This window comes from Mchenga conophoros, linkage group LG23 (genome assembly GCF_057382185.1).
Source record: "Mchenga conophoros isolate Kocher_MC1m ecotype Shallow Benthic linkage group LG23, M_conophoros_male_GT1.1, whole genome shotgun sequence".
NCBI classification, from domain to species: Eukaryota; Metazoa; Chordata; class Actinopteri; order Cichliformes; family Cichlidae; genus Mchenga; species Mchenga conophoros.
The window spans coordinates 12,278,543-12,566,900 of NC_140547.1; the positions used below are offsets into that span (position 1 = coordinate 12,278,543).

General features: G+C 41.6%; 5 protein-coding genes across 18 annotated transcripts in view; 1 reads left to right on the plus strand and 4 right to left on the minus strand.

Moving 5' to 3' along the window:
- Nucleotides 1-11,796: 11,796 nt before the first annotated feature.
- On the minus strand, nt 11,797-13,731 carry rxfp3.2b (relaxin family peptide receptor 3.2b). The gene has a single exon (XM_085264537.1). The coding sequence runs from the start codon at nt 13,548-13,550 to the stop codon at nt 12,348-12,350; it is 1,203 nt and encodes a 400-aa protein (XP_085120663.1). The 5' UTR covers nt 13,551-13,731; the 3' UTR covers nt 11,797-12,347.
- Nucleotides 13,732-29,213: 15,482 nt separating this feature from the next.
- On the minus strand, nt 29,214-35,004 carry creb3l3a (cAMP responsive element binding protein 3-like 3a). 2 transcript variants are annotated; one of them, XM_085265680.1, is made up of 10 exons: nt 34,731-35,004; nt 34,330-34,434; nt 33,973-34,219; nt 33,193-33,323; nt 32,204-32,314; nt 32,000-32,106; nt 31,446-31,514; nt 31,154-31,238; nt 30,713-30,806; nt 29,214-30,077 (listed from the first exon to the last, which is right to left on the minus strand). In XM_085265680.1, the coding sequence occupies exons 1-10, from the start codon at nt 34,749-34,751 to the stop codon at nt 29,761-29,763; spliced, it is 1,287 nt and encodes a 428-aa protein (XP_085121806.1). In that variant the 5' UTR covers nt 34,752-35,004; the 3' UTR covers nt 29,214-29,760. The 2 variants fall into 2 exon arrangements, with proteins under 2 accessions (XP_085121806.1, XP_085121807.1); XM_085265681.1 differs by having other exon boundaries at nt 29,215-30,077; nt 33,973-34,216; nt 34,731-34,999.
- A 20,108-nt stretch (nt 35,005-55,112) lies between these two features.
- Nucleotides 55,113-240,906, plus strand: celf5a (cugbp, Elav-like family member 5a). 13 transcript variants are annotated; one of them, XM_085266047.1, is made up of 12 exons: nt 55,113-55,509; nt 75,793-75,875; nt 162,832-162,883; nt 208,548-208,676; nt 210,876-210,955; nt 218,898-219,044; nt 226,156-226,321; nt 235,468-235,683; nt 235,979-236,071; nt 236,872-237,015; nt 239,799-239,962; nt 240,423-240,906. In XM_085266047.1, the coding sequence occupies exons 1-11, from the start codon at nt 55,152-55,154 to the stop codon at nt 239,924-239,926; spliced, it is 1,596 nt and encodes a 531-aa protein (XP_085122173.1). In that variant the 5' UTR covers nt 55,113-55,151; the 3' UTR covers nt 239,927-239,962; nt 240,423-240,906. The 13 variants fall into 13 exon arrangements, with proteins under 13 accessions (XP_085122173.1, XP_085122165.1, XP_085122162.1 ...); XM_085266039.1 differs by having other exon boundaries at nt 55,115-55,509; nt 235,979-236,065; XM_085266036.1 differs by having other exon boundaries at nt 55,115-55,509; nt 235,471-235,683.
- An 8,428-nt stretch (nt 240,907-249,334) lies between these two features.
- Nucleotides 249,335-261,206, minus strand: rgmd (RGM domain family, member D). The gene is made up of 5 exons (XM_085265124.1): nt 260,895-261,206; nt 257,551-257,591; nt 255,714-255,862; nt 252,605-253,116; nt 249,335-250,849 (listed from the first exon to the last, which is right to left on the minus strand). The coding sequence occupies exons 2-5, from the start codon at nt 257,586-257,588 to the stop codon at nt 250,157-250,159; spliced, it is 1,392 nt and encodes a 463-aa protein (XP_085121250.1). The 5' UTR covers nt 257,589-257,591; nt 260,895-261,206; the 3' UTR covers nt 249,335-250,156.
- Nucleotides 261,207-288,037: 26,831 nt separating this feature from the next.
- LOC146546807 (hydroxysteroid 11-beta-dehydrogenase 1-like protein) overlaps nt 288,038-288,358 on the minus strand; it is a 5,439-nt gene continuing 5,118 nt past the window's right edge. The window contains exon 6 of the mRNA XM_085264215.1: nt 288,038-288,358. This exon is cut by the window's right edge and continues 423 nt beyond it. The gene's annotated coding sequence lies outside the window, so the exon portion shown is untranslated.

The following is a 288,358-nucleotide window of genomic DNA, read 5'->3' on the forward strand; positions in this document are numbered from 1 at the left end:
TACTGTCTCAGTCACTGCCTGTTTCTGAGCATTTTTAATTTATTGAACATTAAAATTCACAAATCCCAGTACAAAATATGTCAACATGACTGAAACATAATGACGGCAAACAGGAAGGACTGAAAATAACCTTCACATTTTTAGTGTTTCATCCTTTGCTAACCATGTTGTAAAGGCAAACCTAAAGCACTGTGCGATAGCCTTAAGCCATCGCTCGTTGCTTTATGTTTTGGTGGGAAAGTGGAAAATAAGTCAGGAGACTTGGACACTTCCACCAGGTTTGGTGTGAACACCTTTACCTTCAGCACAGTCTGAACTCTGAGCAGCTCTCTGTCATCTCTGTGAGGATCTACAGGAATAGTTCTCCGGGCTTCAAAGGAACTTCAAAACTCTTCTTTGGGTGTTTCTGCCATTTGTCCTGTTCTCTGTCAGGATGATCCCACACTGCTTCAGTAATGTTGAGGTCCGAGCTCTGAGGAGGCCGATCCATGACTGTATTTTCTTTGCAAAGGACAGTGTGTTTGGGATCATTGCCATGCAGAAAAATGAAACAGTTACCAGTCAGATGCTTTTGTCTAGATTATTGCATAGAGGGCAGTGCTTTTATGTGCTCATAATTTCATCAGTTTTGATAAGATCCCCAAGTGCACTGGCTGTTATGCATCCCCAAACCATGACAGAGCCTTTACCTTGTGTGACAGATGGCTGTAGACAATTACTGCTGTACCTCTCTCCCGACCTCTTCTGTGCATATTCATGACAATTTGAACAAAAATGTTCACATTTGGATTCATCACTGCATCAGGTTTGTTGTCACTGATTTTCAGTCCACTTCTTACATAATTTGCTATACCTCAGGCTTTTTGCATCATTAACCTTCCTTAAAAATAATTTCCTTCCAGACACTCCTGCAGTGAAACCACTTGTGATAAGGCTTTGGTGAATAATAGATGGAAGTTCATGCATCTCTAAGGTCCTGTGTCAGGTCTTTGCTGGATTTTCTTTTTCCTGTTTCACGAGATGACTTTGAGATGCTGTTCATCATTAATTTTTCCTCCACTTGTCCTGTTTCCTCAAAAGACACACTGTGGCCATGCAGAGATAAGCCAACATGTGCTTATAGACCTTTAGAAGTCATCTTGTTGGTGTATAAATACAACATATGCCTGTCAAACTGTGTTATGTTTGACATTTTCATAGATCCAACAGAAAAAATGGGGACAAATTGTGTTTTCGTGACAGGCTGCTGAGATGCAATTTAAAATTGGTTCTTGTTGTCTGTAGACACAACACAGGTTCATCTCCTGAGTTAGTCGCAGTTTTTATGCTTGAATGAGGTCAATGTTAAGTGGTTCAACAAACAGTTAAACAAAAACCCAGATGTCAGATGCACATGCTAGTTTAGCTCACTGGCGAGTGAGTGAGATGACTATGTCTACCACACACTGCAAGGCTCAAAAGCAGCAACCTGGGTTTGAGTCTGACCCAAGGACCTTTGTTGCATGTCTCTCCTGTCAACTACACTCAACAAAAATATAAACGCAACACCTTTGTTACTGCTCCCATTCCCCATGGGATGGACGTAGAGACCTAAAATTCATTCCAGATACACAATATAACCATCCCTCCCAAACAGTGGTCACAAATCAGTCCAAATGTGTGGTAGTGGGCCCATCTGCTATATTGAGATAATCCATCCCACCTCACAGGTGTGCCACATCAGGATGCTGATCTGACATCATGAGTAGTGCACAGGTGTACCTCAGACTGCCCACAACAAAAGGCCACCCTGGAATGTGCAGTTTTTTGCGCTATTGGGGGTCTGGGGACCCAGAACCGGTCAGCATCTGGTGTGACCACCATTTGCCTCGTGCAGTGCAACACATCGTCGCATGGAGTCTATCAGATTGTCAATTGTGGCCTGTGGAATGTTGGTCCACTCCACTTCAATGGCTGTGCGAGGTTGTTGGATATTCGTGGGAACTGGTACACGCTGTCGTATACGCCGGTCAAGCACATCCCGAACATGCTCAATGGGTGACATGTCCGGTGAGTATGCTGGCCATGCAAGAACTGGGACATTCTCAGCTGCCATCTGCCCTGAACAATGTGAACCATGATTCATCCGTGAAGCGCACACCTCTCCAACGTGCCAGACGCCATCGAATGTGAGCATTTGCCCACACAAGTCTGTTACGGCGACGAGCTGGAGTCAGGTCAAGACCCCGATGAGGACGACGGGCATGCAGTTGAGCGTCCCTGAGACGGTTTCTGACAGTTTGTGCAGAAATTGTTTGGTTGTGCAAACCAATTGTTCCAGCAGCTGTCTGGGTGGCTGGTCTCAGACGATCTTGGAGGTGAACCTGCTGGATGTGGAGGTCCTGGGCTGGTGTGGTTACACGAGGTCTGCGGTTGTGAGGCCGGTTGGATGTGCTGCCATATTCTCTGAAACGCCTGTGGAGACGGGTTATGGTTGAGAAATGAACATTCAATGCACGGGCGACAGATCTGGTTGACATTCCTGCTGTCAGCATGCCAGTTGCACGCTCCCTCATTGCTTGTGGCATCTGTGGCATTTTGCTGTGAGACAAAACTGCACATTCCAGGGTGGCCTTTTGTTGTGGGCAGTCTGAGGTACACCTGTGCACTACTCATGATGTCAGATCAGCATCCTGATGTGGCACACCTGTGAGGTGGGATGGATTATCTCAATATAGCAGATGTGCCCACTACCACACATTTGGACTGATTTGTGACCACTGTTTGGGAGGGATGGTTATATTGTGTATCTGGAATGAATTTTAGGTCTCTACGTCCATCCCATGGGGAATGGGAGCAGTAACAAAGGTGTTGCGTTTATATTTTTGTTGAGTGTATCTAATGAAGGGAACAGGCCCAAAAAGAATGATATCAACAAAGAAAATGTCAGGTACACAGGCTGGACTGAAAATGAGTGAAAAGCAGTCAGTGTCTAAAGAAATATGTTAAATCTCTCCAGCCCGGAAGAACTATTGCTGAAGTCTGGCTCCTTGTAAACAAAATATGAATAAATGGAGGTTTCCTGATTGTGTTTGTGTCTGTACTTGCCACAGGTTCTTGTTGAGACTTGCTTTATGTGTATCTGTTGGTAGATTTGCTCTGCAGTGGATCTGTCATTCATTGACATGCACATGCATATTTCCAAGGCAAACACATGCAACAAACTACAGATAAACATAATACAGCATAGTCAAGCAGCGTTTAGTACATGTAACAGTTTCACTCAGTTAGTTTTTGTTCTTTACAGAGAAGCATCCAAACCGTGATATTAAGGAAAAGGATGAAAAAGACGCAATAAAAACATAATATAATAAAATTCTTACAACTTTGTTAGCGTGGAAGTCAAGTTTCCTCAACCAGGACAGATGCTGGTGTCCCTTTGCACAGCTTCACACTTCACTTCAAAGTTCAGTTTTAAATCAGTAATTGTTTCAAGATATAGAAAACTGAACACATTCCACCATCGGACCCTTAATGGATGTGATGTCTAGTATGTTTTCAAAAATTTGATTGTATGTTTTGACTTAGACAAGTTTAACTGCCTCCTGACACCATTTAACAAAATCCTCCAGCACTGGACCTGGTCTCACTCTCTGGGAGCTGGGAGCCACACAGGTCCGTGTATAAATGTTCCACAAAAAGACCCTTTGCAAATGTCAGCATGCTGACTCTTTAAACAAAGGTGGTAGTCATGGTAAAGTTTACATCTGTCAAACAGCAGCCCTGTTCATAAGTACCGCTACACACGGCCATTTGCATTGCTGTAGATTCTCACGGTTCTAATATTTACTCTGTTTTCCCTGAAATTACTCTCCAGTTGAACTTAAGACTTCCCGGTGAACATAACCCCCAAATTACCTTGGGAATTTTCTGATCTATTTTTGGGATGTTCCCTGAACAACAACACAACTCAGCCTCCATCCTTAATCTGCAGGGATTTCAGGTTCAACGAGGAGCTGCTGACACTGACTTGTTTCCCCTGGGGGGCAACAAAAGAAATCGGGATTCTTGAATCTTGTTCTCCACGGTCTCTGCAGTATATGGTATCATGAAGGATGCAAAGCTGACAAGACAGTTGACTGACTTAAACAAACAGAGAGTGAGACAAGTTAAGAGAGAGGAGAAAGTTTTACTAAGATTAAAGCATATGTGTATATATCATTAGATCTATGTGGAATTTGATGTTCGCACTCTGATAGACACACGTAGCAATGCGTGCATTCTTTAGAGGGATAGACTGTGGCCTAGCAATTCCACAACGTTTCAAAGGAATCTATCCAATGTGAAAATGGAGTCTAATAGTTAGAGAGGTAGGGGCATGGTTTTGGTTTTGTTCAGTGATGGACTTTTAGTTGATATGAGTCACTGCTGTAACAATTCAGTGTCCGTGAGTCACCCACTCACCCACTGACCACTTCGCCCCAGTGCAAAATCATCAAAGCAGGTGCAGCCCATTTACGGAGCATCATAATGTTCTGCTTTCTGTTCAGTCTGCCACCTGCCTTTGGTGTCTCACTCCTCGCTAGAGCATGTAGCCACTCTTATTATTACACAAGCTCATTTAACTGTAAATTAGCCATCATCTTCTCTCCTTGCCAGCATCTCACCTAATCCCACAGTTGAAGAAAAAAAAACGAAAAATCAAAATCACTATGCATTTTGTTAATAGGCAGATGAAGGAAATAAAAGCAGGGGACTTTAGAACAACCTGAAAATTAAAATGCACTGAGGAGGAGATACTGGTTTCAGCTGCTTCTCAGGCTTCTTTCACATTTGACCTTCATCCTGTCTTCTGTTTTCTTCTAAGATCATATTGCACGAGCACCATAAACCTGCATTAACGCAGGCACATTTTAAAATTTTGAGTTGTCTGTTAATCCCTATTCAAAAGTGCAGTGTAGAGGAGCTTGTTAATAAAACTGTCATTGGTTTAGTAACTGAATGACATCACATACTTAAGATAAGATAAGATAAGATAGAACTTTATTAATCCCTCGGGTGGGTTCCTCTGGGAAATTCGATTTCCAAAAAAAGCACAGCAACGACCGAAGTTACAGTTACAGAATTGTTATATATATATAAATATATATATATATATATACACACACACACACACACACACATATAAATACAGAAACAAATATAAATAAAATATACAAAGGGGATAAATAGAATAAATAGGAATAAAAAATAAAAATACAAGTGAATTGCACATTTCAAGTATTGAGTCTATTGCACTGTTGACTATTTACAAAAGGTATTGCACAAGGTATTGTACAGTGAGGTGAAGAGGCACTACAGCTTAGTTGTTCCCCCCTCCTTTGTCCTCCTGTTTCCCCTCCCTCTCCCCTCCAGAGAGGAGTTAAACAGTCTGATGGCGTGTGGGACAAAGGAGTTTTTAAGTCTGTTAGTTCTTGTCTTGGGGAGAAGCAACCTGTCACTGAACAGACTCTTCTGGTTGTTTATGGCCGTGTGCAGAGGATGCCTGGCATTGTCCATAATGTCCATCAGTTTCTTTAATGTCCTTTTCTCTGCCACTGTCACCAGAGTGTCCAGCTTCATGCCGACCACAGAGCTAGCCCTCCTGATCAGTTTCTCCAGCCTGGATGAGTCCTTCTTTGCTGTGCTGCTCCCCCAGCACACCACAGCATAGAAAAGTACTCCAGCAACCACCGACTGGTAAAACATCCTCAGGAGCTTCCTGCAGATGTTAAAAGACCTCAGCCTCCTGAGGAAGTACAGTCGGCTTTGGGCTTTTTTATACAGGTGCTCTGTGTTGCATGACCAGTCCAGTTTATTGTCCACCCACAGCCCGAGGTACTTGTACTTGTTGACCACCTCCACCTCCTCCCCCTCTATCTGAACCGGCAGTGGACCTTCTCTGGACCTCCCGAAGTCCACAACCAGTTCCTTAGTCTTTGAGGTGTTGAGTTGCAGGTGGTTTGTGTGACTCCATGCGACAAAGTTCCTCACCAGACTTGACACCGTGTATCTGATGACTGGGATTACATGGTACTATGACTAATTGCTAGGTTGTAGTTTTGTTGTGGACTTAGTTCTCGAGATAACAGAGATCTGTTGATATGATAATCGTATGATAAATGAATCTCAAAAAGATAAGCCTTCTTGTGTGTGACCTAATGTAGCTTTATGTCTATCACTGGTGAAAGAGGGAAAAATGACAAGTAATTAAATTATAGTCCAAGCAGTAGGACACACACACACACACACACACACACACACACACACACACACACACACACACACACACACACACACACACACACATATGCAAAATGCTTGCACAAAGTATAATTTGTTGCTTTGAATGATAATAAATTATAGCCTGGCAGGTTTGTGAGAGTAAATTGAATATTATTTTTGTTAAGCGAATTTATGAGTACCCTTTCAGATAAATGGAAAATAATTTTTAATGAATAGATAAAGGATGCTGAATATGGGGCTGCTAGGCTGGAGAAAAAGCAAGAAGACCACAGAGGAGGATTATGGAGGCAGTGAAGAAGTGCTGAAGTTATAGAGGAAGATGCTAGGGACAGTATGAGATGGAAACAGATGCTCGGCTGTGACGACCGGGAGCAGCCAGAAGAAGATAAGCAGAGTGCATGACAATAGAAGACAAAGAGGCACAGAGAAAAAGGAAATGACAAAAGAAATTAGTGCCAGTACACACAGTGACTGCGATAAAGACCTGGCGTGTGTGTTTGGGGGGATTTTCACCAGGAATCTTCTTATGCTCCATTCTCTTACACTGATCAAATTAGGAACTAACATTTCCTGCATATATGATAACCCCAGCACATTTCATGATCAGCTCAGTTTATTGCCCGGCATGCACAGATAGGGTGCATGGGATCTCTTTCAACACTATGCGGGATAAACACCACTCCTAAAATATCCCATCCACAGCTGAAAAAGTCAATGCTGTGTTTGATGAGTCTGCTAATGAGGGAAAATTAAATATTCTAGCGATACAAGCATTGTCAGGCTATCATTAAGCATCAGAGAAAGGTCAGCACCAAGGGTGTTGTGCAACCTTCAACTATCACATTATGTCCCAGGGAGAATTTAGATGAGTATTGATCAAATGGCCTTTCATTAATGGCAGTTAAGTGCATTTTGTTAAGTCTATTAGCTTACTGTTAAAACGCAATAACCTCCTGGTTGTGCAGTGCCCTTCCACGTGTTAGAGGTCATAAGAGAGAGAGAAAGATGGAAAGGTGGACAAAAGATGCTTTGGGACTTTGGGTGAGTCTTTTATCTATGTTAAGAGCTCAGATAATCGCATTCTTGGAAACTGAAGAACAAAAAAGAAAAAAGCACACACACACACACACACACACACACACACACACACACACACACACACACCCCGTCGGATCTTTTGCAATCAATGCATAATGAAGTATAAGGATAAAAGCAGCAGAACTAAGAGCTGAGAGTGTTTCAGATGCCTTAGCTTTTCTGCTAATGAACCTGTCCTTCATGTCCTGAGTCTCTTCATTTTCATTTCCTAAAAATGAGAAGTTACTTCTTACTTTGCACTGACTGGCTTTGCAATATATCAATATATTCATAATCTAAATCTGTCCTCTCAGGTCAGTGTGAGTACAAGAAAACAATTATTAGAATACAATGTGTTAAATTTGCTTAGATAAAAGGGTCCAGCAGTAGATGAGAGGAATAGGGAAGGATTTGTCTGTGTTTCCGTTTGGCTTAGCTGTAGGCTTGAGAGTGTGTGTAATTGTGTAGAGGGAAATGTCACGGCGGGGTGCGCCGATGTGTGTGGAAACAGGACCCAAAAGCAGATGACGACGAGGGGTAGTAAGGTTTTAACAGAAAGGTGAGGCTTTATTAGAAGACGGCAGAAGTAAACCAGGAAACCAAAGTAAACTGACAAGACACTAAGAAACAAAATACTAAAACGGTACTGAGACCAAAACCTAAACTATGACTGTGGTGGAAAATAACAAGCAAAGACCATGACTAAGACTAATAATACATAACAGACGAAAACCGAAACTAAGACTGAGGTCAAATAAACAGAACCAGGCTAGAACTAGGGCAGAATAAACAGACGACCCGACAATGGCATGAAGAAAACAAAAGGCTTAAATACAGACATGAGGTGATCAGGGGAAGTGGAAACATACGGGGAAACAGCTGACAGCCATAAACCTAATGACAGGACCAGGAGAGAAAAGCTAAATACAATTAACAGAGAACACATGACATTGTCAGAATAAAACAGGAAATACTAAAACTAAACATGACAACACAACTTAACAGACCTAATACGTGATGAATAAATACCAAACCCCAAAACATAGAAAACCCAGGAACAATAACCAATAACTGCCTAAACTAAAGGCAAAATAGGAAATAACACAAAAATAACATATCAAAAAATACAAAGAAAACTCAGAGTGCTGGGTCGGAGACCCAGCCTGTGACAGGAAAGGAATTTATGTACACTGGGGGTCTGCCTGTCATAAAAGGAGACAGGAAGCTACAGTTGGGGATTGCTGATGCTTGTACCTTTAATAAAAACTCATAATTGTTATAACTTAGAAGCAGGTTTGCAGGAGACTCTCCACATGCTTATCTGTCAATGTAAGACAACAAGGGGCCAATGGCCCAGTGGATGCAGAGTGGGGGTCTCAGTGTTTGTAATATGTTAATAATAATAATAATAATAATAATAATAATAATAATAATAATAATAATAATAATAATAATAATAATAATAATAATGGATTGGATTTCTATAGCGCTTTTCAAGGCACCCAAAGCGCTTTACAATTCCATTATTCATTCACTCTCACATTCACACACTGGTGGAGGCAAGCTACAGTTGTAGCCACAGTTGCCCTGGGGTAGACTGACAGAAGCGAGGCTGCCATACCGCACCATCAGCCCCTGTGGCCAACACCAGTAGGCAGTAGGGTAAAGTGTCTTGCCCAAGGACACAACAACCAGGACAGAGAGCCCCGGCGCCGTCTCTGGATGCCTCAAGGAATAAAAAAGAACCGGAGTGAATGTCATGAACCGAAGTTCCGAGCGCAGGCAGGACCCAGTAGCAGAACACACACACTAGGGTAGGAGCGAATAAAGAAAGTAATTTTTATTGCAACTAAAGGCGTCCCGTGAGGGTAGCCAGAAAAACAACGTATGAAACCAGAAGAAACCGAGGGACCGCACAGGGAACGCCGAGAGCGGGGCTGTGAGAGGCTGTAAAACAAAAAGAGAGACAGATTACTGGGGTGCGGAAAAAAGGCAGCATACGAGGGAAAGTGGAGTGTGCGTCTCACGGTGATAGCCGGGCCGAGTGAACCAGAGGGGGGTGGAGCTCCAAAAGGGGTCGAGACGGCGAAGCTGAATGTGAACCAAATCTCAGGCGGACAGGTGGACAGGTGGACAGGCAGGTGGCTCGAAAACAAAAACACGCCGAGTTGTGATCGCTGAGAGGCGACTACGGACTGGCGTGGAGCAGCAGGTAGGGCAGGATTAAATAGTCCACCTGGTGATCGCCTGGGATGGGATGCAGGTGTGGGGTTAGCAGCCACGCTCGTGGGCGTGGACATCCCAGCAGCACCCCGGACGCCGGGCCGCGGACCATGACAGTGAAACTGATTTCGTAACATCAGCCTGTCCATATTCAGTGCATGCTGGCATGTTTTTCAAGGGAATTATATATCAAGGGAATCTTTATTCTGTTGCCAAATGGAGCTGCTGAGGGCAGTGGGCTGTGTGATCATTATTATAGTATATAGTATTATTATTTATGTGGATATGGGTACCCATGGATAGATAGATAGATAGATAGATAGATAGATAGATAGATAGATAGATAGGTAGATCTACATGGAACTTGTTTATCAGCACCATCATAGTTTTAACTTCACGTGAAACAAGTCATTTTTTTCTGAACCGAGTCTAACTCTGAACCTTTCTATGGATAGCCCAGCAGGCCTTACTCACATCCTGATGGTACAAATCTGTATCATGCAGGCTTTCTATGATGAATCCAAGGTGTGAGAGCCATAGAGATTTTGAAATGCGCTCATGCTAAGTGAGCTATCACGCTTTCCTAATACAGTTATGTCTTTGCACAATCAAGATGTAACAATGTTGCATACAAAGCTCTGTGAAAAGTTAGTTTATCTGGTGCGTTGGTTCTTCTCTGCTATATAAATAAAGGCCCATGATATGCAGTTAATCTGCTTTAGGGTATTCTGAAGGCAAAATTGGCCCAGAGATCTTTCCTCAGTGAATTTATAACCAGGCAAGATTACAAAAGTCACTGATTCTGTTATTTGCTGCAGATTCTGCTCCCAGCTTGTTCAGGCTGACCCACTGAAGGGTCTATAGAAACTATAATGCAATGCAGCAAACTCTGGTTGTCTGGGGCCATTGTTTACCTAAAGCTTTTGTTTGGCATTTTTCATATACTTCTATCTAAGAATGACACTAAGCATCAGCTTAGGTCCACAAAGCAATTTGAAAAGACATTTCAAACCACACAAGTGTTTTATTTAGTATTTATGTTTAGACTACAGCTTTGCTACACTTCATTTCACACAAAAGTTGCGCTGAAGAGCGAGAATCCCATTCTCAACAGAAGAGATGAAGAAAATCTGCCCCCTCTATCTGACATGCAGTCTAGTTAGCAACACCTTTGTTCATTATTTGTGCAGCGCAGTGCTGCTGTTGTTAGTGATTGAAGGAGAGCTGCACAAGCACAGAATGAGAAAGTTAAAGCTCATCAATAAAAGAACAGAGAAGGGAGTCTCTGTTGTCTGATGCCCTCTTGCCGGTGTGGGATTGTTTACATAACATTAGCACCACTTTATTTTGCACGCTCTCAGCACCTCTGACTATTTTCCTTTTTTATCTCTCCTCTTACGGGCTCTGAATTCTAATGTGATCTGGCCCAATTATTCAAAATAGTTCAAGCTGAGTTTTTTATTTAGTCTTTATTTTATTTACAGGATTATCAGTCATTATGATTTAAATGAAAAAACATCAAATTAGCAGCTGTCTTGTATGAAAGCTGATGCTATGACCACAGAAGCTCCAGTCAACATTATGTATCTGTTCAATTTACCAGAGATAAAAAGGCTGTTTGTGGCACTGGTGGTCTGTCCAACCATGAGATGCCTTTTTTTTAAATGAAAAAATGCTTTGGTTTAAAGTAAATGTCTGACATATAATGCAGATGTTTAGAGGAAATTCGACATACTTCATCATAATTTTCAGACTGACACATATAAAGTAAGAAAAAGAACGCATCTGAGTATATTTGCATGGCTGTCTAAGGTCAGCGAGAGTGAGACAGAGAGAAATAATGATCGTAAATTTTTCATCTTGTGTGCATACAACACAGTATACGTGCTCAGTTCAAATATGAATCATATACTATTTGCTGCACAGGGGTATAAAATCTTAAATGGATCACTTCAAGTCCTAATCCTCAAAGCTTTCCACAAGGGAGACGTTTACTAACTATGCACTCATTACGCTGAAGTCTTTGATGCCATGCTGCCTTACCCCGAAAAGCTCAGGAAATTGATTTTAGCTCTTGTACATTTTATTTGCCTTTTATTTTTTCACAAGAGATGAGTCATTTCTCCAGGACAATGCAACAAGCACTACTATTTTACTCCATACATCTACAAAAATAAAATGTACAAATTCTACCCCCCCCCCCCCCCCCCCCCCCCCTGCTCATTTCTTTCGTTTTTCCACAGATACAACAACAGGCGATTAAATTGCTCTTTTCTTTTATGATATTTTAAATAAAGCAAACACTTGTAAGCATCACTGTCCTGTTTTTTTTAAATTAATTATTTTGATTCCATTTGTTCCATTGATTATACTGACGAAAGAATTACACACTTGTACCAGTAAACAAACACAAACACAGTAATTTACCAGTATGCATTAAAAAAAAATTACGCCTGAGTGCTGCAACTATTTGAATCTCACTTCGGATTAACAGCTATACATGTCCATGACACGAGAGCAGTATTGCTCGACAGAAGCGGGGAGACTGAAACAGTGAACAACTGTAACAACAGAAATATGTGATGCAGAGAAAATCTTGAGAAACACAGTAGAAGTGAGGCACATCCTACCGTGCAGTACATTATAATTCTGCATTTTTTTTGTTTGTTTTTTTAAAGAAATGCGATTTTCAGCATCGACAGAGTAGGTGAGACATATGCCCTCTTGGTAAACAGATCAATAGTACCGCAGGTGGAATGTTTCGAGTTCCCCAGTCATCCCAGTCAGACATCCATTTGGACCAGCACCAAAACAGGTGGTGCCTCAGCCACTTTGGCCTTGCGACGCAGCAGATGAGTCAGGCTCCTGAAAGATGGCGTGGCGTGCAGGAGAAGTTCCTTGAGGCCTGCCCGAAACTCCCGGCGGATCAGGCAGTAGAGCACAGGGTTGAGGCAGCTGTTGGTGTGCGCCAAGCAAACAGTCAGAGGGAAAGCATAGGCCTGTGCATTGTAGAAAGCTTTGCTGAAGGGCACAAGGTCAAACTTTATGAGCACACCCCACAGTGTCAGTGCCTGATTAGGAAGCCAGCAGAGAAAGAAGGAGAGAACTACGATGACAATGGATTTAGTCACTTTGGAATGACGCTTTTGCCGGCTTTGGTTTGCCTCTGGGCCCGCTGCACCTGCAATGCGCCGGCTTAGGATGAAGCGAAGCAGCAGCAGATAGCAGACGGTGATTATAACTAGAGGAATAAGGAAACCTACTAGGACCTTTTGAAGCTGATATAGACCCAGAAGGAGCTGTGGATCCCAACTGCCAGAGTCTGGGAAGCGCACCAGGCAAAGCTCCTCATCAGATACTTGGGCACTGGTGGAGTAGATGGCATGAGGCAAAGTGGCCAGCAAAGAAACAGCCCAGATGCACAGGCTGGTCCACCTGGCTCTGGCAGCTGCTGTCCGTCGGCTGTGTATCTTCAGTGCGGAGGAGATGGAGTAATAACGTGCCACGCTCATAGCTGTGAGGAAGAATACACTGGCATACATGTTCATGGTGGTGACAGAGCTGATGAGTTTGCACATCACACGACCAAACGGCCAGCGGAAGTCCAGGGCTGTGTCCACTGCCCAGAAAGGCAAGGTCAAAACAAACTGTAGATCTGTGATAGCCAGCCCCATCACAAAGCAGTTGATGGACGACTGCTTCTGCCTGTAACGGGAGTGCAACAGATACAGAGCCAGTGAATTCCCCACCAGCCCCAGAGCGCAGACGATAGAGTAGACACACGCTATCATCACACGTACCACTACACTGGAGCTGTCTCCTTGAATTTCCATGATAGATTCCTTGGTGAGGAGCTGCAGCCAGCAGTGCAGTGACATGTTAGTGGTGGAACCTTCGCTGCAGTTCCCATTGTAGTCGTCCTGTAGTATTTGTTGCTGACATGGCTCGGGTGCCACCGTTTGAACCCCAGACTCATTCAGCTGCATGGTTGGCCTCTCCTTCTCACATATCACCTCGTAGGGCAAAGTTGAAGAGCTGCCGTGTCTTCAGAACACAGAGAAAAAAGTTTGTGCAGATGGCATTTGCAGCATTTCTGTTGCATGTGTCATCAGATTATCTCCCATGGCGCTGTAGATGCCATCCTCTGCCGCCGTTATTCTCTCCTCATTTCTCCACACACTACTCACAGCTCTCCGCGCGCCACGTCCGTTTATAGGTTTCGCGTGAACGCGCAAAGCTCTGCCCCGCCGTTGACGCTCTTCACCTCACCAAGAGGATGATAGGACCAGAGCGAATCCGCGCTCTTACAGCCGCAGCCACATCAAAGTCTCCCAGAATGTCCGTCAGCGCTGAGTCTTAATGTATTTTGACAGGACAGTGGCACATCCATAATCTTGTTTGTACAGTGTCACCTGTGAACAGGAGCTTTTGGAGACGTGGAGACAGTGTACGCATAAAATATGCACAGAGCGGACTGACTGTACACGGCGCTGTGTTTGACGTGATCGTTCGGGACGTTTGTTGAGGAGCTGAAGGACAAGGATCAAGGACACAGCATCATTTTTATGTTTCTGATTAGCATCAAAGGCGAATTTAAAGGCGGTGAAACCACGTGTACCCGTGTAACGTTTATTATTATGCCAGCAGCTAAGAAATATTAGCCAGAAACAATACTACCTAGAAGTTCCGAAGTCGTATAAGCGCGTTAATCACAGACTTACGATTCCACTTTGTTAGGGACACTTCGTCACCTCCTCTTCGAAGCGGATATCTAATCAGCCAATCACACAGTAGCATCTCACCTGTCGTTTAGACATATACAGTTCTGTGCAAAAGTCTCAAACCACCCTTCAATTCTTTATATTTTGCTTCCCATAAAGTAATTTCAAAAAGTCGTCTTGAGCAACCCCCCCCCCCCCCGAAAAAGCAAACAACAACAACAACAAAAAAAAAAAAAGATTTTCTTTCAACACTGACTGTTTCATTTATTTGTAGAGCTGACCATTTGAGAGGATTTTTAATATTTGTTTGTTATGAAACTTGACACTGACTTATGAATCACTAACGCATAGAAAATGCACCGCGGGGCGATGAAGGGAGGAACAGTTCTCCTTGAAAACAAAAATAATTAAATAAAAAGGTCTAAACTACACAGGTTAAGTGGCAGACCTCAAATGAAGAACAAAACAGATAAACAGTATCTGATTGGCCAGTCCTCCACAAACAAGAAAAAATCCAATCCTGACACACGATTTGAGAGTACTGGTTTCATTGAGAGTTGAATTCAGATGTGAACTTTTTGCTTCAAATTGTCATTGAAATTTACAATGGAGGTCAAAAGAGGTACAACGGTGAGTGTTTACAGCCATCCGTACATCAGTGCCAGTTTTTAAGTCCTGATTAAAAACTTATTTTTACTCCCTGGCTTTTAACTCTGTGGGTAACTGACATTTTTATTGCTATGTCTGGTTTTTGTTATTTTATTCCTATATTTACATTTGTATTGTACAGCACTTTGGTGTACCAGGTGTGTTTTTAAAGTGCTATATAAATAAACGATGATGATCCGTAAAACATGGAGGCTCTGCCATGGTTTCGGACTGCAGTTTACCCAGTGGTTTTGGGGATCTTATCAAAACTGATGGAATTATGATATCAGAAAAGTACCATCAGATTTTGATCCACCATACAATGTCACTTGGAAACATGTGATTGGTAGACACTTTATGTCTTTATGGTCCCAAACACACAGCTTATGTAGAATAATATACATGGACAGAAAAACATGCAACACTGCTGTTCATAGATTAAACCAGTGTGGAATCACAAGAATAGAAGAAAAAGCAGCCAACATACAAACAATGGTCAAGATGGCCGGCTATAGTTCAAACCGAGCACCAGAAGAGGGAAGAAAGATGATGTAAGTGACTCTGAACATGACATGGTTGCTGGTAGTTTGAGTTTCTCAGAAACTGCTGATCCACATTGATCTTCCCACATAACCATCTCTAAGGTTTCCCCCTCAAAAAAAAAAAGAATATTCAGTGAGCAGCAGTTGTCTGGGTGAAAATGCCTTATTGATTGCCACAGGCAAGACTCTACATTTGTCACTCTTATCACAATCAAGGTAAGCAGAAGAGCATGTCTAAATGCACAGTATATTAAACCTTGGGGCTCATGGGGTATAGCAGCAGGGAACCATACCAGGTACCAGTCCTGTCAGCTAGGAACAGGAAACTAGGGCTACAGGAAACTTGCATGGTGTCCAGTCAGTGTAAAACAACCTCGAGCATAGAAGTAGTTTAATTTGCATGATATTGTGAGGGTTCTGAATCTGTGGTTTTGTGTCACATTATTAACTCCAATAATACGCTGCAGAGCTACTTTGATCAAATGTAACTTTTTTTCTTTTCTCATTAACTGAGGGGACTCTAACACAAACTATATTACCAGTGTTTTACTCAGTTTCCTTGAGTTTTTGAGGAGCATTTCCTGTGTCTGGAAGTAATCCCTCCCTGTAACTTTCTGAAGAAATTAAAAAGACAAGACAAGATGAAAAAAATAATAATAATCTGCACACTTTTAATCCGTTGGAACTCACTTCTTGTCATCTTAACAATCCTTAAACCTCCAAATGCGTAGGCGCTGACAGTGTGACTGGTTTAATGTTTAAAGCATTTAAATCTGTGATGAAGAACACTGGGCTTCTCAGTGAGCCACAGATATTTCACAGGTTGCACACCAAAACACTTTTCTTGCAACCTGTTCTTGCTTTTGTCACATACTGATCTGTGGTCAGGACTCCTGCACTGGGTACGCTTTTAGTGTCATGCGTGTCAGGATGCAGCGTAGTCTAATATTCTCATAGATACAACTGCCTCAACATCTTCAACAGACCATGAGACAGAAGTACGTGTGCTCTGCTACTGCTATAGTCAGGAAAGGGCAGAGACATTTCTGTAGAGAACCTTGGTTTAACATCATGAAAGGAGACTGAAACGCCCGTGTTCTTGATAAAAGGGATTTCATGCTCAACACTCCACCTGCACAGATATTTTGGGTGTTGACCATGTTTCACAGTGTGCCATGTTATGACTGATGGTGTGTTGTTTCATCATATTGCTGCGAAACACCTTTCATTACGGCTGTAATAGAAACGCGGAAAGGCCAAGAATAATTATATGGTGTTAAAGCAAAGAAAACTGCTTTGGATATCAGAGAATAAATTAAGTCTCTAATTTATGCTTCTTGCCATAAAACCTAAATGTCCAAAGGGCGAGAAGCGACCCAACATCTGCATCCAGAAAAGCAGTTTACAGTGACATACAGATACATGTGTGAAAGTTTAGTTACCCACTGAAACGGACAAGCTTTGTTTGAGTAGACATGGTTCACGTAGACACTGTCGTGATAAATGAAAAGAGATCTAAAGACGTGACGGAAACCTAAGGTAATCCTAGCTGATATGCCTTCCCTTTATTCACTGAAAAGAAGTGACATGATGCTGGAGTTTGACTATATATATATATATATATATATATATATATATATATATATATATATATATATATATATATATATATATGTATGTATGTATATATATACCCTAGCTTGATGGCTGATGGAGTTGTTCTGATTGTTCATGCAAATCTGAACTTGCATTAAGCGAGCGAACATAAAAACGCTGTGGCTGAATGACAACATTTTTCATTTTGCTGTTGCTGTGACCTCTGTTTAATTCACCTATGAGAATACCTTTGACTGTTCATTCATCCTGCAGATCATTAAAAAAGACAGAATGATTACATGGATCTGTTTTTGAACTGACTGCACCTTGAGTTCTGATTGCCTCCTTGAATTAATTAACAGTTGTGTTGCCTCTGCAGGACAGGCTGTTACTTACTGAATACTGATGGCGTTAAAATCCCACGTTAGAGCATATGGCTACCAGTTAACAGAGCTGGCCCCAGGCTAAATGTCCGGATCACCTTGAGAATGATTGCCATTCCAGGGCTGGAAAACCAACAATTTCAGATTGTCATCTGTTAGGCTAATATTTGGTGTAGGCTGTACTCTGGAGATTCAATTCCGCTGTCAAACATTTGCCTAGAACACTTTAACACCATTGGTCCCAAATTCTGCTAAACTTTCTCTCAGAAGCTCTAAGGGTAAGTTCATCATAATCGTCTCTTTAAAATCACAAAAAATGTAACCAGACCTGAGCATTGAGTGTTTTAGTAGATATTGCATGCATTTGTAAGGACGACACCAGTCTATACCTGTGTGACATTTTCTTAGCTTTAGTGTCGAGTTGAGCTTCCAATTCTGGTGGCGCTCAGTGCTTCATTGGTTTGCTCTGCTTTTTGGATGTAGGTCTGTGTTGATCCATGTTCACCACCACCCTCCACACTCATCCAAAAGCACTCTGCTGAATTATAGCCCTGTTCTCTTTTTAATCTGTCCACTAAAACGTCATTTATACCAATATTGTTTCTTACTCTTACTGAATTCAGAGCAAGGGCAGAAAATATTGCTAGAGATTTAAGTGCCGCCGAAATAGAGAGTGTTCAAAAAAGCTCCTGACCCAGTTTTAGTTTGAAAACTCCAGGACTGCAGTTTGTTCTGCGCAGGCAGAAATCGAGACTTTTAGAAGGGATTACACAGACACTAATGTTTGCTTCCAGACTGATTTTTGTTGTAATCCGTACTCCTTGTTTTGCTGAGTGTTTCTTTTCTCATTTCCCGTCCTCTGTCTACCTCTCTGTTGTGTGGTGTGAGTTTATTGTTGCTACCTCCCCTAGTTTATTTCTTAGAAGCTTAGATCCATGTGGCTTTCAGTGTTTTTACCTCCCTGCTTTGTTCTCTTTTTCAACCTTGTCAATGTCTGAGTTCACCTGAGGCCTGTAGTGAAGCAGGATTTGGGTCAGAGTAACAACAGTTTTAACCCTTGGTTTTCAGTTTTCTTTCTGGGATACATCATAAAATCATCTTTGCGGCCTGCTTTTGGAATTTCCTGTTGCACTGTGTGCTTAGTTAAGCTTAAAAATATCTTAGATTTCCTTCTTTTGCCACATCAGCCTCCAGTTAGTTGTCAGTAAAGGAATTACTATGAATTGCTACATCTCACAGCTCTAAATAGTTCATCGATAGTAGTCAGTACACATTTTATTTAGTCATACAAATCCTGTAAAACAAATTATTCTTAAAAATCAAAAACCTAAAATGAATGATAAATGTCAGAAAGACTTCATATATTCAGGGGACTTTAATGCTCACATGCACGACTGGAGTGAGACTTTCATGCAGGAATATTTTCCAGCTTTTCACCAACGATTCAAATTAATTGGTACTCTTCTGAGCAGAGAAGACGCTATTAATATTGTTTATGATAGATAACCTCTTTAAGTCAAAGAGCACTCCAGTTATTCACTATGTCTAAATTGCCAAGCATCTTAATAAGGTGGTTGGATCCAAAGCTGATTTCAAATGCTTCCTACTCACAGTGAGATGTCTGCCCCACTAACAGTTCACGGCATGCACTCTGCCTGCAGTTCTGACATACTGATCACAAGCAAGAGTCACTGCACTACACTCTGTGTCTGAGCCTTCACTTTTTAACTATCTTTCTTCATCTAGCCCAATATGAGCATTGTTGTCCATTGTTTTGTTTTTTGTGTGTCTTAAATCCCCACAATTCATGCTTTGGTACACATGTAGACTGAAACAAAAGTCAGCCATGCCAACTGCTTGTGGAGAAATATTTCTTTAATATCAGTGGTGGCTGTTGTGATTCCTTTTTATCTTTGAATTGTGTCCATGCTGAAAGTTAAATTGTCAGGCTGTCAAAATGAAATTGAAAGCCTGTCCAGTCAAAGCCAGCTGTTCACATAGTTTGAAAAATTGCATCACTGTTATTTGCCAAGTGCAACAAAATGGAAAGAACTGCATGGACTGTTTGTCTGCAGTATCTGCCACACACTGTGAAATATACATGAATAATTAAGATGGATACAGATACTGTACGACTAATCTGCAGGGATTTTACATGCAAACACAGCAGCAATCAGGTATCTATAAACTGGATTCTCAGGATTTTGGACAGTACACTCAACAATTAATATAATTTAATGCACTGTAAATACTTTATGTCTCTGTTAGTTGATCTGCCTTTCAACTAATTATGTTACATTTGAGTGCATCATTCAGTCCATTTTACCATATTAACATGAAAATAATATGCACACTTACCTTCATTCATTCACTTAATTCTTTTGCAAAACTCCACCAATATCTAAGGTTTGCATAGTGGATTAAAAAGTCACTCATATTAGAGAAAATGCTCCTACTGTGGACATTATATAATAGGTCAAATAGCATTTATTTAGGATTTACACTGATAATTTCCTCTGTTAATGTGTGCTTTGGGTCAAGAGTCTGTTTGCACACAGATGATATTTGAACAGAGTATAGCGTCCAGTAAAGATGGAAATAACTGACTTTAGCAGTGTGAAGAAGGATGGGTAGCAAGTATAGCACGAGTAAAGGTAGTATAAAATTAATCCAGTTAATTAAAAAAAGTGAGTACTGCTGAAAGCAAGGATTAGATAAATGTTAAAGCAGCATGTCATCCTGCCATTATAATGATATTTCACACATTACATATATTGTTTGATTGTTTGGAACTTCAAAGGTACAGCATGTCTCAAAAGACACACACACACACACACACACACACACACACACACGCACACACACAGAAGACGAAAGAGCTAATCTGTGAAGTCTCAAGTTTGAGAATATGTTGAGTTTAGTTTTATTTCCTTCTTCTCTCTCTGGAAAAACAATTGTGTTAATCAGAAAGATTGGAAGTACTCCCCCCTGGATGATCTGGATCAACATCTCACACTGAAAGAAAAAAAAGTCAAATTGTACATCCATTAATTTGATTAAAAAAATAACAATGAGGGGTCTAGACACTCTGTCGTTCCCAGATTCCCTCATGGCCACACACTCCTGCACTCAGTGGGAGCAGATGTATAAGGGCCCTCCCGGGTCCATAGGGATCTGATTTATTAAAGTGATGAGGTGCTGATTAGAGACACTGGTGGTCAAGAGACTTTCAGTATGATTAAAAACGAAGCTACGCAGAGTCAAATAAAAGAGCGAAGGGTCAGGTGAACATCAGCGATGGTGAGACATTGTGTCAGCCAGCTCACCAGTTTGCTTATATGCATGTAAAATGTGGTTATCTCGACTCATCTCAGTGCTTTGAATTAAAGCATTGTTTACGTCAAACACACATTCAACCCTTCTGCAAACAAGTTGATACTAACTGCGCACAACAAACATTTTGTACAAGCCCAAAATCCTGAAAGGTGACAATCAGTGTTTTCCAAGCTTGGATCCATGAGTCACACAGATTAATTATTAATCACAAGTAATTCCTAAGCCATAAAAAGTAATACGAGGAAACCATTTCCAGTGGAGTGGAACAGGAAATGAACAGTTGGATGTGATTCTATCTTTCTAATATTTCAGTATTAAATCTATCAGCAAACATGATGGTAATCAATGCGAAACACTGGCTCTAGAGTCACTGGAGGCTAGTTCTGTTGTTATTAAGGAAGCTGACAAAGGCTGTCTAAAATGTATTCAGGATAAGGATTATTCTGTGTGGGGAAACTCAAACACAAGAACAAGTGTTACATTCCCCTGCATTGCTCCCTCCAGCCAGTAACTCAGCTCACGGTAAGAGCCAAAGTAGCACAGTTATATAACAACAAAATCTTTCAGTTAAAAAGGAAACACATTATAGGGTTATGACTTCCTTCTTGTGTTACTTTATTTCAACTGTACGATTCATAAATCTCCTGAATCGTGACAGGTTACTGTTAGAGGTCCCAGTCTTTTATATTTGGCAGCTGTGGGTGCAAGTCTGATCAAATCACAGAACGTATTTATTCCATTTTAAAATCCTATTTCACATAAACATGAACCAAAAGTTTTCGACATTGACTGCTGACACACTGTGTCTTTGTGCCCAGAGTATTTGGATGACATTTTTGACCTTTGGATGCATTCACTGGCTGCATGTAAAATTCTGAGCACTGAATAATTGCTATCCAAAGACACGACAAAAATCTGTTTTTTCACTCTGTTGTGTAGAGGCATGCCTTATTAACCAAGTTAGCACACTTGACATACCTTTTAGGTTAAGTCCCATCTTATCAGTTTCCATGGAAAAGGCACTTTAAGTGACTAAATAGTAACCACTTGACCTTTTTGTTGTCTGAAATCCAGGGACTGTGCAGCTTTGAAAAGCTTAAAGAGATAAAATGGGAAATGTAGCTGGTGTTCAGCCTTTGACAAAGACAGATAGTGGCAGATGGAAGAGAATATCTGTAGTTCCATTAATGGGAACATTTTCCCAATAACTCTTCCAAAACAAACTTTTAGGAGACTCATATAGATCTAAAATAATTTACTTTATTTATCATAGATGGATAGAATTTTATTTCAAACATGTAAATCTAACTGAAAAAAAAAAAAAACCAACAGAAAAGAAAAACTTAAAAACATCAAGTTTTCATGAATATCTCTTTGTCTACACAATGTTTATGCTCGAAAAAGAAGTAGGATGAAGTTTACACTTTTGCATCATCATCATCTAAGAAAGGAATAAAAATCCGGAAGACACTGTATGATCTCATAAAAAGTTGGTGCCTATCTGGCAATAATATTGCATACTGTGCTGTTCAGTTGTTAAGAACATATTGTGGATGGTCACATTTCTAAGTAACTAAAGGGTAGCATGACGTGTCATAGGACTGAGGATAATAAAGAGTCAGGCTGTGTTTGCTGCTCTTTTAAAAGGTCAGAAATTTAGGCTTTACACTTATATGTACATATGTGCACATGCCACTGGATTCTTTGAATAACTTGCTGTTTTTTGGAACTCACTACTATAGTGCTGAAACCCAAGTTCTCATATCAGAGTGGGAGGAACATGCAGGAGATTTCAAGGTTATAGGACTTTAATTATTAATAATTTCCTGTCAAGTCGAACTGTGGGTTATTTGTGGAAATATGTAAATATGTTTCATTTGATATGCTAATATTATTACCCTGGCTCTCGAGCAAAGGGACCCAGTTCAGCTTTAAAATTAAAGTGGTGTGATTAGCTTGCTTGGCTACTCGACCGTGAAAGATCCTAATCAGCCGAGAAAGAGTGAGGCAAAGGTGATGAATCCCACAGCTAAATGTCCTCGACTCAGAACCTTCCCTGCTTCCTTTTCATAAGCATGTATAACATTCTGGCCAGCCCCAAGGACTCCCATGAAACCACGATGGTTAACAAACAAATAAACAAACAATATATATATGTGTGTATATATATATATATATATATATATATATATATATATATATATATATATATATATATATATATATATATATATATGTATATATATATATATATATATATATATATATGTATATATATGTATATACTAGGGGTGCAACGGTACACAAAATTCACGGTTCGGTTCGGTTCGATACTTTGGTGTCACGGTTCGATATTTTTTCGATACAAAAAAATGTTCATGCATTTTTAATTTGTCATTTATTAAAATTATAAATATATATTTTAACTCAAAAGTACAGTTTTTAAATTTAACCCTAACCCTTGTGCGTGTTTTTTATTTTGACAGCGAATGCGCACCTGCGGACCACTTATGTGCAGCCCTGGTTATTTAGCTCGTCATATTGCAGCCACAGAAATTCTTTTGTCCATGAAACCATAAAGCTGCACTTTCTTTTTGCCTTATAGTCTGATTTGTCATAACTTCTCCGTTTTGTGGTAAGCTTTTCTTTGGCTGTCACTTCTTCACCCTGACCTGTCTTATTTGGCTCAGCAGAACTGAAATGCTTTTACACACGCACTCACATAAGCTCAGCGATTCTCTGCGCGATCAACCTCTCACATGTTTAAGCTGCGGGAGATTTCACTTGTCACGTTTGCATAGTAAGCTAACGATTAATAAGACGATGTCAGAGGAATTGGTGCAAAAATTATCATCACTCACAGATCAGTGCTGTCGCTCTCTATACACAGTTAGCACGATTGCAAAGTGAAAGCAAAAAAACAAGCGCAAATTCAAACGTGACTTCAATATGTCACATATTGACAGTGGCTCACCGATGCCAATGACATAATTACCCAGCTACATTTCTGAAAGAATGCAAAAGCATTGACATATATTTTTCCTACAATAGCCCGACGGGCAGGGAAGAGATAGATTTTGGTAGCCCGACTGAAAAAATCGCTAGCTCCGGGACGTCGGGCTAGCGATATTGCAAGCCCTGTATCTGATTGAGGAATCACTCATCTTTGGAAAAGAGAGTTTATTACAGAGAAATGGCTCTTTCCAAAATAAAAGCTATACTAGCCGCTTCTTCTGGGCTATATTCTCAGCAGCATAAGGAGAATCATGTGCTAACAGCTGTCTAAATGACTCGGCTAAAGTTAGTAGCATGCTTGCTTTTTTTTGTCTGCTTCCACTTGTCTTTGCACTAGGATGATGTCGGCGTAAATGTGCAGTCATATTCGTTGTGTTCCCACTAGTGCTTTCAGGTTAATCTCGTTGAAATGACCTTAACGCCACAACACGGCAAATCTCCGTTAACGAGCTACCGCTGATCGCTCCGTGCATGGGGCTAGACGGCCAACACGTTAACGAGCTAACTGCGCTAACACACTAGTTCACACCAATGTAATTGAGCATTGCATGGCACATCCAACATACTGTTTTACTTTAGTGCATGACTCGCTTACCTTCAGGGTCATACGTCACATGAAAACCAAAATAATTCCAAACGCCAGATCTGAATGAGGTTCAATTTGCCTGTTGCAAGGCGAGCTTAACTTCTGTCTCGCTAGCTTGCCCTGCGCTCTTCCTTCTGACTATGCTGTCTGTGTTGAGCGCTCAGTGGATCTGCGCTGGACAGTGCAGCCTAGGCGGAGTAGTCGAACACAGATTCACTGAGCACTCAACACAGACAGCATCGTCAGAAGGAAAGTTGATAAAATAAATTACAAATGTTGTATTGTTCGATACATATGCGTACCGAACCGAAAGCACTGTATCGAACGGTTCAATATCGATACGAATATCGTTGCACCCCTAATATATACATATATATTCTTCGATACCCAACATTCACAATGACGGCGAAACAACTAGTAGCTCAGTGTTCAAACATTCGAAAGAAGGGACTGCTCTCACAGCTAGAGATTGACGAGGTACAACACAAATGCTACGGCAAGGAGGAGTCAGGACGCCAGGTCAGGGGGGAGATATCATCACCCCCACCCGAGATTGGGTACATAGCCCCAAGTGCGATAGGAGAAGGATCGTTGAGTGCGAGAGGAACTGACCTGAAAAATAGGATCATGGCCAAGCTTGAAACCTGGATCCCCCGTAGCCGGTTACCAAGATTACGTGAAGTACCCTCAGAAGGTCTGCTAGATGATGTTAATGCAGCACTACGGACAATACCTACAACCACGATTACCGACACTAACAAGCTGATCTACAATACGGCAGCAGTGATCAGTGAGATGCTTGGCTACAAGTTGAACAGCCACAAGGGGCAGTACCCTCCATGGAGAAGGAGGCTAGAGGGCAAGATCAAAGTAGCACGGAGGGAGGTTAGCCAACTAACGGAGTTGCAGAAAGGTGCGACAAAGAAGGTGCATAAGAAATAAAGCAAGCTGTCCATACCTGAGGCCTTGGAAACTGCCAAGCAAAGACTCACAGCCTTGGCCAGCCGCTTGAGGAGGTACACCAGAGAGATAGAAGGCAGGAGAATAAACCAGCTGTTCTCCACAGAACCAGCAAAGGTGTACTCTCAGTGGCAAGGGAACAATAAGAGAACAGCACCACCAAGGATGGAGACGGAGCAATACTGGAAGAGCATATGGGAGAAGGACGCAACCAATAACGGCAATGCTCAGTGGCTAGTGGATCTGAGGGCAGACCACAGTGACCTCCCTGAACAGGGTCCAGTAACCATCACAGTGGCAGATATCTAAGAAAGGGTCTCCAGTATGAAGAGTTGGACAGCACCAGGGCCCGACATGGTTCACGCCTACTGGCTAAAGAAGCTGACTGCACTCCACGAGCGTCTGGCAGCACAAATGAACCAGCTGCTAGTTAACGAGAGACACCCAGAATGGCTAACCGAAGGTCGGACGGTCCTGATCCCCAAGGACCCCAAGAAGGGACCGGTCCCCTCCAACTACCGACCAATAACCTGCCTCAGTACTACATGGAAGCTCCTGTCAGGCATCATATCGGCTAAGATGAACAGGCACATGGGTCAATACATGAGTGGGACACAGAAAGGAATTGGCAAGAATACCAGAGGCGCAAAACACCAGCTACTGGTAGACAGAACAGTCAGCCGAGACTGCAAGACCAGACTGACCAACCTGTGCACTGCCTGGATTGATTACAAGAAGGCCTATGACTCAATACCCCACAGCTGGATACTGGAATGCCTAGAATTGTACAAGATCAATGGGACCCTAAGAGCCTTCATCAGGAACTCAATGGAGATGTGGCGTACAATACTAGAGGCCAACTCCAAGCCCATAGCACAAGTCACCATCAAGTGCGGGATCTACCAAGGAGATGCTCTGTCCCCACTGCTGTTCTGCATAGGCCTGAACCCCCTCAGTGAGATCATTAACAAGACTGGCTACGGATACCGACTACGGAATGGAGCAGTTGTCAGCCACCTCCTGTACATGGATGACATTAAGCTGTATGCCAAGAGTGAACGAGACATCGATTCACTGATCCACACTACCAGGCTATACAGCAATGACATTGGAATGTCGTTCGGACTGGAGAAGTGTAGTCGGATGGTAACAAAGAGAGGGAAGGTAGTCAGAACTGAGGGGATTGAACTACCAGAAGGCAACATTGCAGACATAGAGGACAGTTACAAGTACCTGGGGATCCCGCAGGCGAATGGGAACCATGAAGAGGCCGCTAAAAAAGCTGCAACCACCAAGTACCTGCAGAGGGTCAGGCAAGTCCTGAGGAGTCAGCTGAATGGTAAGAACAAGATCCGGGCCATCAACACGTACGCCCTGCCCGTGATCAGGTACCCTGCTGGGGTAATAGGCTGGCCAAAGGAGGAGATAGAAGCCACTGACATAAAGACAAGAAAGCTCCTTACCATGCATGGAGGGTTTCACCCCAAGTCCAGCACCCTGAAGCTGTATGCTAAGCGGAAGGAATAGGGCCGGGGACTGGTGAGTGTCAGCACCACAGTCCAGGATGAGACAACGAACATCCAAGAATACATTGGGAAGATGGCCCCAACTGACCGAGTGCTCAGTGAATACCTCAGGCAGCAGAAACCCAAGAAAGAGGAGGGAGACGAGGAACCATCATGGAAGGACAGGCCCCTGCACGGTATGTACCACCGGCAGATAGAGGAGGTGGCTGATATCCAGAAATCCTACCAGTGGCTGGACAAAGCCGGACTGAAAGACAGCACAGAGGCACTAATCATGGCAGCACAAGAACAAGCTCTGAGTACAAGATCCATAGAGGCTGGGGTCTATCACACCAGGCAAGACCCCAGGTGCAGGCTGTGTAAAGATGCCCCAGAGACAATCCAGCACATAACAGCAGGGTGCAAGATGCTAGCAGGCAAGGCATACATGGAACGCCATAACCAAGTGGCCGGCATAGTGTACAGGAACATCTGTGCTGAGTATAACCTGGAAGTCCCGAGGTCAAAATGGGAGATGCCCCCAAGGGTGGTGGAGAATGACCGAGCTAAGATCCTGTGGGACTTCCAGATACAGACGGACAAAATGGTGGTGGCTAACCAACCGGACATAGTGGTGGTAGACAAACAGAAGAAGACGGCCGTAGTGATCGATGTAGCGGTTCCGAATGACAGCAATATCAGGAAGAAGGAACACGAGAAGCTGGAGAAATACCAAGGGCTCAGAAAAGAGCTCAAGAGGATGTGGAGGGTGAAGGTAACGGTGGTCCCTGTGGTAATCGGAGCACTAGGTGCGGTGACTCCCAAGCTAGGCGAGTGGCTCCAGCAGATCCCGGGAATAACATCGGAGATCTCTGTCCAGAAGAGCGCAGTCCTGGGAACAGCTAAGATACTGCGCAGGACCCTCAAGCTCCCAGGCCTCTGGTAGAGGACCCGAGCTTGAAGGATAAAACCGCCCGCAGGGGCGTGCTGGGTGATAAAAAAAAAACAAAAAACAAAAAAACAAATATATATATATATATATATATATATATATATATATATATATATATATATATATATTTATTTATTTATTTTTTATCACCCAGCACGATAGATAGATAGATAGATAGATAGATAGATAGATAGATAGATAGATAGATAGATAGATAGATAGATAGATAGATAGATAGATAGATGGATAGATAGATGGGTATAACCACACCCACAAATTCATAAGAATTATGAGAAATTATGAGAAAAATAATGAGAAAACTATGAGAATTATGAGAAAACAATACACATCACAATCAAATGTTGGTGGAGAGTTGGATCAGGAGTCTGTTCTCTGATTTATTGCTGCCTGTAAAAATGAAAAGCAGTAAGTGGCTGAAAGCTAGCATATACAAGGAGCACAGCTAGGCCAGATACTGTGCCATCTGACCATGTTTGAAGGCAAAGTGTTTATTGCTGCTCTGAAAAGCCACACTTAAAGTCAGGCTGAAAAAGACAGCTGCCATAGCAACAGGAAAGGTCCTATAATCATTCAAATATGTGATTAAAAGTGTGCAATTTCACACAATCTTTGGTAAAAAAAACAAAACAAAAAAACATTCAGGTTGTCACAACCAGTTGACAAATTTTAGTTTAAGCTTAGTTTAGAATGGATTTCAAAACCGTTTTGATGGATTGCCACAAAGTTGCCATTCCCCTCATGCTGAATCCAGTCTGCAGACACGCACACAGAAAGCTATGCCTTCATCTTTCATGTAATATGTTCAGTGTCAGGTGAACAAGCTGGAGTAATTCCAGATAGTTGTCAGCTGACTGAAGATTTAGTCAGGTGATGACATTCTCTCAAGAGCTTCAAGTAATCTCATGAATGTTGTAAATTAATCTCAAAAGAGGGATTTCTGTTATCAAATGTCCGTGTGTGTGTGTGTGTGTATTAATGGAAATCACATTTTTTTCTTTTACGAATCCATTCAGATGGTAACCAGAGTGTTGGATGGAGAGGATCATTTAATCCCAGAATTCAATCTCCGGCCGCTCCTTCAAATAAAGTCTAGCCGACCTCAGAAAATGTCATCTTGAACAGGTCAGACCTAAATGCTAGGTGAAATGGCAGCAAGCTTAAGAACACCTTTCAATTTTTGTTAGGTTGACAATGACAAAACAGAAGGTGGGCGAGTGCCACAGACACCAACTGGAACCTGGCTTCAACAAGTAAATAAGTCAACATGTCAAGTCTGACTAATGAGATAACAGGTCATCTGCCTCACCTTTGTCCCAGTTTTCCGTCTCCCTCTGTGTGAACCATGTCACTACTGACATCCACCCCACAGCGCTCTTTTTTCAACCAGAAGTGTCAACAGAGATGTTGTACCACATGTTTTCACTTTTTAATAATTAAAGCTTGGAAATACAGAAAAATGAGTACACAGTATATTCAAACCACTGATTTTGTTGTGTTATTTTAATACTTTTCTTTACTTTACGATGTTTAATCCGTGAATAAATCCAAACTACTGCAATCAACTCTTCGGAGAAAACATGCTTTGAAAATCCTTTAACATTTCAAAAATCGTTCATTATGATCAAAACTATACACGCAATCACGGCTCTATTCACCACATTTTTTGACATTCTCAAACAGCAATTTACACTGGCATTTCATCAAAGTCAAGGCATACACAGAAAAAGAAATTTCAGTAGGGATTCAAATCCAAACACTGATATAAAACAGTATCACAAGTAGAAAAAAAAAGCATACAGGCTACATAAGTATTAAAGACAAAATGGGAATGATTAAAACCCAATTTCCATTTGTGTAAACAACAGCCCCTGATAATCCCCTGCTCTACCATTAGGAGTAGGATAATTTGAAAATTTTGCTTCCCTTCTTTCTTACATACCATCAGCGTGTGGCTGTAACCTGGCAGAGCGATGGGGATTCAAGGTCACCGTAGCGATGTGACCAGTAATTGGATCTACATGGAAATGACCAATTTTGTCTTCCTGGCTGTTGTTGAGAGACATGGACTCCAAAGTGGATTGTTCTTGGTCTACTGCCATCTTCTCCATCAGTGCGGTCAAATCTTCCAATCCCGGGTCTTCTGGGTAATGCCGGTGAAGAGGCTCTGATTCATCCTCGCTGAAGATTGGGGATTCAGTGACATGGAGTACACGGGAAGCCTGAAGGTTCTGCAGGGACCGTGACTGGACTGTAGGAGAATAAGACGTAGAGTAAAACAAGTATTATAGTCAGGTCTTATTGTGTTGTTCTAGACATGCACTGAGGCAGGCAAGTGTACATTTTCACATCTGCGTGCTCTCATAAGTTTGTGGCGATTCAAAATTCAAACCTAAACACGTTAAAGACTCCTGTAACAGAGCCCCGAGCAGTCGGGGAAGGCACAAGATGATTGCTTTTTTTCAGTTCTGTCAAACCACTCAGGTTAAGAAATTATACCTCACTGCTTTGCAAACACTAATCTCGTCTCCTATTAAACTGAAAGAAATACATCATAGTCGGTATCAGCAAACACATTCAACATTAAACTGACATTCAATACTAAACTAATAATTAATGGTAAGCAATCAGATCAAGCGCCGCTTCACAGAGCAGAGCTTAATAACTGCAGTGACAATAAATGGCCTTGGTCCTCTCTGCCTTCCGACTAACTTTAAGTAGATGGCAAATCCTCAGAACAGTAGAGGCGACTGTGGAGCTCAGCAAGTGAGAACCGTTCCAGCAGCGTGTGAGAATGTAGTTCTAGCAAACTCCGCTGTGACATATAGCTGCTGGATTAGTTGGCAGGCAGCCACACAAAGCTGTTTGGTGCTGAAGGTTACTCACTTCTGACTGGAGTGAAGTCTCCTTGGCTGACTTTGGAGTCAGATAAGGGCTTGAGGCTTGGGAACAGTATTAGGGAGAAGGACAGCACGAGCACCTGAGAATATGATAAAAAAAGGAGTGTTAGATAAAGTACGAGGGGGGTTGCTACATCTTTTTTTTTGAAGGCATTTAGTTATATTTATAGATTAAAAGTTACACTTTAAAAGTGCCTCTAGTGTTGAGCTTTATTCCAGTGTCGTGATTAGATGCAGTAGCTTCTCTTTAAGCCACTGTATCTCTCCCTTGCTGTATTACCCAGTGTGCACCAGTCTAAATTGGCTTTTCTTAATGGCTCATCCAGCAGCAGTAATTTTTGGTGTTTGGGCATTAGGAAACTGAATTCTTTCATGAAGAGCCACGTGTGTCAGTGACAATTTATCTTATCACAGAGGATGTCTGTACCAGTACACATGTCCCAGTCTGGGCTGGCTTATTAGTTGTATTCATGACCAGGGCCTGCAGCCTGCGCAGCTGTTCCATTAGTGACCTGTAGGGAGGAATGGGGAAAAGAAAATACAAAGAGAAGACGTGATAAGAGGATTAAAAAAGGTTTGAGGGGAACAGGAAAGCAGGGAAAAATGCCAAAGGTAGTTATTTTGCTAAGATGAAATGTCATAACAAAAATGAACCTGAGATCACAGAATGATTACCGTAATTAAAAACAGAGATCGATTTTTTGTCTCCGATCACTCACATGTTACATTTCTCCAGCTGGGACACTTTTCTCTGTAGCTCTTGGTTGTGTGTACTGCAAGCAACCATCCTAAAGGGGGATACACGAGGGGAAGAAAGGAGAAAAAAAAAACAAGTTGAAAGAATATAATTTTTTCTCTCTTTTAGGTTTTCATCTCCAGTGAAAGCTTGCTATCAAAAATCGGTTTAAGGCTCCGTCTGTTATTCATGAATTGATCTGAAGGAGTACGGGGAATGTTGAATGCTCCGATTTACAAATTGGCTCTATAATGCGTTACTCCAAAATATTTTGCAGTGCACACTCTTAAACGGTTTTCTGCTCAGAAGCTGACATTAAAAACCCAAAAGTGTGGATTTTTTTCCATTAAGTTTCTTTCTCTGAAATACATTAACCTGTAACAAGAGTACAGGGCTGCCCGGAGGGTACAATGGCAAAATAATCAAAACTTATTTATGCTTTGAAAAATGATTATCAGTTTCTAAGACTGTTATTATCGGTAAGAATTGCAGTTAAAATGCTAAAACATTCCAACCCACTCTAAATTTGAATATTACCTGCTTTCCAGCCCATCGATGTACTCCTTTTTCTTCTTTCTGCTCTCCTGGGCCGACTGCTTGTTGCGAATTTTTCGGCGTATTTTCTTCAGAATCCTTTCTTCATACTGACAAAGGAAGGAACATTACTGTTTTGAGCCTCTGTATGATAAATTCTAGGTGCTGGAAACTGTTCTCATTGTTTGGGTATTGATAGCCGTTTACCTTTGTGAGAGGTAGCTGGGTGGGCAGAGTGACTCCCTCCTTTGCTAAAAGCTTCTTCTCATCTTCATTGAGAACCAGCTCTTGAATGGACTTTTGGGATGGCTGTGGGGTCTGGTGGGAAAATACAAATTCTAATTTTTAAAACACCACCACTAATAAATTTTCTCTCTGGCCACCTCTTTCACTGTGCGCTCAATGAACCTCACAGGAAACAGTTAAATTGGTGCAGACTATCAAGGCAACTTCATCAGTCTCATTTCATGGCTTCTGAAAAGTAATTATGGTGTGAAAACCCAAGTTGCATTCTGCTACTCTCTCCTTCATCTTACTAAACTAGGCTGAGAAGATTGATCAATACCTGGAGTGAACTGAAATCCACTTAAGTTTCAGAAGCTCTAACGTATTATTCTGGTCATGGTGATCTTTATTTGATAATCTAATTTCTTTTTGTGTGAGTGTGTGAAATGAGAATATCTGATATGTTGACCTAATAAACTTTCTCTTCACAAAATGCTATTTAGTAATGCCACATAATATAAAATTCTTCACACATTAAGAAGGTATTTTATCTCCAAAATTTTGTATGAATGAATGAAAGTTATGGGAAGGTTTGAAAAAATCATCTTCGGTAGAATACTAATAAAAATCTTTTGTGTCTTCCTTCTCTCCGGCTCAGAAAACAACCATCAGTTGCTGCACATTCAGCAAAGCGTCCCACAAACAAGAGTAAAAATAGAAATTTCATTTGCAATTCCAAAGGCCTTACCCCTTGCTGAATTCATGAGATCAGGGACTGTAGTAATCCACTTGTTTGTTTTCTTTTTTTTTTTTTTTACCAAAGTACACATGCACACTCACACACAAAAGGTAAACAACAGGTCTCTTAAGTCAAGAAAGCAATGAAAGATCCACAAACATGCATTAGACACGCTCTCCCCCAACCCTCAACCATCCCCTCCTTCTCTATCAGGGAGCAACAGGATACTTACTGGCTCAGACGTGCCCGACAATAGAAGATCTTTGACAGTTAGGGGGAAGCTAGAGGAAAGCTGTGATGTATCCACATCAGAAGGATGTGTAATCCTCGCCTTGCCCATTGGAAAGCCAAGCTTCCAGCCACCTGCACACACAGGAGCAACGATAGTGCACATGCAAATAAAGACCAAGGAGACGTGCTCGTCTCGCTGGATTCTGACCAGCAATTCTGGAGCCCGATTGTGTAAATACTGATAACTCTGCAAGGCGCTGAGCATGTTGACTTTCTTTTGTCTGCATCGATAATGTCTGTGTCTTAGCATTTGACTGTTTCTGTATACAGTCACAAATAATCCATGATATCCTACTCTATTCTTTAAACTGGGATTCATATTCAGGAACAAAAACTTTCAAACACTGAGTGCCATTATCATTCCTTTCCCAGAAGGGCTGGATTTAGTATAATGTCATTAGAATGAAATGCTAATATTATCAGAGCTTGATTATCTAAAAATGTGCAAAATGTAGATAACCGATGGCAATTTTTCAAGCAAATGAGAATATTTTCTCCTTTCATCTCTGCTATAATAAAGCTAATTGCTTAGTATTAGGGATATCATAAGAATTTGTCATTTGAAGATATAACTTGGGACTTAATTTCCACAGTTTGATTAAACACACCAGAGAACATAATGTTTCGTTTAATCAATAATCATGAAAAGATATTAGGAATTAGAACCCAATGTAATGTGTCCCAATGTGAATGTTTTACTTTTTGGATATGTGCGACTTACTGAAGTCAGCGGGGACATTGGCTTCCAGGGCCGCCTTGGTTAGTGGTCTTGTACCAAAGAAATGGGAGTCCCCGGGTGGGCTTTCAGGGCGCTGAGGACTGTCCATCTGGTCTGATGGAGGGTCCTCACTGATTCCACTGTCACTGGGAGATGGTGACCAGAGCGGAGAGGCTGACACAGAATCACCGCCACGCAGGAGCGCATTGAGAAAGTCATCGTTTGGCTGTTCGGGTGGCTGCAACATCTGCTGGGTGAAAACATCAAGTTGAACGATTATTCTCTATGTGTGAGGTAACAACATACAGAGAACACCGACAAGGAAGTGGGAGAAAGAAGTCATATAACAGTCTCACACACATTTGGGTCCTGGATTGGCCAAGTGTGTTGTTCTGGTTCTTCGTGACGGAGAATACCATTATTTTGATCAAATAGCCAGTCAAGCAGCTCAAGGCCATCACAACCCTGAAGAGAGGTCATGCGTTAAATAGCAACATATAAGAGAAAACAACACAGCAGTAAAGATTTCAGATACTATGAACATCTGTTTCACTGCCAACAATTCACCAACCCACACAAGTCAGTGTGATTTTTTTTAAAACATTAACATTTTTAAATCGTTGGTTTAAGAATATACACTAAATACAGGTTTTCAGTTTTCTCTCAAGCGTGAACTTTGCTCTCCAGCTCTTGAAGGCTTCCTCTGCAGCTTTGTCTTAAATCTGTAAACTATGATATAATGGAAATACTAAAATGTTTACCTGATCCGGGTAATGCTCCATAATTTTCCTGCTTGAGTGGCACACCAAAGAAGCTGTCAAAACAACTGCAACCCAAACAAAATATCTATTTTACTCTGAGGTCTCCGTTTCTGAAGAGTCTGCTCTTAATCTCTCAGCTCTTCTGGGGTCCAAAGTGTAAACTCCAACTCAACACACCCAGCTGACTAGATTGCTTTGTCCTTACTGGCTCTTAGAGCATATATTAGTAATCTTATTGGTAGTTAAGAGTACACAGCTACCTAGATAGAAGACCGGGACAGAAGAAATGAAGTCACCAGTTAGATGTGAACATCAGAAAGGGCAAAGTCTCCTGTTTTCTTTTCTCTTATTTTTTTTGATAGTTTGTTGACATAGGGATAGTTGTGACCTTTAGCACATATTCAAAACACAATGATCAAACAAAAGCTCGATTCTTTGTCAAATTCAGCCAAAAACTCTGGTTTTGAGGAACTTTATGTTAATTTATCTGATCATTTCACAGATGTGCATCCTACAGTTGTGTCTCAAATCATGTGATTAATCAAGAAAAGTTACAGTTTTATTGACTGACAGAATAAAAAAAAACATGTTCTTTGTATTTGTGGTTTAAGGCATTTCTGGGAAAATTTAATTTGAAAGTTGAACAAAACATTTATATACTTTAAATCAGTAGCACTTTCTATTACAACTCGGTAAAAAAGGGGTAATAGTAGGGTGACAAGGTTAATAATGTGGTAATCTCTACGTTATTACTATGCAATTACCAAAGTAATAACTATGTAATATATAAGTAATATCACAGTAGCAACAGTGGTTAAAGTTGAGTAATATTACCCTGAAATTTATATACTAGGATAATAAAAGCCTAAAAACTTTGTTTAACAATGTGGAAATACAACTCGGTAATAAAGTGGTAATAGTTCAATTTGTTTCAATTCAATTTTATTTATATAGTGCCAATAACAGTTGTCTCAAGGCACTTTATATTGTACAATAGATCCTACAATAATAGATACAGAAAAAAACCCAGCAATCATATGACCCCTTATGAGCAAGCACTTTGGCGACAGTTTTAAGCCTAATCTTAAAAGCAGAGATATTGTCTGTCTCCTGAATCCAAACGGGAAGCTGAAAACTGAATGCTCTCCCTCCCATTCTACTAGGAACAACAAGTAAGCCTGCAGTTAGAGAGCAAAGTGCTCTAATAGGGTGATATGGTACTACAAGGTCATTAAGATAAGATGGGGCCTGATTATTTAAGACCTGAGGAGCAGGATTTTGAATTCAATTCTGGATTTAACAGGGAAGAAACAAGGTTATTAATATGCTATTAAATAGAAACAGACAGTTTTGCATTTTGCAGCTCTGTTTCGAGCTTATGACACAGAAACTACCACAGTTACTGAAATTACCACATTATTACCCCATTATTTCCCCCTTGTTATCCAACTATTAGCTATTTATTACCAAGCTGTAATAGAAAGTTCTACCTTTAAATCTTCTAAATAAAATTTTCTGTGGCCACAGATGTGTCCCAGCACACACACTCCTTGTTCTGAGTTATGTATTTCTTTTATTACTTCACACTGTACAATGTAATGTTTCGGGCGTTGCCCGGTGTAGCTTTAGCAGCATCGCCTGCTGTTCACGATACTGCTCCTCTTTGGTCACAGCACCGTACTGCATAAATAAGAGAGACAGAATTACAAAATATGCACCAGCTGTGCCATCTGGACGTTCCTAGCACTGCCACCTGAACTCTTCACTCTTCACATCCTTCTGCAGCTGAGCTACAGCCACACCCCATACAGTTTCTGTAAAATTATTTCTGTACACCTCTGCACATACAGCACTCTATGTTTTTTATGTACTGGCATCTACCAAACCAGAATTAGTCGGTGCAGCTATCAATGTTCAAAGTCACAAGGTTGTACTTTGACACAGAGCTTGCACTTGAAGTTGCATTTGTTTGCAGGTAATAGATGTCGCATTTTTAGTGGATTTTCATATAGTTGGATACGGTTAGACTTTCAGGTTTGGAATTGATAGCATCCTCTCCTTTTTTCCCCACTAATTACCACAATAGCTGAATGACTGGTACACTTGTTAGAGCTGAGCGCTTGCAGACATTTCCCTCTGATATGTCTGACTGTGGCTCCGAAGGTTGTTTGATCTCTGGCTGCTCAAGTATGAGTCACTTGCCCGACACTAAATCCTGAGTTTCTCCCAATGCATCCATCAGAGTGTGAATGTGTGCTTGAATGTTATATATGTTATATATATTTGTATATAAAAGTGTTTGTATGAATGTGTGAATGAGATATGTTGTATAAAGTGCTTTGAGTGCTCAAATTGAGTAGAGAAGAGTTATCTAAGAACCAGCCCATTTAACATCCAATATGCGTCTTGGGTTCTCAAACAAACAATAGAGTCCCAAGTATTTTAAGCCCCCAGTGGGGCTATCCTGTCGAAGGACAACCTCCAACAGGCCAATCTCAGTAGTCTTCGTAAACTGAGAAGTTCAATTGTCTTTTTTCTTTACCCATGCATTCACAACGACCATGACCTGCATGATTAAGAACATAAATAAGCATACTTTAGATTGTTTCGCTTACCAGTTTCAAATTTGGAAGATTTCTACCATTCAGAGTTTACTTTTCAATTCAGTTTTATTTATACAGTTTATACCATTATTTATACAGTGCCAAATCACAAAAACAGTCTCCTCAAGGTGCTTTATATTGTAAGGTAGACCCTACAATAATACATACAGAGAAAAACCCAACAATCATATGACCCCCTATGAGAAAGCATTTTGGCGACAGTTGGTAGGAAAAACTCCCTTTTAACAGGAAGAAACCTCTGGCAGAACCAGGCTCAGAGAGGGGCGGCCATCTGCCGTGACCGGCTGGGGTGAGAGAAGGAAGACAGGATAGAAATCATGCAGTGGAAGAGAGACAGAGATTAAAGACGTGTCATGTCATGTGTACTTGTGTTCTTTTTTTAATTAGACTCATAAATAAAAAACCAATTCCTTCAGTAGTCTTATTTTAATTTTTAAAGGTATTATTCCATAAAAGCTTCCAGTCTTAAAGCAAAGTTTTGGCATAATTTTTTTCTGCCTTTATTCATTACAGCATTGAAGTAGCTTGCATACAGCATCCCAGGAAACAAAAGTTCCACTGCAAGACACTTTAGAAGAGAAATAAACAACAGGGTTTTAAAAAACAAAGAAAGTGCTCTAAGCTAGAACATAAATTTGACTGGTTAATGAAATTAAATTACTAGACAGGGTGGAAAGGATGTTTAAACCATGATTGCATTTGAAAATTGTGAATGAAAATGTAATTGCGGGGAAACCGTTTGCACTGTGGCTTTATTTTCTGCCTGATGTGTTTAAGGCTGTAATTTAGTTTTCACCAAAAAACCAGACCAAAATTTTTTTATAAAATCTGAATTTTACAGTTAGAACGAGGCCACGATACATTTTCAAAACTGGCAGAATAAGAAAAATACAAAACTGGTTAGTTCTGTGTTTTCCAACATATTTTAAAGAAAAAGTACAAGTACAAAAAAAGACACTGACTGAAAATTATTGTGCTGTTATTCTTGGATACAGTAGGTGACTTTAGGGGGTACAGCTGTCATGTTAAATGGACTGATATTGATAAGAGTTTGATATGGACTTAGATACTGTTTTTTTCTTCTACCAGCACAACAAAGCTCTTTATACAATATGCCTCATTCACCCACACTCACACTTTTTTATACATCAAAGTGCTTTATATTAAAACATCCACACATATTCTGATCAATGCACTGGAGAGCGTCTTAGTGTTCAGTATCTTGCCCAGGGATACTCTGGCATGTAGACTGGAGCAGCTGGGGATCGAACTATCAACCTTCCAATTATCATACTTTATAACCTTCCAATAACTCCATGGCTGCTCTGCCTGTGCAACCACTCTTATTATGTATGAGTTCTGGACCTTTAGGTGCTAAACTCAGCCCAGAAAGTAAGAAAGTTTATTTGGCTGATTATTTCTCTGTTGTAGCAATGCTTCTTGGAAATCTTAAACCACTGGGAAGCTTGTGAGTTCCCAAGAAATGACACCACATTTGTAAGGAAAATGCATTTGTGGGCTGAGTGCACAGTTGAGGATGCGGGTTGTGCCCGTTGACCTGGGCCTATCCCAAAAAGCATGCTCAACAAACTCTGAAATTAAAAATAAACTCTGAGTTGATTAACTCTGAAATCCACAACTCTGAGGCTTCACAGTTGCAAACAGCTGGTCAGAGTTCAATCAACTCTGAGCATGTTCACCCTGAAGTACGTGCATGAGTATAGAGACCAAGGCTCCATTAGTGGAGCTCCAGCAGCATGTGTAACCATAGCAGTGTGTAAATAAAGAGCAGACTCTCCATTTAAATCCAGTGGACCCAGGAACATGAACATGTGTCAGTGTGGAGCATGATGTTCATCTTAAAAATGTGAGGACAGAAAAGAGTCCTTTGAATCAGATTGGGCCACTCTCTCATATCATTTGCCCAGCTTCAATATTCATCAGTCAAAGCTGGGACCGTCATTTTACATTTGATTTCTAAATGTAATTATTTCGCTCTAACCTGACAAATGTAGGAAATAGAAAGTGGAGATACAAATTCCGGAGAAACAGATCAGACATTTTACTGACAGACCTGTGGCAGTAGTTACTATTACAACAGACAGCAGGCAGATCCTGTCAAGTTAGTTTTTATCAAATAAATACTTTCTTCCCAAAAGCCTTAACCACCCTGTGATGTGAATGAGACACGACAGGTCCAAGGATCATAGTTTTGAGCCATTTTATTGACTTGCATCACATCACAACACACCAACTCCTGAATCCCCGTGTTTTTATCTCGGCGGGAGTGATTAAGGATGCTGTGCAGGTGCATCCTCCCTGCGCTGCAGACCACGCTCCACCACACACCCTGAACTCACACATGCACTGACAACACAGTTTCACCCCCCAATCCAAGGACCTCCCTCAACAGATATTTGTATATTTTATATTTTTTGAATTGAGACTATTCATGTGTATATATTGCTGCAGAACTGTGCATCCCCACTCCCCTCCCCTCCCGTTTTCTTTTCCCACATGTCTGCACTGAGTAGGAGATGCTCTGACAGTAAAAGTAGATCTATTCTATTCTATTCTATTCTATTCTATTCTATTCTATAGTTTATAACTATTTTCAGCTATTTAAATTTTCGTTTCCAGTAATTATTCAGTAAGAATATTGATGTGCTGATTGGATTCAACAACCTCACGTTTTTAGAAAGACTTCATTATTCTGAAGTTACTGGATAAAAATGATTCCTGAGATTTACAGAAAAACTCCCCAATTTAATCATTTATAATCTGATCTAATGTCTACCAGCACTAACGGATGATGTCACTCTTAAAACCATAGCAGAAATGTTTTACTGAGTTACTGTCATGTAACTGTTACTAACATCTAACTGGGAATTCAGTGCTTATAAAAATATAAATTTCTGCAAATGAATCCGCTCTGTTATGAGATTTCCCAGCTACTTTATGAATGAACTGTGGTGTAACACTGCTGGTTCTGGTGCAGCAGGAGGGGAGGACTCATATACAGAGCCATTACCAATACCAATTTCACCTTAGAAAGGCAACTTTCAAGCGACAATCCATGTGTCAAGATTTATGAAAATTTGTAACACATTTGAAAAGATCACTAAATCACTGTGATTTTTACTTTCCAAAATAATAATGAATTTGTAAATGGGTAAATCATAATCCACAATAAAACACGCTTTTCAGCTTTTCGTGTAATCTGAAACTGTTTTTGTTATTTATAGGAGAACTTGAATGTAAATGTACCTGACATTTTTCATAGTGCATGTTTGAGGTATTTACTTTTATTTCCAAAATACAATATCATTAAAATATATTTAACACATTTAAGTAGCCTACATGCTGAACTTTGAGGATATAAACAAAATATTGATCCTATCACTCTGTTCCTCGCCACAGTCTTAGTAATCTAGCTCATGTTCTTTATTACTCATGAACGTTTCTGGATTTTAGTTTGTGGACATTTTGAATATTAGCTCCTTACCTTTGAGGGTTTTTAAAAATATATATTTCATTGTCTTTGAGTCCTACTTTTAAATCCTTTTCTCCTGCAAATATTGACAACTGCTAAGCAGACTTTGTTAAATTCTCAAGCTAGTTTCTACCCATTTACAATCATTGTGCTAAACGAATGTTAGCTACATTCCACAAACATGAAAATCAAACTATCAAACTATTTGATATATTTCACCAAACTCTCACTGTCATGTTTTCTCTAAAACACCACTATGCAAAAGTTCAAATGAAGTCAATCCCAGTAATTATCATTTTATCAGTTACTGATGTCAGCTATTGCATTTACAGATGGCAATAAAGTTGTTTGCTTCTGATATGTTGTTGGGAACAAAAGCTTTCAGCAGTAGGAAACATAAGAGCTGGCACATGAGAACATAAAGGGAGCATGCCAAATAACTAAAGAAGCAACTAATAATTAGAAAAACAAAGCAACCACAGACATCAGAGCCTGAGTAGGTAGAAGAACAGGCTTTTATGAAGCTATAGCAACAGTGCACAAGCCTTTAAAACACAGCCAAGTCAGTGTGCTGCCTTTGATGAGTAAGATAAACTAGCTGTCTGACACAGCACAAAGTCAGAGACTTTCAGGGAGCAGTCTATTGGGATTTCATAAAAGACATATTACATAATCATCATTGCTTTGTTATCTGAATAAGGATGGTTCCAAAGGGCAAAAACACTAATTAACCTACAAGTTGATACAGAAAAAAATCCAACGCAGAATAAGTAGTGTACAGTAGAAAACAATTAAAGTAGGGCCTCCCTGCGTCTGCAGTTTCATATCGGCATCAGCATCCTCAGAGAGTAACAGATGAATCAAATCCTCTGACTAAACCTTCATGTATGTCTTTCATTCCTGCTGTCTGAAATAACCCAAGCAAGCATTTGAGTATCGTTTTCAGTTTAACTGTAGTTACCCAGTCTGTGTCATCAGAGGGCTTTTGGTCGGCCCCAAAGCTCGATTTTCAGCCAGCAGATTAGAGTACGAGTTTCCTGCAGTTTACTTTTGTTTTCACTTATGCTTGTAATGTGTTAGGAAAAGATCATGATTTGACAACGTAAACCCTGTGCCTAACCTTGCATGATGAATGAACTGCCAAATACTTATGAGTTTATGACATTTCACAGAGCACTGTTAATTCCCCATTTGAATTCTCCACTCTTCTTTTGTTTCCCATTCCAGGAAATCTGAAAAAAAAGGGGGTCAGGAGACAACATATTCCTAATTGAGAGCCACAGGGAAAAATATGGTAATGAGTCTGTGAATAACACAGTTACTGAGATATATAGACCAAGAAGACCAAATGCCAATCATTACTGTAAATGCCAGGCTGACAGGAACTGTCACACTGACCTCCCAAGTGAGAAGCATAATTAGAGATAAACATCCAGGAAAAAAATTTTCAGTTTCCCTGAAAAAAAATCACATACTGGAAGAATATGCATGATTGAGCTGTTATACAGTACCCTGGCTCGCAGATGTGAAATGTGAGGCAGGAGCTGTTTGATTCATTCCCTGATTCCTCATGTCTGGAATTCAAAGCATCCTTTGGCAAAATTCCTTACCCCAGAATGACTCTGATGCACCAACCTACCTATGTGTATGACCAATGGTAGATGAGGTTCTGTTTAAATGTGTGTTAACAGATGTATTCGGCACTTTGAATGTCAGAAACTGAAACTAGAGTACTTCTAAGAAGTTGAGCTACAGCAAATCTTCTGCAGCAGAGCTTCTCCAGCAAGAAGTCGTTAAGGTACAGAAAACTACATAGAAAACAAATTCAATTCATTTTTAACCTGCTGCTTAACATTTCTTAAAAAACAATATTTGATATGAATGTGATTACCATACTATGGCATATTTAAGTTTAATTTCAGGTGGTGGTTAGCAGTGTCACCTGACAGTAAGAAGGTCCTGGGTTTGAATGTTTGCATGTTCTTCCCATGTCTCTTTCAGTTCTCTCCGGGTACACCTCCCACAGTCCAAAGACATCCAGTTAGTGGGATTAGAATAATTGCTCATTCTAAATTGACCACGGGTGTGAATGTGAACATGAACAGTTGCCCTATCACAGCTGGAATAGGTTCCACCTCCCCCACTCCCCGGCCCTGAATTGGATGAGCAGAAGCTCCATCACCTCCGAGTGTGGCCCTCGTGCCCAAAACCGAGTGGTGCACAATGAACTTAAATTTACATGTTGAGCTGAAAGACAAATGTCTGTACTCATTCTGCACACCTCACCCACCTGTGTGATATCGTGGATACACATCCAGAGTCATGTAATAACTCAAAATCCCACACATTCCCACACTGAATATTTCTGACATAAAATGTGGAATTACTGAATGACCTTGCTTTGTCACTCATAAGCCTCCTCATACAGGCTCAAAATGAAGGAGTTATATTCATAGTAAATGGAAAAACCTCTGTAAACAGCAGTACTTTCCACATAATTCTTTTCCATGTGTGCATGAGTGACTGCGATTTCCAGTTTGGAGAATTTTATGCATTTTCTTACTGGCATTGGGTTGTGTTGGTAAAACCATCAAATGAAGAGGAAGCAAGAGTAAAAATCACTAAAAAAGTATAGAAAAAAATAAGCCATTTAAACATTAAAAGAGATATTTTTCATCATTTTCAAGCATTGAGGAGGAATTCATTCAAGCTGATAAAAGAAACAGCTGAACTTGGTGACAGGGAGCTCCTACAGCTGTATGGCTTTCCAGATAACAGCCAGGTAAACATGTTTTGGCTGGGGTATTATTTTTCAGTATTCTTTGGATCGACACAAACACGCTGTCAAATAAAAATCTGTTATTTCTGGTAGACGTGTGCCAGTGTTGTTGTTGGTGCTTTTAATTTGCCCCTGCAGGGTCTGTCTCATGTTTTTATTGACTGTGAAGCACTATGGTCAACACTGTTGTTTGAATATGTGCTATATAAATAAATTTTGATTTGATTTGATTTGAAATGTGTCTCTGTTAATATACCTCAGTCATATATCAGCAAAGTTAGAAAAAGTTTACTTAAGCACAGAGAGCTCCAGCACAACACCAGATAAAAACAGATCATTGCTAAATGCTACCTCACTGTAGCTGTTTTACAAAGCGTGCTTTGACTTTTGTTAAATTTCCTTTCATGTCAGTGCTGCTCTGAAAACACTCACATCATAGGAGGATTTGTCTGGATTGCAATATTCTTTCACTATAAAGAAGACATTTTTATAAAGAGAAAAATTGTTAATGATGGTTAACTTTCAACACAGCAGCAGCACTTTAGAGCATGTTCCAACTTGTCTGCATTTTTTCTGGCTGCTCCCATTTCCTCCTACAAGCTTAAGAGATGCAGGTCTGAAATGTAAAACACAAAATTACTCATGGGTATGAAAAATGGGAGTAAATGGAATTGCCTGTGAGGACAGTTTGTCCCAATGCCTGCTAATATACACTCAGATAAGCTCCATGACCCTGAGCTGGATAAATCTGAATAAAAGATGGCTGGACAGAAAAAACTCTTTGATGTTCCTATAATATTCCTAAAGACCTTAAACATCAAGATTAACTAAACCGGAGGATATTTTTGTATAAAAACACAAAAGTGGTCAACAGTCCAACAGCGGTCAACCACAATTTTAATCTTTATAGTCATATTTACTCACTGCAAATCAGTGCAGCTCAACCTGTTCCGATTGAGATTTTTTGAAAATAAAAATGTAGGAAATGTGTTTAAGACTCAGTTATTTGGAGTTAAGTTTAGGAGCCAAACAACCTGAGCTTCCCAGAAATGTTATATTTTTTATTATTATTATTTTTTTACCTTATGTGGTTCAGTGGTCTGTGTGGCTGATTTATTTATGCTCAGGCAGTCTGATCAGACTTGTGAATTGGGAAGAGACTGGAAACATGGTCAGCGGGTCCAGCAGAGAGGTCTGAGTGCGGGTCACCATCAGGGGGCCCCACAGTGGTTCAGCAAAAATAAGGTCTTGATGTTAAGAGTTATTGCATTTCTTTTGTCCTTCTTGATCTCATTTGCACTTAAAAGAAATTAATGTTTTTCCCTATTTCTTAAGTGCTGCATAACATTCTTAAGAGTTGCCAGCCATCATGAGAAATCTATATTTTCCTCTGTTCCCAGTATTTTTTTCCCCTATTACAATATGAAAAGCCTTCACGGGGTTAAAGGAACCACACCCACTCACAGTGACACAACAACACCCTCCACGTCACTTATTTCCCTTCATTGGGGAAGTTCTTGATAAGTGTTCCTCATATTTTGCCTTCTCAATGTGAAAAACAGTTTACTTAATGGAAAAAACACTGGAAACATATTTTAATGTTGTATAGCTTAATACAAGATGATCCATCAACGTTCTAAAGATAAAAAGACTTCTCAAATACACAACATATCATGTGTCTGCAGCAATAAAGTCCATATTTCTGTTTGGTGATGATGTGTATTGCTTTCTTGGTAAATGAGGAAATCACAAGCTCAATAAAACACAGTGTATCCTGAAATAATTAACTTGCAGTAAAAGTAGCTTCATCTTGTGTCATAGCAAACAACGGACGCGTGTGCGTGAGCAGAGAGGGCTGCCGAACAAAGAGAAAATAAGAGACAATGCTCCGATGCGATCCTTTTCAGCTCTTGTTGTTTTCTCCCTGTTAGTACGGTCAAAGGCACTCGACACGTCTAACACAAAATCTACCCCACTGTTCACCACAGAGTGAGGTCACACAGGCTGAACACTTCAGCTGCTAAATTTCCAGGGACTCTGTCTGTAAATGCAGATTCATTTTAACATTTTGATAATCTTCTGCTTCCATTATCAATAACAACAATGCTGTTCTTTATTGGCATCAATGTATATTTCAGCCAAGTTGTGTTAACATCTTTTTAATTAAAGGTAGCGTTAAACACCTGACCTTATGTTCACTAAACTAAATCTATATCTTTGTACAAATGAATACACTTTTCCCATTTTACTATTTTTCAAGATATATTACTAGTTGTTTTATTAAACTAATGAAACACATAATGCAGCTTTATTAAGTAATTCAAAGTATCACATATTTATACTTGAAGAGGACTTCAGTATCATTCCTCCAAAGCTCTGGAAATTTCTGTTTTCCAACTCAAAGCAGAGCTGCTTTAATTCTACTTTAATTATGTGTCAATCATCAAGGAATATAGTGTCGAGCATTGTTGAACAATGTGACTGAACAAAGACACTAAAAGCTGAAAAGCCATACAGTCAGTTAATGAGTTTTTGGGTCACTTTTTTTTAAAACCTGTCTCTCTGAAACCTAAACAGCTTTCAGTTGCTCTGAAGCAGCCTTTTATCAGTTTGGACAAACCTAACAGCACAAAAACAGCTGTAAAAGTTATAAAAATGAAACAACATTAACTTCTATTATCCGTCCACGTAGTAGCACATTTTTAGTAGTCCGAAGAAACCTTTGTAGTAGCTTAGTTCACTTTGAGAGTGTTGCAGAATCTTTTCAAACATGTCTTATTATTTTTAATGTTGTTAGCTAGGCCTACCAAGAAATTGAAACTGACTGACTCGAAGCCCTCAACATTGGTTCGGCAGTTACAGTATATTCCTCAAAATATGTTGCGTAGTAGGGGAGACCAGAGATAGTTGTAATGTGGGTCAGTTGTAACACAATTTCTCCAATCAGGGTCAAATGATGTGATTCATCCTGTACATGCCCAATTCAGTTCTTCTATCACATGTGAAAAATCAGCACATTTTGTCAAACACAGACAATTTAAGAAGAAAAAAAGTAATTTGTATGCTAAAAAGTAAGTTTTTTTTAAAAACTTTATTTCAATTTTTAATAGCATTTTCTGCTCTGCAGTTAAACTCATCAAACTTAAATTATGTTATTTGTATGTCTATGGGGATAAATTCTGTGTATGTCTTTAATGCTAATATTTTAGCCGTTGGCTGTAATCTTAGCTAGTTCATGGCTATAGGAGTCTGGGTCAGTTGTAACAGCAACAGTCTGGGTTAGGTGTAACAATAATGCAAATGTTACAACTTAGGGCTGTATGATATGACCAAAATCTCATATCCCGATATAAGAATTCTATCGTCCGATAACGATATAAATCACAAAAATGTAACATTTTCTGTAAATTCTGTGAATCTCGTGCAGCTCGTCTTGCGGGAAGTGTTTCCTGCTGCATGTCATGTAGCTGGAGTCGAGTGAAACTATACATTTTTAGACATAAGTTGTAACAGCCACCGTTTTCTTTGTGAGTGTTTATTACACGGTGTGCTGCGGGGAAAAGCCTGTTCTTACGGAGCCCAGCAGGGGACATGGGAGAAAAAAAAATTAAGACGGACTTTTGCGAGATCTCGCAAAACTATCTCGGGATCTCGCAAAACAAACACGGGATCTCGCAAAAGTTTTGCGAGATCTCGCAAAAGTTTTAGCCGCATTAGCTCGAAGCTAACGGGAGGTCAAGACCTACTACAGCCGGGAGGAACACTGCTTTCCTGGCACATCGTGCCTCGACCTCCCGGTCGGCTTCGAGCCGGCGTCCGAAGAATGCGGCTAAAAGTTTTGCGAGATCCCGAGTTTGTTTTGCGAGATCTCGCAAAAGTCTGTCTTAATTTTTTTTTTCTCCCATGTCCCCTGCGGGGCTCCGTACTAACGTTTGAGTCTAAGGTTAATTTTTTAGCACCTGGCAGCTCTTTTTTACTTCTCATCCGTAAATAATCTGCTCTTTCACGTGATTCAGTTTATTTTGAAAAGTCTAAACAGGATCTTGAGCTTTATTGTGAAAGGTTTATGTGGAACATAAACAAGCGGACATGCGATGGTGTGACCGTCATTGTTGCTAACCACAAGCATAAAAACAGGCGCTTGTCCGTCTGTAGTGTGGTTATATTAAATATAAGAGAAAGAGAGAACTTTAAGAAATTTATATAGCCACAGTGACCATCAAAACGATGAAAAAATATTGCCGTAAACTGTTTATTTTGCGACACCACGAAACAAACAGTAGCGTAAAATGAAACGATAGACGCTTTTATATCGTCATCCATATATATCGTTATATCGAACAGCCCTATTACAACTTACCGCACTATTACTTTAACTTATATTAAACAAGTTGGGGCAATGACATCAGAGAAAGGTTCACTGGTCTTAGTACATGTGGTTAATGCCATTGGCAACACAATTTCTCCACTGTTTGTGTTCCCACGCATACATAATACAGGCCACTTTGTCAGAGATGGACCAGTAGGAAGTGGAAATAAATCAGGATGGGTGCAAGAAACAGATTTCCTCATCTTTCTGAAGCACTTTGCAAACCACACCAAGGTAAGCCATGAAAAAAGTAATGGAATTGTGATGCTGGTGCACAACTACATTTTTTCAGCTTCATTGTTATGTTCAAAAGTTGGTGCAAGAGTTGTAGGTTACAATGCCCACTGAGCCAATGAGGCCAAAATCAAGGAAGACCAACCTAAATTAATGAAATATTCAGTTGCAGAAAATTCCATAATTTGTCTTTTTTGGGGGGTTGGAATATGGTTCAAAAGCTAGATTTCTGCATTCTGTCACACACACACACAGCTACATAAATGGCTCTAAGTGCATTCATGTGTTGAATAAAAAAGATTACATGTTAATGTTTTGTCAGTACCCTTATTTCATTGTGTTACATTTCATAGTGTGGGATATGTTACAACTAACCCAGACTATGGGGTTAATTGTAACATTTCACCATACCATGCAATGAGTAATTGCGCTGCAGAGAAAATAGCTGCACTATTTGATAGCAGAGACATGTAAATACTTTGCATTCCATTTTGAATCCACTACCTTAAAAGAGCTCCACTTTACAGACAGAAATGTCAAAAATGTTACAACTATCCCCGGTCTCCCCTACTGTTACCAAATAGAAGCTCCCTGACATAAAAGTTGTGCAAAAGCCTCCGCACGGACTGTGCCAAAGCAGAGAAGTAATCAGCTAACGAAGGACGCCAAAATTCTGATTTTTTGGCTTTCCTAACACAGCTTTAGGGGAAGTATCAATAATTTATCATAGGTTAGTCATTATTTAGACATGGGTGTCCTCAAATGACTGGGATCAGAGGGGAGCACGAAGTGGACCACGACTGCCACCTTGTGGTTATAATATGCAAGTATAAACTGGGACTAGAGTCGGTGATCATTTGTTACATGTCATTTTGTTTTGGTGGAAATTCCCTTGAAATAATGCCCTATAAATGAGTATAAAGAAAATTTGTCAACTTCTTTTAAATCACAATGACCAACTTTTATAAGGATTTATAAAATGTTGTTTATAGTGTCTGTAATTTCTACTGTTCTGGTACAGATTTGTATTTTCTTTTTTTAAAAAGGGTGTTTGGAAACACTTTCATACATAAACCTTGGTGCACCATTTTACCTGTTTCAATATTGCAATGATTTACTTGTAACATTGCAGGGATTTTCTCTTTCCAGGCAAATATACTTATCATATACACACACATAGGAAGGGCAGATCTGCTTGCAAAATGGGCAGTTCTGCATACAAATAAAATGGTCACCGCTGACCCGAGGTTGTGGAAAAGCAGCTTGAACACCATGTAATCTGCTGATCTAATGATGTTTTTCTAGCGATAATTGTATCAATACTAAAACAGCAGCAGTCCAGGCAATCTTGAAATTGAGGTAGCTGTTGAGGCTACTCAGATCACAGCAGTGACTCAGATTAGGAGACATGATTGCTCTGCAGGCTGACTATTTCTCTCCTCTGCAACAAAACTGCAGTCACAGTGGGTGACAGGATTCTCCGGGAAGCAATTTTGGGTGATAAAATTAATCTACAATATGTCAAAATTATTTTCAATGATTGTCCCTTCTCTTATCCGTCAACACATATAATGCACAGCAAGAGACTGGTGCAGGAGAAAACAGTCTGCTTCACTTCCTCCATGGACAAAGTACAAGCAGTTCCTCCAATTCAGCTGGAGGAAACCACAAACTGGATCTGTTTAGTGCCAAAATGAACTGCTACCAACCAACCAGAGTAAAAACACGGAAAGTAAGCAGGGACAATTAGAATGAAATATAAATAAAAACACCCCCTGGGTGCAGTTTAAATCTGAGGTCCCCTTAAAAATTATATTGCTCATTCTACAGAGAGTTAAGGGAGGTTGATGTAATTATTATTTAGACAGCTAGTTACTGTAAGCACGGCTCCAAGAGGCATCTCATTTCCTTCTTTTTCCTAATGATTACACTCCTGGCCTTTCTTAACTGGAAATGAAAAAAGGAAATTGGTGTGTACTCTTCGGCTGCTTTTTAAATTGGCTCTGTTGGATAATTATGTATGCTCACCGAGATTGTAGAATTCATGTGCAAGTCTTTACTATTTTGTCATTTCGGGTTGTGGAGTTTTATTAGAGCAAACAGATGTAGTGAAGTAGCACTTATCTCTACTTTAGATCTTAAAAAATATATCACTGTTTCAATTATTTACACATTTAAGCTTATTTTCCTGATCTCGTTTGACACACAGTCAGAACGGTGCCGCAGTAGTTAGGCCTGTCCCCTCGCAGTGAGGAAATACTTGCTGGCTTCGACCTTGTGGCTGGCTAAAGCCTTTTTGGTGGAAAGTTTACATGTTCTCCCTGTGGGTGCGTGGCTGTTCTCCAGTTCCCTCCTGACGTCCACTAACATGCATGTTAGGTTGCATTTCTAAATTTGTGTGGTATTTCTCTCTGTGTTAGTTGGATGTGAGAACTCCACCTTCGCCCAGTGTCTGCAAAAATATCCCAGTGTAAACCTGGTAAGATGAACAGTAAAGTAAGTGAATGGATGGCTATTTGACACAGATGACCCTTTTAATGATTGCAACAGAACCAAAACCACAAAAAAAAAAAAAAAAAATCTAAAATGTCCTTCTTTGTTGGAATAACTGGTTAATATCAAACAGCTCTAAGCTACTTTCATTCCAGGGATCTAAGGCTTGTAAAGAAAGGTGCATCACCCCAGCTCCGCAGTTCAACCAGCTCTTATCACATCTCATCAGCCTGTTAAGTCACTGGTCCATAAAACTGTCTCAAGTGTGATACACCATCATCACATCACACCCTAATTTTCTCGAAAAACATCTTACAGCTGAACAAGCGTGCTTTGCAATGCATAACCAGAATGCAACGATGAATTAGGCACCGGGGGACACATCTTACTCTTGCCGCTTACCCACAACTGCAATCACCAAGCCAGCCCGAGCAGAGAGGAGCTGTCTCTTGACAGCAAAGTGTTGCGCACTTTGTGATGTCAAGTTCCTAATTCGCTCACCAACATCAACTCATAACAAGACAGCATGCAGCGTTTTAAAGTGCGCTTTCACATGGACGGTGTTTGCTTATTATGCAAGCGAGTTAGTCAATCTGGAGAACAATGCTGAATTTGGATAATTGGGTGGCGTGTGTGTTTATGAGTGTAGGAGTATGTCTGTCTTGACTGTACGTCTACAAGAGCTCGCAGAATGCAAAATGACTCCCAGAGCTGCCTTTGTCTCCCTCGGGCCTCAAAGACTTCCCAAGCTGAACAGCTCAAGCTAGGCTGCCTCCCTCTCAAGATCCAGACTGGTTAACAAGCAGCAAAATAAAAGCCAGCAAGTTAAATTGTATGTAACTTTTTAGTTTGCACAAATAGTGTGACCTTTATTGATTTCTTGTCTCTGCCGTCAGCCTGGTAAAACGCTAATGGCATTGGTCAATAAAAAACCATGAAGTGGAAGTTCTCAATACCCCTCCCCCTGCGCTGACCATATCCCTAAAAATAGCCACTCAGCCTCCCTCAGAGGCCACTGAGCCCGAGCCATGACAGCTCACTACCCTTATTCAATATGAGCTGTATTGTGTCCCTGTTTGTTTCCCCACTGCAGATGTAAGTGGGCTGACACGCTGAGCCATATGCCAAACACATCTACTTCGATTCCTGTCCCTGCCAACTCCCATTCAGATGGCCAGAGAACCCTGCCTCTTTTAATCAATAAATTAATAACACTATGAGTGGAGCATAAAATAAGACTTTGACTGTGGTGCGCAAATTGAAAACAAACAGCAGCTTCAGCAACTCTAACTTACATGGTGTTCTGGGACCTACTGCTTCAAAGAGTAACATTAATTTTTCAAAATGCCTTGTGTCTATGTAGTCACCACCCGCCGTTTTATTGACTGGTATGTGTCAATGTGTACCCCTGCCAGCTTACGTCTTTCTCTCTATACTTGCGCTTATTGAACTTTGCAAAAATAAATTATACGAGCAGAATTCAATAAAGTTGAAATGACCTCCACTTCTCTCCCAGAGAAAACAGCCGTCTTCTCTTTGTAGCCCATGTTTTTTCTCCAAACTTCTCAACGCTGAACTTTGTTGACTAGTCTGTTTCTGCTGCACGTTAGGCCCTTCGGAAGTGAGACTCGCCTAGCTTTTCAGGTGCGCCGCGGAATTCAAAACAACAGGGGCTGCTGAAGGCGGTTCACTTACACAGTGATGCAGATATTCAGAAGTTAAAGTTCTGGGAGAGCACCCCTGTGGTGCCGTTCCTCCACGGTGAGAGAAGCAGCAGCAGCAACAGCCAGCAGTATCGATTCACCTCGCAGCCTTGAGCCTGCTGTCACAGACAGTATATCACTTCATTTAACCCACTGTTAAATAGGCTGTAATTAGAAATCTGTCCTGCAGATGTGTTTTATTTAAAGGATGGTTTGTGGCTAAGTTGCAAAACTACCTACTCTGTTTTGCATTAGTTTTGTTGCTGGCGTTCTTTTGTTCAGCGTTTCATTTTCACGAAGGATTTGAGTGCTATTGACAGAGTCTGCAAAGAGAAAGCAAATGATGCAAATAAATCCCCTCTTGGGGGATTAGTCTGCATGCTATTTGAAAAAAATATGGTAAGTCTCTTAATTGTAGTTAATGCTTGTTGGTCTCTCGACTCAATCTGATGACAATAAACTGTTTTTACAGCCAGCATTTTAACTTTGAAAAGCACAGGTGAAGTAAAATCCTTTAAGTTTCCATGTAAGCCGTGACAACAAGCCCGGCTGCACACAGATCACAGATTTTGTATCAACAGTTTTGTTGTATATGTGCAATGACAATAAAGAGCTATTCTATTCTATATCAACAAGCTGATATTATTGCTCTGTATGTTGATCCAACAAAAAGCTCTTTGCCTAGTTTCCTTGTGGTTACTATTCTTTCAAAGATTAATCATAAAATTCTGTCTTTTGGATGTTGTATTATGAATTCGTTGTGGTGAGGAAGAACAAGAAGTTCAATGCTCACTTATTTGTCTACAGTAGTTGATATTTTGTCATTTTATTTGCTGAAAATTGGCTATTGAAGAAGAGGGTCTGTATCTTTCCACGCTCTCTCTACAATACTCGCATGCTCATTAAAACTGTACATGCAACTTACAATGAAAGCATTGAAAGTGTTATTGATCCCTGCATTCATTCCTCCTCTCAGCACCGGCTGTAAAGTGATCTCTTTCAGAGCAAGTAAATGAAGGGGGGAAAAAATCCACAGTCTTTGCTCAGTGCAGAAATCCTTTTTCAGCTCAGACACCTAATATTAAGATTCGGGAACCCAAATTAGCCAAATGAAATGGCAATCTTCTAAAGGTACATTTTAATTAGAACAAAAGTTCTGCTGAGCTTTTCTGTGCTGTGATAACTTTGTAGGCACAGAAACAGAAAAATGGAATGTCTTACTAAAAAGCCAATCTTTGATTATTTGATTTAAGAACAACCTTTGGATACTGTTACAGTGCCATTAATTCAAATACATGGTAATGGCCTGCACCATAGCACTGTTTAACCTTCAGCTGTTTTAATTTAGAGAAAAAAGAAATAAATGTGTTCTTTACCCCTCCTGATGGTCCTTTAAAGACAAAACAGTGTTGTGGACACCAGAGGGTTCATTCATTGTTTACACACTGAGAGATTGACAGCTGGCTTCCACATTTAAAATTTTAAAATGGGTTCAAACTTTAAGAGAAGACATTTTATAAATTACAGCTAGAAATATGCGAGCGTAAATAGTTGGGCTATTCTGCTGCAGACTTGCATACTGGGGCGCTTAAACAGAACAGAGCTATCATTATTGTAATTGCTAACACCTGTGTTTTCCCCACTGTGAATGTCAGCTGTGGGAAATAATCTCTTGAGTAATTTTCTTTGTGCTGCTACTTTCACTAAAGTAAAGGTTTTGCCTTCAGTCTTGACAGTGATTGAAAACAAAACAAAAGCAAATCCATCTTTAATGTTTTCATTTTTTTTTTTTGCCAAAATGTCTTTCCTGAGTTGAGCTGAACCCAGCTACGTGGGGCCACAAGAGAGTAGGGAACATGTGGAAGAGAGCCTCGACAGGTGGAGGTATGCTCTGGAGAGAAAAGGAATTTAATTGAGTAGAAGCAAGACTGACTACACGTGTGGATATATGAGGGAGACTGGTGGAAAGGTGGATTATTGATAGTCAAGGTGGAGGAGTGTAAATACTTGGGGTCAGTCCACTGTCAGACAGACAGTGGACAAGAGAGGTGAAGAAGAGAGTGCAGGCAGGGCGAGATTTGTGACAGAAGCATAGCAGCAAAGAAAGGGAAGGTTTGCAAGATGATAGTGAGACCTGCTGTAATTTATGGAGGCAGAGCTAAAAATGTTAAGATTTTCAGTGGGAAGAACCAGAATGGACAAAATTAGAAATTAGTACATCAGAGGGACAGATCACGGTGAGCTGTTTGGAGACAAAGTGAGAAAGAAAAGGGTGAGACGGTTTGCACATGTGGAGAGGAAGGATTTTGGACAGTGGATGTTGAATATGGATCTTCCAGGCAGGAGGAAAAGATGGAAAATATGAAAACCTCAGAGAAGGTTCGTGGATGTAGTGAGGGAGGACATGCAGAGGGTTGATGTGACAGAGGAGAATGATGGGATAGGGAACATAGGCAGATGATCCGCTGTGGCGACCCCTAAAGGAAGCAGCCGAAAGAAGTCTTTTTTGAGTTCGAGTACATCATAAACACCACTGGGTGTCGCTCTATAGTGTCTCATATCGCTTCTGCGCGCTTATTTCACCAATATCAACCCCCTCTTCCTCGCTGTGTGTGCGTGTGTGTTGTGTGTCGGATAGAAAGTCAGCCTGGTTTCCAGCTGAGTGCTTGCTCTCTCACAGTGTGTGTGTGTGTTGTCATTATTATCCACTCTGCTCCCAGCTCAGAATGGCCAGATTCACTCAGACTGAAACAAGAAGGCAGCACCATCCACAGCAGCCCCAGCCCTCTCACTCCAGCCTGGTTTTCACCGGACCGGGGGCACCACCGACCCAACAACCACTACTACTTATCCCACATCAGCACCAGTACCCTCAGATCACATTTCCGAAACCCATGAACGGGTCAGAACCCATTTCAATTCATCCGGAGAGCGGCAACATGAAAGACCAAGATGCCATTAAACTGTTTATCGGGCAGATACCGCGGAACTTGGAAGAAAAAGACCTGAAACCCCTGTTTGAACAGTTTGGGAAAATCCACGAACTGACAGTTCTCAAGGACCGATACACCGGCATGCACAAAGGTAATGTGTCGCCCCTCGAATGGCTGAGAGGCCCATATGAAGCTTAATATCTGCTTATTAGTATCTGTACGTACTGAACTGATTTGTAGTGAAATGCGGATTTTTGTCACTTTTATTTTCATGTTTAATCGGGCTTAATCGCTCAGCTGTCAATCCCCCAAATAATCTGTATCGTTATGCTCATCACTGCTCATATTTCTGTATAACATTCATGAGGTTTGGCATTTTGCTCCAGTTGCTTTTTTTGTGCGTAAGGCAAGTTTTTAGCTTTTTAGTAATTATCAGATTGGTTTGACGCGCTTTTGTATTTCTATCTCTAAATTTCAGTATTTATTATGACCACAAAAAGAAAGATTTGCACATATTTTGAGTGTTTTGAACACGAGGAACAATTCTTCATTTTATTGCCTTTGAGTGTTTCCTTAACACGCTCCTAAGTGGGGCAGAGGCGCTCGGAAAGGATGCATTTTTCAACAGCCTCCTCTTGCCAGTCCCATCTTTTGCGGAGGGGCAGCATCATTTATTCATCCATATGCTTTCTTTAACATCTCCCCATGTGCAAATAGAGCGGGCTGGGTGCAAACGCGACACGGCGAAATCAGTTCAATTCTACAACGTCTCCAAAGGGCGCACGAACTGTCACAAGATGACGGACGTCGCCACGGAGAGTGGGCAGTGATGCTTCTGCTGAAATGGAAGCAGAGGGTGTAAATCCACTCAGGTCACTATACATACACTGACAACTTCCATCTTCCATAATGAAGTTGGCTAGCAAGAATATAGATCACTGCCTGGGTGGGAAAAGCATTTCACGATACAGCCCCCCCTCATACCCCGCACCCCCCATCCCCTAGATTCAAGCAGTGCAGACGTCATCATTGTCATCGTCATGACCCGTGAACCCTCACCCAACCTTTAATTTAGACCTGAAGTGCATAACCCCAGAGCTGCACTGGTTTAGCTGATCAGTGACATTCAGGCTTTGACTATAAGCACTGTGATCACTGTTAGTTTCATTGTAACGGTCAGGCCAGTGCACTGTCCACAAAGTTTGCAACATCTTATTCATATAACGACAAAAGGGCAATTGCATACTTAATGCATTTGGAGAACATTTATGGTGATTTCATTGCTGACACATAGAAGTCACAAACAAAAGCATGCAATGGCCTCGACTATCATTTAGTCAAATCCACAGTTATAAAAAACCCTTTTCTTTGTTTTTTTCCACACGTGGATTCTTCATTTCGCAGAGCAGATGCAGATGTGTGAAGGATGTAAGCACAGGAGATAAGCCTTTTATTACAGTGACATTTAGAAAAGACAAATGATAATGTATGACAGTAAACATTACAAACCCTGTCGTGTCATGCATCAAGTCACCATCGCAAGATATTAAATTTGTTTCTGCTACAAAGGTCGTCCCCATCTCCTTCAGAATAATTAATACAAGTCTTTGTGAGGGTTTCAAACCAGGATACAGTTACAGTATATAATAATAATAATAATGTTTGCCACATATTTTATGACGGTCGTAAAGTTGATGTTATTGTTGTGGAAGTCATTTCTTCAGTATTGCACTGATCTGGTTTGCTTTGGATGTGTGTGTTTTTGTGCTTGTGTTCATGCATATACTAAAATGTCATTTCACCCATGTTACAGTGATGGCAGTATTTTGGGTCCTGAATGATGTCACCTTACCGTGCTATCAGGGAAAAAACAATTTAGGCTTTCCACATAACATAAACAGCACATTTCCATTACGCATACAAAAACACTGATCTTTGGTAGACATGTATATAATTCAAGTGAAATATTTGACATTTGTCTAGGCCATAAATTTGATATGTCATAATTAGCAATTATTTTGTCAATTAATACAGTGATAAACTGCTTAACTACATTGTAATTCATTTGAAAATGTTTTTTGTTAGATTTCCTCGTAGCATTATATTATCATCAATGTATTACATCATTCTTGCCCTGGTGGTAAAGTAGAAGAAGTAGGAAAATGTGTAATTGAGATGTACTGCTTGCTTTCGGTGAGACTCTGTATGATCAACCTCCTCAGTTCTCTTGTCAGTTTGAAATGCAAAACTCAAAAGAGCCTTTCAACAAAGTGAAATCCCTTAAAAATATCCAGTGAACCTTTATATCTGTTCATTGTGCATTATAATTTTTTTTTTTTTTTTTTTTTTTGCATTTTACTAAACAAAAAATCTTGTTTAAATGTAGCTGGATAATCCTCTCCTTCTGATCTAGCAAAAATGCTAAAAATATGATTCCAAATGCAGTTCTCATGTCATTATTTACCCTGAATTTTAACGTACAAACCGCTAATTAATTTTAGATAAGCATAGTTCAGTCAAATTAAATGAGTTAGGATGTAATGAAGCCTTGTTGCACAATTAACAATACAAAATCAAACTCTAATGTGTCAGTGATCCTTGATGAGGTTATTTTATAGTTAATCACGTTATTAAGCAGAAAAAGGATTATGGGGTACGCATCCTGATGGAAACACTGGGCAAGCACCCTCAAAGTGGCACATTCACACTAACAAAGACATCGATGGACAGAGGAACACACGCACATACACACATGCGCACATGCTATTTTCATTATACTAAGTGTTGTGCATTCGTAGCCATTGTGCTTATTCTGTCATTTGGATTTTTTGGATTTTCATTTCATCCACATTGTGCTCTCTGTGTTTATTTCCTCTTTTCTTATGCAGCTGTTTTTTCCCCTTGGTAATCCGAGAGGGAAAACATGGAATTAGTTTGTAAAGCGTGATAATAATGCATGGCCATAATAACTTGACTCAAGAGGATTAGCAAATGTGCATTGTCTGAAGCAGCAGTCTCTTGGGTGATCAGCTGGTTGCCTCCCTAAACAGTGGCTGCCTCTGCCAATTAAAAATTCAGTCTAGCCTGCCTCTTCAAATGATTAATTCTGCCCACGCTGTCGATGGCCTGCCAATTATTGTCGCCCAATTGGTATTAATAAGTAGAGGATTTCCTGATGTTGAATTTATCACAGACTATGAAAACTTCTCCCTTTGGCTCTAATTACCTTTGACTAGCACATGCAGAACAAATACATACATGCATATATGCACTTGCATATATCCAGAACCAGTGTTCCTTTTATGCATTGTGCCTGTTATGTTGCTTGCTATATCAAATTCTTTAATTAAAAGTGCAGTTGGGTAGATTATATCATGTGAGTTTCCACAATGCACTCAGATCAGAGAGGAAATGTATAATTTAGCACAACAGGTAGACGCATAGACAAAAAAAAATCCCTAGGTTGCTCCATTCTGCCGAGTAAGGCTGCCTGGATATCAATACTAAGCTTGTGTTGAGTATTACTGTGTTAATGCATTTATAAATGGAGATATTGCCATAGACCCCAGCAAGCAGAAGCACATTAAATCACAGAATAATCTAATGAAATATTTATTCAAGTTTTTATTTTTTCCTTCGTCTGAAGCAGTCTGATGGATAGGGTTTCTCTGTAAGTTGTGCTCCTCAAAGAATAAAGAAGGAAGGAAGCACAGCTAGTTGGAACAAAGCATATTCATCAAACCAGAACTATACATTCCAGTTTTCCTTTATGAAGATGGAGCTTAAAGGCAACAGCACTGGTTAAACCAACCGTTGGTTTGTTAAAGCTGCTTTCTTCCTTTGATATTATGGAAGTACATGCACACATTTTCATATTACGTGTGCCTTATGGAAAGTGTCAAAGATCACGGCACTGCTGTAGGACAGCATCCCTCCTGGGGAAACAGATGGGAAAAATTCGCTTACATCCATAAACAGAGCTGTAGATACGACATGGACTGTACAGAAAGACCGAACTGTGTTAATATTACAGATTTAATAGACAGCTTTGGAACTTATTCCTTTTGACATTATTGCCTATTTACTAATGAAATGAACCAATATCATAAATGCCATGAAAGCTACACTCCGTTCCAGCTGTGCGTGTGACCTCTGAGTCACCTGAAAAACAATTCTCGGTCTCTGTGTAGTTTTGTGCAGTGATTCGATTGAACAAATCTAGAATAAAATCTCCTGTCAGAGTCTAGTGAGCGAAGGCCACCGAGCCAAGCTAATGCAGTAACAACACTCGCCTTGCAATCTTTAAACGTCTGTAAATATTGTAATAAGCAACAGGGCTTTCCTCATAAAAGATGCAGCAGCTCAACGGGTACTGACAGGCGCTATGGGCCTTGACTTCAGGATGAGGAGTGCTGCCTCCCTCTCTCTCCTGCTCTTTTCTGTTGGTTTCCCAAGCAGATTGGCAATCTTAGATGGCAACAAGGCTGCGCTCTGCTGGAGGTTTGTATCTGCTCACCAGGCTCACCTGACTTTTATTCCGTCTCCGATTCCCTCTCCTTTAATACCTGCCCAGGAGAGCCTTTCAGATGGATTGATTTCCTGCACCAATGCAACATTCATTATTGCTTGCAGTATATTATACTTTCAGTTTGTTGGAAGTGCTGTTACACCATGACCTTTGTGGAATGTGTTTGCTGTAAATGGGTGCCCAGAATGGGAACAGAGATGGGAAAATGAGCAGTGAGGTCTAACTCATTAATAAAACCTCTAATGTTTTTGCATTTCATTAACTCAAGTAAATAAAGCTCTTTGGTCCTTCATTCTACATTTTCTGGACAGTGTTTGTGTTTCAAGGGATGGTGGTGATGCCATGGTGTTTTAAAAAGTTATATTGGTAAGTTGACTGTTTTGATGACAACCTATAATAATAATCGATGCGAGATGGAAGGCGATTTTAATTTGCGCTACTGGCTTTTTCCAGAAATTTTAAATGGAAGATTTTTGAGTTGAATTATTTTTGGCTGTTTTGTGGACACATTTCTTTTCTAAAGGTAGAGTTGGCAGAAGCGCGCTGCCTTCCTGCTCAGGCTCAAAGGTCAGAGCTATTTTCTTAGGCTTCTATCTCCCTCTATTTAGACTATCTATTTTGAATGGGCAGCTTTGCAGAGTGCCATTGCCTACAGAGCAGAGTGTACTCTTATGAGGGGGGAGGGGGGTTATAAAGGCACAGAGGGCGGAAAAGGGAGAGCGCGAGGAGGAGGGGGTTGGTGGTTTCTGTTAGAATAGCATGAGCTCTTTAATGTTGTGTTTGAGCCTGGCTGGGCACAGATTCATTTTAGAAGGAAAATGAAATAACAAGGGAGAGGGGAGAGAGGAGATTTTAATGCAATGTTTTGTGATAATCCCTCTCCATTTTGGAATGGTTCAGGAGAACTCATGCGATAAAGCCTTGTACAAGCCTGGAAAATAATAAGTTATTTGTCTTGTCTTATAGTACCGTGCCCTTGGAGGGCTTGCTAGCCCCCGTGTTTTGGACAAAAAACAATCACAGATTAGTCAAGCTGTCACATTTCTCTGATTGCCAAATCGTCGAGTCCTTGATATTGGTGTGAATGAACAATGCATTTATGTCTTACACGAATCTGCCTGAGAGTGCACGTGAACACAAAGCTTTGTGGATACTGGACTTGGTACTCTCACCTAATCCCCCCCCCACTGTCATACAGCCCGGTGTGACAGAGAGCATTTGCACAGTTAGGATGGAACATGTATGAAGCGGGGCTCACGAGGCAAATGACAGACAGACACATGGCACAGAACAATGGATGTATGGACAGATGGATAAGTGTTTGTCAGAGATGCAGAAACAAATGGCAGCTTTTATCCCAAGGCGCTGGGAGAGCAGAGTGATGGTTCAGCTTGGGACATGGAGGATGCCTCTGACAGGCTGTTTGCCGTTTGGGCAACAGTGGATGGGATGGATTGAGGAGGAGCAGAGGCCAAGCTTGGCAGATAAAATAATCACCTGAAAGCTGCTGACATGAGAAAATCCCTCTAGTAACACTAGTAATATGTAATTCAATAATACCACTGCTACTTGTAATGTTAATTCTGTGGTGTCCAGAGGTGATTTCTTATTTTATGATTAGAATGCAAGCAGTAACAGCAAAACTGTTTATAATTAATGACAAAATATATTATGCGAAAAATGTTAGTATTTTGACAGCGTGAATAATATGGTAGTTTGCCACCCTAAGTGGGGATAAGCAGAACTATTAGCAGACCTTGTTTTCCACAGATATTAAGCAATCCTTGAAATTTAAGGAAGGCACATTTTAGATTGGAAAATGTCTAAGAATGCTCAAGTCCATGAGGGATGTGTGAAGATACATGCGGCTCAGCACGGTTATAAATAGATATTCTGTGGTATTTCCGAAAATAGGTTAAGCTGCCATCGCTGCACTGCTGGCATGGCATCACTGATTGCCTGCCAGCCTCCCCAAAAGACTGCTCCCGTACTGTGCTCAAAAGGAGGGAGAGACAGAGGGAGCATCTGTGGGCGACTGCAGGCCTCGTTTCCAGCGCCTTTCCATGCCTCCCCTCACACCCCGTCTCTTCCATCGCTCAGCCATCTCTCTCCACGCTCCTTCCATCCATCTTTCTCACTTAAGGAGTGATGCCGCAGCCAACAGTCTCTGTGCTCTATTGCCAGTGACATAAACTGGTCAGAGGCTTTGTACTAGAGATGTATCGCATCCATTTTTTGTGTGTGTTTGATACAAGCAAATTGCATGCCAGAATAGAAAGATGAGAGACAGAATTTGTGTTACTTTTCTGGTGATCAAATATTAATTTTGTAGAATAAGCAAAGTATATGGACTTTATATGAGTTCCATTATGGCATCTGATCTGTGGTACACTGTACAACGGTAGATCTGGCTTAATTAAAAAAGTCTATCTATCTATCTATCTATCTATCTATCTATCTATCTATCTATCTATCTATCTATCTATCTATCTATCTATCTATCTATCTATCTATCTATCTATCTATCTATCTATCTATCTATCTATCTATCTATCTATCTATCTATCTATCTATCTATCCATTTAATGTGGTTATCAGGAAATACAGTACATCGAGGCAATTAACACCCCGGTGTCTGCTTGTTAGTCACACCATTAGTGTTAATTAATTGTCTCCTCCAGCTGCAGTGGTGATATGAGATAAATAAATAAAAGTTAGGACAATGACACAAATTATATTGTTGGCAAGCAGGGTATAAGTGAAAATGAGCTTTTGAAAGATGGAAAATAAAAAAACAGTATTCATTACCAGCGTCTTTATAAAGGCTTGTGTATATACATCAGTCTCGAAGAGGAGGTCACTGATTGCATCGTGACTACCTCCGGCACCACTTGCTGGACATGCAACGGAGCACCTTCTCTAAGAGACTGATTCAGCTTCACTGCCACAAGGACAGATACAGTATTGGACACATTTTATACTTACTTCACATTAACAAATTAATTTTCCAATGTGGGATAAATCAAGTGTATCTCATTTCATTAGGTTGCCCATGTACAGCGGTATACTGATAGAGAATGAATGTGTGAATGATTTCACCAGGTAGTGTTTTTTGCTCTCCTTGCATGTCTGTCTTTCTCATCCCTCTTTCAAACAGTCCATCCAAGCAACCTCCGTGCCTTTGAAGCGATGTCTTTTAAGGTACCTTTCAATTTGTAAAATCAAAGTGACTGAGAACCTGATCTGTCTCTTAGTCCATAGTCAGTTTGCAGCTGCCAGTCATCTATGATTGTGGCTTTGCTATGATCAATTGAGCTGTCTCAGAGGTTTAAATGCCTTTTAGTTTTAGACAGAGGACATGCATTTTTAGTAATATTGCATCAAATATGCCATACATTAAAGGGAAACTTTAAATACAAACGGTGTGGGCCAAAATGAAAGGGATTTTATGGTTTCCTTTCTTGTAGTCCTGTTTTCCTCTTTCAAGAGGTTGTTAGAGTACATGAAGAGGATGCAGTTTTCTGACTTTGACTCGGGCAGAGGGAGGTGGGGTGGGGGCACACAGAGTTATTGATTTCTGTAAATCCCTTGGCCGGAGCAGACTTGGCTCAGGGAGGGAAGCAGGGATGACAGGCTGGAGAGACGGGACTTGGCAGGTAAACTCTTGTTGCCCTCCCAGAAGTAACACGGCAGGAGGCAGTAAGTGTGAACCTACACATTATTTACAGCTCTGTGAAACTCTATCCATTAACAGTGTCAATTAGCTTGCTCATCAGGGATGCAGGGCACTGGACTACTATTTATAGATTGGACCATGGCTTTAATAGCAAAAGAGGGATGATGTACTCAGAGAGTCAACAAAAGTCAAGACTTACTTTAAAGGCTATAGAACAGTGGAGGATGCCAAAGTGCTGTATCATAAGTGTTATCCAGCCAAATATCAGGGATTCTGGCCAATTCTGGGGACGGGCTGCTGGTTGCAATCTGCCATGTCACCAACAAAACCTGCATTTGCTGCCAACTTTATAAAGTGGTTGTTGGAAATTCCTTTTTAATGCTAATACGTGTATATGTCATAAGTATGTTTGCCAACATGCAGATCAAATATAACATGGACATCTACAATTGGCACAAGTTCACTTAATAGCAAATATAACAAGCTGATAATTGAAGGATTTATGAGGTTTCTCTTCCAAAGTCTCTGTGAGTTGAGACTTTCCCGCTGCTAGCAATCCCTGTGTTTATGCTTGCAACTGATTGTAGGAGTCTTTCCTTTGCTTTTATTAAATAGTTGGATAACATTAAGGAGACGGCTGAATATTTGCATCCACAAAGAAAAGTACATTTATCTAAATGTCACAACAATCTCCAGATAGGTTGTTCTGAGTTTGAGCTTTAACCTCTATTATATGTTCATAAAAATGTGATTCATTTTCTCAATTTAAAAATGTATTGGAATGCATGATAGTAAACATACAAAGGAGCCTTGCATAATCTTACTGCCAACCTTACAATTCTGCAACAAGAAGTCTAGTGACAATTAAAGTGTTTAATTGCAACACACATTGCATAATTAAATATATTATAACTGAGGCATTATTATAATAAGACTTATAATTAATGTGAACAACATTTTCAGATAGTTTGTGATTATAAACAAACAAATACAAGTTCGTGACAATGATTTGACATGTCAGTTTTAATTATTTATGGTTTATTAGGGAATGAACTATTGATGTGTTGTAGTACGTTGAACTTTTTAACTCTCAAAAACACTTTGTATGTCTGCTTTATTTAAGGCTATAGTTCACAATGATAGTTTTAACACATTTATACAGTTATTCTGTCATAGAAAGATAGTCAGTCATGACTTACCAGCTGGAATATATATGAAGTACCACTTAAGCAACACTTATTCTAGTAAGTGACTGTGAAGGTATCAGTATACAGTGCGTGCCTGCATTGCTGTGATGGTTTCTATTTCCCTGTATTGATCATGAAACATATACTGAGCATTTCGGAAAGAATTAAATGTAATTGTCACACTCATTAGGCAATATATCACATGTACACACAAATACATGAATGCATGCACACACACACACACACACACACACACACACACACACACACACACACACACACACACACACACACACACACACACACACACACGAAATCCTTTGGGAGGTTCTGCCTATGGATCTGTTTGACCGCTTCTTGGAGGCTATAGTGTAGTCTATGTGAGCAAGTAGCAACAAATCAATGGCTGAGGTTCTTCTACTCAGGGGTCAGAGAGGATACCACGAGGGTGCAGGGGCTATTTGTTGCCTTCATGATAGACACCGATGCTCCTCAGTGCTCTGCAGTGTTCATCCTCCCCCAGCTCATAGTGAAGGTGTGATGGGAGGGTTAGTGAAGGAGGAAATGGAAAAGGATTTTGGAGCTGGGTGCAGCAGAGATGAAGGGTTACAGTTATTAGTGGAGGAGTGATGGAAGAGTGCACGAGGATTCAGGGTTAGGAGATGTTTACTGTGCACAGTTTCTGGTGCTATAGAAGGTGAATGTCTGACATAATTAAGGTTTACAGGTTAAAGAAGGCTACTGCTTTTATTACAATATCATTATGAGGCTCATTATTAAGCTGGGGCAGCAAAAATGTTGTTGTCAGAACAATGACTGAGACTGTTTTGAAAGGTCCCTGCCATCGCTAGCTGTTTTTCTTTGCCCTCTTTCAGCCTTCGCCCTAAGTATTGACATGATTGTTGTGTGTAAACAGATCAAGAAGTGTGGTTGTGTTTTTTTCAAAGATAAGAAAATGATTAGATAAACTAAAAGATTCTATGAGACCAGACTGATTACCCCCCTCGTGGTCAATCTGTGCCATAGAGCCTCCCGCCTAACCGACTGGCGATGATTCGGGTCATAATCACGTTTCATCCACGCCGATGATGTGCGTTTCAGCTACCGACCCTTCTGAAAGGCTCTCAGTTCCCTTAGAGCCCTGCATGGCAGTAAATGAAGTAAGCAAGTAATCTAGCCACAGTGATAGCGTTTTCCAAAGAGTGCAAATGATGTGTGAGCGAGCAGACAAGGCTGGTGCCAGGATTGGCTCAGTTTCTGCTACCTTCACACTTTCTGGCCAAGGAAATGCCACAGTGAGAGCAAGTTCACACTTTTTCATTACACTGGGGCAGCTTGGCTCCTCTGGGGCAAGGAGATGGAGAAAAGAGGGTATGAAAGGTGGAGTTTAAAAGAGAGAGGTTGTGGTTTAAACCGGGCCTGTCTCCTCGGAATTGCATTCATATTTGACGATTCTGCAGTACGCATTTTATGCCCACTGCCTATGTAGAAGTAGGGTGCTCGTATTCAGCTTACCAGCAGCTACCAGAGTGGCAGTGCAAATTACTAAATGCTGAGATTGTGAAAATTACAAAAGACGGAAACAAACACTTTAAGTAAAAGTTCCAGACTCATAGAAACATTCAACAAAAATTCTAACAAATGATAAAAAAATAAAATAAAATAAGGGGATGTGACTTAAATTTGGGAGCTATTTTAGGTCAAACTTTAAAAAAAAGAACCCACAAAAATTAAACATAATCATAATAAAACAAAAGAGCCAAACATGAAAAAGCTGCATATATCCAGACAGAAATGTACCAAATTGAGAAACTTTTCATTTTGTATAGAAGAAGGAAGGCACAATGCAATAATACTCCAAGTATTATACTTCAACTTGCACTTAGACCAGTTACAATTCTGCACCAGGTTATTATAATTATGTTAGCTGAGGGAGTAAAACAAATAAAGCAAACTGTAAATTCAAATCATTTCAGTTTTATTTATACCGCGCCAAATCACAACGACAGTTTCCTCAAGGCGCTTTATATTGCAAGGTAAAGACCTACAATAACAAAGAGACATATTTCGAAATCATATTTACCAGGAAAAGTCTGTTTGCTGAGACTGAATTATTAATTCTAGATGACAAACTTGAATAAACTTGAATTTTCTCTAAAACAGTAAATTGAAAAAATATCCTCAAAGACTTTGTTTTGGGGGTTTGGTGGGGGAATTTTCTTGATACACAACTTTAATGCCACTACCAATAACAATAGCCAAAAATAAGTATTTTAAATGGCCAATGAAGTAACAGCAGTTTTCTTTTTTTTTTTTTTTTTTTTTTTTTTTTGGAAGTGTTTTCAAAGGAATCACTACTGGTCAGAGTATTTCTGGCTGACTAATTTAAAACAATATTTCTGAAAGAGTAAACAGATAGCTGGTCAAGGAACCAATCCAGCCATAGTATTCTCAGTAATATCTCAGTAATATTTTACTATCTTTTTAAAATTATTTTTCATTTAGGTGTGTGAATTTTTTTGAGTGTTTCTACATTTGAGCTACTTATTATTCTTTACACCATAAAGGAAACATATGTGTGCTTTTGCAGGACTTCAGGAATGTATTTCATTGCCAAATAGACCTAAAGAGCACTAAAGGATGGCACAGCAGGAGTGCCTCCTGTGTCTCACAGACCCCGTGGACATACACTCGTGATTTCTACGACTGAGCAGGAACGCACTTCTTACTTACTGTCTTCCGTTCTCCCTCTGCCTCACGCGCTCCCTCCCTCTCTCCCATGTAACACTCTTTAATTACATGCCAATTCAGTGCAGAGGAGATGGAGAGACTCGGCCTTATTTCCCAGTACACACGTACCCCACTTAAAAATATATCATTAAGAAATGGGAGACCAGACACGGGGAGCTGCTGATGGAGATGAGAAGCTGGGAAAGACGAGAGGAGAAGAGGAATCTCTTCTCTTTGCAGCTGAAATCAATGTTTTAGACAAAGCTGTTTTAGGTTTCTGTCAGATGATGCAGAGGATCATCTCCTCGCAGTGGGAAGGCTTCCCCCATTGCTGTGTCAGCAGGCTCTGATTACAGTGGCTTTTTGTTGTATTTCAAACAATTTCATCATGCTCCCCCCCACTCACACTTTTGCACTTGGTATGCAACGCAGCGCTGGCAATTTGTACGTGTTTGGATTCCAATTATGGAGTTGTTAAAGCTTTTTCGCCTGTGGCCTGCAAATTCTTATTAAGCCATACATTAAAGAGCACAGAATCACATTTAAATGGAGTTCATGTTTCTCTTTTGTTTGCCAGTGTTGTGGTTGCTATTAATTTATTCGCAATGCCCTATGCATTACACATTAACAAATAAATCGCGTTTGTGATTGTAATGCAAAATACTTGTTTCTTATTCAGAGATGGGGCAAGCGTTTGTCAAGTAAACCAACAACAAGCCCAGAGAGAGTGAAAAAGAGAGAAAAACAAGCACCAAAATGGAACCATTCCCTTCTGCTACCCTCGCCCATTTAAGAAACAAACAAACAAACAAAGCCAAAACAACAACGTGTAACAGTCTGGGTATTGCGTCAAGTTCAAGCTAATGAGCAATACGAATTAAATGGTAGTGTGAGTGACTGAGGGGTTTAATTGGGGGACGCAGTTTGACACGATTATTTTTGGGGTAACTGGGACAGGTAAGGCACCATTAACGCTGTCAGAGACTTGAAAGATCACAACCTGCATACACGTTGCTGCTGTTTGTCTTTCATGCGATCATTTAGGCTATAGTGGTTAAATATTGTAATGAGGGTCAGCGCATCCGCAGTCATGAAGGCACATATCCACGTTACAGACACTTTAGGCAGCGAGGCAAAAAGAGGTCCAAATCAATGAATAGATCAGTGACTTTTATGACATTTTACCCTTCAGTGGAGAAACCATTGTTGTACAAGGGTCAGTAAAACTGTAAATACCGTACATGTGCTGTTCGGCTGTATTTATGCTTGTAGAGGGGCACAAAGAGTGGTGCATGGATGGGTAAAAGTGATCCCATCTGAAACAAGAACAACAGATTGAAATATTGTCTCTATGAAAACTCTTAATATATCACCACCCACTGAATATATTTGGCTGTTGAAATGAGATCCAAAATGCAGCGGCTGCTAATAAACCATATTCAGAGTGGCAGAAATATGATGCATGCTAACCCATATGAACCTCATTAATAGAACACAAGCAAATCTATTTATTCAGATAGTCAGGGGGAAAATGATTGCCTCATTTTTCCATCTGGCTTCTCTCCTCTCCTCTCCTTCCTGCACTGCATGCTGGGAGTGTGAGTGAATGGGTGTGTGAAGGTGTTTGGTGAGTGCGTGGAGCGGCTGAGTGAGTTTGGGACGTTTGGACTGTTTTTTCCGGAAAACTTTGGGCTTTATGGGTGGTTAAAAGGTAAGGCAAGTTTATTTCATTGTGTTGTGTGAAGTGAAGAATTTTAGTTAATTGGCCAGTTTTACCTTGAGTCATGGCGTCCCTCCCCAGTGAGGGTTCGCCTCCCCTGTCTATTAGACATGGGGCCAGGGTGGTGGCATCCCAGCAGTACACCGTGGAGCAGGTTCTGCTAGCTGTTGGTGAACAGGTGGGCCTTAGCAAGAACAAAAACATTGATGTGTTCTTTTTGCAGGAAACACATAGCACTATAGATAATGAGACAGAATCGGGAACGAGTTGGAATGGGCAGGCTTTTTTAAGTTATGGTACTAACCTCAATGCGGGTGTAGCAATTTTATTTTCTAGGTACCTTCAACTGTCACATGTTTCTGTCTGTGAGATAGAGCAGGGAAGGGCACGGGTAGTAAAAGCAACCATTAAGGGAATATCTTTTGCTTTTATGAATGTATACGCCCATAACTCAGCTGCGGGTTGTGTGCGATTACTTCGTAAAATTAATGATGAGTTATCAAAATTAAATAGTGGTTCAATAATAGTGGTGGGAGGGGACTGGAATTGCACAACCCACCCTTCAGTTGACAGAAACACAGGAGGGCCTCACCCACCTTCGGGCTCACTTTTGTCTACAATCATTCTTCAGAATGATTTGACTGATGTGTGGAGAAAGCTCCATCCCACAACCAGACAGTATACATATGTAAAAGTTTCTGAGAGCAATGTGAAGGCAGCTCGGCTTGATAGATTATACAGGGAGTGCAGAATTATTAAGCAAATGAGTATTTTGTCCACATCATCCTCTTCATGCATGTTGTCTTACTCCAAGCTGTATAGGCTCGAAAGCCTACCACCAATTAAGCATATTAGGTGATGTGCATCTCTGTAATGAGAAGGGGTGTGGTCTAATGACATCAACACCCTATATCAGGTGTGCATAATTATTAGGCAACTTCCTTTCCTTTGGCAAAATGGGTCAAAAGAAGGACTTGACAGGCTCAGAAAAGTCAAAAATAGTGAGATATCTTGCAGAGGGATGCAGCAGTCTCAAAATTGCAAAGCTTCTGAAGCGTGGTCATCGAACAATCAAGCGTTTCATTCAAAATAGTCAACAGGGTTGCAAGAAGTGTGTGGAACAACCAAGGCGCAAAATAACTGCCCATGAACTGAGAAAAGTCAAGCGTGCAGCTGCCAAGATGCCACTTGCCACCAGTTTGGCCATATTTCAGAGCTGCAACATCACTGGAGTGCCCAAAAGCACAAGGTGTGCAATACTCAGAGACATGGCCAAGGTAAGAAAGGCTGAAAGACGACCACCACTGAACAAGACACACAAGCTGAAACGTCAAGACCGGGCCAAGAAATATCTCAAGACTGATTTTTCTAAGGTTTTATGGACTGATGAAATGAGAGTGAGTCTTGATGGGCCAGATGGATGGGCCCGTGGCTGGATTGGTAAAGGGCAGAGAGCTCCAGTCCGACTCAGACGCCAGCAAGGTGGAGGTGGAGTACTGGTTTGGGCTGGTATCATCAAAGATGAGCTTGTGGGGCCTTTTCGGGTTGAGGATGGAGTCAAGCTCAACTCCCAGTCCCACTGCCAGTTTCTGGAAGACACCTTCTTCAAGCAGTGGTACAGCAAGAAGTCTGCATCCTTCAAGAAAAACATGATTTTCATGCAGGACAATGCTCCATCACACGCGTCCAAGTACTCCACAGCGTGGCTGGCAAGAAAGGGTATAAAAGAAGAAAAACTAATGACATGGCCTCCTTGTTCACCTGATCTGAACCCCATTGAGAACCTGTGGTCCATCATCAAATGTGAGATTTACAAGGAGGGAAAACGGTACACCTCTCTGAACAGTGTCTGGGAGGCTGTGGTTGCTGCTGCACACAATGTTGATGGTGAACAGATCAAAACACTGACAGAATCCATGGATGGCAGGCTTTTGAGTGTCCTTGCAAAGAAAGGTGGCTATATTGGTCGCTGATTTGTTTTTGTTTTGTTTTTGAATGTCAGAAATGTATATTTGTGAATGTGGAGATGTTATATTGGTTTCACTGGTAAAAATAAATAATTGAAATGGGTATATATTTGTTTTTTGTTAAGTTGCCTAATAATTATGCACAGTAATAGTCACCTGCACACACAGATATCCCCCTAAAATAGCTAAAACTAAAAACAAACTAAAAACTACTTCCAAAAACATTCAGCTTTGATATTAATGAGTTTTTTGGGTTCATTGAGAACATGGTTGTTGTTCAATAATAAAATTATTCCTCAAAAATACAACTTGCCTAATAATTCTGCACTCCCTGTATATCAACCAGATGTATAATAGTAGACTAGTTAAAGCAGAGATTTCACCTGTTGGTTTTTCTGATTTCTGGTGCCACTGGAAACAAAGGAAAACGGACTTTTGCAATTTGGCTCAATAGTGGGAGGTGGGGAAAACACAGATTAAGCTTTTTTGTCACCAATACACATCACATGCAACGGCTACTGTTAAAGACTACTTTGAGGACTTAGAACGAGAGCTCAAGAGGCTAGAGACTGAGATTATAAGTGGGACAGATAATACAAATAATACCTGGGACAGCAGGAGGAAGGCTTTGAGCAAGTTTCTTCATGAAAGAGCAAAGGGTGCTCTTATTAGGACTCGGATTTCTACTATTAAAGAAATAGGTGCCCCAACAAGGTTCCTTTTTAAGCTGGAGAAAAGGGTTCGAGAGTCACACCAAATGTTGCACTTAAGGCTTCCAAATGGGAAGGTGATATCTGACTCAGTAGAAATGAGGAAGCTTGCCATTGACTTTTATGCCAGCCTCTTTAGTGCTGACACGTGTGACCCTGAATGTGTGACGAAGATGCTGGTGGGGCTGCCACGGCTGGATGAGGCTGAATCGGCTGTGCTGGAGTCTATTTCCTTTGAGGAGATGTCTTCAGCGGTTCAACAACTCAACGGTGGTCGGTCATCAGGAGTTGATGGTCTTCCTGTGGAATTTTACCAGGAATTCTGGTCGCTGCTAGGAGAGGACATTCATGAGGTTTTCACATACTGTATGACCACTGGGATCTTGCCAACAAGTTGCACAAGGGCAGTTTTGACTTCACTGCCAAAGAAAGGGGACCTGGGCTTGCTCAAAAATTGGAGGCCTGTCTCTTTGCTTTGTACGGACTACAAGATTCTTGCAAAATGTCTTTCTAACAGGTTGAAGACCTGTATTGACATGATTGTTGATGTGGATCAAGCATACTGTGTCCCTGAAAGAACTATTATGGACAACTTGTTTTCAATTCGAGACATTATTGATCTGGCCAAGCTCAAGGACTTGGATGTGGGGTTTTTATCTCTGGATCAAGAAAAAACTTTTGATAGAGTGGATCACCACTATTTGTTTAAAACTTTAGAAGCTTTTGGGTTTGGGAACATTTTCATTTCTTGGATCCAATTGTTGTATTCAAATGCTGCTGTCATGTTAAAGGTGGGGGGAGGGTTAAGTCGGCCTGCTCCAGCTCAGAGGGGCATCAGGCAGGGATGCCCTCTTTCTGGTATGTTGTATACGCTGGCCATTGAACCCCTTTTACACCATCTGTCAGGGGCAGAGTCGTGGATGAGAGAAGGAGGACCCAAACGCTGGACTCACAGGCAGGTAGGTGAAGGTGGATGTTTATTGCCGAAGGAGTGAGCAAACAGTACAGAGGGAGGAAATGGCTGGCTGACTGAACGAACAAAGGACTGACTGACTGACTGACTGACTGGACATACAGACGACGTTGACATCAGACATACATCATTAATGACCCGACATTGAATGGGTAGAACAGAGGGCTTAAATACACGGACTGGTGATAATGATGATAATGAGAGACCGGTGAGTACACAGCTGAACATAATGAACTAATGATAATGGGAAAAGGACTGAACATAATGCACACAGACCAAGGCTAACACAATAAAACAGGAAGTGGAACAGGCAGTAGATAAACAGTGAACATGAACTAAGAATACTGGGTCAAAGACCCAGAAACCCTGACACCATCTTAGATAGGGACTCTCAGGTTTTACCTTTGACGAAGCAGGAAGTCCAGTAAAATTGTCAGCTTATGCTGATGATGTTACGGTTTTTATAACCGGTCAAAGTGATATTGAAACACTCAGACAGACACTGGACTTATATGACCGAGCATCCTCCGCGAAGGTTAACTGGTCAAAGTGTGAAGGTTTCATTTTGGGAGGGTGGGTTGATAAAGAGGAGCCAGTGTTACCGGCAGAATTACAGTGGAACAGGGAGGGACTGGAGTGTTTGGGAGTGTTTTTGGGAACTGATGCTTTTCAGGGGAAGAACTGGGAGGGTGTTGTTGAACACATTGCTGCCCGGTTGTCTCGATGGACTTGGGTCCTGCCGGAGTTGTCTTACAGGGGAAGGACTTTGGTTGTTAACAACTTGGCCGCTTCTGTACTCTGGCACCATGCCGCTGTTGTTGAACTTCCAGCCTCTCTTATCAAGGGGATACAAAAAAGACTGGTTACTTTCTTTTGGGGAGGGTTCCACTGGATCAGGTCTGCTGTGCTGTCTCTCTCTGTGTCAGAGAGGGGGTCAGAGTTTGATTGACCTTTGCAGCCGTATCACAGCGTTCCGTCTTAAGACAGCACAGCGAGACTGTTCTCAATTTTTGGTGATGTTGGTGAGGAGCCTCTTTTTTACAATCCCTTGGTGCCAAGTAAGATGCTCAGCACTGCTAGTGTGCAGAGGTTCCTCATAAATGCTGGTCCTACCAAGCTGGTGGGCCTGAGGATGGCGGGGCAGTGGAAAACGGCTGCCAAGTTGGCTCAGGAGACTGGGATCCGGTCTCTGTGATTTCTGGAGAAGCTGGTGGAAGAAGCCATGGGTGGTCTTCCTGGACTCGTAAGAGCTGCGCTGGGGACTCGCTCTGCGGGTGGTCAACCAAATTCAGCTGACTTTCCTTCGCTGTCTCTTTGTGCCGCAGTGGGAGGATGAGGAGGGAGGCTCTCTTCTTTCCTTTCTAACACCTGTTCCTGGTGACCTGTCAAAGATCTCTAAGAAGGCTATATACGAGGTGGCTGTAAAGGTGCTGAACAGGGGATTGTTGGCTGGTGTTCTGGAGTTGAAGTGGTCAGGTGTGTTGGCTCCTGGGTCATCTCCAAGGGGCAGCTGGAGGTCCCTGTACAAAACTCCCATGGAGAAACGCAGTGCGGATCTCCAGTGGAGAATAGTGCATGGGGCCGTGGCTACGAACAGACACGTGGCACATATGGATCCACGAACAGGGAACCACTGTCCTTTCTGTCTGACTGAGGAAACACTGCAGCACATGTGGCTAGGTTGTTCCAGGCTAGCTGGCCTTTTTTTTATTGCTGCGGCAGTGGCTTGCTGGCCTTGGGAGTATTTTGGAGGAGGGTCTCTTTATCCTGGGTCCGAGGTACTCTGCAGTGCAGCGTAGGAAGGTTGGCTTGATTAATTTTTTAATAAGTCAGGCGAAGATGAGTATATGGCTCACAAGGAGGAACAAAATGAAGGGAACAGGATCTGTTAATTTAGGAATTATGTTTAAAGGGTTAGTAGGTGCACGTTTGAAAGTAGAGTTTGTTTATTACAAGATGGTGTCCAACATTGTAGAGTTTGTCCCTATTTGGGGCATTAATGGAGTTTTGTGTAATATCACTGATGATGATTTAGTTTTGAATTTTTGAAGAAAGCCGAATGGAGTGTCTTCTGGTTTTGTTTTTCTTTTTTTGTGTTTATTGTATTTGGGTGGGGTTGATTGTGGGAGGGGAGGGTTGTTCATATGTTGATTTGGCATTCATTTTCGGTTATGGTTGTGAGTTGAAGTATTGATTTAATAAAGGTGTGTTAAAGGTCAAAGGTCTCTTCTCTTCTCTTCTCATGTGCAGTTAATTCCACAGATGTGTGTATGCTTTGGTTCTAGATCAATGTCTCATAGTTGGGCATCAGCCCAAGAGTTTTAACGGCCTGTCCTGTCTTTTCTTTTCTTTTTTTTTGTCAGCATCTCTTTCCTTTAGCCATCCCTAAACTATTACATCCCTTCTTCTCTCCTTTTCCACCCCACTCAATACTCCCCTGCAGTCTTGTTTCTTTTGTCTCCGCTGCTGTCACAGCCTCTCAGGGTGAGGACACTGGCCAGGCTGCTAAGAGCTTTGAACAGGACATGGCACTAGTGTTGGGGAAGCTGGGCAGGCTTGGCTATTCATCCAAATAATGCTCTTTGCATCTCCTACTTTTTTTTTTTTTTGCTGTGGTTGGCTCTTCTTTCTCCCCTTGCCATCATCGAAAATTTTCTACATGTAGCCTTGTGTCTTGCATGGTTGCCTGTTTCTATTAACTTGCTCTGTTTAGTCTAAGAGATGTTTTCAATGGGTTTTCAGTAACTCAGGAGACCTTCAGCACAGATTTGGTTCTTTAATTGTGTTTAATTGCGTGCTTGGTAATTGTCCAATTCCTTCAGTTCATTCTCATTAATGTACCAGTTTCTTTAGCTGATATTTCTTGCAAATGGCTGTGTCATTTTGCATTGTGTGCATAATTTATGTGTAAGTGTTGTTCTGACTTTGATCTTTGTGTTGCAGGTTGTGCATTTCTCACCTACTGCGCCCGAGAGTCGGCCATAAAAGCCCAGAACGCCCTCCACGAACAGAAAACACTGCCAGGGGTAAGTGTCTGCCTCTCTCTCCACCGCTTTTCACCCTCTTTCTTTTCTCTCTATGGTGGTCAGCCATGCCACCTGCACCCGGCTGCACATCAGCCGGAATTCTCCTTGTACAGTGTCAGAGATGAAAAACACTTTAGAAAGCAATTCAATCAATAGCTCAGCCTTTTGAAGGCCCGGTTTAAACTTTTTCATGTGTCTGTTCTCAAGGGGATATTGCCAGCATTGATCAGACCCACTCTGCCTCATACTTTTGAAGTAATAGCATAGAATGACATAGAAATAGAAAGCTCTGCATTTCTGGAAAGTCAAAAAGACAACGTGAAACGGAGTGTAGGTTTTAGTTTCGTTTGTATTTGTTGAGGCAAACAAAAGTTTGCACACATTTTTATTTCGCAGGGATAACATTTTGATGTACATTTATATGCACGTATGCATTAGTGCAAAGCTTTTGTGTGAGTTTGTTCCTATGTTCCAACAGTGTAGGTGGATTGAGTGTCAACGCTGACATTATGTCATGTGTCCTGCCCTCTACATGCTCTGTCCAGGTAGCGCCCTCGCCACACTGGTCTAAACCAAATATTTCTAGTAGCCAGAATATGGCTGAGGCAGAATATCTTCTCTGTTGTGCTACATGTGGGCAACTTTGGACAGAAGCCCTGCCTGATTCTTCCAACAATGTCTGAAAGCCATATGAGAAAACAACCAGAGAGATGCTAATAATACGGGAGTGGGCAGAAGTGACTATCACAGAGGTAGTGCTGCTTCATGCGGTCAAGACTGCATCGGGACAGTTCACTAGCTGGGCCCGCGCCCTCAATTCAGGTTTGACAGCGTTTTGTCATAGATAAAGGCGAATGGCTTAAATATGAATTGAACTGCGGTTTGGGGAAGGCCTCAGAGGGGACTGGCGACGGCTCCCGGGCCTGGCAGATCCCCATGTACTAATGAGAAGTGAAGAAGTAAAAGAATTGAAAAGGGGCAGGGAGGGTGGGGCACAAAAACGAGAACGAACAGCTCAGAGCTGGGGGGTCATATATAGATGAGAACCGGAAGGGGCGTGTTTAGAGGCGTGGTTCCGCTTCTGAAATTTAGATAATTTATCTCCAATTTTTTTTTTGTTTTTTTTTTTAGCTCTGTTCAGTTATGTGTTACAAAAGGCAGATTTGAGTCTTGATTTCTTGATTTTCCACTAAGTTTTTCCTCCCACGGCTCGGAGCCATTAATAACTGGAGGGGCATCCATAAGGGCTGATGTGCTATTAGTATTAAATAGAGGATGTGGCTGAATGTATAAAGGAGAGATACAAGTCCTCATGCCCCTTTGTTCAAAGCGAAGAGAAGACCTCCAAATCACCTGGGCTCAGTCAGGTTTAACAGTCACCTTAATGGAGAGCTATAAACAGCCCCAGTTAATAGTAACAAAATAAAAAAATCTTATGATTGTACAGCTGTATTTATAAATTTAGCAAACTCAGACAAAGAGTCTGAAAGTTTGTCCTTTCATGTTTGCGCGCACACACACACACACACACACACACACACACACACACACACACACACACACACACACACACACACACATTCACTGGCTGCTGAAGTTGCCGTGTATCACATGTGAGAAATAAAACCCTTTTCTTGTACCTTTCATTCCTACTTTAGCCCTCCTGCTGATTTTCCCCTTTACCCCACCCAGTCCTATCCACCCCACATCCTTCTGTCTCCCCCGCTCCCACTGCTCCACTGCTGCTGCTCTCCCTGAGACAAAGCATGTCATAGAAATGTAACAGGCAGACGCTGATGGGTGTCAGGCTGAGGGTGCTTTACTCTTCCCTTCAACTTCACTCACACACACAAACACCACTGGTCCAAGGAAGCACAGGCAGTGCGTGCTGTATACTCTACTGGCCATAAGTAAAACAGTAGCTACAGGGACACTGGTGTGCACCAGTGTCCCTAATCATCCTGTATGCATGGTCAGGTTTAGGAAGAGTAACTTTCATTTACATTATAGAACATTGTGCACATCATAGGAAGAAAATCCATGCTGCAGTGTGTGTGTTTGACATGTGCCTGCCTCTCATAGCTTTTACCGTCCTCTCTTGAGCCTCGCTGCTCTTAAATCTTTTGCGATATGACCCCTGTTGCTTCGCTGCTTGATGGTAAGTAGATATGCCAGTTGTTTGTTTGCAAAATCCTGCTTGATATGCAGTTTGCCAGGGGCTATGGTATAATTAATGTAAACTAGGAATTCTCCCGAGATGGGTTATGAGGTATTAACGTCTGCGTTTTGTCATTATCCCCTGCATCGCTGCTCTCGAGCGTTTCAGTTTGACCAGTGTGGCTACCCATCCATATTTGCTGTTTTAAATGCCTGAATTGGAATTAATGCCAAACCACCAAAATCCTACTGGACTTTACTTTTTGCAAATGACTAGAACCGTGCATGGAAATTGTACAACCTAACTAGCTTTTCTACGCCTCGAGCAGGGCCGACAAACAAGCACCCCCACGTACACACATGACCGCAAAGACACGGACACCAGCATTCACATACTTGAATTTCATGAGATGGACTGTTTTGAATTTTGGGTAAGTGTATAATTCAAACTCTGTGTATGTTGTAATGTCCTTGAGCAAAGTGCTGAATCTCTGACCTCTACTTTGCTTTTCCTGCTGAGAGGGGGAACGCAAACTGACTTGAAACTTGTAACTTGTAGGAGATTTTTATTCCAGTTTGATTTTGAAACCACCCCTATTTACTGGTTCCTTATTCAAAGGTATAAGACTCTGCAAATTTAGCAAACCTGTGCGTACTTTGGCAAAAGCCAAGCAAATGTTGAATTCGTAATGGGCACTATTAATCTACTGTGTTCTCAGCCATATGTTTTTCTGGTGTTAGTAGTTGCTCAAGGTCAAAATTTCCTTCTAACAAAATCTAGATTTCTTTGTATCTCTGTGTAAATAGAGTTTCTATGCAGGAGAATTTTACTTTGTAAAACAATGAAAGACAGAAGAGTACAAAATCTTATTACAGTACTGACCATGACTAAAAAGCAGGTGGATAATAAAAGTATAAAAGTGTAAACCTGAATAAACCTTCAGGTTAATTCAGGTTTACACTTTTATTCCAGTGTTTACATTTTAGCTTTACAAAAAGCTATAATTATGGCTTATTCATATTTCATATCTAAACACTCGCTGAGTCACACACAAAAAACCCAGTGTTATTAGGAAGAAGTGCTAGTGTTCTTGGATGTTATTATCTGTGTCCCCCTGTTACACATTAGCTGCTGAAAGGAACAGTATGGCCTAATGGAAGTGTACTGGACTGGAATATAGATTCCTGCAGTGAAGTGTGATGGGAACCTCGGGGACACGAGTGCCTGACATAAGTTTGGCCACAGAATAGGAGAACCTCTGACAGTTTACCAGGTGTGTGCCGCTTGGCTCTATTAGTCGTGTGTGTTTGTGTACATGTGGTAAGCTGGCTTTGCACTGCTGCCAGTTCTGTGTATATACAGATAGCAATGTATAAAGGTGGGACGAAAAACATGCGCACATGGCGGTGTGCCCTGATTGCATACCCCCCAATGACAGCGAGTCTGGAATATATTTGTGTGCCGCTGATGGAGAGACATTTAATTTTCTAACATATACCAAACTAGTGAGCTTTTGAGTATGTGACTGTTCAAGCATGTCCTATCAGTATTTCTTTCCAAGCCAACTGAAATATAAATATCCCCTGATGGCCACTAAAATGTTTTCTGATGACTCTTTATGGCAGTTAATGCCCACTTCCTACCGCAAATGGTGAGTATACTTGTGAGTTTCACAGCTCCCTACACAAGTCTGCAGGAGATTTACTCCTCCCAGCTTAGCATCATGACAAAATCCCGCATCCCTCACACTATCCGCCCACCCATCCCCCTCCCTGTCTCCATCCTCCACCTCCCCCAACTCTCCTAAAACTCTCTGTCCTCTCACTGCAACTCCTCAAATCCAACAGATCCAAGAAATAATCTCAGTCGCAGACTAGCAAGTCTACCTACTGTTGCATAGAACAAATCACGCTGCCGTCCCTTTTTTTGGGCTAGCACCGTGTATAACGGTGATTGTCTTTGAGAGGCATTGGTGGAAATATGTTTGCTGCATGCATTCAGTCCTAGTATTAGTACAGCTCGACCTGGGGGGAGTGTAAGCGGCTGGCAGTGATTCAGGAGGCAGGTTTATGGAAATAGCAGCCACATTAAAAACCCAATGAGAGCAGGGGGAAGATTATGCTCCGGCACACACATGTAGCCTCCTGCAATGTCAACACTAGTAGATATCCTCCCTCTCGATTGCTTTCCTCTGTCTCCATTTCTGTCTCTTCTGCTCCCTCACTGTTGCGCTCTGCCCTCTGCTATATACATACCTGCACTGTTAGTCTTCTGTGTGAGTGCACACGGATGCAGTCTGTTTCTATATGTGTGTTTGTATGTGTAATTGTGTGTACATGCCGCTGCTCACCTGAACCATAACAGCATGAGAGAGGAGTGAGAAGCAAAGCGTGGTTATATTGTGGAGAATGGCTGAGCTGGTACTGGGGAAATGAGGCTGGCTCCACCATGCTGCAAATGGCCCATCTTTACTTCATTGGGTTTTATTCATACACGTATATGCACAGACACACACATAACATATTTACCTATGCTTACTAATGCATCCTATCCACCTGTTTATTGTCTACAGCCAAGGCTTGCTGTGTGCTGCCTGGCTGCTGCAAAGGCTGAATAATTCAATGCTACACTACGTAGTGTGTTCACATTGGTGACAAATTAAGAAAAAAAAACTTGAACCCTTGACCCTGTAGTTAGGGGATTTGGTAGCTGTGTTCTGCTGTCATGGTTCGGCTCCACATGGCCCCTCAGTGGAACAGCTTATTGAAAATCTAAAGAACATCACGTTGGCTTCATGCCTTTAGGTTATAATGAAACACGTCTGACCTGATGGAAATGCTCTCTTCAAGAATGGCATGTGCCTTTCACAATCAGCAGATCTGAATCCAAATGAACCCCTACAGGGGTTTTTGCATATAACACACTCCACTAGAGTTGCAGTGATTTGTAGAATTGTAAGATGCATTAATGCTGTTTCAGTGGCATGTGGGAGAGCTGCTTGTGAGAACACAAAGATGCATTCAGATCAGAACCGAGCTGGTCTTTGCCCTGCCTGCTCTGCAGTACAAAATGTGTGTGATGTCAGATTGTGCCACTATGTACAAAGCTAATATTCAGTTCTGCTAGTTTTTGGGAGTCACGTGTGCCTCCTGCACACTCTGTCCAGGTTCCTCCCTCGCCTAAACCACATCAAGTATTTCCAGAGGTGCAGAGATCTCTGAAATGGAGCGCTTCCTGCTTTCCTGCTGTGCATTACATGTGAGAAAGGATAAGTGTGGAAAATATCGTGACCTGAGTTCGCCCGTGAAAGAGTTTTTCCTTTAATATGTCACCCCTCCGTACATGAATGTAGTGTACTGGCTGGTTGTGTATGTGCTGTATGTGACTGTGCTGAGTGGGTGAGGGTGGGGGTGGATATAGAGCAGACTGGTCAGCATGAAGCCAATCGGTGCTGGCAGGATTGGAGACCTTGTAGTCAGGGAAAGGGGACTCGTTAGAATTTAGCCTTTGGGTAACTGCAATACGTGTTCATGTGTCTGGGTGTGTTCGTATGCATGTGTGTATATTTTCAGGAAAAAGATAACATTATTGTGTATGTTAGAAAGGGCATGAGGGTGGTCTTTAATTTTTTTCAGTTTTATGAACTGTACAGGATTTTGTGTTGCGAAGTTTATACTGAAATGAGAATAAGATATTATAGATATTAGTTTTTAAATCATGTTTGTGATCTCTTCTGTTCTGAACTTAATACCCAGGTCTGATGATGTGCTACGAACTGGAGATCATTTATCCAAATTTCAGGAGCCGGACCACATGTCGTACATTTCTCCTTCTGGTTCTTTGACTATGCTTGTCCCGTCTTCCATTCACTTATCAGAAGGTTTGTCAAATGTAACTGAGGGCGTGGTCCCTACTAATGCAAAATTTTTAACTTAGTGTTAGTGTGCATGTGTCAGCAAACACTTTTTATTTACCTATTATTGGTGGGACTGTGGTATATGGCACCTAACAATGTTCCCAAATCATATCAGCGTGTGACCGCAACAGAACAATAGTTTTTATGGATTGTGTGTGTGTGTGCAACTCTCCACGTGTCTGTGTGTATGTCTGTTGTAATGGTATATTCGTGTAATGTACGCAGCAAAGAGCTGTGGTGCTAAAGTGCTCCCAGAGGAACTGAATATCCTTAAACACGCACGCACACACACATGCACGCACACATACGCAAAGGGTAGCTGTGACAATGTTGCTTGCAATCCACCTTCTGCTTCTTCTCATTGTTGGTCCTCTGGTACCCATTTAACGTCCACACACACACACACACGCTCCCACACACCTCTCTTTTGTTCGTCTTGGTTTTCTGTGTGGTAGATTAGCTACATATTTAGAGAAGCCTTCTTTCTCTCAGGGGATTGGCCTCTGAGAGTATTTTGAAGAAGAAAAAAAAGTCTTGATCTGCTCTCTGCACCTGCCTTTGGAGAATAAAGAACACCAACTGAAACATTAAAATGTGTTTCATCATAGAAATTTCATGTCATTATATACAGCCAGTGCATATGAACTTCTAAAACTTGATGTTAGGTTTTGTATTGTTGATTGTCATTAGAAATATCTACTTATATATGCTTAGAGTTTTATAATTAGTTTTAGATTGGTAGAGGTTTGATCCTTAATTCCAGAGCACTCTGGGAGCATGGGAGAGGTCGTACCTTCTCTTATTGTTTTATGGTAGGATAAACATATCTATATCTGTTTTAGTCTAAGTGCCTTTTGTTTAGATGAACTGCTGGACTTCCAGACCAGCAGGTTTAGGGAAGTCTTTATGGGGTCACAGTCTGACACCCCCCCCCCCCCCCCCCCCACACACACACACACACACAGGCAAGGTACTCTTTGTGTGTATGTATACGTCGTGTGTTAATGAACCTATGCATATTCATGTAACCTCAATAAAAGAGCAGTGTTACAGTGTTACGGGGGAGCGGACGAGAGCAACTGGGGTCAAGCGAAGGAATGGCGTTTGTCCGGTTCTCTCCCGTGCATGAGAAACATGAAGAACTTTGCCTACTTTGTGTCTTGCTTGCTGTGTAATTATATTGTCTTCAACGTTCCAGCGAATAGGTTGTTGACATCACCTGTGACATTAGCAGGGATGACAGATTGGTGCTGTGGTCCCTCCCAGTGCTCACTGCTAACTACCCTACCCATTAAACCACTTCACTGTATAATGTGTGCTATTTTTTTCTGAGGTACAGGTTTGCAAAAAAGCTGAATTATTAATGTTTTTGATATTTTTAGCCTGTTTAACCTATTTTTTTAGTTATGGCTGGAGACTGCTTGCCCGCCTGTCTGTGAAATGCAATCATGTGACACAGCTATGATCTGGGTTATAGAGCTGGGTTTTGTGTCTAATGGGTGGGAGGGGCTTTTGTAGGTTTTGTTTTTCAGTTTGAAAACAACCGCTTGCACTTCTGTGCCCGTTTGATCCGTTTTTATGCCGTACAGTTGGGATGACCTAATGCCAATTTGGCACTGTGAAGCATCACCTACCAGTACCAGTGGAGCTGAACCAGATGAGTCTGGTTTTATTCCAGGCTTGCGGGCATGGCTGTGCAGAGCCTTGCAAGAGGCAAGGCCCAGATACCGAGTGACAATCCATCTGCGAGTCCCCGTAGAAGCTTGTACAGGTGTGATTCTGCCCGCAGACACAAAGAAAAAAAAAGTGCGAGGGCTATGCGCATGGATCATAAGCTGTAAACAATAAGGCCCTGAGTAGAGGGGTGTGTATGTCTCGCAGTGTGAGTGTGTGTCCTTGCATGCGTGTTGAAATAGATGGTAAAAATGATTAGCTCACAAAAAGTGGATATCCAAATAGACAAGATGACCGTTTTAGAGGCAAAAACATGTCTGAGAATATTTCACATTACTCAATAATGAAGGACAAACTTAAAACACACCAACTCGATGTGGCTAATCGGGGCTGACATCTCACTGGGTGGACCGTGTGCCTTTGGGAGAGAGGGGGGGTGAGGAGGAGTGTGTGAGAGATTAGAGGGGGATGAAGTGACAGAACAGTTGAAATATTGAGAAAAGAGGAGAGGAGGGAGAAGGAGCCACGGGGTCACGCTGACAGCTTTAAGTCATACCTCCAATCTTAGAACATCTATTCTCATGTATTTGGATGTCTGTGTGCGTGCTATCCGCATACACAGCGAAATGGTGCACTTGCACATGTTGGAACCAGAGAGAGCTCATTTGTAAGGCACATCTCGCCATGCTTTGGTGTAGTGTCCATAGAGAGAGGGTAAGGGGGCTGCGCAGCACGACAGCCAGCGTTTGTCAGCAAAAAAATCAGGACTAATGATATACAGTACACATGGCTGGAGGGCAAGTGTGACTGACAGGAGGTATGAGTAGAAAAAAAGCCAGTGGCAGCCCTCTATCATGGCTGTGAATGCATGAGCCGGACCGATTTGTTTTAAGCCCCAGCCCCCTTCTCGTCACAGATAAGGGTAGCAGCATGAGGCATAGGGTAGACGAGAGGAACGGCGTGCGAGTCCCCAGGGATAATGACATGGAATACAAGTGTACAGGGAGTGCTAGTGATGGTTCTGCTCATGTGGAAGTGGTTATTTGCATTGCAGAGGAAGGTTGTCAGTAGAGCTCGCTCAGGGAGCCAGTGTCAGGGTGATCGCTGCCGGTGAAGGCTTCTGTCGTCTGCCCCACAGAATACCCGGACACTGGATATAGCTGAGCTTGCAGAGGCGAGATCAAGCACGTAGGCATATTCTTTTTGCTGGGATTCTGACAGTTATTTTTTTGGGGGGGGTTTCATCAAACTTAGAGTTCACCTGACACTTATTTAAAGTAGTCATGTTTTGTCCATCATGGCAGTTGTATAGCCTTTCATATAGAAAAATAGCAATAAGCTGGATGGCTGCAGAATAGCTGGGAATATAAATTATATAGTTTTATGCCAACAGCTGTAGTCTGTGGCATCTAAACTATTTCAGTCCAAGCTGCAATAACAGGCAGCTTTTAATAATTCAGAGTAAAACAGTATACTCAATGTCTTCCAGGCAGCAAGCTCCCATTTAGGTGAAACACTAAATTCCCCTCAACATCCCACTTCCACCACAGCCCCCAAAACCATTGCAGGGCTGTATCATAAACCTGCGAAGGGCTCGTAGGGACACATTGGGTTGTGTTGTTGTTTACAGAGTTTGTCGGCACACTGAAGAGCTTTACATTTCTGTGCGTGTCTGCGTGTGAGACAAAGTGACTTGTGCTGTGCTGTGGATAGAGACCACTTGGTCTTTAACTCTTGTCAGGCCTTGGGGTTCCCTGCGCAGCTGTGGCACACATGCAAGAGGCAAGTTTTAGAGGATCCAATTTAGAGTCACGCAGCTCGGCAGGTTTAGCCAGTATGCATCCTTTAATGTGCTTTCTCCAAGTTCTCAGACAGGAGGCGGGTCTGTGAAGTGAGATTGGAGGCAAAAAAAGAGCGAGCAAATGGAAAAGGGGAGAAATGATGAAGATGTGTGGATGAGAGAGAGAAATAGAGGGAGAGCGAGAGGAGTAGGTAGGCATGGGTCAAAAAGAAGACTTGGAGACTGTGAAATGGAATGAGAAGTAGGAGGAAAGGTATTTGAATCACTGAGTTGTAAAGATTAAGAAATGAGATGGAGGGCGTGAGATAGAGGGGAAATGGAGAGTGGGAGGTTATTGATGGAGGGCCTCCTTGTCTGATCAGGACTCCAAGCTTTAACCTGTACTGTATCAGTCTGAAAAAAGCAGCATAGCCGTGGTTCTTCCTATTTTGAATCCTGTGGAGAAGTCCAAAGGCATCCCAGAGGCAGTCATTAGGTTTTCAGTGTGGTTTTCGCTGTCTGAATATGAGCTACGTCTCAGATTTTCATAAGGATCGGCTAAAGGAAAAAAATGATAAAAGCAGGGAGGAGAATCAAGTGAACAAAAGACTTAAGAGCCAAAGCAATCCCACAGCTTCAATCCCTGTATATTTGATGGATAATCCATGTGATGGTACGCTATATTAATATCTGATATCGATCATGCCATTAAACCTTTCACAACAATTCTCTCTGCAAAAGACTCACCCTAAGCACCATACTTTTACCTCTGTGCTGCCGTTGTGCACCGAATGTAATGCATTTGCTCACATTATTAGCAAAAGGACTAGTTATAGCAGCAGTTGTTGTAGATGTGGTTGTAGGTGAGAGAACATTAAGTGTGTTGAATCTAAACAAGAATGTCTTTTGAAATTGTTTCGGTGTTGCATGCATTTGCAGTGCTGTTGCCAAAATCATTACAGAAAAGTAGAGAAGTTAATACAGTATATTTGAAATGCGTTGGGAAGTTGAGGATATGAGTACTTCATTCTGTGATTTTGTTTGTTTTAATCAGCGAGTGCCAGGCTCACTCAAATTACTTACTGGGAAATAATAACCTCTCCAATTTGACTGTTTGATTGTGCACAGCTGTTACAGGTGATGAAGCTCAGTCTGGATGTGAATTGCAGAATTATACCTGTGGTAATCTTTCATTTTGAATTTTAGGGTTGAATTATTTTGAACTTTCCTTCTCGTTAATTAATTTCCACTTTGTTTTAGAAACGCTTGTGGCGGCGTATAATGCAGCCTGCGGAATCTGGTAGCACATTTCAGTAGTTATAGATTTTGATTTTGAGCGCTCATAATAAGCTCACTGATAAATGCGGCGATGATCTTGTAGCCGTTTGTGTGTTTCTATAAGGTAGGGTAAAGCTGTCGCTCATCATCATTGCACATCAGTAATGGGGGCTGAGGCAAATGATTACCATGGCAGCGTGGGCTGCGACGCATTTAAATTACGTACACACGCAAGCAAAATCCATTAGGCGATGGGGCAGAGGACACAAGGCGGCACATTTATTTACAGAATTTATTTTATCTGTTTTTTTTCTTGATTCATTATTTATGAATCTATCAGTCTGTACGACATCACCGCAGCATATAGATTTTGACTGGCTGCTTGTCCTGTCTGTTTCCTCTGCCAGCTTATGGGATCTCTCTGCCTATCTGCCCTTGTAAGGCTACTTCTTTGTCCATCAAAATATGTCTGCTGTCTCTTTTTCTCACTTCATTTCTCTTTTTTCTGCCTCTCCTCACTTTCCATCGTACATCTTTGTCAGTCTAGTTCCTTTTATTCTTTGATCATTTATTCTGTCTCTAAAACATTTTAAATTATGATGATGACTTGCAAATTTATCTCAGATTAATTTGATGGGTTCAGCTTGTCCCCACCTCACCGGTGTGCTTTTTACTGCAGTGTTATTAATATATTCTTGAAAGGCTACTCTCCTGTGCCCCCCCTTTCAAGATTGGGAAAGGGCAGAGCGTGTTGTCCAGCTCACTTCCTTGCCTGCTTTTCTATCTTGGAAGAGAGGACTACGTCTTTCAACCCACTATTACTAGTCTAGTATTCTAGTATTTGCTGGTTGACATGCTTTAAGAGTACTTTCTCGGGCTTATGACCACAAGTGGCACTGCAAAGCAAAGATTTCTGAAGCAGGCTGTAATGTCTTATTAGTTTGCCACTAAAAAGCGAGAAGGCAAGAACAATGGCTTTGCAAAAGTTTTGTGAAGTGGGAAATGCATTCGTGTCGTCGTTAGGTCTCAAAGACACACAGACTGCTTTGGTGAAAAATGCTGTATATAAACAAAACCACAAAAGTGAACATTTAAGGCTCTACAGGGAACTGTTAAGTAATTTTACAAAGGATGAATGGGAAGTCATCAGCGGAGCAATGAAAGTCTGTCATGTCCTCTGACACATCTAAAAGCACTTAGGCTGCGTCTGCTGAATGACTGGGATCTGATAATGCTGGATTTATTATTGTGTCCCTACATACTGAGAGCCCTGTGGGTATAGTCTGGCCATCTATAGTTACACTGCCTGAGTATATTTCAGTTTGTAGTGAAGACTGCAAAATAAAAACTGCCCTACCCGTCTCCCTCTCTCTGGCTTTTTCACCCTCTCTCACACCTCCTTCCTCTGGAAATACTGCTGTTCTTCTCAGCCCGGCAACCTTATTGGTCGAAAGCAGTCTGCTCTGGCGTTAGCTTACCGAAATGCATACAGTAATAAAGGCAGGGGAGAAGATGAGATGACAGGTTATCTATGGATCAACATGGAGCCCTGGCAAAAGCAAAGAAATGAAAAAAAAAAAATTGTATATCTCATAAACCGTTGGCCCTGCTCAGCCCAGCCCCCGTCTGTGAATCCAGGCTTATTTCTGCCGCAAACTAAAAAGCTATCGCCTCAGTGACACATTTCCCGGTGCAACGTGAATGGATCTATATGATGAAAGGGTACGTGCTTGATATCTGCATTTGCTGGTGAAACTGATATCTGCGTATGCCAGACGTTGCTCTATAGGCGCAGAGTGTGTTAGGATGAACAGTTTGGGCTGATTTAAAATTAGGGAATGAGATCAAAGTGTTTTGAAGTGAAGTGGCTACAGCAGAAGAGCTCCACAAGTAACATGTTTTTCACTTTTTCTTCATTTTTTTTATTTTTTGAGAGTGGCACCACACAGAGCTTGTAAGACAAATCCTTTCTAATAGGAAGCCTCTGGGGCCGCAGAGGAGCGTGGTCGATACAGAAACACACAGAGGGCTTTGAAGATGGCCAATCTCTCTGCCTCCAACCAAATGGAAAGGCAAGAGAGGGGCCCAAAGGGACAGAGCCAGGCTAAGTTTCTATTAAGACTATCTACATAACACCTAAGATGTCCCTGCGTTTGATGTGACAGCATCCAGATTAACTCACATTAGGGAGAACAACAAAGCCCTGTGTGCCACATGCTCTCTTATTGCCCGGAAGACAGGAAGCGACAGGATGTTTTCTGACTGACACAGAAACAAGGGCGTTCAAAAGCAACGATTTAAACATCTAAATAGGAGTACGTTTATAGTTTCCATGTATTACACATTATGTCATCAACATATAAAGTCTTGAATGTAGTTCTTTTCATTTTTTTAACGGTTACGTTTTCAATAGAACAAGATTATCCATTGTGGCTGCAGTCTTACTCACACAAACCCATAGTGGATGGCGTGCAAAATAGTCATGACCAAAGGCATAAACTGTTCCCAAGATTTAAAATGACACAAACATTTAAATATCCCCCCTCTGGTAATTTCAGATTGTGCATTTTTCCGCAGTTGGCAGATATTATTCACCAGCCCCCATTTCCAGCTATCACACTGTTGTAAAACAAATTATGTGCTACCTGTGTGTTTGACATTCTAAGTGTCAGTGTTTGGTTTGACTAATGGATTTCTTCTGACAGAGAAGTGGATGGGTTCTCTTAGTGTCACCATGTGAATTGCAAACACAATGAACAAAATGGATGTCCTCATGCTTTTTAAGTGACTGTTATTCTGTTGTTAGCATCCTCGGTGATGGATGGACCAAGGTTAATAGGAGGTTTTCATCTGTGAGCATGTTGTTGTGATGTCCTGGTCTGACATATTGGAGACAAAAATTATTCCGATGATCTTTGAAAATACGTCTAAAGACGAGCACGTAAAAAAACAAAATTGAATCGGTCTCATTTGTGGCCTTTGATGCAGCTTTATTATGGTTTTACACTGAACTTGGATTAAGTGCAGAGTGTTTTCTTCACAAGCGTGTCTTGTTATTGCAGATGTATATGTGCTAGCATTGGATGCAAGTGAATTTGTTATAGAACTTGTTCTGCATTTGTGGAGAGGCTTTAATATAATATGCAACACATAGCAGTGCTCAGGTACTTGCCTTAATAGTTAAGCCAAAATAATAGCAACATAAGACTTCAAAAATAAAGCGTGGGTCTTAAAAATATTAGAAAAAGAATGGTTTTAGTTTATCAGCTCACTTATGCAATAAACAAATAAGCCAAATCAAATGAATATTCAGCGAGCATTTAAAACTGCTTTTAAAACTGTACCGCTGTTTTGTACAATTGCACTTGGTTTTGGCCTAAAAACATCATATGCATCCAGTGAAGGGTTTTAAGATGCATACTGTTGTGGTTGTATGTAAAAGGCATTATAGAAAAGTAAGCAGACCCTTATGTTGCAACGTTGTGTGCGTATGTAACGTTGCAGCAGTGGCATAAATGTAAAGTCAGCATGGAGAGGAACATGTGCTCTTTGCCCTCGGGGATGCACTGGTCCTCTGGACCTCTGATTGAGAACCGCTTGCTGAATTATTGCTTAATCATTTAACATCACTGGTTCAAATGAAATGTCTTTGAGTAGATGATGGTAGTTTAACGCTGTAGTTGAGTAACTGTGGAATGTCGTCTTCTTCTTCTTCTTCTTCTTCTTCCCTTGAGCCAAAATGTGCTCTAATGCATTTCTTCTTCCCTTTGATGTTGGCTATAAATATGAATGGGCTGTGGGTATTATTGTATAGAAATCTTTTTTTGGACTTGTTTGTGAGTGTTTATGGAGAGGAGCACTGACAGCAGGGGAAAACAGCGCACCACGAGATTTAGGCACATCTTTGTACTCTACTTTAACAAAGATATTAGAACGTTAATGATATCATTCATGGCATCACGTTTCACATTGTTCCTCCCAAAATATTACGAGATAAATGTGTCCTGCTAAACTAGGCTATGTGTTGTGGGAATGTACTGTTCAGAGTAAGGGAAATGATGAGAGATAAGGCTGTCTTAATATTGCAGAGCTTTGTTGAAGTAAAGCATTGCATCTTGAGCTTTTCACCAGCCCACATGCTCCCACGTCAAGCCCATATATTTAGCAGGGGGAAAGATTTTTGTCTTCTCCGTGCGCTGTGGTGCGAGAGGTGCACGGGAGTTCTGAAATGTTTGTCTTTGTTCTCCTGGCAGAGTTTTCTGTGTGTGGGCGTTTACAGTTTCCAGGAGCACCTCGGGAATGGATTTCAACAGATGGAGGTTTTAACTGGAGTGTTAGCTTCCAAAATCAGGGCTATATGCTTTTGTAGTAAGCAAAAGCATATTTTAATTTGTTTGCTTGTTTGTTTGTTTGCTTATGTGTTGTTTTTCCAGCAGGATAATCACAGGGTATGCAGAGAAGCGGAGCTGCAATTATGTTGTCAGCTACAGGTTTTAAGTGCTAATCCGATATACGTGACATCTGACACAATATTTTAATTGTCAGTGCTGTTTTAATGTCACAACTGATCAGGGATGACATGTTTAGCAGCTTTTGGTACTGTACAATCAGCAAATCCTGCTGCACTCCAAGATTCACTTTTTTTGGCAGTGTGTGGTGCTGTCCATGGTGCTAAATGGCTAATAATTCAAGTCAATTCAATTTATATGGCACCAAATTACTAAAACAGTTTCCTCCAGCCGCTACTACTTTCTTCTACTACTATGTACAAGCTTATCTCTTAAATTTAAATTCTAAATATCCTTAATTCATCTGGTAATAAGAATTTGGATGCTGTTTTTTGTAACAGTATGGCTGCTTGCAGTAGTAGTACTGATGCTATCCTGTGTTGGCTGAAAATTGCACATTAAAGAAAATACTTTTTGCAAGGCAAAACAATTCCTACCACCCCGGGGCAAAACTGCAGTGTGTTATGACACCCATCTAGCAGACTGCTTTCCGTCTTTTGTCTAAAACACATTTCTTATTCGATTTGACAGCATCAGAAAAGTGTAATTGCTTTTCTGACCTGTAATTTTAGCTCAGCCTTTGTATAAACCAAAATGCGTACCTTTGATTTATGTCTTTTGTCATGCTGCCAAACTCCTTTGAATTACCTGAACCCACGTGGGCCCTGGTTGTAGCAGTATTTTTCAGCTCCCCCGAAACCCTCAGTGGAGTTAACACTTTTAGTACACGTGAGCTTTTTTTCTTTCATAGGCAAATGAATGTGTTTTATAATTGCGGATGCATCATATTGCCCTTCTCAGTGCTATAAATAACAATGGATTTGCTACTGTATGAGTCTGTCCTCATATTTAAGTTTTGGATGGAAATATTTTAAATGCTTATCTGAATGCACAATGCTGTCCTCAGTTTTCTGTCTTTGTGTTTTTCTTCCTTACTCTCTCTTACCTTTTTTATTTCCCACTCGCTGTGTGTCATTCTGTCTTTTCTACATTGTTCCATCTCTGTATCTCAAAGCCATGTTTCTCCTTACTCAGCCGTGGTGGCACTTCTCTCGGGACCATTGGTGCTAGAGTGCCGCAGGGTTCCCTGGAGCAAAAACGTAGCCTACAAATACTCTGTCCGAGACCAGAGAGGACTCCTTTATATTAGTCCTGCTTAAATAAAGTACAGTCACCCAATATTCAGTAGTAATAGGTGATTGACAATGTATCCATTGTCAAGGTAGACCAGTGTAGCAGTCTGCAGTTTATATCCTTTAACACCCCCCCCCCCCCTTCCCAAAAAAAAGAACCTTTGATTGTAAAATAAAATTCCCAAAATGACATGCCCTTCATGATGCAGTCTCTACTTTCATCTCGAGTTTTTGGCATGAAGTGTGTGCGGTATAAAATGCGGTGCCCAGACAGTTTAGAAGCAAACAAATAGGTCACTGTTATGGTAATGTGCTATAAATAGTTGTGTGTGTGTGGGTGGGGGGTGGGGGGGGCATGCATGCATCCTGGCTACTGTGTTGTAGTGTGTGTCAGGGATGTTTTGTCTAATTTTAGTCTCTCGGGAGAAGAGAGCAGCGAGGAGATCAGGAGAGTGAAGGACTGAGCCCCGGCTTCGCCAACTAATGGTTTAGTGTTTTTAATAACTTGCTTGGGAGGTATCTCCGGCTGTAATATATCTCTTCAGCAGCAAATAGCCCTTACATACATTACAACTGCGTGAGAGCATTATAAACATCTGAATACAGCATTGGCTTTCCAATAAACTGATTTTATTAAAATGTCCATGTCTAATAAATACAGTAAAAGGGGATTTAATCTACTGCACCCCCCTGTTTAAACCTTATTCCGAGTCAGAGTGATAGCACAGGTTCAGTGAGAATAAAGCAGATCCTGACCAAAATGAATAGAGACAGGGGGAGTAATTTATTAATGCACTTTTCCTAACCTATTCTCCATCAGACTGGCTTGCTCTTTCTGCATAATTTTTAAGAGAGGCTCATTAAAATCTAGATGTGCATAAACAGAGATGATAGAAAAAAACAGATAAAATGCATTCGCTGGATTTTGGATATGAAATAACTGTTTTGGTTTCCAATTAAGCTTACACTTTATAATTAGCCAGTAGGGTCCCACGCCTCAATATCAACTGAGCTTTTTCTTTTATTTGTCTTTTGAGCCTATTTTTTTCTCAAACCACTACATTGCATAGGAAATGAAATCAGTGTGCACCCAGTCATTCATGTGGAAAGCCCTGTTCCTGTACATTTTCTTTTATTGCAGTGACAGCTCTGTCCTTTACCCCCGAGTTCCTGACGAACTGACCCCGAGCCCTCCACAGTCAGGTGCTACAAGCACAAGCCTTGTGGTCACTGCCTTTAGTAAGATTCTTGTAATACTAATAAAGATGGCTTCTGAATAGCTCTGGATTCTGACTGAGCAGGGAATGCATAATGCTGACACTGGTGATATACTGTATGATGATTCAATGCACAGTAATACAAAATCTTAGGATTCAATTGATTTTATTACTTATCTTATTAATATTCTGCATTGTCAGCATCACACACCGCTTTGCTTGAGCCTTTTGATACTTGCTAAGCATCGCTCTAAGCTTTTATCATCTTATATAGTGTCAGTTCTCATTCGAGGCTCCATGCAGCAAGTCACAATTCAACGGCGGCTCCTGCTCGACTAGAGTAAAGCTGAGACTGTGAGCAAACTCACTCGCTGCGCTCTTGCAGCGGAAAGCCATCTCTCTCATGACCTAGCAGAGACAAACAGCACACATAATGGTCATTTTTTACTCTCCTTTGATATACCTGCTCAGTTGCCTTGAGAGAAAACAGCGGATTGTTTGTTTTGCTGAGGCCTCTTTCATTTGGCACAGGTGAAAGAGACTGTCTCGCAATTCATTTTATATACTGATAATGCAGGCATTGCTTGAAGATGAAAAGAAATAGTGCATTACTGTCACCTTGGCAGATGACACATCTCGCTGGGTGCTTGCTTTGAATAACCTTAATGGTAGGGGAAGCAGATGGAAAATACACACCAACAAATTGAGAAAGAAATGTGGAAAGAAACGTAGGTGATGTGGTGAGAGATGAAAAATTAGGTTTGATTAAATGGTAATTTTGGGAAGGAAAAGGAGAGTTGAGTAAATGCAAAAAAAGACACAATGTATGAGAAAGCAAAGAAATCCACAAAAGCCATTGCAGGAAAATCTCAATATTACTTGTATGATTCGACTTCCACAGAAAGCAAGTAAAAGAAGAATAGTGCTGATTTTTTTACTGCAGTCTTCACTTGGATTGGCTGATTGAAAGCAAGATAGGGTCACGTACAGAACATATGCACATGGTCTGTATGTCCTAGGAGACTCCAAATCGCTACGTTTCAGTAGGAGCAGTGTAAATAAATAAATAGGATTCAGGACGATAAAGGAAATTTGAATACTGACAAGAGAATGCCTTAGAGTCTTATAACTTTTATCCACATGTTGGATTACATGCATTCATAGGGCTGTGCGATATGACCAAAATCTCATATCCCGATATAAGAATTCTATCTTCCCGATAACGATATAAATCACAAAAATGTAACATTTTCTGTAAATTCTGTGAATCTCGGGCGGCTCGACTTGCGGGAAGTGTTTCCAGCTGCGCGTCATGTAGCTGGAGTCGAGTGTTTTAACCGATGCATGAAACGATACATTTTTAGACATAAGTTGTAACAGCCGCCGTTTTCTTTGTGAGTATTTATTACACGGCGTGCTGCGGGGAAAAGCCTGTTCTACCGTTTGAGCCTAAAGTTTATTTTTTAGCACCTGGAGGCTCTTTTTTACTTCTCATCCATAAATAATCTGCTCTTTCACGTGATTCAGTTTAAGTCTAAACAGGATCTTGAGCTTTATTGTGAAAGGTTTATGTGGAACATAAACAACCAGACACGCGATGGTGTTACCGTCATTGTTGCTAAACACATAAAAACAGGCGCTTGTCCGTCCGAAGTGTGGTTATATTAGATATAAGAGAAAGAGAGAAGTTTAAGAAACATAGCCACTACAGTGACCATCAAAACGATGAAAAAATATTGCCGTAAACAGTTTATTTTGCGACACCACGAAACAAGCGATAGCGTAAAATGAAACGATAGACGTTTTTATATCGTCATCCGGTATATATTGAACATCGGTTATATCGAACAGCCCTATGCATTCATATGTGTAACAGATGTCCAAAGAACATTTGAATTCTTCTAGTTCACATACACAATTCACAATTATTATTTAATATTGTAATGTTACACTGCAGCAGGTTAATTGGCAACATGCCATGGTTTTAGCCTGTTGTTTCCAAGAGTGTCTCCTCCCATCTTCCTGCATTCATACTTTACTATCCGTCCCACTGCAAATTTAATATCAGTTTTTAAACATTGAGAGAGCAACTAGAATGAAACGGAATCAAAATGCAGCTCCTTTTTCACGTGAACTTTTTAGTGCTTAAATATCCTCCAAAGAAACCCCAACTAAAATATGAACTTTATTATCAACCGAAGAGACTACAGAGTAATCTTTTTATTACGATTTTAATTGTTTTACTTGGCTCTTTCCAAAATAAAAGCTATACTATACGCTTCTTCTGGGCTATATTCTCAGCAGCATATTAAACATATCAGGTCCCCATAAGGAGACTCATGTGCTAACGGCTGTCTAAATGACTCGGGTAAAGTTTGTAGCATGCGTGCTTGTTGTTTTTGTCTGATTCCACTTGTCTTTGCACTAGGATGATGTCGGCGTAAATGTGCAGTCATATTCATTGTGTTCCCACTAGTGCTGTCAGCGTTAATCTCGTTAAAATGACATTAACTGCATAATGCGGCAAATCTCCATTAAGAAGTTACCGCGGATCGCCCCGTGCGTGGGGCTGGACGGCATCAACACGTTAACAAGCTAACTGCGCTAACGCACTAGTTCCCACAAATTGAGCATTGCGTGGCACATCCGACATACTGTTTTACTTTTGTCCATGACGTACTTACCATCAGGGTCATGCTTCACATGAAAACCAAGATAGTTCCAAAGGCCAGATCTGAATGAGGGTGGTGGAGGTTCAATTTTGGGTAGCGTTGAGGCAGTTGCCATGTTGCAACGAGCTTAGCTTCTGTCTTGCTAGCTTGCGCTCAGTGGATCTGCGCTCGACAGTGCAGCCTAGGCGGAGTAGTCGAACGCAGATCCACTGAGTGCTCAACACAGACAGCATCGTCAGAAGAAAAGTTGATAAAAGAAATAAAAAATGTTGTATTGTTCGATACATATGCATACGGAACTGAAAGCACTGTATTGAACGGTTCAATATCGATACGAGTATCGTTGCACCCCTTATATACCTGTGTGTGTGTGTGTGTGTGTGTGTGTGTGTGTGTGTGTGTGTGTATGTGTGTGTGTGTATGTGTGTGTGTGTGTGTATATGTGTGTGTGTGTATGTGTGTGTGTGTGTGTGTGTATGTATGTGTATGTATATATATGTATATGTGTATATATATATATATATATATATATATATATATATATATATATGTATGTATGTATGTATGTGTGTGTGTGTGTGTGTGTGTGTGTGTGTGTGTGTGTGTATGTGTGCTTGGTTTCTAAGGCCATTGTACATGTCTTAAGCATTTCACATCTCGAAACATTTTGTAAGTTCTCATCGTCCTCCATTTTCGTCGGGAGTTGCTGCTCTCTCACTCTCTGATTTTCACTCTCTAGCTGTCTCTCTCTCTGTGTCTCTCTGGGCATGTGACCTAGCAGTAGACTTGTGGGAACTGTAGTGATGCTGTCAAGCTGAAAGTCTCCCTGGAGCCTCAGAGGAAATAACAGAAGGAAACATTAGAACAACCCCCAATGTCGACAAAAACCTGTGTATTTGTCAGGCTGACCTGGATTTACTTAAAACAGCACTCAGTCTTACCACAGAAACTGTCACCACACAACATATTGCTTTTTGAGAGATAGAAAAGCAGATGGGTTTGACATTGTTTAGTGTAGCTCCCCTCTTCGGATGCAGCTGTGCCTGCTCACATGTCTGCTAGAAGACCCATGCCGAGACTAGACATTATTAAGAGCAAGAATAACTTGTGACAACAAACAAGATCTTCCTCTTTAAGTGAAATGGGATGTGCTGCATGAATGTAAAGAGGGAACAGAAGTCAGCGTGAATCATAGCGCACCAAAGTGCATCCCCACTCACGAAAATCACACTGACATGCATGCACAGTCTGGTGCACAAATCTGCTCCTATACACTCAATCAGCCTTACATTTCTGTTGGAAACTTACAGTAAGAGTATAAAACACAAAGACTGCAGCAGGGAGAATTTTCTCCATATGCCCCCTCCAGTTCTCTACCATTCCACTTTCTACCCTCGTTTCACACTGCATCCATAACACTCCCACCCCCGAACTCCTCTCCCACTTTTGCCTCAGTGGCAAACCAAGGTTTATTTCCCTGGTGGAAATATTGGACTGTCAGTCAGATCAATTGCCAGTGTCCAGGGCACTTCATGGTCCCTCTAATTATAATCCTGTGCAGCTGGCGCGGGCCCACGTAGCTGTGGGGCAGCCATTGTAATAGAGGCATCACTGGGCTATAGATGGATGGAGCGAAGCGTCGGCCAAAGCCTTGCAGTCATTGCTTGCGTTGGTGGAGAGGCTTTACTCCAGCAGTCAGAGCAGGGGCCAGGGTGTCTTATCTGGCTCCTCCATGCGGCTCGTTGTATGCTGGGGGAGAGCATTACCAATTCTCTACCCTTCTCTCTCTCTCTTCTTTCTCCCTGTGCTGTTCCTCACTTCTCACATCCTTATGAGAAGTCTAGGCATTTTGCCATGTTTGCGTGTAGAGACAGAGGTGCTGTCTTCTCAGCAATGCTACATTCTTGATGGCACCTAATTATGGCTTTGATTGTTTTGTAAAGTATTTGGAGTGCTTGTGGAAGTGAAACTTTGGATTTTAGGATGCAAACTAGTGCATCCTAAAATTAAATTTTAAGCAAGTGTGAATACTATGTAGAAATGGCACCATGCCGTCCTCCTCTCCTCACTGGAGTTGTGCGATCTCCACGTGCAGAGGGAGGTGTGAGAGAGGAGAGCATGTGAGCAACAAGGGGTGAAAACAGGAAAGAAAAGGGAAAAGGAGTGAGTGTGACAAGGAATAGAGTGAGAGTGGAGACGAACAAGAGAGAATGAAAATGAGTGCACACAGCAAATGGGTGGGGGTGGCGAGCGAGGAAGTTAAGAGATGTGGTGGAGGGAGAAGAGAAAGAGACAATTGTAATACAAAATGACACTAAAATGAGAAAGCCTGCAAAAGTGTGGCGTTCAAGTGCACAGAGGATGGGAGCAACCGAGACAGGGAGACACAAGACAAAGAACAACAAAGAACAGAAACGAGGGAAACCAGGAGAAAACCAGCATCTAAAATAAACAGGCTAACTGAGTTACATAAGCAGATGATGCTGCCGGGGGAACTGTGGGCATCTGCTTGAGACAAGGACAGCTTTCTGTCACCAGGAGAGGGGAAGGAGAATGAAGAAAGGGGCAATAAAAAGACGTGGACAAAAACTGACAAGGATATTGAGAAGCGCATAAAGACATGTCGAACAAAACATGAGAAGGACGGCGTCAAAGGCGGGAGGTGTTGTGGAGAGACAGGCTTGAGCTTCCTGTGTGGATGAGAAACTAGCCAAAGGTGGAGAGACTGTAGAGTGATGTGTGCAGCTACTCGGGGAAGAAAGTAAAGAAGCTATAAGATCACCAGAGTCCCTAAAAGCGAGTGGGTCGATGGGGGGATTACATGGCTTAGAAGGAAAACTGGGAATGTGCTTGTGCTGCATCTTGTAAGTGTACCCTTGTACGAAAGGATGTTCAGACCCACTCAAGACATGCTACACATGACTCCATTGTTTTATTAATAATTTACATGCCCTACGATACTCAAAAGCAGAAGCATCTGGAGTCCTTGATATGCATGCATGTATCCTGCTACGTGTGCATGTGTGCTTTTGAGTTCAGACATACATATTGCACTAGCGCTTGCAAAAGGAAGGAGGAAGGTATTTAAGCTGCATGGTCTGGCAAACCAAATAGACCATGAAAAGGAAAAATAACAAAATCTGACCCCCCCTCCCTCCCCACTCCTCAATTCCCAGCAGATCACAGACTGCAGATCTAGCCCACTCTTCACTCCATTCCTTTGTGTTTCAATCCACTGACTCCCTTTGCTTCCCTTTATCTTTTATTTTGTTTAAATTTATTTTTTATTTTTTGGGAGGGGGCGTTCTATCTTTGGTAATGTTTTCCTTCACTGCCTTTACTGTTACTCCCCCCCCTCCCTCCTTCTGTCTTCCCTCTCTCCTTCTCTGTCCTCGCAGCCCCTTCCATCTTGACTCTTGGTCTGTCAGAGGTGTGACAGGTGTGTCACGGCTCTCTCCATCACTCTCTCAACTTGTTGACCTTTGTCTTAGAAATGACTCGACTCACAGTTCCTCCTTGCCAGCTAGGATTGACAAGATTGCCTGGCAACAAAAGCTCCTGCTGATGCGCTGTGACCGTGCCACCCTGTCGGCTCCCAGTCAGCTGCCCCTATCTCGATCTGCCACCAAGTTGAGATTGGGCTGTGAGTGTGCATGTGTGTGGGCAAGTTCATATTTCTGTGTGGGAGTGTAACCTCTTAGACACTCTTTTAATTCTCAGTCGATGTGAGAGAAAGAGGCACGAAAATGGGCAAAAATTTAGAATCACAGGCATCATAAAATAAAGAAACTGTGACAGTAATGAATAGCAGAAAAAGTAGAGAAGAGAGAGTGAGAAAAGCAAGGAGACGAGAGTGGGGATGGGGGCTCGGTGGCTGAGGGTGTCAGTAAAGATGCCTATAGAATTCTCAACTATTGTTTCTCCCAGTGTGAGCAGTGTATAATCACTCAGCCTTACCACAGTAATGACACCATCTGGGCCCAGAGAAGACGGCAGCTTCTCTCCAGCTGAAAAATGGATAGCAAAGATCCAGGGCGATTAGAGCATCAGCTGTACGGGACCTACTTAGAATGAATTCTAGCAGCTAATAACTAGCTATTAGAGACAAGTCTGTACCCACAATCATGAAGGTGCCATGATTTTAGAGAATGTATATATTTTTATATATGCGGAAACTGTTTGTGTGCGTACGGTTTCATTTCTGTTGGTGTTTACGCGTGGTTTAGCTGTCAGGGTCTGAGGCGTGATTACTGCATACAGATATTTCCCTTTAAACCTGCAGCCTAGGCCTCTTTAGTCTGATTGGACATTGTTCACCCTAATCCATCCACCTTTTCATTTGCTAACAGCAATCTCACTTTAAGCCTAGACACATTGTTACAAGAAAATGGCTTCTAGTCCTACAATCAGACATGCTCAAATAAAGGTCTGTGATGTTACTTCAGGCTGCAAGAGTTGTGCGTTCATTGTATCTGTATTCGAGCGTCCATTTTCGTTTTGAAATGACACATCTTATTTATATTTTGTTTCTGTATTATGTTTTGTGAAGATGGTGCTAAAAAAGAGGAGAAAAAGAACATGACAATGATGGCTCTCGATGACCTGTTGCCATGGCAACACTTCTCTATTGATCTAGCCAGCCCTCATCTCCTTTTACATTCGCCTTCACTCTCACTTCGCTCTCACTTTTCCACCCTCTATCAGTCTCTCTTTAGTTACTCTCTCCATCTCTGGCCTCGCTTGCTTTCCATCTGTCTGTCGTGTTCTGTCTTGGAGATTGATGCCTTGTGGAGCTATGCTAACCTTCACCTGGTTCGAGAATACATTCTTCTCTTCTGTTCCAATCTGTCAGATTGAATCCACTGCTACCTGCCTCATCCATAAACACATTTATTCAGAATTTAAATCCTAACCCCGGGCGATGATTCAGTAAATACTTTGAAGTGCAACTGCATAACGTGATTGCATTATTAAATGTTCTCGTGCCCAAATATAGACAAACTGCAGGCTAGGAACAAAAATGTACTTCATGCTCATTTCATCTCATTTTAATTCATTCTGTAATCTTTGCTACATTTGCCCCCTGACACACTGTTGATAACATGCCATGCACATTTTTTCCCACCTTTTTATTTGTAGACCTGCTCTTGCATCAACTTGCGCACTTCACTTGGAAAGCTATAAAAGTTGTTCAGGGTGCACGGCTGCTGATTATAACATTGCATAGTCTTTCGATCCTTCTACCGTGCTATTAGTGCATACCACACGTCGAGGTAAAGTAAGAGTAGCTTTGCAAGTTACGATTTCATTTTGAGATTTTTTTCTGTTACATCGGCACGATGAAACCGTTTTTTCATGTTAGATTAATTTCAGAGTTAATAATCTGTTGCAGATAGAAATCCATTTCATTTGCAATGGAAGCATGTACACATGCAAACACCACCTTACTTGCAATCAACGAAGCCGATTGAAGTCGAAGATCACGATGATGGGATTCACCTGATATTTGTCAAATATTTTCTCTCTTATTACGGCACATCTAAGAGCACATGGTTTTTCTAAGGCCAGTGTAATTGTGTTTTTGTGTATTTCTTTTGCACAAATTAACCTTAAAATTCAAATCCATCTCTGTGCCCTGAGGGTTTCTCCTTACTTTCAGAGTTGATCTGTGTGTGCTTATTTAATTTTCCTGTTCAAAGGTTTTCTTTGTCCCATTCCTATTCAAATAAATAATTTTACCACAACAGGAAAAGAGCTTGCTTGGTCTGGTCTGTGTAGGAAGTCGAGAGGCACACATGTACCTGCTTGTCACAGACATGTACAGTCATGCAATAGATTCAGCATTTATACATTGCCACCCTATGCAGTTTCCTCATCCCTTTCTTTTGGATGGGACCGTGACTAATGCTATGGAAATGATAGGGAATATTTTGGAGCATGGAGCAGACATTTTTATGGTCCAAGAAGAATACATTTTAAAATATAAATTGCACGGGCCTCCTACACAATAGCACCCTTGTAACACATGTGTGTATGTGTGCGCACATGTGTTGTGTGGGTGCATGAGCACGTGCTGCTCCAGCCCTCTGGAGGTGGCTGACACATCAGATTATGACTGTTAAAAGACAGCAGGCATCATTGCAATTTACCTCAGTGGAATTTTTTTTAACCCACTGAAATACATATTATTATAATAAATGTTTATGTCTTCTGATATCATATGTCCTTGGTCCTAAAGGTACAAATAAAATTAGTATTAAAATATGTGTTTAGTGAAACGAACACACTGACAAGTGGGTTAGCCAAATGTATGTATGTATGAGAAAAAGAAGAAGAAGAAAATAGTGACCCAACCTTCACCAAAGTACTCCAACTTTACTTAGAGCAAACCAGCTGTAGTGTTTTTATCTTCCTCTCCATTGTCCAACTTCAGAGTCTTTCAGAATATGATAACGGGGACACCCAACTGATTCTTTGCATGTCTTTGTGTCCTGCACTCTAACACCACAAATTAGGCCAAGGTTTTTGGTGTTTTTTCTGAACTATTTTGCAGGTATACCAAAATTCGATAGCCATATTTGACTGAAGACCCAAACAAAGCCTCATGGAAGTTACCAGACATATCTTTGTTTTCAAAGTTGGCTAACAGGAAGTTAAATCTATCAAAACCGAATGTGCTACATGACCCTGGCACCCATTTTTGTGGAAACACATACAACAATTATGCAATTTGACCATTAGAGAATGCTGCAAGAAGCCAGAAATGTTTTTTTCCCTAATAAAGTTTTGTAAATTATAATGATTAATATGTCATAATTTCATATAAACCTAAGTAAATAACACTACTGTATTTTTTAATTTATAAAAATGGTTCTCTATTAGAAATTTGAATCCATTTCATTTAATTTATAAAAATGGTTCTCTATTAGAAATTTGAATCAGGATCTTTAGCAGTGATACCAATCCGGTTGTTCAGTCTGACGTCACTAGCCGTGTCTGGGTCTAAACTCCGCTGCAGGTCCATATATCAAACGATCACTATGGCATTACTGAGAGTTGAAAAACTGTCTAAAGTCTTTCATCTTTAATAAAATGATCAGCGATCTGCTCTACCAGGTGTAACAATTGAGTTTAACATTCAGGCATCCATGAAAACGGAATTTATGACATTTAACGGAGTTAGAAGTTAGCAGGGAGTTAGCTCGCTAGCTTCTATCTAAATACAATATAGCATGTCCTGACTGCGGGGTTTTGGAAACAAATTAAAACGTACAGCTCTGTTATCACTTCCAGCATAAATGAAGACAGAAAACTAAACAGCAGTGACGTTTGTAGGGTTACTGAAGTTGAGCTACCTGGTATATAATGATGTGCTACGTGACCGCTAGCGACACAGCTATGTTAGCATAATATAAACAAGCTAACTTTTTTTCCACTCGATAAAAGTTACCGTGAGTGTTCTCGGTGGTCAGGAACAAATGTAATCACATGGCAGGATGCTGTAAAAGGACCAAACTTCAGCCAGGAGAACAACTGAGATAATCCATCCACAATACGAGGTTAGTCATTCATATACTGCTGCATGGGCTGGGCTGTAGTTACATCCTAAGGTTTTAAAAACTGAGCTTAAATAAATGATTAGCGGTAATAAAAGCCGAGGGAGGTCAACAGTGATCACTGACTGTTTTAGGAGCTTTTTGAGATCAAATAGAAGAAAATACATAACATTAAACATGTTAACAACACAAAAGCCATATTAAACGCAGACTACTTTAGACCCGGAAGTAGGATTCGTCGCGTCATCACTGAACAACCGGATATTATCAGATGGATCAATTATTCAGCTTTACTCGCCTTATTAGGTTTACAACATTTACAGAACTCTCCAACTTCTCATCATTTTCCTCTTCTTTTTCTTTCTATTATGAAGCGCTTTTCCCAAACAAACACAAGACATGCACTCATAGGTGCAAAATTTCATTTTTCTATTACTGAAACAGTCCTGATATAATAGCCTGGAGCCTTAAAAAAGGAGAAGTTTGAAGACACAAGGCACAAAACAGGTGCTGCACAGGTGTTGTTAATAAGCCTGCAGCAGTGCAGTTTGTGTGTTGGAAGACTTAAGATCACCTCAAGTTAGGGTGCACGGGCCAGACTGGAATTGGGCTTTAGTTTTTGGACAAAGCATCACTCCTTGAGGTTTTTCAAAGTAATCAAAATAAAGTTGAGTTATTTGACCAGTCAAGTTGACATCACTGCCCTTAGAAACATTTGTGTGTCTTGGAGCGATGTTACCATGTTTTCAGACCTCAGCAATTATTTTCATTGTTATCACTGAGAACAGAAATGATTGCAAAAGGCACGAAAATAGGATTCGTAGTATAAAATTTCTTAAGGGCCATCTCATGTCAACCTCATCATTTGGTTTGTGACTCATTCCAAAGAAGCTCTTATTCCAAAACAATGGATGTGTTACATTGTAGGTCTCACATTTTTTCTTCTATCTGTCTCCATTTCTGTCTGCACTGAGTCTGCCTTTCCCTTCTCCTCCTCCTTTCTCACCTGCGTGACTCCCTACTAGTCTAACAGCCTGCCTGTTTCATTCTCCAATGCCTGCCTGCACTCCTGCCTTACACTGTGGCTGCCGTCACAGTATGACAGCCCACTAATGAAAGCAAGATAAGCATGCCAAGCAAACTGTTCATTTCAAATAACAAAAAAAAAAGATCCCCTCGCACATAAAAAATCCAAGTCCCTCCCACCCCCACCCATGCCCTCGCTATCATTGCTGTATTCCTCCCTTCTCTGCCTGTCCCTAGCTAGCTGGAGCAAATTTGATTGGGTCCAGATAGGGAGAGAATGGCAGCAGATAAGGAACTCGAAACTGTTGCCAAACGAGGCCTGATGCAGCAGAGGATAAGGGGCAAAACGCAATTATGCTGGCAGAATTCTTGTATTAAACCCAAACACCAGTATAACACTGCTGCCGCCACCGCTGCCATTCCTCCACCCCTCATCCCTCTATCCTTCCGTCCCTACCTTACTGTGAATGACGAGTGTCTAATCTCTGTGGGTACAGATCACTCTCTCAGGTCTTAACATGGCTGTAATCACACCCCTTACCCCCGTTTCTCCCCACCCTCTCTTAGTCAGATGGACTGTGGCTGATAACAGCAGCAGTGAAGAAACATTTTTTCCCCCCTCCGTGGAATAGGCCAGCACTCCTGTCAGCTTGGAGATAGTTACAGCTGTTTTCCTCTTTTTACCTTAATGCATTTCACACTTACTCTGAGCATCTTTGTGGCGGTAATGGGGGAATACATGTCACAGTTAACAGCCGCGCACATTATTTTGTGTCTTCCATTTCCTGGCCCACCAACATTATGTGTGTGGTGCCATATTCCATTTTTTCCCATTATATTTCTATTGCCTTACCTTCTGCCTTATTTATTAGAAAAGGCTCAAGGAATTCTATGGAAATACTCGACAGTTGCTCCCCTAGTCACTTAGTCATGACCCTTTCAGGAGGCAGTTACTGGGGCTGGAACATTTTCTGCTAATGACAGAGGGGCATTCCCCTTTCCCAAAGCTCTCTGTCAAGGAAAATGGAGTCTAATTATAATGGTGACTAGCTGTGACAGTCAATAGAAATGGCCTGCCATTATTCCAAACATGGCAGTATCAATATCAGAGGACAAATGTGTTTTATTTTGTTACGCTTGTGCAATGCCGGGCAGTTTTAAAGATTTTTGGAGCGTGCTAACACACACAAAGCAACGTAAAATCCCACTCCCAAATTTAGATTTAAAAGAAAATAACTATTCTTGTACTGAAATCGGACAAAGGTATTCAGATGAACCTGATGACATTATTATACAGGAAGAATATGTTTAGTAGCTGGCACGGCGTCAGTGTGAATAGGACTGATGATAGGGTGTGAAGAAGGGTGTATGGGATATTTGCAGGGAGCTGCAGTTTGGACGATGTGTGGGGTGGTAGTTGGGCAGGCGGACTGGCCATCACGCAGGATTCTTCGTTTTCCTGTTCTCCAGCTGCGAGGGCCACGGCTGCCACAGCACTATTAGGGGGTCCGGGTCACCGCCTGCGGAGTGCTCCATTGTCAGCTGCCTGCTTAACAGACAGAGAGGGGAGAGAGAGGTCCAACCTCTATTGTGGCACCGTTGCAAAACAGCAGCGGAGATGGAAAAAAAAAACATCTGATGACTGTATAATTACACAGTGAATACGGTCCCTCCCCCACCAGCATTTTTTTTTGTTGTTTTTCCTTTTCATTCCCTTTCTCCCCCCCTCCCCTTCTTTTTTTTCTGGTAGAGTGTCTGCTAATTAAGCACTTCCATTAGGCAGCCTGTAATTGGTTTGAAAAGTAATGACAAGCAAGTTTATTTACAAGGTAATTAGAATAAAGGCAGGCTTTGTTCAGATAATAATCATTTACAACTGCAGTAAGGACAGGAAAAAAAAATCCAAAATCACTATTATTTGACAGACAGGCACACTATATGTAGTTATCAGTGTTTTATCCTACTTGTAAACACCACTGCACTCTACACATGGGCAGACCTTTTTTCATCCCGCTGCTGTTTTGTTCTGTGTTCAAATACAAGCTTTTCTTTGATAAATGGATGAGATTGAGCTAAATCAAAGAAGACATGCTGGGCAGCTTTCTTCATCTCTTCCCTCCCTGCCATCATTATGCTAAATGTACAGAACTGGTCTGTCAGCTGAAAGCTGGGGACTCGGCTTAGTTGGTGTGCAGCCTTGAAAGGAAGAGTCAGACATTGTGTTATTCCAATAATGTACAATTTTCCTCTCACAGCAGATTGGTAGGTTGATGCAACAGAGATGGCAGGCTAAAAGAGGGCGGGCTGACAGCGAAAGAGTGAGAGTGCGAGAGGGAGGGGGGGTAATGCCCATACACTTGGACATCTCTGCCCTTCACTTTCCAGGCAACAGATGGAAACAGTGTATTAAGGCACCCAGGGGCAACCCTGGGCACCCTGGCATAGCTGAGGCATGGCCAGGTTCAGAGGGAGCAGGTGGGCATCTGTTCCATGCCCTTAATCGCTTGCCGCACCCGCCATCCCTGTGGTGAGCTTGGCTTTGTGTGCGTGTCTGTGTATGCTTGTTTGCGTGTGGATGTGTGGAAGGTTGTATTTATATCTGTGTACAGTATGTGTGTCTAGGTGTGTCACCCCTGTGCTGCCTTCAGTCAGGGGTAAGGGGGATTTACTCCCTTGTTGCAGCTTGGTTTCACATGCAGAAGATTAGGAATAGCAGTGCAGGAGGTTTATTCACCCTAATGCCACAAAATCAAAATCATCTTTAACTCCAACTCCAGGAAAATGTGAGACTGTGTCAAGCAGGAGCAACAGAATCTGGTGACCATAAAGACTCCTCAGAGTCAACTGGGAGTCATCACACAACATGGAAACAGAGACGTGGGTTACCATGTGTGGTCATTCTCATTAGGGTATGCAAGTTTTTTAAGATCTGCTGCTTCAACATCAGTAAACACATCAGTATTTCTAGTGGTGCTAGAATATTTGATCCAGGCCGTGGATTGAATTTAATTAAATGTAAAGCTCTTTGTTGGTACCGCAGATAGAACATGAAACTACGTGAGGATCAGAAAAATCCAATCAAAACAGCCTTGCATGTGTCTGTGGACTTAATATGGCCTTGTATCTTATTGCTTTTTTTTTCTGAGCTAAACGACTGCAGGCAGCTTCTCCTGTGTTGAAGAACCAGTGAAGTTTTTGTCTTTCCTGTTGTCGTCTCTGTTTCTATGCCTCGCTTTAAAATATTGAGTCAGCCTCTACAGTAAACATAAACAGCCTTCAGTAAATATGATTGGCAGCCATGTTTCAAAGCCAGGCTAATTCCATTAAGCTATTGATCTCTCTCCCTCAGCTTTGGCTCTGTACTAGCTATGAATACCTCTTTACTTTACCCTGGCCCTGGGCTCTAGCTCAGTTTCATGCTGCCCCGTCCGTCTGCCCAACTATTTGCCAATCTTGCAGAATAACTTTTCAAACGTCTCTCAATGCTCAGTGTTTAAACAAGAGAAGCAGCCTGCCCCCTGCGTAACAAAGACGAGGTGATGGTGGCTGGTTAATCCAAAAAAAGGCAGTTGCACTTCTGACATCATCCAATTCTTCTTCCTAATCACTTATCCGACCCCATGGTGGTGGTCATGGTGATGCCTATCCCAACTGAAATAGGGCAAAGGACAGAATATGCCTAAAGGACAGAATATGCCTAAAACACAGAAAGAAAACAGTGATTCACACTCTCATCGATACATAACTTAACATGCATCCAGAATAGCATTCAGAAAGGCCCCAGCTGACCAGTAGGCTCAAACCCAGAACCTTTATACTGTGAGGCAACAGCACTACACCGCTGTGGTACCAGCTCTGCATCGTCACTGTCTGGGTCTAAATGGTCATAATTCAAAGCATTTTGAATAAAGTATTCATACGTGTAGCCTTATTTTCACAATACCTTAAAGGATTTCATGTGTTCTTAAAAAAAAGTCTCTGTCTTTGGCTTTCTCTGTAGTTTGTGAGTCATTCTCTGCCATTCCTTTGTACTATATTCATCTTCTGCCTTTGGCTATATCTCAGTTCAAAATTATCTGTATGAGAAAGGTACATTACTGGCTCTCCGTGCCTGGGCAACAAACTTTATTGCTGTCAAACCAAGCTTGAGATTTGGTAGGAATTGGGAGTAAAAGGGATATGAGAGAGGGGGGAGACGGGGTGAGGGGGAGCGAGTGAGAAAGAGAGAGTTCGCTGTTGTTCCACTTGAGTTTAACTTTACAGAGCAAATCCCCCTCACTCTACCCCACCCACTTCTACACACACACATCCCATCCTCCCATCTTCTGTGCCCCTCTGCCATCTCTGGAGTGACGAGTAAGGTGCTTGTACAGCGGTGTGAGTAGCTGTTTCCCCCCATGTACTGCTGATCACGAGCGGGGTTATAAGCAACGATAACTCACCACAGCGCCCGGATCGCTGAGCTGTACGGGTGCAGATGGGGCTATTTTGTGGCCTCACTCGAGCAACATCATCGAATGAAGTGCGTCTGTAAATGTTGCTGTTTGTGTGTGGAAATTGTCCTACTTTATAGTCAATGAGGAGCTTATGAAATTTTAAAGTTAGTCCCAGTAAATTTTCCTTTGGTTCTTGTGCAAAGACCACACAAAAACACGAGCCCACACATGCACACAAAGACATATAAATGATGCATTATCAGTCTACAGTAGAGTTTATTGTCTATGCCCCTAGGTATGCTCTGTGAGCTACTTCACAGCACTGCCTGACATATTATGGACTGAGGAATGAAGTGCTACTTAGAAAAGCAAGACCACATCCTGATCTTGTTTCTCCTCTATACACATAAACGCACTTAACTACACACGCAGACAAAAGCCACATATACAAATACAGGAACGCACACGCACGCACGCAGTAGCCGAGCTCTGAGGAGTAACGAAGCAAACAATGAGTTTCCCCAGTGCATTGTGGCTCGGCTGCCCTGCTTTAAATGTGAGCCGAGTCATCAGCACTTAAACGCTTGATTGATGGCACAGAAGTGAGGATGATTGTGGGATATGCCAGCTCCAAATGACAAGCAATTACTCATTTTGTGTAATGAAAACCTTAACACCAATCATTGAAGCTTTACACCGTGCTAAAGCTTTATGTAATATTATATGTTCCCTTCATCCACCCCCACTCCCACCCCCGCTGCCATCCCTCGGGTGCCGCGGCAGACGTTTACTAAATAACATAATTTGTAATGGCTGAAGTGATGGCACAACAGGCCTCCTAAGTGAGTGAGCAGAAGCAAGTGTTTTATGGCTGAGAGTTTTTTTTATTATTATTATTTTTTATTAAAGCAGATCTATGGAGAAGTGCTGAGAATCCTGGCAGGTCTACTTACGCCAGTCGTGCAGACATCAGTGCCATTAGGTCTTCTGATTACCATTCTAAATATTTGTGCCTCCGTAGCCTAACGCCATCATCCATCCAGCTAGGAGTTGCCATGGAAACTCAGACTTAATTGTGATATTTGTACATGTGTATGCGTGTGTATGGGAGCGTGCGTGCGCACGTCGCCCTCAGCTTTAGTCATTATTATATCAGTTTGTGTGTGTTAGCGCGCACGTAAGCGGGCGTGTTCGTCAACAGCTCTGTGCTGTAAGATAGCGAAAGTGCTGTCCTCCTTTTTCTCCCTCTTCCCTCTGCTCTGCCAAAACTACAATTACCCCTGCACTCCTCTCCTCCACAAAATCACTGTAATTATCTGTGGCCTGCATGGGCACACTGGCTGGCAACAGGTGCCATGTGAATGCTAATCCCCTCCCCCTGGCCACATGCTATTCTTCTGCCTGGCCTCTGACAAACCAACTGTCACTGGCAGAAGGAAAGACACTCCAAAGCTGCACAGTCCTTCAGAGCTGCATGCATGTGGACAATAATCAGGCCGCCTGGAGATGTTAACTTGTGGGATGTCAAGAGTAGTTAAAATGTAAAGCCGCTGTCGAGTGCGTATAGGACATATGTGTGGATTATGTCACGGCAGCCTTTCCTACTTATGGTAGTACGTGTAACTGAGCCTAGTCTGCACACACAGACACATGCACAGGTTTGACATCAATCCATGGCATTAAATGAAGTGTGAAAAACAGGTCAGCGAGGACTTCCTGTCTTTATAAACAGCCTAAATGCTATCCAGATGCTCCATGCCTCCCCTGTCCCTACGAAATCTGCTCACGTCAGCGCTAAATGGCAAAATATAGCCTCTTTAAAGTGATATACACTAACAGAAGCAAGGACATCAGTACGTACTACCTCAGCTGCTGCACGGTGACTATGGTATGGAATAAAAATGTCAGCTCCTGTACCTGTATTTATAGTCCATTTCACCGCCTTTGCTTGAGTGCCATCCCAATGAAAATGAGCAATATCTCTTTATTTCTAGCTTTGCCTGGCCACTGGGGATCAACTTTTCAACACACTTCTTATAGACCTCACCTGAGGTACACAGGAGGGTACACGCTGGCCCACTCACTGTTATGTAAATACGGAAGAAGGTGAGCAAAAGATGAGAAGAAGACAGAGAGCACTGTGGAAAGCCTTCGGCAGCATCAGTACCGACGTTTTTTAGGAACGAACAGACTTCCTCCGCGGAGCCAGTATTTGTAGAACATGCACAAACAATAGTTGCATGCAGAGTCAGTGTGGTATAGGCGAGTTGGTGGATTCAGTGTCCCTTGTCTCCGTGTGGTTGAGTGTATCCTGGGTATTTGAGGCAGAGCTGTCTGGCTCCTCTCTCACCCCGTCTGCACATGAAATTGCTGCAAATGCACGGCAATGTCAGAACGAGGCATACTGAACATAAACCATTTTGCTGGCTTTTATTTTGAACACAGTACATTAAGAGGAACAACACAAGTGGTGGGGACAAACCGGATCAATAAATGAATAAATGATGATGGCTCTTTACTTTCGAGGAACCCCTGAATACTCACAAAGCGGTCCGGCGTGGCCGCATCTTCTTCGGTTGCTCGACCTTTCCGTCTCTGCAGAGAAGCAGAATTACTCGGGACGTCTGGTTGTCGTCTCTCTTTTCATCTCACCTCTTCTGTCCTGGTAACGAGCCCATTATTCCAGACACAATCCTTTTGACATGGGGGCCACGTTCAATGTTTAATGCTGTTTGTTTTATATTCCTCCCTCATTTCCTTATATAAAAATTTATGATGACATTCTCTACCTTCCATAAAATATTCATAAATGTCATTACTAATAACTTTCATAGATCATCGAAATTGATCCTTCTGTCTTCTTTCATCTTTGCTGCCCAGCATGGATCCATTAGTCTGAAGTGTGAGACATGCTACTCATGTATTTGGTTATGTATGGACATGAGAGAACAGATGTATTTGTGCTGTGTGTATTCATGTGTGGGTTCGGCATGAATGCTAGCAGATGTAATTATTAATCAGAGAGGGGCTTTTTTATTACTTTTTTTTTAACTAAACAAACAACTTCATGTATTTCAAGGTGGCTGAGGACAGTCTACTTGAGAAATTAAGGGCTGATGGGTAATGTCTATCCAAAAAAGACTGTTAGAGGTGTCATAGTTTTGATTTCAAGACAATGTGCAATATAAAGATATAAACTTCCACATCTTATTCTAGTTTGGTGTAAAAGTATTTCCAAAATTAAAGTTGTCCCAGCATCCTCCACATTAAATCCCCATCTCCTCGGTTTCACCTGTGACCTCCATGTCCCTTTAGATTAACTTAGAAAAGACACAGAAATCCAAAGATTTTCACCATCATTAGAGCTCATTCTGGGGAGGACGTGAGCGAGACTCATTGAAATGACAAGAATTTGTTGTATTGTTCTCCTTGACTGTTCCCCTGGATTTGCTGGATGTCTGTTTTAATGATAGGTCCGTGCCTCAGAGTGTCCTTCTGTCTGCCACCCTGACACAGAGATGAGAGATGAAATGGAGATTGTGACTGATGCAATTACGTTGGTGCTGATTGAAGGAGAGGCCAAATTATCACCGCCCTGATTGGGCTTTGTCTGGACTGAGAGCATGCCACGCTCTGATTAAAGTGCCGCAGAAATATGTGTGCCTCTGCGTCGACGTGTGCGTGTGTGTCTGTGTGTCTTGGGCAGTAGAAAGGCTTTGGAGGGTAAAGAAAGAAACAAAAATTGACCTTCCTCCCTCAGAATACCCGTTCAGAAAATCAGAATCAATGTAAAATCTACTGAATCTAGATTGTATGTGTTCCTGGATTGTGTTAAACTTCTCCCATGTGCTTTTTTTTTTTTTTTTACAATAATGTCCTTTTTTCAGTCTCATTTTTATTGCATATTAAATGCTGCAGCAACTAGTTTGGACCACTGGAGGCCTCCTCTCTGTTTTTCTTTCTCTGTCTAGTTCCTTGTCATGCCTTATAACCTCATGCTCGTTCCATACATTCCTCTCTCTGAGTTTATGCGTAATTTTTTCATGGATCCTTTTCTCTCTCCCCTCTACCCCTTCCCCTCTCCCTCTCTGTGGCCTCTCTCTCATCTCCTGCGCCACTCTTGCATCAGTCTTTTTCAAACAGCTTGTGTTCAGCTGAACCCCAACTTCAAACATACATTTTAAAAGAACCGAAACTATCTCATGTTTGAAAAAAAAAAAAAAAGAAGCCCCTGAGTCTTATTTGCCCAGCACTGCCACACTCCCTCCTTCCCTCCCTCTCTCGATCCAGCCCTCCATCCGGCCCTCCCCATCCAAAATGTTGTTTGTTTATCACCATTGGAGCATTCTTGCTCCAGGTTGTTGCATCAGCATTAGCAGGCTGACTAGCACCAACAAATATGTCTGCGTGCGCATGCGTGTGGAGCGGTGCTGTTGGTTCGTTTGTGATTTCACAGGGAATTCGTTCATCTCTGTAGCTGATCCCAGGAACCAGCTGATGGCTGTAGACAACGGCAGCCTTACAGCGAGGCAACATGGAGGAACACATAATATAAGTTACCTCAACATCTTTGTGCACAGGACTAACTTTAAAGGCTTTACTTCTCTCAGCAGGAGACTGATCCCTCCTTCTATCCATTCACCCGTCCCTCCATCTCTCCCTCCCTGTTTCTGCTCTCTCCCGTTGTAGACTGCAGTACAAGGCCTTTAAATAATTACACAGAAAAGTCTTCAAGAGCGGCTGAATGGGAAGCTAGGGCTCAGTGAAATTTAACCCTTTCACCACTCATTGGTTTATACCTTCTTAAAGGATACTCCCAGTAGGTTAAGCCTTCATCTCATGCGTGTCCCTTTATGTCTGTTTGGCTGGCTGTTTAAAACCAAGTCTGATGTAATCTGTGGGAAAAACAGCTTTCTAGTGACAGAGTATCTGCTTGAAGATCCCCAGGCTTTATCTGTAAAAGGAATCTGTCAGCTGAGAGCTCTCTAAGTGACAAAGTCTGAAAAAAGAGGATGATCCCTGCTGAAGAGTTTATAGAGATCAGAGGTTAGGTTTCTATGTGGCTGAGCATTGGCTGGAAAATTTCATAATTTCTCATTTTTCACTGTTTTTGGTGCAGATGAGTTCTCCCTGCATTCTTATACAGCATTTACTGAGGCGTTGAAAATGCTGACTATTACGCTGGATCCAAACATTGCAGCCAGAAGTATATTATGGGGTTAGTATATATAGTTTGAGGTGATGCAGATGGAGAAACACGAGTTTAAACTCTTTTTATATTGCAAACAAGCAGCAAGTACACAAGCCGACCAAGCCTTGTATTTTTCAGCTACAGTTCTGTGCGGAGGTATTTCAAAAAGTAGCATAAAAGTAACACTCGCCCACTAAACACTCCAAACTAAGATCATGTGGAAGAGCTATATATGGCAGAGGGTTACTGTAGCATCAATAGTCGAGCTGTACTTTGCACCATCTCACCTGCCAAGTGTAGGTTGCTTTGGAATTGGGTGCTGGGATTTGGCTTTGCCTTGGCTCTCACTGATGTATATACATACGAAGAAGGTTGGTGGATGGAGCCGAGCTCACAGCTTGATTCCTGTTAATGCAGATGGCTGCTTCGGCTGGCGTATGGGTAGGGTTTATGTGTAAAGCCAATGAATATTTATGTGTTTAAAGCACATTTGTGGTGGGAGGCTCCTGTGGATATGAGAACAAGAATTTCACTCAGAGCCTCAGCGAGTGTCAGGGGCCTGTAACGGGCATTGGAGTGTGGCTTAGGGGGATGAGGATTCCTATTCACCTGGCTTTATGGCTTAAAATGTCTTTGTCTTTATCGCTGAAACTTGAACGTGAACGTATGTTCTGGAAGTGTGAGTGGGAAGCCTTCCTTTATTGGAGAATTTTAATACTACGAAATTTGAGGTAGAAGAGAAAACAACATTACTATATTATGACTAATGTGAACATAATGTGCTTTATTATCACATAAATTGCCACCATAAATCCTTTTTTTAGCAAATAATTACATGGATGGTTAAAAAAAAGTGTCTTGGGTTTTAACTTGTGTTTGGGCTCTTGATTTACAAAAAGTCTTTCAAAAAGCTTTTATGATCTTAAAATAATGTTTTTTAGTTTGTAAAGCTCAAGGTGTTTTTAAATCCATGAAACTGATACTACCACATAGGAAATGTTGCAGCAATTTTCAGGGCGGATTCGTGCAGACTTTGACAGCAATAATGGGAGTGTGCTCGGCTCCCTTAGTACTTCTGTGTTGAGCATGTACTGTAGACAGTACAAGGCCATCACTAATCAAATTCTCTCTTTTTCTCTCCCCCATGCCATCGTCTCTGGTGCATCTCCAACATCAGGTAAGAAATTGTTTTATCATTCCACCAATCAATAGTAATATGGCCCATAGCTAGCTACTCACCGGCACTGTCTACACTCAAAGATTTAGATACGTGCAAATAGCAGCAGTGATATTTTACTTCAGACACCAACAATATTATCACAGCCCGGGTGGAGTAGCACAGTAAATCCACCTCTTGTTCTTTGTTTGGATCTTTTATCAAGACTGATACTTCCCGTGTAATGAAAGCTATTTGGCAAGAGCTGTCGCTGTGTGGCGTGCTGGGAGGGAGCTAAAGACGCTCTGGCTAATGGTGAAAACAGCTCAGCGACTGACTCGGGCTGCTTTAGTGCTGCTGCCGTTGTGTGGTGTGTCTCCACAGTCTCCAGCTCTCCTGTGACAGCCCCCACCCCGGTTTATGACAAATGGTGGGGCACTGAGCAGGCTAACAGGGAGGTAATGCCTGTTGGTTCATTAGTAGGCCAGGTCACTGTGGGCCCAGGACCAGGCGTTGGCTACTCCATGCTCCTTGTTCCGAGGCTGATGGACAGATATATGCACATATAAATGCATGCATACTTTCACCCATGGATGTAAAAATACCTCACTGACATTGCAGAGTGTATTTTTGCCATTTCTGCACCTAGAAAAAAAAATATCATTGTGCGACCTAAACCTTGACCTATGTCCCGTGACCTTGGCCCAAAGGACTGGGATGAAAAGCTTTTCTAGGGATTATCTTGCAATGGAGATGATTGCACTTTTAATTGCGCCACCTTTTGTCCAGTTTTTCTCTACTGACAGCTGTGAACAATAACACTTATTATAGCTTGCAAAAAGCAGGAGGAATCCACACATCCGTTCTGTCCTTCATTTGCTCAGTTGCAGCCCTCACTCCACACCCTTCCTTTTTTATTGTAGTCACTCACACACTCTCCATCGTAACTAAATGCTCTCTGAGGGCCAGAGCCCAAACTGCTGGCCCTGTCTGTCTATTAATAAATGGCATTAACCACCTGGCCCTTCAGGGACAATTCATTTTAAAGATGAACTACCTTAAAGTACAACACAATGCCGTCTCATTTTTACTGCTTCCTCATTACTGCTCAGGGCGGCTCAGGACTCATCACCGACCCTCCTTCTCTGTCCCCTTTACCCAGCACCCCACTATTTTTTCCATCCTATTTTAACCACTCCTTTCCCCCACTGTTCTTATGAGCAGAAAGCAAACAGAGCATTTTTACCTAAATCAATAGTAGTACAAGAAAAATGATTATGATCACAATGGCAAGAAAGTTGCCTTTTCTCTGGATGGATTTCTAATTTTGCTAAACTCCCATCGACTCAACGCTTTGGCCTTTGAATAGCCAGTCCCAATTCCCAGCTCTGTAAATGCGCTTAAAGCAATTGTGATGATAAATCTATGCACTCATGTCAAATGTTTTATACTTATATAATTACCATAATAATCAAGTTTATTGTAGAGTGGCATGCCATGCAGTACCATGGGCGTTTCATTCGTAGCAATTACTGTTATAAACGTGCTACAGTGACTGTGAATCTGCAATAAGCTGCCCGGGCCAATTTACTGTGATCCATGACAATGTGGTACACTGCTGGCCTGCTAAATCATTTACAGCATAATGTATAGAGCCTGTTCTTGGCTTTAATTGCTCTCACTCTAAATAAGCTCCAATATCATGCTTACAATTTTCACAGTTGACAGCTAATATCGGGATCAAAGAACTCACTACTGTGAAAAGGATGAAAAAAAGAAAAGAAAAGAAACAACATAAGCATTTGATTGGTCTCTCGTTCTCATTTACGGTACACTATTTTAAAGGGTTTTTCTCCTTATTACTTTTTTTTTTGTTTTTCCTTTGTTTTTGTAAAAGATGAATCAGAATGCTTGGAATCATTGCACACGTCTTCCCTTGTGTCTGAATGTCAAAATATTTGTTCCGGGTTTGTTTTAGAACCCTGGCAAACGGGTGAAGGGAAGGTTTGAAGTTGTAGAGGAACATCCTCATTACACTCACCAAGCTGCACAGTTATTCTGTATGAAGTGGAGATAAAAGCAAGAGAAAAGCTGAGAGCAAGAAGAAATAAAGAACATGGGAAAAAAAGAGATGAAGCTTGGAGGAAGAGAAGTGTGGAAAGAAAAGGAGGTTGGATCAAAAGGATAAGGGGGAGGAAGGAAGGAAAGCACCATGTGTTTCTAAAACAGAAGCAAAATACAAAGACAAAGAGATCAAATTATTGCAAGAGATAGTGACTCCACCGGTATGACTGGTTTATCAGCTGAGCGTAATGGTTTAAAGTCTCTGTCTCTCAGTCTGTCTCTCTGAAGTCCTAAAGACAATTTCAAATTACTCCGTGCTGATATGGCTAATGTTAATTAAAAGCTGAATGCTTTCGCCCTTATTGTGCGCTTGTGTTTGAAGCATCAGACCCATTTTCTTTATTCTTTTCCTTTTCATTTAATATGCCCCCAATATATGTGCACATAGATATGCTGAGTATATACAAATAGACACGTCAAGCAAGATGAGAGTATACTCATTTTCTCTTTGTTTTGTTTAGAGCTTATGTGTTGGTGAATGGATTTAATTGCAGGCAGCTTGTGGAGTGCAGTGTGTTCAATTCCAGCCATGGCAGCAGCGTCCACATCAGTTTGTGTGTCAGCATGAGTACACGACAATATGGCTTTGACTTTTTCCTTTTTTCTCAGAGAAAAAAGCTTCTATTAAAAACAGAAAAACCTAGAAGCAGCCTGGGATGTCTAACAGTCTAATAAAAGGATATTATTCCAGAGCATATGCTTTTCAAGTCTATGATATTTTAATCATAAAAGAAACTGAACGTATATATATCTTTGTTCTGCAAGCGGACTTCTTCAAAACACTGGAAAGACAATAAACAAACATGTAAATCCATTCTTAAGGGCTTTCTCTGCATATGAACGCTAATTCTCACATGTTTGTCTGTGTTCGTGTGCGCGTGTGTTTTCATGCCTCTGAGTTGTAGTCGTTGCATGGCGTTCAGTACAATGGACGCGTCAGCCTAGCATGTCTTTGAAGACCAGTTCAGAGGCAGCGGCATGCACATTCTTTAAGCTCACTAAAGTAAATTCCTCTCGTGCAAATTCGTGCAAATTCGTGCAAAGCGATCGAAAAGACCCTGAACTCCAATGCGCGAGGACAAGCAAGTTTGAGCGCGCGCGCGTACACACACACACACACACACACACACACACACACACCTGGAAACACACTTACATGCTTTCCCCTGGTAGGTGGGTTCAATCTAGACACAGTCCCGACATTCTTCAAAGACCAGGCTCCACCGGCTCGCTTTCATTCTTGTCTTGTCTCTCTGTTCAAGGAGACAGATGTAGTGTATAGTTTTGTTGAACTACTGAGTCGAAGAGAATCACTCTGTTTTTGTACTGAGATGCGTCAATCACAATCCCTCAATAAGCCATCTGGCATGTTCTTGGCTACGGCTACTGTTTATGGACAGCATAATTATATTCCGATTGCATGACTGATTGTTCGGCAAGTAAAAAAGCGTGTTGTTTTCTGAGACCATTCTAACCAGATTGAGTCAACTAGAAAAACCACGGTAGCGAACACAAAGCCACTAAGACTGCAGAAAAATTGCTTTTATAAGTTTTTTTTTTTTTGGCATTTTTTAAAATACATTGCCACGTGTCTGTTACCCACTAAAATCTGCATTTGAAGCTGCACATCACAGATGAGAAGGGATAATCTGACACGTGGAAAAAAGCTACCACTGCTACTATAGCTTCTATAGCTGTCTGTCTTGACATTCTATCATGTTTGTATCCTCCCACATTGAATATGCAATAAAATCGCTCCCCCAGCAGATGAAATGGCATCCAGTTGACTCTCATATCCTCCACATGCATGATGCGAAGATTCCTCACAGTGAGTGTGTATGTGTGATGAGCGCGTTGCATCAACCCCTGGGATCTGGTCTGTGATGAAACATTCAAGAGGAGTTGCTAGAGGAGTGTATTCAACACAAAGCTGTAAAATGAAGCTCTGGAAAAGCAATCTCCACTAACAGAAACCTTTTGCTTTCATTACCGCTGACGGTCTGTGCATCACAGGCTGTATTTGTTATGTTTTGATTCTTCGACAGTGGGAGGGTCTGAATGGTCATTTGCATACCTTATGCCGTGTGCGCAAAGTGCTTGATAAAAATATTACTGAATTCTTTTTATTCCATTCTAAACCCATCATACATTATAAGCTTGGCACTTGTACAGTTGCTCATCCCACACATATTAAATGAAGATAAATAGATTGCATTAATTGTACAGTATCGGTGCTAAATCCGCTGATTAATGCAACTGTTTGCTGATTCAGACCTTGCCATGATTTATGAGCAGTTTTACAGCTGATAATTTTCAGCACACACATTGTTCATTTTAAGTGTGTTTCCGAAAGCGAGCGAGAGAACATTCAGCATTTGTTTAGCTAATCAGGCAAATGAATGTCATAAAGCGAGCCAGAGGCAAAGTGCGGCTGGATGGGGTGTTGTGGGGGGCTGTAGCAGAGTACGGCGATAAAGAAAACCCACCGAGTAAAGAGTCTCATCTTTGGGGAATACGCAAGCCCACTCTGCCACCCATGTCCCATACAACATTTGAGCAATTAAAAATTGACTGATGACCTGACTGATCAAGGTTATTGGGCCAAGGTGAAGCCACATGAACAGTGTCACATTGCTTTCTAGTTCCAGTCACACAGGTCTACATCTGTGTGGAGTCTAAAGTGCACTAATGCACTCTCCACATTAAAAGTGTCAACATTACTTTGCCCACGCTTGTGTACTTCTGGTAATTGACGTTGTGTGGTCATGGAGCAAGTGTAGCTGTCATCTTTGCTGTTTTTAATACAAAACATATTTAAATTTCTTTTCTACAAGAAAGGTAACGCTGCTGTTCTGTTTCATGCTAGCCTTTTACCATTATAAATGTCTGTGTGTGAGACTGGGATGGATGGAAGGATACAGCACAATTGTGAAACCCTGTGCATTGTTTATATACGGGGTGGGCCATTTATATGGATACACCTTAATAACATGGGAATGGTTGGTGATATTAAAGTCCTGTTTGTGGCACATTAGTGTACGTGAGGGGGGCAGACTCCTCAAGATGGGTGGTGACCATGGTGGCCATTTAGAAGTCGGCCATCTTGGATACAACTTTTGTTTTTTCAATAGGAAGAGGGCCATGTGACACATCAAACTTACTGGTTAATGTCACAAGAAAAACAATGGTGTGCTTGGTTTCAATGTAACTTTATTCTTTCATGAGTTATTTACTAGTTTCTTTTTGTTCACAGCCATTGACATGTCGAAGAGGTTAACAAGTGAGGAGCGGATTGAAATTGTATTGATATCTGGTGAACGCAGTAACCGGGCCATTGCAGCAGATTTCGATGCAAGACACCCAACGAGACCACCCATCTCCCATGCTACAGTTAGCAAACTGCTTGCTAAGTTTCGTGAAACTGGTTCAGTGTTGGATTTGCCAAAATGTGGATGCAAGAAAACTGTCACTAATGAAGAAACATCAGTGGCTGTCCTAGCTTCATTCAGCAAGAGCTCACAGCGTAGCCCTCACCGCATGTCACTGGAGAGTGGCATTAGTCGAACATCCCTTCGGCGGATATTAGCTACTCACAAATGGCACCTTTTCAAACTCCAGCTACTGCAGGATCTCAACGAGGATGACCCAGATCGGCGCACAGAATTTGCAGAATGGGCAAAACAAAAATTGGAACAGGACCCTCAGTTCATGCAGAAGATTTTGTTCAGTGATGAGGCAAACTTTTATGTGAATGGTGAAGTTAACAAACAAAACCACTGCTATTGGTCTGACACTAACCCACATTGGATGGATCCTTCCAAGACTGTTGGAACAACAAAAGTGATGATTTGGTGTGGTATATGAGGTACAATGATAGTGGGTCCATTCTTCATCAATGGAAACCTCAAGGCCACTGGATATTTGAAATTGCTACATGATGATGTGTTTCCCTCTTTGTGCACTGAAGCTGGCACGTTCCCCGAGTTTATCCAGCAAGATGGTACACCACCACATTATGGGTGCCAGGTCCAAGCATTCCTAGATGAACAGTTTCCTGGAAAGTGGATTAGTCGTCGTGGGCCAGTTGAATGGCCCCCAAGGTCTCCCGATCTGACCCCCTTAGACTTTTATCTTTGGGGTCATCTGAAGGCAATTGTTTATGGTGTGAAGATGTGCAGCACCTGAAACTACAGATACTGGATGCCTGTGCTGGCATTTCTCCTGCCGTGTTGCTATCAGTGTGTGAAGAGCGGGAGAAGAGGGTTGCATTGACAATCCAACACAATGGGCAGCACATTGAACACATTTTATAAGTGGTCAGAAACTTGTAAATAACTCATGAAAGAATAAAGTTACATTGAAACCAAGGACACCATTGTTTTTCTTGTGACATTACCAATAAGTTTGATGTGTCACATGGCCCTCTTCCTATTGAAAAAACAAAAGTTGTATCCAAGATGGCGACTTCTAAATGGCCACCATGGTCACCACCCATCTTGAGGAGTTTGCCCCCTCATATATACTAATGTGCCACAAACAGGACTTTAATATCACCAACCATTCCCATGTTATTAAGGTGTATCCATATAATTGTCCCACCCTGTATTACAGAAGGCCAGATATGCCAGAACACTGATGTGCAGGATTTATGATTAAAGTCTTTTGGTGTCCATATCGGTTGACTCTTCAGTTTAACAATGCTAAGCTTGTGGGTGATGGATCAGAAGAGGTTAATATGACTGTGGCACTTTCTGACGCTGACAAATGACCTACTTTTGTGTTTCGGTAAAATGACTCTTACTGTATATGTATAGCTGCAAAGAGCTGTTTCAGACATAGGGAAGTTGTAGTTTAGAATCGTGACTAATGCTGATTTTTCTTACTTTAATTGGAGAAAGGTAACAAGCCTTTATTTGAAGCAGGCAGGCTTTTATCTCTGATTACCTGTTCAGTGAGTATAATTGATAACATCGAAGTATGAAGGCTTGTTTAAATCTTCTCCTGTTTTCCCTGTTCAACACACTGCACTTAAATATGCCTGTGTGACTCAAGAGTCAATGGAGTTCAAGTCCCATACATTTCTTCATCATGGGTTCATGCATATTAATACCCTGGACATATTCATACCCTGCAATTTGTTGTCAGTGCTCAGACTGCAGCTACAAGGGCACAGACAGACAACTATAAAGTAGAGCACTAACAAAAACTACACATAATTGATGTCCACAGCTTACCTTTAAACATAAAGGAACAAACTACAAAGCTATTCATTATCACAGAACACAGAACATGCCTAAAATATTTGTCACTAAGTGCTGCTTTTACAAATTTAGAGTAGAACCTCCCCAACATGTTTGCCTGGCCTAATTGAACTATCAAATTAAAAGTCCTAGTCTTTCAAACAAAAACCCTTCATTTCTTAATAAGGCTGTTATTGTGAAACATTTACTGACAACAGTTGTGCGGGATTGTTCTTTTTCCAGCTTTTATCTGGTTGCCAATTTTTTATGACTACAGCTTTGATTTGAGGAAATATGGAACTCCAGAAACCTTCAAATTCCATCTAAAGTAGGCTAAATAAGAAAAAGAATGTGCACATGATCAAAACAGATACATGAACAGCAGTGACCTACAGAAGTTAGATGTTGTCGTATACTTGTGAATGTGTGTGGAGGTGATATATCCCATTTTGATCATGTCTTGTTTTGGTTTCTTTGTGAGTGTGTCTGCCTGGACAGTTTTCAGGTCCCAAAGGAGAAATGTAGGTTAATCAGACATGTTGCTCCAAATTAGAGTTTCACAATGTGTCACCACCACACTTCCTCCCTGCTTTTCTCAGCCCGCCATCCTCCATTCTGTGACTTTTAGAGGCCGAGTTGCTCAGCAGTAATGGAGATAACTGCTGTGTAATAGACTTTTTTTGTCGTATCCACTGGTGTCAAAGCAGCATGTGTTCCCTGTGACATGGATATTGATTCCTGATTGGACTTGCTCACTAGAGAGGTTAGAGAGATGAAAGGCCAGCCCCAGGGCTAATGGGCCAGGAGGGTAGTGCTGAATGGTAGGACTAGGCAAGAAAAGAGTTCTTCAAAAATAGTTCCTTGAAGCTGAACTGTCCTTTAGATAAAGTACTCATTTCATTAAAATGATTTACTTGAGTTTCCTTCTTCTATCCATCTCTCATTGCCTCACTTTTTAGCTGTCCATTGCTCTCTATTGTACTCTCACACGCTACTTTATTTTCTCCTCCCACCATGCTTCCATATTTCTATCTACTAGCCTAGCAGGGTTTGGGTCATAACTCAGGTCAGGTCTATAAAATCATCAGCATGGCAGCACGCGTGGACCTTGCATTATAGGGTCAGCCTGGACTTCATTACCACAATTAAGCTGAGGTGCTGGTGGCCAGCTTAATGGGTGACTGCTCAGCCCATTTGCTACTGTGTGTTTCTTTTAGCGCCAAATGATTGGAAACCACAAAATGCTGTGAGCCTCCATTAGACAGCCTGTTCTAAAACTCTCAGTTAGTGCTGCCATGTTCACTGCCAAAAACTAGCACCAAAGAATGTTTGCAGTAGAGGACACGAGCCAAATTGATATGTAACAGAATGTTGCTGCTGGAAAAAAAAAGGGAAGCAAGCTGAAAATTGCAGTTAGCAGGGTTTGTTTGGGGGTTGGGGGGGAGAGTGGGGGTCTGGATTTGGTTTCCGAAAGTTTTAGAGACAAAAGACGAAATAAATAAATAAATAAACACAGCTAAGCCTAATCTAATACTGTATGTGAAAGCCTGTCAGAGGAATGGGGGCTCAGGGGGGGAATTTTGTGCATGTGAAAGGCCAATGGAGGATTAGCGTGAAAGGCCAGACAGGGAGAGAGGGAGCGCAACATAATAAAGGCAGTGCAGCTGTTCAAAAGAGGACAAGAGGCAAAGACAAAACAGAAGGAGGGAATGGCAGAGAAAGTGAGAGCGATTCTGCAGGAAGACAAGACTGTGGTTTTTTTTAGGAACTAAAGATTTATTGAGTGGCAGAAGAGCACAAGCAAAGAGAGAGGGAATCCAAGAGAGGAGTGAACATGGGCGATCTTTTCAAAAGGCCTAATTGGAAACACTTTTGTCCTTGTCATTTTAATTCAGAATTGAGCAACACGTCTCGGTTTAGATGATGGAGAGCGAACAATCATGCAGGCACACAAATAATCCTCCCCCCCCCCCCCCCCCCCCAACCTCCACCAACCCCAGAGGCTTGGCAGTTTTCTTGTACCTGGTCCAAGCTGTGTGAATGAGTAGTGAGGGTCAAAGGTTGACCTCCCTGCTGCTAGGTTTCCTTCATTAATTCATGGAGCAGTGGACCTGGGTGCTTTCAGTGCACCAGGTGTAGCCTTGAATGATGCCGTTAAAAAAAAAAGACCTCATTTCCATTCTGGGGACTTAAAGCACTTAGGCCTGTTATGCCCTGGAGGGCAGTATGGTGCTGTATGGAGTAAAGCAAGCAAATCAGTGTGTGAACCAAACCACTTTGACTCACACTGCGTAAAACTGAATGGGAGCATGCTGTGGTCTTTGCTACTGACTAGCTGTGACTTTTAGGACTGGCTGTGAGGCTGTTTTGTTGGATTCTTCAGGGCGATCTGGCTCAAAACCAGACCCCTGTTGACCCCAACGCCCCCCACCCAGCCCAGCCCCGGTAGCATTAATATGCACCAGCAGTATTTCCCCTATCCTTTTTAGTACCTAATCAGACGTTATTCAGATTTGCACAGCTGTAGTTCATGTATTATGCAGCATTAATTGGTACTTCAGTAGTCATTAATAAAGCGTTGGCTGGCCTCTGAATAAGCGATGATGCAGGAGGATGATGAGGTATGTGAAAGACAGAGGGCACGGAACATAGCCTGTCATCTCCTACAATCTGTCCTTCAAATGGTTATTTATTTCCTTATCATGTGCCATATTATGATGTCAACAAGGACAATGGCATCAAGCATAGTTATAGCAGTGGCAGCTTGGGAGACCCAACTTTCAGTTTCAAAACTTTTTGATGTTTTCAGGGGGCCCTGGGTGCCCTCTGTTGAAAATTCTATTGAAATATTTGTTTGCACGGCTCAGTGGCATTTAATCTCCTGTTGTTCATCAGTTTCTGCTTGATTTATTTCTTCACCTTCGCCTATTTATTGAATTTAATTACACCTCAAATCCCAATGCAAACCTGCTGCTGTTAAGGGCTCAGGGAGGCGGAGATGGAAGGAGGAAAGGGGAGGAGAGCGGGGGGCAGCGTAGGGAATAAGGCATGACTCAGACAAATCAAACAAATAACCTTCCCTTTCCAGAGACATATAATATGTGCCTTATTTTTATTAAAGCAAGGTCACGTGTAGGCAAACGCAGACACAAATTAGCAGTGGAGGGCAGTAAATCTGCCTAAAAACCATCCGGTAAGACATACATCCTCTCAAATCTTGGCAAATAATCTGCAGTCTGTCTGCGGGCTCACTGACCACATAAAATATCGGCCGGTTAATTAGACGGTAATTGCGCAATGTGCTCCCCTTTTTAATGTGCCATGCATTGCACTATAAAGAGGCCAGCGTGATGATGACTGGGAAAGGGGGACACTGGGGTTTGTGCTGTAGCATCAGCCCATTTCAGGGCTACATTATAACCAGAGGTCATATATATTTCTTTTTTCAAGGGAAGCAGCAGGAGCCAAACTCTCAGCCGTATTTCTCCAAAAGGTCTCATGAAAGAGGCAGCCACTTTAACTGCCCGTGTGCACATTTCACTCTTAACTGCAGTATCAATCTAAGATAATGAGCTATACTTTACTGCCACTAATATTTCAAATGCGTTGTTTCTTTTCTAATATCAAGTTTGCTTCCAGTTGAATAAATCCACGGGTCGAGAAAGAGTCAAGGTTTCCGTATTGTGATCTGTCTGAACTGACATGTTAATAGAAGACATTAAGCGGAAAAGTTTTACTTGCAAAGAACTCTCTAATGGTGATGCTACCAGCACAGACACAGAGCTGAAGTATCATTAGAGTAGATCATGTTCCCCTCTAAACCTTCACTCTGCATGACTTTGTGCTTGTAGAGGCACAAAACTTCCAGACAAGATTCTTTGTACATATTTGCTGAATACAGCAGAGCGCAAGGCTGAGGCGATACAGCAGAGACTACGAAGCAGACTGCTGGATTAATTGTGCTCACTCCACTGGTGATTGAATGAGTGTGGACAAGGTCATCAAGTTCACATACTGTATTAGAGAAGGGACATGCATTATGCTTTCCATCTCAGGAATGTAAAGGACCGTTTCAGTGATGTATGTGTGTGTGTGTGTGTGGGGTTGTTACATGCTGGAGCTAAATTGAGGTTGATGTAGATAGAGCATGTGTACTATGCCTGTGTGACATCTCACTCTGTGGGCTTATATGTGATTCTCTGCTTATGTGCTTATGTGTCCTGAGGTTAGTGTTGTGTGCTGTGTCTGTGAGCACGTGTTGTGTATGTGTGTGTATCTGAGCCACAGGACTCAGATGTGTGCGTACGCGTGAGTCATTCCTGTGTGCTGCCGTGCTGCGGGGCCAGCAGCACCCAGCAGCAAGACAGAGATGTGACAGTGATGGCTCCTTAGCCCCGGGCCACAGCTGGGAGGCCTGAGACACACCCACGCTGCTGACCTTCACTGTCACCACTGCGGGAACGACACACACTTTGCAGACACATACACACCTCAGAGCCACGCACGCTGCAGAGCTGTGCACTAACATGGGTCCGTGTTCTTGCAGCCATAGCGGGGAGCAGTATGTGGCCAAAATTACATGTGGCGAACACATGGGCACACGCCACGTGCACGCACGCGTTCTCATGCATACGCATTCAGCTCGTTTTCTACCCACACTCGCTGCTTTTTCTGCTGTTTTCCCCTTCTCTCAGTGAGTCAGAGCTTATCAGGCAGGGCACAATGATTCACCACAGTGTGAGTAAGCTGCTTTCTGCATCCACTTCTGTCTCTCAGACCAACTCTATATACTCACACTTCATCATCATCCACCCCCACCCCCCCCACCCCCCCAACCATTTCATCTCAAACACTCACTCTCTTTCTTTTGGCGGGGCTTGTTCCCCTTTGAACGTTGTCCTAAGCTTCTACTGTGGTCATCACACTTTTAACAAGATGCTTTCTTGTCTTTAATTGTTCTTTAACATTATATACCTTTAAAATGGCTCCTGTAACATTACCTATTGTGGTGATGGTGGTAAAACATAAGATATCTGACTTAAGGATGCTTTGCGTAGGTCTATGCAAGGTTATAATGACTCTCCTTGGCCTCCTGACTTCTCTATTAATATTTATGCTTGGGGTGGTGAGCCTACAGGACATCATGTTCTGTGCTTGGTTTCTCTGTCAGATCAGTTGTCAGATCGAAGCATGATGTGCATAAGTATGCATCAGGCAGATGGGGAAAATTATAAATTTATCTCACAGCAGTAGCCATGTACTTCTGAACCCACAAGCTTCAAAATCTCAATAGTCTCATAGTTGATGTCTAGTTCATGAAAACCTCTTATCATTATTGTTGTTAATTGGCACCTCGTATACAATTTAACACTGCCTGTATTTCCCAATTTTTGTTGTGATCGAACATAAAAAAACTGAAAAAGACATCTGAGGAAGTGGCATTGATACTGGGAGACCTTGGCATATGTAAAATAGATCATAGTGGGATTTATATTCAGTGTCCTTCATGTTGCATTAAACTACATCTCAATCAATAGTTCAACCTAACCTTTTGCTCTTACCGTTATTCAGTATGTACAGTTGTGCTCACATATTTTCATACATGGTTGGTTTTCTGGCACAGATCTGGCTTTTTCTGGCTTTTAATGCAGTTCACAGATTTTTAATAATGTTGAGGTTGGGCTTTTGAGAAAGCCATTCCAGAAGCCTTCTTTATCCAATCAAAAACTAGCTTTGAAGTGTGCTGGGAACCTTTGTCCTGTCGGAACAACCAGCAGGACAATTTTGGACTAAGCCGTGTCCAGGTTTCAATTGTCTAGCTGTTGATTTGAAGTTAAGATGAAGAATTCAGAGGTAGTCCTTTATTTTTCCACCTACTTTTTGTACCAGTATCACTGGAAGCATAACAGCCCCCGAGCATGATGCTGCAACCGCCACGTTTGACAGCTCGTACAGTGTTCTTAGGTTCAAAGGCCTCACCTTTCACCTTCAAACAAATCTGTCGTCGCTGTGGCCAAATACCTCAGTCTTTGTCTCGTCTGTCCATCAATCCTTTCTCCACAAGGCATCTGGCGCATCCTTGTGAGCAGCTGCAAATCTCAGCCAAGATTGAAGGTGTTGATTTTGGAGCGGAGGCTTCCTTCTTGGTCAGCACTCTTTCATCATGAAGATGTAAAACTGGCCTCACTGTGGATGCTGGTGTTCCAGCAGTTTCCAGTTCATGACAGGCTTGAGTTTTGGTGGTTCCTGCGTTGTTCCTGAACATCCAAATCAATTTCCTATCAACTGATGGTCAGGTTTGGGTCTTCTTTGGGACCTTGGCAAAGTGCTGAGATATCTAAGTAAGTGAGTATATGTACTTATTTGTGTCTGTATCTATATTTTTTGAATAAAGCTGTATTTTTTTTGGTAAAAGTAATTACATTTAAGTAAATTTCACCATAATTACTATGACATTTGTCATGATAAATCAGTGTAGGCCTGACCCCGACTGTATGTATGTCCACATTTTAAAAATTCCAGTAAAATACGAAATTGTTGCACAACACATTCTCTAAAGCGGCAAATCCTGTTTTTAGCTTTACTGTTAATGTGTTGAGGTAGTGTCACAGTATACTAAGAAGCATGCTAACAAGTGTTTTTTTTATGGTTAGTTAGTCTGTTATGCACTGCAGGGAAATATCTTTGATGGTACACAGAAGAACAGAGGAGGATCAGCGATAATAGGGCACAGGAGAGGAGAACAGGTTTTAATGGGGCAGAAAGGAGGAGATTTGTTTGTTTGTGTATCTTAACCACAACAGTGGCTTCAGTCCTCCTGTATTCTCCTTGATCCACCATAGCAAAACAAAATACACAAACATGGGAGACGAGTGCATTTTTTAAAATCCTTCTTTTTGTACGTGTGTTTGCAGCGGCTATGTGTGAGCACATGCAGCTCATTGCAACAACAGAGATGCATTTTACTGACCTGCTGCCCTTAAACAGGGAAGCCTTTGTGAAATAATTGCCACTTTTGGTGCAAATCAGCATATATTGTTCATGTATATTGAATCAAATGGTAATTTTGATTGCACTTCATGCTAGTATTATCTCCGGAGAATCCTTGAAACGAGTAGAGCTGCAGTAAAAATACAAATTCATTACCCCCGTTCAGTGGAGGATTTTTCTTGTGCTTTTCCAAGATAAAGTATTACTGGTGGACTAGAGATAAATATTTGGAGCTGTACCCGTTTTGAGAAAAAGGAAAAAATAACGAGAAAAAGAAAACAGAAAAATCAGAACATGCATATCTGAAACCTCTGTGCATGCTACATAGGGTACATGCATCTGTCATCACAATACAACAATGTATATCAGGCCAACATAGCACCAGTAGATCTTCTAATGACATCTTGATTTACACACGCTGTCAAGAGCCTTTTGGGTCTTTCTATCCTGGGAAAACCCTCTCGCCCCACCCCCCAATAAATATATTACATAAAAAGAATAAAAGCACTAAAATAAGAAGGGACACACATTCAGAGAAGGAGTTAAATACTGAAATATCTGCACATGTTTAAGGAAGAGAGCAGTGTTTGTTTGTGTGCAGTTGGAAATATGGTGCAAAAGCACGCGTGACTTAATATGATTGCATGTGTGCTGCGAGTCCATCCAGCTCAAAGTTTAGTGGTTGCAGTGAGCTGAAAAGGTGAAAAGGCCCCTGCTTTTATTTCTGGTGGATTAAGGGTGTGCTGTGTCTGGGGTGACCGTTCAGTGGTTTTCCGATTTTCTCGTGACATGCAAAGCACCAACCTTTGGAGCAAAGCTTCAGTCATTCACAGAGCATCGAGCGGTGAGGGTGGGGAGAGCTTGTTGTTTGTGTATCCCTGCTGTAATGATAATGATGTGATGAATGAAGAGAAAGAGGGAGAGAGTGGGAGAAAAGAGAGAGAGATTTCAAGGCTAATGCCTGGGGGGATGTCAGACAAACCTGTATACGTGTAATAACCACGGAGGTTAAAATGCTACACCGGCACTAGAGATGGCTGCCAAATATTTTGACATCCACTCTACCTCCTCCGCGCAGCTGCTGAGCTGAGGTTGAGGAAGAGAGGGATGATTTACAACGGAGAGAGAGATGGATTAATGTGAGTGAGAGGAGGGAGAAACTAGAATGTGAAAGAGTGTGGGCAACAGAGGTGTTGATGTACAGTTGGTAAGAGAGATAGGAAGAGAGAGAAAGAGAAAGCTGCCCGTTTGCCTGCCTGCAATGCCCGCCTGTCTGTCTCCCTTGATTTCTTTCTCCCAGCGCTCGTTGCCTGAGGATGCGTCCATAGTGCTATTTGTTTCAAGGTTGTTCTAAATGTGACTGATGTAGCCAACATGCTGTTTGCTTTGCTTTCCTTCACTATGACTGCATGCAAAGAAACCATCATACACTATTAAATACGGCAAAAACACAGCTCAAACAATGCAGGTGGACATTTCAAGCAGGGTGACTGTTTAGCGGGGTATTCAGCTTAACAGAACAATCTACAAACCTCAGCTATGTACTGGAAGATATGTTTTTTTTCTGTTTTTCTTTTTCTGGAGGGAAATTATCTTGCAGGTCATAGGAAATTCGATTTGCCTGTGTATGTATGTGTGTGTGTGTATGTGCAGTTTCTCCATAACCCTGCCCCCAAGGGCTGTATGTATAGATCTGTTACCCACCTTCTTTTTATTCTGCCATGTATGGATAAATAACTTCTGTTCTCTTTAGATTAGCCGTGACCTTTCCACCCCTTCTATATGCACTGAGCAGGCCTTTACAACTCTTATCCCATGATTGCATTGTGAATCCTTCATAGTAACAAATGTCAACTTCATTGATTGGCCATCTTCACCCAAAATAACAGACATCTAAAATAAAGGGGGTGGGTGGTGTACTGCAGCCACGGGTCCCCGGGCTGTGCTGAGCACGTATGTCGTGAGAGATTGCAGAGAAAATAGAAAACCTTACTCATTAACTTCAAGTCCACAGCCCCAAGATTTCATGGATTAATCAATGCTAACCTACTTTATCAAAGACACTTATCTTCCACATACAGAAATCTATGCATGTCCCTGGCCAACAGGTCGATAGCAGGAAATATTTCACATTGCCCACCCTTTTTCCGTCGCTGATTCTCCTTCTCTCTCCTTCTCTCTTTGCATCCTTTCTTCTTTTCTGTCTTGTTCTGTCAGTACATCTGTGTCTCTTCTTTTGCCTAAATGTCCTTGGGATTGGAGCGTGCGTGGAGAAGGGAGACCCATATCAGATAACTTATTGGTTCATTTTGCCCATCTCTTTCCAATAATGTGTAACATTACCAGTGTTATTAGATAGGAGATTAATGGTGCTTGGCCTGCTCCTCCTCTTCGGGATGGGACATAGAGGAGAAAAGATAAAGGATAGAGAGGGAGAGAGAATGAGACTTAGGTGAACGGAGAAGGAGAGGGTGAATGAGAATGAGTGAATCCTCTGACTCTGGAGGCTTTAATGTCTGACTTAGCCCTGTAGTTAGAGGGTCATTTCATGGAGCTGAGTGACAGACAGCAGTGCCAGAAACTTCTCTATCTGCTCCAACTTTAGCCCTACACCCCCATACCTCCTTTGCCTTCATTCTCCTCCCTTTCTATCTATCTCTCCATCTTCCTGAGTACCGCCGTTCAGCAGCCTTTGATCCGCCTCCTTCACATCAATCAGTGCAGACAGCAAAGAGAAGAGAAAGAGAGAGGAGAAGGATGACTTGTCTTCTAGTGCTTCAGGTGCTGTCACTGCCATGTCAGTCTAATGCTCTGTTAATATATGCACTTATTTATGTATTTATTAAACTGGTATGCTCCCTCCAAGGTCCAAATAGGCTGGAGGTTGGGGGCTGTCAAGTTGTTTGTTTTTACCACAATCATGATGCTATAAACACTGCTGATGTTAACCAAAGCGAATTTGGATGCCTCCTTGTCTTTGCCGCCTTTTAAATCTGCATGGATTTCCAATCTCTCTGTATTTTAGCTGTCTGTGTATTTGCTTACAGTTTATTTCCTTTTTCCTCCCTTCCGTCCCCCCTCCTCCCATCTCTCCTTTTCCCCTGATCCCCTCTCTGCTTCCAGTTTCTGTTGTATGGAGTAATAACGTGCTCATTATTGGATGTAAGAAATATCTACTAAGAGATTATGCCAGATATAAAAAGCTCACAGGTGATGGGAGTCAGAACCTCTCTGCATCCCTAATGAGGCCTGGGGATTGCAAAGCATGCTCTGCAGAGAGCCAGCATCCTCCACCAATAACCCCGCACAGAGGCCTAAATCAGCTTTGTGAGAAACAACCCAGCCCAGCTCAGCTCAGCCTAGCTCGACTTGTGCTCTGCTCAACCTTGGCCTGTGTAATTAATGCATTTACTGCAAGCTCATCTGCTCTTGTCTGTCAGTTGTTAGAGCTTGGGAGTTTTGTTGGCTTCTGTGTTGCTGGTTGCCCCCTGCACCCCTGGTTTCCTCTCATCTGCTCACCTCCACTGCAGAGTTGTGAAGAATGAACCATATCTCTCTGGAGCTCTGTCAGCTGACTGCACCAGAGTTCTGTCTCACATTTAGTCCACTTGCCAAGAACTGAGTAAAGTCTGGCATTTATATCCAAATGCATGTCTTTCTGTTCCAGGAATCAAGAAATTGTTTTTTATTTTTATTTTATGGTATTTTTTGTTTTATGGTATTTTAGAGTTAATAGCCACTTTGCATCCAGTTTATATTGAATTAGGATTTTAATAAGCTTTTGCCCGCGCCAAAGACTGTATAAATGCATATGTAAATGTAAAAATGTTTATTAGCTCTAACGTGTACTGAAAACAGTTGGTAAGGGTTCATTTATTCTTTGGGCTATTAAAAATTCTACCTGTAGCAACTTATTTTTACTGTTCTGGATGGAGGCTTCGATCAGCAAATTGCTTTAACAATGCTCCCCTAAAGCTAAAAGACTTTTGGCAAAAACAACTAAACCTTTAATGAAAAATGAAAACTAGAATGGTGCAGGAACTCGTCCAGATTCACACTAAAAAAAATGAAAGGGTCTTTCTTGGCCCATTGTTTATCTTTCTAACAGCTTTCATGCAATTCTGCTTGGTAGCTTTTGCTTGCTGACAGACAGGATCAGAAATACCTTGTCTAAGCGCTCATTCTGGCAGAGGAAATAGAATAGCAGTAGTTTACTAAACCAGGCAGACACTGGATTCCCTAAAGTTACAAATACGGCAGTCTTAACAGATGGATTTGTCTGAGGAGCTCGGAGGTAACAAAGGGGGACAGAGAGAGGAAGAGGAGGAAGACTGAGAATTGGAGAGAAGAAAAGGGACATCCTTTGTCCACCGCAAGAACAGCGAAGGGCAGATGTTTGAATCATTTAAAACTCCAGAGACATGGATCTGTTACAGTGGCCAGTGGCAACAGGGTCTATCTGCTGGCGTGTGTGACACACCATGGGCCATCACTCCTCCCTCCCACCCCTCCAGCACTAACATTTAATTGCCTCCGAGTCTGGAGAAGATGTGTTGCAGTAGAGAAGTGTTTGTCCACAAGAGAAAAGGTTAGAAAAGAGGTAACAAGACAGACTGAAGAAGAGTTCAGCAAAGTGTGGAGTAAAAGTATTATTGAAATGGGTGTTGCACACACACATACGCGCACACATACACACACATATCGGATATTCACATCTTCTGGGGACATCTAATTGACAGAACTAGCCGCTTACCCTAACCCTAACCCTTACCCTTACCCTAGACGCAGGACGCAAACAAAGGAGTACATAAGTCACACTGAGAGACTGACGGGAGAATAAGGGTCCAGTCAGCCGCTTGGACCATGCACCTAAGCTTCAAACAAGTATAACTAAGCCACAATCTCCTAATACCGAACCATAACCCAATTGTAATCCTGTCACTAAAACCACATTTTGAGTCTCAAAAATGCCTTCAAACTTGTGGGGACCAAAATCCTAGTCCCCACATATAGTAAACTTCCAATTTTTGGTCCCCACAAAGATATGAACACACGCTCACGCACACACGCAGACAAACTCATTCACTCAACTACAGAGTGAGGGTTGTCCTTTTTTTAGGCATCTGACAGCCTTTATTTGGTGTTTGTTACCCTCTTTGACCTGTGGGGACTATTAAATGTCACTCCACTTTAGGTGAAGAAGAAAGACAACTTCACCTAACTTTGGAACACCGTTAAAGGTCAGACAATTCTGTGGTGACTATCACATCGAGTACACACATGCACATTTTGCAGAAAAACAAACATTCAGGTTAAACTCTTACAAATATATAATCTTCCACTCTTATGTCGCCCTTTCTTCCACTACAGTGCATCTTTTTTTTATTTTATGTGAGGTCTTCCATTAGAGAAGTTTGTTTATGAGAAAGCAGCAGCTCTGGCACAGAAGGCATTTGCAGAACCGCTCCCATCTGAAAAAAATCCATGTAGGCATATCGGAGTGCTTCAGCTTTGAAAGAGTGTGGAAGTGCACATCAGGACGCAGGTGCTATTGATGATAGTGATACTGGCACTAACAGACCTGACTTTCACCAGAAGGCTGGAATCACGTCTGGGACAGTTTTTAAGTACTTGTTTTTCACTTTAACTTGCGCGTGCTGTTTGGATGAACATACTATTTTATACCTTTAGGAAATTCATTTTGGAGTGTTCCAGTGTGGATAGTTCCACCCTACACCAGTCTGGACACGCCTTCTCATTTAATGGGTTTTCTTTAATTTAGTGACTATTTACATTGTAGATTCTCACTGAAGGCATCAAAAACTATGAATGAACACACATGGAATTATGTGGTAAACAAAAACGTTTGAAATAACTATTTTTTTAGATTCTTCAAAATAGCCACCCTTTACTTTGTGCACTCTTGGCATTCTCTCACTAAGCTTCATGAGGTAGTTACCTGAAATGGTTTTCCAACAGTCTTCAAGGAGTTCCCAGAGATGCTGAGCACTTGTTGGACCTTTTGCCTTCATTCTGCAGTCCATCTCATCCCAAACCATTTTGATTGGGTTTAGGTCAGGTGATTGTGGAGGGCAGGCCATCTAGCGCAGCACTCCATCACTCTCCTTCTTAGTCAGTTAGCCCTTACACGGCCTGGAGGTGTGTTTAGGGTCATTGTCCTGCTTTGAAAAATAAATAACGGTCTAAATAGATGGGATGGCATGTCGCTGCAGGATGCTGGTTCAGTTTGCCTTCAGTTTTGAATAAATCCCCAACAGTGTCACCAGCAAAGCACCCCCACACCATCTCACCTCCTCCTCCGTGCTTCACGGTAGGACTCATGCATGTAGAGACCATCATTTCACCTTTTCTGCATTGCACAAAGACACCGCGGGTGTATGAGGTAGTGTACAGGAAAGTGATAAGTAGACAGCATCAGCATACTGAGCAAATTTCTTTTAAGTGTATTTTATTTCCTGGCATCTCTATTCTACCATATTAAAACAACCCTGGTTGTCAAAATCTCACTTGTTTTAAACAGAATTTTTACACACACTTGAACCTCATTAGTCTCTACCATTAAGAATAGGTTAGACCAAGCAATACAATCTAAACAAAGAAACAGGAATACGATTATTCATTCAATTGACAAACTCATTTACACACCTAAATGGTTTGAAAAGTAAAACACTCCATACAGTATAACTCAAAAGGTTACTTTAAAGAAAATAAACAATACTATACAAAATGAAAAACCCCTTCATTTGGTTGAACCCAGAGATGCAATCAATGACATGACAGCCCCTCCCGCACACCTGTTTTGGATATAGGACAAGAACAAAGGAACAAACAGAGGTAAATATATCCAAAGCAACATTAGCAAACATAATTGACCAGACATGCCCCTGTCAACAGAAGAACATTCAAATCACCTGATGGTTAAGTAGTATTTGCTTTAAAAGCATATGCATGGATGTAAACTGTAACATAATACTACGACGAACAAACCCGGGATAGTATGTAGAGCAAAGTTACGCCAGCAATGTCTAAACTAAAGCATCATGGCCAACTGTAAAATAACATGGGATAAATTAGCAATATGTTTAAGGGACAAGTGGTAAATAAGTTCAAGCTTACCACTTTGTCACAGGGTGGAACCAAAGATCACACATTTTGACTCATCAGACCAAAGCACAGATTTCCACTGGTCTAATGTCCACTCCTTGTGTTTCTTGGCCCAAACAAATCTCCTCTGCTTGTTGCTTTTCCTTAGTTGTGGTTATATAGCAGCCATTTGACCATAAAGGCCTGATTCACACAGTCTTCGCTGAGGAGTTGATGTAGAGATGTGTCTGCTACTGGATCTCTGTGCGGCATTTATCTGGGCTCTAATCTGAGGTGCTGTTAACTTGCGATTTCTGAGGCTGGTGACTCGGAGGACTTTATCCTCAGCAGCAGAGGTGACTCTTGGTCTTCCTTTCCTGGGGCGGTCTTCACGTGAGCCAGTTTCGTCGTAGCGCTTGATGGTTTTTGCGACTGCTCTTGGGGAGACCATTAAAGTTTTAGCAATTTTCCAGACTGACCTTCAGTTCTTAAAGTAATGATGGATTGCTGTTTCTCTTTACTTTGCTGATTGGTTCTTGCCGTAATTTGAATTCTAACAGCTGTCAAATAGGGTTTTTAGCTGTGTACCAACCTGACTTCTGCACAACACAATTGATGGTCCCAACCCCATTAAGAAGGGAAGAAATTCCACGAATGAACCTGATGAGACACACCTGTGAAGTGAAACCATTTCAGGTGACAACATCATGAAGCTTATGGAGAGAAGGGTTTGCATCACTGTCAACAAAGCAAAGAGTAGCTACTTTGGGGAATCTGCAGATTACAAAAATAGCCAATAGGGAAGCTGTTTCTTTTTTAAATTTATTAATTTGTATTTTTATGGATGCAGTCAATCCATCCATCCATCCATCTTCATCCGCTTTATCCGGGGCCGGGTCGCGGGGGCAGCAGCCTAAGCAAAGAGGCCCAGACCTCCCTCTCCCCAGCCACCTCCTCCAGCTTATCCGGGGGAATACCAAGGCGTTCCCAGACCAGCCGAGAGATATAATCTCTCCAGCGTGTCCTGGGTCTGCCCCGGGGCCTCCTCCCGGTGGGACATGCCTGGAACACCTCACCCAGGAGGCGCCCAGGGGGCATCCTTGTCAGATGCCCGAACCACCTCAGCTGGCTCCTTTCGATGTGGAGCAGCAGCTGCTCTACTCTGAGCCCCTCCCGGATGGCCGAACTTCTCACCCTATCTCTAAGGGAGAGGCCAGCCACCCTTCGGAGGAAGCTCATTTCTGCCGCTTGTATCCGCGATCTCGTTCTTTCGGTCACTACCCACAGCTCGTGGCCATAGGTGAGGGTAGGGACGTAGATTGACCGGTAAATTGAGAGCTTCGCTTTTACACTCAGCTCCCTCTTCACCACGACGGACCGGTGCAGCGTCTGCATTACTGCAGCTGCAGCCCCAATCCGTCTGTCGATCTCCGGCTCCCTTCTCCCATCACTCGCGAACAAGACCCCGAGATACTTGAACTCCTCCACTTGGGGCAGGAACTCATCCCCGACCCGGAGTGGGCACTCCACCCTTTCCGGCTGAGAACCATGGCCTCAGATTTGGAGGTGCTGATCCTCATTCCCGCTGCTTCACACTCGGCTGCGAACCGTTCCAGTGCGAGCTGGAGGCCCTCATCCGATGAAGCCAACAGAACCACATCATCTGCAAAAATCAGAGATGAGATTCTGATGCCACCAAAGCGAAAGCCCTCCGCCACTTGGCTGCGCCTAGAAATCCTGTCCATAAAAATTATGAACAGAACCGGAGACAAAGGGCAGCCCTGGCGGAGCCCATCACCCACCGGGAACGAGTCCGACTTATTGGAATGCGAACCAAGCTCTTGCAATGGTTGTATAGGGATCGAATGGCCCGTAGCAATGGGCCAGACACCCCATACTCCCGCAACACCTCCCACAGGACACCCCGAGGGACACGGTCGAATGCCTTCTCCAAGTCCACAAAACACATGTAGACTGGTTGGGCAAACTCCCATGCACCCTCAAGTATCCTCGAGAGGATAAAGAGCTGGTCCAGTGTTCAGCGACCAGGACGAAAACCGCATTGTTCCTCCTGTATCCGAGGTTCGACTAGCGGACGAACTCTCCTTTCCAGCACCCTGGCATAGACTTTCCCTGGGAGGCTGAGGAGTGTGATCCCCCTGTAGTTGGAACACACCCGCCGGTCCCCCTTCTTAAAGATGGGGACCACCACCCCGGTCTGCCAGTCCACAGGTACTGCCCCCCATTGATGATAATCAATGCAAAGTCTAATATTCAATGAATATACAAAATGCATCTGTGTGTGTGTGTGTGTGTGTGCACACTGAGTGTATTTATTATGTGTTTTCCTGTAATTGGCATGTGTGTCAGAACACCTACTTTTCAGTCACAGCACGGCACTTTATTACAATTTGTTTGTCTGGCCCTGAAGTCTTCATTACGCAGTCACAAAGCACACAGAGACAGGGCTGCAAGGTCGCCATCCGGCAGGCCACACGGAGATGCGGCCCTCAATTTAGCAACTCTCAGGGGAACACCATAGACATATATCCACACAGATGCATGAACATATAGATGCATATTATACTCCTTTCTGAATAAATGCTTTGAAAAAGAGAAAATGCATGAACTCCCAATGATGAAATTAAACTCTTTTTCCACATATAGACAGAGAAACTCTGAAATATCAGTTGAGCACAAAACAAAATTAAAAATGCTAAGTGATGCTAAAGAAAGTCTTATTTTACCTGCACATTTCATAGTGGATAAATGACAAAAAATAAGCTTTCCAATTGATCATCTTGTCACTGGTGGGAGAATGATGTTTCAATTTGGTGAAAATGAACCTGATTTCATATTCTTCTACGTGTAACATTATAGCTATTCATGCTAAGGATATCATTTCTGAGTGTATTTGATCACTTAACTACAAACAGTCCTGCTAGACGGCTTTGTTGTATCTTTCTTTGCTCATTAGCTGTTCATTAAAGAGCGGCCTTGTCTGGGCCCAGAGGGTCTGTGTGTGTATATGTGTGTGTGTGCATGTGCGAACAGGTACATTATAGTATCTAATGTATGTGTCTGTGGACATACTTGCAAGCATTTGTGTGTGTCAAAATATGGTTTGCCGATCTCGCACGTGCATACCAATGTGGACGTACATACACGAGTGTAAAGCTTCACATTTGTTTTTATGCTCCCCAAATTTCGAGCTTTGTGGCACTGTGAGTTGCGATGCTTATTTACTTCTGTCAAGGTTAATAAATGAAGAAATCAAGGTGAGTGTATCTCAATTCAGATACAAGGACACTGGTGGATGGTGGGGGGAAGGGGATGGGTGGGATCAGACACCCAGCTGGTACCTCTGAAATTTTAATTAAGCTCTCTCTTTATTTCTCCTCCACAGCCAGACATTGTGGTTGAGCATTCAGGCAGTCGGTGGAACAATTTTTTCCCTCAATAAAACCTAAGCCTGTGATGGGATAGTGGGGAGCTGTGGGTTTGCGTTTAAAGGAAGCAGCCTATTCCCCGCACACTCTTATCACCTGCCTCACTCATTCCCCATCCTCTTTAAAGCGCACGTGATTTACTGTGTTAATAGTTCTACAGCGTGGTGTCATTGTGGAGTATGTTGAGTGCACAACAGTGTGCTATATTCAGTTTACATGGAAATGTGCACGTTAACACACGAAAGTGTCCACATCAGCATTACCTTTTAAAAGTGAAAATGTAGAATAGTTCATGCTAACACGATTCCCGTCAGGAAAGCATCATGACAAACATTGGTCTTTGACTCCGTGTTTGTTGATGTAGGTTCGTTTTAGCCTTTCATCCTATTTCAACTCTCCAGTTTCACATATTTCACTATAATTAGATGTCAGTTTGTTTGAAAAGAGTTGGACTTGGCCAATGACCAATTTAATGTGGACTACATAATGTTATACAGACCATTTCTTGGATTTAAACATTGATGTAATTAAGCAGTTCTTTACTTTTGGACTTCTTGGATGCCCTTCAAGCACGGTTGCTTCATCAATAGTCCAATTTAAGAACACAAATGCACGTGCATATTTATTGGTTTTAGCTGGTGTTAATTGCACCATGGACCTTGGCAGTATGCATTTTTAAAATACCCACAGAATTGAACATTTTCACTGCTAACAGCTTGTATGGATGTGTATGTGTACCCAAACAAATCAAATTTATTAGCCACTGTTCCAGTGTGATGTGATTTTATTGGCTTGGCAGTTAGGAGGAGATTGGAGAGCAGAGCAAATATATCTGTGAGGAAACTATGAGAATGGTAATGCAGTGTTTTGTGTTTACAGTCATGTTGAAAAGCAAGCGCACTCATTTTTAATTTTAAGGTTTTACATATTAGCATCGACCTCATATGAACAGCAGGGGGACTGGAGCCTATCCCAGGCCTCATAGGGCAAGAGGCAGAGTACACCCTGGACAGGTCGCCAGCCTGACGCAGGCCTAACACAGACAGACAACCATTCAGCTTTAGCTGTTGGACAAATGGCCTTGTAGTACATTTAATTCTAGAATACTTTGGTATACAGAGGAGTTCATGGTCGACTCAAAAACTGCAACGTGTTCAGGTTCTTTGGCTGCAAAACAAACCCACACCGTCATGCCTCCACCACCATGTTTGACCACTGATATTTTCTGGATTTTAAAACCTCCCAAGCAGAGATGGGCAGTAATGCGTTACTTGTAACGCGTTACTGTAATCCGATTACTTTTTCAAGTAACGAGTAAAGTAAGGGATTACTTTTGGATTACTTTTGAAAAAACGGTAATTAGATTACCATTACTTTCACGTAGGAACGCTGCGTTACTGCGTTACTAAAACCGTGATTCTTTTGCGAGAATGTCTCATGACAGTGACGTAAGCAAGTGCGACATTCCTGACAACAGCTGTGTGCAGATCAACAATGGATCATATATCGAGTGCGGGAGAGAGTATGAGCATACAGCGTTTAAAGCGTGGAAGTACTGACCTTATTTTGAGTTTGATTCCATAAAAAGTGACAACGTAATGGGAGACTCACAGAGAAACTCGCGGATTCTTCCACTGACCGCCGTGGCACACCTGCACCAGGGTAAACCTCCGCCTACCCCGCTCCTGCTTTACAGGTGAAAATAGAGCAACAGGACTGCTGAGTCTTTGACTTTATTTATTTTCTGCTGTGTTTTACTTGCATCTATTTGAAAGACTGAGTGTAAACACAAAAAAAAAAATTATGTGCTGGAATGTGCAGAAAATAGGTTTAAATATTAAACAAATTTCTTCCAGTCAGAGAATGTTGCATATAATTAAATTTTTGCTTGATGCATAAAGTTAAAAGATTAGAACTAATAAAACAAGTTTTAAAAAAGGACTTTTCTATTTGATTACATTTTGTATGATGGATTATGCAGAAAAAGTAGAATTGGGCTGAAAGATCTATCGCTTTATCACCTATTCAGGTTGTAAATCGTGTTTTTAAAAAGTAACTAAGTAATTAATTACTTTTGAAAATAAGTAATCAGTAAAGTAACGGGATTACTTTTTTGGGGCAGTAATCAGTAATTAGTAACTGATTACTTTTTTCAAGTAACTTGACCAACACTGCTCCCAAGGACCAGATGATTATTTGTTTTTAGTACATCCTGTTACAAAACTCTTTCGTACTTTCTTTTTCAAATGACTAATGTTTCAATGAATATTTTTGTGTCTTTGTGTGCATTTTCAGATATTTTCAGTAACTACAGAATGGTATTTTGGGGTCTGAATCACAAAAATGATAATTCTTTTCAATAGTAAGCCTTGAAACTTGTGCAGGTCCATTATTGATGACACACTAACACAAAGTTTTAAAATGTTCCTTTGAAACTTGTCCTGTGGGATTATCCTCTACTTTGAACAAACTTTAGGGCATGTTAAGATCCCTACCTTGAAAGGGACAGCAAGCAAAAGAAACAAGTTTATTAAAACGGTATTTCATTTTCACAACAAATACAGTATGTGAGATTCGCATATAAATTGTTGCCATCCTCCATATGTATAGCAGATGGAACTATTTGAACACATAAATTATTTACTCAGCTTTAATCCAAAACAGTTGGTTCCAGAAAACCAAATTAGACGTTCCCATACATTTGAGCTTTTAAGATTAAGCATATATAAGAGCGATGCTCTAGATGAAAGATAACTTAAAGATACTGATTTTGATAATGAAATCAGTGCATCATCAAAGGCATCGCTTTCATGAATTAGTTATGGCCAATAAACATGATACACAGTCATTGCAAAGTAAATGCAGTGCAGCGATGTACATAAAAGCTCTCTTTAACATGTTCAGGACTGTCAGAGGAAGAATAAACATTTTTTTTAAGATTTGATGAAGGGAGTTGGGGGTTGTTTGTTGTTTATGAGACACTTAAAAGAAACATAGCTCCATTTTTTTTTCATGCAGACGAAAAAAGCAATCGCACCAGTCTGTTAGTGCCAGTGGAAAAAGTAAGAAAAAGAAACCCGCTGATTCAAAGTGTACTGCCTCTCTCTCTATTATTTCTGAGTATCAGTGCAAAAGACTGAGCCTGGGAAAATATCCTTTGTGCTTTTATTCTGAGGGACTGACACTTAAACCTGTGCATACCCACTGATGAAAGCTGAAAACTTTTCTCTCATTGAACATCGTTGTAGCTGCACTGAAGAAACCCCACGCTTGATGCTGCGCTGTCAGCATTTAGCCAATTATCTTTAAGAATAGGTAAACCTATAAGGAGAATGAGCTTTTAAGACAAGAATGATTATGAAACTGTAGTAGGTGGCCTACTATAACCTTATGTTTTAGCTGCTTAAACTGTAACCTTATTGGTGACCATATTTACTTAAATCGAGCTGCTTGTTAACCTTTTAATCTGAATTATAAATGAGCATGGGTTGTCCTCTTTGTGGTATTTTCATGTAATCTAATTTGCCGTAGACAAAATTGCATGGAAATTGGTTTTGGAGTTGACAACACATAGTCAGCAGCTGTTCAGAACTTTTTTGGGGGGGTTGGATTTCTTAAACTACAATGAAGAAGAAAAAAAGATTTACCTATCAAGTGTTTTCAGCTGCTCCCTGTATATTAATCTCATTAGGAGAGTTCTATAGGAAGTGGGAAAGGCACACTCCATTATTTATGGAAGTGTAATTATCTATGGTGTCACAAGCAGGCAGGAATTTACAGGACCCCGGTTCTGCATCAGCACAATGGCTAGCTAGGTAATGAAGCGAACACACCTCCAGGCCCTACAATACACTATCTGATCTGCACCACTGTTTTTAGTGTTGCTTTTTGCTACACTATTTCTTACTATTGCAGTATCTCAGGAATGGTGTGCAAGGTGTAGCTAGTAGGTGATGACTTGCTTGTACTTGTATTTGCTTTATGATTACAAAATAATAATTATAGTTATAATAATGAAAGTTCACTTGAAAACAAGTAAAGACGTACGTCTTTGATAACAGATTGGAAACAAAATTGCAAATATTTGCTTGTTGCAGCTTTCGAAAAAAAAAAATTCAAATTAACTGCAAATTATTTTTTCATTTTGTTTCATATGACTTTAAGCTCGGGTGACCTGAGGTGAATTTACAAATAATTAAAATATCGTTAGAAGCACAGAGATGTTGAAATAAAATCGCTGTTCATTTATTGGGCGTGTATTTTGTGACCCTATAATTTGTTTTTGTTTTGTTTTTTTACATGAAGCACACCATTTTATGACTTATATATTTGATTGAACCTACTTCTTGGGTTTAAAAAGCCCTGATCATATAAAGGCATACAGTTAGAGCTTTGAAATATTTAATGACCAAATAAATGTAAAAAGTTTATCAGGAGAGAAATACAGTTAAGGAGCATTCTGAGGGTATGTCTTAATTATTGTTACTTTATTGTATGCAAAAAAAACCCAGAAACAAAATGAGATAAATAAAGAGAGAGAAAATCTGGAGCAAACACAGAGACAGAGGAATAGAGAAGCAGAGACAGGAGTCAGCCAGGCTGGCACGCTTTCTAACTCTCGTCCAGCATTTGACTGTGTGTACAGACTTAGCAGCAGCTTCCACAGCAGCTGCTGCTGCTGCAACGATGGGGTCATTTACATATAAATGAAAGTTGCCGATCACACGCTGCTGACCCCATTTATTTCAGTGGACAGACAGACGGGCAGGCAAGGCAAGCGCCAGCGAGTTGCCGAATTACTCCAAATTACCACATTTCCATCTCTACATCAGCCCCGTCAGGCCTGTAACCATCGCGTCCCAGTCACTTTTTTCACTGCTCTCTTCTCCCGCATGTACCCACCACCAGGTCTGGAGTGACTCTAATTGGCACTGGTGAATTTAAAGGACCTGTCAGTGGCTGAGGCTGTCACCACCCAGGACAGCACAGCAAAGAAACAACATAGCCAGCGTATCACAGCATGCCACAGCATTGAACAGCATAGCGCAGAAAACAACATAGTCAGGTTAGCATTGCACACAAACAGCAAAGTTTGCACATCACAGTGCAGGAATAACAGAGCTCAGCATAGCGCAGTACAGTACAACACTATATAAGCGACAACTCAGCTCATCGAGCACAAATTTATGCGGGATGTAGCATCCTGTGTGTTCATCTGTCACACACTTTTATTATTTTTACTGGCAAAAATCTCTTAGGTATTCATTATTTCCTTTATTTTCAATTACAATTCCTATTTCAAGCCCAGTTTTCAGTGTGTCTTTCATCCTCCCACATTTTGCTTCTCTCGCTCAATCATTTTCTCTTCCTGTATTACATTCGTATGTCATTAGTTTGCGTGAGCATCTGGATTTGAATCCTGAACCATATGCCCTATTAGCATCTCTATCTCACTCCTTCCTTACACATGAAACGACGCAAATGTTCAAACACGCACGCAGGCACGCACACACACATGCACACATTCGCTCAAAGTACCACAGTCTCAAGGTTTTACAAGACAGATTAATGCTAGAGGCCTGGATGATCTTAATGTGACAGCTGTGTCCTTTCCCGGGCTGCAACCCACTCACACACATACACTCTGGCTATCTCCACACATAGGACGGTGCTATTTTCTTCTACTCTGAAAACGAGAGTGATGAACCTTGCTGTAGGAAGGCAGGAAAAGCTAGTACTTGTAGCGGCATTATTTAGCTGGTAAAGCAGCCTCTCCTCCAACTTATTTGTCTCTTTCCTGTCTCATTCTTGGCTAACCAAGCACGCAACCTTATTAGTTCATTAAAAGGAGTCTGCCGCTTCTGCCTGACTTTGGTATAAGCAAGGGAAAGGGAAAAAAGGAGGAAAAGAAAAGGGAAGGGAGTCAAAACACCACTCTCTAATTACCCAAGATTGATGCATCCAGTGAACATCCTGGTAATCAGTGTTGTTTTTATTTGTTTAATGGTAGGACAGGGATCACAGGCAGGCTGACCCTCTCTGATCATTAATAGAATTAATGCAGGGAGAAGCGCACGCAACTCCTCTCTGCTTGCCTGGTCCGGAAATAAGTGTCAGTGTGTTGGTTTGCGAATGCATGCGTGTGTGTGCGCCTCAGTTTATGTTCGAATTTGTTTACATCATTGAAGACTAAAATGAGCCAGCCAACCATACCTATCTAGATTCACTTGTTGAGATGGATATTATTCTGCATGAGATCACTCCACTGTGGAGCTCATTCACTTGCTACGCGAGTGTAGATAGGTGATTTTACAGGGCTGCATCCAATTAAAAAATACAATTTACTTTCGCTGAACGAGTTGACAGACAAAGCTAAATTTGTGTTAAGTGAATGTTTTTCTATTATAATAAGTTAGGGAACATCTGCTGACCTTATGTGGCACACGTCTTCTAAGTTTGCTGCATTTTTGGTTCTTCCCAGCGCTTCTTGTCAGTAATCCCGGCAGATTAAACTCAAGTCTTTCTCATAGCTTACTAAGAATTACTTTAAGATGGAAACATACATTAATGAGGAGATCTTGTGACCTGAAACAGGGACGGCGTTACTGATGGTGTTTTCTAAACTGCCTGCGTGGGACTGATGCTACTCAGTTCAAACAGCAGTTTAATCAGGATTTTGTTTTCCTTTTTATGGGTATGAGGCTCAAAAGCTCAGTATCTGGCCAGGCTGAGCCATTCACTACTTCAGTGGCTGCGTTGATGTGTTTAGATATCTTAACTGTCCATCTGCCTTTGTCCTTTACCATGTAAACATTAGCAACTTGTAAAATATTCTGTAGCGGCATATGGGTCTCAGTAAAGTCACTGAAAAATTGATGGTAAGCGTAATGGATGCGGCCACTTAAAAAGATGATTCTTGGAGTCGATGGTAATTAATTAACGTACAGTAGCTGTTTTCTGAGGATCTCCAGTCGACCCCCAGGGGCTGACATGCTATATAAATGTCATGACTCACAGTGACAAGAGGAAGAGGATGAGCATTGATGGGCCAATGAGTAATTAAAGTTAGTGTAGAAAATGAACTAAATCTCAACTGTTGACACTGTTTAAACATCTTCATATTTAATCCTGACAGTAATGCCAGTCACACTCTTGGCCAGGATCCATAATGGATAGCCACACGACAAAAATCAAGCTTCAGCGCCAGTGGTAGGTTTCTGAAAAATGTGTCCTCAAGATGACGTGTAAGCATTGATGGAGTGAAAGTGGGCGTGGGTTTAAGATTGAATTCCTTTCTTCATCTGAAGCTCTTAAGATCCTCTCAGACATGCTTGCTCTGGTAACCAAGTCTTCCTCTGAACTCATGACGTGAGTGTGAATATGTAGGCATACAGGTGTTTATACATATTCATAAATGAAAATGTTTCTCCTACGAATCAATGGTTTTGCTACTGTACGATGTAGATGGATGTCTGTGGTGTTAAAGAAGACCTTAAGTTGGATCGATCTTTGAACTGCGAGTGAGAAGAAGATAATTTACAAAATGCAAAAGCATGAGTACAGTTTTAAAGTGACACAAAGACTGCAAGGAACCAAATAGTTTGGAGGAAGATTAAGGAAGTTAAAGGAAGGTGTGTAGCAACACTCCATAACGATCTGTACTTTAAAACTAAGATGCACCACTCTGCTTGTAAACACATTATATTCCGACTTTTGTTCTTTCATTGTTCTCATGCATTTATCAGTAGACACACACAAAGACACAGACACACACTGGTAGCAGAAGAATGTAAAACATGGAGACCTTGAAGGCTTTTTAAACCATGGCTGTCCTACTGTCCTGCAGGCTAACCTCCAGCAGCCCTGGCGATGTAGTGTCAGCAATGACATTGGGATTCTATTAGCAGGTTGTGCAAGGTGCTGGCCCCCTGCCCTGTGGTAAGACCTACCATTGATCTGTCATGGGAGATGGCTGCTCTCCGCTCCCCACTCCCATAGGGCTCAATTTGAACCTTTCCAAAACCCAGGACTGAACCCTCTGCTTGAAATCTACCTGGGGAGCGGAGGGAGAGAGGAGCAGAGAGCTCAAGGTCAGGCGTGACATCGGTGTGCAGATAAAGACCACTTGGTATGGTCGACACGGACCATAATGGCCAGTGAAAAGTGAGGTTATTTGTTATCGATTCCCAATGAGGGAAATCACCAGGTCTATATAACGCTGTTCATGGCTGGGCAGTGTATGTGTGTGTTCGGCAGGGCGGGGGGGTCGATGTGAGGCCAAGCGAACCTTCTGAAGGACGGACGAAGAAATGAAAGTCTTTTCTCTTTCCTTTGCTCTCTCTAGCTTTCTGTTTTGAATGAGTGCATAGTGATCTGCTTTCCCAGCCAGCCTCATTTGTATTTTTACTGAATTACCCCGGATGCGCAACCTGAACCCACTTAAGCATGTCACTTAGCGTTTGTTGAAGTTAGCCTAGACACGGCCCTCATCAGGTTTCAATGAGGGAGGCTGTGGCTAAGTGGCCACTTGTCATGTTTATTTATTTCATTTTTCCAGTTTCCCACATGATGATATGTTTACTGTCCAAGCTGTTTAAAAAGAAAAGCAAGACAAGAGGGAGAGACGTAGCTGATGAACAACGTATAAGCGCCATACCGTGTCATGATGGTTCATAAACTTCTGCTCGTAACTTTTCTAAACCGCTGCTTTAGCGTGGTAGGATTGAGCATGTTCTCTTTAAGTGTAGATGGAGGTTTAATATGCCGGAGAGGAGGTGTTTGAATAATCTTGAATAAAATGTGTTTACATATAGTCATAGAGTCTTTTAATCCTTTTTGACTCACACAATATGAAGCAACACTGAGGAACACAGGGGTGTATGTGAATTAACACTGTGAAAGTACACAGAACAGAATATTGAAATTGCCCCCACGGGCGATGCTCGTGTGTGCTGTGGCAGCGAGACACTTCCTGGTGCTGCTCCATTTTATATGTATGAAAATCTCTCACGGATCCATGATATACATTATAGATGAGGGCTCCCATTCTGCACTCCAGTCACTGGAGCAGAATTTTCCATGATATGCACCCCCACCGACACCACCGCCACTGCCGCCCACTCCTCTCCTCTCTTTCTCTCATTTCACTCTCTCTCCATTCATTTCTCCTTCCATATGCCCTCCCATTGGAACATTGTTTCATCCCTCACCAGTTTCCTTTCATCCCTCTCCAGCCCTTTGGTCTCTTATCATTTTATCCTTCCATAAGTCAAATCTTACGTCTTTACTTCCACTCATCCACCCTTCCTTCTTTCACTTATGCCTCCCCTCCCCCCCCGTACCATGGAACAAGCAAGTGAGCACAGAACATGTGACCGGAGAGGTGGGAGCCTGCCCGGCCTCCCCCTGCGGTGCCACCATACGTTGATTTGTCTCCTCCGGTTCCATATTGATTTTGTTTTAAACAAGTGAAAAATACAAGAAGAATGAGGTGCCAAAGGTGACATGAAATAAAATAAAATAAAATAAAAAGTGAAAAGGGGAAAAGGGAGGGAGGGGGGAAGAAGAACAAGAAAGAGAAAAAAGGAAAGTGTTTCTATGTATCAAATCTATGAGTCGGGTCCCAGGTGGTGCTAGGGTATTATCAAGAGAGACTCAAAACGAAGGGAACAGAAGTGGAAAGAGACTCCTTTTTTGTAAAATCTCTTTTTTTATTCCACCCGTTTACTTTGTGCTTGCAAAATGAGTTCTGGGGTCGGCTATGTGGCAAATGCATCTCATTCTACGTCATGGTACAGTTCCTGCCTTAAAATGATTCTCTGCTTAGTTCAATTTAAGTTGTGCGCAGAATAATCGATCCCCCCATTAATTCTACTTAGCTGAGCTTCACAGTACAAGCCTGGGCTTGACTGGTCCACCAAGGCCAGTGCTGCTGAATGGCTGACCTTTACACGGCTCGGACTGCCATTGATTTTCAGCAGGACTTATTTCATGAACTGGGGGTTGGGATGGGGCGCCCAGATGAAGATGAACTATGAGGTAAAATCACTTCTTTGGCCCTTTCCATTTTCTGTGCACTCTCCTCTCTCCTATTGCTTTCTTTTTTTCTCTGTCCTCGTTACTTTGGAATACGCACTGTAAACCATATTGGCTGAGGACTGTGGGTGCTATGAGAGCAAATAAAGTGTCGCCTCTGTGGACCCCCGCCCCACCCAACTCCACCACTGCCATGAGTTACGAGCCCACGCGCCAACCCTCGTCTTGATGTGTTTGTGTGTGTGTGTGAGCGTGTTTTCATATCTTTGTGGGACCAGAAATTGGACATTTACTGTACTTACGGGGACCAAAATCCCCACAAGTTTGAAGTCATTTTTGAGACTCAAAATGTGTTTTTTCTGTCTGGGTTACAATTGGGTTATGGTTAGGTTTAGGGTAAGGGTTAGGCATTCATTTTTATGTTTATGGTTAGGGTAAGTGGCTAGGGAAAGCATTATGTCAATTGGATGTCCCCACAAGATATGAATACCCGACGTGTGTGTGCCTGTGCTTTAGGTTCACTTGTGAGTATCTTTGCATTCATTTTTCTGTCCATGCTTGAGTGTATAGGTTACATCCTTAAGTGCTTTTGGATCGCTCTCTGAGTGACATTGTCCCTTGGTATTAACACTCAAGAACAAATGCAAAGCGGCATGTGAACTAGTCGTAGTGCTCACAGGACTGCCATTAAAAAAGAAAGAAGTGAGAAAAACAATGCTGACCTAATGGCTCGACACATCATCCACGTTACAAGAGCAGGAAGGTGAGAGAAGAAAAGAGAATGCGGCTCAAATCTAAAGTATATTTTTTTTTATGATTTAAGCATTAGATACTGAACAGTGGTAAATATTTAAGTGTCTAATTTTTTTAGACAGATGCGTGCAGATAAACACAACACCAGTGAACAATATAGTAATTGATGAACATTAAACCAACAAGGAAGAAAAGCGTAGGAGGCTTCTGTTCTTTTTCTCCAGTTCATGCAGAGTGCACTGAATGTCTCCCTTTCTCCCTTGCCCTCTCTCTCCGCACCTCTCCCTCCTCTTGGCCTGCAAGAGCTGTATATCAGTGACTGTTGACTGTAAAAAAAACATATTCAAATTTAATACCTGCTCATGAATACATGCACGCATACAAAAATCCCTGGGCAGAGGGAGGCATGAGAAGCAAGTGAAGTCATGGTCTGTAGATGCTGCTGTAAAAATGGAGGAGGATAAGTTATGAGGTTAGCGGTGGGGATGGCAGGGGGGAAGATGCGTAGCATTTCGATGCTCAAGGTAAGGCATCGTAACTGGACAACTGAATCTCTCGCTGAAGCTTAATTCCCTCACACCTCTGTAGATGTGAAAGAGAACTGTCTCTACCATGAAATATCATCAAAGCTAACATATGCTTTTCTTTTGTTTTCTTATTTTTGTTTTCTTATTTACCCTGGTCATTTAATGGCCAGTTAGACACTCTGCATTGTTATTTTTTTAGCATTGTCCAAAAAGGACACCAGCCAGCACAACCTAGATGCATACCCCCAGTGGCACAGGACAACCAGTCACACAGCAACCCCTACCCCTAGCACCCGCACCAACCCTGGAAGATTAAGTTGCACCCACCCCAGAGAACTAGGGACAGGGACACAGCAGCGAACCTGCAGGGAAGACTCCCCCACACAGGGCAGCACAGAGTAGGGGGGCAGACCAGGGGAAGGAGAAAAGAAAGGGAGATTTTTGGTGACCCTCCACCAAAGGAGGAATTGTCTAGGTGTCACACCTCAGGCAGCATCTAGCTGTTTGGAAGGTGTACTCGTGGCTGGAAAGAAAACCCTAAATATCTGTGTCAGTTTAGCTCGAATCTTTGGCAGAATTTACAGTTCTTGTGATTCTGGGGCAAATCCTTCACAGTTGTTTGCATTGGAGATTGGGGTTAATGATATTCTGAAATAATGTGCAATACACAGACGTGTGCTTTGTTTCATAGGTCTTTCACTGGGTTTCAGTGCAGTTTAAGGAAACGAAAGAACAAAAGCAATACCCAAAGAATGAATGTAATGCACTGGGCCAGTCTGGACAAAAAAACACTTGGAGCCCTCGTCACTTTTTTAGCTGTTGTGATAACTACCCATAGCCTCAAAGAACATATTCGTCTATGTGTTGGAAAACACAAATCCCTCATCCTTGGTTCCAAGCCACAGCTCACTCTGCAGTGCAACTTTCCCCTGCAGCACCTCCTTGTCTTTAAACCTGAATCTATGCCTCTTTCTAAACTGTGTACAGAAAATGACAAAATTAATTTTATTCCCGCAGCGTCCAAAATTTTGACAGAATTTAGACGCAGGCACACATGCTGAACACTGCCCCAAACTCCATTTACTCACCCACTTCAAACCTTACCATTGAAATAAGCCACACAAGGCCTTAGGAGGCAGTGAGGAGTGGGAGTTGGCAAAGACACTTCCAATGTGTTTTCCGCTCCAGTGCTTCTTGTTCTCACTTCGTCAGAGTGTGTTTGCTGCAGATTTGGAGAAATGGCGAGAGGTCAGGCCAGTGTGCTGCTTGTCTGGCCCCCGGGTTCTGTGCAGTTCAAGGTTGAAGCTGACACAGTGAGAGGGGTCTTTGTGTTTATTTAGCAAACAATTTCACCGTGTTGTAGCCTCAGACTTGAGGGGAGGAGGGAAAGGAGGAGGAGGCGAGAGAGGCTAGAAGACAGGCCCGTTCCCTTTGTGTGGTGCTGAATGCGCTTATAGACAAGCAAGGATTTTCTCTAAGTGTCAGGATGAAACATAAGCAGGCTTTGCAGCCAAGGGCTGGAATGGTGGGAGAGTGATGGGACCAGGAGAAGTCGCAGGTGACAGAGTGCTGTGTGTGTGCATGCGTGTGTGTGAAACACGGGGTATTGATATGCTGGGAATGAAGCTTGGAGCAGATGGACAGAGCAGGCTGGATCTATGTCGATCCTGCGAGTTCTGGCTCCTTGTCACAATCCGGCCTTTGATGGACTAACACAAAAACATACACATGTACCAGGCAACTGTGCCCAGTTGAGATTTTACTAACTTGATAAGAATCCTATTCAGTTGCAAATGGTTGATCATTCTATCGTTAATAACCATTGCATCATACTGAGAGAAGACCAGAGGAGACTTACTATGGTTCATCAGAGAAACCCTCAGGATTCAGGCAGGAGGGCATTTATACTGAAAGAATGTGTGCAGTGAAAGTTAAAGGAGGATGTACTAAGATTCTTCTGAAAACAAAATCAGTTAAAGAAAGTCTTATTAAGCTCTCTTCATTTGTAGATTGGGTTTGTTCATTGGTCTGTTTCATTTCCAGGTTCTATTTTTTAGCCTGTCTCACTGTTTCTGGCTCCTCTCACACCTTTCTCCAAAGCAAAGCCAACATGCTTGGCGCTGTCCCTGTCTAAATCCCTCCTTCCATCTATCTCTATCCTCCTCTGGCTTCACCTTCTGCTGTTCCCCTCTTTTTCTGTGAAGGGTAGCATAGGGAGTGGAGGAAAAATGCAGGTGCTGGTGAATTTCTAATAGGCAATCATAGTGCTCAGGACAAGATTCCTACTGGAGGTCTTGGGACCATTAAAGAAACGTCAACTCGGCATAGGTATGCCAAGAATTATGAGTCAGTGGGCAGACAACACTTTTTGGCACCTATTGGTCAGAGCAGCAGGCCGTAATCTGTCACAATCCTGGAGTTGCTGTGACAGCAGCAGGAGCATTCTGGGCTCAACACAGAGGGTAAAGGAAACATGCAGGAAACATGCAGCTCAGGATGTGTGTGTGCATGTGTGTGCATGTGTGTGCATGTGTGTGCGTGCAATTGGATGGATAGGTGCATTTGCGAGATTTGCAGAACACAGATGCCATAACATATTTGGTACATTTAGGCTTCCATTAACAAACCTAAATGTTCTCAGAATAAAGTCATGGCTTCAAGAGCAGATATTCAGTGTCTGTTTCATTGCCTGAAACATAGCACAGACATGCCAAACGCTATGAAAGCAGGGACAGGGCTGAGGGAGAAGTAACAGCAGCAAATCCAACACATGACCGGGGCTGCTTCAAGTAGTTTTTGCTGTCTCTCCATATCAATAAATCAATAACATAATAATCAATAACACCTAATTAAATGAAAGAATGAACAAGACAGTTATTTTGTTTTTTATTGTTATTAATGAAAATTCTGCTGGACGTAACACCATATGATCTAAATTGAAGTGCATGTGTAGTAATGTGCTTGCATGTGAGCATCCAGGATGTGCTTATCTACATCACTACCTTAGCTGTAACTCACTGATGGTCAGGAAAGATGTAATCTTCAAAGCAAATATCAAAGCTGTGGCCAGATAGGAAACATGGCATCGGTGCATAAGGGCACCCTTAAGCATTAAAGCCTCACACAAGTCCAGATCTGTAATTCTGTCACGGCACATATCCTCCATCATTCCACTACTTCCTCTCACTCCGGACCCTTTCTGTGGCGCATGCTGGGATTGGCATGATGTCGCCCTTCTGAAGCCACCGGGTTGGGTCTGTCGTCGCGATCTTATCTTTCTAAGGACAGTTCCTCAAAATGAACTGAAGAGAGTAAACCACATGAAACAGCGAGCAGAATAAAAAAGAGAGGGATTCTGTCTGTGTGTGTGGGAGAGATGTGAGCCCACCAAAAGCTTAAGCCTCCAGTGTGCTGGGCAGATAAGATTCATTAGATAGGTTGGTAAATGCAAGAGAGAGGCAAAGCAAGGCAGAGAGAGAAAGCGAGCGAGCGAGAGAGGGAGAGATTGAGCTTGCTGCTGCTCCAGCATTTGTTGACACAGATTTACAATGAGTCTCCCACTGCTTCACGCATTACAGTAACACACCATGTCAATAGCTCTCTGGGCTAGAAAAGCAGCCATGCCAAAGATGTCTGGGACTGATGCCCTTCCCCTGATAACCAAAGTGTGGCTCATAAGTCAGGACGTGTAGGAGAAGGCGGGGTGGGACATGAAAAAAATGTTTCTCTTTTCTGTTTTTAAACACCCTCCCGCCCCACTCTTCTCTCGCAATCTCTCCATCTTCTCACTCATCTTTTCATTCGTTTTTGCTTTTCTGTCACTTCTCTAAGATCCTTTTCCTCCCCCTGTCTTTCCATCTCCCTGGGTCTCTTACTTTTCTCCCCTTCTGTTTCTCTTTATCTCTTGGACGCCCCGCTACAGGCTCAGTAGGACAGGATTTAGGCATTAGCTCAATCCCCCTATCTACTCCCCCTCATGATTGCACACTGTTTCTATCACCCACATACCCAAGTCCAGTGCACAAGTCTTGTAGGACTCAGAGTCTCTCATACAAATACTGTTAGAGAGCTTATACTCCACAAGGCAGGAAGCCATAATCAACTAGACGGACAAGCGTGGTGTGAAAGCGAGCATGCTTGTGCAGAGGGTTTGAATAGTAATAAGGAAACTCAGAGGTGGATGGTGAGATTTTTATATGGTATTTTGGGCTAATTAGACTCTTTACAGAAGTAATAAAGAGTCTGATCAGAACCAACACATCCACGCCATGCGTGTCTGCTGAGTCATGGGGTGCCACAAATGAGGTAGTTCTGATGTGTGACATTCACCTTCATGAAATCTTGATGAGAGCCGAGTTCTGTTGTCTGTGTAATGAGGGCTGTAGCAGGCAGACAGCTGGCCAACCACTTCAGCTACTAAAGCTATGATAATAGAGAGGGTTGGAAAGTCTTTTGGAAAGCATTCGGTAGATGGACTTCAGGCTGTTTCTGGGAGGCAGTTAGTGTTTTGGGGGAAGAAATAAACAGGAACTTGGATGGCATCAGACAACAGAAGGTCTAATGGTCTTAATCAGAGATGTTGTAGTGGTGCTAGTGGTTATGGTACTACAGATTGCACATGTTCGTGAGTTAGCTGTGGCTTCATTGCTAATTGGTGTATTACAAGAAGAAGCATTCAGTGTAACAGATGGATATTAACAATTTAGTTCCAATATAAGTTGTTCAGCCTTTGTAAAAAAGTAACACTTAATCATACAGCATAAGTACAGAGTAAAAACAAATTGCACTCTGAGCAGCAGTATACATGTTTATCTTTGAGTGCACCTCCACACATGAAATCCTGCAAGAAAATCATAATAAAGCCTGTGTCTTATTTCTATTCAAAGTGAATGTAGATTTATGGAGTAGAACTTTTCTTGCTTACAAATCTGATACCGACTAGCTGAGGTCTGCAGGTGTCTGTCAGTCCATGTCAGTGCCTCGAGCTTAAAATCCTTTTGCTTCTGATAGGAATCCCAAAGCTTATAGTGGCTGCCATCTTCTCAGCACTGACTGATGCTTCTTATCAGGACCACCACACTGCTGCTGCCAGCACATTTCCACATATGGCTAAATTATAAATCATTTGCACAAACATTCTCCCTCATGCATTCAAACACATGTGAGCATTCACGCACGAGCAATACAGGATGAGTATAGTGTAGGCAGCAACGCCTCATTTATTCAAAAGTGTTGTTATTAGTTAAATGCACATGAATATAAACCCATGCATGAAATTCTGTTTATTTAACTGTTTTTATTTAATCCGGTCGTTAAGTCTGACGTCACTAGCCGTGTCTGGGCCTAAACTCCGCTGCCGGTCCATATATCAAACGATCACTATGGCATTACTGAGAGTTGAAAAACTGTCTTAAGTCTTTCATCTTTAATAAAATGATCAGCGTTCTGCTCTACCAGGTGTAACAATTGAGTTTAACATCCAGGCATCCATGAAAACAGAATTTATGACATTTAACGGAGTTAGAAGTTAGCAGGAAGTTAGCTCGCTAGCTTCTATCTAAATACAATATAGCATGTCCTGACTGCGGGGTTTTGGAAACAAATTAAAACGTACAGCTCTGTTTTCACTTCCAACATAAATGAAAACAGAAAGCTAAACAGCAGTGACGTTTGTAGGGTTACTGAAGTTTGGCTAGCTGGTATATAATGATGTGCTATGTGATCGCTAGCGACACAGCTATGTTAGCATAATATAAACAAGCTATAATTTTCACTCGATAAAAGTTAACTTGAGTGTTCTCGGTGGTCAGGAACAAATGTAATTGCATGGCCGGATGCTGTAAAAGGACCAAACTTCAGCCAGGAGAACAACTGAGATAATCTACCCACAATACGAGGTTATTCATTCATATACTGCTGCATGGGCTGGGCTGTAGTTACATCCTAAGGTTTTAAAAACTGAGCTTAAATAAATGATTAGCGGTAATAAAAGCCGAGGGAGGTCAACAGTGATCACTGACTGTTTTTAGGAGCTTTTTGAGATTAAATAGAAGAAAATACAAAACATTAAACATATTAACAACACAAAAGCCATATTAAACGCAGACTACTTTAGGCCTGGAAGTAGGATTCGTCACGTCATCACTTAACGACCGGATTGCTATGATTGATGACTGAGTTCATTTCCTGTTTTATTTTGGTAATGAGTTTCCCCTGCGTTTGGCTGTTTTCGCCTGCACCCAATCACATTTTTGTATGTAGGTAGTGTTGTCTCTGTCAGCTGGCGGTCTGGCTTTTTGCCCTTGTGTTCTTTCTGTGGCTATCTCTGGTGTCTTTGTATTGTTTTGTTCCTGGACTTAATAAGTGATTCTTATCTTTCATTCAAATATTCATTTTGTTTGCTACACTCATGAACTTTATATTTGGGTCCATACTTGCTAACATCCAACATCTAATGTATTTGAAATCACATACATTGTGTTATAGGCCCACGGTAATGGGAATATATCAAGAACTTGTGCTAATGGTTGGTGACAAGAAGCAGGGCTTTCACTTTTTTAATAAGTAAAATCTAATTTGTATTACACCTTTCAAGATAAACATGACAAAGTGCTTCCCCCAAGAATGCTACAGCATAAAAACAAAACTTAACCAAAACAAAAATGCATAATTTATTACTATTGTGATTGCAACGAAGCACTTTTAAAGTGTAAAACATTACACAAAGGCTCTCTGCTGTCATGCTCTCTTCCTCTCTACGCTCTCCTTCCTACTGTATACAGTACAGATTTATTAGCTAGAGCCGGGGCCCCCGGACAGTCACCACTCAGCACTCCCTCAGATCAATAATTGGAAATATTAATTATATCAGCTGAGACGGCCCAGTCGGAAGGGGGCTGTTTATGCTCCTGTTACTGAGCAGTGCAGCACTATGAGCTCTGATGGCCCACTAATGCGTATTAATGATCCCAGAACAAACATTACTCTATATTAAACTGGAACGAAAGCCAGAAGACATCACACATATTATATGGCTGTTAGAGTTATTTTATTGCAGCCCTGTAAGTAAGAGCTGTTGGATAACTGTTTCTAAAGGACTGCTTCTACTGAGGAATTGGCTTTTTAAAAAACAAGACGGGATTTACTGCAGTTTTATTTCTGTTTACTGTTCATCTTTACGTGTATCTCTTTTCATAAATATGAAAGTTCAAAATTTGCACTTGGAATCGCACCAGGTCTTGCGTTATTGTCTCTCCACTGGCCGTCTCTGGGGTTTCACCATTTAAAGAATGGGACTTTGTACTGCTCAATCCTGCTAAACTCTAGTTATGAACTTCCTCCTGTCACAGATAGTGCCAGCAGTAGACTTGAAATCCACCACACCTGGCTGACAAAATCTCAACTACACATCCTTTGACTTTTGTGGTGAAATATAAAATCAGACACTCGAATGGCTCGATCCCAGAGGTGGTTAGGGATTGCTTAAACAGAAACCACACCTGTGTTAGGTGCCATTTTACCAGGTTAAAAAAGTGTCATATGGTACTTGGATATGTGTATCACTTTGTAACAGTATATGTAAAGAGATAGCTGACCATCAGTCTTGTAGACTAATGAACAGAGACAAACCAGCTGGCTGAGTGTGTATATTCCAGGCATAGTGCACACTACATTATGTTCTGCAAGCCCCGGGGTTTCCATCTGACCCTTCTCATAAAACAGCAACATACTAGTGTTAAAAGCTTTAATTCAACTGACTGCGGGCTTAACTGGGCAAATGAGGCGGTTCAATGAAAGCATATAGATTTGTCAAAGCCCTTAGAGCAACACAGTGTGTGGAATGGGAAATGGAGAAAGACCAGGGCGCTTACTGGGAAAACCAGAAACTCTTTTCGCTCGAGGTGGAATTCAAAGAATGTTAGCTAGTTTGAAGATCGTGAAGCAACTGATTGAAGCTTATTTATTGGCTTCAGTCAAACACGATCAGTTTACTTTCACAATCTCCTTGTAATAACCTTTAAGATTCAGAATAAGTAATGTAAAGAAAGAAGAAAGTCCCCATCTTTTCTTCCACACAGTTTAAAAAAACATGTTTAGGACAGAAGGCACATGCATCAAACTTTTATTTTACCGCAAATGTATTTTTACATAATGATGAAATTAGTATAACGATGATTCTGTGGGAGATACAAAACCCATTAAATAAATCAAAATCTTGATTAATGCAGTATGTGGTTGGTTCCCCTTGTAGATCCGGTGATGCAAATAATAATGAACAAATTTAGAAAAAAAATGAATACAAGAGACAAATTATTTGTGCTCCACAATATCAGACATGTAGATATAGCGAGTTTCTCTCCCAGTATTTATTCACATTCAAAATGCATTTTCATCGTTTTGCCAATTATAATTGATGTCCCACAAATATGCAAACAGTACATTTGAGCAGAGGGTAGCCTAGGGAGGCAGGTGGTTAATTTGTGCTGTAAATATACAGTGTTTGTATAATGCAGGTGCTTTTTTTTACCTCTTTGTTTTGTCTTTTTGGGGATTTTTCACAGTGTGTTTGAAAGTGAAAGGCAGGAAAGTGGAGTCAGAGCAGCAGAAATGGCACTCAGCAGAGAGGCAATCTTATCTAAGAGCTGCAGGCATCTTTTTCCTTCACTCTCTTTCTCCCTTCGGCGCTGTGCTTCTCTTACGACTTTCTCCATTTCTTCTTGTCGTTTTCCAAAATCTCACCTATTTTTTTTGTCTGGTATTTTCATTCGAGGCTCTCACTTGATCATTCCCAAATATTTATTAATAGATAAAAGCGAGAAAAGAATCAGTTATTGTTTCATTCTTTATTAGCATGTCAATAATCTGCGAGCTCCAGTTGTTAAAGGGCATAGTGAGAAAAAAATGCCCTAAAGTAGCCGAGTTAATTAATGGTTTCCTTGGCAACACCAGTACTTAATAAATTTAACTTAAGTTACCTTGTCTGTGCATGTGTGAGCAGGCTAATAGTACGGGTGTACAATTTGCACTTAATTTCTGCTGGAATTACACGATTTTCTTTATGTGTTCAAGGGAAATTTAACAAACTGAGAGCCATCAGCTGTGACTGTTCTGGACCATAATGCATTGCTCTCGGGCAAATAAATAGACCATTAAGCTGGCATGTTGGAGGCTGAACAGTAACTAGCTTTAGAGAACTGCCTCCCACACACAGGCACCCTGTAGAGATGGCTGAGATCATAGCATTGTAGAGCCACAGCCGTGGATTTGGCCTCCTCCATCATGCATTTGAACAAAAATCAACTGGCAGGATCGAAGCGTCTTTTGTCCGTTTGACACGTCAAAGGCAAATTCAAAGATTTCCTGTGTTGTTGCGAAGGAGCCGAGGGTTGTTAAGTTATCTGTGAATTTGTCTTGCGGCTGTTTCTTTCCCCGTTTCAGAGGTGTTTCTGTCTCGGAGGTTGCTTTGAACGTGTGCGATAGTATTGCGGTTGACTCTGTAATCTATCTGAACACGCTGTGGAGCAGTGCACCCCGTGGCTTGGCATTAGCATACCGTAGTGCTACTTTGCTCGTGTTATACAAGGAAAAGAAAGCACTTGTAGATGGATAGGGAGAGGGAGAGGAGCCACCCAAGACACGAGGAGCTGAAACCACAACCTTCAGAAGGATAACATCCTCTCTGTTTTCCTACAAAGTCTTAGCTAGTTCTAGTTATTATTTACGATGGGTAAATTTATGGAATAATTTCAGCTAGGGAAGGTTACTCAGTTCCTCAAGGTGAAAATGGATACGTTTAGCACTTAATGAATCGGGCCTGGGCCTCTGCCCCATATATCAGCATGTTATTAAGACATTTTAAAATCCCATTATGGTGTTTCTCCTTGAACATGTCATGCTTTTATTGGACTGCCCTGTCTTTAAATCTGACCTTTTCAGCCCTGTTCTGGAATTGAACGGGGGGGAAAAAGATACATGACAGGACGATGGTTCAAAATATACATATCTGGCTATAAAAATATCAGCGCATGGCGGTTTCTTAGTCATTTGACTGCAACACCAAGAATGACAAGTGGTCTTAAAAAGCAGCTACAAATGGTTCAAGAGGTTGCTTTTATATTCCAGTAATCTTGTTACATGTTTGGGCTATTTGTGGTCTCATTTTTTTAATCCAGTCTTTTTGTTCTCACAGTTGTTGCCTCAGTCAAAGTAGGGTGTGATGCTGGCATTTTGACGTGTGCAGATAAATCATCTTATGAGCTTTACGCTCTGCTGCCGTACATATACATATCATATGCACAGGTGGGTGTATAACCAGCATGTAAGACTCATATATTCAATTTAAAAACAGCTGCTGCTGTAACGAACATTTTGGGAATCATAGTTACATCTTTCACCCTTCTTCCAAACAAATCTGCCAAAGTCGGGCAAAACTGTTCAGCTTGAACAACAATAATGAAAAAAGAAGGAGGTAAGATTGGGGAAGGAGGAGAGCGTGACACAAAGGCTGTGATGACAGAGGCATCTAATCCAGGCAATGCCATTCTTATCAGGGTCCAGTGGATTAGAGTGAGCCTTCTAACCAGAGAATCCTTCCCAGCCAGACACTCTCCACAGCCCAAGGGCCTGGATCAATAGGCCTGCATTGATCTCTCCTCCTGTGGCTGGATTCACTTTTATTAGGACTGCCTTGGTCTCTCTCACTTAGACACACATATGCAGCCCTTCAACTTCTCCATGCAGCCGCTATGAAAAATCCCAAATAGGATTGGGTGTGTGTGTGTGTGTGTAAATGGGAGCTTAGATTGTTTTGTTTTCACTAAGTAGCCAGCTCCAGAAACACTACAGTATCAAGTTGACTCAGCTGTATGATGGTGTTTAGGTTGCCTCCGCAGCCACGGCACTTTGATCAGTATTGCAGAGTAGCTATTCATATGGGAGCTTGACATCCCTGGTTTGTGGCCTTCTGTTGTAGCAACGCCGGCCCAAGTCGCCACCTCTAACCTCGCTGACACTCTTTCTTTTCTCTCTTCCAGATGACTCGCCCCATCCAGGTGAAACCAGCTGACAGCGAGAGCCGTGGAGGTAGTTGTCTTCTTTTCTTCATCATTTATTCACATCCTTTTTTTTCATCTGCCTTATCTAGGCTAATTCTCTTCATTTCTTCCCCTCTGATCTCATCTGTTCCACTGCTCCAAATGCAATAATAATAACACTCTTCTTTTGTCCTATCCCACTTCCCTTTCCTTCTTGTTGTTGCACTTCTATTCAGTATGGGAGCAATTTCAACAAAACGTAACCAAATTATGTGAGAGTAGATTTAAAAGACTGGGTGACATCAAACAGGAAGTTTGATGTAATCTTGACTTGACTACATGTCACTAGGTTTGCAGCAATTTGTAATTTTTTGTTGTTTTTTACTGATAATAATTCAAATACTGGATTTATGGATTAATCTCTCATGCGTATGCTTTTTTTGATTAAAGAATGTTTCACGGATGTGGTGAGCTCTGCCCATCTCTCTTTCCCTGTTTCCTGTTGTGAACACATTATTATTACACTGTAATTTAGATAGTTATTAGAATCAGTACTGGAACCGTAGCCATTGCAAAGATCCTGTTAAAACCCACACTGCTTGATCTTGTGCATTTGAATCACAAGACTAAATAGTATAGACAGGAAAAATGGAGCAGAAGCTTGTTCAGCTTGCCAAACAATCAATAAATGTGCAGGGATCATGCCAAGATCCTCATTATTTGGCCTTAATTCTGTCCTCTTTGATCTCTCCCATATTTGGAGGCTTTTATGTACTCACTGTCTCTCTGCATATATGTTAATGGGATGCAGAGGCATCCTTCAAGTCAGTGGCAGAAACAACAAAACCTCACTGTTATTATTTGGTGTGCATCTCATCTCGTGTCACCACGTAACAAAGCAAGTTCCTTTTTGTTATTTAAAGGAGGGATGCTGTTCAGTATTTGTCATCCTGGTGCAAAGAGAGAGGTTTGGATGGTTAAAACAGAGGCAGAGAAAATGCAAAAATGATGCCAAATGTGTGCAGCTGCTGTGCAGCACTTCTGAGGCTTTACCTAAAAACCCCTGCCTGTTTTGGGTGAATTAGGATTGCTGGCCACTTGGCTGCCTGTCACATGCACAATCTTCAAAGGACAGCATAACCCCTTGAGATGAATGGAGGAAAGGCCAATAAAGATCACTGTCAGTCCCCCATGCTTTCATTCGTTCGTTCTTTCTTTCTGTCTTTCTTTCATTCTTTCTTTCTTTCTATGCCATCCTCCCTCTTTCTCTAAAACATTTACAGGAGTGGTGAGACAAGCACAAGGGTCTTGTGCTGTCAAGATTGATGTCCCCTATAGCTCCATTGATTTTGCCATTGTGGTGCTGTGTGTCCACATTAACAATGACACTCAGCTGTCTCTTTACTTGGTTGTGAGTAGCTGGGTTTAGAGCTCCCAGGGCACTTTGGTCAGTATGGGGTCTTCTTAGTGGCTGGCCGTGGGGACCCCGCTGAGGAACAAATGAGTGCTGGAACAGACCTGAGAGTCGCACATCATCTTAAATGAACAGGTCAGAGTGCCACCACAGGGGCAATCAAACACAAGCGTGACTTTAACAGGTTAAGACAGAAGTGAAAGCAGGGAGACGTAGTTTGTGGGGAGGGGAACGATCTGACTGTCATTTTAAAATCTGCTCTTCTTCTTCTAGTCTGCTGTCCTGAATTCTTTCCTTTGTAATTATTGGCAAAGATCATTTATGTTAGCTAATAGCCTGTGTTGTGCCCTACTTTCACAAGCTTTAGCATCTTATTCGCTGTAATTCTGATTTTCTCAGTAATCATTGCTAAATTTAACTACCTTCAATATTATTATTATTTGTTTTTTGTGCTTATCTGCCTGCCTTCAGCGTCCAGATCAGTAACTTCTAGAGTATAAATCAACCCAGTGTACTGCAGAGCGGATGCAAAAATATTAATTAGGCTCTTAGTGCAGTGGAGGGAGGGACACGAGGGACAGACTCAGCGTGGCCTGCTCTCTCAGGGGCCACGCCGCTAGTCCGATAGGGGGCATATATTCCTCAGTGCACACAGTCACACTAAAACACACAGTCATCCTAATTAGTCCCTTAATCTCATTATGAGGAGGACAGTTCAGATCACCTGCACTAGGTTTCCATCCATGAGGGAAAGACCTGTTACTGTGGTTTTATGCCTGCTGGACCTCCGCTTCAGTGGGAGCAACTCTCTGCTGTTATTAAGCCCAGACAGGCCCAGGCGAGCACAGCGCACTATCCCTGATTATTATTGCAGTAAAAACTGAAATGACCTCACACAGGAATAAGGTAGAACATATTCTCCTAATTCCACTCAATATTTGATGACTCTTGGATACCTGAGCAAAACTGAGCATTGCCTTTTTTACCTTTTTATGGAGCGTTCACTTTTGTTTGATATTTACAGCAAATTTATGAGAATTGGAGAAGACTCGGCCAATAGGTAGCTTGACAGAATCCATATCAGGAAACTGCACTGCACTATAGAACTAAAGGAAATATATATGGTAGAGTAAATCCATCCAAACACTGTCAGCCCCTGCTGCCGCCTAACAAAGACACACTGTGAAATGAATATTAATGGCCAATCACCTACCTAATCTAGCAGAACAGCAGCCGTTACACATTGAGCCACCAGCGCTGTGAACGTCTCCGTCACCGATGACGCAGATCGTTCTGGGATGTTTCTGTTGGGGAGACGTTTAAAGAGGCACAGCAAGGAGGCAGCAGGGACCTGTCTCTCTCATTTTCTCCTCGCAGGTCTCTGATATGAAATAGATTGATTTTCCATCACACATGGCACTGATGACTGGCACTGTCTGCTGCTGATATTTCATTTTTGAAAGGCTGTTCAGTCCCTCCTTAGAGAGTTTGGCGTTCTTAGGCAAGATAAATCAGCTTTAACCACTTTGATTTCATCCTAAACCTTTTACCAGCAGCTCGTCTTTTAGCGTTCCATCATTACCGCCTGCCCCTTAGTGTTTCCTTCCTTTGTAGACTGTCATTTCATTTTATTTTGTCTTTTGTATCAGGCTTTTTTTAAAGATCCATTCTGCTCACGGGCTAAATGATATTTCTGTGCAAGTGCTGCATTTTTGTATTCCTCTGTGGCTCTTTGTATTTTCCAGCTTAACCTACTGTTAAAGTTTTAAGCTCAAATATTGTCCAGAAAGCAGAAAGAGGAGCAGGCGAGCTGTCAGCTGGGGCTCTGTTGGTGTTGCAGCAGGCCTGCCTGGCACAGCTAGAGCTACAGCCCACTGAGGAGGCCTGGATTAGAAACAGGCTCTGGCATTTTCAAGGCAGGCCTGCCGCCCACACGCACACCCACACAGAGAGGACAAACAGGCGAATTCATACATACCCATGCAGCTCTAACGCACATACACACTTTCTCTCTCACGCGAGCACGCACTCAGTGGGAAGTCGGATTTGGATGATAATAGGAACACATACGCACACAAAGAGACATGCCCACTATAGGTTACATATTTACACGTAGACTCATACGGTGTGCACATATGCTGAGTGGCACGGGTCTGTTTTCCTTTCATGAGCTGTGTTTTATATTGTGGGCCCAGCAGCAGCATTGCATTTCGTTTTTATGTTTACTCAAACTGAAGGACAATGAAAAGGTTTGCTGCAGGTCACTGAGATGTGACGGAACAAGAAGAGAGAGGAGGATAGAACCAGAACAAGAGGAAATAAGTAAAATGGAAAGTGAAGATAAGGGAGTGCGGAGAAAGATTAGAAATCTAGATTGAGACTGCAGGGTACATGCAACGTTGCTGTTCTGTGCTCAGGTTTTTTTTATGTGGTATAAAAGACAACACAGTGGTCTGTGCTCTTCTTCTTCTCCCTTTTTACTTGAGAGACAAGTTCTCTGTGTCAGAGGAGCTTAGTAATGAACCAACAGGAAGGCCTCTAAGCTCTACTGATCCCCTTTAGAAAAGCGAGGAGGAATGAAGGAGAAAGAGGTAGTTAGAGCAAGAGCAATCGGTTGGAAAAAAAAAAAAGAAACAGCAAAAATAGAGAGGTGGACAATAGGAATTTGTTCTGAGATATAGAAAGTGGGAGAGACACACAAACACATACGCACGCACACAGACCGAGTGCAAAATAGAGAAAAGTATGGCTAAACCAGTGAGATGGAGGGAGGAACGATAGGGGCAAAGCGAAAAAGCTGAACAGTATATCTTCTCCCTTTGGAGAGACGAAAACTATAGATTACTGGTCACAATGTGCTTGGCTGGGCATAAATGGAGAGATCTTGAAATACTAGGGAGTATGTTCAGAGGTTGTGGGGATCAGGGTGAGCTAATCCAATAGTAAAGCCAGCTCTGGGTCACACATTCAGAGCTCAAACTCCTTGTCCAAATCCCCTCTGGTGCTCTTACACAAACAATACTGATACACAGGCCTTTGCTCACCAAGAGTTCAGTCAGCTAACTCCACCGAGTCTGCCTGGGATGCTCAGGTCACTCTGCCCGTAAGCTCTTACATTTACCCTCACATCAGCACGAACTGGGCTGTTTTGAAGGGGAGGGGTGGGGTGAATTGGGTTTACGAATGACAGACAAGGAGAGAGAAGGCAGGAGAGCAACAGAGAGAGAGAGAGATGATGAAATAATTTCTATAGGGATGTGCTTTGCTCCTGTGGGTCAGATTGTGCTGAGGCTGTAGGAGTTATGCAGAGTCAGTGGAAGGAGTAGCACAACAATTCACTAATACACTGGGTAGGTGGAGATCAATTAGCCTTATCTTACAAACTACTAATGATAATACCAATGCAAAACTTGCTGACAAGGCAAAGAACAACAAGAGCTCAGAGTGATGATGTAATGAATTTAGCCAGTTGAAAGATACAGTATTTCTGCAAACACACTAGCTTGTGCTCTTTTTTTTTTCCGAGGCAAACACACTATAGTGGCAGCTTCTGTGATACTCGGTCAGCATACGCAGAAGCAGCATCAGCTTACAGACAGTGGACAAAATACCAGGAAGACTTTTGCAGTATAACACATCGCAAACTTAAAAAAAAGAGAACGTGAACACTGAAACACCTTAGTAGTTTTTACTGCAGTGTTTTTTTGATTGTACAAGTGTTTCATGCTTCAGGTATTTCGTCTACACTTTGTACTTGCCCATAAATATTCATGCATACATAAATTCAGCTAAACACACATTCATCCTTGCGCTCCTTAAAAAAAATAAATAAATAAAAAAATCCCCTCCTTTTCGTCCTTTGCTCGTTGCATTGGTCTTGTAGCGTGGGCAGATCAGCAAAGGTTACTGTTGAACACAGAAAGGAAAGGTCAGAAATCATGTTTAGTTTTCCTGGGGCTGGGAGGTAATTCCAGCCAGCAGATTGCGTTCAGACGAGCAGGCAGGCCGGTGGTGGAGATGCTCATGAAGAAGGAAGCGAGGCGGGGATGGGGACAAGGTTATCCAGTCAGCCACTGCCTCTCAGCCCCTTCGCTGTCACCCTTAATAACACCCTCTCCCTTATCACTGCAACAATCACCTTGAGAAACAAACTTGTCTTCTTTGAGAGAGGGATGAGGAGAGGGAAGAGACGGCCCTCGTATGCATCTGGTATGCCATTCTCATTACAGCAACTCCACCTCTTTGGGGACAGACAGACCCCAGGTCAATTTAGTACTCAATTCTCTACACTTTGTATTTCATTCTCCCTTTTTTCTCTCTCTTTGACGCCCCTCCTTCTTCTGTGTTCTTTTCCCTCAGTGCCCTTTGAAAACACTGGAACTCTAGATAATATACAACAGTTCAGGGTCAATATTTATTTAAAGTATAATACATACCATAATCATTTGTGTCACTGTCACTAAAAAAGAAAAAAATGATTATCTTTAGCAATACTTAACTTTAAATTATTCCGAAAAATTTCATCTGGACACAACATCATTTTGCACGATTTCTTGCAAGACTTATGCGCAAATTTGATTCGTTCTCATTGCAATATACTCTAAATGTGGACTTTGATAAATTAAGTCTTTGTGGAAGCTCATGCATGCTTACACACTAGCTTAACAAGGCTTGCAAGGCAAACACTTTCAGTGACACAAACTCAAATAAGAAAACTGACTTTTTTAGGGTTTGCCTCATTTAGACCTCATCATCTCACTTCCTTTCACCTAAGAACATTCTGCATTAACCTGTTTATCATTACATTACATTTTTAATAGGTATGACCAAACATATTCCCTATTAGGAGATCTCTATGAACACCTGACGTGAGATCTTCTGGTTGTATAGTGATAATAGCAATGCCAAGCCCGTACCTGCGGCTGATAAACTGATGTGTCGATTTGTGTGAGCATAAGTGTGTGCCTGCTCTCCGCGGACTTGCTGCTCTGTGATTGCAGTGGAGCTGGAGGAGGCCAGGCAAAGGCTCTGATTGGACGGCAGAGTCTTTGCAACCTTTGCCAAATCACTGCAATCACCCGTTTGCTTCTTCTCTCGGCTTTAATGACACCACTTCATAAGGAATCGGGCTCATCAAGTAACCCACACACACTCTCGCTCACACAGTCACCTACACGTACACATATACACAGTGAGGTCAGACTTGGCAGATCAGGCGGGGGCGCGGGAGGGAGAGGAACAGGGAGAGGAGGTCCACTAGCAGATGGGAGGAGATTAAAGCAGACCGGAGACGAATGCATGCAGGGAAATTTGTTCACATTTGCGCACGTAACACTAATACATCACGGATGCAGGTTTTGCTGTCCGGTTTGTTTTGAGTTAAATTGAGTTATTTACGATGTGGACTGAAGTAAACAAGTCGGTACACAACCCAACAGCGGACGAGCGATTGCTTTTAGCAGCAGATTTTTGGGGTAGCGCTCTTAGATGTTTTGATATTTTTCTCCCCGACAGTGGAGTAAGATTTGCTCTCCTTTCTTTGCAGGCTGGCCTCTTCCCAGCCCTGAATTCGGTGCCCTAATTTTGTGAGACCTTTGCTCCCATGCACTCCATGTGGAAAGAAAATGTCCTGTTTGTTCACCGAGAGAGGAAAAAGCCTATTAGGAGCTTTGCGGTAAAGAAAAACCGACAGAAGGGAAACAACAATTGTGTATGAGCAACCGAAATTGGCCCATTTAAATCCACACAAACCGCAAGTGTACAAATAAATAGTTGGACACAAATCATATTTTACATTACATTTCTTAAGCGTCTAAATTAACCTGTTTACATTCATGAAGTGTTTACACATTTGCATTATTTTCAAATGTGCTTTGTATGTAGGACATATTTATTTTTTATTTTAGGTTATTATACATTGACAGTAACCTGTTCAAAAAAAAATAGGAGTGACAAAGAAAATGGGAGCACATAAGAGAAAAATGCCAAGGCAAAAAAAGAAAAAAAGTGATGACAAAGAAAGAGACAGGAAACAAGAAAACAAGAGCATCTTCTACCTCAGGATATGAACACAAAGAAAATGCCTTTTCAGTCAGTATTAAAGAGAAGTCAAAATATATGCAGTCCTGTCACTCTAATTGTACATCAGTACAATTTCACTCTGAGAGCGTTAGACGAGCACTTTTGCGTGGGGAAATTGAATGTAACAATATGCCACTTCCAGATGAATAAAAATGTCAGCTCGTGTATTTTAATATTTGTTTTTAAATCTAAAATCAAAGTTTTACACATTATGCTTGATGTGTGAAAACAAGATTAGATTTTGGAGGATGTTTAGACTCTGCAAAGTATAAACCAGACGCAGGTTCATAAAGTTAGCAAAACATGAAACAAAGTTACTGAGAAAACCAAATTAGATCTTCATTACAATACCTGTAACTCCGCTAGCTTTCCACGTCTGTCCCTCCAGTCGCTCGTAGCCTCTCGTAGCACCCTCTGTCTCTCTCACTGTCAGTCACTTCACTTAAATCACTGCGCCATGGTACCACTAGACTGGAAAGGACACTTGCTCCAACCAAATGATTCAGGCACGGATACGGGCGCAGTGGATTAAAGCGCGATTAGGTCAAAAAATACAGTTTTTAGTGGAATATTAAATTAGCATAAAATTCATTACTGTTTTGTTATGCCTATATTGTCTGTGACTTCAGCTCTGGGAGCTATTAAAGCAGCGACATCAGACAAGGACACAGGACATAAGGACAAGGAGGAATAGCATTGGATAACATTCTTGTGATGCACCATTAGTGAATGCCAACATTGGTTCAGTGGGCACCGTAAAGAGGCTTTTAAATTAGGCCCAGCCACATCTCACCTGCCTTTCCCGTTTCACCTGCTGAAACGACAAATAGTGAGCATGCACGCACTGTGACACACAGTCGTGTGATTACCCACCCGCCCACTCTCTATTCACCCTCTTCCCACCCATGTGCCAGTCAAACAAGTGCAGAGCTAATGGAGAGAGAAGCAGTGATTCTGGGGCTGTAAAACTGCTGCAGCTGAAAAGATGATTGGGGTAACCTTTGGTTTGATACGCCGAGGAAGAAGGTGTTTTAACATTATTCATAAGTATTCATGTGTGTATTCGACACCGCTGCCTTAAGTGTACACGTGGTTATGCTCAAACTGCCATGGCCTGACCGTGGCAGCTCATCATGTAAGATTTGTTTTTTTCTCCTTTATTTCTTCAAAATAAATAAATAAATGAGATAAAAACACACAAAAAACAAAACCCTTACTATATTTCTCTTCTCTCACTTGATCCCTTAGATCTTGCACTGATATTTGTACAAGGTTTATACTATCCCCCAAAGTGTGCTTTGTTTTCCTTTTCTTCCCTTTAGCCTTCTTCTTCCACACTCTTTTGACTTCTCCCCTGGCCCCAGCTCAATGATGAGTCTATCAGGCGAACTGGCATTGTCAGGGATGACTGGCGAATGGGACTCCATATAAAAAAGTTCTTGAACATAGCCCCAGAGACTTTGGTTCATCCTGTGGCCAAATCCAAATCCAGGCCATCCTGATTGCCTTTTTGCAATAAACGTGAAGAACGTCCCTTTCTAAAGGCTGCACTAGTGAACGCTGTGAGCAGAGAGAGGAACAAGCTTTCATATGACTGCTCTACCTTTGGCTGCTAAAGCTCTGACCTGACACCAATTTTAGGGAATGTGAATTTCAAAGAACGCTTTGATGGTGGAGAGGGTTATTGGGCGAGATCTGACGATCAAACTGTCTTTTCATTCTAGATTAGCTTCTGAGTTGGGCTAATGACAGAAGCAAAGCAGTGTTGTGATAAGGAAGAGATCCCATCTGGAAATGATGTTACCGGTTGTCGAATGACAACAGCTGATAGAGGTCCACAGATCTGTTTCCTTCTCCTTTTTTGTTCATGACTATATTGCAAACTCTATCCTCCTGTGCTCCGCATCCCCTGCAGCAATAAACTTGTCAGAAAAACAAAACAAAAATATGACAAAAACTTGCTTGAAATACAAATAAATCCATTCGTCACCTATTGATTTTCTTACCATTAGGGAGAGGAATGGCTCGACTGTTGTTGATGTGGAAGATATTGTGGGTCAATACTGTAGTGCTCTTAAAAGCCATGGGAGATTTTCAGGAAATTCAGCAGGGGCTAAGAAAGGAGGCCAGCCTCCAACTCTGATATTAAGAAAATGTCTGGACTAGTTCAGCGACATCTGTCTGGCATTAATGTTATCAGGGAATCGGGAAGCAGTGCAGGCACAATGTGCTTTAGGGAAAGGTACGGCTCTGGACAGCTGCCTGCATGGACTGCTGGCACACATCAGCCTAATATGCTGGATTGGAAACATGGATTGATTCCTGAATGTTAAAGTGAAACCTTGAAGCACTACTTTGACTGTTGGAGCAAGAGATGTTTTGCAAGGCTATTTGGCATCCTAATCTGAAAGGGTCTCTTAATATATGACAGCTCTGTTTAGCAAGACCAGCCTGACAGCGAGGGGAGCAGGGGATGGCATGGTGAACATGTTAAATCCAGGTATGAGACAGGAAGATGGCATCTTTTGGTTCCATGGTGGGTGTAGTTATGGCTAATACAGTAATTATATCAACAGCTGCCTCCTTTCTCAGGTCAAGAAGGAGTGGAGGTTGAGGTGCTCAGGGATGCCAAAGTCCCAGTCTCACTGACTGTCAGCCCCTTCGGCCTTACTCCTTTCTACAACCCACCTTCCTCCATCCCTCCTGCCTTGTGTTATTTTAGGAATCTATTCTTGGCCTGCCAGCGTGTACAATCTGAATTATTTATATGGAGAAATGGGATCCCTGCATGACAGTGTAAACAGGATTTTATTTGTGCCATCTAATTAAAATATAAACAAAGTGAGCCTGCCTTTAAATAAAAATCAAAAAAACAATATTTGCCATAGTGTTTATACCTAATAAAACATATATTGTTCGTAGCATGATTTACTCATTAAAGTGGCCACTTTTGCAGTATTTTAATACGATTCATTCATATATTCATACATGGTTATATTTACTGTGAGGAAATTGCATGCAAACTCTCCTGTTAATAGGCAAATACAGCAACAGACATGCTTGCACACGACAGAAAAAGTGCGAAACCCAGCTGGGAAATGCTTGTTGTTCAATCCTTTGTGGCTTTTTAAGTTTGTGAAGCGTGCTACGTGTCACATGTGTTGGGTCTACGCATTTCTCTTTTTGGCTGTGCGTCTTTGTTGCTTGACTCGTGCACATTTGCAGCACATGTTTTCAAACTGATGAAGATGTTTCCTTAATATGCTTTTTTTTTTTTTTCTTTCTCGTGTTGCCTTAAGTGGCGGTGGGTTGAGCTCTCTTCACCGCCGTGCAAATTGCCCTTTTCCATTCTTATCACACGAGCCCACAAACAGAACATGAAAAGCTGAAAGCAGTCAACAGAGAGCTCAGTATGAAACGAATGTGACCTACAACTGCAGAGAAGTAATGTACAGCGGCAGAGACACAGAAAACAAAGGCTTCTGTCAGAATCCTCTGCTATCTCGCTAGCGTGCCTGCAAAATATGTTTCCCCGCTTCTGTGTGGATGTCAAGCTGCTCTGCCTTCTATCTGGATGATATTAATGAAAGGTGAAACAGGGAATAATCAGAGATCACAATATTTTTTACCCTTGATACAGATGCCTATTCTTACGCTGCTGGCAGGAGAGATCTCCTCAACGTTCAGCTCAGCTCTGATCTGACATTAGGATTCAATGCAACATTTCTCTCTTCGGCTCACTCGTCTTGCTTTTTCTGCCGTTCCCTCTTCTCCTTACACTCCCTCCACCTACCTCTGTCCACTCAGCCTGACTGCAGCTAAAGGGTAAAAAAGGCTCAGGGGAAGTGCACTTCCTCCACCGCGAGGTCCCGGGCCGACCATGTGACACGGACCTCCCGGCATCTAGCTTTTGCTGTTCTTCTCCTCTTCATGCTTTTTTTTCTCTAGACAACGTGTCTCTTTATCTTTATCCACCTTAGTGACCTCATCCAGAGAGACTGATAAAATTAACCTCTGATGAGCAAATAGCTTCTCCATCAAACAAGGGTCAGTTCAAAAGCTCAGCCTTGTTGTAGAATAACACAGTTGACAAAGCAAAGTATAAATAGGGTGTTTTTCTATACATAAAAATCACCGGAGGACATTTGTAGTCGCGCAGTGAAAGATGTATGAAGACTCAACAATAAAGAATCACAGATAAATACCAGTGATTCATCCCTGTTTGTTCTGAATTTATGTATATGGACTGACTTTTTAAGGACAGCTAAAGAAGGCAAAAAATTAAGCTACTGAAATATCTTCATATAACCTAAAATCAAACGTAAAAATAAAATGTGAAGATGTAGAATTGATTCAGTAAATAGCAAATACTCAGAAATTTGTTTATATCCAATTGCGTATCAAAAAATTGTAAAGTTACCAGAAATATTCAGGCTTGTACTCTGTTCATGTTGGTTCGTGTTGGTTCTGTTGGTGCTCTCATACATGTGTTTGTCTGGCTTGTTTTATCCAAATAATTGTGAATGGATGGCTCAGCTGAACAGGTCAGGTTGCAGTGTGTAGACAGCAGAAGGTATTCCTTGGAATATGTCGGCCTTAGGGCTTGCACTCTATGTGTCATCCTGTTTGTGTGTGTGTGTCTAGCTGTGTGAGGCTCAGTGGCACCTTTCAGAGTGGGGTGAGACCATGTGGTCTGCACTGACTGCTTTGGAGGGAGACAGGAGGGCCCAGCTGGTTCAGGCAGAAGAGCTCTCTGACTAGCCAAGGCAGCCTTACAGCCTGCCAACCAACCTGACACACATGCACGCACGCACACTCGCAAACACAAACAACATCATGCTGTGGTTAGACAAAGATTTTCCACGGCACAAAAATTGCTGGGAATTGCACACTACTCTCCATGCAATTAAAAAGATTTCTTTTTTTTGCCAGTGTGGTTTGGCTAGGAGCTGTGCAAAGTGCAGCTTGTCAGTGTGTCTCAGCTGAGCTTGTGCATGGATATAAACACAGGAGTGAAGAACACGTTCAGGCCTCCTGGTTACACGAGGACAGCGATGCTCACTGGAATTCCGTCATTTCAGGTGACTTGCAGGCAGGATCTTGGTGAAAATAGCCACCTATTACAAATATCCTTGAATGCAACGTGCAGAAAAGAGAGGGGGGAAAAATCTTTATTTGTTGGCAGTCAAGTGCTTGTCCTGCAAATTATACATGACCACAGGTCCTATTGATTCTCTCTTGTTTTTCTCAGTCTGATAACACATTGTTAGGAAAGTTGTTACAGCGGACTCTCCCAAATTGTTTTATAAACACAGAGGGAAAAGGAACAGTCTAGAAGCTGCCACGTGTAATAAAATTAATTTCTCGCCAGTGTAATTCCATATATCTCTTCAGCGTGATTGGTTGTTTTTAACAATTTTACAGAAAAGCACAGGTATTTCTTTGTGATTAAACAATCCAAACCTAATTAAAAGTAACTCCAGCTAAACAATTCCCAATTTAAAGTCTACCGACAGCTGCTAGAAGACATTTACAATAACAGTAGCATTGATTGCTACTTCAACAGCTTTGACAGAGAACAATGGTTGGAGAAACAATACTTATTTGGAATTTATTCATCCCGTGTTGTAGCAGCTCTATTTATTCTGACCCCCATCCCGCCATACGGTCCACTGGCTCTCTAGTGAAATCTGAAGTGTATCTCTAAATGGTGTGCAAGTGCTGCAAGACTTGCACAAATTAGCTGTGTTAAAGTATATGTATGCCTTCAATGGAGGAAAGGCTCACTGGAGGCACTGTGCTGCTTATCTGAACAGTAGGAACGTGGACAGAATGATTAGGTGGTCTAACCATAGGCGTCCACCCCCTCTGGCCTGGCCATTTTCACTACTTTTCTGTAAAGCAGTTTCTTTTTCTCTGCAAATGGTCTAAAGGGTAAGCTCAACCAGGGGCCATGTGTGAGTGGATGGCAAACTGAAACAAGAGATCTAAAAAGAATTTGTCATTTTAAACAAAGTGGTTTGGAGAGACTCATACTAAACTTATTTTCTGTTCAGTTTTACCTGTCAGAAAGGGCAGGAAAAAAATGACCCAAAGAGGGAGTGCTACTGCCTCTTAGGTAACACCTACCTGTAAAACCTGCAAACCTGCAAGGGGGCCAAACAGCGTGTGGTCCCCGGTTTCTCCATTAGAGAGCTAGCTTGGCATTCGGAGGGAGTAATTGGCTGGATAGGGTTTCAGCAGGCTTAGCCACCCTGCTGGCACAACAAGCCTGTCTGTCCCCATCCCTGAGTTGCTGCTCTGCTTGGCAGGAGTGTAGCCCGCTCAACTACTGCCATGTTTCCTTCAAAGCCTGTGGAGAAGCTGGGGATGGCAGCAGCTGTTTTCCCAGGGGAGCCAGAGGAATTCAGGGCCTCTGGTCATTAGTAGGAACCAGCGTGCTGGGGTAAACCTAAGGGTAAACCTTTATACAGCTGGGAGACCAAACCTCATCCCTTCATTTCTCCATCTCTTCATTCATCCATTCTTGTCCATGGAGGATTATGCATTCTTGATTTCCTCACACGAAAAGTAGGATAGGCGAGTGTGGAAGTACTAACCCATATGGAAAAGAATAAGGAAAACCGGTTTTGGTTGTTTTGTATTATACTCACATGTGTCTCCTATGACACAATTAAAAGAACTGAGTGGAAATTTAGTCAAAATATTGCACGAGAGAAAGTCAAAGTGCTGCAAGACATAGTAGTGGCAAAACTTCTATTACAACAGAAATATTTACTAGCCTTTTGGAGGCAACTGGAAACAGTTTAGCTGGTGCTCTGTGAGAAGCAGGTTTATAGTAATAAATACAGAAGGAAATAAAATGTGCAAGAGGACAATGTTTTTCTAGGAAGACTTAAGAATGTCTGAAAATCTGTTTGTTCAGATAGATATTGTGGTCCAATTGTTTAGTATGGTTCTTCAAAATTTGTGACTACAAAAATGTCCACATTGTGAAAGCAACTATGAAACCAAGGACAGTTTTATTCTGTTGCCAATGCCTTGGTTAGATTTAACAAATGGTGACAAAAATCTGCTTCCAAGCCTAATCACAGTGTGGGTCTTCGTGATTTTTTTTGTGCATACGATTGGTTAGAATTTCTTTTCAAAGCAACCAAAGTTGTGTGTAAAATAACAAAATTGGTAGAAATATAGATACATTGATACCCAGCTGAGTGTGCTTGAGAAAATGTAAGTAGTGCGCACGATTTGTGGTTATCTTGTGTATATGAGTGTGCACAATTCTGAGCACGTTGCGAGTCACTGACATTTGGTGTGTACAGGGACATAAGTCTCTGAGGAGTGTGAGTATGATACAATATCTGAACATCTGGAGGGGCCTAAGCACCACATAGGTCTGGACTTCTGTCAGAACTCACCATAATATGTTGTCCCCGTTTTCACAGTACAAACATTGCACATATGGACGAAGTGAAAAGCAGCCTACTCAAATTTTAATAAATGTATTGTAGCTGAAATAAATTTCAAGTATTTATTTGTGTAAACAAACTCTTCACTCATGCAGATGAAGTTTAGATGATAAAAAAGCTTTGAGATCAGAGAACAGGGCCTAGTTTCAATATGGCACCTAAGCAAATGCAATGCCTGTTTTCTTCTGTTGCTATGCATGCATCCAAAGCCTCGTCTGTGACTGGGAGTGATGGAAATAACGGCGTTACTTTTTTCGGTAATGAGTAATCTAAGTAATTACTTTTTCTATCGTTACAACACCGTTACCGTTACTAAAAAGAAAATGCGGTGCGGTCGCGTTACTATTTTTCAACAAATAGACGGTTGAAGCTGTCTTCAGCTTACCGCATCTTATATCAGCTGCATGGAAGTAGCTGTAAGTAATCTGGGCGCTACAGCTTTAAGCTGCTACGCGCTCCCGCGGACGGCAATCACTTTCTGCCCGATGATCACTTTTTGGCACAACACCTGGAGCTAAGGGGGCAAAACAATCGCATGAGTGCTGCTGTTTGACTGAGGAAGAATAAAGTAGTCGTGGTAAGCCAATCACATAACCACTTCAAGATGACAAAGCAACAAGGTGATATATACCAGTTTTTAAATTGTGCTGATAGGCCACGTAAAACCAGAGTCATGATAAACGATATATACGCGGCGTTTTTTCCTCAATAGTTTCGTCACGTTTACTGTCTAAGGACAGCGCAGCAAGCACTCTCTGCTTATGACCAAAAATAAAAAAATTTAAATAAAAAAAAACCCTGCCCTTTCGTGTTGGTGGAAAAATGCACCATGTCGACCAATCAAAAACGATATGGCAACATTACATTTGGTTGTTTAGGAAGAGGGGGAAGTTTTAGGGGTGAGGGTGAGACAGAGAGAAAGAAAGAGACAGCAGAAAAAGAGCGCACGAGTTTTGAGATGTGAGCGATTTGTGATGTTTAGCGTGTTTGGAGTGTGTAGTTAATGTGTTGTCTTGTGTAGTTAGTGTGTAGTGTTGTGGATAGTTTTGTGTTGTGTGTCAGAACAATGAGGCGACTGCTGTCTCCAGGTAGAAACAGGAGTGATACACCTGCTGCTGTCAGACCTGCAGGTATCAGGCTGTGATGTTCTCCTTTATAGTGGGCAGAAATATTTGGAGTGGCACAAATAATTTGTGTGGCATCTTATTGAATCCAGAACACCTGATTATTCTGTAAATAGTTTGAAATGGTTATAAAAAAAAAAAAAAGGGGGGGGGGGGGGGGGGTAAAAGGTAAATGGCTGCAAATAACTTTGTTTGCAAAACTTGTGCATATGATTTTAAAAGTGACAATTTATATTTGCATTTAAAATTACGAAATATAATTCAATAAACATGTTTGTGGTTATTACAGTAAAAAATATAACTTTTTCTACTCGAATTTTATGTTTTTTTGTCTGATTTTAGATCAGTTGTGTTAATACAATATGTCAAAATGAAAACATAACTGTAAATTCAGACACGTGAGGTTGTGCTGAAAAGAATGATACCAAACAAGGCAAAGTAAATCGTTTTTAAAGGTGAAATGTAGACGGAAAGTCAAAAGTAGTTAAAAATGGCCAATTATACCCTGGACCCCAGAGGGTCAAACTATTGTTTGACCCTCTGGGGTCCGCAATAGTTACTTTTCAAGTAATTAATTACTTTTAGAATCTTTTAACTCAGTTACTAACTCAGTTACTTTTTTGAAGAAGTAACTAGTAACTATAATTAATTACTTTTTCAAAGTAACTTGCCCAAAACTGGTGATTGGCCAATAGAACCCAGACTACAAGTGGACCTTATAGTACTTAAAATTTTGTGTCTTTCCTGCAGATTTTGCATGTTCGTATGTAGATACTTGTTTAAAGAGCATACAGAGAACAGTTAGGCCAATGAGCAGTGTTTTAGCTTGAAAAACTCACAAATTGTGAAAAGGACATATAATCAAAATGTATTTAAAACTGTAGCGAGGAGAAGAAATTGGTATAAAGATGAAAAAAATCTCTGTTATAAAGATGCCGAATCAATGATTATACAAATTTCTTAAAATGAGCCGTTATTGAGCATCATTTAAGGCCCCGGGGCAACTTTTTCTCTGCAGACAGCAGTGACTGAGGATGGCTTGACTTCATGTCAGATAAAGTACTGACAAATGATGAGTGGAGCAAACAAGCAGATGGATAGTGGATAAGTGGATTGTGCTGCAGGAATGGTTTTAGAAGTCTATGTGGGCGTTTTGATATTTTTTCCAGTGTGAGTCATTATGGCGGATGATTGTGCATCACTGAACGACTCCAAAAGTATCGTAATGTTCAAACATCATCCCATCATAAAGTTCCTCAAACACGAATGCGCTGCTAAATCGGTTCAAAAGAGTAATATTAATTTCAAAAATCTTTTTATCTTAATCACTAAATTACATTAAAGCTACAGAACGTGCTGTGGGAAATCGTTTAGTGTGTTGTTGTTTATTCATTTTTCACACGTTCTTTTGTCTTCGACGGAAACAAAATGAGTGAATTCTACTAAAAGTGATATATGAAAATAAATCCTGTTCTATAAGTCTGATATTTGATGTATGTATCCTATTAGGCGGGGGGAAAGTGTAATATTTCTGTTGCATTTACAGCGCTATATATTATGTGATAAAGTGCTAAATGCAACTCTGCACACATGCCCGAGAGAGCATTTACTTCTTTCTCTCTCCCTGCATTTTCCTCTGTTGGCTTTGCATGCATTGTTAAATGGGACTGATGGAAGCACCCTGGCCATTACTCACTGCATTGCCTGGCTAATTTCTGTGCTCTTACAAGTACAAAGATGTCAAGCAGGAGCAGCAGGCTTACCTTGGCTTCCCCTGAGACCATTAATCCTTTGGCTGGTGTCGTCCCTGCCTGCACCAGCTCACCTGGTTCAGAGCGCTGCCAGCAAACTGCTGTTCCCAGCCCTTTTTGCTTACTATCTATTTATTTTGGTTCCGAGTCAGTTCCCATCACCAACAAAATCTGATTGCAGTCGAAGAGTAAAATAATTCTTTAGGTATGCTTGCTTCTTATGGGTAGAATTGGCGTGTTTATGTGTGGTTTTTTTGTTTGTTTTGTTTTTTTTAAGTCTGCGCAAACTCACAGTGCCTTGAAGCTCTCTGCTTTAACCTCATTACTTCATATACATTGTTTTCTTTTCAAAGAGATATCCAACCTTATAACAGAATACAGTTATTGTTTTTTTGTGTTTTTCTGTGTTCGTAATTTCGTTCGGCAACACATCTGCGATGCACTGACTGATAAAGGAATCTGAATCTGATCTGGGACAGACCAGACTGTTTCAAGCAATGAGAGAGAATGTCTCCCACAGGCACATTCAAAGAACTGAAACAAAAGAAATAGATTGTGAGATCAGGCAGTAGGGGAGGGTCACTCAGTGGATATTGACATTTTACTGGATGCCCACATGTGGGAGGCTATTTGGTAGGTTTGCAACTGCTGAAATGATCTTTGATCTTTGAGTACTGTGGTGAGCTTTTAAAATGTTCAACATACACTTCCACAGAGGTTTATTTTTAACATGAATATAGAAAAATAAAATATATGTTGTTTGTCAGACATACTGGAAATGTTTCGATATATTTTTCTTTCTGTAAAAATGTGAATAACATTCCTCTGAACTTCTGCATCTTTTAGGAGGCAGGAGGATTATTGTATGTATTTAGATGATTCATCAAGGATACAGTACTTGTACATGCATTTATTCATTAAAGATAATAGCAGATAACACCCAGTCAGTAGCAGGATTTATTGCTGTTTGCTACTACTCTTTGTTTCTTACGCTTTATCATCAGAGAAAGCCGTTTTTTTTGAAGAATGTGATTGTTGTAGGTTTTGGCTTCTGCTTAAAAAAATCAGCATTAGTGTTGACACATTGGGCATTGTCTAATTTTCCTGCCTGTCCTATTTTTTGGGATTGATCTTGCTTTGGCTTCTAAAACGGAACTTGTAAAGACTTTTGACAAATTAAAGGAAAAACTGGGGAAACGTAACCTTCCCCTACAGCCAGGAGATTTAGGTCAGCATTTTGTTTGGATGGTTTAGGCCAGGGGTCTGCAACCTTTAACACCCAAAGAGCCACTTGGACCCGGTTTCCACGCAAAAGAAAACACTGGGAGCCACAAATACTTTTTGACATCTAAAATGAAGATAACACTGTATATATTGTTTTTTTTTTACCTTTATGTTTTGTGTGAACAACTAAAGTAAGTAAGTAAAGTTTATTTATCAAGCGCTTTTCACAGACAGGCCGTCACAAAGTGCTGTACACAAATATTAAAATAAACAATACAATCCATAGACATTATACACAATGTAAAAGATCAAATGTAAATAATGTAAATAATATAAAATACGTAGATCAACAAAAGGCTTGTTTGAACAGAAAAGTTTTTAACTGCTTTTTAAAAGAATCCACAGAACAACTAAGTTGTGTTGCTTATGAAATCCATGAAGTGCTACAGAGAAAATTACATTTTATTTATGTAATTAACACGATTTGAACTCTTAAAGAAATATAACAAAAGGAAAGACACCCAGCTGAACTAAAATGATCCATGTAGCAAACAAAAACTGTTGTGAGCCGCCACCCTTATATCGCCTTTGGGCTTTTGGAGCCTTGAGCTGACTTTTAAAAAATAATTGGAAAAAAAGCACTCTGCTGCTGAAAAAAGAAAAATAGATATTTGCAAAATTCTGCCTAAATATGTATTTTACCTGGTTAATGTGTGTGGCGGGGCGTGGTCTAGGAGGACGTACCTGAGCGGCACCCACAGTCACGCCTCGCCGCCTTAAAGTCTGCGCTCTCTCTGCTGTTGTGTTGTCAGGCTGTGAGCTGAAAAGCTACAGCCGGCTGTATGCATACAACAACCAACTGTGAGGCGTGAGCGGTGTTTGTTTTTAACATAGTTCACGGTGGAGAACAGCTGCCGACATAATGTGGATCCGAAGATCCATAATTGGCCTACCTGGGGTCGAAAGTCTCGATAAATGCTCGGCGTTTCGGCGGGTATACCGGCTTCCGCGAGTGTGACGCTTATTTTGAGCGATGAAAAAAATAATAAGATATAATTTTATTTTTATATTTCAAAATCACAATAATCTTCCAATTTAGAACTACAAGTTAAAAAAGAACTAAACACAAATAAAATACACTTCAGCTAAATACTTAATACTTAATACCTAATTTAATTTCCCAAACCACCCGGATCCGCAAAATAAAGACTAAAGAGCCGCAGGTTGCCGACCCCTTTTTTAGGCCCACTTATCACTGCAAAGTGTTTCTGGGTGGTCACCTATTTCTTTTTATGAATCATATCTATCCTGATGATTTCATTCTATGACACAGTGCCTTATCCATGGAGTATGAAAGTTCACAAGATGCGTAAATGAGGATGAAAGTATGTGGACCAAACGCTCTGACCTTTGCAGTCCCCAGATGCCAACCCAGTTCAACACCTATGGGACCTTTTGACTGATGTGTTAGGCAGTGCCATCGAAACATCAAATGAAGGAATAACTTTTTGGAAGAACATTTTTTTTACTGCTAGATATATTGAAGCTGTCCTGATGGCACATTTCAGCCCAAAAAACTTTACTTCATTATCTGATTTGTTTGTTTATGTCAGGAACTAGAAACAGAGAGCATATTTCTCCCATACTAGCTTCTCTTGATTGGCTCCCTATTAAATCCAGAAAAAAAAATGAAAACCTTTCTCCTCACATACAAGGTCTTGAATAATCAGGACCCATCTTGTCTTAAATACCTCATATTTCAATATGAGCACTACACTAATGGACTGCAGGCCTACAAGGGTATTTAGAAGTGGAATAGGAAGCAGAGCCTTCAGCTTTCAGGCCCCTCTTCTGTGGAATCATCTCCAGTGATGAAGCGTATAGCCTGGATCGGGTGACCCTGAATCCCCCCCACTGCAATAGGCCCAGGCTGCTGGCGGCTTCTCATGATGCATTGAGTGCTTCTTCTTCTTCACTCATCTCTTTTCGCTCAATATGTGATAATACACCACTCTACATTTAATCATTAGTTATTATTAATCTCTGGCTCTCTTCTATAGCTTGTCTTTTGTCCTGTCTCCCTCCCCTCACCCCCAATCGGTCACTGCAGACGCCTCCCCCTCGCTGGTTCTGCCGGAGGTTTCTTCCTGTTTAAAGGGAGCTTTTTTTCTTCCCACTGTCGCCAAGTGCTTGCTCATAGGCAGTCATCTGACAGCAGGGTCTTTACCTTACAATATTAAATCCCTTGAGGTGACTATTGTTGCAATTTGGCACTATAATTAAAATTTAATTGAACTGAACTGAATATGTTACACCAGGGTTATTAGATTTGCAATTTGTTTGTCCAACGAACTTCGCAGGTATTTAATCTTTTTTAAAAGATCATAACAGTAACAAGTGGTCATAATCGAAGTCTGTAAAGCTATGTATCATTATAACCCTAAAGTGTAGGAGTGTAGAAGTTTAAGATTAACTCAGCGATGTACTGTAGTGTTCCCACTGTTCTCCTTCATTCCATTGCCTGCCGTTCATCGCTTTTTCTCCCATCTTTTCCGTTACTGTTTTGAGATGGAAGAACACGTCTTCATCCTGCAGTGAATCTCTGGAAGCAAGGATTGTGGTAGTTTTGGGGGTAAAAGGAGAACGAGGAAGCTGGATTGTAGATTACCTTTGCAATTTCAAGGGAGAATTCAGCTTCTAATGATCCTGGATGTTCCCGGGAAAGGTCAGCTGAAATTGCAACAAGCGTAATTAGTAGCTTATCAATAATGCATCCAAGGGTTCAGTGTATGCGCAGTCTTTGTCTGCCTTTGTGTGTCTAGTGTGCGTGCTCGTGTAGAAACACATAGGCGTGCCTGGGCAGAGATGTGGGTGTGTAAATGCACACACGAGACAACAACTCTCATCGTCACCTCATCACCTATTTGCCACATCTGTGTCACTGCTATAAACATTAACATGCACATCTTCACTAGCAAACCATACACTGCCCTACACCAGTGTGGACATAAGTGGTGGCAGTACTCACGGAAAACTTCAAGAGACACATTGATCAAAAAGTCAATTACTATTGATCACAGTGTCAAAATTAGGGGCCAAAGGGGGTTAAGAATATGAGATAAGGGTATATTTTGCATGACGCATGCAGAAAATATTGGAGTATTATGCAGAATCGGTATCAGCTTTCATGCAATCACCAGCTAATTATCTAGTAGTGGAATACATTCCCTCAAGCATCGTCTAAGTCCAGGCACAGTCTGTATCATTGGCTACTGTTGAATGTCAAGCCCTCTCTTAGAGGAGCTATATTAGACTTTTTCTTAGCTCGGAAACTTCGGGAAGATGCATAAAAAGTAGGCAAACTTTCTAGCTGAATAAAATCACATAAGCGGCCAGACGTTTATGTTTTGTTTTTATTATTATATATGTAGCTTTATATTTTTACATAGAAAGTCTTTAGTAAATAAACACATTCAACAGTGTTTTAGTTATTGGGAGGGCATCAGAGACACAATGAAAATCGTTGCTCATTAAGCTTGTTTAACTTCTTGTTTACACTTTATCCATTATCTGCCATGATGCTGCACACACAGGCGAGGGCTGATGTTACAGTGAGTAATTTTTGCTGAGTGGATCATTGAAATATGTCAGGCAGAGCATATGATTATACAGTCGGAGCATATTTTATGCTAGAAAAAGGAAAGTTGAGTATATTGCATTATTCATTAGGAATGTTCTTAGGCATACCCTGGCTGACTGATAAGGAGATCAAGATTGAGGTAGATATTACCTCACCCACAAAACCTTTATCCTACCGCCTTCTCCTCCTCCTACGGCAAGTGAAGGATGCAAACTCATCACAGATCATTGCGAAACGCTGTGTTTGAAGGAAGCGAGAACCCTGATGTGCATGACAGCAGTGGGGCATGGAGAGCGAGGCTGCGGAGGCTCGAGTGGACCCCGGGGAATTCGTTCGTGCACGTGTGTGTTTGCAGAATTGTTGCGTGTGATGTAATGATCCCAGGTTCTCTGGCCCCTGCCTGTTGATAAGTTGCTGAAGAACACATGAACGGGGGAAACGGGAAGCAGGCAAGATGAATGTGATTGGATTGCCGGCCGAGTGTAGCCTCTCCCATCTGTCTCAGAGTCTGCCATCCCATCTCACAAGCGGCGGGAGGTAATTGGGTTCATTGTTCTCACCACAGGATCCCCCGGATTGAAAGCTTCATTATCTGGATAACCATGAATGTAAATGAACCACACGTATGCAGTAGGGTAATGGGAAAGAATAGATCACTGCTTGCCTCAACCACAACACACAGCACATCTCCAAACACATGCATAACGTATGCCTTTTTTGTGCAACTATTTTCAAATATTCCTGCACGTGTGCAAACGTGTCTTTCGCTTATTTTTCTCTTTTATATACATGAACACACACTGTGTTTACTCTTCTTTTTCCTTTTTGTACAGAGATAATTTGTTGCTAGTTCTGTAGTTTGGCCTCCTAAACAAGCCTTGCTCTATTACACTGCATGTCTGCGACTAAACGGACTTGTCTCTATCTTCACAAGAAGTAAGAGAACATTTCTGACTACTGACGAGCCTTTACAAGCTAGTAGCCATGAGTTAAACTTTCATGACTGTGATGATTTTTCATGTAAGCATTTTCTTTTTCTTTTTTGCTTTGAAAGAACGAAACTCTCCTTTATTCCGCTGGAGCTTCTTCTGTAACGTGAATAGCAAAAGGGGGCCTGAAAAACAACGGTGAGCCTCGTGTGCCTTGAATTATTCATGCAAAACCAATGTATAACAGAAACCCAGGCACATCTTCTTCTCTAATTAAGCAGACTTTGTGGGCAAATGTTAGGACTAGCCTTCAAGATTCAATAGCCTTCAATTCTTACTAGCGCCAGCCACAGAAGGGTTAAAGCCGCTGCCTTCTGAACATGAACGGCAGCTCACAGTTGAGCCGAGCCATTCTCAGGTCTACTGGCAAATCCATCAGTTAGTTGCAGATGTGATATGCAGCAGCAATTACTGCAATTAAAGCATGGAAGGGAAAACTAGTCTCTGATGGGTGCTCCGGGTTTTAATTTACTTTCCAGGAGGGACTCCAGATCTGGCCCAACCTGGAACAGCGGTAGCCTGTGAGAACTGCCGTGATACTGTATGCTCTACCGAAAATAAACGATCAGTCTGTCTCTTTAGATAAATGCGCTCCATTTATATTTCAAAGACAAATCTAAGCTTGATGTTAACATTACACATATCTGTACACTCATGGAAAAGTCCCCTGTGAGGGACCAAGCAGCCAAAGCAAAGAGGACACAGGCAAAAAAATATCTTCAAAAAGGGTTTTCTTTATTTCAACCCTCAAAAAGTCCGAAATTAACAAAATTCAAAAACATACTTAGCAGGCCCATAAAAGAGGTCAACTAAATATAACTCTACAAAAAAGACTTTCCAGAAACTTAAACAAAACAAAGTGAAACACAACTTAACTCACAAACTGACCTAATTACAAAGACACATGAGGGTAGCTTTTATAATGATTTGGCCAAACCATTTGAACACAATAGGGGGGAAAAACAAAAACACACACTAATATTAACTAAGCACAGAATAACCTAACTAAACCTAAAACACCCCTGCTCCTGGTAAGCCCATGGTTAGTCCTGCTGAGCAGGCATTTTGTTCCCAGAGTCCTCAGCCACGCCTTTTGCCCAGACAGAAAACAGCCACCGCCCAAACCACGCGCACATAGTAACATTGTGTTTTTCTAAAATGTTTTGTTATATTAATTATGTTTCTCTTTCTTTGAGTTACCTGTTTAACCAAATGATTAATGAAGAAAACTGCAAAGCAAACTAATAAAGTAAAAAATGGACTAATTTACCCCTGTGTGGCTGATGCCATCACACCCCAAATGATCATATTAATGTTTTCAGATTCCTAAGTGAGTGTGCAAATTGGAGACAGGTCGCAGGAAAGGGATAGGATCGTGGAGCCTTCATACTCGTGTGCCATGCTGCGCCTTTGAGTCTGTTGCAGGGCCCTGTCAGATTGTGTTTGCTTTTGTGAAGGACATTTCACCTCTGGAAGCCTGGGACTGAATGGAGAACTCATTTCTCCAACAGAGACTAGTCAATCACTAAGCATTTATTCCCCTCCCTTGCAGTGACCTCTCCCCAACCAGGTGGAACAATGGCACCCTTGAATACTGCAGATGAGTATAGCTTAAAGCAAGGCGTCATACGTGGGATACATTAATACTACTACAAAAGTGAAATAAGATAGAAAGTTTGCTTTGCACAGAGGCAAGCGGGTCGTTTTTCTTTGTGAGCATACAATGACTGCAGTGCACTTACTGTTTTATTGAAAGTAGATATGTGTGCATTTGTTTGTCCATCAGCATTTTGCATAAAGCAAAGAGGGCTGCTTCATCTAAAAGAGGTTTAAAGCTTAGCATGGCTGCATAGTTAATGTCATGACTTGGGTCTGGCAGATGGCAGAAACAGTTAGGGATCTCATTAGATCAACCAAGCGTCTATTCCTCGTTGCAAAACCTTTCATTAAAGTTCCATTGCTGAATACCACAATTTCACAATATTGGTCAAAGTCAAGAGAGGGTAGAGCAAAGTGTTGAAATCCTGCATCTGTGTGAAGCTGAAATGATGCATGTGTCTAATCAGGAAAGACAGACACCCATGCTCATGGATGCTTTACAGAAGTGTACATATGTGTGTTAACTGGGGTCTTTATGTGTTTTCGTTTATCTGTGCACAGCGCTCGTGTGGGTGTGATGAGCAATGCATCCTTGCTGAGCGTGGCAAACAGGATTGTAATGGTCACAGAGCACATTTTGTACCATTTGCCTTGTAATTAACTGGAATCTGTTCTGCACAAACGAACGGCAAGACTAGGAAAGTAAAAAATAAAATAAAATTTTCTTCCAGTGCAAATCGTTGACAGTTGGTGAAGGAGGCAGATTTTGCTTTTTTTAGGGGAATGATTCAAAGTGCCTTCATGTTAACTGTTATTTTATTTGTATTATCTTTAATGACACAGAGGCTAAATGGACCATAGAGGGAACTGATTAGCAACACCCTGCAGCTTGGCAGCCGCAAGTCAGTATGGATGTTTTATAGGTTGTAGAGGACATTTAGAATGAATTTTCATATAAGGTTGAAGGCATGGGGCTAATCACAGGAAGAAGACTGGATGATGTTAAGCACTCCGAGGCATCAGAATTGCTGTCTGACAGAAGTCGTTACAAAAACAGAAAGGCATCACTATAAAGGGGGTGCTCTTAGACAAAGCAATAGATACAGCAAACTGAAACAGCTCTCTTTAAAGGGCACGCTTCTACTACCAAGTGAAGACGATACCATTATCTTTAATGTTGATTGATGCTATTTGAAAGAGGGAGGGAAAAGATAGCTTCTGACATTCAATTCTTGGCCTGTTTTTCTGTTCTTTCGGCTTATTTTCCTCAGTCTACTGAGTACCTGAGCTGAATCTCACCAATTTACCTCTGTGCAGTTTAACTCAGGAGAGACACAATACATACAATCTACATAAGATTATGAAACTGTATTTATTTATTGTTCTCAATCTGACTAAGCAATGCAACCACAACTGTGCTAAACATTTATATGACAAATGCTACGCCACGTTTATATTTGATTTGTTAGTTTGACACTATCCGATGGTAAAATTCATGTCGTATCCTATCAAATTTAACCTCCGTTTATTCAACCTGGCATCAGGATGCGCCAAGTCATATCTCATTTTATCATTACCCATTTTTGCTTTTCACCTGTCATGCCTTGAACACAAACCCCTAACTTTTTTGTGTTTAATGTCAATCTGCAAAATAACAGCTTAAAATACGCAGACTTCCTATAAAATCTGCCCCGAGTTGCACGCTCTTTATATCCAGTCCCATGATGTCAAACGTGTTTACGTCCTCGCAAGACTAACACTGGATAAAAGAGACCTGGAATGCTTAGAAACTTGTAGTGCATCACTGGGCCGCACCATCAAATACACAACTAGAAGTTTGATCTTTCAAAGGTGAGAGGCAGAACATACTCTGGATGCCTTTCCCCTGGCTGACTTGCTTTAGCTGTTGTGAGCGTTACCGATCAACACCTTAGGAAAGCAATCATCAGAACTATTATGCACAGTTATTTTTCAATCTTACCTCTGATAGGAGAGCACGGAAGCCCATGCCCACAGCTGTCTGGTAGATGGTGCTTTGCTGGAACAGAAAACCAAGCTATTTACAGTGAATACAGCGGCCTTAGAAGTAGTTCCTAGCCTCAGGGTGCAAAATACTTGAAAATAAGCTCCTGGTCTCTTTGATGTGTGTGTCTGCACCAAATATAAAGGCACTTCAAGCGGTACTGCCTTTGAGCCAAGGACAAGCCTAAATTGTCTGATGGAGCTGGAGATGAGCGAGGTGGGGAATAGGGTTAAGTAAAAATCAAGAAATATTATTATTTTTCTGATAGTTGCATTACCATGGTGTATATTTCATACACTTCTTCTTAGGCCTAATCCCAGTGGTATTTTTTTGAAGATAACTATCAAGGATATCTGGAGCACAACAAGTTTATTGTTCATCTACTGATGAGTGAAGACAATAGTCTTGGGAGGCGCTACTGATGAGAAGATGAGTTTTCATATAGTGGGGACAAAACATCTCTGTGCAGCACTCGGTCCTGTTTAACAGCTCTAATGTGATAGAAGGAAACTGTTCTGCAGCAAATTAAGTGAGTGGTTTATAACATCATGCCTCTTCGCAGCTTTTTCATTTTGTATCGCCGCTGCATTAAAGGCTCTGTTCTGCATGATAATCTGCTGTTGTTGTTGCTGCTCAACAGTTATTTGTCACAGCAGATAAGGCATCTCAGAGCCCAAACGCCGATTGCATGAATCGGAGCTCGGAAATTACCAACCAGAGCAGCAGAACATACACAACTACAGACTTTGGCAATATACACAAATTGATGCAAGAGATATGCAATGATTGTGCATTGAATTACAAGTTTAGGGCACAAAAACAAAAGTGAGTAAGGCTGAACAAATGGAGCACTCATTTACACCAGAACACATTAGCTCCATTGCTACTCTGCATGGTTCCAAGGAAACTGTGAACTGGTAAGGAAGAAATATGTGATGGTATAGTGTATTTGGGGGGAAAAAAGAAAAAAATTCCACAATTTTATCCAGTAGGCATGGTAGGCCTCGTGCAGCACACTGCAGAGAGTCCCAGGAGGTCTGAATGGCACACAACATCTGAAAAGACCTCAATTTTGAAATAGGATGGTTACTAAACTGCTGTAACCATGGCTTTTCAGGGTTTCTTTTGCCTCAGCAAAGGCAGATGAAAAATAACATTTCAAAATCTCTGGACCTTGAAAGCTTCCTTTGCTCCAAAAGGAAGAGGAAAAGAACATTTTCAGACATTCATGCTTAAACAGTTATGTGGCTTTTTATTCTGGCCAGTCAGTCAGTGTCCTCTGTTTTCTTTCAAATACAAGAAAGGTCTCTCTCTCAGTGTTTCCATATTTTGACAAGAATAAGCAGCAAAATAAGGACCTTTGGAACTTGATTGATTTACATGGCCAGGTCAGAGTTCAGACACAAGAGTGTAGTGTAATGTGTTTATTTCATCTGTGGCCGGTACAACGAGTTTCATGAACTATTCCCAATTCATTTGATTTAATTTTTCTTTATAACATACTCTTATTTTTGACTAGATACACTGTTTCTGCTTGTTGCTGCACTTAGCCACTAAACTGTTACACTCATAGGTGCACCTGTTAATTTGGTGTGTTCTGTATAATATGCAGCTCAGTGTAAATATAAATAAAGTATAGTTCCTTAATATTTCGTCACTTAAAGTGGATTTTAAAAGTGCGGTTCTATTGCGCAGAGATATCCACGCAGTCAATTTAATCCCCACTTTACCTGGGATGCATTTATTTGGACTGTAAGAGGAGGCTGGTCGTTCTTTTGTTGTATTGGCTGTACCCTATATAGACCGAATTATTGAGCTACACTTCTTGATGTTTGAATTCAGGTGTTTTCAGTCCCGTTAGCCCAGGTGTGTGAAATCAACACCTAGGCATGTAGTTGGTGTCACGGCTGGCGGGGTGAGCCGTGTGGTGTGGGGGCAAAAGGAGGACCCAAAATGCGGCAGTGACTGATGATTCGAGTGTTTATTTACAAGCGGTGGAGTGGCAAAAACAGGCAGTGAGGCATGACAAAACAACTGAAGAAACGTAAACTGGGAGAACTAAATGATAAACCTGAGACCATACAAAAGGGGTGCGGGGCAGAGAGACGCAGAGACAGGAACAGAACACCATAGAACGCAGACGAGCCGACAACGAACACACACACACACACACACACACACAAGGTAATCAGGTAATCACACACAGGAGGGAAGAACAGCTGAACCTAATACACATGAGGACCGGAGGAGACAAGCTGAACACAATGACAACAGACACAGACTTTCAGAACAAAACAGGAACTCTAGGACACGAGCCTTCAAAGTAAAGCAGGAAACACACAGACTGATTTACAACACAACACGGGGACATGAACAGAGCACCAAGGACAGACACAGGTAGGGCTGAATATACACCAAACTTCAGGTTCAACCCTAAACTAATACAAAATCAGAATAAACACAAAACGCTGGGTCAACGACCCAGGACCATGACAGTTGGCCTTTCCAAATATTTGTGAAAGAATGGGTCGCTCTAAAGAGCTTATTGAATTCAAGCATGTAATAGGATGCCACCTTTGCAGGCTGCCAGCTGCTCATGGGCGAGCAGCTTCTGTAGGCGTAATGCGTAGGCGGCCCAGTATTTTTAACCATAAAGTGTCTTTTGATTCGTCCAACACAGAGAGAAAGTGTGAGCGAGACAAGCGTCATGCTCATTCACTTTCACTGCATAAGCACAACACAAATTATGCAACAAAGAACGAAAGGCATTGCCATTGTATGGCCTGTATATAAATGATGGATGCTACCACTGTCACCCTTTGGTTCATGAATTTGCATTTTAAACCCTCGGCTTTAGCATTCTAACCACAGTCGTCTTCGGTGATAGGGTGATCTTCTGAATGACTTCTGTAAAACTGCACTTCTTTAGCAACCATCTGCTGGCTAGATGAGTGATTTCTGGTTTAAGGCACTTCCACAGTGACTTGAAATTTCAACTATATATTCGTTTTCTTTTATACAGTCTGTGTGCCAATGCAAAAAGTCGTTACTTTTTCTGACACGCCTTAAAGCTTACTTCCGAGCTAGAGAGTAGTGTTTCTGAAGGTCTGTTCTCTCATTCAAGTCAGCAGATGTGATGTTCAGCCAGTCCCAGTAGGCGAGGTCTCCATCACCGGCTGCCATGGAGACAGTACTTTTGTCTCCCTCTCGTTCCTCTATTATCCCTGCGTCTTTGATGTCTATAGAGTGAAGTTAGGGCTGTAATTCTGGTCCGGATTTCTTGTCTAAGCCTCCTGTGTTCAAAGGAGGCACCTGAATTAATCCTAGGTAGCACCTCTGATCAAGGATTTAATTTAGGCCTGCAAAGGGTGTACACAGCACAATCCTGCAGGCCACATTGTTGTGTTGACGACACGGGTGATGGATGGGTTTTGCCTTAGGCGGAGGGAAAGGTAAATATCTCTCACTTTGCTCCCTTTTCACACGAGTGTAACAAGAAGTATTAGGAAATTGCTGTCTGTTTTTTGTTTTTTTTATTGACATTTGTGCTAATTCCCTTTGCCGCTGAAGCCTTCTGATGAAACACTCGAGGTTAATGGTATTTTCTTTGCCTCATCCTGACAAAATATGTACATCTGTGTGCCTAATTTTTCTTGTTTCGATTTGAAACAACGCTGAGCACATTACATTGTAGGAGTTCAAAAGCTGTGATGTAATGGCCACGCTTGAAAGCTGGAGAGAGCGCATAGGTTAGCGCCTGCTCCTGCAGACAGCCAAAGTACGAGTATTTTACTCTAGAGAGATTTATTTTTTTCAGCGAGTGATCTTCCAAAACAAAGACGGTCTTTGCTTTTACGAGAAAAAAGGAGACTGTTGCCATCCCTCACTTCAGAACGCTTTACTCCAAGCTGCATTGATTTCTCTTGTACCAGCAGGTCAGCATGAGGAAATTGAATTGGAAATTTTAGAAACACTCCATTATTTCATTTTCTGGCATTTGTACTTTCCTTACCTTCTTTGTATTTTTTTTTTTTTTTTAGGATTCACCACTGAAACAAATGGGAGAAGCAGTTACTGTGAAGACAGTTAAATGACTGCTCTGACTTTGGCTTTGCTAATAACTCTGTCCTCTGATGCAAAAGGTTATATTCACCCCTGTGGTTTTAGAGCACACTGGTTTGCATTTATGAAAGCCCTCTCCCCTTTTCTCTGCCCTGCCTCTGTGCACATGGGGTTAGTTTTGCTTTTACAAGGAGAACATTGGGTCAAATTTTGTTGGATTGCTTCCTGGGATATTTTACCTTCGGGAAAGGGGCGAGGTACCGGAGCAATAGTGAATTGAGTGAAAGTGGTTTGGAGGAGTCCAGGTAGAAAGAGGCAGACAGGGTTGACATAACACAGTATATTCAATGTTCTGTTAATTTCACACGAGCTTTGACTTCTAACTGGGCTGGTTTGCAATAGAAACCCTGCTCCCCGCTAGCTCTCACTGAAACCAACCATGTAGCTTACCTTAGGATCCATTTTCTTTCTTCCTTTGATATGCGCCATGAAACATGTGCATTGAACTGACGGGGACACACACTTAACGTCATTTCTCACTTTGGCGCTGAATTGCAAAACGTATTGAAATAGTAATGCAAAAACCTCCATGTAAAATGAATCAACACTCTAGAAGAAGAAATTGGACTTCCTATAGAGAGCTGCTGATTATTAAAAGTGATCATTATATAATATTCTGTCTGGAAGCCCCAGCGTGCCCCAGGTGTTTAGTATGAGATATCTATGAGGTGTATAAGTAGTGCCTGTTACTGACTGCAAGAGGCTCAGGATTTTTCAACAGCCAATTAAAATGACTTTTTTAATGATGTGTGATACCTGTAGCTATATTTACAGGTACTTACAGAGCTGGCAGAAATGTACAGGTGAGGTGAAAAATACTGACCGTGGCACCTGTTAGCAGGTGAGATATATTAGGGAGCAAATGAACATTTTGTCCTCATGGTTATGTTAGATGAGTTACTGTAGCTCGTTTTGCCCCAAAATTGAATGCTGATTCGGACAGAAAGGTGTCAGAATACAGTTTGTTGTGTATGGGGCTGCATAGCAGCAGACCAGTCAGGGTGCCAGTCACACTGACCTCTATCCACCGCCGAAAGCGGCAACAACGGGCACATGAGCATCAAGACAGAAAGTCATGGTTTGAGGTGCACAAAAATAAGGTGTTGACTCGGCCTCCCAATTTCCCAGATCTCAATCCAGTCGAGCATCTGTGGGATGTGCTGGACAAACAAGTCCGATACATGGAACCTCACAACTTACAGGATTTAAAGGATGTGTCGCTAACATATTGGTGCAGATAACACAGCACAGCTTCAGAGGTCGAGTTACCCATGCCTCGATAGGTCAGAGCTGTTTTGGCACTAAGAGGAGGACGAATACAACATTAGGCAGGTCGTCAAAATGTTTTGCTATTAGATGAGATATATTTTGCCCACCGTTATTTACATCGAGATGGTAACATCGACGAGAGAAAAAGGAGAAATGAATATTGTGGGTTACTGAAACAGGACAAACAGCCACTGTAAAGCAAAATCAGTCGTCCCTGTGTTGTTCAGGTGCAAACAATGCATGAATAGATTTGAGCTATTGTTATTTTGGGTGTGGTAGTTGAAATCATTTTAAAACAGAGTTTGGAAAGAACAGTGTCCTTGTTGTCCGCGGACATTTTAAGCTTGTTTATATTTTTCTCTTTGTCCTTCTCCGATGATTTGTGCTTTTAAAACATGTTTTCTGGACAGACACGCTGGTTTAAAAACCTATTGTGTTCATGATATATGGTTGAAGAAGTTGGCATACTTGTTCAATGTCAAATAAACCTAAAATAGTGTTTTTCACACTTCAATATTGACCTCACATTCATTTTTTAAAAACTGCTTGCTATGTTATTTAGTCATATCATTTATGATAAATGGGAAAAAATGAACTGTACATTTGAAATTGCATTAAATACGTTACTGTACGTCCTCAATCAGTGTTTGTCTCTGACCGGGTTTTGACAGGGTTTCTCTGTTTAGCCATTTATATCGTGGTGAGCTGAGCCCAGTATCGTAGCAACAGTAACTATGGGAATAGAAACCTGCGGAGAGGTCAATGCGATGGTCTCCACTTGGCCTCTTTGTACAAAGGCTCACACATTGATTCTTCTAATTCACAACATCTATAACCGCATCCGCCACACAACATCCACCTCCACAAACAAACCAGAAAAAATATTTAGTGCCTTCATTTTTTTTATTTACTCTGCAGCTATATCAACGTATTAGCAGGGAGACAAAAATATTTATCTTTAATTTCAGTGAGGTGATGGCCGAGTCTGTTCCTTCTGTATTTTATTCTCTAATTATTTCTCTGACTCCTCTACCAGACTGTCTCCTTTCTTTCTTTTCCTCACAGCACAGACTCTCCAGGGATCTGTAATTGACAAGTGTGTACAATAACTAATCAGGAGCAAAGCAACTGTCCTTTAAAATGATGAATTAACTAAACTAATTTCAGATAATCCTTCAATAAACTGGGCGGTGATTGATATTTGAAATGCAGACGTCCCTCGTCTCTTTTGACTCGCTAACACCCAATCCTCCCAGAACAGGTGGTGTGATTGATAAAGCGCTGATGAAGCACTGAGAGGATTAAAATCAAATTCGAGCTCAACATGTCTGCGTGCCGTCTGACAAGCATGACCTGTCATAACAACACCCAGAACATAACACGTGCACAGCGACATTACCTTAAGCACGAACCACAATTACTAGCGTGCATAAATGCCCAAGCTACGATGAATTAATTTGAAAGAGCAGGGTTTGGTCTAGTAGGCTCATTTGAGGTGTGTCTTACAAGAGCTTTGCCGATTTACATTCTGTTTCTGTGTTGATACTTAACCTTTCCCCCCTAAAGCTCTATAACTGGGTTTGTCAACATGGGCGTCTTTTGCAGATTAACGTTGTCGTGCAGTTATGCAGTAAAAACGAACACCGTGGGAAAAGATAGTTAACCAAAATACCCGTAGTGGAAAATGAATATCCATAGCATAAATACATATGTTGACAAATCACCTTTTTCTTATGTGAGCACAGTTGGACAAGATGGTTGATTTCAGATTAATTGAGTTGTTCTGCAGGTGTCTAATTACCAGTGTTTCTCTATCCTTACGTCACCTCTACAGTGTGATTAAGGAGACTTGTGAAGGTTGTCTGGGAGAATAGAGAAGAATAGAGCCGAACAGTACTTCTTTGATTATAACCAGCACCAGACTGCGGCATGACAGCTTACAAGGTTTGCAATCAACTAAACTGAAAGTGGGTTGGAGGAGTATTTGAGCATCTATTTTATGCTGTGCTGTGCTTTGAAGCAACCTTTTTTTAGCAGGAGAAAGGCATCTTATTACATTCTAAATCAGTTGTTTGTATATAATTAATATATGTTTTATTTTCCTTCCAAACTAATTTTGCACATGAGCACGCTTTTAGAAAAAGTCACCTTGGTTTAGTATTTTGTGCTACACGGATAAAGCTCTGTGCATTTGCATTTATGGATGGAAATAAAGTTAAAATAGTTTTTCAGCTACTAACTGCGGTTCTTCACTGTTTTGCAGAATTAAGTGTAAACCACTGGTGTTACAGCTGCAATATCTACAAATATTTCATGTTTGAGGATGCATAAGTTTATGTAGTTTCACTTTTAGAGGTGTGTGGTCAGTCAGGGAAGCGGGCACTGTCAGTAGAGGCAACTGGATAAAGAGTGTAAAGATCCTTAGGAGCTTCCTAGTAGACAGCTGTGTACAGGGAGCCTCTGTCCCCCTTTCCCCTCCATGCATTTTTCATCACACACTCCCTTTTTTTTTTTTATACTATTTAGCTTTTCCCTCCCCTCTAAACTTCCATGTGGTACGTGCTGACATGGCATTTCTCAGCCTTGCACACAAAGCCCTCTGGTGCTCAGTGTGCTGGAGTTGGAGCACGTCTGTGTTTGTGTGTATGCTATGTGCTTGTGCACACATACATGCGAAACAGAGGACTTGGTTGGGGATGTTGTGCTCACTCAGTCTCCCCCGTCTTTCCCATTCTCACACGCTCAAATCACACTATATGTGATCCCCCAGTCCCACAGGCAAAAGAAAAATAGAGGGAGAGAGAGAGCTCTTACGGAAAGTCTATTTAGTAAGTTGGCAGCACCCAAACTACAAAATAGTTGAGACTCCCTGTATAGAAAGGATCTTCTTAAATTATTCTGAGCGGAAATTCAAATTTCATTTTGTTTTGGCCCTAAGCAATGGACAAAACTGCCTGGGTGAGATCAGTAAAGGTCAGGGGGAATTAAAATGCTTACTGTAAAGTTTGTCAGTAAGAGAGAGAGGAAGCAAAGAAGAGAGAGGGGTAGAGGAAAAGGCCATCTGCCTGATAGTTTGGTCTAAGCTGATGAAAAAGAAAAGACAGTCCTTTTCCATTGCTGTAACGTGCTAGCTTGACGGGTTCAAATTTTTTTCACTACCTCAAAAAAATCCTATTCCAAGATACACATTCTGCACGCTAAATCGGAAAGTATGGTAGTCTTACAGTTCACTGGTTTCTTAGACAGGGTGTAGGCTTTGCAATTTCCTTTAATACAGGACACTAGATGATTTGCTGTGACAATAAACAAATCCAATAAAACTGATGGATGAAGTATAATAGCAATGCCAACATGTATCTGACATCGGATGAGGAATGCCAGCTTTCCTCTTGATGATTTGCACAACATATAGATGTTTATTTCATTATATATGAAGCAAAATATCCTCGAAATGAAAACAAATGGGCTGTCAGGGAAATTAGGGAGGTAGACAAAGAGAGCTGCCCATTCCAACGAGTGTGCAAGCTGAAGAAACACAAATTTACACACATGCACAAGTCTCAGTGTGTGCTTTCAAACATGTGCATATCCACACTCATCTTTCTCAGTTCTGATATCAATCGACCCATCCTCCATACCAGCCCCCCCAAAAAAGGAACATGCCTCAACGTTCTAAGATTTGTAATGTCACTCAGCCTCTCACCTGCAACAATAGTGTGTTTTTAGCATGTACGGCTGCTTTTTTTTTGAGAAAATTGAAATGCCTTTATCCGGGATGGCAGAGAAAATACAAGTGAAATAGAAAAGCAAGTACATTGTTATATTGTCAAATGCATATTATTTTTCTCTCCGGTGAAATATTCTTACAAATATGCTGCAAAGAACTACCTGCTCGGCTGGTGTATGATGTTGCTTCATCCACTAGCATTAGCTTTGATGAAGATGGCGATGCATCTTTCCTTTCTTATAGTTCTGCTCCTTACAAACCTGTAACAATTTTTGTCATGTTGATAAAACACAAACCAGCACAGCTTTTTCTTTTTTTTCTTTTTTTCAACAGCAAGCAGCTCACGTCAAATTTTTGTGTCAGGAGCCTCCAACGTAAGCTTCGTGCTGTATCTACAGTAATAATCGTGCAGATACCTTCAGTCATCACACACATTTCTCTGCTATAAATGCTCTGCTATAAAAACCTTTGCAGGAGTTCATTAGTACAGTGGTGCAGAACTCCCCAAAATTATTATTCTTACAAGTAGGGATAAAAAAAAATATCACAAGAATATGAAAGCCTCGTGCACATGCTCGCCTTAGGCCCAAAAAACAGTACGGCTGTCCTGGATTATGAAATGCTTTTGGTGCAATTACATCCTCTAAAAGGTGCAGATTGACCTTCTAGCCAATTAAAAGTGCACCAGCAGAGAGCAGATAAGGCAGCTTAGCTGTCAATGTGACTGACAGTGTTAGGTCCTCCCCCTGCAGTCATATCAGCAGTACAGAGGCTGTGCATACAAAAAACACACAAGAAAAAGTAGGGAAAAGGTTCCCAAAAAAGCACCTCCAAGTTTAGCATCTTGCCTCCTGAAAAATCTGCTCCAGCTAATAATATGGAAACAGTAAAGTATAAAAAATATGCCAGTAACGTGCTTTAGAGCTTATGCATTTACTTATGTATTTGCACCCTCGCCTCATACATCATTTCCCCCCCATCTTATAACTGTTAACACTGCAGTTTTTTTTTTTTTCGAGTAAAGAAACGCTCTGCCCCAGACTACAATTTATGGAAACCAAAGTTGCTGGCTGATGTCATTCTGTATAGTCATAGAGAAAATCTGAATCCACTTTCACCGAGGTCTCTGTAGGTCTAGTCAGGTGAGTGCATGAGTGCACCTTATATTCCCCTACAGCTCTCACACTTCTGGCTGGGGAAAGCTGACATGCAGGGTGGCCTGTAAGCCTCTTTTGTCCATGTGCAGCAGAGTCATCTGCCAGCTCAGTTGCTCTTGCAGACAAAGCTTCAGAGAGATAGCCCATATTCTGGTACGTCCTCACTCTCTCTTGAGCTGGAGTTAGGCATGGCCCCTCGCTCTCTCCTCCTAAGCTTCCTTTGGTTCATTTCTCTCTCTCTGGCAAACTCATGCGCCCATTTTCCCATCATTTCTATTCACTTTTACTTGCTTTACTGTGTTGCTCTCTAAGATATTAGTTCGGCTTTGCGTTACCGCGAAAATTCCTATTGTCCTTTTTCTAATGATGGTTTTCCTAATGATAGACCCTTCAGTAAAACATACAGAAAAAAACCCTACATTCATATAACCCTTATGAGCAAGCACTTTGGCGACAGTGGGAAGGAAAAACTCCCTTTTAACAGGAACAAACCCTCCGGCAGAACCAGGCTGTTTGGGGTGAGAGGTCAAGAAGTCAGAGGATACTGATATGACACATCGTAGGGGGGATTGTGGAGCTTGGTTTGATTCAATGTATGGTGAAGTCCTTAGTCATCTCTTTATGAAGTCCATTATTTCCTCTCCATATAAGACAAAGTGAATTAATTGAAAATAAGCATTATCTTGGCTGGCTAATGAGTTGCCATGAAGGTAACTCATTAGCCAGCCAAGATAATCACAGGGTAATGTGAGAGAAGGAAAAGACATGGAGATGCTGAGGCAGAAGGGGCCAAAAATGGGACCAGAGAGAAAGAAAAATAACGTCCGGGAGATGATTGAATCTGTAAGCTGAGAACAACTCTACTGTAAGGAAGAGGTAGGAAAGAGAGAAAAACTATGTGAAGGGGTGGTGGGGAGGAGGCTGGGCGAGGGGGCTGGCCATGGGGGTGTGTCCACCGTTACCCTCATGAATCAGTGTCAGTGGAGCGATGAGAAAATAATTAAGAAACAGGCTAGCGCTGTGTTGAATACTGCCAAAGGTAAAAGGCCTTCTACTGTATAGAAATACAATCTGGACGGGAAAGAAGAATGGCAATAAATGGGATAGAGGAAAATGTGGGAGAAAAAAATCCATAATATAACGGATGCCAAAATGCCCTTCAGATGGCATTATGAAGGGAGAGAATATAAATAGCAGAGCCATATTGTAAATGTTTATATACAGTAGCTACGTAGGCAAGTTGCACAGCAGTTTCAGGATTTATGACCAGCGCCTTAATGCACTGAAGTCGACACAAAGCTGTGAGTAATATTTCACATTTGTTATCATATTGAGTGTAAATTTGCTGAGACGTATATGGCGGCGATAAAATATTTTAAGCAATTTCTGCTTCTATTCTTCTCCTTTCAGCTGCTCTCCTCTGAGGTGGGAGTGTAAGCTGTCAACTGGGCGATGAGCTGACTGTAACTGTACCGAAAGCAAGAGCGCACAAAACAACCGTGCACGCCAAGATTCACACTTACACACCTCAGAGGTCTTAGATGGAACGTTTAGAGGAGGGAGAACCAATTCAGGGGCCTGTAATTATATGTTCAAGGCTTCCAGTGGGGGCCAAGATGCTGCTGGGATCCCCCAGCCAGCAGCACCGAACAAAGCAGCCATTAGATCGCATTAATGCGTACAATCTTTGCTGTATGTGCATTTTATGTGTTTATATGCGCATTTATATACAAACATGTGTGAGCGTGTGTAGATGCACAGGTGAGTCTTTTAGGTGTCATATATGCTATCCATCATTATTTCTGCCAGCGCCCAGAAAGAATTCATGATCACTAGTTTCCAAATCCCCTCAGAAATGGAGAAGACTCGGTTGGTGTGTGGGGGACATGTTTGTGGCATATAGAAGCTGTCTTTTCTTATGAGGCTGCTGTTTGGTAACACGTTACCGTTTGATCTTAAGCTCTTTGGCCCGATTAAAACGCTATAGGGCTTGTGATGCAACACTTACCAACCGCAGCCTCCTACTCATTGCGATCATGTTTGTTTGTACAGTGTTTTTGGCTCTCGGTGTATACGATACATGGACCATGCATAGTAAATGTTTCTTTTAGTGTGCCTGTTGATGTAGTTGCTGTTCTGTGCGTGCGTGTGTCTGTGTGTTTAGATAATTGCATACTTTGTGTGTTGCTTCCCGCATGTTTGCAGCGTATACCTATATGTATGTTAAAGCGGTGAAGCGGAATCTGTCCCAGAGGGGTGCTTACTGAGGGATGCACTGTTTCTGAAGAATTACTATCAAGGCCTTGTGTGCACCGCTGTATGGCATTTTTACTGATGGGTTTTACGGGCTGCGGCTGCCGATGACAAGCCGCGACACCAACATGATGACACTATGACATGAAGTCAAGCCATTGTCACCACAGGCGCTGCAAGAGTTAGAGAAGCAGGTCTGTAGCGCCTGTTAAAGCTAACGTGTCAAAAATGAATTGTAGACCTAATGTATGGTTGACGGTGCTGTAGACTGTAGAGCATCAAAATAAAATACAGTGTGTTTAGCATTCATAAACAATTAAATTCAGTCAGTAAATCTAGTTTTCATTCTTCATTCAGTCATATGAGGTTCAACAATGTGTTGAATTTGCACATCAGCGAGCTCCAGGTTTGATGGCTTTTTGGTTGGATCTACACTATTGTTTTCTTTGCTGTGCTGTTTCCAAGCAACATCTGAAGTCGTAAGGGAAACAGCGCTAATAAGCTACCTCATTAGGGCGGGCGCATGGTAGGCCTTACGGTTTGTGCTGTCAACTCAGTGGGTTAGCATGCAAACTTCAAAAGACAGCTGCACACACACACAGGAGTGCTAATTTAGTTTAGAAATTGGTAAACAAACTATTCCATCAACCCATATTTCTTCCTTAGTTAAAGGTGTGCTGGTGGAACCTGCTAACTGGGTTGTGTGTGATGTGGCTCCAACATTATGACAAAATGTGTCCATCCTCTCTGTGGCATTAATGTAGCACATAAAAGACTCATTATTCAGACGTTAATTTGGCAGGGTTTTCTCATCTCGAGGCCGAGCCAAACCTCAGGCTCGCTGCCTTATTGGTCTCCATTCTTATCCGTGGTCCTTGCTATACCCAGGGTAGGAGGGATGCCCTCAGCACACCTATACACAAGAGTGCACACGTGCTGTATTTGCACACATCCATGCACGCATCTCATTAATGCAAACACAACCCTAGTTAGAGCCCTATATGTAATAAATTGGATTCAATTCCACTGGCTAAGAACTGTGATCTCTTAGGGTTAATTAATTTCATTCCATTCAGTCTGTGTTTTTTATGCTTGAACACATGCTGACACTGTTATTGTGTGGCATCCTGCTCACTGGAGAAGTATAATAGGCTTGTGAAGGAGGGAGAGTGTTTGGTATTCCTGCTACAGGGTGATTTTTGGTTCTTTCTTTCTTCTGACAAGGAAGTATGCTACAGTAGCTAACTCTAATATGGTAGATCCTTCCCCTTCATAGCCTCTCCCTGGCTCTTATCTTCCCCTTCAAATGAGAAAACCTGGATGGCTTCTCAGGGCCCCTGTTTCTGCCTGGATGCTATCTCATTTGGTTTTAATATATTTATCCATTCATTATTGTTCCCTTTTATCAGCCTGCTAATATTGTTCATAATTTGTCCTTATCTGCAAGCCTGACAGTCAAATTTACACTCGGGCTCAGCAGACAGATGGAGAAATGACCCTTTTCCAACCCCTCCTTCCCCAACTCCTCTGCTCCTTTCATTCATCTCCTCCTCTCCAAACTCCAATGAAACATGACTGACAGCCCGCTGTATAAGTAGTTGTCATAGCAACCTCCCCATCCTTACGACAAGTACTTTTTCTCTATAGCGCACGCTCTCCCTCTGTCACAATATCTCTCACTCCTTCCATAATACTGCCTTTCCGCTGCAAATAATTGAGAAAGAGACAGTTAGAAAAGGGAAATTTGAAAACAAGGGAGCGCCTAAAGCTGTTGGTATGCTTTCCCTCCTCCCTTCACTCCCATTTCCATCCCATTCCCTTCCTGTCTCACGTCCCTTTGCTTCCTTCATCCTACCCACCGCTGACAATGATTTACCCACTCCAATGGTTTGCCTCTTTCATCCATCCTGGCTTATCAAGGACTACAGGACTGTATGCACAGCAACTTACAGTATGGGCTCATCACTCCCACTCTCCCACACATTTACTCTCTCCCTCTCTCTGCGTCTCTTCTTCCCCGGCTTCTCTCTCTTTTTCTTTTCATCTTGTTGCTCCAAAAACTCCCATTCTGCCCCATTGCTATTCACAAAGTCTCAATCCACTGTCAAATTCTTGCATAGTAATGTAGCGTAATCATCAAACGCAGCGCAATAAGTCTACAGTATATTAGACTGTGCTGGAGATGTGGTGTATTTTTGTTTATTGTGAAGAGGAGATTTTTTTTAAACTTCCAGTGGAAACAAAGAGAAGAAAGTATTGTGCTTTTGAGCTTGAGAACACACGCATGAGAAAGGGATTACTGCGCTATTGTTTGTCATGCACGTAGTTTAATGGTTAGGCAACAGCATGAAAAATTGAGATATGAAATATTACTGATTTTAATTTGCTTTAGTGCTGTTAACTCTAAGAGTTCACACAGGGCCAACATGCTTAGTCTGAAAAGTTTATATTGATTAGAGCAGCTTCAAATGGACCTATAAATCTTATAGGAAATCAATATTTATAACGAGACAGCACACTGCCAATTCATTATTCTGGAGTTTAATTTCCAATGCATTTATTCCAAACAAGCATCTGTTTAGTAACTCAGAGTAAATTAAACATGATGGGGAGGTGAATATCAGGACATCAGTGGTGTGTCACTGAAGTTGAATACAGTACTCTGCTACAGTGAGCTGTAAATGCATCTTAATGCCTTAATACCTGAGAAAGCTATTAAAAGCTGTCAGTGAATCACAAATTGAATTTAGTTTCTTTCTGATAAAGGATACACAGAGAGGTGCTCCTGAATTTACTGTGACAACTGAAATCAACTGAACATGGTCCAGGAAGTACTGGACCAGATGCATAAAGGTCTGCGCAAAAACGGCTACTATTTTATGTATGCACAAAGGCAGAAGCATAAATACACATTCCTTTTATTAGACTTATAAAAGCATGCATAAGCATGGCACTCTTCTGAATCTCATCTTTAGCCATGAATTGGTAGATCGCTGTTTCTGTCACAAGCTTTTTTTACACTAAATATGAAAGAAAGATACTCTCTAGAAGAAATGGAGAAAGGGAAAAATTGAGTATTTCATCGTATTAGTTCGGGATTTATGAAAGAAGAGCATACAAAAAAAACAAACAGTAAAGGGAAGAAGTAACAGAGGCTCTGCCAATTTATATCACTGTGTCCAGATTCTTTAAAAGATCCAGATTCAGAAATGTAATGAAACAAGGTATTGACGAAACCAAAGGAAAAGACAACCTTTTCCCCCTCTGTTTAAATCAGTATCATTCACACAAACAGACATATGTATATAGCTTTGCACTGCAGTGAAAATGCAGATTATTTGTAATATGTGCTGCAGCTTGTAACACAGCAGTGATTAAACAAGAGATTAGTATTAACTACACTTGCAGCTAGCAGCGGCTTTGCAATTAGCAGCAGCCTTGGGTGCTGTGAGAGTTTTGTAGCTGCAGTTAGCGGATGGAAGTTAGCAGCAATAGCAGTTGGCAGCACTCAGGCGGGTTAAGGTGATTCCCGAGAAAATGTCAATACTCTGTAGTTACAAGATAGTTAACAGTGGGGCATGCACTCATGTGTATACTGTGTGTGTGGTCATGGGGGGAGAGCTGTTATCTCTAATCCGTTGTATCAGGGGATGCAAGGGTATCCTTGTTTCTGCGTCTAATTTTTTTCTCCCTCCCTTTGTCCCTCATTTGTTCGTTTTTTTTCCTCCCCTGTCAGATATCTGTAAATGACTGTAGGTGTTTTCACTCTGTTTGTGTCTGTTTGCACACCGCCTGTGCTGCAGCGTTGTAGATAAATGAGATAATGTTTCTATTGGCAATGAACACAAGACCTGAATTCCCAAGGGAGCGTTTTAGTTGAGAGCAGCCAGAGCAGAATCCTAGACAGTGGAACAGATCTACTAGATGATCTGTTTTCATGCATTGTTAGCTTGTTTTCAAAGCACATTTATGTTCCACAACATGTACTCCATCTCTTTCTCTCTCGCAGCTGCAGATTAGGAACTTCTGCTAAATACAAAAGAAGCAGATACTCTGCAGTCACCATCTCCACATGTCTCCATACCTCTGTCACACATAATGCAAAAATAAATTAGAATAAACACAATTTTAAAAGACAATAACACTGTGAGGCTTTTGTGTAATTCACTGTGAACTGATATTGTGATACAATAAAGAATGAAAGGCACAGAACTGTTAAAGGTTCTGCACTGGTACTTTTCAGACCCGCATAAGCTACTACCTAGAGCCCAAGTAGGTACAGTAGGAGCTCAGATGGCCTCCTCTCTGTCACAGGACCGTATGTAAGATTTGGTCTGACGGCATTCAGGGAAATATGTGCAGTCCAGCCCCATCCCCCACTCTTGACTCATCTTGCTGATCCAACCTCAGAATTTATATTCTCCCTCCAGCAAAAGGAAGGACCATCTTGGCCTTTCATTTTCCAGTTCAGGGCTTTTCTTTTTTTGCAGATAAATGCTCTCCAATCCACCCTGACAGATGTCACATTGCATCACTTCCATTTTGATACATAGCCTCTGATCCTGCCACTTGCAATAAGGAGCCGGCACCAGGGATGCCCCTCCCTAGACAACGCTCTGACACGGGTGATTATTTTAAAGGTGCATCATTGGGGTTGCTGAGCGCTGAAACCGAAGCTGGGCGCCATGTCCATACACACTCTCTGCCGTGCTCGCTGCAGGAATGTGGGTATCAGCTTGGCTCAGGGTCAGAGAGCAGCAACGGCACGACACAATCGATAGCCGTCGCAGGTCACCCCGACACCAGGCAATACCCCTGGCGGCGATTTTTTTTTTGCTGCTGTCCTGCCTCTCGCTCAGTCTCCTGTGATGGCACAGGTCAGTGTTGGAGAAACAATCTGTATAAAAGGAAGATTTTTAGAGCTTCTGCTGCCAACTGAGACATGCTGCACTGTGGCATTAATCATGGAAGGCCAGAGTACATCAGTAAACACAGCGTGTCAGGTCAAGGTAAAGATCAGATCCCAAAGCATTTAACAGGACTCGGTGGCATACGGGCTATCTGTTGAAAAGTCAGCGTTATTCATGGCGTGTCTCCCAGCCTTCGTTGCTCACTGGAGAGACACGCCATTGTTCACTGAAGAGCACACTGAAATATTTCTCTGGCTGCACAAAAAACACTGGATCAGCAGCAATTAGTAGAGTAAGAGAGAGATAAAGGGAGGAAGGGAGGGAGGCGGGCAGTTGAAAAAGAATGAGGGGAAAAATGTAGAATCAGCGAGAGAATAAGAACGCAGGAAAGAGATAGATGAATAAAGGGGAAGGAGAAAGAGTGAGTAAAAGAAAGAGGGAGAGAACTGGAGCTTTCAGCCAGTACAGTGTGGTGTGTAGGAGGTTAGAGCTGCCTGGAGCCCCTTCCTGCTTTTAAAAGGACCAAAGACTCTCTCATTGTCTTGGGTCTCTGTGGCTGCGTGTGTGAGCATGTGAGAAACCTCTTCATTAGTCTACCATTTCCCTCCTTTCTTCTTTCCAGCCCCTGACCACTCACTTACCCCCTGCTGCTATAGTATATGTGCCCACATGGGACTAAACCCACTTATAGTGGAGATTTAAAATGATCAGTCTGGGAAAAGAGATAATACAATGTGACTCGAGGCCAACCTGCACTAAATAAACTAGACAGTTACTTTACTGTACCGAGGCTCCGCGAAAGTGTCTTTGTTCCTGCGGAAAATGAGACTTCCTTTTTAAATTGCTGTCTCTGTTCCACCAACGGTGACTCTACTGTACAATTCACTATTGTATGCTCTTAAATTGGTTTCATAATTGAGGTCAAAGTTGTAATGTAATCTTTTGACTCTTGTTTTTGTTCCAGAAGACAGGAAGTTGTTTGTTGGGATGCTGAACAAACAACAGACCGAGGAGGATGTCTACCGCCTCTTCGAGCCTTACGGAGTCATCGAAGAGTGCACGGTCCTAAGAGGTCCTGACGGAAACAGCAAAGGTAAGAGCCGTGATACAGCTGACAGCATTATTTAGGTCACTGACAAAGAAGTGACAGTGCATCCGAGTGTGTGTCTCAAATCTGTGCAGCACATCCATCAGATATAGGTCAAGTAGCCCGACTGGTTAATTGATGTCAAAAATTTAACGTTATGTTGTTTGGGACACGGGATTGTCAAAGTCTAATAGTTTCTAAAAGATGCCATATTTAAATTTATCGTTACTCTAATTAGGACAATGTTTTTGCTTTTAGTCTTGCTACTAGTCCTGGAAAACCCAGCTCTCTCACCACATGTGATATCTTGCTGTGATCCCACCTAATTCAGCAATGATTTAAAAATTACCCTGTTGGCTTTGCAAACACTTTTTCAGTATTTACCTGAATTTCCTGCATAACAAAATCCCAGTCATTATCCTGCTGATGTCTATTGTTTTGAATGTACCGCTGGACTTTACGCAGGTACTGAAGTGTTGATATCCCGAAGCCCTTTCTGAGATAGCCATGCAACAAAGAGCAAAGAGACCAGTGGTTTTTCATGTCTCTAAAGCCTATTCCCCAGCCGGGGCTTATGGAAATCGTTATGGAATTATATCTAAAAGGGTTTGAAGAACATTCTGACTCTGCAGTACGCTGGAGGAGGAGAAAAGAAAGACGGATGTCAAAACGATTCAAGTGTCCCCACTGTGGGGATGGGAACGAGTTGCATTCTTCTTTGTGGCTGTGCAGTATTTATGCTCCGTCTAAGTTAACTGTCAACACTCAAGTCATTATCCTCTATTACATCATCACAATTCTTTTTTTCTGGTAATGGCTGAGAGTATCATTTGAAAGTCTTTTTATAGTAATAATTATTATTAGTAGTAGTAGCAGTACCAGTACTAGTAGTATAATTATATCATATCAAATAAAAAACATCTAAACAAGTGAAAAAAAATTCATCACCATGTTGCATCTCAAAGTCCTGTGATACAAAATGACATGTAGAGAATATTTTATGCTTCCTCACCGCTTCACACGTTCAGTTTTTTTAGTTTATTTAAAAAGGTGCAGGAAGTGTTAAATGCATAATTATACTGATGTATGGTTTGTACTACTGTGGCAAAATCCTTGTCCAGGTCATAGCGAGCTCTAGCCCCGATCTATTCATATCTCAATAGGGGGGGCAGTGCTTTGACAGCTGAATGGGCATCGTGATAGGCTGGTGTCCATAGGCGTAAGCCCATTAACAGAGGAAGAATGGCAGGGTGACTGGGTCAAGCAGAGAAGATGATAAGGAGACTGACAGTATGACAGATTAAATAATTTTAAAAAAGGAAACTTAACATGAAAAAATGAAATTAGGTGAAATGGGGTGTAATTATAAAAGGACACGGTGGCTCAGTGGATAGTCCTGCTAGCTCAGACAACAGACCCAGATTTAGTCCACATGTGTTTCTGTGTCAGTCGCTGGGCATCTTTATTCGCTCTAGCTTTCTCACATTTTAATAAACTGAGCTCAGAGACCTGCATGAGCAGTCGGCTGGACAGTTACTGCAAGTTTCACAGAGAATGCATTTTCTTTTGTCTTGAATTAGATGGTGATGCATCTTTTAGTTTCTGCCCCTTCAATCATTTCTACTAAGGGTACTTTCTTGGTTGATTTTGAAAGAAAAAGGTATCATAGCCAGACCCTAAAGAGAGAAAATCATAGTTCTTTAAGGACAGTACAGCAAAGAGGTTTGATTGTTTCGGGCCTTGTTCAAATCAGAGGAAGTGATCAGAACATCTTGTCGTAGAAACAATTAATTGTTCTGAGAACCTAGATGGTTTGCTAGTTAAGTTTAGCCAGTTTAGCTCGTGTTTAATATGCACAGACAGGCATGTGGTGCTAAATAGCATGCTTTTCTGCTTCATCAGTGCAATCTCTTGCCTGCAGCTTCTGCCTGCTTGTCTGCCTGCCTAATGCCTGGAGTTGGGCAGCCTGCTGTGCAATGAGAGGCTCTCACTGCACAGCGATTTCTGTGGTGTCAAATATAATTCAACTATTATTATTATTAATTTATTAATATATTGTACACTGTTAAAGGCTCACTTGAGTGAACACTGTACAGGATATACAATATATTTCTCTCTATATTAATATATACATGTGTAAATGTACTTCTTTGTATGTTTGTGTGTGTTTACCTGTGTGCGGTGTGCATCTGCTCTTTCTTCCAGGTTGCGCCTTCGTTAAGTTCTCCACACACACCGAGGCTCAGTCTGCAATCAGCGCGCTCCACGGCAGCCAGACTATGCCAGTGAGTACAGCTGTCTCCCTCATATAAAAGCACAGAAACCCACTCAGGCCACAAAGCATCTGTAACATCCACAACACTTCAATAGCTGCAGTCCACGTGTCTTGCTATGGAGCTTTAAATTCTCAGCTTCGACGTTTGAATCAACTGAATCCATCTTTATAAATATGGCAGATTTTTAAAAAAAGATCCAAAAACAAATATTCTGCTGTCTTTGTAATTAACACGGTACTTGAAAAAAATCCTAATCTGATTTCCAGATAAAACTGTTTAGAGTGATAATTGAATTTTGGATGAGTCATCAATCAGTAGTTCTGTTTGCATAATCAGTGGATAGAACCCCAGTGTGAGATTACATTAGCTCCTTATGTAAGCACACTGTGTCCTCTGAATTCTCTCCGCACTAGCTTTACTGCGAGCACAAAAAGCTGTACTGCTCATTTGTATGTGTCTCGTGTTTAAGCAGGGTCCCTGTATACCTGATTGTGTCAAAATAAAAGCTACTTACTCTGCACTTCAAACCTGAATAGAGTTATTCTCCATGACATTCGGCGAGCGGACAGAGAGTCATGACTTGTTTTATACAGTAGCCTGAAGTATACTTTGCTTTCATCCTCGTTTTTGTTTCGGCAGCTCTCGTCTCAGAAAGGCTGGGGCAGTGAACTCCCTCCCACCCTATCGCACAGGTGTTGTGTTTCACTGTATGATTTCATTATTAATGGTTGCCAATGTGTGGCTCGAGAGAGAGGAGCAGAGAGAACCACTTGAAGCCAGCTGTGCCATTTTGGCACAACCTCTGAGTCAATCTAAGTGCAAATGACTGCAGGTCATGAGGAAAGACTCTGGATGTCCATTTTCCATAGATACCCTCCTTCTGTGTTGCTCCATTCCCCTATCTCTGCTACCTCTCTGCCCTCGCTCGTCTCTCTTTGGCAGCCTCTCGGGATATTAGGCAATAGACTTGTTTACTCCACCTTTCACCACATTGGCTGCTGAATTATTCATCCAACTATAAGCAGGGTGCTGAAAGGATGAGGGGGGGAGACTTGGAGAGAGAGGGAGAATGAGACAGAGAGCGAGGGGGCAGAGAGAGAATGAGTGAATGGACAGGATTTATACCTCCTGCTCTGGTAAATTGATTATAGAAATCTGATCAGCATCTCATATCCTGTGGCTGCTGGAGGAGCAGGCACAGTGCGCCTGCCTTGCTGAGATTAGTGGACCTCCGATGGTCTATTATGCCTCAGCAGGACAGTTCTATTCAGAGCAGCGTGTCCGTCAGTGTAGCAAAGATCCTGGAAAAGACATGGGCCGCACATCCTGTGTGTTAATTTAACATCGTTTCGATTGCAGTCGAGTCACGACTGCAAAAAGAAGTCATGTACAAGCATGTTAACTGAATGAAAAAGCATTTATTTACCAAATGTTGAGGTGGATTAAAAATGAAGAAATCAAACAAAGAAATAAATGCCACTGACAGCCAAAGAGACAGAGAATTTATTATCAGGCAAATCAAACAAGCAATTCCCTCATTCCTTCATATTTCAGTCAAAAAGATGACAATAATAAAGACCTATAGCAGCAGTGGCTGAGGTGTACCGCACAGAATATTAACACTACAGCAAATGAACGCCAGCGCCCCAGAGCATGAACACTTGCTTCTTAGATTTTATGCGTGTGCACACAGACGTACACGAATGCATGTGTGCGCATGCATAAATATCTACAAATAGAAGCACTTTGTGGGTAAAACATTTGCATGAGCACATGCATGCACACTCGTTCTATACCGCTCACTGCCACATCCACGTCCAGCCACGGACTAGGGTCAAAGGCTCCCTGACTGATCTTATTTTCCAGCTCGGAGGACTTGAGCTGAATACATTTGTGTTATTCATGTAGAGAAGGAGTGGGCATTTTGTATGTATTAATCTGTGTGTGAGTTGGAAATGAAAAAGGAAATCTGCATCAAGAGACTGCACGAAGAGTGCTGGCCGCTGCATGCTTAGAAGTCCATTGTGAGCGTACATACACTTGCATTTGTTCCATATGTGGAACTACCCATCCGGCATCAGCGGCCGATCACACTCTAACCCATCATAATTCAAGCATAAATATCTCTTCTCACGTATACTCTGCCACCATCCCTTGATCACCAGCTGCTATCGCTGGTGTGCACGCACCACCAAAGTTCAGGCCACGAGTGCCTCAATTAAACATTTAAATTCTAGCGCTGTAGAGCAAATTGCTGGAATTCAGCAGGGTGATGTAGGAAGAAAGTCTCAGGACAAAATTACACAGAGATGACGGGGGTGTGGGTCAGGTCCGCAGAGCCATGCTGATTTTTTTTTCACTCCGTATGCGCAGCAGCTGAGTTCGAGGCAGTTTCAGCTGACACAGGAACTGAGATATAAGCAGCAGAGCAGGATGATGGAAGGATAAGCGCACAACAAAAGAAAGCAAATGAGGTAATGCTTGCTTAGAAGAGAGAGCTAGATGATTGAGAGTGCAAGAGAAGAAAAAAAAGAAGTTTAAAATTCATCTAAATGTGATTCCCCATCTCCTGAATCTTGTCAGTTACTTCAGACAGAGAACAGAGTACATATGCAAGTGCTACGAGTGCCAGGATTTAATACCCAATAAGGCACGTCTTTTAATGAAATGAAAGAGGCAGCCGATGCAGCGGTATACATATAAATACTGGCATAAGTAATAATCTTGTTGTGTACTCAATGAAATGTGGAGTGTTAATGTCAGTCTTTCACAGGGTTGATTAATCTTTGTGTTGCTGCTCCCTAAACAACATTCTGCTTTTATTTAAGTTAGGTCTTTAATTTCAATCAGTATTGTTTCTAGCAACTCAATTTACATTCTAATAACCAAACAAGTTCCCAGTCATCCATTATTATAAGAGCTAAGCTTGAATAGGAAGTCCATTTATCCTTCTATGGCTAGCTGGGGTAGTGTAATGGTTGGCCTCACTGGAAAAACAACCATAGAGTAACTCCGTGCAAATGCCAAAAATTAATAGTTATATCATATAAGAGTACTCTATACAGCTTTAGTATAATTCTGAACATGACTGAAGGAAATGCCTTTCACCGTGTATTTAGAACAAACTACGGAGATCCTGGACATTCGTGTTCTCTGCAGGTTCCTCCTACAGTCCAAAGATCTCCATGTTAGGTTAACTGAGCTGCAGCAAAGGTACTGACACAGACTAGAAAGAGAGAGCATATTTCTCCTATATTGGCTTCCCTTCACTGGCTCCCTGTTAAATCCAGAATCAAATTTAAAATCCTGCTCCTCACATACAAGGTCCTGAATAATCAGGCCCCATCTTATCTTAAAGATCTCATAGCACCATATCACCCCAACGGAGCACTTCGCTCTCAGACTGCAGGCTTACATAGAGTATTTAAAAGTAGAATGGGAGGCAGAGCCTTCAACTTTTAGACCCTTCTCCTGGATTCAGGAGACAGACACAGGCTTAAAACTTTCCTTTTTGCTAAAGAATATAGTTAGGGCTGGATCAGGTGACCCTGAATCCTCCTTTAGTTATGCTGCATAGGTGTAGGCTGCTGAGGGATTCCCAGTGTTTTTTCTTCATTCACCTTTTTTACTCACTGTGTTTTTACACTTCTCTTTCACAGTGTGTCTCTGTCCTGTCTTCCTCCTTTCACTCCGACCGCTCACAGGAGATGGTTTGGGTTTCCTGTGGTTCTCTTTAGTATTGTAGGGCATCTACATAACAACATAAGTGCCTTGAGGCACCTGTTATTATGACTTGGCGCTATATTATTAAAAGTGCCGTAAATTCTGTTAACTGGTGATTGTAAATCAGCCATAGGTGTGAATATGAGTGTGACTGGTGCCAATGGTGAGGCCCTGTAACAGACTGCCACTCTACTTGTATAAAAACTAAACAAAGGAAAGATTATACAGAAAATGTACATGTAATCAAATTACATAAAGTCAGTATGCATATTTTGAAATATTCTTTGAGTTTTGTTAAAAGATTGCATATATTAAATTAGTAACTCAATGTTACTAATTAATTTTTTTCAGATCTTTAGTTTCTCTAAGTTGAGGTCCTTTGTCTTGAAATGATTGAAAAGTTGAATGAATGACTGAATGACCTGCTGCGACTAACTGAGTAACAAAATTAGCAATTTGACAGATTTTGGCACTCGCATTAAAGAGATTTAAAGCTCTCCGTAGACTCTTCTTTTTACAGTCGGAATAACTTACTCCTATTAATAAAGTGTTTTGTGTCATTAATACACTTTTCTTTTATATTCATCTTTCCATCACACTGAATTATGGTTTGTAGCGAGCTGAAGCCTGTCACGGCGTTTGAAAACACTGGACAGGAGGCTTAGGATGTTCTGATCCTGAGATGCTTTGGCTGTGAAAATATGTTAATACCAAGTACCAATGTGATACCAGTGTTTAAGTTTAGTGTGTTTTCTTCACTGTGAGAAAGAAATTTTAAATTATACTTTACATATAAGGAAACATCAGCAGATTCTGAATATATAAATATAAATTTTCTGAATTGTTGGTATGAAAAATCTAACTTATGTGCACCTGTCTTATTTCAGATCAGCGCGAGAGTCATTAGTCTGCTGAAATCTGCTGTCATTTACAGTCACAGCAGTTTCTCCTTTCCTCCTCACGAGGGTGCGGAGCTGACAGGAGGCAGCTGAAATGCAATCACATTTAACATACATGTTGCTGCGTTGACAACAACAAGTTGTGTTACTGCAAGTATAATTAGAACTTACACCAAACCAACATCCTTCGAGCTTCCTGCTGACCAAACATGATGAGAGTGAAAGTAAAAGAGTGACTCAGAGAGAGTGAAACTATCACCATCTGCTTTTTTTCAGCTCACAGTTTGCAGTTAAATTTGAAAAAAAAACAACAACATATAAACAGAAGCTGTTGCCTTCAAACTCCTGACATCCTGTTGTGGACAGGTTGCTGGACCATGGCAGAGCTTCTTAAAATAAATGTGAAAAACATTCCGACTGTATTATGTTGATTTGGAGTGTTGTAAAATTTTTTAAGTATTTCTTAATAGGTGTGCGAACAAAGTTACAGCATGACTGACCCCAAAATACAGGAACACCATAAAGGTCTTCACTGTGAGACACTTGAAGCCAAGACACAGACTGTATCTCCCAGTACTGGACAGAGAACCAATCTTCCTTCTAAGTTATCAAATGCAAGCAGGCATTAAAGTTAAAAGAATATGAAATATATATCACTAGGTATGAGGCTTTATCTCCTTCATTCACATGAGGGTTTGCAGCTTGTGCAGCTTGAGCAGACACCAACACAACCATCCTTGGCAACGAGAAGAAGCCATAAAGAGGCAGACTTTCCTTTTGGTTCTAAGTCTCTGTAGTAGCTTTTTATCCTTCCTGTTTAACTCCCGCTTCTTCAGTGGCTCTCTAGGCAGCTGGGAGACACCCGGCAGGGGGATTCTGCTCACACTTGGCAGCTTAAAAATTTAATGAGACTTTCACTTCACACTTCATCCTCTTCTCTTTATAGCAATGGAGATTCTGCTCGCTGATATCCTGACAGGCCTAAATGGGAAAACCTCTGAGATAAACAAATGTGGCAATGGACGCTTAGCCGACAAGCCATAAAATTTACGTGTCCTTAGGAGAAACAGTGGGAGGGCAGTCTCAGTGTAGAGACCTTGAAAAAAAGCTTTGCAGCGAGTGGGACATACATGCAAGCGTATGAAAGCAAATGGCACAAGGCCCTTGTATAATAAGACAGGCCAATAAACTTTGTTTCTCAAGAAGGGACACTTTAGTTCTAGATGGCAAAGGGCTGACTGCAAAGTTCCAACTTAATCTCCTTAACCAGAGGAAAAGCTCATAGTTCTCATTACCAAAGAGCGACCTTAAATAGCTTCTTTAACTGTGAAGGCGAGGTAAAATATTCAATATATACTAGAGCATCTTGTCTGTATTCTGCTGCACACTCCCAAAGTTAAACCTCATAGCAAGGTTAATCGTACAGATAGTAAAATGCTCGACAACAACAAACGCTAAACTTGCAATTGTGTCACTGTCAACCTTGAAGTGTCTCTGCTTAGTGTTAATATATGAGGTTTTGCTTAAGAGATTGAGAAGCATTAAGAATTTTTTTATTGTGTTTTTCTATCTCTTGTTTCTGTATTTGTTATAGAATCGTATATGAGTCAGAGTGAATGCAAGGCGTCTTATTCCCATCTGATAGAATTGCATTAGCACTGCACAAGCTAATTTCTCATTAGCCAGAGCCAGTAAGTGCTCAATTCGTCTGTTAGCCAACTAGCCTGCCAGTCAGTCAGTCACTCAACTTGCTATACAGTCAGTCTTTTAGTCACACAGCCGACTAACCAACTGACCATTGACATATAGTACTGCAAGCCTGTAGTTCAACCAGCTAGCCAGGCTAGTTGGCTAACTGTCACTCAACTAGCTATACAGTCAGTCTTTTAGTCACACAGCCAACTAACCAACTGACCATTGACATATAGTACTGCAAGCCTGTAATTCAACCAGTGAGTTAGCCTGGAGGAGAGGGCTTGTGGGAATATTGAGAAATGTGGGGAGAAAGGCAAAGGAAGAACATAAAATCCATATGCTACAGTCGAAAAGGTCCAATGCCTGTCTTTGACCGTTTTTTGCTGTCTGTAGATATCTTTATTAGAGCGATACCTCAGTAAGGGAAAACACACAGAAAAGAGCATAATAAAGTCAAATTAATTATGCAATAATAACCTGCTAATGCAGATGCCATTTGTAACTATGCACCTGTTGTCCAACACAGCTTCTTCGATATTTGACTCAGATCCAAAACATTACCGCCTTTAGAAGTTTGAAAACTATAACCCAGTCCAGGCGCTTTACCAGTCACCACTGCTATTGACAATCTTGCATCAATTTCAGGGAGCCTCCTATCGTGACTGACACACAACCTTTCTACACTGTCAGATCAGAGTAATATTTCGGCCTTTTATGTGGATCGATTGGCCTGTTTGGGGGCGCAGAGGGGAGGAGAGGCGGAGCACACAAAAGGTCAACTGTAGCGCTAAATCATTTGAAGATTCTTTAATGAAGGGTGTGTGGCAGACACACCTGCTGGTTTCATTATTGGGCTGCAAAAAGGGGTAATAGTTTTGATATAGAAATGAATTGCCAAAGACACAGAAACGAGGAGGAGACTCAAACGGAAGCTGGGCAGAAGGAGAGAAATCGCCCTGAAAAGAAGAATTTTCTTTGAAGAGCACTTCTACCCAGGCCAGTAGGAACTGCTGTGCATTGCAGGTCTTTTAACCTTAACAAAGTAGCTCTGATGTTACATATATGTACCGTACCGGATAGGGAAAAGCCTGGAAGGGCATGAGGGATATAAACTATTTATGATATAAACAGTGAGTCGGCTTTGCCCTGAGTGACTTTGTGTATGTCTCTCTCTGACTGAAAGAAAGCAGGCTGATCCTGTCTGCATATCTGAGCTTTTCACTCAATAAATAGAACATTTTTATTCTTAACGCAGCTGTCCGTTTTATGTTTATGTATGCCAGCCACAATTTTCTGCAGTAATGAAAAGCAAATCTCTGACACACAATTAGAGATGCTCACTAGGTATCGATGTTAACAGCAGTTGTTGTTGCAAATGAACATGGCAGACTAAGAAATTTGAAATAATAACCACTAACGTTCTTAATGCAGTTTTTTTTTAAGTGTTGGTTCACAGCTGTCTCTAAATGTGTAGTTAATCATAAATGCAAATTTTCTCAAGGCCTTTTGCGTATATGTATGTACCACATTCATTTGCTGAGTGTAAGTGTGAGGGCTACATGCAGTTAAGTGGCTGTTTGTTCCCTCATCTGATTTCTTCCCTTTTTTTCTTTCTTTCCTTCTAACTCACTCAGGGTGCTTCCTCTAGCTTGGTGGTCAAATTCGCCGACACAGACAAGGAGCGCACCATCAGACGTATGCAGCAGATGGTTGGGCAGTTTGGCATCTTTAACCCAGCCATCGCCCTTCCCTTCAGCACCTACAGCTCTTACGCACATGCGGTGAGTTGGAAAAGGCATATGTAGCACACACAGTAGACTTTAAAGGGAGAAACAATAAGATTATATTTCATTTTATGCATGGATAATGAATCTTATTACTTTGTAGTACACATACTTAAAATTTTAGTAGCAGTGAGTTTCATATTCTGGCAATGTTTCACATCTTCACTCTCAAACAATGACATTTTAAAGGATTTGATATACTGTACCTAACACTGGAAGAAAAATGTTAAAAATATTTTATCTACTATCATTAATCACCATAAGCATGTATTTGCATTTGAGTAGGCAAGGAATAAGCGATGTGGCGACTGGAAATCGTAGAAAGTCAGGAGCATTCAGCGAGTCCAAGTGGCTCCAGCTTCAATTTTTTTCAATATCGAGGCAGTTGAAGCGACTATCAACAAAAACAAGCCACGATGTATTTCACCATCTGACGAGGTAGTAAACATATTACAGGGTTACCTAAGCAGCTGGAGTTGCTAGCGACAAATCAACAACCACAATGAGATGTCCAGCGACTATGTCGTTCCCCTCATGGTGGAACTGTTTTGCTTTAAAACTCTTATTTTATCATTTTTAGCCACAGCAGGCATTGGATAAAACCTAGCAATTAACTTGCTTTTAACTCGTGCATAGTGGCACATTTATCAGCTGAAAAGACAGAAATGTGGTAAACAGCAGACCAGAGTGACTACGATTGGGCCTCATTCATCGGTGGCTGGAAACGCTCAGCATAAATCCTGCTTTTGATTAATACAAAGCGACATTAACTCTTTATCAAGCAGACATAAAGCTAATTAATTTTTGACTTATTAACCTGAAAGGCAATATATTAAAGTGCTGCGCTCGCAGTATCTTCTGTATTGGGGGCAGTTGTTTACACTGCCCCCAAGTGGCCAGAAGATATGTGAAATCGTGTTTAATTCAAGAATTTGTTCCAACAGCCAATGAAAGCTGCAGATGGTAGATATTATATTTGGAGCCAACATCTGGAGAATTTATACCCTTGTGCCATCATCATAACTCATTTCATTTAAAACAATTAGATTTTAGGTATGAAGGCAGAATAACAAAATAGTGTAATTTTAATGTGGCTTGGACTCCATTTTTTCCAGTATAAATCTACAAAAATTCTGAAATCAAAGTTCTAAAAAAGGGAAACATGTTGGTGGTTTGAACGTAGGCTTTTTAACATCTTTTACTTAATAATCCATGTTGGGATGATGACTGACCAAAGTGTTAGAATTTACATCAGTCACACAGGCAAATAATTAAATGAGGATTCCGCTGTTGCAGTGAAACGTCTTTGAGCGAATTCACTGCACGCAGACTCTTTGTTCGCTGCTTTTTTCCCTGTTTTTCCTTACTTAGCGGATATTGTTGTAGGTGAAAATTAGCCTGGCAAACTATCATCACTGCCATCAACACCACTTTCAGCTCTTCTACTCTTAAACAGTACTGCCATTCCATTAGTGCCTGGATTTCAGCACTCTCAGCACGTAGACGCGCACACATTTGGTTAGCTTGTACCCTCCAACCCCTTCATCAGCTTCACTCTGCCCTCCCACCACCGCCCACCCCCCCACCCCCCCCAGGGCATGGCACCATACACGCACACAGCAGACCCTCGGCTCTTTGATGAGTTCAGACAGCCTGTGCAGCCCCTCTCACCAATCGCCCCCTCTACCCACTATCACACTGCTTCTCTACCCTTCCCCTCTCCCTCCCACTGTCCCTCCCTCTGGGCCCATGAGATGCTTCAGGGGACACAGTTGACTCAGAATATTCCATGGGCAACTTATCTGCACACAAACTTTCTTCTCTCCTGCTGAGGCAGAGCACACACATGCACCCCCTCAGTGCATATGCCACCGCATGCACATACAGACACACTAACTACTTGAAGAAAACTAAAATCAATTGAATTGGGTTGGATGAAATGCTTTCTGTCCGACTCTGTGATAAATACCTGGGCTTTAATCGCCTAAATGCACGCGATCATCTGTGGAAAATATAATTTACAAAGAAGGAGCAGTGCAAAATCATCTTCTCCTGTACTTACTTAGTTGTTAAAGTTAAATATTTTTTCCAATTTCTAAATGCTAGGATTAATTGTTGATGTTAGCCGGGTCTTGGGGGCTTATCCATTTCCCTCATTTTCATATCACAGCCATGGGACCCACTGTGAAATGTGCAAATTGACCATCCCCGAGTAATTGCAAGGCCATCTCTTGTGCTCTCTCCAGTAAAACTCCCACCTTCATTACCATTCATGAAATGCAGCCCTTTCCCAGAAAATGTGGAGAAATGCAAATGTTTAAGGGGTGGTGGAGGCAGTAGCGGTCTGCAGGGAGACCATTGTGGCCCGCACAGGTTGGCCATGACTCTTATTTACTGTGGCACAGACCCGTGTCGACTCATACAGGCACACACAAGAGTATACACACTCACGCACAGTGCGCAGTAAATGCTCTTTCTCACTCCCCTCCCCACCCCCCCTCATATATACATATAATACGACAAACAGCAGGATGATGCGAGGAAATTGAGTTCGGAGTGAACGTAACAAGGGCACGGGGGATACTTTGGCATTAGAGAGAATCAATTACCATTAAATCTAAAGGAGAAATTGCACATATATGGTTTCTTGACAGAAAGATTACACAGCATGAAAGATGTTAGTGAAGGTGAAATTCTCCTTTGTATTATGTATGCTATGTAATAGCATATAATCACTTTGCCAAAATAAAGAAAGTTGGTTTAGAAACGCTGAGGCAGGCCAACCTTGGAGATAAACTCATTCCAGCTTTTGATAAAGTAATGAGTGTGCAACAGACAGCAATGGATTATCAGCAAGGCGCTTATTTTCATATCTTCCTTACTAAATGAATCTAAATACTGGTAGGGTCTGTTAGGTAAGAAATAATGTGGAATAAAGAGGAATATTAGTTATCTTGCATGCAGGTGTGCAGCAGTTATGAGTACAGTTGCATTACTGGTGTTGACTAAATGCACGCGGCGTGCAGCCTTGCTTCGCCTGTAGCCACAAGGAGGGTGCTGAAACGATACGATGAATGTTTCTTTGCTGCAAGATAAACTACATATATTCCCCAAAGACCAAAAAGCTGCAGTGACAGAAAAAAAAAGAGTTTATCTCTAAAGACACGCTATGCGTTTTCCTACTCTCCATATACACTAGCCAAGAGAAGAAGAGGTGGCACGGTATGGAATACAGACATTGGGAGAGCTCGTATATATAGTCATAACCAGCAAATACAGTAAATGGGAAATTCAAAGAGCTACCTCTCCACTACAGCAGTGGATAGGATTATAGAGTTGAGCTGACAGCCAGTAAATTGGATTTTAGTCAAACCAGGAGGAGGAGGGGCCTCTGAACACAAATTGGAGGGGGTACAACACTGACAACATATGCCAAAAATGAGAAATGTGCCATTTTCACGATCGACACAGACACCGGTGTGCTCTGACAGGAGACATCCTATTTGCAAAAGGTGATTTTATAAAACACAAGGCAAAGGAAAACGAGAGTGAGATTCCATGTTTCAGTCCAGCGTTAGTGATGAGTTATAATAGTTCTCCCGTGAAACGCTGAATGCGAGTGGTAAAACCAGCTTTTATTGCTTTTTGTATTTCCCCTTCACGACACAAACATCACATTGGCACACAGTTAGATGTGACAAAAGTCACTTTTCTTCTCTCATCATCTTAAGTGGCGTCTCTTTGTGAGGCTGGCCGTTTCAGCTTTCCCTGGTTCCTCTGTGTTTGAGTTAAAGTGAGAAGTTTCCTCCAGCACTTTGGCCGCCTTGCCTCCCTCAAAGATGCATTAGACAGAGCGTGAGATAGCTAAACTAGAGGAAAGCAAATGGTTTAACTTGGTGCTAATAGTGACAGTGTGTGGGTGGATCAGAAGGGAGAATGATGGCTATAAACTCACATTAGGAAACATCTCCCCCTGTTGGAGGGACTCGCATTCAAAAGGCACACATGAGAAATGATGGTTACAGATTACTGCATCATTTGGCTGTACTATAAACTGCCCCCGCACGTATGCACCAGCATGTGTGTGGCCTGATTTCACTGTGAGGACAGGCTTTGGACAGCTCCTGCATGCGTCTAGACACACACACATGCACGGTACAGCAAAGTGCATCAGAGATGAAAGAACCTATTATAATCTTTCTGTGAAAATACAGCCTTCGAGCATGGCGGTAACAAATGAGGCCCTTGAGTTTTATCCTTCAGTCTTTTAGTTATCCTCATTGACCCACTGTCTCTCTCGCTCACTTATTTTTTTTTTTTCCAACCTATTTCACCCCCTCTCTCTCCTCCCCTCTCGCTCCGTCACTGGCTGGTTGGGCTATAAGGGGTCACATGTGACAGTGCTGAGAGTCAGCGAGTCACAGAGCAGCACTACAGAGATAATTGCCATGTGATAAAGAGGTGATTGCCTGCTAGCACCAGGGGAGAGTAATGCCATCAGGTTGCAATAAAAAAGCAGATGTCTGACACTAAATGAATGTTGCTGGAGCCTGGGCAACTTTCTTTGCTCCCTTTCATCTCGCACGTTTCTCTTTTGTCCCCGTTGTTTCTGTCCGCCTGTTCCTTTCCTCTTCCGAGAGGAAAAGAAAAATGGAAGAAAAGGTTGAGTCTGATGATGATGAAGACTCAGTTGTGCTCATTCTTTGCCAGAGACATTTGCTATCTGTTGGGTAGTGCATAAATAAAGGAAGAGGAATGGCTTTTGAATATAATGCCTTTGAAATTTTGCACAAAAGGAAGGGGGAAAGCGTAGACATATGAAATATAAAATGGAATGACTTTGAAAATTTCAGTCAACATAACCACTATGGTCTTTATTTTATTTATTATTAAAGACCAGAGTGTAATAACCACTGCTTTCCAACATAACTGCATGCTTCAGTTTCCAATTTGCTGGTATGAATTGATTTGCTGAAGCATCAATTAATTCGAGAGCTGCTATCCATGACAATCTGACGGCCGGCATGAAGGATTGCATTATCTAAAACATGCCTTGGGAGAGAAGATAGTATTCTGGGCATGCCAATATTTACTTCCACTGCGTTATTACAGCATCCGGACCTGCAGGTTGTACAAGGTCACAGGGCTGCCAATGGGTTCAAGCTTATTAGAGTCATCCCAAAGTCCCTGGTACCTCAAGACTAAATAAATAAATAAATAAACAATAGGTGGTGTTTCAGTAAGACTCTTCCTCCTGATGTCCAACCCTGTTCACGTCCTAATAGGAGGGCAATCACAAAATTGCCAAAGCAAGTGAGCCCTAGAACCTCTGGACCTATTTGTTTCTATGCCACTGCTTTTGTTTAGTTTCTTGTTCCATTTCAGGCTCTTTCAGCTATATCCTCTTAAAGCCTCAATTCATCTTATTTGGAAAGAAATTGATGATCCCCATTTGTCATGCTGATAAAATTATGCAAATGACAAAAGGCGTTAATAGATAGCAATGGCAAGGCATGTGGTTAATGGATGAGATGCCAGCACTGGGCATTCTACAGCAGGACAGCTGCTTTCAGGTTACCTGACAGGGGCACTAAGGGAAAATAATTGGCTTTTCCGTTGCAGAGTCCACATGCAAATACAAGCAGAGTGACATTCTATACCTTCGCTGTCTCACAATGTCATCATTAGCATTAGTCCCAGTGGCGGAGGAGTTTGATTTCTGCTCATACGAGTCTCAGGCCATGGCCATCGGTGGCTCTCCAAAGAGATACAAGCTATGCAGTATTAAACAGATGCAGAGGCGAGGGCAAGAAGCTGGTCCAGCTGCGTTTGTATTCCTATACCGCACAGTTCTGCATGTCTGATGGGAAGCTTCACAGCCTGCAAAAGATTGTTGAATCCCCAGATAAACCCACAGGTTCACAAACTGTACACATGAATGTACCAAGATGGATTTTCTTCTGATTTCAGTATTCAGCTTGGGGTTTGCACAGGAAGAGTTTAAGTTAAGCACAGAAGCTCAAATATTCTCTGTCATGCATGTTGTGTGAACAGGTGAGTATATGTGTGGGTGCACTTCAAGGCAGCGGTGCATGTGAGCATTTCCTGTGCACATGAATAAGCACTCTGCGTTTGATGGAAAATAGCTTCAGCGCTCACTTCTTACTTCATGCTAAGCAGAAATGCAGAGCGAATGAAAGACTATTGATTTGATCTCTTTGTGGGATCGGCCAGTGGGTGAAAATTGACTGCTATTAACCAACTGACTGTATATTACTAACATAGTCTGAAACCCGAGTTGCTCGCTAAGCTGACATTAAAACATTCGTTTGATGAGTCACAGTCTGAAAACAGAGTCAAACAACATTTTCGGCAATGAATAACTTTTCAGTGGCAAAGACTTTGGTCATTTACTGAAATCCCAATCCCAAATATATTCCGCCTTTCGTTTTGTTACTGGTTTCTGCCTGAATTAAAAAACAAGAGAAACTTAAAATATGGATGAATGTCAGGATACATCATCACAAATACATCACAGAAATTAGGAACGAGTCCGAGGAGCAGGGGGAGGGGACGTCTGTGGCATTTCTATAGCTACAGCAAACAGTATTGTGAAGTTTGACAATTGTAAGGGGGGAAAAAAGCATTGCAACTCTGCAAACTTTGCCTGTTCCCTGAGTACAGAGATAATGTGCACATGTCAATGCCTTGATTTGTGTGAGCCCAACAGACAGCTATTAAATCGTTTCTGCAGCTGGTGACAGGCTTCCAGCTGGGAGGAGAGACAGATTCACTAAACATAGGTTGACAGGCTTCTTTTTTCTTCTCTTTCTTTTATTCCGCTCTACTTTCTCTGTACTTTTCATGCACTATCCATCCATCAACCTCAACATACATCCCTCCCCTCTGTTCTACCCGTGCTATGTTTCTCTCTTGCTCTCCTTCTCCCGTCATTTTTTGACTACTTTGAAACTTACTATATTTTTCATTACCATCTGTCCTCCCCTGACCTTCCTTACATCCCTTCTACCTGCTGCTCCCTCCTGTCTCACACGCCCCATCCGACCATCCTTTCCTCCACCCATCTCTCCGTGTCCCTCTTCTTTAGCTCATGCAGCAGCAGGCAGCCATCATGGCAGCAAGCCACGGAGGTTACCTCACGCCTAGTGTGGCTTTCCCCGCCACACAGATCCACCAGATGGGGGCGCTCAACATCAACAGCCTCCCGCCCACCCCCATGACCCCGGTGTCGGGTGAGTTTCATCAAACCCTGGGTGAGCAAACAGTTTCATTCCCTTTCCTCTTGCTTATGCTTGTTTCTTTGTACCAGACCAGTGAATGGAACATGCCTGTATGTGCATTTACATGTTAGCCTTTATGTGCACAAGCCAAACGAAAGCGTGCCTCATTTCTGGTGATCCAACATGATTCCTCTGGAGGGAGAAAAAATGAATAAAAAAGTGGGATTTGCATGTTTATGTTGTTTGTGAATGCTAACAATATTTGGGGTTAATGTAGTAGCAGCAGAAGAAGGAATATCAATAAGTAACTTTACAGATAAGCCGCTAATTTCCCCGTAGTATTTTGACCTTGTGCTTTAAAGCACTTGTGCATGATCTGCATGCACTTGGTTTTGTTTTCCATAACAAACACCTCCTATGCAGATCCATTACAGAGGAAAGGGAAGGACTTTGAAACACCTACCTACTGCCTAACATTTGCTTATTCAGCAGTGTTTCATTTTTCTTGAGACAGAGAACTTCAAGATTCTCCACTCAACAAAAGCATGAGCCAAAATAAATAATACAGTAGCAAAGTCTTTGTTGTGCTCCCCTCATCTACTTTGCCAACACTGCAGTATTGAGTTTTTAAGGTGATGTCTTTGGTAACTTTAAACCAGTCAGTGTGAGCATCATCAGCACAACAAGGCCTAGTTTAGGGTTTTCTTTATAGGCATCATAAGAATCCCGTTTCTGCAGAAATTGCTGTGCTTTATCAAATTCCTGCTGAACTGCAGTTTACGTTGGGGAAAAAAAAAAAAGTTGGTATTTTTTTTTAATTTACAATTTTTCTGTTGTCCAGCTTAACACAACCAACAGTCAGTTGGATTAATAAGTGAGAAAATGAAATGTTAGGGACTCTTCTTAACCATTAAATTTACCCTTTAAAATCAATTTATATACATTTACAAAAAGTGAAAGAATGGAACATGGCAGTGGGCACACATGCCGTATGTGTAACGTATAATTTTCACCTTCAGCAAATATATCCAGAGAGGAGACCCATTTGTCAAAAATGCACAGTGATGTTTTCAGTGCAATGTGTGCACTTTTGGGGTGGCCGTAATCAATCCGAGACAGTGATTAAATGTGGCGCTAAGCGTTGCTGAGAAACTCATATTTTGATGCGTATACCTCTGACAGTGCTCGAATTCACATCTTTGTGTTCAGCATGCATACCTGTATTTGGCAACACAATAGTGCTGATGAAAGACAGTGCAACTGAAAGGCTAGGAACATCTCTCCCTGCCTCCCTGCCCTTCTATCTTCCCCTATCTCTGCGTGTGCGTGTGTGCCCGTGTATACATAGCTTTGTGGGGACCAAAAATCGGAAGTTTACGATGCTTGTGGGGACCAACAGCCCTTCCCATGAGTTTGAAGACATTTTTCAGACTCAAAATGTGGTTTTAGTGTCAGGGTTACAATTGGGTTACAGTTAGGTTTAGGCTGAGGGTAAGGATTAGGTTTTTGATGGTTAGGGTAAGCGGCTAGGGAATGCATTATGTCAATTAAATGTCCCCACAAAGATATGAAAACACATTGTGTGTGTGTGTCTGTGTGTGTGAGGGCTTTGTCCAGTCTCTTCTCTTCTGCACTGAAAATCAGTGTCTAACTCTAAAGGAAGTAATGCTGATTTTGCTTTTGTCTGTAATTCAGTGTTATAGATAGTTATCAGTTCTTGGGAAAACAGTAGAGAGCAAGATATTTGTGGTCATGGGGCGTAAGAGGAGAATCACAAGTGTCTTTAAGCCCATGATCCTGATGTGTATGAAGTGGTGCTATTTATGTATTTTGACCATGCCTCTATGCAAGCTTCCATTCACTGATTAACTTTTCTTATTGCATGTAATACATTTTTAATCCCTGAGAGAAATCATCAATTTCGTGAAGTTCCAAGGACTATCATTAATATAAAATATCTTATTTCCCCTTTCTTCATTGGTTATTATGAGTGTGGTTGCCAGCAGTTGCAGCAGTGGTAGACTAACGTGCTGCTTTGGTATACACAGCTATTTTCTCTCTCCCTTCTCACACTTGTGGCTATGACTTATTTAGAGTTCATTGAATACATAACATTACTGGCAAGGCTGTCTGTATAAGTAGGCCAAGAGACTCTGACACTACTGAGAGACTGTAGGATGTCTGCCACGAGTCAGTGGAATTATTCATTGTAATATCAGAATCTGTTTTTTGGGGTCTGGGAGCACAGCGCTTCTCTGCTTCAACAGAGGTTTAATTTATGCATTAAGACGTCTCATCAGCTTAATTAAATTCTGGCATTTGGCAGTTGTGTACAAAAGCATAAAAGGTAGAAAGGTTAATGTCCCCTTTCCTTGTGAAATGAGAGCTATTACCTATTGATAGCCATACTACTGCCTTTCTGAGTGACACATACTGCTCTGCATTAACATAAAGCTCCAATAATGGTTTTATAGATGAAAACCCTTCCCGATCTTGGGATAAAAGTGTGATGTGACACTAGTCTTTTATTTAAATGATCTCCATAACCTCTGCAACATACCAAACCTTGTTTGACAGCAGGCTTAAGTACAAAGAGGCTCCGAGGTTAAGGGTGTTACCCTGAAAACAATGAGACATCCATTTGATCAACAGATGCACAGCATTTAAGCTTGATGGTGCATAAGCCGTTTGCCAGATGGTTCAGCTGATTAGAGCATGTATCCTTACAATGATGCATGATGATGCTTTTTGAAAATAATGTTCACCAGGTGCCGCTCCCTGAGTGCTGCAGAAGAAATAAAAGTTAAACAAAAGAAGAGAGAGAGAGGAAAAGCTGGATTAAGAGGGGGGGGGGGGGGGGGAGATAAAGAGGGTGAGGGAGGAGAGGAAGGAGAAATGGAGAGAGATGTGAATCCCGCTGGGTATATGTGGTGAGGAACACGCAGTGTCAAGAATGCTTTGTTAGGATGTGAGAAGTGTGTAATCAAAGTCGCTCTAATGTTCTGTTGCATGGTGCTGCTCTACACTGAAGATGTGCATGCACAAGTGCATATTACATAAAGTATAGTGCAGATGCTCCACAGCAAGAGACGAGCCCGTTACACTTAGAGCCAGCCCGAATGTGCCACAACATCCCTGCTGGATTCAAACATGGCTGCACCATGGATACGGAACACTTCGGTGGTGACAAAGCACCAGGAAACTAATGAGCTGTTTGACGTGATGATCTTTCTTAATGCCACCTGTCCTCTATGGCTTCCTTGCACTGGCAAGGACTAATTCTAACACAAACAATCAAAGGACAGGTAAGCGAAGATATTTATTTAGAACAAAGCGTCAACTATCCTTCACGTTTAGATCAAAACATCACATCCAAGGATAGCGACAGTCTGTTCAGAGCCAAAGGAAACAGCTGGAAAGATGAATACCTGTGTGTCCCAAGTGATGGTGTGACCTCGAGCTTTCAGTCCTTCTTAGTCTGAAATATGCTTTTACTCTAAGTGCTTTCTTTAAGGCTGTAGAGATGTCTTTCCAGTGCAGGCAAAGGTAAAAAAATAAAATTTTAAAAAGTGGCTTGTTTTTCATGACACTTTGTCTGACGGATGAGTTGCCATTGTTCCTTAAATGCAAATGTTTCTTCTCAGCTTTTAGATTAAACCGTGACTCTGGCATCAAAATAATTACATTTCTCAAAATTAGAAGTGAGAAAAAGGTAGCCCTTTTTGTGTTGCCTTCAAGTTTGTTCAGAGGCCACAGGCACTCTTCTTGCCTTGACCAGATTTGATCTCCGGTGCACGCAGGCAGTGGAGCTTCACAAGCTGCCCAGCTGGTCTGCTCAGGCATCTGAAAGCCAGGCACATTGCTTTGGTCAGTGTATTGAATGCATATGAGCTTCAGAAGTAGAGCAGGAAGCACTGGAGGCTTAGTAGTCTGGAAGGTTTTTGTTTTATTATCTAATATTTATTTAGTAATAAATGATTTGTCGAGTTTCACATAGTTTCATTTTAATATCAGCTGAAAAAATATGTTATAATATTTTTCGTATAAACTAAAGCAAATTAAGATTGTATATCACATGATTATACATTTAGAGGTTGGAATCCTTTTTCTGGCGGCTCACTTTGCTCATTGCAGTGTGCAGGGAAATAAATTGTGTGGTCTAGAAGTGTGTGTTTACGCTTGCCTGAAAGGCTTGGAGGTCTCTCTCTGTTATCTGTCCAGCTCTGTACTTGGGGAACTTGTTTCATATTTGAATTGCAGTTTGGAGGAAGATTCTGTACGAGAAGGTGCTGCTGAGCCTAGAGTGCAAATGAGTCTGGAAATAGATTAGCATTGCATATAACATATGGTCAGGGGATCCTTTTTATTAATTTTATCAAGCATGCCAAAGTGAGGACTGTAAGTGAAGCACCCTCCAAGACACTATAGATATGCGATTTACAGACTGTGGCTCAAGCTGTGGCCACTGGTTTCTCCCCATGAGGAAGATGTTGATTAGGTGTTTGAACTTTTACGCTATGGGATTTGTTCCCAACAGATGCTAGATGCTGGCATCATTAAAGTGCAGTTCAATCTTTGCTGGAATCCTTTTCCTCAGGTGTATTGTGTGTTAGATCCCAGTCTGCTGTTGGATTTTTTTCAGTTTCTTGTTTGTTTAGCTCTCATTTGCCGTTTTTATTTTAAATATCACTTGTGCTGTTTCATATATTTTTACCTTCTGTACTCATGTTCCCACCCACCCATTGTGAATACCTGACCTGCCGTAGTTCATGCCAACCTTGTCCTTCCCTTTCATCTGTATGCTGCCTTTTTTCCTTATGTGAATAATGTTCCACGCATTTTTCTTTCTGCATAACTTCCGTTTCAAACTTTTCCTTGCATTATTTCCGTACTGCTGCCTCCAGTGTTTTTTCTATGTACTAAAAATCTACCATGAGTAAGAATTTTTTCTTTTTTTTGGAGTTCCATGCTTTTGAGTCTTTCTTCTGTTGGAATTTCATCACGTATCATATGTACTCAGTATAACAAAACGAAAGTAGCCCCAGGATCTGTAAAGTGGAGCTAATGTTGAGGTTCCTTAAACTTGCCTTCCTTTCGATGACCAACAGTAAAGTTAGTATAAAATTTAATGCAGGAGCTGCTCTGCTTCTCGCTTGGTTTATAATGTCATTGCACATTTTCTTCTTGAATTTATGTTTTCAATCGCCATTCTTCAAGTCTTGTTTAGTAAAGAAGGATGATTGTTTTTAGAATAAACAAAAATAGACAGTCAATGGTTACTCTCAGTCGGAATGTCCCCACATAGCAAAAATGGTATGGCCCCAATCTGGACCACACAATGTGCTTACACGTCCCCACATATCGCAAGGAATAACGGCCCTTTGGTGGCCCAGATCTGGTTTGCCAGAGGTGGCCCACAAATGGGCCAGTTGCAGAAACACTGCTGGCCCTGTGATGCCCCAGATGACAGCCTAATGTGTACCTTAATCAAACCATGTAATAACAACAAGTGGCGGAACATAATAGTGCAAAAGTAACATGGAAAATCTCCATTCAGACAATGAATGGAATGATTCTTATATAGCACTTTCCTACTCTTCAGGATTCCTCAAAGTGCCCTCTACAACATGCCACATTCACCCAATCACACACTTTCTCTAAACTGAGACTCTAGCAGAGACTGGGTTCGAACCACTAACCTTCCTATCAGTAGGTGGCCTGCTCTACCTCCTGAGCTACGGCCACCTACAAGGAAAGATGAGTAAACCGTCACTAGGTTTTCGATAAAGTTTACACTCACGAACCTGTCAAATCTGTATTTGAAACGTTGGCTATCACAGCAGTATAGTATTGCAACATGGCATTTGGGTCTGCTCACTAAAATAGGAAAATAGGAACATAAATAGTGCCATCATTGCCAGACCTGGCCCACATCTGGTTGACATACACCCTGCCAGGACACCAGTCAGTCAGAAGTGTCAGCTAGATGCTGGATCCGGGCCAGACCTGTTTTCTATGGGCCTGGGCCACATAAACAAAACCATAATCGAGCCAGATATGGCATGCCATCTCATAGACAGTGCCATCTACTTCAGGCCTGTCCCATATCTGGATGACATACGTCTTATCATGCCAGAAGTCAGCCAGCAGTGCCGGCTTGATACCAGATCCGGGCCAGACCTGCTTGCTATGTGAGTCTTTGATGGCCAACATGTTGAAGTTGTCACTTCATAATGGAAGTTCAGAAACCATAGTGGCTATGTCCACTGCAATTTTACTAGTATTTATTTTTTACCCTGGCTATTATTTGGTTATTTGTTTGGGCTCACTGCTACTTAAGCCAGAAAAGCTGTTGCGGCACGGCTGATCAGAGTTAAGTCATCAGCGTACACTTGCATTTTCAAAACAATTTATTAAATGATCTGTGGAGATGACAAGCAAGGGGGAGGATTTCACAAATAATTAGCGTACTGACTGAAAACTACTTATGTGCTTTGAAATATTCACTAGATGAAAAATTATATTAAACTCTGTAACAATAAAACACATTCATTTGTAAGTTCATTTGTTTTGTGTCACACTTGATTTGCTTTATAAATATTTATTCCTTATCTAAAGGGCAGTATTGAAAGTCAGAGTTCTTCTTAGGATCACAACTGGACTTTGAAAGCTACCCCCACCCTTACAGTGTTATTCACAGAAGACAGACATTTTCTCTTTGACTCTAAATGCGTCGCATTTCAAATCAGTTAGATGAAAGCATCTGTTTTGAGTACTTATTACTTGCTCTGGCAAAAGACAGTCCTTCTGCCGGTAATGACTGCACTCTCCAGTTTGGGTATAGCATTCCTTGTTGATTTCAATATATAATTAGCATAATAAATACTTCTGTTGCATGTGAAGCTTTTTTCTCCTTAGCAAGGAGCAAATCAACTGTTTTTCCCTCTAAGAAGAAGCTTTCAAGAAGATGAGAGTAATTTTGCTTCCATAACATAAATATATGTATTGGACAAACACATATGGATACTGTTTAGCGTTGCAGTGTTCCTTGGTGAAGTCATAAAGAACAGTAAATTTATAGTTCAGAGCAAAATGTATGGAATATGTAATCCTCTGTCCTACAGCTTTGTATTCACTCATGCCAGAGTGAAGAACAACATGTCATTACAGCCTGATAGTTGCAAAACATCCTGACAGCCACATGTATATCAGCGCTCTTGGGTGCGCATTGTAAACAAGCTATGAATGCAGTTTTTCACAATGCAAGAACTATGTGTCCACTGAGGGATAAAATGAAAATATCTAGTTCAGGAGACTTAGTAATACTTCCCTTTTTCACTCTTTACTGACTGTGGTGCGATAATATAGTGTTTATAAGACTTCTGTTTATTCCTTGCTGTGGCATTTCCAACATGATGAACAGACTGGACTCAGTGGCCCCAATCTGCGACTTCTCTCGTGTGTTCTCCTTCAGTACCGATGTCATATGTAATTGCTGACCTCGGAACTTATGAAATTGCACATAAGGGGTCCGTGCTACCACCGAGTACTTCTGCTGCTGCTACTCCTGCTATCACTGCACAACTGCTGCAAATACATAGGCGTGTGCTCCCACACTATGGCTAAGGCTTGGAAAATGAATTTGCCTGATGATGGAGAGGGTGCATTATCTGGTGGTACAGTAAAGTGTGTGTGGCCTGAGCAGACTGGCTGTCTCTAGCCCTCAGAATAGGAGCGGCGCTCTCCTGGGTCCTGGTAGGAGAATGGGCTGAAGCTGCAGTCTAATTCATCACAGCTCTGCAGGAAACAAGCAATCATGGGGAGGCTTCATAAAAAAAGAGATAAAAAAAAAAGTAAAAGAAAATCAGTGCAAAAGACACAACAGCTCTCGCTGGACTGGGGCAACTCCCCTGGTCACTGCATCTGCCTCCTCCACTGTCAGCTTCCTCGTGGTTTAAATGCTGAGACAGGGAGAGACGATGGAGAATAAAACAGAGTAGGAGAGGTGAGGATTGAAGACAAAGGGGTAATTATTGATAGAAAGCAATAAAAATAATCCAACATAGATGATAGGAGTCAGCAGTAGGAGGTTTCAGCTGGTAATGTAGTTTTGGGGTGATGTAATGCTTTTGAGTAAGACCCCAGCTCTGGTGATACTGCGTCTTTTTGTTTGCATTGCCACATATCTCAGTGTACAATTTGGGTGAGCTGGTTGTGATTGTGTACTCTATCTAATCTACTCATAAGAAGTCCCTTATCGAGGTCCCAGATTGTGGAAATATGGCACGCTGAAGGGTTTCTGTGACAACCTGGGCTTTCTGTCCAATCAGGGTGAGGGCTTTGAGATTGAGAGGTGGTCCTCGGGGGAGCTGTACTTCAATGAGCTTGGATGCTTTGCCACAGAGAAGCGCTTTTAGAGAGACCATCACAAAGTGAGATTCTGCTGAGAGTGGGCACTTTGACGTCCCCGCCATAATTGGAAGCACTTTCTAAAGGAGGGTCCTTTTTAAAATGCATTGAATGACAGAGAACACGGAGCATCCAATTTTGATTCCACTCATGAACCCTTCTGCAGCTGCCTTTCAGGCGTGCGCCATATATGTTATGACCCACCCATTTGTCAAACTGCCAACTGTTGTTCTTTTGTCTTCTTTTTTTTTTTTATGATGTGTAAAAGTACGAGACATCTTTGTGTATTTGCTACCTGCTCATTCAAGCAAATCTCCCCCTGTAATCTTCTTCTATCTAGTCTAGATCTGTTTCCCCTTTTTCTTTTCTTTTCTTTTCTTTTTTTTTCTCAGAAGTTGCATAGTGGTTTCATCATCTTGAGCAGTACAAGCCAGCAGGGTATCGCACAAACACTACAGACAGGCTCATTTTTCACAGGTTGACTCCCCAGCTATCCTGCAGGATGTGTCACGACAAACGGCGGATATGTGACAGATTCACGTTGCACCCGTGTCCTTGCATTAGAGAGAAGACACAGTGTAGCTCGTGGTCACGAGTTTTGTGTGTTTAATGTGTGAGTGTGTGCGTGTGTGTACAGAGAACTGTTTTTCTCGGCACTTTATGAGAAAAAGGGTGTCTGCCTGCTAGTGTAAGTCTGAGTGCTGTACAACTCTTGTAGTATTATGCGCAGAGATCCAGATGAAGTGCTCAACAGCCAACCTTTTTCCCAGCAGGCCTCAGTTCTCCACCAGCCAACATCACCACCTCCGCTGTACCCAGCATCGTCACGCCTATCGTCAACGGATTCACCGGCATCCCTCATCAGCCCAACGGACACCCTGCCGTGGAGACCGTTTACACCAATGGCCTGCCGCCCTACTCCACCCAGAGCCCCACTGCTGCCGACACCCTCCAGCAAGCCTTCACTGGTGTACAGCAGTACACAGGTAGGAGACAGAACGGCTTTGTTTACGATTCTGTTATTCTGAGGTTTTGCACTGGCGTGTAAACACTATAAATGAGTAGCAGCTATGAGACAATAACTGCAGGCTATGTGGTGCGTGAGTAGCGTGAGGTGGTATGTATTCAGATAGTGTAGGACAGCGCCTCAGAACGAAACGTTACGCTTGTGTGATCGACCTTAAGCATCCTTGACACCGTTCTCTGTGGGATCCCCGATTTTACACTCATCTCTCTCACATTCCCTCCTTCCTTCCTTGTTCTACTGCTTCGCGTCCGCAGCGATCTACCCGGCCACTACGCTGACTCCCATTGGCCAAACGCTGCCCCAACCAGCACAGGTCATCCAGCAGCAGCAGCAGAGAGAAGGTGAGGGTGAGAGAACATTATTGCTTTTACACTTCACATGCCTCATACTTTGTAATGGCTAAACGGGGAGACGAGCACGAGAGACCAGTCTTGCTTTGCTTTTACACTGTACACACTTCATTTTGAGTCTTGTTGTACAGCGAGAGAAGAAAAACACTCTAACATCATTTTCATTGTGTTTAATAGATAAACAGAGCGGACTGTGTGAGACTGTAAACAGGTCTCGTCTCGACATAAAACATGGGGATTGATGTAGAGTAGTATTATAGTAATATATAGTAATAGTGATAAGTAGTAGCATATCTTTTATAATAGCCAGCTGTGACAGTAAGTGTGGATGAAACACACATATAAACAACATCAATGAAAATATGGTTGCAGGCAAATTGGGACAGCTTATTTGAAGATTTTCAGCTTGCAATGTGATGATTTTAATAAACTCCTGTTGCGTTTTTATTAAATAAAATATATAAAATAGCAACACATAATGTATATTTTAATTATGATTTGAGCCTGTGCCAGGTGTATGCAGGAACGGTGAAGATACATCTAAAGGCCACATATGAAGGAATCATGAGAGTGGATGCTCATGCATGAATGCTCATTTCAGCCTGTACTGTCTAATTCTACCAATGTTAATTAATCATTTATTTATTTTTTGTATGATGGGTAGTGCCACATATGTCTGAGACAGCTCTTTGCACATATTCTGTATTTATTTTGGGTAATATGTAGGTCTGAAAAAGACAAACTGACTGCTTTTTCTCTCTTTTTCTATCAAACTTTCGCTGTATCTCTGCAACCAGGTCCAGAGGGTTGTAACCTGTTCATCTACCACCTGCCACAGGAGTTTGGAGACAATGAACTCATGCAAATGTTTCTGCCCTTCGGTACCGTCATCTCCTCTAAGGTCTTCATGGACAGGGCAACCAACCAGAGCAAGTGCTTTGGTGAGTCCTACAGTGCAACATGCACACAGTCCAAGACCAACTTGATATAATATGAAATTATATCAAGTCAATTTGTATTGACCCCGGCTTGAGAGATAAAGACACTTGGTTCTGAATAAATCTAATAATAATAAATCAGTCTTGGTGTATACAGGTTAAATAGTAAAATGTTTGTCTTTTCTTTATTTTCAAACACACAACACAAAATTTTTTATATATATATAATGTATATACCATTGCCTCTGATGACATTTGACAGCTCACAGACCTGGAGGACTGAGCGATCTTACCCCTGACAGACTGACCTAATTTTGCATCTTGATGACTGTTGTGTTTTGGCACCGGCGCTTTTAAAGCAATGCGCAGAGTACATTGCAGCCAAAATAATCGGGATGTAGTCGATCAGACCGCACGTCCTTGTTTCTGCTTGCCGGCTGTGTGACCTGGAAACCTTGAGGTGCTGCATCAGCATCCTCATCACCATTGTGTAACCCCAATATCTGTCAATACCTTCACCGCTGAGGCTGATTCACACATTTCCACACCTCTTGTCCCATTTAGCTCTGGCAGCCTACATGCGCGTCCAACCCCAGGGCTTACAAAAAGGCAGGCAGTGATGGTTGAGGGGAAGGAAGGAAAAGGACAATTATAGATCAGCTTTTGTTTTCACTTCAGGGAACCAAAGAACCTTGGGCGAAATTGATCACCAGTTCCGTCTCCCTTGGGGGACTTAATAATATATAAATTCATGAAAGAGGAGCTATTTGCAGTATTGACTTATGCACTATGCATTTACAACATAATGTTAGGCCTGGGGAAGGAGGGAACACGTGTGTAATTAATCTAGAAAGGAGAAAGAGGGAATAAACTTAGATTGATGGGGTGTAAAAGACAGAGAAACTGAGCTTAGACCTCTAAACGGGTATCTCCTCTCTGTTTCTAGCCTGAACGCATTAAGGTGATGGCGGGTTAGGAGGTCACCTCCTTATCCCGTCTCTATACTTTCTTCAGACTTCCGTTCAGCTCGGCTCTTTGTAGCGCAACTTTTCCCCCGTAATGGGCCAAACCTGAGCCAAGCAGGCCATGTAGACTCCCTCCCATGTGGTGGTGGACGTGGAGAGCCTCCTGCTGTTTTTTCATGGGTCATCAGCTGTTCCTAATGACACCACAGACACAGCAGAGCGCATCAGTGGAGACACTCCACTGAAATTTCTGGTCACTGAATTCTCAAGGCTTTATTTTTACACATGATGGAAACAGGATGTTCATAGGTTTGAGGAGGTGGTTTATCGCGGGGAGGTTTTGTGTGTCTGCAGCAGATTTGTCTCCTATGATCATCGTTCTGTGTTTGCTCTTGTTTTGATCAAACTCATTTATTCAGTGGTTTTTTTTTTCTCTTTCACTCATTCACAGGTCAGAAAATTAAAAGAATAGCACTGAGTCAATGAAACTTTGTAGGCGTGTTAACCGTCAGTCATTAAATTTCGAAGGTTCAAAATCCACGCAGCTGTAAAGAAAGTGCCTGCATGCTATAAAATATAACATTTATTTCGAGTTAGGGTCATTGGTTCTCTGCACTGTTTCATCATTTTATTACACCGCACAAAATCAACAAATGCATGCTTCTTATCCAAATCCTGGACATGTCTTCATCTCTGAATGCAGCTTAATATTATATTCCCAAATAAAAACAGTCAACTAGGAGAGAGCGTGAGCGCAGAGCGATGTCGTTTGGCAGTAACAGCCCCAAACTTTTCGTGGCCTATTTTTCATTAAAAAGCCACCTCGTGTCCGGCTGTCACGAGCTCTGAGCAGCTGTTAGGCCGCACCGCAGTCCTTCCTGCATCAATAACACCATCTAGACTTCCGTTAGAGGTACACAGGACGTGATGAGCAAACCAACAGAACACTTACATTTTCATTATGATTGCCTTTTTTTCCACCTGTTTCTTTTTTTAACAGAGTAATTTACAGTAAATATTATTCATAAAAAATTACTAAAATTCTCCCCTAAACGCTTGTTAAGGTGCCTACATTAGGGCTGTGCGATATGACCAAAATCTCATATCCCGATATAGAACATCTATCGTCCAATAACGATATAAATCACAAAAAATTTAATATTTTCTGTAAATTCTGTGAATCTCGGGTAGGTGAAGTGTTTCCAGCTGCGCGTCTTGTACCTGGAGTCGAGTGTTTTAACCGATGCATGAAACTACACATTTTTAGACATAGGTTGTAAGGCCGCCGTTTTTTTCGTGAGTATTTATTACACGGCGTGCTGCGGGGAAAGCCTGTTCTAACGTTTGAGTCTAAGGTTTATTTTTTAGCACCTGACGACTATTTTTTTGCTTCTCATCCATCAATACTCTGCATACTTTTTCATGTGATTCCGTTTATTTTGAAAATTCTCAACAGCATCTTGAGCTTTATTGTGAAAGGTTTATGTGGAAAATAAACAAGCGGACATGCGATGGTTTTACCATCGTTGTTGCTAACGACAACGCATAAAAACAGGCGCTTGTCCGTCTGTAGTGTGGTTATATTAAATATAAGAGAAAGAGAGGACTTTAAGAAGTGAATATAGCCACTACAGTGACCATCAAAACGATGAAAAAATATTGCCGTAAACAGTTTATTTTGCGACACCACGAAACAAACGATAGCGTAAAATGAAACATAGACGTTTTTATATCGTCATCCGATATATATCGTTATATCGAACAGCCCTAGCCTACATTATTCTTAGTTAGTGTAAATGAAGTTTTGCTTTTCTTACACAGGTTTTGTGAGCTTCGACAACCCTGCTAGCGCACAGGCAGCTATTCAAGCCATGAATGGCTTTCAGATTGGGATGAAGAGGTTGAAAGTCCAGTTAAAGAGACCGAAGGATGCCAGCCGCCCTTACTGACACAGCCTACCTTCAGTATTCATCGCAGCAGCACAGGTGAGCCCATAAGAGTATTGCTGATTTTCACCACTCTGTCCTTTTACACTCACGATGCAACTAAGGTTCAAATAATGCCACCTGACTGTTCCTGGAAAGTAAATATCGTTAGACTGATAAGTATTGGGTTGCTATATGTTCTGTGAATGCAAAGCTTAAACATTAAAGGTTTCTACAGTTTTAATATTTGAAGAAATGTAGAGGGGTTGATTTGATGTGCAGCACTGTAGGCATATTAATTAAGGAGAAATCTGTCATCACTGTGACTGACGATGATTGATTGGTGTGGCAGCGTGGGTTAGTTCTCTCCAGACCATTAGACTGATATAATAGAACCATACTGAACTACTCAAAGTTTAAAGAAATTGATCTTTAGATTGACAGTTTAATGAGCAGTGAGATTTGAAATGGCCTTTTTCTTCTTTTTCTTTTCTTTTTTCTTTCTTTTTTTTGTTTCTAGGTTTTAGAGGACACGTGAAGATATTATCTTTGGAGGAGTTCAACTTTTTTTTCTCTCTCTCTTTGAAAGCAAAATATGTTTTAAAAAAAAATCAACACATATGGAATTTTTGAAGACATATCAGCATTTACTTATGAAGATGTAGGTTACGGCAGAAGAGGGAGATGCGAAGTGAGGAGGCGCTTCACCGGGGGACGTTAACAGTAACAGATGGCACAGTGCAAGAAAGACGAGAAGAAAAAAAAAACTGGAAAAAAAGAAGTGATGAAACTGAACAACAGAACTTTTTCTTGTTGAGACTTGAATTGTTAATTAAGCAACAAACTAACAAACGAAAAGCAGCAACAACAAATAGATTTCTATATACATATTATATACACACATATATATATATAAGGAAAGAGGCGCTTGTGGCTTTTACTGTACTGGACAAATGAGGGTTCAAACTTGAAGATCAAAAAAAAAACCAGTGGAAAAAAAGAAACTATTCTATATGTCCACTGACAGACTTTCTTTCTCTTTCCCTCTTTCTCTTATTCTCTCCCCGTCTCTCTCAGTAAGCGCAGAAGTGCAGCCACTGAGGTTTCCATTAGCAACAATAGGACTGCAAATCTTTCACCCCTAAGGGACCAAAGGACCAAACATTTTTATTGTTCTGAACAGTAATATATAGTATTAATGATACTAATACTGCAAACTACTACTAATAATATTACAAGTTAAACTTAAGAAGAAACACTAGCTTCAGGTTGAAAAAAAAAAGAGCAAGGGTTTTTGATTTTTTTTTTTTCCTTTTACATTTATAGTTACTGGGTTTGAAAATATTAAAACAAAACAGAAAAATGTATTAAAAAAAAAGTAAAGCTATACTATTTTAGTGCCGTAGAATACATGGGTTAGACATTGTTTCGGGCATGTTCAGATATATTCTTTTGCCTTTCGTTACGTCATCCGCATCGCAGCATTTCATCTCGGAAGCATGATCCGTCTGTGTTATTGTGTCAGAAGAAGAAGAAAGCAGTCCTTTAGTGCCAAAAGTGACACAGTAACCTTTTCTCAAAGCAGACATCAAAAGAACCAGAGCGTATTTAGCCAAGCATTGCTGTCCTCTGTTCTTGCCAGCGTGTTGCGGTTCCATAATTGATCGTCATTGCGACTCATTCCATGTCATCATTAAAGCCTTGATAGTACAGATAATCTGACCATAAAGCACTGTGGTAAAAGTGCCACCCGGCTGAGCTGGATACGCAGCAGTAAAACAGCACAGCATCTGTAACTGCTTAATAAAATATACAAATGAGCCTGACAGCAGTTGTAAAAATTTCCATCGGCGTGTCACAGTGGTCCCTCCCGGGTCGTGCCCTCTTCCACTGCCAAGCTCCTCCAGCTGCTCTCAGCAGGCGGGAGCAGACTCCCCTCCTATTTCTCCTCCTCCCTCCTGCTTCTCTTTCCTCACCTCCAAGTGCCAGCATATCTCTCTCTTAATAGGGACCATCGGTTCACGGGTGCCCCAAAGCTAACCCGCAGCATAATTAGGGTAATGATAATATTGATTAGATGGGGAGCAGCACCGCAGGGCGAGAGATGCGCAATCAATTACACATTGGCATTTTGAGTGAATTGACTGAGTGACAGAGTTCATTTCTCTCTCAGTAGCTGGATGTTAGTCTTTTTCTCCCGTGTTGTCATCCAGAGTCCCTGAAGGAATCCCAAAACGCAGAACGGCAGCGTGTCCTGTGGGACACTTTGAAGGCACTTGATCGGTGTCATTATGGTAAAGGGTGGAGGCATGGAGATCTGTATATGGTGCTTAGAGGAGATTGTACATGTTCTTCAGTGAAGAGCAACTGTATTTTTTTTCTGAAAGGGTATAATAGCACAGTGCGAGCTTCTACAAAGAGAGAAGAAGCCTTGGCATTACCAGCCTTAGGAGGTCAAATTAAGAGCAAAATGATCCATCAATTAGACAGCAGCGGGCCTGTAAGTGTAGCTGCTACAGCTGCTGCTGTTTCAACAGGATGACAGCTTACCATTAGTGCTGGTCACACATGGCTCCTGTGCAGTGTGGTCACGACACATCAAGCCTGGAAGATACGATTAAATAACCAAACTTGTGTTATCTGTGCTTCTGTTTTTGCAAAGAGACACACATTCAATGCGTCCGAGATGAAATCTGATGCGCTGTTTGTTTTTGGGTTGTTGTTTTTTTCTATTTCACTCTTTGATTTGTTGAGTAACACTTACATTCTTTATTTGAATATCAGATTCATTGACTCAGTTTACACTCTGAAGCATCGTACCCCTCAGGACTCTGAGAGATCTCAGCACTCTGATCATCGCTCTAAACTTCAGACACATCAGTGCTTCAGACATGTAATCACAATACTGTCCCATACACTAAAGCGTCTTCAGATAGCATGACCACTGCGTATGCCTCTGCAGTCTGGAATAACAATTTTATCCTCCAGAATGACTCTCCAGATCCTGATGTCTGCATACGTTCATTTAGTGTTACTTTGACCCAGCAATTCTTCCTTTTTTCTTTTATTTGTGTGATTAAAGTTCACTGGATCAGTGTTATAAAAAAGGGGAGGTTGCATCATTTTCAGTAGACTGGGAGTAAATGTTATCCCCGGTTACTATGTGTGTTTTATTCTGTTGCAAGCAGTATTTAGATGCGCTAGGAGGGAGTTTTTTGAAATGCCTTTTCTCGTCATGAATTGCCAAATTATGCAAGTTTAACCACCACATTTCCTCACCTGACTGAAAACTTTGTGCCAGACTTTTTTTCTTTTTTTTTTAAATCTACTCTTATAAATACGGTAATTTTCAGGAAATATTTAGTGGAATAAAATATTTGATTTTGTGAAGTAGTATAATATTGTAGGGGGAGGATCAGTTCAGGATGTAGTGATATATAATGTACATTTTCAGTAAAAAGGTTAGATTTTTATATATTTGCCTGAGGGCGTCGTCTTTCCCCTGAGAAGTTACTCTTATTCTCTTCTCACAGCTTTAGGGAGCTGTGATATATGCCCTCCCTTTTCCCCAGGTGATACTGGGCCATGTGAACCCAGTCAAAATATCTTCTCTCATGGGATCTCTACTGGAGATCTCTACTGGAGATGGAGTCATTAAAATGAAAATAGACTTGGCCAGAAGCTCGCATAACGTCTCGTTTTTGGCCAAAAGAGACAAATTTGACTAAATTACAATGAGTGTGCTGTTTTATATGTAGTGCATAGGCCTCTATATACATATCTATAGATTCAGAAAAGAGAAAGGGGCTACAATCCCACCAACAATAATTTGTTTAAAATATGTAAGTTACTAATTATTAGTAATTATCCCTGTAGTTTTAAAATTAGAGTGCATGTGGTCAAGCTAAAGTCAATCTACATTATTTTCACTCTTGCATCCATTTATTTATTTATTTGTCATGTTGCCATTGTGCCCTTTTTGATCTCTGAGCATGCTCAATGGGGACTTGGGGGCGTTAAAGATTATGATTATGGTACTACTCATATTAACAGTATGATTCTTTAACTATGGTTTGAATGCTAAGGATAGTAGCTTATTATAAATATGAAATCTGTAAATTATGGAAAATCAGCACAGGACCTTTCTTTGGGTACGTACAGTTTGGGTAATGAAATGGGTGAGGGGAGGGGGGGAGGGTTTCGCTTTCTAAAGATATTAACTTTCTGGTTTCTCAGCACAAAGCGTACAAAAAGCATAGAAACAGCAGTATGGAGTCTGTGAGTAGACTTTACTGAAATGCAGGGCGCAAAAAGAAGAATCTCAGTATTATTCTTTTAACCCGGAGGAGAAAATGCTGTTTACAGGTAGTAATGTTTTTCTTTTTTTATTGAAGAAAAAAAAACAAAAAAGGAGAGCGCCACCTGTTTTTGTGGCAGCGTCAGTACAGCATGGAATAACTGACAGGGAAAGCAGTATCTTTTTATAAAAAAATAAAATAAAATTATGAAGAAAAAAAAATATGTGTTCTGTATTAGCCTGAGAAACCAAACATTTTTCCCCTGTTGAAATTTCTTAATACTTGCTGCTTAGATTACTTCATATTAATGACTGATGATTTAATAATTTTATAATTATCGGGTCAAATATGTAATTTGATGTTTATTTATTTTATTTATTATTTATTTTTCTTATTTATTTTGCCAGTTTTATTTATTTGATTTTACGGTTATGGTAAGATAAAGATATGTATCAAAAAAGAAATGCTTATCGAGGCTTTTCTCTCTTTCTCTCCTTTTTTTCCAATTTTACAATAAAAATTCAAACTGGATGTTTCGTTTCTCACACTTGCATTGAAGCGCTGAACCGCGGCGGCGCAAAGAGAGGGGGAGCTGTTGCACAAGCACTCGCTCCCCTCGGCATTTCCAAGAGCTTGAAACTTTTACAGGACGTAGATGTTGCTCACCACCTCAGAGGTCGTCTCTGACGCCGAGTGAGGAAGCTGCGGTAATTGCGTAACGGCCCTATATGGATTCAGGACTGCTGTTTAAAACCATTTTAAACACTTTTCTACAGCTCTCACATCATCGGGAGTCGACTCTGGAGTTCATCATGACTGGAATTCCAGTCGTTTTATTCTCATGTGATAACTATGATCCAACATATAGAGCTGTTTTGGTTATCTTTCACTCCGTTTTTGGAGCGTACTTCTCAGGAAATGGTTGATGGGAACAAAATACCAAAAAAACAAAAACAAAACCCTAAATATATAAATCCCAGTGAATAGGTGTCATAGCAACGCTTCACGAGAATAACGGGGACAAATATCATTACAATGCAGACAAGCAGGAAGCAATAAGTTGATATAAGGCAGGCACGCACCATCAGTCAAGTTTAGAAAACCGTGGCACTGCTTTGATGCCAGAAGCTAAATCTAAAGTAACATCTGTTGACATTTGAATTGTCTCCACATACATCTTGTAATGATCATCTTCATACATCGGGAGTCACTGTAACAAAAGAAGCAGAACAGCTGAGACATTAGATTCCTATTTTGAAGAGCGGAGATGGATATGAAAGAAAAAAGGGGGAGGGACAAAAAAGTAGAGCCACTGGCTCATAAAATAAATTGTCCCAATTACAATAAAGTGTGACTCTTGGTCAGTGTGCACGGCAGGCAGTTCATCTTTATTACAATCAGTTAATGAAAATCAATCCCCCTCCTGATAAACTCTTATCTCCACGGCCTTTGCGCACCCCTCGTGCCGGGAGATAATAAATTAGGGTAATATTGCCTTTGATGAGGGAGTGAATTGCAAATTATTGTAACTTTCCAAGATTTATGATGCAGATGCTTAATTTCCGAGCTGGGTTTTTCAGGGTGCCGGGGGGCCATTTGTTAAAAGTTTGGTGACATAGGCTCGTTAATAAAAATACACACTCCGACAGCCAGGTGTTCTCAGCTGTTCTCTACTGTTACAGTAGCGGAGGTGCCGAAGCCGCTCTAACTCCAAGCTTATAGGATTTGCGGGACGTTTCTCTTTGCCGTGCGATTTTTGCCTATAACAAATACATACGAAGAGGGAGATACCCGGGGGATGAAACGTGTTTACCAAAGAAGGCGCTGTCAATCATACGGCACCCCACCACCACCCCCTCCCCCGTCTCTATCACACAAGCCAGAAGTGTATGATTTGATATGTAGGTCAATACCCATTCTGCAGTGAGCCAGCGGGTGAGATATGTCTAGTTGCTCGCTGTCACTCTGATTATTGAGGAGACACAGAAAGATTGAGTTGGTCAGGTATGAGGGAGCCTGCAATATGAGATAGCTGTGTAATCGCTGCAACTAGAAACCACACACACACACACTGGTGCAAACTCCCTGAGAAATGAGTAACTTCTCACTCTTTGTTCTGCAGCGCTGACCCATGTAACAGGGTGCAATATACGAGTATGTTAGGTGCCATTTACGGGGTGCAACAGTCAGACTGTGAGTGCGTCATTAAGCAAACTGCTTCAGCAACAGAAGGTTAAGGTTATGAGTCATCAGGAATTGCGGGAATGATGCAAGGTGATTATTTAAGGAGCAAACAGAATCTCACAAGATCAGATGGGGGAAGTTACAGCAATGGTTGACCAACATCTTTTGCATCATTTAGCATAAATGATGTCTTTTTTTAAATTTACATATGCAGTAAGCTCTGTTTATTCTCTATTATAGTAGTTCTTCTTCTTGATAAAACCAAGTTAGGTAAAAAGACCAGAGTCCCTGTGTACTTAAAAATCAGTATCAAAATAAATATAAGCACTTAGTGCTCTCAACGTTTGATCATCTCATGACACAAAAATCACTCCTCATCAAGACCACCTCATTTATGGCTAAGGCACATCTTGCATTAAGACAGCCATCAATCTAGCCATTATCAATCAAGGAGAGGACTAACACACCACTATCTATTTATCTTGCCAAGTGCTCTATTAATATCAAATTAATTTCCCCATTAAGAGTATCAATCACTCAAGCAGTTTTTCCTCAACTCATTAGCTTGGTAATTGTCCTTGTTTACAGGGGAAAGTCAAGATAGCATGGCTCAAAGAGGGTGGACAAGCAATCTTTACAGGCTCTGGCAACATGTTACATCCACTGTGCTAATTCCTTGACAGGATTCCTGTGAAGTCTGTGGAGCGTGGAACATTTCACACAGTTTTCATTTACAGTTTTTGAGAAAATGTGTGTTTTTACTGCCAATCAAAAGTGTGTTTCATGTTTTAAATGTTCAAAAGATGTCAAGGAGCTCATCACCTTTAAACAGGCTGCATAAGAGGATGCTCTTGCATTGGGTTATTATTTAAGCTATAGTGCCAATCTGTCCTGCGAGGTCACGAGACTCGTGGCTTTTTAACTTTAAAATTCTAAAGCAAACCGGAAGGAACACGGTGTGATGCCATCATCTCAACCGAGCCGAGATCATACCTTTGGAGGAAAAGATATGTTAGAAAGAAAGTTGTAAGGTAAGCATTCAAAGTCTTTATCTAAAGTAAAAGTACCAAAATAGCAATGTTCTAATCCCCAATGTGTATCTGACACATACATTAATCAGTCATGGCATTAAAACCATCATCTATAGGACCCAAAGACCTTGAGCCCTGCCATCACTGTGGATGTTACTTTTACACATACCACCCACTTGAGCCTTGTTGTTGACCTCATACCTCCCTTCACAGCGACGATCATCCTTGTCAGCAGCGGCTTCACACTCTGCCACAGCACAGAAACAGCTCAGGAATTGCTCAAGGAACATGACAAAGACTCCAAGGTGCTGATCCAGACTCAAACTCCCCAAATCCAAATTTAGACAAGCATCCTTGGGATGCATCAGAGCAAGCTTAATCCTCAAAGGTCAAACCCCACAACCCAAAGAATCCACCACCAACAGCACAGACACCCCCAGAGCTCCCTCATTCATGTCAAATCAGAGCTGTTTAGAGACACTAGGGAGACCTGGACAATATTAGCCATGTGTTTTATGTCATGTATAAGACATTAATAGATTGTTGATATCAATACACTGCATAGGAAACAATTTCCTGTTGCAGGTCTAAATGGTTTTCATTTATAGTTAGATATTGGGATTTTGATTTGATTCCCATCATAGTTTTCAGGCTTCATCGAAGGGTCATTGGATAAATGGCATGTAGTGTTGTTGATCTTTTAAAAAATAAAATAAAAAGCATAATAATGAAAATATGACATTTTTGGTTAAAGCAATTTTTAAAGAAATTCTTGGAAACTGCATGGGAAGTATCTTGTAAGCTGTTCATTTTTAATGTCTAAATCTGAAATTGTTACTTTATATGGATGACAAACAACAGCTTGGGAAATTATTTGGATATGAAACATATTTAAATCTAAAAGTGCAAGTACATTAATATCATGCTGAAGTAGAATACTTCAGAAAATGTTCTTATTTCTACTGCTGGACCACCCAAAAACGACATTTTTCCTGCCAGTACTATTCTCCATCCTCGCCTTCCTTCCCGCTAACACCGAGAAAGAGGTGATGAAGTCTGCCAAGAAAGACCTGAATCACATTCAGCCATCTGCAATGTGATTCGCATGTGAAAGATTAGAAAATCGTGGCAGGTTTCATCTGTCATCTCACACATCATGCAAATGTCACATTGTCTTTATTTAAAGAAATGGGACATGGAGAGATTAAGTATGGTTGCATGTGTGATGAAACATGCTGTCACTCAGTATTATAAAATTACAGTCAGCTTACCTATAATTCAATTCAAGATATAAATTACATCCATGTAGACTGATTATAGAGCATTAATTCTTAATGTCTTCATAAGGAGTGTGCCCGGGCTTTCTTAATTGCATTTTTAATAGAAATAAAAACTGATCGCAGCTCTCTCTCCCTCTAATCGCAGCACTCACTGTTCATATAGAGTACAAATATACGCACCGCGTGGTGTTGTTGACTCTAACCTGGTGTTAACCACAGACTAAATCCTATTTAGAGCCATGCAGCATTCTGGCAGACAAAAGCAAAGCCAGCAGCCAACTCAGCACTCTGAGGTAACATTTACACAGGGGACTGAGAACATACTGTGGATCCCTACAGCTACACAGCCAGCTTGTCAAAACTGTCTTTATACCAGGAGCCGTCAGGACTTATGGACTGAGGACACCACCAGGAGAGGACAAGCACTGCAGGCACACGTTTGTAAAGCAGCACTGCTGTCATGAATTTCCATGTTCGAAGTAACTGTTCGTTCCACCCAGACGGATACGTTTACACATCATCCTGAGTATTTGTGTAATGACAGGAAATGACAAAAAATAAATAAATAAATAAATAAGAGCTCCATTATCAAATAAAACTGCCGAGACAGGACTGAAGAGACAAAAAAACAAATCTTAGTCTGGAGTGTCCAACACTTTAATAAAGAATATTACAGATACAACAAACACTTATTAGTTTACTTTAATTACAAAGACTCAAAATAACCTACTAAGCACAACAAATGGAAAACATATTGCAGTTAAAACATCTATACACAGGTAAATTTACATAATATAAAACACATATATACACTCTTTTAATATATTATTATATAAAGATTTGTTTTAAACCTTTAAAAACAGGAAGCCAAACAGCTTGAAGAGGGAGCGCTTCACAGGAAAAGAACAGAACTGGTGAAAAATCACACCAACGAATCAGGTTTTAAGAGATAGGTAGTTTTTACAAACAGTTGTTGGATTCTGTGTATTTAGAACACCAATTTTTAAAACAACAGATGAAATAGAAAGATATTAAATACACAATATTTGCAGTTAAACTGTTAGGTGCTACAGATACTGGACCACTGAGGATCTAGAAACCATGTGGTGGAGCATTTAGAGGTTGTGCACTTCCTTACTGAATGTGAATGAAATATTTACAAAAACCTTTACGAACAACTGTGAGCTTAACTTTTCTTTTTAAACTGAATGTAGACGAACTGCTCATGTGATAAAAACGTGTACTAGACCCCAAATTGTGTGACATTTATGCATTCATGTTCGCATTCAAATGATGTGTCCACAGAAGGGAAAAAGGGGGAAGAAATGCAATCTTTTCTGAGTGCGAAATCCTTCAAATGACAACAGAAAGTTCACAAAATCCACAAATTCCTCAAGCTTGTAATGCTTCCATGATCCATCTACGTCCATGTCATTCATATTCATTTATGTGTTTTTTTTTTTACAAAAGCAGCAGAATGAGGAGTGAGAGCAATGAGCTGCTGGTTGCAGTAGCAGCGATAGTCTGAGACACTCCTCGGTTGTGAAGGCGAGTGGGCCTCGGTGAGTTCTGCTTCAGTTTACTGGGTGGCAGTGCCTTCAAATCCTCCAGAGCACCATATGCAGCCATGGAGAACTCGGGGTCTCCGGTGGTGAGCAAGTCAAAGACACAAGACTGAAAGTACACATCCTCCACCTGCAGAGTCTCTCTACACTTGGCAGTGGCTCGCTCCACTGTGTAGATCTGGTGAGGAGGCCGCAGAGGGCCCAGCTCTGTGTTGGTGCCTTGAAGGTGTGGCTGCTGGCTCTGATGGCCCAGGGTGTGCTCTTTGATGAGCTCGTTGCGTGGGCAGCCGTGCAAGCACAACTGTAGACCGCCGCCGTCTTCTGAAAAGTCCAGGGTGTCTTCTGGCATGCGGATGGCAAAGGTCAGGTAGCTACCCACGCGCCGGATGATGATGGAGGTGCCAATGTAACGGGCCTGTATCCTCACCTGCCGACCGACTCCGGAGCCACCTCGCTCTGCGATGGTCAGGCTGCCACTTTCACCGCCACTGCGAGTCCCATCCTGAAAAGCCAGGGGTAGGTCTTCAGTGGTGGCCTGGTAGACCTTCTGATCTGTACAGCCATGGTAAGACTTGAAGATCACTGTGATCTGAAATAAGGACAAAAAACATTCAATTAGTGTGGAGTGACTGATTGAAACTTTACTCTTTTCTCCATCAACTATCTACTGCTGGTTCTCCAAGTCACATCACTCCTCTAACTGATCATAACAGATGCCCAATAAGTAGTACCACTTAGGGCCACAAGGTGGCAGCAGAAAACCAAATATTTCCATGCATAGGGTGTTAGTGGTTCACACTCAGCTTGCTAAAGAATGATTTGTCTCTGTTGTACTCTTTAGCCAATTAATTCATGTTGATTACAAAATCTGTTTCATATAAGAAAACAGGCAACATAATGGGGCTAATCGAGGTCAAAGTGTCACTATCATCACCCATCTATTTCCACGTAAAAGCAAACAACTGATGCTGAACTAGTACAACTCAACTAGTTGTCCATGGATGTTGTATCTAAAGGTTGCATTAGATAACTGTCCAAAACCTCCACTTCTTCTCTCCTCCATCGTCCAGCTGAGCATCAGAAAGGGGCCTAACCCCCGTTTCATGAAAAGATCCTGACAAAGCACTGGTTGTGGGTACGTTTACACTTAAAGGTTGTATTTTATTTGATGAATGAGTTCCTGTCTTGGGTCTGGCAGCTGAAAACAACTCAGAAAACATGATGGGGGCATGTGGGTGCTGGCAAAGATGCACCAATACTACAGTCTTACATCAGGCTGCACAGCCAAGACGCACTACGAGTTTTACGAGCAATCCTATTACACAACATCGTGTAGTTTGTTGGTTTATGTTTAGCTTGGAGAATTAAAATTAGCTTAGTACAGTTAGAGTAATGCCTGATCAATGAAAGACATTTTTTTAAACTATCTGGGCAAAAGACAAAGAAGAAAAAACATTAATATTAAAAACTCAGCTTCATGAGCTAAATATTAAGTAGTAAACAGAGAGAAAACGTGCACACATACACAAACCACAATCAGGCCAGGGAGACCATCCTATTTAATTAACAGAATTTAAAAAAAAAAACAAAAACCTTTTTGCTCTTGGCCAATTATTCCTTTATTTTTCCAAATGATTCCATATTTACACAAAAAGCAGCGAGTTAATTATTTGACCAGAGGGGTGAAAAAACATTCCAGATCGTGGCAGCGGAGGAAAATGTTTGAGTGAGCGTTAATCACTACCATATGACCACCCATGTGTTAAAGGTAGAGCGCTCATGCATGTCTGTGATTCAACACCGCTGAAGGACTCCCCTCCTCTCTTCTCCCCTCATAGATCTGAAGGAGCTCCAAGACACGAGGAATGCTGGAGACTCGAGAGGCACCATGGAATGACGATTAACTTCACATGTTTGATACTTTATGGCAATACTTGAGCTCACGCCCAAAAAAAAAACAAAAAAAAAAAAAACTTCCTAATGTGTAGGGCATTCGTTTAAAACTTAGTATTGCATCAGTGTTCGTCTCCAACATGGACATAGGTGACCGGAGGAAGTTTCTGACATTTTACACAGATTAAACATGACCAGTTGGAGTGTCTACGTGAGCTTCACCTCCCCCAGGGGTTTGTGAGATTGACATTTTTGGGGATATTTTAGTAAAATTTTGCTCTACTCTTTAATTTTCTTTAATTAAATTGTGAGCAGTTTCACATATTTTGGTGTTAGAATAAACACACACGAAAGAGCAACTTAAACAAGTTAAGACATGAAAAAATGGACATTTCTTAGATTTAAGCTGTGCAGACACAGCTGGACACAGCTGTTCTGATGTTATCCTTACCTTACTAGTTGCTGTGGCGCTGGAGCCTAGGACAACAGGCACATTGGTCACCTGTACAGACAGGAAGCGGTTATCGATCAGAGGCCAAGCCCCCTCGACCTTGCAGGTCTGAAACTCATCTCTGAAAGTCCGTAGGTGCGGGTCTCCAAATAATCCACAGTGGGCGTATTTCTTCTGCTGACCGGCTGAGCCCGACACGAGGACCCGATTCTCGTAGTTGCAGAGCTCTAAAAGAGCTGGCCGAGACGTGCTGGGGACCTTGTCGGAAGAGGTCGGCCCATCGCTGGAACAGTTATGCTGAGAGAATAGCTCCTTAATGCGAAAGACGGCCGAGTGGTAGACCAGGTCGCCCCTACAGCTGCGTGCCTGCCGGCGGGTGCACATGGCATAGGCCCGCAGGGCGATGCAGTAGTCCACATCTAAAGCCACGTCCTCCTGCAGACCACTGGACGGTGAGGTAGATGCCACATATTCTGCATTACAGCGCTGGATTCTACACTGCTGGCAGTGTGCTAAAAGAAACAAACAAACAAAAAAAACCCATGATGATCACAAAACTGTACTACAATCGGGCCGGTTGCAAGGGGAATTTCTCTTTTTGAGTAAGAACACTTCATCCCCACTCTGAAAAAAATAAATAAGTCCTGAAAAGTAAACTAATGTGCACCAGAAAAAAAAAAATCTCCCAAAATGCCCTACCATCCATCTGACATTTACAGACATATTACCTCAGTGCATGAGGCAGCAGACACAGCTTTTCCACTATCAAGTTTAGCTCAATCAGGAGAGCCATTAAAACGCAAATGCGTGAGCTCACGAGGCCTTAATCCCACACTGTGCTCCAAAGTCAGTCAAAACTTATTTCCCCCAACTAGCTCTCACAGAAATAGCATGTAGCCTCACTGCAGGAGGCGACCAACCTGCATTAGTTTGGCGGAGGGTGTTGAATGTGGTTTTGGCTGTTGCTGGAGGTAAGTGAAGTCCAGCCACAATGCATGGCACAGTGAGGCTCAACGTATGGGAAGAGCAGTATAGGCTGTGTAGCAGAGTTTTTGGTGGTCCGTTTCAAGGTTCCCAGTTAAGTAATGATCCACCAGTGGGTTATTTAATATCAAGGAAAACAAAGACCTACAACTACTTCTGGGAGAGAAGTAAAAAATGTGGCTATTCGTCAATTTCCTTTCAGGGTGTTCACATTACTTTTGGGTATCGTGTCTCATACGCTGACCGGGATAGTAATTCCTGCTGCAAGGTAGAAACATTTCCATCTCAGATCAGGATCAGCCAGAATCTCAACACATACTTTTACGGCAAGAGTGAGATCAACTGCAATAAACTGCTCTCTGTTTGCAACAGAATAATCTTGTATTTACTCCAAAGCTGCACCTAATCTCCAAAACAGCCTGGACAAAGACAAGATAAGCACAGAGATTTCACATCGGTAAACACTATGTTTTTGAGGGGTTTTTTCCACCCTTTCTTCCCTTATGCAGAAGTCTGGTGCACCGGATGATTAATGCCTCTCACAGCCAATGCGCTTCAATACCAGCGCTGATCCGAGATGGAGTGCGAGAGGTCAAGTCAGACGCATCCCTCCTCTGAATTCCAACAGGCCTTCCCCCGCCTTGCTAAGAGGTCACCCGAGTCTGCCGTGATTGACACTTTTTGACAATCACCTGCCATCAACAGCCATACAGCCCCCCAAAGGCTCTTTATGTTTGAGCACTTAGTTAAGCTACCAACAAGTTTGGGGACCATGTGGGAAGCACTAAAGCGTGAGAAAAGCAAAGAGACCACACAAAGAGTGCTTCTATTAGTAAATCACGCATTAGTGTATCTGACGTGACGAGTTTCTGTCCGAGCCCAACTCAGTGAACTTTTTTATAGCATAATAATGCCATAAATGCAAAAACAGACAGATATGGTGGCTCATATAGGTTACAATAATAACCTCTTAAGCTTCGTGATGGGTTTAGTGGACTCATCATGACTCTTGAACAAAGATGAACCTGAGGTTTTATTTTGAAAGTCACTAAGGCTGCTGTTTATTTTTGGCATCATGATTGAACACTTCCTTTGAAATGATAAGCGTATATATCAGTAATGTGCATTTCTGTTAAACAAACAAACAAACACAACAAACAAACAATATCTTAATTTTATCACAGTGCTTACAAGCATGCGCACTAGTTACTTTCTCATATAAACACAACAAATAATACCACCGACAGAGTTTAAAACAAATCTCCATACCAAGACAAATCGCCTGTGTGAGAAACAAAACTTAAACTTTACGATCCAAATGAAGAATGCCTCTGAGCCGAGCTGGTCTTTGATCCCGGGTTGGGAGATAGCAGCCACCAACACGTTCAGAGGCCAAAAAGTTGGACCCCCATGCATGGTAGCTAAATGAGGCATGAATAGGTGAATTAACATGCTCTCCTTAGTTTTTCCAACAACTCAAACAACTGAGACGTGAAAGGAAAGACAGGGCACTGTCTACAGTACGAAATGTGTCCGTCTGCGGTGTTTCTGCCTACAGAAGAAAAAGGGGAAAAAGCTCCGCGGTTTTGTTCTCGGGCTGATTGTGGGTGCTGGACGCCAGCTGCTAGCGAGCTATGCTAACGGGAAGCTAAGTCGTAACTTTACATAAGTTGGTAAAAAGATAAGTGAAGTAATGCGGGCGTGCCAAAACGTGCTGGCCACTGAGCGGTTAGGAGCAGATTGTTTGGTGTCCCTGTGTGGAAAGGGAAAAGCGGAATGTTTGACCCTAAAATGAGTCCAGAAAGCGAGTTAACTCGTGCTGATCTGCTAGCAGCGCTGCAGCCTGGAGGCTGGGATCCTGCAGCAGCAGGACAGGACCTACTTTGTCCCCGCAGCCGACGACCACCGCAAAACAACGGCCGCTTTCCTCGCTCTGTTCAACCCCACATTAATTACCCCTTACCGCACAATGCATGCAAGTACAGCATAAAGTTGACAAGAGTCACATCTGAGCCACACAACAGCAGGAAAACTTTTCCCTATCCACCTCCATTACCGGGACACAGCCTTGTATGCAGGGCATTAGGAGGAGTGGGGGAGCACGGATTGGAAAAGCAACACTTACCTGGTCGAAACAGCAGCGAAAGTAAAACCATCGTCAACGTTACACAGTCCCAAAGCTGCCGCTTAGCCGTGGTTTGAGGTCCGCTTCTCCCCATACCAATCCATTCAGTTAGAATGGAGTTCCTCGACTGCTTCTCATCGACGCTGCGGCTGCGAGAAATCAGACAAAAATTCGTCTTCCTTCCAAAGCGCTGTCATTCAAAGGGGCCCCTGTCTTCAGGGCGGCTCTACGAGGGAGGGGTCTAAAGTGTAGACGGGGCCCAGAGGTGATTGCTGGCCAATGAAAGACTAATTATTCACTAACCACTTGATATTTACATGTAGTGGCAATTACTCGGGTGGGGGGGGTGAGGACAGTGGAAAAGGGCCTTCAGCGACAGTCGTGGCGGTGTGAAGCTGTAATTGCCCCGATTATAACCGAAGAATCACAGCATGCCTTGTTTATAGTAGTTAAACTGTGTGCGGATGCATAAGATGAGAATTTGGAGCATTTAGTGTATCCAGAAGTGGAAAGTAATGCAGTTTTCTCATGCAGAATTACGATATAAACTTGTGCAACAAACTTTTTTTTGCACCAACGGGGAAATGTTCTTTTTACCCCCCGTCCCCCACCCGAGGGGCAAATGTTTTTGTGTTTTCAGCATGGAGCAGGATGCTGTCACCTGCTGTTTTCCCCCACTACAGATTTGGTGGCTATTGATTGACAGCATTTGATACAGGTCTCAGATTATCAAGTGAATATTTTAAAAGCAGAACATGGCATTAGCTGGTACTGAGTGAAAAATCCTTTATCACTGACAATGGCTTGCAGTTTACCGTTAACATGTAAATTATTATAGGCATACTTGACACAAATACTGACACTGTTCTCCAAAATTCAGAAAAAATGCTCTACAAATTCATTTTCTCTCAGCAAAATCTCAGCGTGCTATTATTTTTTCCATTACATTTTCAGTTAGCAACTTGTGTGTTACTCTTTTCCCTCTGTGGCCAACTTTCCATCTCTCTCACTCCTTTAATGACACTCTGTCTTTCATTTGCACAGCTGCTGTGAGGCCGGACCATCTGCAAGGCACGCAGACTCACCAGATTCAGCCTTTCGCCTGTGACACACTCTGCGGTTTTTGTGCCATGCAAATAAAGAATGTTAATGCGCCGACCCATTACTGAATAAAATGTTGATATTTAGAAAATGGAGACTGGTGTAGTTTCAGTTTGATTAAAAGTTGAGGCTTTGTTTTAGCACAACTGGAATGTTTTTGGTTGTAGATGTGGGTCTCCTGCGCACCTCCCTCCAGACTTTATGCGAGAGAAGTGAACCCACACGCTTACTGGATCACTGGCTTTTCTGTACACATGCAGGCTCCTCCAGCAACACAACTGTGTGATTCAGGTGGCCTGTCATTCCAGCAAAAGGTCTTGAAGGCCTATATATAGAGATTATATATATATATATATATATATATATATATATATATATATATATATATATATATATAGGCCATTATATATATGTGTGTATGGGTTTGTGTAGTTTTTGTAATGGAGGGGGGCAGACAGCTCCACCGAAGTGGAACGTTTGGATTGTTCTGAGCTGCCAGAGGGGCCTCTGTCACACTGGATCCACTGTGCCAAGTTTATCCCCCCAGAGGGATCTACCTTACTCTGTTTGTGCAGCTAATTTTGGAGGTTTGTTTAGTTGATCTACTTTATGGCTGTGCTTTAGGTCATATTTTAAATTCCCTTAAACAGGTTGCGCTTCATTTTCCCCGTGACAGCCTGGACAGAGAGCACTGCTTCAGTATGACAGAGAGATCTGCTGATCATGTTTGTCTCACCTCTTATAAAATTTGCCTTCAGAGGAGTGTGATGACATTTCCTGGGAAAAGAAAACACATTTTTTTACTTCCTTTTATAAGCACTGAAGATGAAAAACCCCCATACATACATCTGCATGTCTCTAAAAACCACAAAATCTATTATACTTGATTTTATATATTATTATAATTATATAATAATTATACTTAAAAAGCTCCTGTCTACTAAATGAGCTGAGGTTCCACACTGTGGGGTTGATGGCCACTGAAGCAAACAGTTAATTGATCCAGGTGGATGGTAAGGATGAATTCAGCACATGAAAGAAACTCAGAGACCGCCTGTCAGCCTTGATGGGTGGAGAAAGACCTCTTTATTCGTTTCTTTCCTTATTGGCGTATTGCATTGCATGACCCAGCATTTATGTATACAATACCAACTCTCTCTAAAACAAACTGGAGAGAGCGGGCACATGACAAAGGTGTCTATCATATAAAAAGATCAAGGCTAGGGTTTTTCTTTTGCTCACAGCAGGTCACTTAAAATAGTGGCACAATAGAAAAAGTCCAGAAAAGAAACTTTTATCCCCTGAGAAAGAATACAATAAAGATTTGACATTTCAACAATCTAAAAGAAGTGCTAAAGACCCCGGGTTTTGTGACAGAATGTGGAAAGTGAGGCAAAAGAGAGTGAGAAAGAAAGAATGGGAGAGTAGGGGGAAGGGGGAGAAAAAGAGGGAGTGAAGGATTGGGTTTCCTCTGACAGTGTGTCTGGGCAGCTCCACATGTTCCTCATTAAGGTCCTCACACTGTGGGACCAGCTCCACACCAGGATGCTTGTTTTTGTTATTAGGCAAACGTGCTGTGGTCTGGTGGAAGCCCCAAAACGCTGCCAGTTCAGAACCATCTCCTGAGCTCGCTGTCCTCCAACCAGAGAAGAAAACGGCTGCAGTGATGTCACATATCTACCGCTCAGCAGTGTAAACATAAAGTGCAACAGGGTACATAAAAATGTAGCTTCAAACATGCACGCATCCTGCACTTTAACCTGTAAAGCCACTTAATTTCACAAGTCTGAACCATCTGTTCACTTTACTCATTGAAAGACACCGCAAACCTTAAACACTTTAGTTTTCCCGGAAATGGGATGTTTACGAAATAATAAAAAAGTACAGTTGCAGGAAATTGATATTGTTTCATGCTTCTGATTTTTGTTTAATTTCATGCCTGTCTAGATTTGTCAACCGAGACATGTATCATGTTTCTTCTGGAGGCTGATAGCATCAGAGATTGAAATCAAAAGCAGCAGCAGCCCTCTGTAGCCTCCGCTAGCACCACGCGGCTGCAATTTAAGAGACACACTTATTGAATTTTAAACAGGAACCAAAGCAAATTGACTTTTTTTTTCTGAGGGCCCCCCATCTGAAATGAAGGGGCCTATGGCACAGCTGAGACAGATAGCGAGAGAGATGCAGAAAGCGAGTGTGTCTGGTTCAGGCCTCTCCCTGTGAGAGGGGATCTGTTATCTCTGCGAAGATAAGGGAAACTGTGGTGTGAGTGTATATGTGGCAGTGCTGATAGCATCTCCACTCAAGGATCCCACTTACGGCACCCTGATTGATTGATAGCTGACAGCACACACACAGTGTTTTTGTAGGAACCCCTCAGTAGGTATCCATGCGAGCACAAGTTTACTGTGTTTCTTTGAATCGCCCTGTCTCTGAGTAAACAGGAATTATCACACATTCATGTCATCTGTGCACAGAGTGTACTAGTCAGGATGCTGCACAGCTTCAACTTGCGAGTTTGAAAGAGAAAAAGAAGAAAGTTATTCAGTTAAGCTGAATGTGAAGCAGTTTCTGTAGTTAGACTTGTTCTGTCTAACTATTCTATTTTTTCTCTTCTCCACACAGAACCAAGCTCCTCTGTTTTCCTCACTCCTGTTTTCTAGGACAAATGTTGACACAGCATCAAGCCCCATGCTCAAGAATGGACAGTCAACTGACAGGTAACCCTAGCTCTGGGGTCACAGGGTCATCCCAGCCTGATGAGGGATGATGGGTAAAATAAATGGAGTGCAGCACACAAAGGGACCTCTGATGTCAGCCTAAAGGGAGAGTTCAGGGCAGTTTCCTCTCTGACCTCAACCTTACTTATTTGTGTGGGTTTGCTTCTGCCTAAATTTACATTTTCCAATATTTTTCAGTCTTTTTGTTCCTTTCCAGTGTTTTTTTTTTTAAAGCAGCAAAATCTTTTGCCTTTTCCAGTGCATACATTTGTCTGAACATGTCTCATCTGTCTTTTATCTTGAACACTGCCCCATTTCTAGTTACCTGCATCATGATACACGATGATGCTTTGTGCTGAGTTATGACGACTTCCTTTGCTCTCAGAGGCCTATTCACAGTCCAGCTTAATGCGCAGTAGTTCACTCAATTTCAGATGCTAAATGTAACATTTTTGTTTAAACCAGTCAAGTTTGCACCAGAATGATTTTTTTTAAATTAATCAATGCATTTTTTATGCCTAAAACGAGGGGGGAAAAAATCAAACCTTTTCTTTTTTATCACACTTTCTCTAATCTTAAGTTCCATAAATAAGTAGATGGTTCGTGAATGTGATTTAATTCAGTTATACCTATTTTAATGTAATAATGTTTTACAAGATTTTATGTTTTACATATTTTTAGTTTTGTTTTTTTCACTCTCTGCATCTAAAGCTTAATCTGCATTTGCAGTAAACCCCTACGTTTAACTGCAGCTGTTGGCATTAGTTGTGCTCTCGCCCTCCCAGATAACTGCCTTAAACCAGGAATAGATGGACAAGAACCATTTAGAGCATACATTTAGCATTTCTGATCTATGGTCTTTTATCCCAGAAGGCATTTACAGATTTTTTTCTTCCTGTTTGAGCTGGTTTAAGGCGGAAAAATTTGGATGAACATGCAACGAGTTGGATTGACTCATTGCTCACACTGTACTTTGAACACTGCTTTGTTAGGTGGGGAAAAGTGTGAGTGGAGTGGAAGGAAACTGATACAGCTGTTTTTCTCGCCCTGCTTTTCAGCAGATGTTTCTCACATTCACATTTAGTCTGTAGTTCAGCCAATCCTTATATGGCTATATGGCATCATGTACATGGAAGACACAACCTAAACCCACCTACTGTGTTTATAAGGTCCTATCGACGCTCCGGTGGGCTCCAAAAGATCTAGTCATACGGTTTTGTCGACTAATTTTATTTTAAACAAGAACTTAAACAAGCAACCTAACACAACCCCTTATGATGTTAATTATTTTTTCCTAAAATGTTGAATAGCATCTTTAGAAATCTACGAACATGCCAGAGAGGAGAAAAAAGAAACTTACCTTAGATCAGTATGTTTGTGGTATTGTGAATTGACGCACTGCTCTGAAAGGAGTTTGAACTGGTGGATGCCGTTAACCCTCGTTCCCCCTACAAATTCAGCTGGCCAACTAAGAACTCGGGCAGCTACAGGGACATATAGCCATCGGAACTGAGGCACATGACAACAGCTGTCTGTTTCAAGAATCGGCACTTTGATTAGAGCAGGATGGTAGTGAGCGATGTGGCATAATTCCTACATATCTGGGTAGGGCACTTCTGAGAAGAGGAAAAAAATGAAAGCATTAAAGCATTAAAAAAAGAAGAAGAAAGACTGAAGCGCGATCACATGCACATTTGCAATCACACCCATGCTGATAATATACTTATACTAGCTATATTCAGACATATTCATAGGCATTAAACCATGTGGCAAACTTGGAAAGCTTCCCATACAATCCAAAGTCCATCAAACACAAAGACATAAGGATATGAGTGCGGCAGACCAATGGCCCCAGTGAAAGCTGAGAATGTGTGCAATGTGAATGAGACTCCTGTCTCTTATTGTGGTCGTTTTTCATCCACTACTACTACCACCCCTGCCCCACCCCACCTTCCATATCTCTGTTTTAACACCTATATTGCATGTGTTATGTTTGTGCTGTTCACTAGGGACACTGCAGTTTGTGATTGGTAACAAAACAGTGGAGCTACGGCTTTACCTACATCAAACTCTTTCATGTGGCATCACTGGTAAAAGATAATATGAGCAGAATTCACAAACAAGAGGGATCATGCCCTGTAATGTGTGTTTGGTTATCAGTTGCTGCTGCAAACAGGCTGAGGAGATGTGAATGTGATTAACCTTGCCAGACTGACTCAGTGTGCTTGCTTCAGGACATAAGCATGCGTTCCTGGTGATTTATAGATGTAGGGTAGTCAGCCACAAGGCCTCGGGCTGAGGCAGACAGAGGGAGTGAGCAAAACAACAGTACTTAATTCAAGTCTGACAAATATTCTGCAGGAAATCCATACAGACTGCTCCATCGAATCTCTTAGACCCCCTAGTTCTTTCACAGTTGTAAATTGCAACTTGTGGGCTCAAAGATTCCACGTAAACAAAGCCCAAAGAAGAAGAAACAATGACAACTTCAGTTTATTTTACACACCAATACACCTTGCTGCTTCTGCTTTCTCCGGACAGCAGAGAAAATACGTCATTGCAAGTTCCCTGGGAAATATGTCCTGGAACAGCTGTGAATTTCCAATAAAAACGATTCCTAATCCTGCCTGCATTTTTCAGAGTTGTGAAATTACAAAATACCTCATAGTCCATATGATTCTTCCTGCATTGTTCTTTCCGCCCTCCCGGAGCCTGCTCTGTCCAATCTTTTCAGTCAAGCAGCTGTTCACGCAGACAGCTGCACTGGCCATTCATTGTAGCTGAGAGGCAATTAAAAAATCAAGCCAATGTTGTGTTTTAGTTGATGCATTGCTATTTCAACATGTAATCTCCTTTCTCGTGCATCCCCCTTTTTCTTTTATGTACACACACATCCACAAGCCAGCTCTTTTCTAAGCACACGTATGTGCACATGCTCATGAGCAGGCCCGTCAAAAGTGTCAGTGACCAAAGATCTGAGATGGAACGGAGATTTGATTTTTTTTTTTTCTAAAGAGGAAAGCTCCAAATTACAGTGACATGGTACCACTGGATTTGAGGCATTATTGAGGCCAGAGACGAGAGGAGCCATGTAATCTCTAAGACTTACTGGTCCACAGATTTTTTCCATAGCTTCTTCAGTGGAGGCATGCGGCCACACAAAGTCAGACTGGCGTCACGGTGGCATTCGGCAGAGGGTTAAATCGAGCCGAGGCCCTGCCTTGTGCCACAAGCACTGATGCATTCCTATATGTCCGCGCACACGTAAACACGCACATTCGTACAAGAGCTTGCATGTCCATTTGTGCTTCTCTCTTCCAAACATGCACACATACACACATTGTCTATCCCTCCATTTGTTCTCTCCTCTCACAGCACACAGCAGGTGCGAGGGTGAGTGTGACAGAGCTGGGTTGGGTGGGTTGGGACGGGATCATCCGCAGTCTTTGGAACAGCATTTCTATTGTTTCAAAAGCGTCCTCTCTTTTGGAACTGATTTGGAAAATTTAATTGGATTCAGCCTTTGGCCCTTCTTTTTTGTCTTTTGATATAGCACAAGTGCATTTTGGGGAGTTATTAGTTTTACTGTCCCTGGCACAGAGTAAATCCAGTTCTCACTGTGTTTAAACTCATCACACAACATGGTGTTGGTCTGAGCGTAAGCAGAGATCAACCGTGGTAAGAAGTAGAATAATGACTTTGAGTAAAAGGTAAAGGTCTGTCAGCATAGGATTAAAAAAAAGCAAAAAAAAGAAACATATGCATTTTCAATCTGCTGCAGTGTACAGAGGATGGTGTGTTAAGCTTGGATTGAGGGGAGTTTTCTTAGATTTCTTGCAGATATTTCAATCGTTGATGATCCATGTTGGTGCCATAATCTGGTGGATATAAGTGGATAAAAATGCATCTATGAAGAATGAAGATATAAAAATAGCTTTTTAGGAATTACACGAGAAATCGATGTTTTTGGGAAGTAAAGGCTTAAAAATCAATTATTTTCCACACTTCAGACAAGAAAACATCTACGATGCTACCAGCTCTTGTAGATGCAATGTATTATGTATAATTTATGGCTGAAAGTTACCCGAAACCTCTCATTTTATACTATAAGCCTAAACTACTGGTGGTCGATCATGTATATGGTTCAAGATTGAAGTCTACTTATTATAAAGGTATTCTTGTTGCTACTTAATTAATGTAAAATGTGTTTCTTTTTCCTTTACAGACTTAAAACGAACGTGAGATGTTGGATTCAAACTAATAATCTGATTGATTGAGCAGCTGAGAGCAGTCGCTGGGAGCAGGTTTACAGTCTTTGTACTGAAGGGATCAAAATGACTTTAGCATCTGGAGCTTGAGTTCATATATTTGAACAACAAGCTTTTTAAAATGTGAAGTGAGTTTACTAGTTTACTAAACTTACATTATCGAGCTAATTTTTTCTCAGCTAGTTTCATAGTTTCACAGTACATAATTGATTTGAACTATTTGAACTTGGATGGAGCTGAATTAAAATAAAATGTATTTATTAAAACCCCCCCTCTTGGTTAGAGCGGACTGTCCCTAGCTGAAGTGATGCTCCAAAATGATTTATTTCTAACGGCTGGTACACAGACTTACCATTATGCACAATGAATGGAAGCTTTAACCAGCTGTAGACAACACAGTGAATGGTCTAAAAAGCACAAATCCTATATTCTAGGAAGACGGGAAGTATGGATCATATGGTTTGCTGATTTCTGACTTCCTCTGGAGTCTTGTCTAATGATTGCTGGGAATAAAGGGGCCATCATCTCTCCTGCCCTACCCCCCACGCCTGCTCATGCCAAAGTACTTCCTGCCTGCCACATGTGCGCTACAGCATCCAGAAATGTATAGTACACTTTATTCTTTCTTTTACTCAAAGCGGTGCAAGTGAGAAAGTTGTCAGTCAGTTTTACAAGCCTGTTTTTTCTCTTCATCATTCTCATTTTTCTCCAACTCTTCATCTCTCTTTTCTATGCCCTCCTCATGCTCCAGACAGGGGCATTACAGACTAATAGTAGGCAGCTAGGAGCACTTTTATAATTGCCTGGGCTCATGTGCTGTGGAAAGCCAGGGCAGGGGCCAGCAGCATCAAAGCCTGACTGATCATTCCTCAGCCTCCTTCCACTGAAGGAGAGGGGTGGACGTGGGGCACAAATACAGATGGACAAACAAACCAGGGGAAGTAAAAACTGAAGCAGATGTGGTGATAGCAGTAGATGGACAGATAGACGAATGGACAGGAACAGAAGAGCCGAATGGATTCATTTCACCTCCTTGTCCTCTTCGACTCAAACACCTGTTAATATTTAACTAACAATGGGGGTGGCACCAGCAGGAGTAATGAAAAACATATCAAGCAAAGCAAAAAAGTGATGCTGGGGTGACATCATGGATTATTAAGGTGGGGGTGGGTCTAATAAGGGCCTGGTTTGGCCTTTCGGGTAGAAAGAGCAGGAAACTGAGGCACAAGCAATTTGAGAAGCTGAGGCCTCAGTCTGCAGCTGTGCACTCAGTTTTCCTCTCTCAGCTACACAGCTGCAGGACTGACAATGCTGCAAGTATTTACCCACGACCTCTCCTCTACTTCACAATCCAGTGCATATTTATTTGATGCACATGCTACAAAAGAGTAGAGATTTGAATCTATCCAATATTTCTTTGTGGCTGCATGCACGAGTATGTGAACTATTGCTTAGAGCCTATTTTTTGAGTTTTGCTTGGCATCGTATTCCACAGAACTTGAGTCAGTGGAGTATCTTACCTCTTGTTCGTGTTGTGTTTTTCCGTGGAGACATTCTGCAGCAGCAGTGTTAACATGGAAAACATGCAGTCATCCTCGCAGACGCTGAGCAGAGTAGAGAGATTAGTAAAAGCTACAGCGGCACACTGAGACGAGGCTTTCTGCGACGCATGCAACTGATATATTTGATGTAAGGAAAAAACGAAACGATCTCTGCTGATTGTTATGCACCACCATTGAACAGGAGGCATATGTGCGAAACAGTTCCAAACATGGATAATTTATCACGTCAGTACTTTTATTAGCTTTGTTTAAAGTTCACACATTGTGAGCAGCTTTCCTTTTTGAAAATATGCACGCTTGCAGCATCATAGTGCTGCGTTCATCTCTGCAGACGCCTCAATTACAACCCACTGATACCCTTAAAGTCAAAGATGTGCTCAGGAATGCTCCGCCAGGACAACTGCCAAGCATCACTACACAACACCATCAGCTCCAAGTGCCCCACAGAAAAAGCAGTGGGCTGGGGGTGAAGATCATCAGTATGTGTGCAGGCCAAACCAGAAGAGAGGAGGAGGCGGAGAAGAGTGGGGATAATATGTGGCACCACTCTGAGAGCCGAGCCCTCCGCCGCAGCACTTTTGTTGCCAGATCACAACCAGATGTGCCAAGTGTGTCCAAACAGGAATGACTGCGTGAAGGCAATTTTCAGCAATTTGTCAGATTTTAGAGTAGCCCCCACCATCCCCCACTATCCCCCATGTCTCCTGAAAGACAAATGTTAGAGAGCACAACAATCACAGGCTCCCATGAATGCTTGCTGCACACTTTGCCTCCAGCACAGTCATGACGAGACATATACGATCTGAACACACAGGGGCAAGACCAGGCCTGTAGTATTAACAAATAATCACCCGCCTAACTTCCATGCATCGGCATTACTTAATCAAATTGGACAGCATATTGATTTACTCTTGTTTGTACAGTCAAATACAGTGACAACATCCTATATCCCGTAAATCCATGAATCTATCTCACTTTGGATCATTTAAAAAAAGGTGTTTAAATTTCTCTGTACACTTCAGATCGCTGTCAGCGTATTTTCTTACTGCTTACTCTCCTTCTTCATACGTTTTCTACCCCGTTACGGCCTCTCTCACAGGAAATTGAGGGCAGTGTCTTTTCTTTACGGCAGCCGTGAAATGCGTCGGCTCAAGGGACAGGAAAACGGGAGTGGGGGTTCGGCTTGAGTGTTGTGAGACCAGGTACAAATATGAGCTTCACTCCACTCCCTTCTTCTACACAGCCTGGACAAACAAAACAGTCTGGCCCTGAATTGTGAAGAGGATCATCTGAACCCAGCTGGTAGACCTCTGAGGTCAGATAAATCTGGGTTTGTTTGTTTTTTGTTGTTTTCTTGTTTTTTTGTGTACCATTCTATGCAAATAGGCAGTCAGCTGACAGAGGTAAAGCGGTATGGTCACACTATATTTTTTGCCTACTTTGCAAGTCACAGTGATCTAGATGCACAAGCAGACAAGCAAACTGATTCTGTAGAGTGCAGCGACACATGAAATTCTTGGATGCAATTATGCAAACACATGGAGGTGGTTGGAAACTGGAATGCATGTGAGTTCTTAGTTGTTTTGGAGTTAAGATAGATTTTTAAATAAATCCCACCTTCCTGGTTGGAGTCCTCTCCCTCTACTTGAGTCACTCGTTTGGAAGGCAGAAAGTCTGTATCCTGGGATCGATGAAAGGGACAATTGTGGGAGAGTTTGCATAACGTTTCTGTCAGTCATGTGTCTTGTTACTCCCTAAGAGGGCTCATATTCACCACTAATGCCTGTTTTAATTTGTTGCCTCATTGCTCTGGAATCCAGGATAAATTGCCACTGTTGTTCCTCTTGTTTACAAAATGAGCAGGCCTTCTTGGAAACTTGGTGAGCATTTACCATATTTATTCAAGTTTGCAGGATTACATAACAGAATAATTCTGCTTATGGTTAAGGAAAACAGAATACCAAATCAAATCACTGCATTCAGCATTTAAACCACTGGAAATTTGTCTTTGTGCAAAAAATAAAAGCATAAGATAAACAGTAAACAAATTTCAGCATATGAGGGCTTGACATTTAAAGAAAACTGAGGTGGCCATAGAGAAAGACACGTTGGCAGCGAACATTGTCATAAATCAAGAGTCAGTAAAAGTGTAAAGTTGTGGTTTTTCCCTTCTAAGGGTGTGTGTCTAGCATTACAGCTGAAAGATGGACAGCAACACTGGAGTTTTCTCTTAGGAATCTATGTGGGTGTGGGAATGGCTTTACATGAACATACGGTACCGTTCCTTTTTTTGGAGTGTGAGGTGCTTTTTTTTTTTTTTTTTTTTACTTCCTGTCTTTTTCTTTCATGTGTGATTACGGCTGTGCAGGGCTAACGGTCCATCCGACTTATGCGTGGTGTTTGCATACGTTTGCGTGTTTATCGCATTGTGTCATGAGGGTGTAATTCTTTTTCTTTGGTTCTGAGCGACAGGCAGTCTTTGTGCTGGCATGTGGGATGTGTGCAGGCCAGATGCGAGGAGAATATTTAAAATAATAGCCTGGTGCAAGAGTGTCTGTGTACAGTATGCATCATTTGGCTTAGCGATGGATTATTCTAGTGCAGGGAGTATCTGTGTGACTGCTTAGGCATGTTTATGAATGTGTGTATATATGTACAAACATGTCTCCATATCTTATAATCTATTTCTGTGGCCTTGCAGGTTGCTGCCATGCATTTATGTGTGTGTGCGCGCGGTTTTTTTTTTGTGTCTTTCTTTGCTAATTACATTGGTATGCAGTGCACACATATATATGTACAGTTAGGCATATGTCAGATACGGCATACTCAGGCAATGGGCATTAGTTTAGGCTATGTGTGCTTGGGTATACAAAGCCATAGCAGCTGCTGGACACCACCTGTGGCCAAGCCCTCCTTTAGGCCTGTTGTGGCTCCAAGTATTCCCTCTGGGCTCACAGGCACAAAGATACTGAGGCTAAAACAGAGCCCGCCCCCATCTGGATAGATCCATGTGTTATGTTTGGCCCAACAAACCAATCTTTTTTTTTTTTTTTTCTGTAATGCAAAAGAAACATTTTACTAAGCGATCAGAGGAGTGTTTATTCTCCTCCTTCTACACAACTTTCCCTCCGTTTTTGGGCCATTTTTGCGGATTTGTTTCATCCACTTGAGGCTGGCTGACAGATGCCCATCAGCTCCACAGTTTGCTCTCACCCAACACAGCTCCAGGCCCCACAGTGAGACAAGAAACTGGCAATTACTGCTCTATGAAACATGGCTCTGTAAATGGACACCCCATATTCTTGCTGTGAAGATCTTTATGATGTTTATAAAGCCATTTTTTTCAAGTACATTTGTTACCATAATTACGGGGATCTGAATAATGAACTCAGTTACCACAATCCTTCTAGCAACAGTTGGAAAATGTTTATTGTCACAGTTTGTTCCACATGATTTCAAATTACTCCGCTCTCACTCAGTTTTATTTAGTTTTCAAACGACACAGTGTAAACAGAAACTTTTCACAACGTTAATGGGTCTAATAATGACACGTGGCAGGTTTCTGTCCCTGACTGAGAAAAATCCACCGCTCAGGTTTCATTCTTTATCTCCCTAATTCAATTTCCTGCAGGATGGCAGATAGTTACAGCCCATAACCTTTAGGTTTGATTACTAATAACCTGTAATTAGTTTCAGAAGAGAAGAGAAGAGAAGAGAAGAGAAGAGAAGAGAAGAGAAGAGAAGAGAAGAGAAGAGAAGAGAAGAGAAGAGAAGAGAAGAGAAGAGAAGAGAAGAGTGTGATGAATAAATTAAGCAAATCACAAAGATTTGCCTCTCATGAAGAATTGTATTTGTCTGCCTTATCTTTTCTTTTATGCTGCAATAGTGTGTACTGTCTCTGTTTGGTAAAGGGATAAGACTAGGAGGAGACTGGTACACAATTAAAGCCTAAAGCCTAAAATCCAGCTTGTGTTATTTAGTCATCCAGTGACATTATCATAGGCAATCTCAGATAAGAAGGAAAATATGGAAACGGGTCATTTTACACTGAGGTTTATGGCTAATTAAGATCTAATGGAAACTACTAAATAAAATACGAAATAATCATGATTTGTAATATAACTTACTTGATTATAAACGTATTCTTGAACATGTACCGTTTTTATTTTCTCAGTACACACTTGTTCCATTATTGACATGCTTCTAGACATTACATATTGCCATTTCATTTTAACATTTGCCATTTTTCCACGGCTGAAACTGCAGACAGGTTTGAGAGTGTATGTGTTAGTAATTTGGAAAAAGTTGCAGGGGTTACCAGTGTCATATCCCACAATGCACCACTAAATTCCTTTAACATGTGGTGAGTCAGGAAAGGGGTGGTTGACCTATGCCTTCACATGAGCCCCTTGGGAACAACGTTGTGAGGTTGCACAAGAAATCTAGGATCACTGCACAAACTGCTGTGCTAGCTGTGACTGGAATTATAATCGCCTTATTTGCCTTCTTCCTCTCCAAACTGAATACTCAATGTTCCTTCTTCTTCTGTTCTTTCGCCACATTGTATATCTGTTTAAGTCTTCTTGTAATTCAGCACAACACCAGCTCTGTACATGTAATCTATTAAGGTAGGTAGAGGAGGGAGAGAGTACAGGAAACCAGGGGTGCAGAGTGTTGCTCTACTTTCTCCTTTCGCCACTTTCCTGGATGTGCACATCATTTCTGTGTCTTCCCAAAGTCTAACTGGATGATTTAACTATGATATTTTTTATTAGGATCGCCACACTGTACAAAAAATATCTGGCAAGATAATTGTTAAAATTTCAACTTTTAAAATTTTGCACATCAATACCAAAATATATGTATAAAATGTGGTGAAAGTCCAAATTCTTAATTTAAGTTGAAGCACAGATTTGAAAAAATACTGTGTTTAAACTTGAAGTACAGATTCAATTTCTTTACTCTAGTAAAAGTGAAAAGGTACTTGAAGTATAAGTACCTCTTCTAACAGGTGTTTTTGTGCATCGCTGCCTTATTAATACAGTAATAAAGCCATATTAATACAGGTGAAAATAGGCTTTATTTCAGCTAAAATTCTCATCCTAAATATGAACTTGAACACTATTATGTACAACACAAGCAGAGTGAAACAAAAAAGGTTATATTGTACTTCAAACCTAAACAAATTTCACAAGTGTGGGAATCCCAATCACTTAGACATCCGGTTTGTGTTCATGATGTGATCGTCTGAGCTGTGCTGCTCTTTGTAAATTCAGCAAGATGTACGCAGCTATTATACAAACTAAAGCTGATTTCCAGCCTCTAGTATAAATATAGAATTCAGTGAGCATAAATAATATCACTAGCTTAAACAGATATCACAGTCTGCTACCTTTGATGCAACAAATCATTGACCATGAACAACACAGCTGCTCTGCACCAGTCCAGTATCGTGCATCACTGCAAACATCACTGCAATGCTGCAAACTAACCAATGCTGAACTGCAACATATTTGTAGTTTGTTACATCTTGCCTCTGATTACATATAATCAGATATAAATAATCATATTTCCAGGATGTACAACAGAAATTGAACAGTGATGAAAAAAATAACTTACTGTATTTATTCAACTCTGAGTAAAAGCAGCTTGTTCCTTGAATATTTCTTTCTTTGTTACCGTAACTATTATTATAGAGGTTCCTTGCATGACATCGTTTGCAAATGTTTGAAAATTGGCTGTCATGTTAAACACGGTACAGTCACTAGTCTCCAGGGAAAAATGTGTGTTGCCTGACTGGTTGGTGGCAGTTTGTAAGAGGTGGCGGTGTGTCACAGTATGAAACTGGTTGCAAAGAGAGTGCTTCATCAAAAACCAGTCAGGTAATACACACTTTTAATCTATGTCCATTAGTTGTCAGTTTGCCCACGTCACTGGGGCCTCATTCAGGATGTTATAATAGTTGCACATCCAGAATGGCTGACAATTAAATTTCCACTGGTTAATAGTCACATATCAGCAACACCTCAATACTTCATGAGAGAAAACGACTGGATCGAGTACCAGTTTTTATTTACAGAAAACTAAATTTATTCATTCAGTTCACTACTTTGGTCTGATGAAATTCATCAATCTCAGCTTTTTAATGGTCAGTACTATTTATTACACATGTGCTAAAATGCAAAATATGCTAAATTTGGTGATAACTACGTTAATGTTGAGTGTATGCTAGCATGCCAACATTGGATTGTTGACCAAAGTACTGCTGTGCCTAATTACACTCTCAAATATCTGAGTGTATTGTAGTAAACTGGCAAGTTTTTATGTCCTTTTCTATTTCACATTTTAATATTATTTATTTCACATTATCTGGAAATTCCTAATTGTAAAGTTAATTGCTTTGTTGGCACCAACCTGCTAATCTAAAGAGAAGACAACAATAGCACACGGAAATATAAACAGAAAATAAAAATGCAGTCACCTTTATAAAGTAGTAAAGCTCACATATTTGTACTCTTGCAAAACAATAACAAAACATATATTTACATTTTCTTACTTAACAAAATATTCATCAGAAGCATTAATGAAACCCTTTGGATTCCCAAACTGGAACTTTTCTTTCTTTTTTTTAATCATAGAGAACTCATAACAGTTTCAAAGGTCTTGGAGATGTCACTGAGCCCTGAGGGTATAAGGAGGCTAGAAAGGGGTTCTGGGTCAGGGTCATGAGAAGCCTGCGTCTCGGCGGGTTTACCGTGGCAGTGAAAGGGGTTGTGTTTTCGAAATAAGCGGTGCTTAAGCTCTTGCTTGGTGGGGAAATCGTTGGAGGGGATGCTACAAGTAGGGGAATGGAGACAGGAGAATGCGAAATAGACAGCTGTGTAGGGGTGAATAGAAGGTCCTTTTGTGACCTGCCAACAGAAATCTGTGACCAATTATCTATGTCTGACTCTAAAGGGGGAATTCTTGAATACTTTGGGTGGGTGTTTGGCGATGGAATAAGAGACAGTTGTTGGAGAGATGATGCATTTGTTAGTTTCAGCTCTCGTCTTTTGTCTGCAGCCTCAAATGTTTCAGAGAAACTGCATTGAACCAATAGCTGTTTACTATCTGCTTTAGCTTCCCAATTAATGGAAAATAGTGCACAAGAGTGAGGGGAATGCATAACATTTCATTTACTGTATGCAGTTAAAGGTAGGCCCAGGAAAAAATGTTATTTTGCATCTCGTGTGTGCCTATTTTAGGCACAGGAAAATAACAATTTGTCCCGCAATTGCTGAAATATGCCTGTCTGTGCCTCACCCCCACTCCACAGGGAGGGCTTCCTATTTGTGCGGTTAGATTTCCAGCTATGTGAAAAGTGTGTCCTACAGAGAGAAGGTGAAAGTGGTTGAGGGAAGGGAAGTTGGACCCATGGATGACTTGTAAGCCATGTGTTAGACATTAAAGGGATAATTACAGTTTTAAAAGCCCTCTGTTTACCGCTGAGAAAAGCCTTGTTAGGTATATTTTACTGTCTCCCCTGAAATTATTCATCCTTGACAAGCTCAATTGACATTATCATAATTAGAAATGTGATTGCTGCTTAATCACTCCAGTCTGCAGTGGAAGTCAGTAATGCTCAGCTGCTCCTCTCTGATCATTTCTGAGAAAACAGGATAAAATAGGGTAGCTGTTGTCTTCTAATGGCATGTGTGACAGGAAATCTAACCCTAAGGCAACACAGGTATTAGAATTGATCACATTCAACACTTCCCGTTGACAGAGGAGATGTACCAACATAGGGAAAATGAGAGGCTGCTTCTCTTTTTGCCTTTGGAGTTCAATCTGAAATAGTTTTGCAGTTTGTTTGCAGGAAGAGAATAAAGGCATGTTGTGAACTCTGACCCAAGTGGGTGTGTCATTGCATGGGTATAAAATAACTCTGTTACCAATGACCCCATGACCGCCTCTTCTCTTCAGTCCCACATGGTTGAAAGTAGTGATGACGGCGGGTGATCTTCACCTGTCAAAGCAAAGCTCGGACTAAAGACTTGCAGCTTGAGGAAAAGAAGCAAAACAAGAGGAGAAGAACAAACAAGCCAACAACTGGCTCGATTGAGAGGTTTTTTTTAAAGGGTAAAAGAATAGGCAAAGATTTGCTTATCCAAAAATAAGGCAAAAAAGGCTCAAAGGGGTATATTTTAGATGCAAAAGAACATACACTCCAGGAAGCAGCGAAATGTCCTTCTACACAGTAATACACTGTAAAGCTTGTTACCTAGCAGAGCGGCTGACTTCTCTGCAACCGCTCACTCTGGGTAATCTGTCTCATTACACTGACCCTTAGATTAAATTAGATTTAAAACAGTAAAGATCCTTCATGCCTCCCCCCAAGTAAGAAAAATATACAGCACAGGCAATTAAATAATGCAAAACTATTAAAGATCGCATTCTGTAAAAAATGCATAGTTTAAACTGCTCAAAAGCATCTTTTGATTATTTTTTTTCTCCTTCAGCAATTTGAAAACAAGAGAAATGCGACAAGTCCTAATCAATCAGTCAGCAGGCAGCAGGAGGTTAGCGTTGTTTTGCATTTCTTCAGCTTGTTTCTTCCTGGGATTTTTCTTCTCTTGACAGGAGGGACTGCAAGAAGAGCATACCAGCAGTTGAAAGAGGAATCGCATTCCTTCAACACCGATTCCCCCATACCTTCTTTGTTTTAAGTTAGTGTTTGTCTCAGGACTTTTCTTTCACTACATTTAACCAGCTTCAGGGTGAGCTTGGATAGGCTCACTGGCCTCTATGGAAAAAAACATAACACTTGGGAGGTCACTTGTTTTATCAGAGAAAGTGTCACTTTTGCAGAATCACTTGTTTTTAAATTGTTTGTGACATGTTGCTGGAGCTGTTTTTCCCTTTGATTCACAGCTTCATTCAGACATACAACACTCACTGAAAGAGCCACAGCATGCTGTGATTTTTGTCATAAGTTTTGGAAGACTGTTTGTACTTCGTGAGTATTGACATCAGTCATTCAAGTGAAGCGATTCATTCTTTTGTGTGTGTGCACGCTGCAGCAAACAATTGCTGCTTCCACCATTTGCAAACAGGCTCCGGGGGAAGCTGTTTCTTGGAATTGGAATAAGGACGATCCCTCACACACTAACATCTTCACATGGCAACTTAAAAACACTGTTAGCTTTTTGTTTGTTTGTTTTTATGTTATTGCTCGCTTTTAAGGAAAGCTTTTTGATCATCATGGCAACTCAAGACATACTCAGAGGTCATCTTGTGTGCTCATCTATTACTGTGTGTCCAAGCATCTCCGTAAATCTTTCTTGTCCAGATCTAGTATGTTTGTCCTCATGACTGTAATGGAAAAGAGACCGTGTTGCTCATTCGGGCATGAAGCTAAAATGTTCAGATGCCATCAGATTAATGGAAAGAAGAGAATGGGGCTAAGAGTAAATGACACTAAATCCTTGGTCTTTGCCAGACTAGCGTCTGACCTTCCTCCCTCAGGTTTAGACAGAAGAAGTCAAACATTCCAGGCAGTGCACCCTACTTGGGGATCTTTTTTGAAAAGATTAAATGACAAATTTGGCTCCAGATCCCTTCTCGGGGAGTTCTATTTGTCTTGCATTAGGGTTAAGAAAACAAGCTTGTGTCTTTACCCCAGCATGGGTTAAGGTCAGGATAGTGTGGGGGCTGGGGTGGTAGGTGGTGCAGGTCATTGTTACAGTAAAAAGAGGTATGGCCACAGTCACAATGGTGGTTTAGGGGGAAGAAACTCTTCTCTGTTGGTTGGTTCACAGTAAGAGATCTGCAGAATTGCTTTTTTCTAAGCTGTGGGGGTGAATATGGAAATTGAGGCTACCTGTTGCTTGAAACAGCTCAGGCATTATGCATGCTGCTGGCCAGCCACCCTCAGGGGAAGGAGAGTGCAGGCTGTTGATGGAGAGTTGGCTGTGGAGCCTAAAAGCACATCTGGTACATGTAGTGTGGACTTACTTTTTCTTGAAAGCGCAGATGGTCTTGAATTCCTTTAAAAAAAAAAAAACATCTCTCCCTTCGACAAAAAAAATAATACAAAAAATGGAACCTAGGGGAATTTTGACTTTTCCCTGTGGGAATTTCTTTTGCAGGTTCAGTCCCTCAGCTGCTTCTCGGCACTTAGAACCTGTGTGGAAGTGAACACGGTTCCAGCTGCTGAGCTGAAGCAGGAGAATAAAAACCTGTAGAAGTAACCACTCTACACTAACCAGTTGTTCTCTAAAGAGGTTATGTAATGAAATCTAAACAGGTGATGTATGAGTGAGCAGGAGCTGCAAGCCTTGGCCTCGCTTCTGTTGACATTGGCCATGTTTCCTTCAGGCCCAGTCGAGGAAAGGTTCAGGACATAGACTTTTCATCCCTTCCTTAGTTTTTCATATTTTTCCTCCCCGTTCCACACTTCTCAGCTCTCTCTTGCATACTTTTTACTCACATGCATAATGTGACAGACTTGAAACAAACAACTGTGAAGAAATAGCAAATACGAGCTGTTAATTAAGATTTGGGAAAGGAATTTAATGACAAGACGCATAGCCCTGAGTCTAGGACAAACAGATTTACTTGTCTCTCCATTAGCCACGCACCAAATAGTCCTTTTCTGGCAGCCGCTAGTTTCTGTTGACTCACTGAGGTGCACTTTGCCAGCTATTCATACCTTCCTCCCACTCTCATTTTACTTCTCAAGCAAGTCTGTCAGTTAGCCAGTTAAGAAAGCCATCAGCCAGCAGTCAAAACAAATGAGAAATCCAAGACTAAAGGCCCCAAAACTACAAACAAACTACAAAGAATTATAAAATGACTTCTATTGTCTGAAACTATTGTTTAGTCTTGTGGAACTGGACATCTTTTCCCTTTTTTTATGGCAGAAAAGCAGTGTTCTCTCACGTGATGTCTGTTGCTTGGTTGTTGCGTCGCTTTCGCCGATGGTCCAGAGTGTTGCTGTTGTGGGAAACACAGCATCAGCTCCTTTGTTGAATGGCTCTTCAGATGTTTTGTGGTTGTGTGCGATCTTTGCCTATCCACTGCACCTTAAGTCACATGATTCTTGCAGTCATGACATTCAGAAAACACGTTGCTCCAATATTGCATCAACATCACGGCAATAAAGTCTGATTAGAAAAAGAAAGACACATGAGCGCTCAGATATTGTAAACAAGCCAGAGTATCAAAGTCACTGTGAGATTAAACAAAAGTTAAGCACATCTGAAACTATGCTAGTCTGTAAACAGTGATGAATGCTTGTATTTGATCGTTTAGACAACATCTAACCCGAACTTGTACGTAGCTGAAAACCAAACACTGTCTCCATCTCCATGTAACCCATCTTCCATGGCATGAATAGTTCCACATCCAAGAAAGGAAATAAAATAATAATAACCTGGAATTTTGTGATCCAACACTTATCCATCTCTGCATGTACCTGATGAAAAAACAGCGCCAGAGTGGACAAACCGCCATGATGAAGATGGAGAGAGTCGATGCAGAGAAGAGCTTTACAAAGTTGTTCCAATGTAGAACTACTAAAGAACAAAAGTGGGCTCTCCCCCACTGGTCTGGGCCCGGGCTGAAGTTTTTGTCTGGAATGCAATCTGCCTGCCGTCTGCAGGCCTCTATTGCTCTGTTTGATATTCAAACAAACACCTGTCAAAAGTCCATGTCTCATCTCACACAGCTCTTGGAAACTGGCAAAAAAATAAAAAAAAATAATTCAACTTATTTCTTCCACTAAAATAGAGGGGAAGAGGGGCGAATGTGGGTTTTTATTTCAACCATCTGTGCGTGTGTTAAATATAGATTTTTATGGAAGGCTCAACGGGCTAGTTCTGCTTTCCACTAAAATGTCAAGGAATAATAGGCTATTCAAGGTGCTGTGTTCAGCGAGGTGTTTGCACAATAAATTACTTCAAATTCCTTTTTTTTCCTTCTAACTAACATCAGATCGCACAGCTGACCGGACTGTGTGTGTAGTCACGGTATAGTGGTGCCAAGAAGTTTGGCAGATGTTCTAAGATGGAGGAATAGCCTTTGTACCAAATCTATCCATGTCCCCCCTCAGCTCCTCCTACACCCTGCTGTTTTCCACATCTCTCCCTCTTTCCTTCTCTCCTTTTTTCTCACTCATATTGAGATGAAGGGTCTGCTGCATGATGACGGGCGCTGCTTGGCAGCGATCCAGGCAACACATCTGCCTGACTGCTGTTCCTCTTTTTCTTCCACCACCACCCCCAACAGTATTGGTTCAGTTGTCAGCCCATTTCAGGGTCTGTCTCAAGGTCTGCAGATGTGTTTCTTAGAGCAGCAATGATGGACTCTTGCAGAGATCTCTAGTGTGAGTGACTAATGGCGCGGAGACATCTCTGAGGGCATTGAAGAATGGATTTATCCAGTGTCATTCATCACACTGCCTGTCACTGCCAATATAAAATGCCTGATAGAAAGCATACATTCACCTTTGAGTGGAACTGACTACAACGCGCCACAAAACCTGAAGGGAAACTCTGCAGTGAGACACAAGATAAAGGACGACAACAAAATTTGAGAGAGAAAGATTTGTATTCTCTTTAATAATCAAGTTAACATTATACCTACACATTAAAGCCAGTAAATCCTGCATTTCTGCTCAGTTCTTACAAATAACCTGGTAGTTCAAAGGACAAAATATGCACTGAAAATTCCTCTTTGGGCAAAATATAGACAGCAATTCAGAAATTTTCTCTGAAAAGGACTTTATGGGGTGCTTTTTGCATCAGCAATCAGTGAGGTTTAGAAAGCATTATTCTCCAGCGTGTCATCTACCGTGAGGATAACCTTGAAGGAAGAGGCTGAAATGTATTATAAAAGTAAAAGTATATACAACAAGTCTCCCATAATCTGAATTTGCCTGTTTCTGAAAGTCTAACAGGTGCAGCGTGTCCCTGGCTCTGGATCACAAAACACTCAGATTGCAGATAAATTTCTCATGAATCGGTAACAAGCAAACTCACGTCTTGATGCAAAATGAAGACTTTTGCTTTTTTCTGCAGAATTCTCAAATTTTGACCAATCCGAAGAAGCAGAAAGGAACACAGTCGAGCCCATTTCAGGGACAATAAACAAAGTGCCAAGTTTTATGTAAATATGTTTTTACTGGTGAGAGGGAGGGAGACAGGAAGAGAGGGAGAGAAAGGTAAAAAGGAACAAGGAACTGACAATTAGGGACAACTAATCACCAAGTGTGTAGCCAAGCGCATCCCCCCACGCTGGTGCCAGCGCTTGCACTGTGCTTGAACCTGCGCTGAATGCCAACGGCAGATAATTATAAACCCGCAGGGCAGCCTCCTCTGTGCAGAGGGAGGAATGGAGCCTCAGCCAAGCCTGAACTCCTGACCTTCTTCACACACCAAGCGTCTGTTGTGGGCTTCAGGAGGTGCAAGATGGGTCACAGCAAGCCGTGAGGCAACTAGGAGAGAATGGGGGAGAGGGGAGAGTGAGTGGTTGAAGGCGGGTGGTGAGCAGGGAGGGTACAGTGGGGGGTGGAGGGATATGGCGGAGGAGGGTCACTTGTTTGTTGGCATTCTTTGGTTGAAGCTCCTGACCAATCATGGAGAAGAGCGAAAACACTTGACAAATCAGAGTGAAACCAACAGTAAAAAATCCCCTTTGTTTGGTTATCTCCTCTCTCTTTATCAGCATTCATTAGCTGGGGAAACGTAGCCTGTTTCAAACCTTTGCATTGAAAGAAAAGCCTTTGTTTGAGCTGGATCATCTTTTAACTTATTATTACATTGTCCTGCATTGTTAACATTTAACTCTTTGATTCTTGATGGCTTAAAGGTCCTGTTCTTGCAAATTGTTGTTCCACTGGAAAAGGCATTTAAGCAATAACAACAACAACAATAAAGCCTTTTCAATATACTGGGAAGAGATTTAAAATGGAATAAAGGCATCACCACAGACACAGTGTGAAGGCTCCAAGGACAAAGGTCTGGTCACCTTTCTTTACAAGCTGAGATCCAAGAATAACTCCGTCCACCGATCAAACTCGACTCCTTGCCATATAAGTAAATCCTTGATGTGATGCAGGTCCTGATACGTGATGTTTTAAAATTTCCATATGTATTTGCAGAATATTTTTACTGCAGTGTTGGAAAAAGTTACTTTAATGTGCAAAAATGTGGTTAATTTAAAAGCTATTTCACCGTTATTGCATTAATATACTCTATTCATTTGTCTTTTTTTTTTACATTATTTGTCTATCCTGTTAAGGGTGCTGGAGCCTGTACCAGCTGAAGCTGGTCAAGAGTGCGGTCCACACCCTGGACAGAGACTGACTCTCACAACTGATAATACTGCTCGTTACTTCACCTTCATTCCTTCAGCCTGGCTTTGTCAAATTAGGCTTTTGTTCATTTGCAGAATTAGACACATTACGATTTAACAAACTCCCATCTGCGAGTGTGCGGTCTTTGTTGATCAGCACCCACTTGTTAATATTGGCCAAAGTGGCTGCACAAAGTCCCATCCCACCTCATCCTACTGTCAGTTAAGCCAAGCTATTGCCACATGTTTGCGATGTTTTTTACCGCAGGCCAAGAGCACATAAAGAAAATGTAACAAACAACTGTCATAACCGAGAGTTGAATTTCTCTTCTCTTTAGGTGGCATGCAATCACCAGACTGTAACTAAAGCACAGAGGCCAGTATTAGAGCCTTTCAGTGTTACAGCGATTAGAAACTGCAATGCAAAAGCCAGGCACTGTTGCACTCATATTACGTCACTGCATGTCACATCTAATGTGGTGCCGCAGGCAATTTGTTTTTGTTTTTTCACTCCTCGCTTACAAGTGTAAATCTTGTATTCAAGTTTATAAAAAAGAAGGTTGTAGTTAAAGTCACTGTGACCTCAACACACTCCAGAAACAAAAAGCCATTATCTCCAGGATCCTGGCATTAATTTTCCTATCTGCTCTGTCAAGTCAGAAATGTCGGCTCATCTGGTCTCCTGTTCTCATCGTGAAGATCTCTCTCGCTTTGCACTTTGCCAATTTCCCATGATTGAATGTAATTGGGACCAGATAACCCCCTCCCCCTCTCTCCTCAGCAGTCTTTGATCACTTCTGACCTGGCTCCAGCTCAACTCTGACACACTGGCAACCATTTCTTGGGTGGTTTGTGATTGCTCACAGACAGACAGTGAGATATATTGAGTATTGATGTGTGAGCCACAAAACGCAGCTCACTGCAGTGAATATTACATCTGAGTTCTCAGGGACTGTTAGAGTTCGGGCAAGAACAGAAACACCTATATGTGCACTGGGATAGTGTGAGGGTATTTTATTTATTTACTTACTGTTTTTTGTGGGGTTGTTTATGTGTGTGTTCGTGCATTTTGGGAGTTATTGTCTCGAGAGAAGAGAACAAGATGTGCAAAAAGATTCCCGAATTTGATTCAGGAGATTTGTAAATCCTCTGCAAATTACTGTTGCCTATTTCTCTTCTCCCCGCCGTTCTCCTCTTTGAAACTCGTCTTCTGAGGCAATCGCTCCCAGATGGAGAATATTAGATGTAATCACTTCCATTTGCTGGCTCTTTTACTCTCACTGCGAGGTGACACGCTGTCTCCGTCTGACATCTCCTCGCAATGGACAGTTACCGAGAATTCATCAATCACTTGAGACGAGGAACTTTGACAGCCTGAATCTGGTAGAAATCTTGTTATTTGATAACTCAGAGGAATCTACAAATCTGCTTGTGTGACTGATAGGTGTATATATTCTGCGCTGTGTGCGAGTGGCCCCGTCAGTGCCATTCTCTGTGGTGTTTCAAAAGTGTCAGGTGCACTCAATATAAATTTCATAAGCGCATATAGAGCACAGGGCACATACATACTGATGGAGGTTGCCGTCTGATTCTAATACTGTGTCGAGGGTATTGGCTCAGCTTTAAAGTTAGCCATGAGCCTTACAGCTATTCTGCCATCAGAAATTTTAACCTGCCATATGGAAGAGATGAAAATCAGAGATGAGCGAGCCCGACATGTGGAATTAATGGTGCCCACGTTTCTACCTTCAGACTTTATACATCTTTTACTCCATCTTAATACAAGTGAAAGCCTCTTCTTATGTCCTCATTTTGAATTTGTTCCTCTTAATCTTTCTGTACTTCCTCTATCTTGCCCAACCACTGCTGTCTACGCTGACCTCCTACCATCGCTCACTCTCTTTCGCTCTCGCCTCTATTCTTCTTTCCCTCGGACAGACAATAAAGCAAGCTTTTCCATGGCTGACCTGCAATTCACCCCTCCCTGTGCACCATCCCATACCAGAGACAGCGAGGGTGAGTTACAGCTCAGGCTCCAGTGTGGTGTTGTGCCGTCGCAGATTCTGGACCAGAATTTGGGTCCCACAGGACCAGTCTGCTGTGTACCGTTCAGCACTGATGGGGTCACGTAGACTCCTGACATGCACGCACTACTGTTCTTTGGGGAGGGGGAGTGAGATTTAAAATGCAGGAAAGAGCCAGCTCTGGCAAAGACCTGCAGTTCCACTTAGGTCAAGGTGACTCCTCTCACATGCACTCCTTCTTGAGACAAAACCAGAGCAAATTTTGACCTTCATCTTATCCCACGTATGCGCTTCTCTGGGCTTATCTCACGACCCTCCTTTGACACAGACACATCGTCGACCTTTGCATCTGTCAAATTATTCTTCATGCGAATCAGATGTTGCAGAGACGGGAAAGAGAGTTCTCCTTTGCTGCTTGGCCGTCACTAGAGGAGGAGCACCTGTTTCCAAATAAATCTAAGATTAAAAAAAATGATACACCGCAGCTCGATTGTGTGTCTGGAAATGTGGGAATCTGATTCCTTGTGCGCACACAGATATTCCCTCCCACGTGAAGTCTTCATTTATATCTCCTCAGGTTGCAAGTTTTTGCTTATCTTAAGTGAATTTAAGAATTTCTACATTTGAAATACCGGCTGAGAGTCACATGTTTTGCCAGCAGCTTTCATCCCAGTGAGGCTCAGAGCATTTTGACCTCAGGGTCCCAGGGTTGAGGTAGAGGCGCAGTCAGCCCTCACTGGTGGAACCATGAACCGTGTCAGGTCATGTCAGCTCTCTGCTCAGCTCCCCTTACTTGAATGTAAATAAAGCCAGTCTAGCTTGGTTCCACATCAACAATACTACTGACTCTCTTTTGTTCGGGCTAACGGATGACATTCTGAAGGGAGGCTCTGTTATTTAAACCTCTTTTTTTTGCCACTTTTGAAAGCTGGAGCCTCACATTAAATGGACAGACGCTTGAATGTTGATCCTCTCACCTATTTCTCTGCTGGACAGTAAATAAACAAATTCATCGAAGATGCAAGACGTATTGTGACCTAAAAGGACTAATCAGATGTTTTCTTGGCACAAGCGAAATCCAAATCGAGCATTGCTCCATCGCCAAGAATAACCCATTTTAACTCAGGACCTCATCCCAAAGTAAAGAACGAGGAGAGCAGAGACCAGGTCCCAAGAGGTCATAAATTGTTGAGACAGACCCAGTTTAGGCAGGGAATTGAGCGCAAGCAGAAGCTCCCTTAAAGAGTCTAGTGGTCTCTGTTTCTCCCAGAGTTTAACCCTATCACCTCTTCTTACTGGCTGCTCCTTTATTCAGTAGGCTGATTTATTGAAGTTCACAAGGGAGAAAAACAAGCGTAGCATAACCATCAGCCCTGCCTGTGATAAATGACCCACACCGCTATCTTTATCTCAAGTGGGACCTACAGTTCCAGTGGGTGAGAATGAGTCTGTTGGCATGTAGCAGGATTATATTTTTATCTTATTTTATTGTTTTACATAAGAGAGACACTTTTATGTTGGTTTTATGCTTATCCTTGTACAAAAGAATTAACAATACATGGATATAAATATTTCAAAGCAGCTCTTTTTGCTGTACTTCCACTACTACTTTGTAGTTTTCTCTATTGTCTTCCACTGTGTCGCCCAGTGTCCCCCTTATCCCTTGTCGTGCCCCTGGCTGTCCCAGTGCAACATAGCCCCTCTTCTCCCCAAATGAAATTCTTTGGAAAGTCATTTTATATCACCCTTTGACTGTGCATTGAACTGTAAAACCACCCCATTGGAAACAAAATAAAAGGATAGGAGAGGGAGAGAAGGGGGTGGGAGTGGTGGTGGGGGTGGGGGCGCAAGGAGGAGAATTATAATTCTTTGCAGGCCTTTGGTATTAACCCAAACACCAGAGCTGTCAGCAGTTCAGAGAGGGAGGTGCGAGGGGCAAACATTCAGTGTTAATTGGCACTTTGTAAGCTCTGAGTCTTCCTTTTGTGAGGGGAGTGGAAGAGAGAGTGAGCGTGCAAGAGGGAGGAGGAGGGTTGGAGGGGGGAGTGGTCAGCAGAGGGGGGGGGGGGGGGGAGAGTGAGCTTGTTCTTGTAGGTTTGTTGGGCCTTGTTGAGGGTGTTTACGGTTCACTTCTTATCCTTTGTTAATTGGGCATTCTCTCCCCCAATGAAAAAAAAGAAAAAAGAATTCATGTAACCCCTAGCCTGCCACCCATGCTCCCTGTGACTCACCCCACCACAAAGATCAGCAAGAGAGGGATAAATGACAGGAACATAACGAAGGGATTGTCCCGGGCATGTCGTTTAAGTTTTACATGCTCTCAGTTTGACCAAAATCGCTCTGACATTGTCCTGTTTGTGGCAACTCCTACCAAACAATTGGGAAAAAATAACATTGAAATTATGTTATTTCTTAAATTTGCTCTGGGAAAATTTGGGCTTGTTTATTCTTATTTTCTCTTATCTCGTTTCTTCTTCTTCATCTTTTTTTTTTCGCCTCCACAGATGCCAAAGAAGCAAACGTGAAATCCTCGACTTTATTTTTAAGAGTTAAAATTGTATTTTTCTCCTTGGGAGCAAGAAGACTTTCTTCCGCAAACTTCCATCTGATGCCCTGGATGTTAATGATGATAGAACAATGTTAGACCATTTGGTACAGGATGTGAAAACACCCTGTCTGTCCTCTTTGTGGATCCGCTTCTTCCGGCAATGTGTTTGGAGTGTTCTGAAATAATTAGACAGGAACAGACTGGCACACACACACACAAACACACACACACACACAAATAGAGAAGGAACGATAGGAAGGCACCTGTGTTTGAAAAAGTTCGGGGCAGAAGAGGGGGGTGTTGTTGGAATGAGGCTGTTGCACTCGGCTTCACAGCACCTCTGGCCTCTATCTGTCTCTCTCCCACCGACTGATGTAAATAATAATAGAACCAGTACTGAAAAGACACAGGTGTCAACCATTGTGCTGCTCTGAATGGACCTGTGGGAAAGAGGTCAGGGGTCACAGGGCCACCTCAGCCACCTCGCACACACCCACAGTTTATATTCACACTGGCGCTCCCTTTCATAGGTTCTCATCTCGTTGCCCTGTCCTCCCCCGTCTCACTTGCACACGTTCTCCTTTTGTTATCATAGCTGAATGTTTTGTGAAAACTTTTCAGAGGTCACGAACGAGCTCGGTGTTCAGGAAGATTAACGTTCTTTTAAACCAAATCATCTCACACAGCTAAAAAAAAAAAAAAGAATGCATGGAATATATAAAATCTAACACTTACATGAAAGAAAAAATGAGAATATTTATGGTGTTTGTTTTGCAGTACCATGCTGGTACCTGCAATTCACGCAAGCAGCTCAGAATTCACATAAATTTCAGACTTGACCTTACACTCACACTCTACAGCTTTAAAGCTGTTTATATTTCTGAGATAACTTATAGAAGAAAAAGGAACTCTTTCAGTTTCACACTGGCATTGTAATGAAAATGAACCATTGCTTTAATAACCCATTGCTTTTCTGGATCTCAGATTTTGAAGCATGTTATTTGCATTGTCTAATAATTTGTTTGTTGTTGCTGTTGTTGTCATTAACAAGCCCCATCTTAGTAATGGACAAATCAAATACTAGACTCTCAGAAGGACCTCACAGTAGACCATATTTATTAGAAATTTCAACATCCAATGACGGGATTTAGACGAGAGGAAGCCAAGCAGGCAGCTACTAGCTACTACTGCTGCTGCATTCCTGTCATAGTACATAGTATACATAGTATAGATCTGTGTGTTACCTTTGACCCTGCATAGATATTAACAGTACCTTATCATGAGACACCTATTTCCCATTCTCAGCATTTGGTCAATTATTTTCACTGCAGCAGTGACCGTGATTAATGTCAAGCACGAAGGCAACATACACAAGCCAGCACACATGCACAGCATGCCAAGGCCCCATTTTCTGTTGAGTTCGACGAAATGATGGATGGAGCGGGACAGAATTTGTGGAGTAGTACCTTTGTGCTCAAAGAAGCAGGACAAGAAAGAGTTATAAACTGGGACTGGTGCATCAGATTATTTTCATGGATAGGTGACTATTTATGGTGTGAAACATGACATGTCTGCTGCATCAGCAAACTTTGTGTGCAAATGTAAAACTGAGGACACACTATATGATATGTGCAAAAAGGTAATAGACTTATTTTCCATTTAATTGATTTTACTACTGTAGCACACCTAAGGTCTGTCTGTAGATACAGAGATTAAATCATGCTGAATCACCGAGAAAAAGCTGGATTCAAACTGCACTACAGGCCTCAGTAAGTAGCAGTCTGATTGGCTGATCAGTCGACTACCTTCCAACTTTTATGTGCAGTCAGTAAAGCAGAGAGGATCTACTTTATTCCCGGCCTTGGCTGTTTGCGGTCACAATGAAAATGTTTGATCTTTATTTACAGCTTTGACTAGGGAAAAAAACCCTTGATGATAGAAGAAATATATCTGTAGCATTTGCAGAGGTGGATAATAATGGAAAGAAACGTAAATAAAATAGTGGATGTTTTAAAGATTTAGTATTTACTTTATCTTCTGTGTGTATTCTGCTGTCACTGTTGTGGGAGGATGCTCCTCAGCATGTCAGAGCCATGCACAGCGCAGATAGAGATGCTGGAGAAGGGTGAAAGGATTTATTACCCGGCATTAGGAGCACTAATCTGTTGCAGGTGTTTCAGGCTGTTCTCCCAGGCCATGCCTACTCCCCTCTCCAGGAGGCCCCACCATTGTGCGTGCATGTGTGACAGAAGAGAAGACAGAAGGAGGGAAAGGAACGGAAAGATTTTTCTCTTTCCGTGCTGTCTACAGGGAGATTATACCATTTCCAAAATCCTCTCCAATCACCAGCAGTGTCGAGATAAAGACAAAGAGAACATGTATTCTTCTTGTCATCAGTCATATCAGTCACAGAAAACTGCAGAGTGCAAGTGAACTGTGAAAACTCCTTTATTATATATCAAGGACGTCGTATTCTTCTTAGAGAATTTTGTGTAAATATATTCAAAAGGAACAGTTTGTTTCTCAACTTTTCAAACTACTTTTAGTGAGTCTTTTTTGTGACAAGGACAGCTCACTCCTGGTATACAGTAGAAAACTGCTTTGACAGCAGGGGACAACTTCTAGGTTGTGTTACAATAGAGAAAGACCACCAGGATGGATTGAACCAACAGCTTCACAGGAAGCCTGTGGTGCCTTTGGGGATGATGAACAAAGGCACAAAGGAAGCCACTGAGAAAGTCCCGCTCTATAGGAAGTCTGCACCTACTGTGGCCAGCTTTGGGAAGATGAAACTAAATGAAATGGAAAAGATAGGAGAAGGAGGACAATCCAGGGTTTGGAACACAGAGGGTCACTATTGATATGTTGATGGGAGCTTAAAAATCTCAAAATTCAAATTCAACACAAGTCTATTAAAGATAAAATCTTTGACATTGATTTGTTTCATTGCCATCAAATAATTGTTGCTCTGATTTTTAGGCTTTTTTTTTCTTAACTGTTAATGTGCTTGAAGCTAAGACACTTCAACGGTTTGGCACTACTGCCCTCACGTGGACATTCAAAGTACTGATCAGGTTTGTGTAAACCTTTTTGTTACCTTTAAGATGAAGTAGAACAAATATTGCACTTCTTTAATGCAAAATGGTGTTATCTTTGCGTTTATGTGTGTGTGTGTGTGTGTGTTTTGGGCTTAGATCCATTCCTTCACTTCACATATCCACTCAGCTATATTACTGTAGGGTTTTAGGGTTCAGCAGGGAAAACAAAGACTTAAGATTATTTATATTGTTTGTTGTCACTTGCTTTTGTCCTTTTGTCCTATCAAATAAAAAAATGTAGAGTTATTTAAAAAAACAAACAACATTGAATTAATAAGAAGCGCTTCCGCTCCCTTAAGGCCAAAACAGAGAGAATGAGGAGGAGCTTCTTCCCCCAGGCTATTTTGGCCCTGAATCAGGTGTAGGGCTGGACTCTCACACACACATCGCATCACCACACGCACTCTGGTTTTTCTTTTTGCACACTTCTTATAATTTATCATTTCTTTTTTAAAATAATTTCCCACATGAACTGCTATTTGCACATTTTTACTGTAAATTTCTAAGTTAAAATCTGTAAATTTTTGTAGTAATCTGTAAATCTGTAATTCTTACTGTCATTTAATGGTCGAGTATTGCACAGCAATAAGCATTTCACCTCATGTCATACTGTGTATGGTTTGTGTGTGTGACAAATAAAATTTGAATTTGAATTTAAAGTATGAGAGGAAAGAATATGTTTATTGCTTTTCATCTTTTATTAGTGAATAGCAGAAATGTGAAACTCTAATATACCATTCATGGCTGAAAATCATGAAAGGAAAGTGTGTGAGAGAGACAGAGATAGTCTTATTTGTAGTAAATCAGGTGCCTTCTTTCTGAATTTTCACTTAGTGGTGCAGTAACGGTTGGACAGCGGTGGCTGTGCTATGCAGATAGGAGCTAATCTCTTTGAGGGAGACGAAAATGAAACAATTTCAAGCCGTAAGCTTTTTTCCCCGTAGACATTTCATAACTGGACAGCTCTCAAAAGCAAGGTGAGAAAAGTGG

Coding starts and splice junctions, on each gene's coding strand:
- creb3l3a (XM_085265680.1), bottom strand. CDS start 34,751: ATGGAGCATTACCCGGATCAG. Junction 32,107..32,203: donor CCCAGCTACCTCTCACAAAG/GTAAACGGCTAT, acceptor TTCCTTTGTCAG/TATGAAGAAAGGATTCTGAA. Junction 31,515..31,999: donor ATCGATGGGCTGGAAAGCAG/GTAATATTCAAA, acceptor ATCCCCCTTTAG/GATGGTTGCTTGCAGTACAC.
- celf5a (XM_085266047.1), top strand. CDS start 55,152: ATGGCCAGATTCACTCAGACTGAAACAAGAAGGCAGCACCATCCACAG. Junction 55,510..75,792: donor ATACACCGGCATGCACAAAG/GTAATGTGTCGC, acceptor TTTGTGTTGCAG/GTTGTGCATTTCTCACCTAC. Junction 226,322..235,467: donor TGAGTTTCATCAAACCCTGG/GTGAGCAAACAG, acceptor CCTTTTTCCCAG/CAGGCCTCAGTTCTCCACCA.
- rgmd (XM_085265124.1), bottom strand. CDS start 257,588: ATGTCATCACACTCCTCTGAAGGCAAATTTTATAAGAG. Junction 255,863..257,550: donor GAAGGCAAATTTTATAAGAG/GTGAGACAAACA, acceptor GATTTCTCGCAG/CCGCAGCGTCGATGAGAAGC. Junction 250,850..252,604: donor GCGCCACAGCAACTAGTAAG/GTAAGGATAACA, acceptor TCCTTATTTCAG/ATCACAGTGATCTTCAAGTC.
- rxfp3.2b (XM_085264537.1), bottom strand. CDS start 13,550: ATGCAGCTGAATGAGTCTGGGGTTCAAACGGTGGCACCCGAGCCATGT.